At 45.9% G+C, this 288358-nt stretch overlaps 1 protein-coding gene and 2 pseudogenes across 1 annotated transcript; 1 reads left to right on the plus strand and 2 right to left on the minus strand.

Moving 5' to 3' along the window:
- Window positions 1-39515: 39515 nt before the first annotated feature.
- On the minus strand, window positions 39516-202248 carry Sorl1 (sortilin related receptor 1). Its single transcript, XM_051156240.1, has 48 exons — window positions 201880-202248; window positions 185193-185309; window positions 176655-176780; window positions 169707-169868; window positions 167252-167319; window positions 159277-159457; window positions 149983-150084; window positions 148875-149044; window positions 146038-146230; window positions 142611-142728; window positions 142325-142398; window positions 135281-135369; window positions 120969-121147; window positions 118518-118704; window positions 115024-115152; window positions 114439-114524; window positions 109866-110038; window positions 108273-108404; window positions 107018-107109; window positions 104849-105095; window positions 104051-104189; window positions 98102-98275; window positions 96103-96216; window positions 92009-92131; window positions 88487-88606; window positions 82443-82568; window positions 80156-80263; window positions 78460-78591; window positions 77035-77166; window positions 75969-76103; window positions 74694-74849; window positions 70372-70521; window positions 63245-63376; window positions 62550-62676; window positions 62219-62388; window positions 59026-59138; window positions 58373-58477; window positions 57485-57557; window positions 55381-55463; window positions 54211-54307; window positions 52702-52886; window positions 51356-51475; window positions 50108-50272; window positions 48111-48285; window positions 46966-47072; window positions 44697-44889; window positions 41853-42065; window positions 39516-40740 (listed from the first exon to the last, which is right to left on the minus strand). Exons 1-48 carry the CDS (start codon window positions 202162-202164, stop codon window positions 40673-40675), a joined length of 6645 nt encoding a protein of 2214 aa, XP_051012197.1. The 5' UTR covers window positions 202165-202248; the 3' UTR covers window positions 39516-40672.
- Window positions 202249-228826: 26578 nt separating this feature from the next.
- Window positions 228827-229271, plus strand: LOC127198032 (40S ribosomal protein S13-like; annotated as a pseudogene).
- Window positions 229272-270149: 40878 nt separating this feature from the next.
- On the minus strand, window positions 270150-270266 carry LOC127198822 (uncharacterized; annotated as a pseudogene).
- Window positions 270267-288358: the final 18092 nt, after the last annotated feature.

Consider the following 288358-nt stretch of genomic DNA (forward strand, 5'->3'; position numbering starts at 1 on the left):
GCACAGCACTCAACGGGTGCTGACAGGCTGTGAGAAGGTGCTGTTGCTATTGTTTTAACACGTTTAATTCTTTATAACTCACCTGAGTCTACAAACTCAGGAGGTTACTCTAATTCAGAAATTTCCCAGCTCATAATCCTTTAAGAATCCCACACACACAAAGAACCAGGCAGTGGTGGCACACGCCTTTAACCCTACCACTCAGAAGGCAGAGGCAGATGGAGCACTAAGTTTGAGATCAATCTGGTCTACAAAGCTAAACCCAGGGCAGCCAGAGCTACACAGAGAAATTCTGTCTGGAAGGAAAAATTTCCCTACAAACAAGTAGACTCAGATGCAAAGGTATTGACAGTCCAGCATGATGTGTTGGTATCTGCCTTTTCATCCCTCCTGTTCATCTTCTCTTGTCATGAAGATACCATTTAGGGATACAGCTCAGTGGTATAGCACTTGTCAAAAATGGTCAAGGCCTTGGCTTCGGTTACTCATCTCTACTTAGCTCTATTGACGGTGTTCTTCACACCCTTGCAACATCTTTCCCCATCCATATATCCAACTTATCCCAACCTGCCAAGCCCCACTTTTCCTTTGAGGACTCTGTAAATTACAGCATGCAAATGGGGACATGCTCTGCTCTGCCTTTCTGCAGGTCTGACTCAGACATATGCACTACCTGACATCGTTTCATTTCACATACAATGCACCAGGTAACTACTATATATTAACATTGTCACCCGATAGCTATGCCTTCTCTGCTGAGTCATACTGTAAACTCTTCAGAAGAGAAAACCAGGATTTTGAACGTATCCAAATGGCCCGTACATATGGCCCGTGCATGGCAAATGGCTGATCGAAGAGACTGCGGTCTGTGTCACACTTCTGTGCTGTTGTATACAGTATTCTATTTGCCCAGAACATCCTCTCCAGCTCTCGTTGCTTCTATCTGCCAGGCAAAAGCAGTTTGGTCTGTCTTCCCTTAGCAACTTCTCTATACTCAGCTCCCTGTGTGTGTGTCCAGCTCTTAATCTCATGCATTATTCTTACATGTATGCTTTGCTGAAGAACTCATCCCTAAGCATACTCTATAGTACATTTAAATAGTTTGTGTTCTGTGCTAGGAGAGCATTGCGTAGCTCTACAAGGGTTCTATAGTCATTGCTACACCAGATGTAACCCTGAGCATTCAGTGGACATTTTCATCACGAATACCTTAGGCATCTATCATGTGCTTTCTTCTTTTCTACATTCATGTCATCCATGTGAGGTTGCTATGGAACGTCCCCGCATTGAGGATGAAAATATAGGCTGTTTCGCTCTCACCTTGCTGTAGCCCTATGGTATTTCATCCCCATCGACCATGCTTTGAGTACTTCAACTGATACTTAGGAATTTTTTTCTAAAAGAGAGCTGAGATGTTTAGTTATAATACAAATTGGGGAAAGATATAGTGGCTGAGGAAGGAAAGGTGGTGGGGAGCCCAATGCTTAAACTGAAATTTTCTAATCAAATTGACTCGATTCAATTTTCAGCTCCTTATCTTTCTGGCTGAGTGGCCTCGGGCACATTATTTTCTATGCATAGTTGTTATTTTCTGCACCTGCCACGTGATAATAGGGAGCCCTAAGTCATAGCATCATAAAGGCTCAAAAAAAGATGATTCATAAAATAATCGTCATGCTGCAGAGTATTAGTGTGTGCTGGAGACCAAGTCAGTAACTGTCGTTAGTAAGTGCTGCATTAAAATGCCAGAAAGAGACCAATGTGTTCAGATGGTTTGTGTTTTTAAATCAAATTCAACATTATCTTTGCAGAGGCAGAATCCTGAAGAATGCCCCTAAATGGCTGACTCATGAAAGACAGAAAACAGCACATTGCTTCATCTAGCATGGCTTCACTATCTGCAAGTCAGAGACACCAATCTTGTTTCTTGTTTGGAAAGGATTATTAGACAGACAGGTTTATGTATTAAGGTCACATATGCTGAGGTCACACATCTTCAATTTTTATTAGATTTTTTTTTCTTTTACTCTTGGTGATTCCTCTATAAAAATAGGAACAAAGTAAGAATTTCGCATGTTAAAGTTGGTAAGTAATATATATAATATATATACTTATATCTTTTATTATATACATGTAGATATTTGTGTGTATATGTGTGTGTGTGTGTATAATTGTCTTATCATGGAACACCATGAAACCAGGTTTGCGTTCCTATAATAAATAACTACTGTCAAAAAGCTAGACAAAGGAAATAAAAATATTGCCACCAGTAGAGAACAAACAGGGCTGAGCTGTGTTGCCAGAGGAACATGAGATGGGTCCTGCATCAAGCTTCGGGTTCTGCCTGGAAGCCCAGAGAGAAGAGGCTCAAGGACAGCACTGTGGTCCTGATGCACTGGAGGCAGAGATCAGTGTGAGCAGGTGCAGGCAGCAGGAGTGTAGAATGGATCAAGAACTTAAACTCTTTCCACCTTCCACCTGGTTTTGCCTAATACATTTTCATACAACCTAGAATATATCATGTTACATATTATATCTATTATTAAATGGGTATACAGATCAAATATTTACTGGTAACAAATCATAAAGAAATGTTTTTCAAAAAATTCTGTGACATACATATAATTTTACTTATTAAATATGAAGGTAAATTTGCATACTAATGAAATGATTGTGCTGTTTATTTTCACATGTAGAATTAAATCTTGATGGTGTATTTGATGATGCTGGATGGAGCATCTTTGGTGTTTTTCAGAGTTGACGAATATTTTTATTTTATTCTTAAATTGTCATTGTTAAGGATGTCGAACCACAGAAATACCTAACACGAAATGGTCAAAGTTTTGGGCTACTTTCAAAACTTGCTGGGAATTCTGAGTTTTGTCAAAGCTTTATGGAAGAAACAATACCATTGTTACAAAACACTTTTAAAGAAAAGTGAGCATATATCACTACATTTTCTAGGATAACAATGCTATGCTACCAAAACCAAATGACAAAACTTCACATCAATGCCCTCTATAAATATGGATATATGCCAGGTATAATGGTGCAAACCTGTAATCTCACTACTCAGGGAGGCAGAGGCAGGTGGATGACTGTGAGTTCTAAGGCCAGCCTGGTCTACAAAATGAGTCCAAGACAGCCAAGGCTACACAAAGAAACCCTGTCTCAAAAAACCATAAACAAACTAACAAACAAATATGTTAAATGCATATTAGCAAATTAAGTTCAGCAATGTACAAAAAGGTAACAGATCACGACAAAACAAGAATGCAATGATTAGTTCGATATTGAAAGATCAGCTATTGGCACTTAACCAAAACCACAAAACACAGCAGAAAATCATGACTGCCTTAATGTACCTAAGAGAAATGAATGTGGCTTAGCACAGCATGCTAGGTCGATGTGCACATACAGAACCAACGAAAATGGAAGAACATTAAAAACAACATGATTGCAATAGCATCTAAATCATCAAGTAATTGGTAATTGGGGATAAGTATGGACATATTTGTGAGAACTGTGCACTAACAACTACAGTACAAAAGTATTGTAGAAAGGAATTAGAGAAGACCCAATTGCCAGCAGGTGCCATGTTCATGCATTAGAAAACTGAATGTTAAAATATAAAGTCTCTCTCAAACTAATATTACTATCAATAAGGATCAGTTCATTATCAATAGAGATAATTTTAAAATATTAATGATTGATGGGCTTGATATACTAACTAAATTTTTAATGTTTATTTTATGTGTGAGTAGTTGCATGTATGTACATGCACCGCCTGCTTGCATGACACGAGGAGGCCAGAAGAAGGTGTCAGATCACCTGGAGCTGGAATTACAGATGTTTGTAAGCTGCCCGGTGTTGGTGTTAGAAACTGAACCTAAGGTCTCTGCAAAAACAGCAAGTGATCTTAAGTGCTCATACATCTCTCCAGCCCCTTGACAATCAAACTGAACTCTTCACATGGAAATACAAAGGGCTGGTAATATAATGACGTCACTGCGGATAGGGAACAGAGTCGGAGGTGTATGCTGTCTGATGGTATGGTTACTAGAACTCTGACTAAACATCAGGGCACAGTGTTGGTGTGCAGACAGTGATCCAAATTGGGTTGAGGGGGGTGCAAGGATTTAGGACCCATCCACATGTATCAGTTGAGTTTTCAGCGTTTTAGAAAGCTGACAAACAGTTGAACTGCCAAGGATTAAAGGGGAGAAAAATCATCTCAAACAATGATGCTAAAAACCACTAGTCCCTAGTAGAGAGAACTGTAAATCTCAGCCGTCCCTCCACAGCATATGTAGAAGGCAACTAAAGATGAGTCATTATTTTCAAGCCAAAGTTTACAGCTATAAAACCCCTGAAAGGAAATGGAAGAAGAAAACTTATCCAAAGGATAGAAATTCCATCTAAATGAAAATCGTCTGTTCTGCTCCTTGAAAGATACTGTTAAGAAAGAAAATAAAACATAAAAAAGGAAACCTCTAAGAGAGACAAAGTGTCTCTCTCTTTTTCTTAAGATTTATATCCAAAGTAAAAAAAAAAAAAAAAAAAAAAAAAAAAACCTCTTTATATCTTAGAGATGAGGGAGAATAGGGGAAGGGAGAAGAGGAGAGAAACAGTAGCAGCCAACAGGAACAAGGCATGTGTGTGGTCAGTGTGCACAGGAGAAGATCACCTCATCAGCCAACATGGAAATAAAAGTTAGTTGCACAATGAGTTACCACTACATACATACTTGTGGCAAGTGTGTAGAACCACAGGCGTGCTTATTCATTCTTGTAGGAGGATAAAAGTAGGACCGTAGGAAAGGGTGTGATGGGTTCTAAAGAAGTTAGGGACACACTCACTTACACTGAAGCCTTACAGTGCCACACTTCTAGCTTTACTCCAGCGTGAGATGTGTATCTACCCAGAGTCTCATACAGAAGTGTTTGATATTCACTTAACAACCCCAAAGTGGAGCTAAACCAAACGGCTCTCCATAGGTGGATGACTGCACATGGCAGGCCATCTGCACAAATGAGTACTTCCCAACGCTAAAAAGGACAGTTCCAGTATTTACCTTGGAAGTGAACCTCAAAATCTTTATGCCAAGTAGAGATATTCCCTCCAAACAAACGGCACTAACTGGATGATTCCATTTATGGGAAATTTCCATAGCAGCCAGCACTGTAGTAACGGCTGTACTCGTAGAGTGACAGAAGACAAGCCGAGGAGTGCTGGTGGCTTGGAAAGGGTCACAGTGGGTGATCGGAACTGTCATGTCCTTAGTTTGGTAATTCTTGCAAGAGAACAAACATCTATCAAAGTTCATCAAAATCTACAGCTAAGTGAGTTCTTTGTGTGTGCACATGTGTGTGTGTGTGTGTGAGTGTGCATGTATGTGTATATATGTACATGTGGAAGTCACAGATCAAATTTCCATGACTTCTTCAAGAATTCTGCCTTTTGGATGGTGGTGTTGTTGTTGTTGTTGTTTCTCTAGAAAGGCCTGGAACTCACTACATAGACCAGGCTGGCCTCGAACTCACAGAGATCTGCCTGCCTCTGCCTCCTGAGGGCTGGGATTAAAAACATGCAACACCACACCCAGCTCCTACCTTATTTTCTTGAGATGAGGTCTCTCCCCTGAACTCATTCAACTAGACTGAATGACCAGCAAACTCCCAGATTCTCCTGTCTCCTCCCACTCACCCTAAGAGCTATGGTTTCAGGCATGTGCCACTGTCCCCAGCTCTTGTGCATGTTAGTTTTGGGGACTCACACTCAGCACTTCATGCTTAGGTAGGTAGCAAGTGCTCTACCAAATGAGCCTGCTTCCCAGACTTAAGTGAACTCATTTGATGTGTATCACATATATTTCAATCATGCCTCAGTAATACTGACTTTAAATAATCAAAGGGGATGGTGCAAATGGGACTTAAACACCAACTTTGCCTTATTGCACATTTTAATGTAGTAATAAGTCTTGCTCATCAAAACATTTGGTGGCACATGGTTGGAGGACATTCTGGTTTTGACAAATGTTTCAGTTTCTACTACATGCGAGGCATTTGTGGCCATAATGACAAAGGAAGCACTGGGTCTCATTCTCACGGCAGTGCAAGGCTTTAAGGGAGACAGTGTTACTGAGCAGTAAAATGTGCACTCTTATGGGAATGACTCTGAGCCACCCTGAGTTCTTCTGAAAAGGAAGTCTGGCTGAATCCAAATGAGGAAGGAGGTAACTCTGGGGTGTGGTACCCAGTGGAGTGATCTGTATCGAATTACAAAGCCACTGTGGAAGAGGGAAGCATTTTTTAAGGAACTGAAGGAAATTTAGTGTGCTAGAGCCCTAAGAAAAATGGATTGAGACGACGACGACATATGGAAGGCAGGAAGCCAGGTCCAAGCCACAGAGGGGGCCCTAAGCAGGAGCTGCAGGGACTGATCTGAGGCTGCCTATGGGACCTGGCATCTTGTCCTAGGCTGTCGGCCCTGGGGAGAAGAGAGAGGGACCATCTGAAACATAAGCAGCGAAACCTAACAGTGAGAGTTCTTCTTGGATGATTGGGGGTGGGGGTAGGGCAGCCGCCATGTGTCCGTCATGGCAGTCAAACTTGTGGCCTGGACAAGTCTGATGAGAAAAGCATTCTTTATTGGGATAATAATGCAGGCAAGAAAGATGGAGAAGATGATGGACCTATTGATGAGGGGCCAACTTACAGGAGCTGTACAGAACAGCCATCAGAACAGAGGGGGGGGGGGGTACCAAAGCCTTTGGGAGGATGAGATGACGGAGACAGGAGGAGAAAACAAGGCCCAGAACAGAGCCCAGGGGAAAACCAATCTTTTAAAAAAAAAACTCAGTGTCTGTCTGTCTGTCTCTGTCTCTCTGTCTGTCTCTGTCTCTGTGTGTGTGTGTGTGTGTGTGTGTGTGTGTGTGTGTCTGTCTGTCTGTCTGTCTGTCTCTGTCTGACTTTGTATGATGTGTACATAATGTCACTACGGTATGTGTGTTCCTATGCTAGAGTTCAGGCACACATATGGAGTTGGAGGACAACCTTGGATGTTAGTTTGGGCCTTCTACCTTGTTTGGGACAGGGTCTTTTGCTTGATTCTCTGAGTGACAGGCTAGCCGGCCCGAGAGCTTCCCCGGGGATTTTTCTATCTATCTCTGCCTCTCATCTTGAAGTAGGAACACTGGGATTAGACACATACCCACTGAGCCATCTCCCCAGCTCAGAAAACCACCTCTTAAAAAGCCTAACCAGAAGAAACATGTCCCAGGAAGGTTAATAAGGATGAAGAAATGGCCAGAGACAGGAAAGTCAAGGAAGAAATTATACTACAGAAACCAGGAGGGGCTGCAAGCCTTTCAAGGAGGAAGGAGGTGGGGATACCAGCCCTAACAAAGGGTTCCTGATCAGCACCAAGGAGGATTGTCATACTAACACTGACATAATGGAATACTGTGGAAGCCATACCCACCTACCTACATCACCTCCTGCTGTCACCAAACAGTGACATGCATAGGAGACAGGATCTCACTGCTCTAAGACCTCCCTGCCCAAGGTAGAGGCAGTATAAAAACCAAGTCCTTCTTCGGTGCACTTTTTGCCTGGTGACTTTTGCACTGAACTGCATGACCACCTGTTTCTCCCAAACAGCCTTTGGAGATACATGAATACATCATGCAAATTCTCTACACTGTGGGATGAGATGCTTGAGATGTTGGTGTCCAAGTCTCTTTCTTGGACTATGGGGAAGCAGGCTGAGTCTCTGGTAGGTAGGAAGGAGGCATGCATTGCCTAGAGCCCCTCAGCCCACTCTCTGTTATTCCTACCACACCGACAGTGGCAGAACTTGAGAGAGATTATCACTGCGACCTGTGTGTGGTGTGGTGAAGGGCGCACACTTCTACCTCCTTCCCAAGAGCAGGCACCCCTACACTCACTCCCACCTCCACCTAGTCCCCTGGCTGGCATGGGTCTCTTTCCTATCCAGGATTTATACATTTACTCTCGCTTTCCCAAGCACCCAGGCAGACACCAACTACCCTGCTGCCAAGGCAATGGCTGAGGAGACCAGCAAACCCTACCTAGACGCCAGGCACCCAGTGGATCTATTTTCTGCTCCTTCGCCAAACAGCCCGCCCCCCCGCCCCCCCTCCCGCACCGCGGCCGCCCCACCTTAGCCGGCTCTGGGCGGGAGTGGGGGGATGTGGGGGGCTTGCCAGATCTTGCCATCCATAGGGTCTCCAGCCTGCAGGGGGCAGCTATATGGCACTGCGCACTGGGGCTTAGCTGGCTGCGCCCCAACACATGCACGCGGGCAGGTGTCCCTCCCCTCCCCCTCGGTGTCTGCGCAGGGCTGCGGTCCTTTGTGTCTGAGTTTCCTCGCGCGCGGCGTCTGCTCTAGACTGGGTGGGGTGGGGTAAGCCGGAAACGGAGTCTGAAAAATGCCTAGAAGGGTGGACGTTTCCATTCACAACCCCGACCCACTCCGGGGCCTCCATTCCCCGCCCCCACCATACCCAGCCCCCTGCGGGCCCACTGGCCATCAGCTCACCTCGCTTTCTCAGTTTCCTCTCCCACCCACCCCCAACCCCCGTCCAGGTCATCTGGATGTCATTGTCCCAGTGGTTCCCCAGCTGCGAGTTTGCAGTGGCTGCCCCACACGCGCAAGGACCTACACGTGCTAAAGCACTCCCACCCTGTGGCCCTGTACCCCATACAACTCCACTTCCAGGGTAGACTCCCCAGGTACCTCATTCCCTGGCTCCACGGTACCCATAAAGAATGGGCTCTTTATCCCAAAAGAGTAACGAAAGGGGCCTCGGGATATTTAACTAGAGCAGGGGGGAACCGCCAGAAAGGGGACTGCATTTTGTTGTTGTTGTTGTTGTTGCATTTTTGTGTTGAAGAGTGGGTGGGCCGCTTGTGAGGTTTGGGGCAATTTAGTCCTTTCCTAAAGAATATAGTAAAGCAGTCTGCTTCTCTGCTCCTCTAAACGGCAGCCTTTGCAGGGAGGGCTATGCAACGAACTCCATTAAAATGTTTTCCTTTTATTTTACTTAAAAAGCTGTTGCTGCGTTTAGTGACTGCTTAATATCTATATGTTAGCCAGTGTGCCCCTCCCAAAAAAAAAAAAAAAAAAAGATCAGCAAAAACCTAGGACATTGTTGCTTTAAGAATCTAGACGAAAACACCTTAAGTGAACTCTGCAGCAGACAGATGAAGGAGAGGGGAGAAAAAAAAAAGCCCTTCTCTGGCCCTTGCTGCTTTTTGCCATTATTCATGATGTAATTTTTCAGGTGTTAGTTTGGCAGAGAAAGATTGGAACTAGGCTTGTTGCTAGGACATGAATGAAGAAGAGGAATTTTACTGGTTCCCTGGTACTTGGCAGGAGCCAATGAGAATGAAGGGGATGGAGTTGGGAGGGAGGCAAAAAAAAAAAAAAAAAAAAAAAAAGGCTCAGGCCAGACTATTAATGCTTTGCTATGTTAAAATGAAATGGAAGAAGTGGAGCTTCTTGGAGCTAAGGTGGAGTCTTTTAGCGTATTTTAGGGTGTAGAAGGGCAGTGGTGCCGATGGGTCAGAGCTGAAGAAAAAACAATTAAGAGGCAGTTTTGTGCAGACTACCCTGGGTTTCTCTAATAATTCACTGTTATTGCCAGTCTGGACAAGCAAGGTCTCCTACATCTAACACCCTTAACCTGCTGCCACACACAGTTTGGGGACTGCAATTATGCTAAAGCTGGGGGGGGGGGGGGGGGGGCGCGGGCAGGGATGCTGGGGGAGAGGCGCTGGGATTCTTCCTCCAGTCTTGACTGGGGACTAAAGTAACCCCAAAGAACCTTCTGCCATGAAAGTGAACCGGATCTCTGTGTGAACTGGGACTCAACATGTTCCCTGCCCAAGGCATTGAAGCAGGATCCTATCACACCTTGTCACGGGCGGCTCAGTGGGTAACAAGATCTGGCCCAGCCAAAACCTCCAGTGCCTTCCCACATGGCCAAAGACTGCAGCAAAGAATGTCACTGGGCTTCCAGACCAGCCTTATAAAATGGTCACCCGCTTAAACTTTTTGAGGCCCAGCTCCCAGCTAGCCTAGTAAGCAGCTCTGGGTGCCATTTATACCTAGTCGCTTGATTATGAGCAAATCTTTGCAACTAGAGGCGGTAAGAGATGTACCAAGCCTGCAGCGCCCCTTTTTTGCTCCATGAATTCTGAGGAGCTTTACAAATATTGCAGTTTGCTGTCATCTATTGTCTGAGCTCCGACTGTAGCCCACACCTTTTCTTTAATAACTGGGCCGGACTTTGAGCTGAGTGATTTGAAACACACACAATAAATTGACTTCTATTGGGTTATAGACCAGCCTGGTTTATTTACACCCTGGAGGAGGCTCAACCTCTGCCAGATTCCTGACTTCAGAGATTTTTGTGGCTGGCGTCCAGCAACATAAAAGGATTTTTCCTTGTAACCGGAGTACTTCCTAAAACCACAGGCAGTTTCAATCAATTACCATCTCTGGATGCAATACAAAAATTTTAGGGGACTCAAAATGACCAGGACTGTTTTCGACCACAAGTCTTTCTGGATCCATGGCAGGAATTGATCAGATTATTGATTTTTTTTTTTTTTTTTCTTGTCAGTTGCTGGGTCCTCCCAAGTTGCTGCAGATTTGGGAGGGTAAGAGGGTGGTCACTAGCAGAAAATAGGAAGAGGTGAAACAAAACAGATTTCTAAATAGACCTTCTTTTTCTCTCAACCAAACTAAGGAAAGGCTCTGTTCAAGTCCACCCCACAGCATTGACAGAAAACACAGCTCCTTGTGTGGACCATAATTGCACCCTTCAGGTGACAGGTACAATGTGAGCCTCAGTTCAAAGCCAAAGTCAGGGTTGAATAAATCTGATTTCAGACAGTCGGCATTTCAAAATAAAAGTATTCAGCTTGAGCCTCAAGTGGAAGACTCTCTGCAGTCTCCTGGAATCTGCCGCGGTACACCCAGGCAGGCCACACACTGCACACTTCTCTGTGTTCTCATAAAACTTGACTTTGTGGCAAAGTTAGCCATCCTACCCCAACTAAGCAGAACCCCCAGCGCCAGGGCCAAGAGTGTAACATGCACAGGAAAGATGTTATAATCTGCACTGGAAAGTTGAGAGCCACCACACAGCTGCCAAGGAGATGAGGTGGTCCCCTAAAGGAAGAGAGATAGCATGGTATCCCTCTCTTTATAGCTCAGTGTGTTGATGAATTGGGTATATTATTTTACACTTACTGGAAGAAACAGCTGAAAAGCATGAGATCTGAACTCTCTTTAGTAGTTTAAAAAAAATAAAGGGTCTGGGACTGTAGTGTGGTAGAGTGCTTGCCTAGCAGGGACAGAGCCTGGGTTCTATCTCAAGCACCTCACAAACTGGGTGTGGTGCATAAGCCTGCAAATTTAGCAATGGGGAAGTCGAAGCAGGAGACTCGGCTATTCCAGGCCACCATCCTCAGCTCCCCAGCAAGTTCCAGGTCAGACTGAACTATGTGAGACAGCCTCAAAAGAATCACTAACTGAACAGAAGGGCCATGAAGCCAGTTGAAGAAGCAGCAGTGGAACTCCGACAGTTAAGCCATATAGGTATAGGTACACTCCAAGCCAGACTCTAAGAGCAAGTCTCCAAGCATGCAATGTGTGTGTTATCTACACCGTGTAGATGCATTGTCCTTCCAGAGTCCCACAAATTAAAAGCTCTGCTTACAGATTCCCAGTGAGCCTGGGTCAAGACCAAACAAGGACTGTGTGTTCAAGCAAGGAAGGGGAGCCTCCACTAACAGACTTCAGAAATGAACACATTTTCATTGCTACTGCATGAGCTACAAGCTAATTATGCTTTGTTGTAAGGGAAGCAAATTATACTGATTGTACAATAAATGCTATTGTCAGGCCCAGTATAGCCATCATAACTTTGAAAAATGCAAAAAAAAAATTGACTGACTTTAAATAGCATTTCACTTTTCTCTCTAGACAGCAAATTTCAAGGCATGGAATGACCAGAGATGGTTCTGTTAACTAGTCATAAGGAAAATGTGACAAAAGAAGCAAGAGTTATGAGCAGGACAGACATGAGCTGTGCCTGAAAAAATACTTCGAGGAAAAGGCTGTACACTGCAAGACCTCAAGCAAGAATATATATGTGTGTGTGTGTTAAAATTCCCAACAGTATCTACAGCAACAAGAATATAATGAAGCCCACTGACATCTCTCAAAAGAAGGTGATTAATTAAAGTAATTAAGCTCCACTGAATTATTAAAATATGAAGTCTTCTTCAGGATGACCAAAAAAAAAAAAAAAAAAAAAAAAAAAAAAAAAAGAAAGAAAGAAAGAAATTTTTGCTGTTCAAAATTTAAACCGTATCCTGGTTCATTAGCTGAGAAGGGAACTCACACGTTTTAGCCTACAATCTTATTCACAGATGCGTAAGTGTCTAATATTTCACACCTTTGCAATGGCTCTTGTAAAAAAGAAAAGCGGGGTGGGGAGAGGGAAAGAAACAACAACCTGACTTCAATTATTTCATCGCTCACAGAAAAGAGGAGATCGTTTAAAAGAAAGGCAAGTAGTCCCTGAGGTTTGCTTTGAAAATGTCCTCAGGCTTTGAAAGGACAGGTGTGTCTGGTCCAGGACTAGAGTCAGGCTGGAGACAGTGAAAGGACGAAGAGGCATTGCTCAAAACATCCCTCAGTATGTCTTTTTGTCCATGTTTATCTTGACTGCTGAACAAAAGTGAACTGATGCCCGACTTAGAACCCTAGCCACATTGTGTGGCCCCGTCTCTTCCCTCTCTCCCCTCTCTCTGAAACCTATGCCTTTCAGACACGTCAATCTATCTGCTTCCAAGCCTGGTTCTCACTTGGCTTAGGCTTGCCTGGAGCACACTTCATGACTTAATGGGCCGTAGCCTCTGCTTCTGCTGCACAGAGAACCCAGTTCCAGCTCCTCGCTTCACTCTCCCAGGCGTTCACATTTGGGCCAGCACCAACTATGGCTCTCTTGCCAGGAAACCTTCATCTTGCCCTCTGCCTTTAGAGCAAATGGTATCCATGGCCTTCTGGAATCTATCCTCACCTAACCCTCCAATGAGTGTTTTATGTACTCACTGGAGAAAACAGCAATTCTGTCACACATTATCATGGCCTTGGGTTACTCAACTTATTCTAGAATCAGTTTGGACAAAAGAGACTATTGATATAATTAAATCGACTAGTACCCATGAAGACCACCTGGGCCTGGCATTTGCTTGCTCCTCCACCAGACATCACTACCTTAGAACTATTTGGGGTGTTGCTTGTTTTGCCTTGTTCTTATCATATGCTCTGACCCTAAAGCAAACTTCTTACTGTTTTGTTGATTCCTCTCCACCAACATGTAATTGTTCAACAGCCTATCAAAATCCTCCAGGCGTCAATGAAATACCATGGTCTACAAAGTCCTTTCCCAGACTCTGCCCTGCTGACTTACCCAGCCCCTCTTCAGCATTTTGTCTCCATCTTCCTGATGATTCCTAGCACCCTGTGTTTTGCACTGGGGCTTTGAACCAATGGAGATAGAGGCCACATCTGCTTTTGCATGCACCTCACAGTTGCAGTGGAAACTGCTAGTGTTCTATAGCATCCAACTTCTGCTGCATGGCCTTGGAGTCATGTGACTAGGTTGGACGGACGAACTGTGAGCCGTGGTGACAGCTTGAGAGTCAGTGTTTCTTGTCCAGTCTTCTCTTCTTTTCCATGGGAACCATGGAACCCACGCTGGAATGTTCAGATCTAAAATGGCAAGCTTTTCTTAGTATGGATTCCAAGTGACACGTGGAACAGAGGAGGCTCAACAGGCCTTGCTGCGTGTGTTCCCTGAGCAAGCAACAAGCATTTCTTTGTGCTAATGCTTTAAGTGTAGTTTTGTCACTCTGGCATAATCTTGTCTACACTGACATAATAGCCAAATTTATAATAAGGGAAACCAATATTCAAATGCTAAATAGGTGATGTGCAAAACCTCTGTTATTATTCCCCAGGAGATGTACACTTTCTTTTTTTGAAAGAGTCTCTCTGGTCTCTTCAAATACGTTAGGCTGGCTAGCTGGAAAACCCTATAGATCTACCCACCTTTTCCTCTCAATAACTGACTCTCTTACTAACATGCATGATTATTTATGTTGCCCAATCTAATTTAAAGCATTTGATTTTGATTGTTTATAGTGTAAATCCTTCCTGAACTTTCTTAGTTGCTCAAGGAGCTATATCCAGCAGCCGTGAGCATGTACTTAGTCACACCAGTTAATGAAAAGTCATCTTTGGCTCCCCAGTTTACCCCAGCCTATGCCACCTCATACTGGGGTCCCCTGAAGCTACCCCTGACTCTGTCAATCATCAGGATGTAGTCTGTAAATATATATATACATATATATACATATATATATACACACACACATATATATATTTCAAGAGGCATTCCATTAGTTAAGTTTTGTATCGAAGCTTTTGCTGTCTGTATGTCTCTTATAAAAAAGAAAGTATAATGAACATATTGCTCAACTTTAATTTGAATGTTTCCCTCCTTTGCTGACTCTAAAGATCCCAATATGCACCAGATTAGTAGTGATGGAGTTAAAGGCCTGTTCTCAGAACAGTTGTCTGCCATCTACATCCCAGATGGATGAGCCAGGTGATGCATGCTAAGCCTTCTACCCTCAGAGAAACTCTTAGCGTAGTCAGAAGTTGAAAACCCAAGTTCAAGTGGAGATCTTCTCAGGGAGGAGCTAGACCTTTCTGTGTTTTACCATCTGCAAAGAGATGGGGAGCTGTTTCTCTCTCCTTCCTTCCCTCACAGTCTGTTGCGGTAAACACTTATTATGATACAATGAAAAAACACTTTGAAACAAAGTTCACAAACATTACTCTTCTGGTCTTTTAATTAGAGCCCTTCCCTAGAATAATTATACAAATCTGCCTTTCGGGCTCTCACAAGCACCGAGGATATGTTGCTCCAACCGCCATGGTCAGGGAAGCTGACACAGAGGGAAAGACCAGCACACCCACAGGGTAAAAGCAATTCAAGGCAGAAGGGCTAGGCTGAACGTGGGAATGTTCTCTACAGATTGGGGCTTAAGAAGGAGCCAAAGAGGGATAAAAGGAGGCAGGTTGTGTGAATGTAGCTGAAGACACTCTCCACCTGTGGTCTATGCTCTGACCTAGGATACTAATCACAGGACCCTATCCTCATAAAAGGGAAAATAGCTAAACATTTATAGGAAGAGGATACTGCAAACTTACACCTCATCTGGAGTTAAGGAAAACTGATTAAACTGGGTTCTTTCCCAAGAGTCTAGACCCTGAAACAGAGCATGGGAGTCAGACAATTACCATCACTGCCACTTGGACAGGCTATCTACCAACAGTGATTGTGCCATAGGTCCAGGCACCTCTCAACTGCCCTCTTAATTGGTTTTCTCTGTGCCAGCTACTGTCATGGGCTCTAAATGCCAATTTGCCCTATGGGGCACTGCTTCTGAGAAGCAGAATCAGCTCAGAGCTGCCAGGGCCACCAGGATGCCAGGCTGCTCAGAAGCATTAAATGGGGAAAGTCAGGATATCCAAGGGGGAAAGGGCTGGCTGGAGTTGACCGAAGGCAATCAGAGCCCAGAAGACCTCGGCTTTGTCAGGTCACTGTTTAAAATGCAGAAAGAAGCAGCGCTGCTCTCTGGAGCCAGGTGGGAGCCAAGGCCAGTAATTAAGAGGTAAGCAACACTGTAGCCAGTGGGCTGGGAATTCACTAAGCAGATGGCGGTGTTGGAAGTGTAGTTTTTCCCCAGCCAAGTGCCCTTGTGCACAGATGTCACTGTTGGGTGTGTGTCCTACCAAGGACTCCAGATCTTTGACGCAGCAGAGAGACTAGCCTCTTCCCTGTCCTACCCTTTATCTGAAAGTTACCAGAGACAGTGCTAATCTCAGCCACGGAAGTCTCAGGTTTAGGGATAATGTAATTCTCCTGCTCAGTCTTTGAGTCGTTTCCCCTGACCCCCACGCCCATATCCTTCCACTTAGAATGAGTATCATTCATCGTACCCACGACTGTGCAGTCTGGAAATTGTAAGACTACTAAGACGTGATTCCTACAACCCAGTTCAGTTTGGCCCATGAAACACTGAACCAGTGCACTGAAGTGATACAGTTCCTAGGACTAAAACTTCACGTAGCTGACGACTGCTTTCTTCTTACCATGGTCAACTCTCCATCTGAAGTTACCATGCTGGTCAGCCACTGGCTTTAAGCACCAAAATAGACAGCAAATTTCCAGATTTTACATCCCCAGCCTACTTCTTTCCTTAGCTCTAATTCACTCACCACCTACTCCCTGAAATCTTTGTCTGGGAGACATCCCAAGCTTACTTAGCATCTGCCTTTCTGACTCTTCTCTCCTTCTTGTCTTCTGTCCCCTCATCACCAAGCTACAACTCTCCCACTACAGGGCAGAACATCCACCCAATGGTTCATGTAGTAAAATCCAAGTATTACCCGTAAGTCTACCCTCACTCTCATAGCCCTCATCTAACCAAACAACATGTCTGAAGGAAATTCAGTATCTCCTGCTTCTTACCACTTTTTTTTTTCTAGTTTGAATTGTCTCGGTGATTGTGGCTCTTATTTTGCATGTAACAGATTCCATACAAATTCAGAGGTTTCAGAGAGTCAACCATTGGGGGAGGGGCATGTCAATAGAGTCTCGATTAACAACCCAGGTCATTGGCTGCTATAAATGAGTGTTTATATCTGTTTAATAGTTTTAGATGTTAAGCTACTTAGGGACAGGGCTCCTCCGTGTAATTATCTCTGTAGGGCACCTGGCACGGTGCCTCATATAGTTAATCCCTTAATTAAGTCTTTTTGAATATCATATGGAGAAGAAAATGAACCATTCATCCAATAAATATTTATTGAACACATACCATGTGCAGTATCCTGTGCTGGTTTTCATAGGAAATACAAAGACTTGGATAGAACAGAAAGGGAAAGTCAAAACAATCACAGAGTGGCAGGGATAGGGTAGGATGCTGGAGTTCTAGCTCCAGAGTCCAGCAAGGATGGAGCGATAGACGAGGTAAAGATGAGTTTGTTGAAACGTAAAGGCTCTTTGAGAGGTCATAGAGAGGCTTAGTGGTACCATGGTCAATAGTAGTAGAATTACCATTCAAGCCATACCTGAGCTCAGATGCTGGCCGGGAGAATAATTCAACACCATCCAGTATCCATGAACCATTGAAAGGTTCTAGGAATTCTCTTTTACTGCTACTTTCATGTTGCAAGTGGGAAATGGATCATATCAAGCCCTCTTGCAGGCGCTGGGACATCAGGATGCTAACAGAGATTGCAGGGGCATCCAGGTACTTAGTCATGCTCTGTGTGTGTACAGGTGTTTCCCAGGCATCTGTCATCCCTCCTAACATGTTCAAATCCCTTTGAGAGTGACTCATAACAATGGCTATTATTATACCAGTACAACTTTTTTGCAGGACCAGGCATTGAACCCAGGGCATACTTGCTTATTCTCAGGAGTCTGCCACGGACTGGACCATACTCCTCTGTCTGCAAGAAAGTACTTTATCATGAATAATTATACTGGCTTCTCTAAATTTCCCCCAGTGAAACGGGGAGCAGAGATGGTGAAGGCCAAGACAGTTTTCAGCACAAATCATTTTTGTCATGGCTCATAGGACATAGAAAAGAGCCCCCACTAAAGACTCTACTCAACAAAGAATCACTGAATTTTACAAGTTGACCTGAACCAAAATGGCTGTGTGTGTAGTTCTTCAAAGAGGGTGTGCTGCGTGAGTTCCTGGTCCCAGGTTGGTCACTTGTAGGGAGAGGACCTTGGAACTTCGGGTTTGAGGATCTAGGATAAAGAGATTATTAGCCCTCTCTCACATTGGATAAAGTCCCTATACTTGGTCAGCCTAACAGATGCCCATCCTTGGGCAGTAGGTACCAGTCACCAACCCCTTCACGTTACCCAGACTGGGATTTAAACTATGACTTGAGTCTGTCTGGAACTTTTAATTTTCACAAGCATCATACAGACCATGGCTAGTTTGACACGTTAAAGCAGCCACAGACATGTCTTATTCCTCTTATAAGGGGATCAGGGACAGAGAAAGTATTTGAATCAGTAGTCAAGAAAGCAGTGCCAGGACAAAACACACAGCCAACCCAATTATACAGCGTCTGTTGTATGGGTGAAAGGTGGTTATTTAGTGATCAGAATAGACCCCGTGGTTCCTGGCTTGGAATCTAAAAAAAAAAAAAAAAAAAAAAAATGCATTTTCTCTTCAGATCAGACAGGAATGGGAACTCCAAAAATCTTTTGATTTAACTTAATGAATGTTTGTTGCATATTTGGGGAGATCTTCTAGTTAAAGGGGCCTTATTTAGGGTGACTATTGCCATGATGCAACACCATGACTGAAAGCAACTTGGGGAAGAAAGGAAGGGCTTACTCCAGTTACATAAAACTAGCCATCCCTGCTGACGCTTTGCAAACTTGACATTAAAAAAAAAAAAAAATCACATTTTAATGATCACTGTTTCTGCCTTATTTGTCCCGAAGATGACACATTAATATTAATATCACAGTATAAAACATAAATAGCTTTAAAAAGCCCTATAGTCTTTACAAATTCAAACACATTTTGAAGACAAGTGCAGTCTCTCCTGGTGGCGTATATGCCTTTAATCCCAGGACTTGGGAGACAGAGGCAGATGGACTGCTGTGTCTTTGAGGTCAGCCTGGTCTACAAAGCAAGTCCAAGACAGCCAAGGCTACACAGAGAAACTCTGCCTCAAAGAAACAAATACAAAACAAAACAAAACAAAACAAACAAAAATATCCAGTCTCTTTAAAAATCCAAAATCTCTTTTAAAAGTTCAAAGTCTCTCAACTGCGGGTTCATGTAAAAATAAAAATTAAGTTAAATATTTTGTTGCATCAAGAGGGAAGAGCCAGGGCACAGTCACAATCTGTACAAAGCAAACCCAAACTCTAACAGTATAAATAACTCAATGTCCAATATCTGGGATTCATTCATAACCTCTTGAGCTCCTCCAAGGGGTTTGGGTCTCTACTCTGGCTCTGCCCTCAGTGGTACACACGGAGTGTCTTCCAGGCTCTGGCAGGCTCCACTCCACTACTGCTGCTCTTCTTGGTGGTCACCCCATAGTAGCGAATTTTCCAAAATGCAGGGATCTTCTGCTGTAACGGGGCTGCACTTTTACCAATAGCCTCTCCTGGGCTCTCTTTGTGGTACTAAGCCTCAGCTTTTCTCCATGATCACTGGGGAGTGGATCCTGGGGATTCCACTACCACTGAGGCTGCACCTTCACCCGTGGCCTCTCCCACCTGGGTGGCTCTTACACATTACCAAGTTCCGCTGCCAAAGCAAAGTACAACCTTGGCCGCCTCTGGAACACAGCTTCTCTGTGCTGACTCTGAGGAAACACGTCTCTGAAGATTTCACCTCAGTGATGCTGGTCTTTTCTTAATCACCACTAATTTCTCGCTCCAGCTGATCAGCATCAATTGTCCCAATAAAGTAAAGTTTACTTCAGCGCTTCTGGTCTCTCGTTAATCACAGCTGATTCTTCAGGCCCAGAGAACCAGAATAGCAAACGGTCCTAGGAGAACTGGTAAAGTGACTCTCAACCAACTCCCTGGAAGAAGGCCTCCATCATCTGCACTGCTCACATCATTCTTACCTCCTAAGCTCCCAGAGAAAAGCTCACCAAGCTTTGAAAACTTAATTAATTTTCTAATCCTAAACTCCAAAGTCCTTTCACAATCCTCCCCCCAAAACCACATAGTCAGGTCTGTCATGGCAATACCCAGCAATTCTGGTACCAATTGGTCTTAGTTAGGGTCACTATTGATATGATGAAACACCATGACCAAAGCAATTTGGGGAAGGGGTTATTTCACTCACAGTTTCATGTAACAGTTCATCATCAAAAGTAGTGAGGACAGGAACCCAAGCAGGACAGGAACCTTAAGGCAGAGGCTGATGCGGAGGTCATAGAGAGTGCTGCTTACAAGCTTGCTTTCCAATGCTTGCTTAGCCTGCTTTCTTATAGAACCCAGGACTACCAATCCAGACATGGCCCCGCCCTCAATGGGCTGGGCCCTCTGACGTCAATTACTAAGGAAGAAAACACCCTACAGGCTTGCCTGCAGCCCAGACTTATGGAGGCATTATTTTCAACTGAGGCTCCCTCCTCTCTCATGACTCTAGCTTGTGTCGCATTGATACGAAACCAAGCAACACAATGTGAAAAGCATTGTTATCATGGGTTATTGCTCTTTCCAGCTCTGCATTGATACATTTCAAAAGCTCACTGCAGCTTCAAAGGCAGTGTTGATCGCTTTCACGTTGCTTCTAATTTTCTAAGAAGAATCATCAGAGCCTCTCATGGTTTTAGAGAGCCATACTTAAAACACTCACACAAACAACTGAAACAGGGCTGTGGAGAGAATTTAGTCTGTAAACGTCTCACTGTGCACAAAAGAATACTTAAGGCCAGGCATGGTGGCGCACACCTTTAAACCCAGCATTTGGGGTATGGGGGCAGAGGCAGGCAGATCTCTGATCTCTGTGAATTCAAGGCCAGCCCGGTCTTCATAGCAAGTTCCAGGCCAACCCAGGCTTCAAGATGAGACTTTGTCTCAAAAAAAAAAAAAAAAAAAAAAAAAAAAAAAAAAAAAAAAAAAGAAGGAAGAGAAGAGCCTAAATTTAAATTTTAGTACCCACTGTACACCTATAATCCCATTACAGGGATGGTAGACTCAAGAGGATCCCTGGGCCAGCCAGTCTGGTCAAATCAGAGCGTCCAGGTTCAGTGAGAGATCCTGTATTAACCAACCAAGCAGTCAATAAACAAAATAAGGTGGAGAGTGATTGAGGAAGATAGCCAGTGTCAACCTCTGGCTTCTGAACGGATGTGCATGCAGTTGCACCTGCATGCTTATATGAACATATACACGGAGAAGAAGAATGCAGAGATGGAGCCTCAGAAACAGAAACTCTGTGATCCACTGACAGCTGCTGCTTTTTGCCCAAATAGTGAATTTTCATCTATGCTCTCGGGTAGGGAACTAGTAGTGCAGATGCTTATATAGATATCAGCTCCTCCTTCAGTCTCTTCGTTGGTCCACTCGTTCTTTCTATAAGCATTTACTAACCACACTGAGGACCAGGTGGGGTGCCGTCTCCTGGCAATTTAGAGCTGACAAAGGCATGGGGGCTTTTCCCTGCAGTGACCTAGTCAAGTAGACAAAATGGACAAGACAGCAGTCCTGACAGAAGATGCTAAGCGATACAGCAAAAATATGGGTACAAAGTTCTCGAGGGAAACAGAGGGAAACTCTAGTTCTACACTAGCAAAGCCCAACTAAGAGACATTTAACTGATTTGAGTTCCCAGTGTAGACTGAGCAAAAAGCCAGGGCTCTTGCCTGTAGCTCTGGAGCCAGGAGGAGTTGTCGAGGGGGCAGGGCGCGGTGGTAAAAAAAAGTGAAAAGGATAAGAAGAAGGAATGTGTTGGTTGATTCTAAGGACAACGCTCAGAGCCAGCTGTTGTGACCAGACCCGTGTATGCTGAGTGTGACATCAGCAGCAAATGTGGATGAGCTCAGGTACAGAAACAGCAAAGACTCAGTTGAATAGTCCTACTCGAATGTGCTCAGGGAAGCTCTGGACAGGAGTCACGTGTGCTGGTTCTGAAGCCTGGGCAGGAGTTTCTGTGAAGGAAAATTCCACGGAACTGTGTTGACCATTCTATGTGCCTCTTCACAATACCGTTTGTGTGGCATTCAAGCCTACCTGTCCCCACACACCAACCAAAGTTTACATGCCAGCACAATTCTCTACCACAATTATGTGGGTGATCATCGTTCAACCGGTAGTCTCTAATTCTTTAACTTTTTTTTTCCTTTTATTGTCCCCTTGCTCCAAAATCTCTTACCTTCTTCTGATTAAAACTATGCAAATAAATAAATAAATAAATAAATAAATAAATAAATAAATAAATCTCCAGCCCAAATACTAGCCCATCTTGGAAGCCTTTCTTTCACATCACCAATGCCCTAGGAAAAAGGAACCATTCCCTAAGATTTCTTCAAGGTCCCCATTGGCCATGATTCTCTTCTGCTCTGGATTAAACATAGCACCTCCAATACTTGATAAGTAAAGCATACGCTAAGCTGTTTGTGGACAGGGTCATGTTGTTTGCCTTTTTACACGTCTTTTGTTGTCTGCAGAAGAGTCAGTGACGACCTGATGAACCTTGGATACACACATCCTTGAGTCACCAGTTGCTAACATCCTAGTACATTTACTAGATTTGTTTTGGTTTGGCTGGTTGGTTTGTTTTCTGAATCATTTGAAGCTAAGTTGAAAGCAAGCATCCTGACACTCAGTCCCACACATACACTCAGAATGCCTCTCCTAGCCATATGAACTTCTTCCTATAAAACCACAGTGATCTTTTTCAAATATAATTATCACAAATCCCACAGTTATGTCAGAGACATCTATTGGAACCTTCCCCCTTTTGGCTGAAGGTCTGGTCACACTCATATGGCGTGTTGTTCGGTCAGTCCATTTTTGTCTTCAGGAAGACATTCTGATGGTCAAATAAGTCCTCAACCTTTGGGTGTCAAGATCTTAAAGACCTCTAGCAAAACCTATTACCAGAAAACAGGGATGAGCCCAGCAATGTTTCCTGGGCCAGGAAGCAAGAGTTATTTCTGAAAATGCTGGCTGCCTGCCATGGAGAAAGATCGTCACAGCCACCACCTAGAAGAGGCTCAAGGGAAGGTGGTAAGAATAAGGGCAAGGGTCTCACCAACCTAGGAGACGGCGTGCCTCCCACCACCACGGCCAAGCTAGGAGACGGCGTGCCTCCCACCACCACGGCCAAGCTAGGAGACGGCGTGCCTCCCACCACCACGGCCAAGCTAGGAGACGGCGTGCCTCCCACCACCACGGCCAAGCTAGGAGACGGCGTGCCTCCCACCACCATGGCCAATCTAGGAGACGGCGTGCCTCCCACCACCACGGCCAAGCTAGGAGACGGCGTGCCTCCCACCACCACGGCCAAGCTAGGAGACGGCGTGCCTCCCACCACCACGGCCAAGCTAGGAGACGGCGTGCCTCCCACCACCATGGCCAAGCTAGGAGACGGCGTGCCTCCCACCACCATGGCCAAGCTAGGAGACGGAGTGCCTCCCACCACCATGGCCAAGCTAGGAGACGGCGTGCCTCCCACCACCATGGCCAAGCTAGGAGACGGCGTGCCTCCCACCACCATGGCCAAGCTAGGAGGTGGCGTGCCTCCCACCACCATGGCCAAGCTAGGAGACAGCATGCCTCCCACCACTGCCTACGTTGCCCTACACTGGACCTTTATAGGGATCCGTTCCAGCCTTACCCATAAAAACAGATCACTGCATGGCACTTACCACCATGATGGTCATGTGTGGGCACTGAAGCCTCTTTGAAACCATAAGTTAGAGAAATCAGGGTACAGGGTAACTCTCATCAAATTGTCTGAACATAGGCATTTGATTAAAGCAGAAAAACGGAACGTCCCTCAAGAATTGCAGAGCGGTTTTTTTGTTTGTTTGTTTTTGTTTTTGTTTTTTTCCTAATTTCTCACAGACAATAGTAGCATAGGTTAGGCAGCTTTTGAAGGGCTTTGTTAAACAGAGTGCAGAAGAGGCTGGCTCCTCGAAGGAAAAGCTTTAGTCAATTCTGAAGAGCCAGAGACTTAAGGCAGGGATTCCAGGCCTCGACTTGCACTTTCAGGACCCTTAGCTAAGCTGGTTAACTTTTAGGAACTTTGTAAAGTGAAGGAAGTTGGGTTAGAATTAAATTGTAGTTCTTGAATAAAAATAATGTCTGCCTGTATATTACAACCACCGTGGGGGGGGCACTGCAACTCTGGATTTTTAACCCATTCCCTTTCCGATGGGATGGAAGTAGCTTTGAACCCATCCCCCATCCCAACACACAAACACACCATAGGGTCACTCAGGAGCCCAGCCAAGATGACCTCGAATTTGTTATGTAGCTGAGGATGCCTTTGAACTTCTGATCCTCAGGAATTTGGGGATTACTGGTTCAGACTGATCTTAAGCAGGCAGGACTGAGAACGACTGCACGGTAAGGTGCTCATAAGCTGATTCTCAGCGGAGAATCAAGCCAGTGAGAACACTAGAATCCTCCCACCATCCCAAGGAGCAGCACTACTGTCAGTATGTTCCAGTGGCTCCAACGGAGTCCTCCTCTCCTCACCCTAGACTGAGCACCATTCAGTATTCACACACAGCAACTGCAGAGAGACAGCATATGGTTGTGAGACAAGGAAGATGCAAGAAGCCAAAAATCTCAAAATATTCTGGAGGTGTTCACCCATCACCGTCTCCCCCCCCCCCCCCCCCCCCGCCAACCCCCGACTCCCCCCCCCACCACTATCACCATGCTTGATTCACAGAGCTGGCCAACCACTGAGCAGAGACAAGGAAAAATAAGATGGCTGCTCAGCTCAGCCTGCCTGGCAGACTCCAGTCCCCAAAAGCCACCACCAGCTCGCCACAAGCAGGACTTGAAGCCTCTGCCAGATGGGTGTTGGCTTCTGATCAACACCATGTCGAGAGCCAGAGACCTGCAGGGAAGCCAGTAGGCTCTCTGAAATTGGCTAGCCAGAGTCTTCCTAGCTTCCTTGAGCAAGTTACTTAAAGAATTTGAGTACAGATTGGGAAAAGAAAAGGAAAAAAAAGTAAATGGGGCCTGCCTACGCAGGAAAGAGCAGACCTTCTTTTCCGAGGCCAAGTCATTTCCAGCTCAGCCAAGGGAGGCCAGGCACCCTTTCCCCTCTGGTGGGTGGAACTGTATTTCTTCTGGGCTGCATTTGCAGATTTAGCTAGTGCCCCCGGGCTCAGAGTCTTTTAATCTCTTAAGATAACACCTGTAAAACCAACACCTCTAGAGTAGGTCTCCAGTATCCCTGTGGGGTGTGTGACACTGCAGCAAGATCACTCCAGCGGGTCCACTCAGCAAGGTGTGCTGGAGGCTTTATACTTTGTAAGGTGTCCTCTGGGTCCTGGGCGGCTATCCTCAGGAAGCTCAGCTTGCATCCTTAAAGGAGATTCAGAAATCCCCCCGAACTGTCAGGACCTTGTGTCTGACCTTGTGTCTGAGCAGCCAGGCCAAGGGTTAAACAGAGGTCCAGTGTGTTCTGTGCCTGGCAATAGCAGTCTCTTGCCTTTCACAAATTCCGCTTATTTGCCCTACTTTCAAAGAACCCAGGGGTCCCTGTCCAAGTTCGACAAATAAATCCAATTCTACTCAAGCAGGCTTCGACAGAGTTCAACCGTTGACTCCCTCCCGACACCCTAGACCCTAGACCTGTTCAATGTCCCTTTCCTTTGGGGATAAATCAGCCTCCGTTAGCGTTTTTTGTTTTAATTCTTTCCAAGGATGAGGAATGTTGACACCCCTAAAACAAACCTCTGATGTCTGGTTAGACTTCAGACGGCTGTGTGTGAGCGTATGCTGACGCAATCGGGCCGATTGGGTTAAACCAAATATTACAATCGCAAGAACTCATCTGGAACTAATAATTTTGAGGCCGCCGAAAGTAAAAGGGCCCCGCTTTGGGTCTGGCCAGAGGTGGAGGCCAGCTTGGGCCAATGCTGCCACCTGCCGTGGGCGCGAGGAACAGGGCGCGCCGCCTCGGCCTTCCTGTTTTGTTCGTGACCCCTCTGCACCCACGCAAGACTGGTTCCTCCCCAGCCAGACCAGGGCTATTTTAAAAGGCTAGCGCCTGTCCCGACCTCTTAAGGAATAGACAGCCAATCTGGCTGCTGTCTTCTCTGAAAAAGGATCCAAACCTGGCTATCAGGGCACTCGCAGTCGTAGCTCCATTAAGCACACAATCCCTTGTACTATAAAGAGGTCCTGTGTCGCATGCTCACTTAAAGGAAAGCTCATTTAAGGAAGAATGTTTTATTTTGCGGGAAATGAAGGAAACGCACAACTCTGGGTTCTGTCGGCACATTGCTGAACTGCAAGTCACGTGCCAGGTCCAGAAATGATGAAAACATCTGTTTTTGCTTTAGCCCAGAGAGGCCCCGATGGTGGGGAGGGGCAGGGAAGGGACTGCGGTGGCTTTGCTCACGAGCGCCATCTGCTGAGCCTGCGGGAGAAACGCGTGCGTCCCTGGCACAATGCAGGTTGCGGCTCACCCCCGGGAAGGGTGTGATCGATCAACAGGTTGGGGTCTGTGCCCGGGAGACCACTCTCCTAGGAGGACATCCCTGGCTGTGCCCAGGAGACTTTGCTACTCTGAGTCGTCTCAGAATGTTCTCAACAAAGAGATCTTTCCCTTGGAGATTGCTCTAGGGCAGAGGAGGAGGCCGAGGGAGGCGGCGACTGAATTCTCAGGTTGGAAAGGAAGGCGGTAAGGGGGAGGGGAGGGGCTCTTGGTTTGCAGACAGTAAAATTTGCGGTTCCTGCCGGCAGAAATCTCCCAGAACAAAGAAACCACTTCCCAGCTCCCGCCCTGCACTTCCACCAACCAGCTCTCTTTCCTGCTATGGTGGTTTTGTGCAGTAGGTCCGAGAATGCTCTAGAATTCTGGTCAGGCAGAGCTTTTCCCTCCCATTTTGTGTTATTCATCCAACCTCAAGAAGCCAGTGCTGGATTCAGGGTCTGAACAGGAGCCACACTGACAAGCCATGCCATGCCACCTTCATCATTTTTTTTTTTCAGTGCTCGCACGTTATTCGTTCCTTGCCCAGCACTCACTCAGCATGACTGCACGAAGTGAAGTATATATGTGTATACAAATGTGTCACGGGAAAAGGTGTGCTCTGACCTCAGAGGCAGGGGGAGGATTACAGATGAGGAGTGTGGAATTCACCCCGTGGCTCATCACAGTGAGGAACTCCTTCCTCAGCCTTTTTCCACCCTAGTCTCCTGTCCCTTACAGATAAGCCCTCCTCGGTCTCAGTGGACCTAACAGTTGCATCCCACTACTCTATGCCAACATTGGTCTGGGACTCAGGTCTATTCCCAATCATCTTTCCCATGACAGATGCAGATTCTTCAGTGTTACTGTGTAGCTCTGTGTACAGTGCTTCCTACAGGTGGCCAGGGACCAAAAACATGTGGGCTTGCCAGGGGGGTCTCTTGAGACTGGGTTGCTGAGCTCCGGGTCTTTCTGAGCAGTCCGACTGTGTCCTCTAACCTATAAACTTGCAGGTTTAAACAGGAAACTGAGACTATCCATTGGGCCTCGTCCTTTGTTACCCCTTGCCCAAACATAGAAAAAGAGCCCTCCTTTGTACAAGTCAGGAACCTGTGTGCGATCTAAAGGATTTCAGAAAAAGACGCTGCATTTTTACAGCTGGACAATTTTTCTAAGAACCAAGCCGGTCCTCGGCAGGGCCTGCCAGTAGCTGCATTGCCACTGACCATATCTGTGTCCGTGGTTCTGAATTCTGGGGTTGCTAGACCCCAAATGAAGCTCCTGTCCCCAGCACTGCTTGGCCCTGGGGCTGTGGCATCTGATCAGTTTTTGGGGATCTCTTCCCATCAGTACAAGTCAAGTTCACCTCTTGTTCTAGGCCGTAAAATATTAGAACATAAAATTTCCTTCTAAAAATTTCCTTCTAACCCGGCTTAATGTTGGTGGAGAGTTTTGATGAATTTTCTTTGTGCTCTACAGAGGAAACCTAATGCTTACTGTCTCATATTTAATTTCTGATCTCCTCATCCCTCCCCCCCCCCTTTTTTTTATTTCTACCTGGTTCTGCAACAGGTCTGTGTTAGGAAGCATAGAGGACAGGATATGAGACATTTTATACTGTGTCATCATCTCAGAACTCAGACTTAGGGTTTTTTTTTTTTTTTTAATCAACATCAGAAAAACAAAAATCTCTAAAGTAGGCTGCAACAAGAAGAGAAAAAAATGAACAATGTGGGGCAAAAATAAACTGGGTGCTCCCTTCCATGTGAAGTGTCGTATCCCCGAAACATCCCCCCCCCCCCCCGCCAAGACTCTCTTTTCCTCGAATAGAATAAAAATAATTTATTGCCCAATTTTCTTCATCCATATTGGTATGATTCTCTCCAAGCAGAGAGAAGCAACCTTTGTTCAAAGCTCTGCTCTCCTCAGCTGGGCTGAGTTCTGCAAGCTCGCTCTTCAGACACAAGCTCAGCCCCTCCATTCCAGCTCCAAACAGACCATAATCCAAGATCCACTCTTCTAAATAGAGGCTTCTTTTATGCTTAAATTCCTAAAGAAAAAGAACGTCTACTGCTATTGCTAGTTTTTCTACTTCAATCGGATTTTCGCTGAAATGCAGCTTGCTCAGAAATCTGGGTGTGAGCTGCAGGCTGGGCTCCGGAACTGGAATTCTCCAGCTATCTAGAGGGCCCTCCAGTGGCCAAAATAATACCTGCCATAAACAAAGGGCAGCAAAGCCAGAACTGCAACAAAGACAGGGCGAAGGGCTGTTTCTAGCCTTCCTGGAAAATCCTGCAGAGTATGGTCTCCACACTTTGCTCCATGGAGGTGTGTCTCACTTAAAAGAAGCCAAGACAGACTCTCCACTCGAAGAATGATGACGTTATTTGCATGACAAAAGGACCCTTCATTAGATAAAAGAGGGGCAGGCTTGAACTCCTTTAAATGGTAACTCCCTCTATTTTTTTTTTTTTAATAGATTCTATTGAATTGGGGAGAGGGTAGTCTGACATGCAAATTTCTAGAATGCATCTGTGGCTCTAACAGGGTGTACTTGAGGTTGCTCTACTTGACCCACCACTGACATTTCTTTCTACCTGTGAAAATCTCCCGAGTACTGTGACCTTGAGACACAGAAGTAAGTGGAGGTCAGGGCCCTTGGAGGTGAGATAAGAAGAGAGGAGGCAAAGTCAAGATCTTCTGAGCCCAGCTGCCTTTCTAGAGAACTGTGGAAAAGCAGATGGTGCCCCTTGACCTGACAGACTTCTAGTTTTCCAGAAAGGGTTCTAGACGTATTACAAATGAGCACATCATGTCACCCAGGCACGCCTCTGTTTCTTCTGGTGTAACAAAGGGCAGACAACACAAACGCAGAATTCTAGAGACTGCAGATCCCAAATCACTGCACCAACCTTTGTTACTTGGAAGCCTAATGGAAAGAGAGGGGAGAGAGAATCCGTCTCACAAAGTCCCTTTAGTCCTGACTCAACCTGAATGCCTCACCTTTCCTCGCTCACATGTGTGACTAGCAGTCAGTAATACCCAACCTCCACACTTGCTCACAACACGTGCATGTGCATACACACACAAACACACACACATACACACACACACATACACACACACACACACACACACACACACACACACACACACACACACACTGGCCTGCTGCATGCTGGGAGAAGCAGAGGTGAGGCAGGGATGGAAAGAATGTAGTTTATCTTTCTGATTCTTTGCTCCATTAGAGTGAAATCTCCTTTGAGCCATGATGGTCTGTGTTCGAGACCACCAGATGTCTGTGTTCCTCTCAAATGTACAGACTGAGACCATGCTCCCACAAAGTGATAGTATTAGGAGGTGGGGCCTTTGGGTGCCGAGATTGGAGCCTCCTGAATAGGATTAGTTCCCTCACTTAAAAAAAAAATACCAGGGAGCTGCCTTTCTCTTTCTCCATCCAAGAAGAAAGCAAGAAGTCTACCAAGAAGGAAACAAAGGTCTTTGCCAGACACAATCTCTAGAGCCTGGATCATTCAAGTCTGTTAGAAACAGTGTGGTTTATACACCATCTACTTTACAGCACTATGTTACAACCACCCCAATAGACTGCCCCAGCTGGATTTTGTTTATTTGTTCTATAGTCTCAGCTCAAAGGAAGGGGCCAGTGTCTGTTGGGAAGCTGGGCAAGAGCTGGTCCAAGTCCTTCAAGCTCCGGAAAAAGGACATAAGTGAAGATGAAGTGCTCTGTGGCAGATGAGTGTGCGACAGCAGGTGGCAAAGAACCAGAGACCAGGCAGCAAGGCCAACAACCTGCTCTCTCTAAAGCCACCACTCCATTGTCCACTGCCACCAAGCACACTCCAGGTTTCCGAGACTAGCATAGCCTTCTTTTAGTCTGTTTTGGACACACTGTCTGATTTCTCTGTCTTTCAAACATTTGTGTGTTGGGGCTGGTGGGGGTGGGCAGGGCTGAAGTCACTTTTCCTTTCCCATTTTCTGGTCATCCTGTATCAATCTAGTCTCCATACATATTGTATCCTGAAAAATCAAGAACACCTCTAACTGCCTCATCTGTAAATAGAGCATGCCTCACACAGGGCTACAGGGGCCTGAAGGAAGGCACTGGTGGCTGACACCCATAGTTCTAGCTTATAAGACACATTGTCTAGTGCGTTTCTTGATCTGCTAGCATCCTTAACAATAGCCAGTGAGTTAGATGCTAAACCATCTATTGACAGGGAGGAAACAATAGTGGGCCAGATGTTAAGATGCATTACATGGTTCCTGAGCCAGGAGTCTGCCCCAGACCCCAAACCACACATGATTCCACAAGGTGACTACAGGCTTACAACTGAGCTCAGAGCTTTCATTCTGGAACTCCCTCTGGTAGCTAACCAATCAAGAGCCTCCTTTCTCTGTGTCCCTGGCACCTGAATGCTCCTGATTCCCACTTGGAGAGGTCCTGATTCTGACCTCTCCAGCGCAGCTGGTGCTAAGACCTTGTAACTTCAAAAGAGTCTCCAAACACGCTTTACTCTGAGATCTCTATTATTCTGAAATCTCTCTCCAGAGGTAATGGCTGGTTCTTCCAATGACTCTGGACAGAAGTTTCCAGTACACATCTCCAAGCCATGTCAAGGCGCCAGTGCCTTAGGACCAGTTTATAAAAACCGGGCTAACCCATCCTTTCATCACTCAACAACCCCAAGCTCTATGGAATATGAACAGATTCTACATTGTCTCCGTATTCACTCGGGAGCCAGAGATGATAAATGACAGGTTTGTTTTTTTTGTTTTGTTTTTGAGGCAAGGAGGAAAAAAAAACCACTCCACTATGGTGTTCAGAGCAAGAAGAAAATAGCAGTTTGTTCATTTACGTTTTAGAGCTTATGTTGCATGGCACTGTAGACTTCCAGGTGTGAAGACTAAGGGAGACACACCGTAGATCCTTAGAAAGAGCCAGAGGTCAGAGGGTATCATCCAGAAGTAGAGTGCTTTCTTAACATGCCCAAGACCTTAGGTTCAACCCCTAGGACTCTGCACATTTTATAAACCGAGGAGAATGTCTAGCTTTGTACATTTTGCTGAAGTTGCTTTCAATTCCTGAGTACAACATAGAATAGTACTAGGCTATAGGATTGTACTGGGGTGCTGGAGTTCTTTTTATTTAATCCCCTTCTTGTTGGGAAAAACTCCATACAATAAAATGAGTTGTGTTAAAAGGTATTGAGATCTGCATAAGCAGCCAGCAGCACACTCTTTTACCCCAAGGTAGAGTTCAGGACAGCATCAGACTGGAGCCAATGGCCTGACTCCACAGAATCAGGACCTACACACATAGTCTTAGCTGCAGGGCTTTAGGATTCAGGAGAGTAATTCTCTGAGTAGCTGATCTCTTAGGCTAGGCACTTAACATCTTCAATGTCCCATTTCCCCTTTTGTACAAAACCACATGGAATCCACCATGGCCTCTTAGGACTGAAGGTTTATTTTAAGTTGTCGCAAGGGAGCAGGAATCATGTCCATCTTGTTCCCATTCTATTCCTAGTGGCAGACAGGGTACTGGATAGAGAAGAGCACTCATAAGCTCTTGAAGGAATGTTGCCATGGCATCCATGACCAGGAACGCCACCATCCAAGGAGTTTAATGTCTTGCCTACAATCCTTGGATTGTCTCTCCCCTTTAATATCTATCTTAGAAGCTGGAGACCTCTATGAGATTCTGACAGGGATTCAGTATCTACACAAGTGGATTCCACACCCTATTCCCTCCATCTCTGGCAGAAGCTCTTCACCACACTGAGACATCCAGGAAAACCATTTGATGTGCTTCCTGCTCAGTCTCAATGGAGAGCATATTTACCACCCAGCACTAAGTACCCACTGAGCGCCGGCCCCCCCCCCCCCGTACTCACTCCCTCTCATCCCATCACAAAGACCCATGGAAAAGGGGGCCCCACCTATCTCCTAGTAACTTTTAGGTGGTTCCTTTCTTTTCTCATACAACCATGGCTGGCAAGCCAGGTCCCCTTTCTACTAAATAGTGAATGTGACCACCATGCTTGAAAGTGGTCCTACACTTGTGCCCACCTTGTCCCTACTCTTGCATGTCTGCCAATGTTCTCTTTTCCCTTTGATGAGAGGTATTCCTAGCTGAGCCTCCTATCTTCTGGGGGACAAAATGCGAGGTTGTAGAGCAAGAAAGAAAGGGACACAAAAGGTTCCTCCTGTGAGCTCCTCTGTGTGGCTGATGACTCTAAAGGCCTTGACTATGTTGACACAAGAAAGGTATTGTGACCAGTGGCTGCCTGTCTGACAACTGGCAATCCCCCTGGTTCCTCTTGTCGTCAAAGTAAGTCTGTATCAACACTGCTTGGGGGCACTAAGGGGGAGAAGCCATGGCCCTGCTTCGGACGTCTGAACTCAGACTTGTCTTTTAGTTGAGCCAAAACCAAGAGGAGTAGCTGAGATTTGGTCCTCTGCCCCATGTGGACTCAGTCACAACAGAACTGTAAGTGCATGCAGCTGCTGCTCCCGAACCAAGTGATAAAAGAAACAGACCAGACGCTCCCAGTAGTCATCTCTAGGATTACTGGGAAATCTCACTTTCTTCTTGGTCCTTTAATTTCCTCCAAATTTCTATAATGGATACAAAGTCCTTGCCTCATCCCCTTCTCACAGAGGAGCATTATTCAAAAGGGTAATCCAGCTAGTTAAATAATTTCTGGATGTGTACACTCAACTTTGCTACGGAAGGAGGCCCATGTAGAAGGGATGGCATGGAATCTGAACCCGGGCTCCCTGGCCTCCTACCTTAGCTCGGCTTTTCGTCAGCTGATGTGAGCATAGACAATGTCTTGACCTTCCCTTTCTTTAGATTCCTTCTCCGTAAGAGCATCAGTGCCCTCCTTAGAAGGGTGTTCAGATAAGATGATTTTCAGTGAGCGACCCTCTGAAGAGCAATTACATATTTAATGCTCCTGCTCACTGGGGCAGCTTTGCCATTGATCTCAAGACTTCCAGCTCATGTTGGGGTATTCTTTTCAGTCTTAAACATATTCCTTGTAACTATCCATGAAAAGAGTTTTCTCTGCTGTGCTAGTTCTTGGGCGCGGTCAAGCAATTTAAGGCCTTTGGTGTACTTCGGAAGCTAAAAGTGTTTATTTACTTGTTATGAAAAACATACATGTTCACACACATCCAGACAGCTCAGCTGCACCCAGGACCAACCCATCCCTGGGTAACTAATTGGTTTTGCTTCTACTAGAAAGAGATTGAAACATAAGTCTTAATTACAAATCCTCTTCCTTTGATCAGCCCTGAAGGCTTTAACCAACTAAGTACAACCAAAGGGCCCATTTCAGAAAAGTCTGATTTACATTTAAATCTGTTTCCCCCTCTCCTCAAAGTTTGTTGCTGCCAAGTTTTAAATATGAAACATCATTGTTTTCATACAGATATTACCAAGCGTTACCAGTTGTCATTTTGGCACTCAATAGGGCTATGATATTACAATGACAATATTAGCATTTTCAAAAGCCTGTTACCATTGTTCTTTCTGTAAATTGTTGCAGGCTCATATTACCCTACACATAATCTTTTAAAAAAATTAATGGGGTGCTGGTATCAAAGCCAGTGGGCTGAATAAGGAGAAGGGGAGTCACCTCCTTTGTCTGGAATGCTAATGGTCTCATGCTAGCACTGTCACCACCTGGGAGACATGGCAGCCCTGGGCATCACTGTCCCCACACTAGTGAATGAAATAGACACTGAAAACCTCCCACAATGCAAAAAGTTTGGGCAAAAATTCACTGAGTCACTGCAAAGCAAAAGAATCTTCTATTTTTCTAATCATGAAAACTACCTTTTTTTTTTTTTTTTTTTTTTTTTTGTAGGTTTCATTATACTGCCATCAATAAGGAAGATGTATGCTACATAAAGAGCTTGTAAAGGAGCCTGGGAGTATTTCTTTGTCCTTTTGAATTTAAATTTTTTCTAGTTGGAATGTTTTTAGTAATGCATGACTTGTGGTCGTAAGAGTACCCAAATAGACAGCATTAGCCTTATGGATGGGGCAAAATATCACGGCCGTTACCAGCACAGCTTATGAGCGAAGTTCAGCTAGCTCATCCCGACTCTCATAATACTGCATGTGACAGCTTGGGGAAGCTCAGAGTGTCTTCTTTAAAGCAAAGATGTATTCCCAAATCAAAGGATCATTCTCAGGATTAAAAGCCTTTTCACCATGTTTGATATAGTGACTAACAAATATAGATTCAAAAGAAGAGAAGCAGGTTGGAGAGATGGCTCAGCTGCTGCAGCACCGGCTGCTCTTCCAGAGGACCGGGCTCAATCCCTAGCACCTGCATGGCGCCTTACAACCATCTGTAACTCCAGTTCCAAAGGATCCGATTTGATCTTCTTGGTTTCCTTGGGCATGCATGTGGCTCACAGGCATACATGCAGGCAAAACACCCAGCTCATAAAGTTACATCTTAACTAAAACTATAATTATTCTGTAAGTAGATGGGCTACTTACTGTATGAGACTGTCATCCAATGCTAATTGGCTCCAATAAGTTGAAATTCCATTCTAAGAAAGTACCGTAATTCTAAGGCTCTTGGCCCTTCTATTATTGTCAGGGTTCTCGCCTTCAGCACTTCTTCCTGGTTTCAATTTGCTGTAGGCTCAGTGGGGATGGAGGCTGGCATCACATGACCATGGCTGACAGATGAAGCCAGAATGGAGTAGGATCAGAGTGGGTAAAGATGTGTCCCTAAGAATCAGAGAGTAGCTCCTCAGAGTTAAATTTTGAAATCAGTGTATAGCAGGCGTGAAATGACTCTCAAGCCAGAAGTTTTTATTCTAACACAATGTGGATGTATTAATACCACCTACAGTATTATATGGGAAGGAGGAACTGGCTAAGAACAAAGCAGATGAGTCAAAGTGGCAGCCATTGAGTTTCCCAGTCCTGTCACTCAGGGACTTGGAGCTTTAGACCCCACCGGCAAGACCTTCCCAGTAGAAATGGCTACAAGAAGCTACAACCTTATGGGTCCAAATGGAGAAAGGTGATTCCTGGCATAGTGTCAACAGTTTGTTCACTATTTATTGGGCAGGTCCTTCCTACATCCTTTGTACTTCACTCCTGCCCAGTAAGTCATCACTTTGCTATGGCTGGCTCCTTGAGCAGCTTCCCACAGTGGGAAGATAACACTGACCTCATGACTTTCTATGATGAGAGTTTTCTATGGTCAACCATTAGCTAGACGGTGTGATGTTGCATGGCAGACACATGAGGTTGCCTAGGATGTGTTTGGCCATGAGAGAAGAATACACAAGTATGTTATGCAGGCTTGAAAACCCAAGTTTATGCCATGACCAGGTAAACTCACCCAGTTAGCAGGATACCCCCTTGGGATTTCTCAGTACAATGTGTTGAAACATTGAACTCCCTGTCACTGAATGGCAGCTGGATGACTGTTGGCATGGAGTTACAGAATAAGACCTAAGGTCAGAAGCACCTAGTATTAAAGTTGGCTTTGCTTCACTCTCGGCTTTCCTGCAGACCAGTGAGTGGTTTTCAACCTTTCTAATGCTACAACTTTTTAATAGTTCCTTATGTTGTGGTGACCCCCAATCATATAATTATTTTCTTTACTACTTCATAACTGTAATTTTGCTACTGTTATGAATTTTAATGTAAATATTTGATGTGTAGATGGTATTAGGCAACCCCTGAGAAAGGATTGTCCAACCCCAACCGCTACAAGCAACATTGTTCCCTGTGCCTCTTTTTTCTCATCCATGAAACTGAAATGACTTCAGATTTTTGCTTTGGGTCAATATCCAAACAAAAGCAACATATTAGAATTGCTAAAAACTTAGGAAACAACCTTGTCCTGACTATATCCTGATCTAGATTCATCAGAAGCCTGCCAGTCATTGGTCCTTATAAGATAAATGAGGCATTTCCCACTGTGGCTCACTGTATAAGACATGGTCTTAGGCATCCAGCTCATCTGCACTACTGTAAATTCTTCTCTGGATTAAAAAAAAAAAATTACCTTCCCAACACATTGTCTCATACATAGTTACGTTTCTCAGGGAGGCACTTGAGCCAATGCCCCTATTGGAATAATTCTATGTACTTCAAAATAGACACCACCACCACTCCCCCACGCCCCCGACTCATCAGCCAACACACAGACATTGTGTTCTTCAGGGATCCACCATCTGACACTAGCTCCTTAATAACAAAATTATCCCAGGTCTTAATGTTCTCTCCTCTATGACATAAATACCCCTTTCAAAGACACAAATCAGCTGGTGTTTGGAGACGATGTTAGCCATCTTTATTGCACTCAAAAGAACAACTTAAGACACACACACACAGTAGATATTTAAATAGGTGATGGCAGCGTCCTTATTTTATTATTTTATTTTTTTAAACCCAGTTAAATTTATTCAGTGAAAAAAGTTGACACCAAGACAAGAAAATTATCTTAAAATTGTGCAACAATGTAGTAAAATCTTCAGCAGAAATCAGTGACTTGGAAACCTAGCAAGGCGACTGAAGTTATAAATACCTAATTTTACTTTGGAGAGAAACAAGTACACAGTGTTTCACTTTAAATAAGAGCAGAACAGGCCTTTATTTTGCTGCAGATACTTCTGACTTTGCCTAAAGTGTTTAATAAGTCTTAACAAGAGTCTTTAAACGAGGAGTAATATGGAATATCTGAGGGCAATGTTCCACTTTGGCATTCATGCTCAGCCCATTGCAGTTACTACACATGAAACCAATACCATTCTTGGGTTATCGCTCGGCTCTGGTGATTAAATTTATAACATGGCTGCTCAAAATGAGTGGGCAGAGACACATGCAACCGATCCTCCCTCAGCCACAATCAGCGGTGGGATTCCATCTGAGAATGCACTGCTCGTCTACGTGGCCGACGTTGCACATCTCTTGCTATCTATTGCACATCTCAGGCTTGCATAGAAAGTAGTCTATAGAAACATAATGCTCTGGCTTTTATTACACAAAAGTTGTACCTGAAGGGCAGCACACACTCCAACTAAGAAAAACATCGTAGGAATGTCGAGATGCAATCCCAACACGAGGAAGCTTCTGCAGAGCTTACAGTTGATTCTTACAACTGCACTGGGGTGGTGGTGTTCAATTTAGTTATGTGTCTGAATCTCTCCTGAGGGGGACCCCTCACCTCTCTGCTGAAGGAAGAGGGGTCTCAGGATCTCACCGTGGCTCTCTTCATGGCACAGAGAACTAACCTATGAGATGGGGTTTGGAACCAGGACAATAGAGTTTTACAGAGCTCCTCAGGGGAGCACCTGATGGCAAGGTGCATCCAAGAGACATGGGTGATTATATGTAAGGGGCTCAATCAACACACCACTGGCCTTCCTGGCTCCCTTTTATATACCTCGTGCCTTTTGAGGGGCCTGTTCTACACATTGGAGTGTATAATTTAGTCTAGCAGGCCACCTGGGCAGGAGAGAACACGCAAGTGAATGTCTCCTGCGAGCTTGCAATCAGACCTAGTGATGCAATCAAAGATGGAGCCTCAAGAGCTACTCACTCCTCCCAAAGTCAGAGTGCCAGCCAGTTGCCCAGCAGCAAGCTGAGCTCCCCAGCTTGCCAGGCAGCACAAAGTGATGGAGAGTCTTACTTGCCTGCTCAGATGGGCCCCCTCTGCCCAGTCCCTGGAGGAACTCTCCTGTCACTCCATGCACACAGACCCATGTCCCACAAAGCTCAAAGGGGATTTGACATAGGAAGGAGAAAAATCTGCTTCTATACAGTCCACAGGAACCCAAGTAACCAGTGTTCCAGCATATTCCATCGCCTGTGAGCTGGGAACTTTGCAAGACCTCACATAGCTTAGTTTTCCTTTCCTACTGCCACTCCAACCTCTGGACTCTTGCAGGTGACACAGATACATCAAAACCTCCACAAAGCTAAGCAGAGGGAAATAGGGAGTGCGTGCTTGAAAATTTCACACACACACACACACACATAAAATATACAATTTACACATAGCTGCATCTATCTGGCTTGGTCTTCAGGACCTCAGCTCTTCTATTTATATAAAATACTCTAGCCTTGAATGGCTATATGTTGTCAAACAGCACAGTGCATCTTCCGGGGAGAGGGGTGGTGGTGGGTCTGTACAGTACTACGGTTCAGCATCGGGAAGCCCTGGAGACTGGTCTTGATACTTAGCAACAACCCACGTTGCCTGCCAGAGACATATGCTGTGTGAAAAGGCTTGCCTGAGGAATAATAGAAAATAATGCCTCAATGCCTTTTTACACCAGCTTCTACAAATGCCACCAAAAACTTGGCAGGAAAAGAAAAGGAGAAAATAGACTTTCCTAGTGGTTCAATTCAATGGCTTGCCTCCCACCAGACTGTTAATCTTTCAGATCCTTAAAGACTTTATTTAAGTGCAGGTGGTAAGACTGGAGGAACACTGAGCAAAACTTCAAAGCAAGACAAGATAAAGCTGAAGAAATGGCGGGTCGGGGGGTTGGGGGAAGGGGAATAGTGAAAAAGAGGTGAGAGGAAAGAGGGAAAAAAATAAGTTGTAAGGAGACTCCTTATTCCTAGCATTTGATACCAGGACTACAGCCACACAGCACACTATGTACCTACAGGTCAAAATGCTCAATTAACATATGTATATAGCCTTTAAAAAATTTGGCTCTTATTTTCCAGACAATCCTCAGGTAACCTGAGACTCTATTACCAGCCAAGAATGATCCTTTAAGTTAAAAGAAACCAAGCACTTGTGAGGAGGGACATACTGCCTGGAAGAGAGGCAGGTTCATACAGCTTGCATATAGAAAACATGTGTTCAGAGGCATAACTTTGGGTTATTCACAGAGCTTGTTGCTTTTTCCGCTGGGAAGAAATCCTCAGTGAGGTTGCACATGCAACACAAGTCGCGACACACTGGACATTGGTGCCTACACGCCGGGCTGAAGGATAAGCTGAGGCCACAGAGGAGTCCGCAGAACTTTTCAAGTGGCCATGGCATGAAACAAGAGGGGGCCGGGGGCTGTGTTTAGACATACACGGTGTTTCACAGAAAAAGCAAATGAGCACATCTACTGACAGAGACGTCAAAGGTTTCGATCACTGCATCCTTGACAATGCCTACAGCACTCTCTATGGATAGGTGGGTGGGGGCACAGGCTAGGGAGGTGGAAAGAAAGGGGAGGGATCCAGAGAAGGCACTGACCAAATTCAAAATGACTGCATATATCAGTATGGACTTTTGAAGACAATCCAGTGGTTCAAACCCAATATAAAAATTTTACATTTGAGAGTCTTTGGTGGTGAGTAAAAACAAAAGGAAAACTCAAATTTAAAATGGAGGCATGGCATTCTATATTTGCAATGCATATCTACCATGGCACAGATCTAGAACTTTCTCCCACAACTACAGTAATTTTTTTTCAAGTGACAATGATCCCAGTGTATAAGAAAGGAGTGTTATCACTTGGCAGCTTCCAGAGGTACACTTTGTACAGAGACATGCACAGTAAAGGCCCATGGTTTCCTACAAAACAGGGGGCTGCATGCAGGCCTTCCCAGGCTGCAGTGCAGTTGAAGTGGACTCTAGCACTGACTCAGAATTCTCTTCTGCCAAAGATCTGTCCCTGAAACATGAGCAAATAAGAACAGATTGCTCCTGCTCCCCACTCTGGCCCTCCCTGATGGGCAAGGGGCCCTTAACACACGGAGTTTCAGACAGCCATTAAAATATGGCCTTATACAAAGTCCCAATAAATTAACAAAAGCAATAGAACAAGACCTTCCCCACAAGATACCCACACGCTTATGTAAACTAAATCCAAGCAAGATGTAAAATCTGAGCAGTTTTCAAGGAGAATGTAGTCCACCCACCACTCTCTCTTGAGTTTTTATTAAATACATTTCTGTGTCTTAGAAAAATAAAAAGAATGGTCAACTGAATGAACCAACATGATCTCACAGACTTAAAAGCATGCCCAGCAAGCACAGCCCTGTAAGACGACATCACTGTCAAATCAAAGCAATGTGGTCACTAAAATCAACCTGGTTTCAAGTTCACAGTTGATACTACAAAGTTTATTCATTCCTTTCTTTCCTTTTTTTTTTTTTTTTTTTTTTTTTTTTTTTGTTGTTGTTGTTGTGGTTTTTGGCCCATATAAAAATAACATATTGCAACTCAAAGTGCATCTTTTAAAATAAACCATCAACTATCTTTATCAAATAAAATATTTACACCATTTGGTTTCTAATGAGAAAAGCTCCTTCATGCTATCACCATGGGGACATCGTCTGAGAATCCAGTTATCATAGGAGCGTCTTCATCGTCTTCTCCTGGAGATAAAAAGTCAGGCCTTGGTGAGTTCCTGCAGAGTGGTAAATGGCCCCCCATACCACCACTCGGCCATGGGCTTACAACAATCCCAGGCAAACCAACACTACTAACTAGTCCTGAACCCTCCCCTCCTTGGCTTTCCTCCATCATGCTCTTGTCACCGCCCCCCCCCCCCCCCACCCCTAAGTGACCACACATATTTTAGTAGTCATTTGAAGTAAACTCTGTGGGAAGGCGACTGACTCTCTTCTCCTATAGCTAAATGGGTGGGTCGGCTTCTCCCACTTGAGTAACCTCCATCCTCCCCTTTTAAATCTGAGCTGCTCTGAGGAAACAAGAGATGGGGAATAAGGGCTTAAGAATTTTGCGGGCAGCCCCCCAGTTTTCATGGCTGTCCCTTTGAGACTCCCGGTGATTAGCATTTAGTAGCCCGATAGGCCAACAGAAAAGAGCCCCCCTTAGTCATTCAAGGTGCTTGCTGAGTAGCAAGAAGGCCCGGGAGTTCAGGGGATCTCAGGGGATCACTGGAGCGGAAAACACTACCTGACAGACAGAAGAGCAGGAACAACTAGCCAGTCTACAGGAGAAGTGAACCCACAAACTCATGCCTGGGGCCTTGACGTTCACACCCACTTTATTACATCACCTGGCTCCTAGCTCTCTCAGCTTAGGGCTCGTATCCTGCAAAGACTTCTCACGGGGACTCCAAGGACTTCCCTTCCCCATCTTGTGCGTCACCCCACAGAGCGAGCAGCCGGCAGAGGCTGGCTCAAGAGCTTCATGCAGAAGAGGACCGGAGATGAGCTACTTTTTTCTTGAAGCTCTCCAGAGGGAAGGTTAGAGCAAGGTCCGATGGTCACACTTGAGGCTTTTGTCTTTAAATTGAGGATATCTACCCAAGGGCCTAGGACTCCCTGTTTAAAGGGTACCTTTCCACTTCTTCCCAGAACTGCACAACCAAAGGGAATTCGGTTTTCTGATTAAGCAAAGACCCCAGACAGTGGGAGTACTGGAGTGACACGTGTCCTGAAAGGGTGAGCTAAAAGTCTTCCTCGATCACGTCCCTCACTTCCATGGTGTTTGTTTGCCCCTGGTACCCCTGGCTACTTACCCAGGTCATCCCCAGAGGAGAAGATGGCGGAGCCCAGCCTGGAGCTGTAGTGGCTGTTGGCGAAAGCAGTGAAGCTGCTCTGTAGGCGGCGGTGCTTTGTGTAGAGGACAGCAAAGCCAACACCCAGGCTCAGCAGGATCAGGAACAAGATAGGAACCACCACAGCCGCAACATCAGTCGACCTGGCAGCCTGGACCGCTGCTGTATCTCCACCTGAGGAGGCAGCATTCCCAGCCAGTGAGCCAGCCACCTACCTGAGCGCCTGCAACTTCTCCATGCCCCGCCCACCCGCCGGAATAGAAAGAAAGGCAAAGCCCAGAATTTGCAAGGGTTCCGACAGACAACCAGCTTGCTTTTCTTGTGTGGCATGTTCCAGCACATGCATGAAACCTGATGTTTCCCAAGTCCTTGTGGGTCCGTAGACCGTGGGCCTTGCACATGCAAATACAGTAATTACATTAGATTCCTAATCACTGCCTTGTTGGTTCTTTAGATAATCTCTTGGAAGGGAGACCTTTGTTGGGGCATCAATACTGATTTCATTAGCATTATTACTTAAGGCCGCTTGCTCGCCTTGCATAAGAGGATGTGAAATCAGACCACTAATTAACGAGATTGCAATTATTTCCCCCTACTTGGCACCAAAGTCACTCTGCACTGCAATTACCTGAAGCTCCGTTAAGTGATGGAAATGAGACTCCTTTACTGCAACACGCCCTCTCCCCCCCCCCACCCCCACCCCCCATCCCCGACTCAACAGCTCACAGAGTTTTATGGGTTTTTTTTCCCTCCCTCTTTCACTTCAAAAAAGGGAACCAATGTTTCCATATGCAGTTGGCATTTTAAAAAATTTGCTCCTAAGCCACTTAGCTGTCTATAACCCGATAAGGAGGCTGCTTTTCCCAAGGTCTTAAAACAACTGTGGGCGTCAGATGGCTACTGATAGATCAGTACCCCTGGGGCTCTTCAGAGGGGCCACGACGGCCATTCCCCATTCTTAAACGCCATATCCGATAGAGTATGAACCATGGTCATGTGAGCAAGTAGACTTTTCACATTACAAATCTTGGGGCTAGTCTGAACTTGGGGCAGGAAAAGGGAGCTTTGGAATCAGTTTTAGCAAAGGAGGCAGGGTGGTCTTTTCCTTGGACATAGTCTCTATAGATCTTGGGGTTGCTCCCTGGTATGGGGGGAAAATGATACAAGCCATCTCCCCTTTCACGCAGAAAGCAGGGATTCAGCCAGACAGAGTGCCCATCAAAATGGAACAGAAAAGAGACATATCTTGTCAGCCCAATCTAGCAATTCACTATCTCTACTTAAATTTCTTTCATTTTCTGGCCAAGAAGTTAATATTGTCCACCCTATCTCACTGGTGAGGTGGTAAATTAAAGGAATACTCCCTGGGTGGAGCTCGGAGGAAGGGTTGGACCTCTGCAATCCCAAGCAGCTTGACTCCCTAAAAGCAGCTGTCAGGGGCCCTCACGACAGTTTTTCCCAATGTGTATTTCACAGACTAATAACTGGTTTTGCCTAAAACCAGGACTTATTAAGGAAAAAGTTTATTATCAGGAGTTTTGCTGTTTCTTTTCTGTAGAACCTTACCAGAGCCTTGACTATGTCATGACTCTCCAAAGAGAGGTAGAAGAAGGAGAAGAAGAAGAAGAAGAAGAAGAAGAAGAAGAAGAAGAAGAAGAAGAAGAAGAAGAAGAAGAAGACGACCATCCTCTAAGAGAATGTTTATCCTGAAGAAGTCCCATCCCTGCCCCAGCCCAGGAAGCTTAGCGAGCAAACACTTAACAGCAACCCTGCCTCATTCTTGGCTAGAAATAAAGGCAACCGTAAAGTCTAGCAGTAAGACAGTGAAGCCCTGGCCAAGCAACCACAACGGAAGCAGACTTGCCTTGTAAAGCCGTAATATGGCCTGATGCTGCTATCTGTGTGTCCCAAAGCTAGAGATGCCAGGTCCTGATAGAAAGTGCTAGCACTATGTATTGGGATGGGCTAATGGCATGGAGAATTAGGGCTCTGTCAGCATATCAAAGGCTCCAGTGAGAAAGTACCAACATCTAGTGCTATGGTTCATTTTCCACTGTCAGCTTGACTGGATTCCTCAACCATGTAAAAGGTAGAGAGACATTTCCGGGTGTTTCTGTGAGGCTCCTTCATGGGAGTAAGTGACGGGGTATACCCACCTTTGCTGTAGGTGGCACCTTCCTTGTCTCTGTGGACTTGGGGCTTGTATGTAATGAAGGAAGAAAAGCAGGGAGCTAAGCACTCACCTTTCTTCTACTGAGTCCTAGTTGCTGGTTGCTAAGCAGCTGCCTCAGACCCCTGCTGCCATGTCTTCTCCATGGTGGACATACCTCTTGAAACCACCAGCCAAAGCCTTCTACTCTCAACTGGCTTCTCAACAAAGTAACCAATATACCAACTCCCAGTACTTTCTGTACCAGTACTATGGCCTGACAAGAAGTATTTATTAAGTACATCCGTACCCAACTAAATTGGCACCTACATGACTTCCTTCCTTTTTTTCTTTGTTCCTTCCTTTCTTTTTTTTTTTTTTGTTTGTTTTTCGAGATAAGGTTTCTCTATATAGCCTTGGCTGTCCTGGACTCACTCTGTAGACCAGGCTGGCCTCTAACCTACATAGATCTACCTGCCTCTGCCTCCCCGAGTGCTGGGATTACAGGCGTGCACCACCGTGCCAGGCCCTAAATGAACTTCTTTGACACACAGGCAGCATTTGAAATGTGTTTGAGAAGGATCATCAGAAAACCCGTCGCACCCCTCTCCTTCCTCAGAACAGGACACAGACAGGGCGGCCACACAGCAGCTCACCGGAGCTCAGTTCGTCGAACAGCAGCACGGCAGGCTCCCCACAGATCTGGCTGCCAAACAGACATCGAGCTTGGACCGTGAAAGTGTAATTATGACCCATCTTCAGGTTGGACACTTTAAAGAAATTGTCAGTAGTATTCCCAAGGTAAGCGGTGAGATTCATAGCACTGTCAAACATGTGTATCTCGTAGCCCTGTAAGCAAGCACACATTAGACCATTCAGAGGTTTGGCTAAGGGATCTGTAAGGGTTTCTATAACTAGCTCCAGCTATAGGTAAGTCCTTACTGCAGGCTTTTATGGATACTAACATACTTTACACTTCTTTCTAGTTATTTTGATGAATGTGGTTGCCATAGTAAACTGAGAACGCAGGACTTTGCCTACTTTGGAGGAAGTGCAACGTATGGCTGCAGAAGAACCATTTCAACCATCATACACAAGATGCAGGCGCAGCTGCTTGTGTCCAGCAAAACCAATGCCTTGGTAACACTTTGAAGTAAGGGGTTTGACTAGTCACACTTTCTGGTGGCTTTGGGTACAGGCAAGACTAGGGAACATGCAATCAGAAAAGGAAGGCTGTGCCTCCCTACAATAGACTGTTGGAAGACCACCACCATTCACTTCCTGTCCCCTTGCTTTTTAGCTCTTTCTAGGCTGATTCCAGACCCAGGCAGCCTGATGGTGACACTGCAGTACTTAAGCAGATTGAGGCCTCTATTCACAGGAGGATGGTGTGAAACAATCTCTTCCCTAGGTGCCCCTGAAGTCCCTGACTGTTGTGCTAGGAAAGTGATAGGTAAGGCCCACACTGCCAGCTGGGATCAGAACGGTGGCCAGTGTCTCTGCTGCCCTCCAGACTTCCAGTGTCAAACTCTGTCTGCACCACAAAACCACCACAAAATCAGTCTCTTGGTTCACTACTCCACTGATCTGTCTCTAATGCTGAGTGTGTGTGTGTGTTTGCATGCACACACATGTGGCACTACACTTGTGCCAGCATCCCTTACTACAAATGGAACACTGACCTGTACTCTCAACCTAAAGCTGGATTTCTGCTGCCCAGATAGGCTCCCTTAATAGCAATTGGCCCCCAATCTGGGCTTCCCAACACCAGCCTGGCATCTCACGCCCACCCCCCTTCTCACAAGCAGGTGTAAACCCAGTGTAGAATATTTGTAAACTACGTAACAATGCAACAATGCACACAGGCATCGGCCACCTATACTTGCCTTTTCTCTTTCTATCACGATGTAGAGTACATAACATTTAGACCAAGGAATGTGAACATTTCGATTTGTTTTGATGAGTATTATCAAAGAGCCTTCCAGAACTTTGAACCAATTTACAGTCTCAGAATGCCACTCCCCAGCTGTTTCCCAGGCTGCCACTATTCCCCCAGAGTTCTTTGCGGGCTTGATGTCTTTGTCGTTCCCTGGCTAGGGGCCTGTCTTCTCCTGCTCACACTGCTGGAATGCATTCCTGCTCAGTACCTGTTTCAAACCCGGACTATTGCTGGGTGCACCTGATGTACTTAAGGACCTTTACCATGTAGCTACCACAGCTATGGGAGCTGGGAGGAGTCTCACAGGCGGTGAGGACTGTCAAGGTGTACCTGAGCCTGGCTCTCACATGACACTGTGTTAGGCCCCTGGCCTCTTTGCCTACACCGTTCCTCCAGGTGACCACAGCTGGATCATTGCAGCCCTACTGTGCTCATACTTTACATCCAAGGGGACCAAGCCAGCTAGCTCTATTCAATAATGAGTCCCTTCCTTCCCATGGTGGACAGAGTACTGGCCCGCCAATAGCAACACAAAGGCATTTTTTCTCAAGCCAAAAAGTACCTTCTTGCTCCTTCTAATTATTCTGAGGAGACAATGACCAGGTCTCAGCTGAGAGTGTGGCTCAGCTTCCTGGTGCGGGAATGACAGCCTAGCTGTCAAAGGGCAGGGGAAGGGTGGTGTTCCTGGCTCTAGCGCTGAGCACAGTCAGCTTATGGAAGCGACATGAGATCCCCACCCATTTCTTTCTTCCAAGGTCAAGCCTGTGGCTGGAGAGTGCTGAGCACAGTGGACCTTGTGCTTAGTGGGCAGCACAAGCATTTCACTAATCTGCAAACGTCTTTCATTTCATTCTCAGAGTCACGCTTGCCTGATGCTTACACCTTCCTTCTTCACCCTGTCTGCCAGCCTGTTGTTGAGGAACTTATCTCTAAAATGCTGTGGCAACTAGTGGTCCAAAGCCATTGGGGATGCTCGAGGGACTTACCCTGCTTTCATTGAACTGTTTTTCCTTCAGAGCTAGGCTCTTCCAGAAGAGAAGAACATGGTCATTTTCTGTTATGATTTTTAAGGCATCGGGTGCTGATAATGAAACTGAAAATGAAAAATTAAGCAACTTGAAATTAGTAGACACGTATCAGAACATTTGTTTTCTCATCTAGAAAAAGAGGTTGGAAAATGCTCCCATGAGATCCGGATGATATCTAAAATTATAGGCCCTAGGGACTCAAGGGCAGACAAAAGCAGATAGCAAGCAGAGGCAGCAAGGAACAAGGAGGGAGAACAAGTTACATCTGAACACAGGGCCATGAGGAGGACACGGAGAATGGGCCAGCTGGACCTAGTCTTACATGACTGCAGCCACTGATACTATTTGCTGCTGTTTAGGCAGCTGAGTTCATGGCTCACTCACCAGACAGGAATCTAACCAACCCTCTGGCTCACAACCTCCCTACTGGTCTCCCTCCATTCTACCTGCCTAATCAATAAAAGGGCCACTGTGACACAGCCCAGGTCCTCAGCTGCAATGTTTGGCCCCATTGGGAAATACTGTCTGCTCTCACTCTCTCTCTCTCTCTCTCTCTCTCTCTCATTTTTCTTTTTTTTTTTTTCTTTCGTTTTTCAAGACAAGGTTTCTCCATGTTGACCAGAATGGCCTCAAACTCACAGAGTGCTGGGATTACAGTCATGCACCACAGCACCTGGCACTGTCGAGTTTCTTATAAGATACACTAAGGGAGGTTAGGTAGTGTGAAAAAGATTCAGAGAGACTGGATGTTGCTCAGTGATCAAGTGCTTGCCTGGCATTCAAGATACTCTGAGTTCAAGTCCTCGAATTGCATGTATGTGTGTGTGTGTGTGTGTGTGTGTGTGTGTGTGTATACACACACATATATATATGTTAAATATATACATATATTTATAAAAGACTTTGAGACTACAGAAAATAAGAGTCTTTCTTAGCCCACTGAACCATGGCCCCCTCACCAAAGCCCAGGAAAACCTGTATCCCTGCCTGGGTCTTCTGTAGCGTGGACAGAGAAGGCCAGTGTTTGCATGTCCTAAGATGCTATGGCTGTCTTCTGTGCTGAGGCTGTGGTGATGAGGTTGCCTACTTGCAGCAAGGCTTACCTGTGGTGAGTTTTATGCTGGAATCCTTGCTCATGTTCCCCAGCTGGACAAGGATATGGTATTTGCCTCCAGGTTCCAGCTTGTTAAGGCTGTATTCCACAGTACTATTGCGGGACCTGACTTTGTAGCTCCTGTCCGTCTTTCTTATCAGATCTTTCACTGCAATTGCGTAGAACTAAGGCAGACAGAGGGAGGGTCTGAGTAGCAGTCAGAAGCAAGGTGTTTTACTTTAAATCAGCTGCTGATTATTAAGAATACCCTGCATAATGTAAATGCCATTGCTTTAGTCACAGTTCTGTCACTGTGAAGAGACACACCATGGTCTCTTTATTCTAATAAAAGAAAGCATTTAATGGGACGCTTGCTTACAGTTTGGGAGGTTAGTCCACTGTCACCATGGTGGATGCATGGCTTTGCATATGGTTCTGGAGCACTAGCTAAGAGTTTAACTTCCGGATCCACAGGGAGAGGGGGGGAGGGGGAGGGGGAGAGGGAGGGGGAGAGGGGAAGCACGCTTGTCCCTGGTGTGGGCTATAGTGACACAGTTCCTCCAACAAGGCCACACCTCCTAATCCTTCTAATCCTTTCAAATAGTTCCACACCCCGGTGACTGGGTACTCAAATATATGAGCCTACAGGGGTGAGGGGAGCATTCTCATTCAACCTGCCACAGCCATGTAGCAGTTAACATTATCGCCTTGTTTGGGGAACAGTAACAGGAAACAACGTCTATGTGTACTCTATAGACACAGTCTTTTTTCAGATACTTCCAATGTGCAGTTGGTTGAATAAAGAGAACCCAGGCATGGGGTTGACTATTCTGAGCCTCAGAGTTTGACTTAATGTACTTTGGGAAGTCTTTGGAGTAGCCAGAGTCCATCTTATAGCAAGTATGCACTTCCAGGACTACATGTATCAGCTAGGTACAGAGTGGGAAGGGAAAGGGAAGAAAAAAGGGGCAGGAAGAAAAAAGGAGAGAGGAAAATAAGAAAAAGGGAGAAAAGGAATGCAGGAATGTCGAAAAGGAGGAAGAGTTAATGAAAAAATGGGCGAGGAAACCAAAATACCAGCCCAAATGTGCACATAAAACCCATTTATTGTGCCATTAGCAGGGAAAGCCATGTTTATTACGATATTAGCAGAGGAAGCCATGTTTATCGTGACATTAGCAGAGGAAGCCATATTTATGGTGGCATTAGCAGGGAAAAGCCACGTTTATGGTTGCATTAGCAGCTAGGCTTCTGTCTCTTCACCATGACAACAGTTCCTGAATACTGTCAGGAGGAAGTCCATGGGTGAAGATGCTCAATCTCAGCTCTAAAGTGCTCTGCTCAGGCTGCTTCTTATATAAGGAGTGTAGAGGGAAGGGCACACGTAGCACCCACAGGAAACTCGGTACTAAGAAGAATATGAGAATCAACATTGAGAGGGAATCACACTGCTGTGCTGTAGGGTGAGGGACAGAAGTCATGGCAGTCCAGAGTAAGTTAGAGTGGGTATGTTTCTAGGATCAGTGTCCTGTCCTGTCCTTTATTTTTGTAAGGGATAGCAAACTTTCTGAGGAAGTCGAGCCGGTAGGTATTTTAGGCTTTGTGGGTCTTAGGATCTCACCCACAAGTAATTCTATTGCTAGTGGCACAAAAACAGGTCATATGTAAGCAGGTGGGTGTGGCCTGGTTACAATTAAACATTAGTTTATAAAAAATAATTCATAGGCTGGATTTGGCCTACAGGCCTTCTTATATTGAGCTCTGGTTAATAAACGGGATGTGGATAGCTGAGAAAAGACAAAGAAATATGGTGGAAAGGAATAACAGAGGTGAGCCAAACAGAAAGGGTCCCTGTAAAGATCTGCCTTTGTTCATACAGAAATGGGGACAACACCTGCTGAGCTCAGCTACTATGCCATGTTACCTGCCATATTACCAGACCCCTTGACCCCACTCCACACACCCAAAACATGTTAAGAATAAGCACGGAGGCCTGTACCGACTCACCAAATCCTGGTCAGGAGAGTCATAGGGCGATTCCCACTTGATGACTGCTGAGGTTTTGCCTATCTGGACTGCATGCAGGTGACGAGGTGGGAGCCTGCTGTCTGGGATCATCTTCACTACAACGTAGTCAGAAGACGGCCCTTGGTAAGGGATCAACACCCGGACCTAGGGCCCAATCACACACAGGAAAAACAATACCACACGGGCTCACACAACCTCTGTTAAAGTGCTTTTCCACAAGCTGACAACACATAATCGTGATTAAAATTCAATTAGCATGAAATAATATAGCATAGTTCTTTGCCCAGAAATACCCTAGACATATGTAAGCATAGGCATTACACACACACACACACACACACACACACACACACACACACACACACACACGGGCATGTGCGTCTGATATTTTAAAAATCTTTTTTACACAACTATGCTTTCCCTCCTAAAAATGAATGAAATGGATTTGGATTTTTTTTCCATATAGGTATATTCAGCGCCACCTTCTTTTGGACAGGTGTTATATATTCTACTGCATGGATTAGCCATAATTTATTTCACCAATCTTTCTTTGAAAGATTTAGGTTGTATCAAATCTTTTGTTCTCACAAGTAACACTGACCAATGTGTTAGCCACATTTTTGTTGTTGTTGTTGTTGTTGTTGTTAACTTTACACAAGCTGGAGTCATCTGGAAAGAGGGACCCTCAGTTGAAAAACTGCATCCTCCATCATTTAGCCCATGGGAAAGGCTATGGGACATTTTCTCAACTGATAATTGGTATGGTAAGGTCTGCAGGTGGTGAGTTATATAAGAACACAGCCTAAGCAAGCCTCAAGAGGCAAGCCAGTGCAGCAGGACTTCTCCATGGCCTCTGCACCAGCTCCTGCCTCTGGTTCCTGCCCTGACTTCCCTCAACAATGGACTCTAACTTGTAGGATGAATTTAACTTTTTCTTATGCAAGTTGCTGCTGGTCATAGTAATCATCTCAGCGGTAGAAAGCAAAGCAGGACAGCCCTTTCCCTTGGCACATCTTGGCATACGTACGTGTAACACTACAGATGCTGGCTTGCTAGGAGCGGACTCTAGCAAAGGCATTGTGACTCATTTGCCAAGTGACCACTACTCCACCACTACACTGCACTTAGGAAACTGGCTGTGGGAACTTACAAAGAAGATGAATCTAGGTACCCTCACTCTAGGGTTGAGCTCAGAAACCCCATGTTTCTCTGGTGTAGGAAACTTACCAGAAACAAATACTGCTCATCCTTGCTGACAATGACTGTCTTGTTGTGGAGCGAAGTGGTTAGACTCCTAGGGTTTTGGTAGAGGTCAAGGAAGGATGTGGCGTAGAAAATGCCATAAACCTAGTAAAGGCAGAGACAGGAAAAGGCCATCAGCCAATGGGTCTGTGCCTTTATCCTTTGAAATTGCTAACTTAAGACCTTGGAAGCGCTTTTAAAGCACCCAGAGAAATCTTCCTTTAACCTTCATCATGTTGACCATGCTTAGGAATGGGCATGCTGTGTGTGCACCTGCAAAAGTGAGCACGAAGCAGCCCCAGTTTACACAGAACTGCTTCTTGGGGAGGGATGGGCAGGGAAGGAAAAGGAGACCGAGTCAGCCACAAGCGCAAATGAGAAGGGCTGGATGCCATTCCAAGGACCGTATGAGGTGTCAGAGTGAAGAGGGGATTACTAAGGAGGGGTGACAGTGTATAATCGAACAGCAGTGACAGGGGAGCTGAGTGCCTACACTGAGGGGTGGGAAGCTGTGGGACTTGACAAGGGCATGTGGGATTCTCAGCAGCATATGGACTCGACAGAGGAGGACAGATGAAGCCAACTCCCTCAACACTCCCCATTTCCCTTTAGTAGAAGCCTGGTGGGAAGAAGTCTGCTTTCCCTCCACCCTGGAAGCTGGAAGAGCCAGCAGAACAAGGTGTCAGCCAATGAGATGTAAGCAGAAGTGCCCTATAGGCTCTTCTATTGACAAGGCAGCCCATCTTCCAAACCTCCTGCTGCATGGCGTACAGACAATGACTGTTGCCTCCAGCAGGCTGTCTGCCCATGAGGACCTTGAAGATGCACACCATTTATTGGCTGGATATTGCAAGGCCTGTGTCCTCGCCAGGGTGAAAATGTATTCCTTCAATAGAGGCCCCGAACTTCACTTGACCAAGGGAATGCTTAAAGAACATTCCATGGGTCTACGTAGGAAGCTTAGGGAATTTCAGATTGAGGAAGTGGGAACTGGGTTAAGCGTACAGCAAGGAATGAGAGCTGAATGAGTTTACATGGGAAGGAACAAGCTGAGAGATAAGGTAGGATCAGAATATTTCCTCCTGAGTGTATGCACAGGAGGCTGGGTGCCTGAAGAGCATACATGATGTGTGAGCATATGCACGTGTCTGAAGGTGCCCTAGGCACAGAGCAGGGACGGACAGAGTATGTCTGACCCAGACAACAGTGCCACTTCCTGTAACTCCTGGCAGGTGGCTTGAGTTTAGGTGAAGAACCCTGCATGGGTGTCTGGGGACTTGGCCTTGGGGAGGGTTCAGACTACCTGGGGATGGTCATTCTTGTCCGCTTACCACATTCTTGGGGCCAGTCCAGATGCACTCCACGGCAGTCTGATTGATGGCCTTGGCTTTGAGACTTGGAGCAGGTGGTCTGACGCCTCTGGTCAAGATGTGCTCAAAGGCCAGAGGACTATCCCCCAAGTCTGTCTTGGCCCAGGCAGAAATCTCATAGGACGTGTGAGCTGTCAGGTTGCTCACTGTGAAAAGAAGGATGAGGAACGCCACGGATGTACGCACATGGGGTGACAGCCAAGAATTTGTTTGGGTTTACACACCCTATTTTTCAATAGTTTCCAAATTCATTTAATATTTACTAGTATTCAGCACATGTAATTCTTAGAGACTGGATAATTTCTAAAGCTGGCTGTGAGGTCATGCATTTGGCATAACATTTCCTGCAGTTGTGTGGCCTTGTGTGACAGGGGGCCCGAGACTCACAGCCATCAATCCCACTATTCCAGGAAATCAGAGTGGGTCTGTGAACAGGACGTCCATTTCTGTGTCTGGTGCTGTAAACACCAACTGGCTGGGGAATGTGGAGTCATTTTCCTCAGTCTTGTAGCCACTGGTAAGTTGCCCTTGCCCACGGAAATGATCAGCCACTCACGCTCATGAAAGCAATCCCAGTTAAGCTCATAGTTATAATCCAAGCACTCAGCTGGTGGGAGAACTCCCAGTATGAGGGGAGCCTGAGCTACAAAGGGAATATCTGGCCAACCTGAGCGTTATGGGATATAAAAACCCAAGGACTATCAGCCTAGCATACACAAGGCCCTCGGCTTAATCCCCAGCACAGAAAAAATGGAATGACAACAAATAAATAATGATGATGACAGCACACCTGTGATTTCTGTTTCATAAGACTAACAAGGAGGAAACAGAACTACCATCATCAGTCCTTCTCAAACAGTCTGGAAGAAGAGGAAAGGAGAAAGCTCCCAAGCCATTCACAGCACCCACAAGCAGCTTTTGGTATGGAAGAGTTTCTCTTAGAAATACATTGAAATCATCCTGTGAGGCTATCTTCAGATAAAATCATTTCAATAGAGCTCTCACTTTGCACAGACCTAAGTGAGGACTGGAACACCTCCTCCTTTCATTTGGCTGTTCTTCCACAGAGTTGACAAATCTTTGCTGAATGCCAATCGCACACCAGGCCATATGCGACCTCTTACTAGCTGAGAGGGAGTAACCCTTGAAGCAGGTAATGGAATCTGGCTGGGTTCTTAGTACAAAACCACCCAGAGGAGTGAACCTGGCTTCTTATAGGGTCCTCCTCCTCTGATCCAGCTTCCTTTAAGGACCAGCAGGTTTAGAAGAAGCCTTAAGAAGCCAGCAACTAAAGACCCTCCGCCTGAGTCAGGAGGATGCAGACAGCATCCTCAGTGGGCAAGAACTGTCTATGCAGAACCATCTCCAGCAAGTCCCACTTCAGTCTCCCCACACAAGCTCTGCTCCCAGAAAAGCACCATCTGGCTTACTCCTTCCTACTTACATAGCAATGTAGCTCTGGGGAGTTACCTTTGTATGACAGAGAACTTCCTCGGAAGTTCAAGGTTTTCTTTTCTTGCTTGTGGGCATCAAATGACCAGAAAAGGTTCACCACATAGCCATTGACCTGCCAAGAACCAGAAAGCATGTGACAGGATCAGCTGACAAAGTCAGGGGACACACTGAATGCACCAGGCAGGGTTGGCCTCTTCAGCTGCCTGGTCTCTTTCTGTGGACAGGTGTTTGATCTGAGTTTTAATCAGCTTCTATTTATCCTACCATTAAATAAATTCAGTTATTTATAGTAAGTGGAAGTTAAAGGGAGACCTCAACTCAGGTTGTCCTCTTAGTCAAGGCTAAGAGGTCAATACAAAGGCTGGTTTATAAGACACACAAAATCAGGGAAGACCACCTTCTCCAAATTCTCCATTAGAGAAGGTTCTAAACTAAAAATCATTACATCTGTGAAAACGTGGGGGAAAAAAATGTCTTCACGACCAAATACTAACAACAAAGGCCCACTCTAAGCCATCTGTTCTAGTAGTGCTCTTTGAAAACTAAGAACAGAATATTAAACATTCTTAAGCGGATGGCAGAAGGACTCTGAAGACCACCCTGCCCCAACATCACGGGTGGAGAGGCACAGAAAGAGAAACCAGCAGATGGAAAATGATACTGTAGAAGTGGATTTCAATTTGCAAGACCACAGGGACAGATACGCGTGGTGGAGCGTGGTGCGCAAATGGATGCTCCAAGGGACCAGTGGTAGCTGAGGAGGAGAGACAGGGTGGTGGCTATGAGAGACACAGGGCAGACGGGTTTCCAAGGCATTCGATAGTCCCAAGAAGGTTGCTCTACCACAATGGAAACTTCTCCATGAGCACCGAGTACCAGGAAATCCAATAAAGATGAAAATTACAGGGCGCACATATTCTCTTAACACCACCGTCTTTCTGTGCACTGGAGCTGTGAACCATTTAATTATATGGTTAAAGAAGAAAGGCACCAGGCTGGGGGCAGAGAAATTACATGCGGAGACTCCAGTTGCTCTTCGTGGGGGAAAGGGAACAACCTAGGTCTGATATTTCAGGGCCACCGGATCAGCCCCTTCATCTTCCCTAATCTCCCTGCCCTGAGTCATGTGAGTTCCCACACAAAGGAAAGCCCCACCCAGCTGCCAGCCCGAGAACACCCAATTACCTTGATACCACCGTCCATGGTCAGGGTAAAGCTCAAAGAACTTTCATCATAGCTGTCGATGTGGATACTCGGTGCTTGGATCGCTGAAAAGAGAAAAGAATCAAAGAGAAACCACAGTGTGAAAAGCGAGGAAAGTGGAACGTCACTGCGTTCATCTCAACAGACAAAGTGGCCTTTCAGCAGAGGAATTCAAGGGCACTCCAGCTGGCTTTATCCATCCACCTCTTCCACCACCATTTCCCTGGTGGAGACTGGACCTGCAGTTGCTTGGTAAACACACAGCACACTTGCCTCAGTCAGCTGGCCTGGCCATTTAGGCTGAACCTATTAAGCTTCCCTGTATCAATGTCCCTACACGGGCCAGCTTTGGCCTGGCTCTTCAAGAGCCAGGATCTGGGTGAGTGATGTCTTTATGAGGGACAACAGAGTTCCAGGCCCCCTCATGTCCTTTGTGAAGGGCAACACTTGGTGCTATGGAAAAGTCAGCCTGGACTATAATCACGGCGACTATGGGCAGGTCACGACTCTCCAAAGCCGGATTCCCTCGGTCACACAATGAGGATGACAATATTTCACTCACAGCATTTGCATACAACAAAAAGCACAGTTTGCGGAATGCAAGAAGCACTCCGCATACGGTGGCCTTCGCATCGGGGCCGGTATTGACGTGCTGCATCTGTCATGAGTGGACCTGGCTGAAGTCACTGCTGTCTTTGTCCTTCATCTTTCTTCCAAAGTCACTAAGACCCTAGGCCACAGCTATTTCACGGCAATACTCTGCTGCAGCCCAGCCTGAGCAAAACACGCGTGAGGAGCTGAGATTTGGCAAAATCACAGGGAAGAGAGTGAAGGGAACTACGACCTGCGGTAATTTTCAAATGCAGATTTGTGCTTACTGAATTCAGGAACAAGGTGGCCTTCCAAACTCACTTCTTTTGCACTTGGATGGTCTGTGGACTTTGCCCAGAGTTTTGTAGAGAGAAATGATAAGAGAGAAGGAGCTCAAGGAGAGTGAATCCAGGCAGCACAGCCTTTTTATCACCTGCCAACATTCTGCCTACTGATTGGCTGGCAGCATTAACTCCGGCTACCTCCTTACCTAATTGCCACAGCCTCACATAGTTTAGAGCAGCAAGTCTTTATCATTCAGAGATTCTCACAGGCTCAGATGAAAGCACAATCACCCAACCGTATCCCACGCCACAGAGATCAGTTGCTTTTAATATCTGCAAGGCCATGAGGCGAAAGTCCCCAGGCCAGAGCAGCGGAGCTGAGGACACCACCAGGAGGACAGGCTTTTGGTCCACTGTTCAATGGGTTCCAGGACCGTTCATCTAGATGGGTCAATCCACTCACCCTCTAATGGAGCTTTACTAGATACCAAATATGGAGTGAGGCAAACGTCAAAGATCTCAGGCCCACATGCAGGATGGGGAGCAGCCTGTCGGCAAGCAGAGCAGCCCAGCAGGCACAGGGATCTCTAGGGGGGAGGTTACACGGGGTGGGAGGGGAAGGTGTGCAGCAGGAAGGTTAAGAGCGCAGGCTTTGGATAAGGCATGTGCACTTCTCGTCCAGACTTTGTCACTTATGTGTGTCCTAGGGCAAGTAACACACCACATCCTGTTCCCCTGTCCTGCAGCTGTTCTGAGGGACCAATTGGATAAACTCATGTGTGCAGACCATTGAGTTTACAGAGCACCGAGAAGTCAGATCTGGTGCTGTGTGCCATCCCTAACCCTGCCACAGCTTGTCAATGTAACCAAAGAAGGGGGCACAAACATTAGTGAGGTGCCTTAACAGCATCACAGGAGTGTGCAAACTATGTCCGGCTCTAGTGAAAAGGGACTCCTATGTTAGAAGTTGCACAAACTCACAAAGGGACCTGCCATAGTGACCTTTGGAAATCGATGCTGGGAGGAAGAACACGCTCGAAGGCTGCCCCAAAAGACTCCTCATCTTTGTAAACCTGAAGGGTGCCTGTGCTGGGGAAGAGGCGCTCCGTGGAGCTGTCTAAGCTAGGCCTCTCCTTTCCAGCTCAGTGAAGGACATTTCCAAAGGCCTTCCTCCTGTCTTATCTAAGTCTGCGAGCGCTCGACTCATTTACCTTTTCCTTTTATGGTGGTGATGGATTTAGAATCGCTCCAGTTTCCTATTCCGCGACTAGTCACCGCAGCCACCTTTTCAAATCAGAGTGTGAGTTAATAGGGGAAAGAAAGTAACACACCATATAGTAAGAACTCTGCATAAGCTAAATGGTTAAGACTTCAGCAGTGAGGGCAGAATAAATAAATAAATAAATAAATAAATAAATAAATAAATAAATAAAATACAGGCAGAGACCCAGAATATTAGGCCCCAGCAAATGAAATAAGAGGGTCAAGAGGCAAAAAGAATTATAATAGTCCTAAGAATGTAAAATTCTTATTTTATATTTAATATATCCTATTGAAATCCAGATTCTTTTAACGGTCAGGTGTGTGAGTGTGTGTGTGTGTGTGTGTGTGTGTGTGTGTGTGTGTGTGTGTGAATCTTTAAGCTTTATATTCATAGACACATTTTCACACACATAAAAGGAGTCTTAGAGGAATTATCAATGCAACTGAGTCTCCAGGAGGTGTGTCTTAATGGCTTTAGTAAACACCATTTGCATAAAAATCTTTCCTCTCTGCTAAATATGTTAATCCTGAGTTTCATAAGAATCTCACAAAACTGGTTTATTAATACCACTTAGCACTGTAGCACTCTGTATCTAGTGATAAGCCGAAAAGAGGTGAGCACAAAAGTACAGACCCAACAGAGCATCTGGTTGGCAGCAGGGAGAGCTAGTTGCTTTACCACAGGCTCCTGGCTATCTGAGGGGAAAGTTGGACTTCCCTCTTCAAGACAAGGAACTAGGTGCTTGTCTCTTAAACATAGGCATAGAACTGACAAAGGGAGCCATCTCCCTGGGTTCTAGGACTGGCCAGTGGCAGGAGAGGAGGCAGCCACTCACTCTGATGGTGTAGAGGGTGCTGAGAAGCAAGTTCTTTATCTCTGTGACGTTGCTAGCAGCTCTCTGGGAGGCCCACATCTTGGATCCACTCCTGCTGTACTCCACCTGAGGGGAGAAGTACCAGCAGGAAAAAGGTCATCAGAGGCCGCCGGCCCATCTAATACCTGGTGAAGATGCACGTGGGGAAAGGGAACGGAGGGGGTGCTCTGATGGCTACTTGAGAGAATCTGGACTCTCCCGGGAGATGAGGCTGTGGGCAGCCCTGCAGGTGATTATCTCGGTTAGGTTAACTGAGGTGTAGGTGGTACACCATTTCCTTGGGCTGGTTGCTGGACTGTATGAAAGGAGAAAGTGAGCTGAGCACAGACACCCATGGCTGCTTCCTAACTGTGGATGCAATGGGACCAGCTGCTGCAGCTCTTGTGGCCTTGAATTTCCTGCCATTGAGGGTGGTACCCTTGAACTGTGAGTCAACTTTGACCTTTAAGTTACTTTTGTCAGGATATTTTTGTCACAGCAAGAGGAAAAGAAAGTAAGACAGGCATGCTAAGTAATACACCGTCCCAATGGATGGGTCATCGTCCACAGGACCTAATCACCTCCTGGTGACATAAAGCTCTCTGATAGGCACCCCGATTGTGGACAGTACTTACAATGTACTCACGGATGAGGCCATGGGTGTGGATGGGAGGAGCCCAGTGCCCAATGATCACACCTTCCTCTTCACTGTTCAGTGAGAGCTGCAGGCTCCGAGGGGGATCTGGCACTAAAAAACAGTGAAGCCAAAAGCCAAGTTCCCCTTGCATTCAAATTACTTGATCATATGCATAGAAAACCAATAAGAAGTTGAGATGGATACATGAATTTATAAAATACAATGGCATAAAAACCAATACATAAATAAAACAAATGTATTTCTCAGTAACTAAGTAATTTAAAAGAAATTTTGCTTAAAAAAATTTTTCAAATGTCCTCGGAATAATTTAACCAAGAAGGTAAATGATTTCTACAATGAAAAATTTAAAGCCCAGATAAGAGAGGCGGAAGAGAACAACAGCCCTGGCACTCAAAAAAATCAACGAGAACTCGTGTTATTAAAATATTCCTGTTACCCAAAGCAATCCACATACTTATCGTGATCCCTATCTGCATAGCAATAACATCCTCCAAGAACTAGAAGAAAGTGGAGGTGGGGAAGAGGAATCAGAAAGATTATAAGAACCAGAGGAGATGGAGGACATCAAGGACACAAGGCCTTCTAGACACAGCAGGGCTGACACACACGAGTTAACTCACAGACTGTGGCAGCACGCACAGAGTCTACTGCATGGGTCTGCACCAGATGGGGTCTCAGCACTGAGAGAAGTAGACAGAAGCCCCTATCTGTAACCCAGAAGCCATCTCTAACTGAACGTCTCCTGCAAATGAAAAATTAGTCTTCTCTAACAGAGAAGTATGCAAACCACACTTAAGGCCAGGCCCCGGGCCCAGCAGTAGATGAACTCAATGCCATTTGTGGCGGTTCTTTGTCTCATAGCGCGTTACTAGGGTTGTGTTGTCTTAACCTACCTTACAGGCACATCGGCAGACAAAGCATAAGAGAAAATGTGGTACATATATACTTTGTAGTATCACCCAGACACAAAGAAGGATACCTTGCCATTCGTGGCAGTGTGGATGAGCCTGGAGGGCAATCTACTAAGCGAGATAAGCCACGTACCAAAAGATGAAGACTGACTGTTGTCATTTATAGGCAAAACCAGCAGGATGACCTCACAGAAGTGCAGGGGCTAGTGATCCCCAAGCCTGCAAGACTGGAGTGGTAGGAGAGGGCTAGAGAGAAAATGGGTGTAGGCGGATGCATGGAAGAAGGCCTGATGTGAAACAGCACAGCAGGACAACTGTGATGGACAAAAAAACCAATTGAATATCTTAAAAGAGATAGCAGAGAGGGGTTTGCACATTGCTTATACAAAGAAAAACAAAAACAAAAAACAAGTGGAGTTATCAGATAGCCTAATGGCTGTGATCTAGTCGTTATACATTGTATATGTGTGTCAAAATGTCAGACTGTTTCCTGCAAATGTGTACAATTTTTATGTTAGGCAAGATTTTAAAGTACATTTAAAAAATTTAAAGGAATCAACCAGAGGTTAAAAATCCATCTGCACAGTAGACAACTAGAGGAAATTTGCTGGGCTTAAATCAAGGTCAAAAAAGGATGCTGGAGAGCACTGGCCTCAGCCTGTCTGTTAAAAATGCTGACAGCTTGGCCTTCATGTTGACAAGACCCTCTCCTCTTCTTCCAGAATGTCTCAGTAGACTGTGACGTAAATTTGTGGCTCTCCCAGGCTGCAAGTTAGAGTTAGGCAGGCTGAGTCATCCTCGTGTGTGTGTGTGTGTGTGTGTGTGTATATGTGTGTATGTGTGTATGTGTGTATGTGTGTGTGTGTGTGTCTGCCAGCCTGCCTGCCTGCCCCGTCCTCTCTCGTGAGTTGTGTGTGTGTGTGTGTGTGTGTGTGTGTGTGTGTTTGCTTGGCTGTGTCTGTTTGTCCATCTCTCTGGTAAGTAAGTCATCCTGTGTGTGCCTGTGTGTGTGTGTGTGTGTGTGTGTGTGTGCCTGTATGTCCTTGGAACTTCACTCTGAGCTTTTAATTGTCCATGAGAGCCCTCAGACACCTCAAACTCTCCAACCACAAAGCAGAGGACTAAGGCTGTGACTCCTGAGCGAGGAGACTAATTTCCAAACATCACAGAAATCTTACATTCAAGGCCGACTCCTCAGTGAGTTTGGCATATTCAAAACACTTCAGGCAGTGGGGACAATGACTAGAACAAACAGACCTGCAGGACAGACATCGGCTGCTCTGAAGGGAGAACCGTGGGAAAACCCTCTTAGAATCTGTTAAGTTTGCAAAACCTTAGCCACAAAACACTCACAAGCCTCACATTTAAGTGATAAGGACATCTGTGATAAGTGATTATCACATTAAGTGATACATTAAGTGATAAGGTATCAAGTACTGGGAAGTACCCAGAAAAGGAAAACAGAAGCAGAAGCTAAACAAGAAATGCCAAGGGGGGCAGGGGTGGCAGTGGTAAAAAGTATTTGAAATTAACTTCTAAAGGGGTATGAGCATTCTGGGCCATGGTAAGGGACACCAGCCTGGAAAGCTTTAGCCACAGCACTTCCACCCACGTAAGGAATGGGCATGCGTCCTCAGATGGAAAGTGCGGATAAGCACATCCTCACTCAATAGCTATGACCTGGGGGCTGGGCAAACAGTTCAGCGGGTAAAGTGCTTCCCACACAAGCATCAGGACCTGAGTTCAGATCCCCACACCCACGTTAAGGTTGGACACAGTGGCGAGTGCCCGTAGCCAGTCAGCCCAGCCCAAACAGCGAGCTGCACATTCACTGAGAGACCCTACCTCAAAAATAAGATGGAGAGAGCATGACGGAGACGCCCAGAGTTGGCCTCCAGTCAGCACACAAGCATATAAGGTATGTACACATGGGGGCATGCACACCTACACCTCCCCCTGCCCCATACCCCAAGTACCACAGACTTTAAAAACGCATTAGAAACTGGTGTGACAGTGCACACCTGCCATCCTAGCTACCTGGGAAGGAAAGGCAGGAAGACTGCAAACTTCAGGCCTGTCTGGGCTGCAGAGCGAGTTTGAGCGCCAGATGCAAAATAGTGAGACTCAAAATCAAATTAATAAAAGGACTCAGGACATAGCTCAGTGGTAGAGCGGCTTCAGGAATAATTCCGCAGGGCCCTCGGCTCAACCTCCAGGATCACACGTTCTCGCGCATAAGGACGAGTCAACTGTACTTACACCCCTCTGGAGTCCGCAGGGTCACGAAGTCATTGGTGTTGTGCACCTTGCTGAGACAGTGAACCTGGACCTTAACCTGGTATGTGGTATCTGGCTTCAGGACTTTTAGCACAGTGCTTGTCTTATTGCTGTGGGTTTCCAGGGTCTTCCATATGCTCTCTCCAACCACCCTGAGCAAAATGAGAAAGACACTGTCACAGGGAGGCAGAGTGGGGTGATGGAGATACATGACTCTGCTAAAAAAAAAAAAAAAAAAAAAAAAAAAGAGTCCTCCATGCCCATCCTAGGAGAACTCACAGGGCAGCCCATGGCTGCAGCAAAAGGGACCCACCTGTAGTAGACATTGTATACACAAGAAGAGGAGGGCATTTTTTTAGGTCTCATCCAGGTCAAGGTCACATCCCCAGAGAAATCAGCTGTCCACTGAAGATTCTGGACTTTGTATACTGTTAACTCATCTACATAGATGCAGAGAAAGAGAGAGAGAGGTCCAAGAAAGTTCTATCTTAGAAATCCTTGAGTTTCAAAGAACTCCTCTCGAGGTAGAACCAGTATAGTCTAAACTGTTATGCTGACACAATCATAATCTGAAAGATATCCCAGAAAATGTGATGGCCACCCCTGCTTAGTACCTTTCCTAGGCTCTCCTAACATTTCCCACCATATTTTCTTTTGCACTTTACCTCCCCACCCCCAGGGCCTGATCAGTTTAAGCTTCACTCTCAATAGAAGAGGTGCAAGGTGAAGGATGGCACACACTCTAGACAACAGGATTGAGTTAACCCCACCTGCAGCACAAGGCTCTACGGGGGCAATGGTGCTTGCCTCAGCAGGGGTAGAGATTGTGGGGTGCACACACCCAGACTTCCCTGTCGGGGAAGAGCTGGCCACATGGTCCATCAGCATCAGACCACACTTCCGCTCAGTTGGCACTCCCAGATGGAGCACATTTTCAACTGGAGACAGAGCTCCAAAGGTCGTAGCTAAAGCCCCCACAAGGAAGTGTGGAGTGGGGCCGTCACTCACCACTGCAGGCCTTCTCATCACTCTCATCTGAGCAGTCCAGGAAGCCATCGCAGCGCTCTGAGAGCACAATGCAGGCCTCGCCGTCCTCGCACTTGAACTCTCTGCTCATACACGTCAAGGTGCTGTGGGTGGCTGAAATACAGAGAACCTTCTTAAACCCAGAGGGAAAGGGTATGTTGTACGCTGTGGCTCGGCCCAGGTTCATCATATTTAAATAAAGTAGGCTGGCTTCTTTGTACTATTGATTTCTATTCCAGAGTTGCCTGGAAGGGGAAGCAAAACGGTGCTGGCCACATGGTAGCATTGTATTAGCATCGACTATAATCTCCTTTCAGGAAGATTGGGAGCTTTGGAGTCAAACAGACCAGATGAGGGTTTTGCTTATGCTTGTGTTTGAGACAGAATCTCAAGTGTCTCAGCCTTGCCTCCAGTTGGGTTTATCCCTAGGGATGACTTTGAACTTCTGTTCCTCCTGTCTCCATCTCCTGGGTGCTAGGATTACAGACATGTACAATTATGCCCCCGTTTATGCAATGCTGGAGGATCGAACCCAGGGCTTTGTGCATGCCAGGCATGCTGGCTAGTTCTATGTCAACTCTACAGAAGCTTCTGTCATTTTGAAGGAAGGAACGTCAACTGAGATCTGTCATCGGATCGGTCTGTGGGAAAGCTTGGGATGCATACTCCTGGTTGATGACTCATGTGGGAGGGCTCAGCTCACCATGGGCAGTGCCACCGCTGGGCTGATGATCCTGGGCACTATAGGAGGGCAGGCTGAACAAGTAGGCAGCACTCCTCCATGGCCTCTGCTCCTGTCCTCACTACCAGGCTCCTCCCTGCTACCTGAGTCCCTGGTCCTTTGGTGATAGCCTGTGATATGGAACTGTAAGCTGAGATAAATCCTTCCCTGCCTGAGTTGCTTTGCTCCTGTGTTTATCACAGTGGGAGAAACCATAACAAAGACACCAGGCAAGTAGGCGGTTCTGTATAACTGAGCTCCATGCCCAGCCCAGACAAGGGCTGAAATGCTTATTCGGTGTGATTTTGAGCACCTCCCAAAGCTCGGCATCCCTCTGGAAAGCTGGGTAGCACCCCACTGCTACCTGGGTGCAAGGATCTAATAAGCTCAAACACCTGCAAAGAGGCCTGGTCTTGGCCAGCTGACAGAGCACAGCAATGCCCTGTAGTGATGATTACTCTGTTCTTTAGCGTTGGCTTGCAATCTTGGAAGAAGCTATGCCTTCTGAGTTGGGTAATAAAAATAACTGGGAGAATGGCAGTAATGTGAAGAGGCATGCGAGCGCATGTGGCGCTTCCAACTGCACGAGTCTGAAGCATTTTGACAAGAGAAGGAAGAGGTAAGCTAAGAGTTAAGTGACTCAGTTCAAAGGAGGTTATTAGCGAAGGGTACATGACCTCCATTGTAGAGAAGGGAGTGCTGACAATATCACTGAAAATGATCCTAAAGAGAGAATAGAATGGCTATAGAAACCAAATCTGCTCTCTCAGGCTGGTCTGGGGTTGGGTCTCCATTGTTCAAACCCATGCTCACCTGTCCCGTCCTGAATAAGAAAGGGTGGTATCAGAGACATCATGCCCCCCAGATCCTAGAGCAGCTATGAGTCTCCAAGCCAAAGACTTTCACATCCTAACCCAGGGAAGTTGTTGCTATGCTACCTTGCATAGCAAAAGGAAGCCTAGAGAATGGACAATGACGGAGAAAGCTCAACCTATATTACTCATGTAGCTCCCAGCTAACTCCATAGGTCCTTCAAAGCAGAGACCTTTCCTGTTGCTCTCAGAAAGATATAGTGAAAGGCAGAAGGGCAGACAGATGCAAAGTTGCTGGCTTTTAAGGTGGGGAGGAGCCATAACCTTCTGGAGTGCTGACTCCTAGATGCTGGAAAAAGTAAAGGGTCAGCTATCCCAGGAGTCTTCAGAGGAGCCAGCCCTATCCACATGCAGCTTTTCACCTAGTGATGTCCAGGCCATGTCTGACTCAGAATATGTATTGTTTAAGATGTTACATGCGGGGCCACATATCAGCCCAGAAGACTGGAGTGCGCTCTAACCTTGGTGTCTGCTTAGCTCTTATGTTGGAGGTTTTATCTTGCTTTTGTGAGCTCAGACTGTAAATTCTCCCATGGGGCTCAATAGCAAAGCCCCATCCAGCCCTTGAGCCTCTCCCTTGTGCACAAAAAACAGTATTTTCCACACAGTAACTACATGGAATCATTTGGTGTCAGGCATACAGAACTCAGGCTTAAAAAGCAATCCAACCTTTATCTAAAGTGCTTTCAACAAACTGTTTAATTTAATTCATCCTTGGATCTCAACACACACACACACACACACACACACACACACACACACACACCACCACCACCACCACCACCAAAGAGATTAGCTAGTAGAACAATCTAAAAATAGAACATTTATACCTTTGTTTCCTCACAGTTATCTGATGGCATTCTTATTAGATTCCTAGGACTTGCTCCAAACATACTGCAATGGGCTGTACACCATTTTCAGTCTCCACATGACAGCCAGGATAGAGGAGTGTGTTGCCTTAGAAGAAGCGCTGCCATCCTGTTTTCCATCGAGAGCAGTGGTCCTCAGCCTTCCTAATGCTCCAACTCTTTAATACAGTTCCTCATGTTGTGGTGACCCACCCCCAACCGCAAAAGTATTTTGTTGCTATTTCATAACTGTAATTTTGCTACTATTATTGACCATAGTGTAAATATCTGATATACACAGGATATCTAATATGTAATCCCAAGGGGGCCTCGACCCACGGGTTGAGAACCACTGACTTACAGCATCATTTGGACTGACAACGAGTGGTGAGACCCAGGAAGAAAATGGGTGGTGTTCTCATGAGCAGTCAAGGTGCTCAAAGGAAAAGCATAAAGAATCCCAGGAGATGTTTCCGGGTTGGAAGACAGGATTGGCCAGAGAAGGAGGAGGTAGCAGAGGCGGTTGAGGAGTTTTACAACTGTGGGCAACCACAGGCTTTTTATGGGGAAGATTCGAGGCCTCTTTATAAGACTGTCTAGGATAGAGGAGCAAATTTTTGGGGTACTTGGGAAAACATGAACTGATCTGGAATAGGGGCCAGCTGCTTCCAGCATCCCTGTGAAGGATTCCAGTTTCCCTGTGGGTACAAAGCTCTCTCACACAAAGCAGTGAACTAAAACAGTGAAGGCAAATAAACATAACCTCTGCACCTCTTTCCCCATACTTTAAGTTATTTCTAGATGGCTTATAGCCCCTGGCAGAGCATAATCTATGTAAACAGGTGTGACACTGTTTTGTTTAGGGGATAATACAAGCAAAGAGTCTCTACAAGTTCAGTTCCAAGTGCAGTTTTGAAAGCTTCCAGCCTACTGATAATAGAATCCTTGGGCACCAAGGAAGAGGAACTGGCCAAAATCCTTTGCGAAGAAGCTATGTGTTTGTTTGCGTGTGTGTGTGTGTGTGTGTGCGTGTGCGTGCGTGCGCGCGCGCGCGCGCATGTGCATCTGGGTGGGCATGTGTGTGGCGGCCCTACGTTGGTCTTGGGTGTCTTCCTTGATCATTTTCCACTTTACTCATTAAGGTGAGCTCTCTCAGCTGGACCCCACGTTCACTGATCAGTCTAGTTAGCCAGCTCGTTTCCAGATCTCCGTCTCTACCTTCTAAATGCTGCAGTCATAGATGAGGCTTCCACGCCTGCTCAGGTTTTATGTGGGTGCAGGGGATCCAGATTATGGTCCTCACACTTGCATGGTAAGTGTTTTATCCATGAAGTCATCTCTCTTGCAACCCTTATGAAGATTTTTACCACTCAAATTTCCCACTACAGGAGGACCATGCTATTATAGGTATCTATCATATTCTGAGCAGAAATGGGCTTGTCTTGGGAAGTACAAGGGCCAGGACTATGTGTCACATGAAGATGTGTTAAAAAGAGAATCACTGCTGCCATGACATCACAAGCCCAAGCTGGGCTCCACGCGTCCATGCAGGGAGCAGCGCATGACACAGAGTATCGTGCATGACAGAGACATGCAACAGGGCTGCAGAGGATCCGCCCACACAGCGAATCCTCCACTGAGAGGAACTGCAAACACAAACATCACTCTGGGGAGTGTAGGAGACAGCAAGGACAACCCAAGAGTTATGCTGAGGGGTGGGGTGGGGTGCTGAATGGCAGGGTGGGTGACACAGGAAGGTGCCAAACTGTCCTGAAGTTGATTGCCTTGAAAAACCACAAGATGGCCGCCACAGAAATCTCCCAGCTGATAATAACTCAGAGTCAACAACAGAAGCAACAGTAAGTAAGGCAACTGGGGATCTGAGGCTGCTTTGTGAAATGTGTCTTAAAACCTTAGGAACAAGAAAGCATAGTTTTAAAGCCTGGAAGTGAGACTGTCACTAAGACTTAAACTGATTAACAAGCATGTGACTGACAGGCACCGAGCACAGAATGTGGGTTGCTGGAAACACATCTTCTCTTTGATAAGATGACCACAATAATGGAACAAAGAGAATTATGGGCAATAGCACATCCTGACTTTAAGACCCTTAACTAAGTAACACCCCTGTGAGTGAGATAGATTTGGAATGGGTTGAAAACAGTGATTTAAAAGATGCCAATTAGCAAGTTCCGATCACCCAGGAGGGAGGCCCTGTTGCTTTTCTTTCCTGTTAATTATTTTTAACATTCACCTGATGCCATGGCTCGCTCTTGGCCAAGTTGTTCCCACTGTGGTTTGGGGGAGTGTAAGTATGAGGCCAACCTGCCCTGCTATCAGAAGGCCCCAGGGGTCCACTCTTTTCATTCTTTCAAGGCGAATGTAGGGCTTTACACTAACCTGTATTTAATTTCTCTGTGTTGGGCTCCTGTGCAGTCTCCCTTGATAAGAACATTCAGTTTGGAATGATAGCAAGGCCACAGCTTTCTACTTGAGTAACTGTCCTAGAGCTACTGACCAGGGGTGGGGCGAGGGGTGAAGGGTGGAGTGACCTCCCTGAAGCTTAATCTTCCTTTTAATAAAAGGTAAACAACACCAAAGTTACAAGGAGATTTGGAGAATGAAGGAACACAAGCTTAGGAAATGAGAGTAGTGAGCAACATATTAAAACTCACCATGAGATGCTAATTTACCTTCCTTTTATGTGTGTGTAGAAGCCCACGTGTGCACATATAGGGGTGTGATTACCAAGGTCACTGAAATATCATCTTCATGAATGTCATTTACTTCCTTTGAGAGTGGGGGCTTTCATAGACCCCAACTGGGCTAAGCTGGCTGGCCTCTGGCTCCCTGATGCCAGGAGTAGAAGCACAGGTCCCTTACCTTTCAGTTCTCATGGGTTCTGGAAACTGGCATTGGGTTATCATGTCTGTGTGCAAGCAGGTTTCTAACTGAGCCAAATCTCAGTGCTTTTCCCCTTAAGCCTTGATTTCATCAGAGACTCACTCAGCTACCTTGTTAGCTTTCTGTCACCTGCAGGTGTGATGTGCACACCTTCAGGGTTTTGGCCAAGGTGCTGAGAACATTTTAAAAGGACACAGGACATATTTAAAACAAACCTCACAAAGGCAAAGTACAAGTAACTTGATCCTTCTGAGTCACATCTATTTCCTCAGGGCTGAGTCCTAGGAATTAGCTGATAACTAGACATGATGGCTGTGTTCTGAACTGGCAGTTGTCCCATCCCACTGCCTACTCTCTTAATGTACCCAGGGAAGCTCCTTGGAGTAGGTGATGGAGGGACGAACACACTGGCTGTCCTGCTGGGACTGGTGCTGGGGGCTAGGACCCAATCCCATCAGGAAATGGCAACGCTTGGTATAGTTCCCTTTGGGGCTAAGTCTTCTTTAACCTTTCTTTCTTTTCTTAAGAATTTTTAAGAGACAAAAGTTGAGACCAGAATAGTGATGGGTGAGGAGGAGTGGAGGTTCCTGCTAGTCTTCCGAGCAGGCGGCTTGCTAGAGACGAGAAAGAGACACTTTGCTATGTGTTCACCAAGCAAAATGAGATGTGCTCTGAGTTCTTCTTGGGGCTGGAGAGACGGCTCAGAGATTAAGAGCACTGATTGCTCTCCCAAAGGTCATGAGCTCAATTCCCAGCAACCACATAGTGGCTCACAACCATCTATAATGAGATCTGGTGCCCTCTTCTGGTGTGCAAGCAGAACGCTGCATACATAATAAATAAATAAATCTTTTTAAAAAGAAATAGAAAGAAAGAAAAAAGTTCTTCCTGGTACTACGGGGCATGTGGCAGGCTAGGACATCTGTGTCTGCAGCGAGCAGGTGACTGATAGAGCCCTGTAAGTCAACCCCCAAAGCAGCAGGAGGGTGCCCCATCAGAAGTACAGGTTGGTGGCAGGTAGAGTGGCATCATTCTAGCCTCTCCCTCCCCTTTCTCAGGCCAGACGCAGTTTCTGTGGGCAGCCAGAAACTAACATGCTGACTGGGTACCAAGGATTAAATGTAGGATCTCTGTCCTCTCACATCCAGGCTGCCTGCTTTCTCTCCTGGTCCCCAAGCATCAGTTAGCAGGACAGCCAGTGTGTCCATGCATCCTTCACCTATTCCAAGGAGCTTCTCTGGGTACACTAGGCAGTGGGACAACTGCCAGTTCACAACACAGCCATCATGCAGGTGTCCCATGGAGCTCAGGTTCCTTGTGTGGCTTCTTGTTTCTTCCTGAGTATAATTCCTCCAGGGATGACGCCCAAGGTTCACTAACACAGTGCTGCAGGTGATCCGTCCAATAGGATATTCTAAATGCCTCAGAGATGCTCACCAAACACTTCCAAAGGGCCATAGCTTTACTAATAGGCACTTTTAGGAACTACATATGTTTAGGAAAAGAAACTCATTTAAGATGTTTTTTTTTTCTTCCATTCAGAATCTTTCTGCTGGGAATGCATGCCTATGGCATTCAAAATGTAGCCAGCTTACTAAAACCAGTATCACTATCATATATTATCACATTTGTCCACTCAGCAAGGCCCTCATAGAGAATACAGTAACCACAGTTACACCGAGGCAGACGGGAGCCAGCTGCCCACAGGTGAAGCAGAAGAATGGGGCTCAGTGCTCTGGAAAGTGGCCCTGAGAGGATACTCACGGCAGTTGGCTTCATCCTGGCCATCCTGGCAATCTTGGTGGCCATCACAGCGCTTCCAGTTGGGGATACATTTCTTTGGTTGGTGGCACTCGAACTCAAACCGGTCACACCGCCCAAGCTGGGTGGGAGTGGAGGCAGCAGTGGTGTTTGCTAGAAAAACGGTTTTGAAAATTACTTTTGAGTATGGAGGGAGCTTGCCTGTAAGAGCAACCATTCAAGTATTCGATGTGCTAGGGGGAGTGTGGGCCCGCATGAACTGCATGGTGGGGAGGGTTCAGGTACCTGCCAGCTATGGACAGAGAAAGCAAATGGGACGCTGAGGCTTTCTGTTGCTCCTCCCAGGGCCCCACAACAGAATCACTGGAGAGATTCCCTTTAAAGACATGGGCAGAGATAAGAAGAAAAGAAAGCAGGCAGACAAGGCAAGTGTATCGGGGAGCCAGAGGAGGCTGCACCTTACCCTAAGCTATTGGGAGAGAAAGCTGTGAGCCACCCAGGTCAGTATCACAGGGTTCCCCCCAAAGGCTCAGACATTGTCTCTCTCACCTGAGAGAGAAGGCTGAGAAAGGGTCACCACTTTGAAAAGCAGCCTCATTGCTGCCATGCCCATCCACCCACAGCCCCAGGAGACGACTGCCCCAAATCTGAGCAGAATGGAAGAAGCCTGGCTGACTGTGGTTTGGAAAGAATCAGAACCAAAGGGCCGTCTAAGCAGCCACAACTGAGCAAGAAGATACTACAGATAACAGAGGTACTGAACTGCTAGCCAGCCAACAAGAAGCTAGGAAACTTCCGGAGAGCCCTGACAGTTTAAGCAGGATGCCTAGAATCATCTCTAAGTATACCGGCCAGCGTCAGGGATAAACAAGGAAATTACCAAGTCCTGGAGTTTCCTAGTAAAAAAGCCAGCCACAAAGCACGAAAGTGGCCCACCCACCCGTGTGCTCAGGGTCACTTAGCAGCACTTTAAGTCTCATCCAGGAAAACATATACAATAAAGAATTATCTAAGAAAGCCCTTTAGCCTCAAAAACAGAAACAAAATAAAATGCAACATGCATGCATGTGTGCATGTGCTCTCTCTCTCTCTCTCTCTCTCTCTCTTACACACACACACACACACACACACACACACACACACACACATCCACATGCTCCAAGAAAGGTCTTTTGGAGGAAATACAGACTTTATAAAAAGCATATATCAGGAAGCTGAGGAGACGGTTCAGTGGCAAGGACCCCTGCTCTGCAAACATGAGGACTTAAGTTCAAACACACAGCACCCATGTAAAACAGCTGGGCAGATACAGCGAGGGGCTGTTTTAAAGCATTAGGTTGAAAAGCGATAGAAGAAGACACCCAATGACAGCGTCCTGCCGTGGCTTCTGTGCGTGCACGCCCAGGCACAGAACTTGTACGCACACATCCTGCACAAGGGCACCCCACCCCCAAACACATAAAAAAGCAAAGTCAACTGTCCTCAGCATCCTCATGGACAGTACACATAGTCTCCATGCATAAACGAGAATAGGTATAGTATAAAAAGGAACAATAACAAAACGCGGAAAACAACTGAATCTAGCCTAACAGAAAAGAAGGCGCTCAAAGGAAGAGTTGGCAAAGTAAAGCAAATATTACAAAAAGTGGGACAAAAAAGACAAATCTTTAAATCTAAAAATGATAATTAAAAAAAAAAAAGCAAGAATACTGGGTCTAGATGTGATGACTCATTCCTGAAATCCCAGCAACTCGGGAGACAGTGGCAGGAAGATTACCACAAGTGGGAGGCCACTATGGTCTACACAGCTAATTTCAGTGCTCTATAGCTAGATTTTGTTTGAAAAAACAAACAAACAAAAAGAACATGAGGAGATCCAATGACAGAAAGAAGACATAAGTATGTGTCATTAGCTAAACAGTTCAAGAAAACTCCCTCTGACTAAAACACATGGATCTCCATTAGATGGAAAAGAATGTACATCAAAGCCCTTCATAGTGAAAAGTCAAAACACTGGGGCCAAGGGGAGGATCTGATAAGCACGCAGAAAATTTAAGATGAAGTGCAACCACTCACAGACTATCGGCTCAAGCTCGTCATGGCTTTCCTAAAAGCTACTCAAAGGACGGCAACAGATGCCTTATGATTCTAACAAAAAGTTATTGGCAAGTCAAGTGCTCTAAATCCAGCCCAGATGTCAGTCAGATCTGAAGGAAGGACAAAATCAGTTTCAAACCAGTCAGTCCCCAGATACATTTCCTACGTACTCTCTTCCAGGAACCTTCTATATTAACCGTGAGAGCTAAGAAGAGAAAGGAGAGGAAATAGGACACATAACTGTGGACTGTGGATAACTTCACAAAGTTAACTGCATAGGAGCATCAAGGGCAGCTGGTAAGATCACGATGACAGCAGGAAACAAAAAGGGTGAGATGCTCCCACTTAGCCACAGCAGCAGCACTGACCTGCCCAATGGAGTCTCTGCACCATGTGCTACAACAAGCTCCGAGGCTAGCCTGGAGATAGACTGAGAACTTCTCTCCAAAAATAGCTAAGAAGGAAAGGGAAGAGAAACAGAGAGAGTGGGGAGGGGAAAGAGGAAAGGGAGGGGGAGAGGAAAGAGGGAAAAGACAAAAGTAAGGGAGAGGGGGAATGGGGAAAAGAAAAGAGAAAAGGGATAGGGAGAGGTAAGGGGGGGGAAAAGGATCAGGAGAGGGAAAGCGGAAGGAAGGGGTGTTGAGAACTGCTCTCCTGGGCTGGGAAGATGCTCAGTGGGTAAAGCGCTTGCCTCACAGGCTTGAAGGCCTGCACTCCCAGTGTTCCCAGGCTGAGATGAAGATGGAGACTTCCCAGAAGTTCAAGGGCCAGCTAGATTGGCTTATGCAGCAATACCCAGCAAGAGACCTTGTTGGGTGTCTCCACCAAGGTGGAACGCAAGGACCAATGCTGTGGTTGTCCCCTGACCTCCACATCCCCACATGTGAACATGCATGAGCTCACATGTGCAGACATAACTCACACACACACACATAGTCATACACACTGACAGATACACACATTCACATACACAACACAAACATTCACACTGACAGACACACAGGTACACTCACACATATACACTGACACACACAGGTATACTCACACACACAGGTACACTAACACACATACACACACAAATAATCACACTGACGAACATATACATAAGTACATACACACACACACACACACACACACACACACACACAGAGGAAGGGGATTTTTAAAAATTAATCTTCTATAAGAGCACTGGGAGAGGGGAAGGTGACAAGTTGGGAGAACATGTGGGTGGCTGTGACCAAAGCACATGGTACACATGTATGAAAATGTCATAATAAAATCCATTATCTGTACAATGAATATACACTAACAGTTTTTAAAAATCAAAGTTTAAAACAAAAACAAATGTACAACCCCTCAGTTAAAGTGAGTGCCCTAATTGTTAGGCTGTTTGTTCAATAATCACAGATTCCTCCATGACTGCACCCTACAGCCCTCTCTGACTTTCCAAGCCACTGGTGACTTTTTTTTTTGTTTTGTTTTAAATTTTATTTTATTAATTCATTCATATTACATCTCAATGGTTATCCATCCCTTGTATCCTCCCATTCCTCCATCCCTCCCATTTTCCCCTTACTCCCCTCCCCATGACTGTGACTGAGGGGGACCTCCTCCCCCTGTATATGCTCATAGGGTATCAAGTCTCTTCTGGGTAGCCGCCACTGGTGACTTTTAAACAGGGAAGCAGTGGGATGCAGACAGATGACAAGAATCTCACTGCAGACCTAAGAGTGGACTCTGGAAGGGACTGTACGGAGCAAGCCCAGTGTCAATTATCCTCTCAAAAGCAAGCTTGGGAACTGCTTCCAATTCAGGGAAGGACACAGTCCCCTCACCCCTGTCCTGACTACAGGACTACAGAAGTCTCAAGGTGTACCCTGCCCTCCAGCCTCACAGCGGCTGCACAGACCTTCAGCTGTTTCTGTGTTCAGCCACTAGATGGCAGTGGTCATCCTTCTTTTAAAAGGAATGCCTGCCAGCCTGCAAGCAGAAAAATTGGGTCCTCTCCCCTAAGTCTGTAAACACACAAAACACCTTATTCTCTTTGCTGTAATTCCACGCTGTGAGGGAAGCAGAGGTGGAAGACACAGTAGCTGGACTTTTCTGGCAGAGCAGTTTAAAAGCTGGGGTGCTTCCCTCGAGCTACCACACGATCTTGGGGTGCAGCGCGCCCAGAGTCCCCTCCACAACAGGAAATGCCAACTGAGCAAACCAGGGCCAGGACTCACCTAGAGAGGGGCAAGCTTCCTCATCTGAGCCATCAGCACAGTCCCTGTAGCCGTCACACACCCAGGTGTCCATCACACAGGCCCCACTGCTGCAGCGGAAGTAATTGGGCAGACACGTGGAGGGCCCAGGGGTGGGAGAGGGAAGAACACGTGAATCTGAAGAACAAGCGAGCAGATCCTGGGTGTTAGAAGTGGCTGATCTCCAATGAAAAGGTGTCCTGAACTTGTGCTGATGTCACTGTTGCAGCAGCCAAAGGAGACGGGTGGCTGGCGCTGTCCTGAATATCAGCCCACTTAAATAGCATTTGTAAGGGGTACGGAAGGGGTGTGTGAAAAGATGGCACTCTTTCCCTCCCACGTATCAGATTTAATACACTACAATGCTTGCAATGGTGTAGTGGCCGCATGCGTTTGCTCCAGCAGCACCTCCTGACTCAGTCGTCTAAGAAGGCTCAGGAGGCTGGAGAATTCGCACCGAAACCTAGCATGACTTTAGTTAAAGCATCGTGATGGCCCAAGATGAGAAGGCAAAAGGCAACAGAAAGTGTATGTTCTAACTCAGGGCCCCTAAATGTACCAAGACACACAGGACCTGCAAACTTACTAAAGTGCACATGGTCTGCGGTCCCCTGGCATTTCTAAGATAGCCCAGAGAAATGTGGCGGCGGGGGGGGGGGGGCAGGGGGAAGAGTGGGGAGCGTCCTGCAGACCAAATGCTGAGAAGGAAGGCTCTGGGCTCCGTACCCTCACTAAAGCCCTTCAGAACTAGGGATGGGCAGCCTTGGAGAGAGTGGAAATGTATCTCACAGATCGTAAGACAGAAAGTGGGAATCCTGAGGCTGAGGACATGAGTTCAATCTCCGGAGCCTACACAAAAAGCTGAGGACAGTGGCTCATGCTTTCGTAATCGCAGTGCCCAGGAGAAGACAGGGGGGTCTCTGGAGTTTGCAGGGCAGCCAGCTTAGCCTAGTTGGCTAGCCCCATGCCCCCCAGTAAGAGACTCTGTCTCAAAAACCAAGATAAAAAGAGCCTGAGAAGTGACGTCAGAGGCTGACCTCTGACCTCCCTAAGCACCTGCACAAACATACAAAAATGAACAAAGAAATAAAGGAGATGATGTCACAAGAGAACTTGGCATCCTTCCTTTCTCCAAAGCCAGAAGAGCGGGGAGTGCGCCAGCACTCTAGGGACAGTGAGCATCTGCAGGCATGCGGGGCTGTCCTGCTATCCAGGCGGGGTGGGCTGCGGGGCTGGCCAAGTCCCCAGAGCTCTCACCTCCACAATCCTTTTCATCAGACCAGTCGCCACAGTCGTTCTCTCTGTCACATTTCCACCGGTTAGGGATGCAGTGGCCGTTCTCACAGTGGAACTGAAAGTAACGGGAGCAGTTCGGGGCTTCCGTGGGGTTTTCTACAGAGACCAAACACATCATCAGTCACTTCCCCTGCACCTGCGTGAATGCAAGACCTCGCCCACTCATCTCCCCAAGGGCCATGTCCAAGGTCACCTGCACTACTCTCCAGGAGAACAATATAAGGCATCTCTGCATGGACCCAAGGAGGGACAAATACCATCTGTAAACTCAACAGCATCCCATCTTCTTAGGCCTGAACTCCTATTTCTCTCACCTACTCTGGTACCCTGAGAATGGCCACACTGAGTTTTAATCATGACACTTTACCAAAGGAGTAACTTTGGTTTGGTTATTTGGTATGGTTATACCAGGGATGATGTTACGGTCTGCAACTTTCAGAGGGAGGCACACTCCACAGCATTTGCTATCACGGTAAGTTAATCTTCGTTGCTGACACACAGTGGAACTTAAGAGTCGTCATGGAAACAGACCTCTGGGTGTGCTTATCAGAGTTCTTCCAAAAATGTTTCCTAGAGCAGGAAAGACCCACCCTGAGTCTGAGTCGCACATCCCAAGGGCTGCAGCCATGGGCTGAATATTGGGAGAAGTGAACCGAGTGTCCGTGTTTGTTTCTCTCAGCTTCCTGACTGTGTGGCTGTCTCAGGTTGTGGCTGCCACGGTTCCCTTGCTGTGGTAGCCTGCACCCTCACACTCTGTACCAAAATAAACTTTCCTTCCCGAAGGTGCTGTTCTTGTGCATTCTGCCACAAGAAAAGTAGCTAAGACACCGTTATCCTTACGTGCTATCTTCCTCACAGGTGAGGTGGCCCTCCCAGACACCAGTAGGTGCTGGGCGATGCTCACCCCACATGCCTTCCTTTCCCCAGTTGGGAGGGCCACCTCACTTGTGAGGAAGATAGTGTAAGGATAACATGAGAAAGGAGTGTGTGTGTGTGTGGGGGGGGGGGGTGTCCTGGCTTCTCTTACCACAGTTGGCCTCATCAGAGTAATCGCCACAATCATCCATCCCGTCGCATTTCCAAATTAAGCTGATGCACACTCCGTTCTGACACTGGAAGCCAAACTCGTCACACTCCTTGTGGAACTCGGGGTCTTGAGCTAGAGGGTGATAAACATCGGTCACATCCAGGTCGCGGCACGCTGGAGAGTTCAGAGCCGCAGCGCTGCTTGGAAGCAAAGGTCCTCTGCTGGGCAAGCTAAGGGAGTTCTGGGAAGCCAAGGCGGGGACCCAGTCTCAGCAGGGCACACTCTGTGCTAGCTAACCCATTCTGCACACACGCTCACACGGAACGCAAACAGAGCTGAACCCCTAAGCTCCAATACTGCACCTGCTATGGAGAGAACACTTTTAATGAGGAAATTTACATTAAAACAGGGTCATCAGGTGGGGCCCTAATCTAGTATGGCTAGGGTCCATAGGAAAAGATTGTCACTTAAGGTCAGGTTTCTGAGGCCAACTGAGGCAACGTGGCATGACCCTGCTCCATGAAATAAATAAATACAACAACAGTGGAAGTTTAGACACAGAAAAGTAGAGGAGAAAGATCATGTGAAGACATAGGTAAAGGCAGCATCTGCCAGGAGGAGAGGGGGTGCCCCCCCAAGACAGTGCTCATGACACACAGTTTCTGTGGGTTGAGTCACCTAGTAGGTCTACAGCATTTTGTTATAATAGCTCAAGACACGCACAGACTTAGTGCTATGCTTAGAAAACAAAACGTCCCCAACAGGCTTATGTTTGAACACTTGGTCCCTACTCGGTGCCACTATTTTGGGAAGCTACAGAAAGTCTGGGAAGTGTAACTTAACTTAGGAAAGTAGGGTGTCTGGGGCTGGGCCTTTGAAGGTTGTACTGGCTCAGCAGCATCCTTTTTCACTGCTTCCTGTGTGCCATGGGGCAAAATGCTCTCCCCTACTGCACTCCTGCCACCACAATATTCTGCCCAAGTATATGAAGCCAAGCAACCACGGACCAAACCCTAGGAAACCACAAGCGAAAGTAAACCCTTCCTCTTTTAAGGCTGTTTCTGCCAGCTATTCGGTCACGGTGACACAAAAGGGATGGCTAGGGACATTTTGCAACAGGAGGGGTTGGCTGTAAAATGAAGGGTACAAAGTGGGGTTCCGTGCCATAAAGACCCTGGAGCAAAGCTGTGCTGCAGAGAGATTAGCTCGTCCTAGGGGATGGCCGGCCAGTCCCCTCCCCACTCAGCAGCCCCGTCACATTCATGTATTAATAATTGATACGAAGAAGCATCAGTGCCTACGTGAAAATGGGACAACAACACAAAGCAGGCTCAGGCACTCAGACATGACCTGCATCCGAGTCTTAGGTGCCCCACAGAGAGGCCAGCTCCCGTGAGCATGTGACCTCCCCGCCCGTTCACTCACAGCATCCAGCGAAGGCCGCATCCTCGTCAGAGCCGTCTCGGCACTGGACAATCCCGTCGCACACCATGGAGTGGAACAGGCACTGCTGGCGGTTCTTACACACAAAGTCCATGAAGCGCGTGCAGAAGGGCTCTGAGAGAGAGTGGAGGGGAAGGCTGGCAGGGATGCTCCATGTTGTCTCTGAGCAAACGCACGTGGACAGACATACCACTCGTAGTGACGTGATGGTCACTGTGGATGGACTACCTGTTTACCTGAGCTAAAGTGCCTGTCATAGAGTACGCTGCTCAACCTCCGAGACAACGCTATAGGAAATTTTATTGTCTCTGCATACAGAATAGGAACATAAGGGTAGCAACATGGAGTTGATTAGTCTTTCTGCTGAGGGCACATAGCTAATGAGATAGAAGCCTAAACTGTACCCCCAGAGCTGCCTGGCACAAAGCCCACACCTTCTCCATGACTAAGATGACGCTGGCACTCTGATATGGAGGTTGGCAATCATTTTCTACAAGATGCCAGCGCTGCAGGCTGAGCGTCGCCCCTACCTCCAGCTCATCTGTGGAAGCCCTAAGAACGATGTAAGTAACTCTTTCTGAAGACAGGTCCTTTAGAAAAGCTACTGAGTTGTAAAAGGTCACAAGGATAAAAGAAGTCACAATAGGACAGGAGTCCCTGCAAGAACAGACAGCAGGGTCCATACAGAGAAGAGATCTTGTGAACCCATAGCAAGAAGGAATCTGGATCTGAATAACAGCTGCCTTTTTATAGCCTTCATCATCTTGGGGGCCAATTCCTTGGAATACGCCCTCTCTACAAGTGTGTGTGTGTGTGTGTGTGTGTGTGTGTGTGTGTGTGTGTGAGTGTGTGTGAAACTAACTTAAGATGCTGTTCCTATGAGAACCCCATGCTATTAGAGGAAGAAGAACTGAGCTTTGTGACAGAGAAGAAGCCTAAAATACAGCTTGTTCCGCCTACTTGGTTTCATGCCATGTGCAACACATAAAACATGATGCCGAATGTGTCAATGTAATTTCATTTAGAAGAACTGGTTATAGGATGACTCTGGCCACAGGCCAGTCAGCCATGCCTATACAAACACATTTGCTTTTGAGCGATGGGCTGGATCCTGCCTAGAGGCTGGATCTAGCACCTGCATTAAGACATTTGCTCTCAACCTAGACTGCACATTATAATCACATGGAGCACTGAGAAAAGGAAGGAAGGAGGGAAGGAAGGAAGGAAAAGAAAAAATCTGGGAAGATCTCAACACCCAATCCACACTCTAACTAACTCAGAATATCTGTGGGAGCTCCCAGATGCTGTGGCTTTTACAAGTCCCCGACTATTTCCAGCATTTTCCACAGATGTGAACCACAGCCAATCTTTTTAGGAATGAAAATGGGGTATAAAAGGGTCGTCTAGCCTAAAACATTTCTCAAGTGATACTCAGTAATAAACATTAATGAAACCAGTCAAGTGGAAGAGGAAAGTACCCAGGTGGAAACAATCAGAAAGCTGAACGTATACCTGACCACCAAACAGCAATGGTCCAACGCCACAATTGTCATCTTAAGGCATCCTTCTCCCCGGGACTTGTCTCCCTGCCTAACTCACCCTCTAGGTCAAGAACTCTGGGGCCAGGACTAAAGAAATGACCAGATTGGTCCAGCCACCAGGCAAGGAATGGACTCACCACAGTGCTGCTCGTCAGAGCCATCGGGGCAATCGCGCAGACCGTCACAGTGCTTGCTGGATGGGATGCAAGTGCCGTTCGGGCAATGGAACCCGTTGCACTTCTTCTCTGAAATGTAAGTCAATCACAGAAGAATGACAGTGAAGCAACAGGCGGGCACTCACACTTGTTGGCAGGAAGCAAGGCCACGCCACCTCCAGGGTGGCTTGTTACTGGCTAGCAAAGTTACAAACTGACATAGACATTTTTGATCCCGCAATTCCAAAAAGCAGAAATGCATTATATTTACACACATGTGTTCTCAGAGATAATATATGAAGAAACTGCAGCCGGAACTTAGTGTAAGTACAAATGTTCCCATGCAACACTGGGTAGCAGAAGCAAGCCGCCTGTATGGAGAGACTGCTCAATAATTGGATACATGAGTCAGAGGAAGACTACTACTTAAAGAAAAAAACCATCCAGGATAAACAATTATGTAAAAACAAGTATAACGAGGTACAAAATAACATTCGTGGCATATTGTGTGTATATGAAAAAATATGAAGAACACACGGTGCCTTTGAATTTATACTTCATATAACAACAAGGCGTGTGCTGAGAAGTGTGTCGGTAGCCAGTTTTGCTGCTGCGTGAACATTTTAAGAGCACAGTTAGGCGGCCATTCGTTTCACGTGTCCTCAAGAGACGAGGTAAACAGCAGAGGTGTGACACGGCCACCAGGTAGAGTGGCAGGCCCTGCTGGCTGACTTTCCCATGAGGAGAAGGGAGCCATAGTAATAGTAAAGCGGCTAGTGATCACACAGCGACGCACGAACGGCAGCGCAATAACAAGCCGCACATAACATCTAGTTGTGTGTCCCACGCACGTATATGGCTGGCAGCACTATAGGTGTATTTGCCCCAACTCCAACACAAACCCACGAGTGGCACATCCCACCATGCTGTTAGGAGGCCCAGGGTCAGTACCTGACAGGATGTTCTATGTCCCCTGTCATCATATAGGGACCATTGTGAACGCTGCCCATCACTGACTGAAACATCCTTATACAGCACAAAAATAGTCTTAAACAGTTAAAAGCATTAGCCGATATGTAAAACCATTAAATTATGGTTTCCTCCAGGAATAAGGCAGAAAGTATGCAGACAGATGGGAAGGTAACTTTAACTCTAGACTCCTTTATGCTCTTTCTATTGTCAACTCCCTGACTGTCCTATTAAAAATTCATTGTATTTTTATAAGAAAATGTAAAGCTTTGGTGAATGGGGGGAAAAAGACACAAAATCCTAGTTATTAAATCTGGATTTTTTTAATGCTCTACAAAATACTTAGTACCTTAATTCTTATTCCTAAGGCACAAACCTTTTGGAGTATGTTTGCTTAGAGACAATGAGAGCCAGAGGTTTCACAGTCACTTCCAGTGGAAAGGAAACCAGAACTAAAGGGTCCCGATACCTACACCCAGCCCTTTACCCTAAGTCTCTCTCTCCTGAGCACTGCAAAAAGAGAAGGCAGTTACCGGGGTGTGAGCAGCCTTTGAGAGCCCAGTGCCTTGTGGGTTACTCTGCAAAGACTAGTTCTAAGGCAAGGAAATATGTTGCAGTGGGTAAAAAGTCACCATTCTTAGAAAATTAGTCACACACACACACACAAAAAAAAAAAGTTCAGAGAAAGAGTCCATGAGTCTCATGCCTTAGGAAAATGTTCAATGCTGCTAAATAAAAATAGTTTTGGAGAGAGGTAAAATACCATAGAGAGGCACAGTCATAAAGCCCTGAAAACGAGTAGGAGGATGAAGGCTAATATCAAGGGAGATGATGGGGAATGTGCAGATGGGCAGAGAGCACTTAGGATAATCTAGCAGCGAAGGGAACTATGGGAAGGCGCAGGAACTTCTGGCACCTTGAGCCCATGCTGTGCAAAGTATCCGCCCCCCTGCCCCGCCCCGAAAATACATCAAAGGCAAAACAAGCCTTCTAAGGGCATGGAGCGTTCTTCTGGTTTAACAATGAGAATTGAAAGCTCTCAGATGCCCAGCAGAGATCAACTAATAAGCCAGATAATCCTAATTAATATAAAATAAATACACATCCTTCATAAAAGTGCACAGCACAGAAAAGGCAGGTACACGGACATACCTGAGAGTGCGCATGCACACATGCCTGCTAATGCGGGACAACAGAGTTTCACTTCCTGGATCTTTGGCTGCCCCTCCCCCTGAATGACAGACCCAGGGGAAGGCTGGAAAGACTGGGAGGAGGGGGAGGCCAGGGAATCTGCATTTACCACAGCTGACGGGATCTTCATCAGAACCGTCCTGGCAATCTGCGTCACCGTCACACGCCCATCGCTGGGGGATGCAGTGGCCGTTATGGCACTGGAAATTAGAGGCCTCACAGGTGTGGTAGATGGCTGCCAACAGAGAAGAGGACAAAGTCATTCTCCCTTTTCCTCCTCCCCCATCAACTACCCGGAGAAAGTCCTATGCTGGATACCAAGGTGGGGACTTTGGGAGCAGCTGAGGTACACGTAGTTTTCCCTTAGTAATGTCTGTGCTGCAGGTGAGGTCAGAAGACCCGTGACCAGGGAGCCACTATGAGGAGGGAGCACTCAGAGGATGGAGAGCACTCACTCCCCCCATCCACATCTACAAGCCAGTGATAGAGCATTGTGTCCCCTACAATCACTTGGAAAAAGAAAAGAAAAGGCAGTGCTAGAGAAACAGTCACCACTGTGCAAATGGCCCCTTTCTTTGCACAAGGACCAAGGTCACCAGGCATTAATTCAGGAGTGTCTCAGCAGTCATAGGCAAGTTACATGGGGACAGGCCTAGGCACCTAGGGAAAAGACTCCTCACAGCAGCCAATGGGGCATTTTCCAAAGGAGGAGCAGGCTTGGCGAGATTAGGAGACAGAGACCGGTGTAACAGTAGCAGACTGTGTGAGTCTACAGTGGGCACTTCCTCTTCTGTGTGCTGTTAGTGCATGCTCTCACATAAGGCCACTTTCTTCAGATGCCATGAGATAAGAGGTGTTGTGTGTTCTGGAGGGAAGGTTCTAGACCGTCCTCAGCAACTGTCTGGGGGCCTCAATTTTGCCTCATCATCCAGGCATCTTGAGAGTTCTTCTAAGTTATGAAGTGTGTAACTGTACATAATTCTAAGTAACACTACCCGGTTTGGAATGCAGAAACCTCCAGGGCCACAGAAAACAATGGATTCATCTCGAATCTCAAAAAAAGCAAGCCTGAATCCTGGAATGACCTAAATCTTCTAGAAAGGCAAGAGCAAAACCTGCCACACTCAGTATCCAGTATAATCACCTGAAAGGTGGTTCTCACCCTTCCTAACGCTGTGACCCTTTGATACAGTCCATGTTGTGGTGACCCCAACCATAAAATTATTTTTGTTGCTACTTCATAACTTTGTTACTGTTATGAATCATAATATAAAATATCTATCGGATATGCAGGATATATGGTATGGGGCCCCTGTGAAAGGGGGCATTCGACGCCCCCCCCCCCGAAGGGGTCACGACCTGCAGGTTAGGGCTGCTGACCTAAAAAGAAGCCAATGAGACAAAAAGATGTAGTTTTTTTTTTATTTGTTTTTGGTTTACCAATGTATTTATTTATTTGTTTGTTAAATTTGAGTCAGTCTCTCTATGTAGCCCTGGCTGCCATGAAACTCACTATACAGACCAGGCTGGCTTTGAACTTGCAGAGATCAACTTGTCTCTGCCTCTCAAATGCTGGAATAAAGGCTGTGCCACCACACCGGGCCCTAGAGGTACTGTTATGAACTAACAGTTTCATTTGCACATAGGAAGTCATGAAACACAGCTCCGAATCTCCAAAGATTAGCTCAAGTACATAATACCTGCACCAACCCAAAGCAACAGTTCAAGGGTCTTTTCCATCCTCCCAGGAAGAAATAGGAAGCTGCTTTAATCTGTTCACTGATGAAGGAAAGCCAGAACTTGAGTTGTTTGTAATGGACATAGAGAAATACACAGTGCCCTTCTGCCCCCTGATTTGCAGGGGACACACTTTAAGACATTGCATGGATATACAGACCTTCAGGTAGTGCTGAAGACCACATACATATATACTGCTGTATATAAACCTATGATGTTTTAATCACAGAAATAGTAGCCATAAACAATGAATAATAATCAGATAGAATAAGTAAAATAACATGCCATAATGAAACGCATTTGCAATTTAAAGATTGTGTATTTCTGGAATTTTCTATTTAATATTTTTTTTGGATGTGGGTAGATCATTGGTAAGTCAAACAGCAAGAGAAAAACATGGGCAAGAAAATATTGTAACCTAAAGAAGCTCCTTGTTGGTCCTGCTGTGTGAATCTTCCAACAGAAGGAAACAAACAAGACCGGGTGGGGCACACTATTAAAAGGTTGGAAGAACTGGCTCATGATGTCTGCCAGAATTTCTACTAAATTGAAGGCTATTCTTTTGCAATGTTCAGAAATACCCAGAACCTAGTTCTTCAAACAAGTACTATCCATTTATCTGTCTTTTTATTTCTTTAAAGACCAAAGAAGCAGGGGACATAAGTGTACGGAGATTTTCTGATGTTTGCAAGCCTGGGCACTTAGAATCCATTAAACATCTTTTATAACATACTCGTGCTGAGAAGAGGACTGGATGAATGGTAGCTCATGAATTTCTGCCCAGCAACAGCCATGCCCTACACTCTTTTTGATTTATCGATGTTGAGAGTCCAACGTCCTCTAACAAACTTCTGTCTGGCTTGTTTTCACAGAGCATAAAGTCCTCTAAAGCCATTGCCATGAGAACCTACTTGTTATTCAGCCTGTGCACTTTGTTTTTTAATTGAAAACAATTTCAAAGCGCTGGTGGGCTTCCCAAATGACAATCTGGGAGGCCTGCCTGGGATCTCCAGATGTTAGCCCAGAGGCCGAGATTAGAAAAGTTCATCTGCTTGTATAATTTTACTCAGGTGGCATGGCATGCCTAGAACCTTTCCCTTTTCTGGATTAAAAACTAAAATCTTCTGAGTAACTGACTAGTCCTGTGGTTTAAACAATATATGATCATATATATGTAACTGTGGGGTAAGTATCAGTTTAGCAGAGACATTACCACTAGCCCTCTGACTTTGATACTTCCCAGAGTATCAACACCAGTTGGGACATCTGATTAAAGCCATTAGCACACGAGTGGACCTAAACAGATGAATACAAAAATCTAAGGAGGAAGACGGCTGTCTCACTTCGTAGAAAGTACTGGGCTACTGGGGAGTGCACGAGGGGAAAGACATGTGACAAGAACTAAATTTGAATAATTAATGATATAAAGTTTATAATATATAATATAAAATTTATAATAAATATATGAATGATATGATGTTATAAAGAAAAAAGCATACAGAGAGGTAGAAAGAAATAAGGTTTTCTCTAAAACAAACAAACAAAAAAATCATCTATAGGCATGGAAATAAGAATTAGATTTGGCTGGAAAGAGAACCGATGCATTGGAAAGTAGATCTAAAGAAGTAACTCAGATCTCAGTTAAGAGTCCAAATGAGTAAACATAATAACTGGACGAGGGAGCAACAGGATGGTGTTGCCAACAAAGGGCCGAGGGTAAGTGCTGGACATCAGGGACCTTGATGAATGAACTACATGGCTGGAACACCCATCTGTTGATGAAAAGCACACATTCTCTTAAAAACAAAACAGGTCTCCAAGTAAAGCAGGTGAAATTTCATAACAATGAAAACTAGAGAAACACGTGTGCTAAGAAAAGAATTAGAACAAGAGTCAGCACAAGAGTCTATACAAACTGGAATAATTCCACTGATAATATTACAGAAAAATACTATAAACGAAGAGATCCAGACTCATCTGAATCACAGACTAAGGGTTAGCAAAGCCCTGAGACAGTTTAGCACTCTCAGTCTTCCGTTGTAAGAACCCCTGAAGGCCATGGAAGGAGACACAATGGGTACAAGACAATACGGACATGCTGACAAATAAGGCAAGAGGGCTCAGCTGATGAAGGTACTCGCTGCCAATCCTGATGACCTGAGTTCAGTCCCTGGGATCTACAATGACAGAAGGCAAGCACTGGCTCCTGAAAGTTATCCCGTGACCTTCACACATGTCTTCACAGGTGTGTGCACTCATGCTGCACACATGGCAGATAGATAGATGATAGACAGATAGACAGACAGAGAGATGATAGATAGACGATAGATGATTAATAGATAGATAGATAGATAGATAGATAGATGACAGACAGAGAGATAGATAGATGATTGATAGATAGAGAATAGATAGATAGATGACAGATAAATAGATAGGTGATAGATAGATAGAAAGATGATAGATGAGAAATAGATAATCAATAGACATAGAGGATAGATGAAAATAAATAGAAATAGATGATAAATAGATAGACAATAGATGTAGATAGATATATAAGCAATAACTGACTAATTTCAGGCTTTACTTATTTATTTATGATGGTAATCAAACCCAGGTTCTCAATCATGCTGGGCAAATGCTCTATCACTGACCTACACTCCCAACCCTGATGCTCATATTTTTAAGAGATAAAATTAAAATATTAACTAGCCAGTGCTTTTAATTCTCAATAGTTTACTAAGACTTTAATTTTGGAATTTTGGGCAAGGGTGTAAAAGTGTTTATACACCTATGAGAGAGGAAAGATGTTAAGAGTACACAAGAAATTATGTCTAAAGTGAATATCAAAACAATTAGGGTCTGTTAGAAAGCATAAAGACCTCAAACCACTCTGGGTGGTGGCAGGGTGGGATAGAACGAAGAACTCTTTGTCTTAACTCAATAGATCAGGAAAAGAAGTGTCATGCCTATGGCAGAATGAGCTCAGAGCCACCCTCCAACTGTTCTGAGATGACAAAAAGAAAAATCAACCTTAAAAGGGTTTGAAGGCCCATTGGCACAGGGGTACAGTTAAATGGCAAAACTGGAGCTCCATCCCTGACTACAGAAAACCACAGAAAAATCTGGAGTCTATGACACACCCACCCATAGCACTGAAGTGGAAATTCATTCTGGAAGTCTGGCACAAGCGAGGGGGAAGCTGGGTTGACCTAACTAAGGAGATGTTCAGTCACACTGCAATTTACGTACTGACTGCCCAAGCACACCTTTCTAACACATCAACTAGTTATCTATGCAAACTCAAGCCTGAAGACAGCATCTGCATGCTTCTGGGCTTGTGGCAGCTCCCTGGACAGCCTGCATGTTCTTCCTCAATAGGCCACATATATGTACCGAAGTATTGTCCTGCACCCTTCTCAGGGCAGAGGCATAGACATGTAGACCACACCCAAAAAACACGTGGCCTTCTCTTCTCAGGGCTGAGATTGGGGGACATTACATAGCATCCTAATGATACAAAGAGCCATTGTTTTTGGAGTGCTTAGACTGAATAGAATTCTAGCCTCTAGAGGAATCCAGGAATTCAGAAAATTTTTCTATTCTAATTTTAGTTTTTGAAAAATTATAGTCATATAAAAGCATAGGGTCAACATGAAGGATATTAGAAAGCACCTTGTGCTTATTTCTTACAACCTTCCCAACTCCTTGAACTAGCCCAGTGTGCACCACTCCAAATCCTCCATAACACACACTATAATATAAACACTACCATGGATTCATTCACGAAAATAATGTAGGCATGGGTGAAACCAAGAGAGCACTTAGAACACAGCTCCTACCTTATGCCACCTGGCCTTCCTTTCCTATCCATGGTGTTGCCAGTTTTATTTTTGATCAAATACTGTGTCAAAGAAATGCAAGCCCAGTTTGCATTTTAACTGTTTTTTTGTGAACCCTTAATTGTTCAATGCTACTCAAACCATGGATTTGCTGGCTCACATCCATCTGTAAGTCCAGTTCTAGTGTATCTGATGCCCTGCTCTGACCTCCTCTGAGGGCACTGCATGCACATAGCACAAATGCAAATATGCAGGCAAAACACCAATACACATAAAGTAAGAATAAATCTTAAAAAAAAAAAAAAAAGCTCCGAGGCCAACTGTCAGTCTGTGTGAATGGTTTATTACTTAATGGTCCCAAAGATGTAAGAAGATGGATCCAGAACATTAATTCCCCAAAGCACTATGGACTTCTGCTCATAGCTCCTACCTTGTCACTCACAGGCTCCAAGGAGAGCTGACCTAGCTGTCTCCAGTACTAATTCTCAGCATCTAATTTCTATGTTTATTTAAGGCCTAAATGCTAACCGGTATGCAAATAGATGAGCACTATTGGCTAGGTCTAGACAGTACTGACCAGTGCAGTTGGCTTCATCAGACCAGTCCCTGCAGTCGTTGTCTCCGTCGCACACCCAGGAGGACCGGATGCACATCCCAGAGCTGCAGTTGAACTCATCACTGCGACACTGATGCATCTCTGTAGGGGAGAAAGCACAGCAGGGATGTGGGAGGGGATGCTCAGAGTCCTGCCTCTGGGGTTAGACATCTAAGAAGTCAGAAATGGACGTTTGCCACTGATCATTCAGTGTGGACACAGACTCCTTCACCAGGAGCCACCCATCACAGAACATCCACAGACACTGTGGATGGAAAGGCCTCAAACCAAGGACATAAGGTCACCTAGAACTGTTCCTACCATGCGTGCTGCAAATGGGCTCTAGTTGTGCTCAGATACTGACACTCTGGGACTCTGAGGAAAAAAAAAAAAAAAAAAAACCAACCTCACCCATTTATGATGACATTCACTTATCCTACTTCACAAACAGTTCTGCACCTGCTAAGGCAATGAGCAGAAGTTGGGATGCAGTGGTGAGGGGGGCCAGAAAGTAGAAGTTTCAAGAACTGGAGATCCACTGCTGAGGAAGAGCTGTGGGCTGGTCACTGGAAGATGCTCACCTGGAGGGAAGTGGTTCTAGTGTTGACAGTTCTGAGGGAGGAGACAAAGCTCAGAACCTTCCTCTGGGATGCCCATGGCTTCCCTCTCCAGAAGGAAAGGTTCCTGGGGCCAAGGATGCAGTGCAGCTTATCCAAAAGAACCAAGGATTGCCTAGAATATCGTTTGTAGGCCCCAGGGAATCACAAAATCCCATTGAGGCTCTTACATGCACACATTCCCAAATCCCTACATGGGACTCATCACCGATGCAACAGAACAAGAGATGGGACCTTTAGGAGGTGACTAAGAGCAGGATCCATGACCTCATTGGGGGACAAGGTACTCTTTACCACTCCTGCCACCCACCTGGGGACACAGAGAGGCCAGGCCCTCATGAGATATCAAAGCTGCTGGTACCTTGATCTGAGAATTCCCAGACTCAAGAGAAGGAGAAGTCAGACTCTACTGTTTATAAGTCATATGATCTAATTTTTATTTATTTTTATTTTTTTACAGAAGCCCAAATGGACTGAGACACAGAACTTCCAAGTGGAATAGTCATAAGCCTCAAAAACAAAAACAAAACAAAACAAACTAAAAACTAGGACCAGTGGAGCAGGTCACTGGCTCCATGTAGCAGATGAAGGTATTTGCCATGTGAGCCTGACACTCTTGTCTCCATCCTCAGAACCCACGTAAAACTGGAAGGAAAGAGCTCCATGATGTTGTCCTCTGACCTCCACATATGTGCCATGGTACACACACACACACACACACACACACACACACACACACACACACACACACACACACACACTAAAGATGGAAGCAAACAAGAACAGCCAAGCATGGGACCCAGGGCAGCTGTCCAAGTTGCTTTCCTCAAAGACGGGTTGGTAGGAAAGGTGGTGAATAAGGCATTCATGTAGAAAGAGCCAGAGACTCATAATCCTGTGACGGTCTCAGGAACAATGACCATGAATGAGCCACGAACCGTGAATGGGGCTGGAGCACAGGGGGTGCTGAAGTAACTGAGTGTTCAACTATTTGCCCAGGCACAGAACTAGACAACAACAGACACACGGAACCATGTGGGGTTACATTTCCTCTAGAGGAAGGTACATTTCTACCTCATGCACACAAGTCAGCCTTCTGAGTTCTGGGACAGAAATGAATGAAGGAAAAAGTTGTAGACACCAAGGCTACTTTTAGTGATATTTGGTGAAAGAATATTATGAGGGAAAAAAAAACCCAAAATCTCCATTCCTCCTCTAGCCAGGCCAGGGTCCACTCTATGCAAAAGTGGCCCTGAGTGTGACCAATAATTTGTTTGTGTTAAGACGATTTGTGAACACGCCCTGCTCCATGAGATCTGGTCCTCTGGTCCTCGTAAGCCAAACCGCCTGCTCATAGCCAACAAAGCAGGCCCTGTCCACACACACAGGCTTGACCTGGTGGACAGAGGGGAGGGCCAGCAGGGCCTCAGCGACTCGTTGCCACGTCTGAATCACTTCCCTTCCTGACTGACAGCTCCTGCAGGCTCATGCACTACGCACACTGTATAAAACCTCCTTCTACAGTGGTAACAGCTCAGGCCCAGTGCCTGCTAAGACAGGGCTCACAGGATTGGCAAGCCAGTGCCATGCAACAGAAAGGCGTTACAAAGGAGGGGTGAGGCCCAGCTCCCCATTCTGACATGACGTGATCCTGTCATCTTGAATAGTCCCACTGAGGAGAGCATTAAGAACCACTCCGGGCACAGAGTAGATGAGAGGCCCCACTAGTCCCTGTGATGGCAACACATTAGTCTTCCAAATGTAAAACCCTCCATGAAGAAAGCCGATGCTGCCAGCCAGTTCCTAAAAGAGGTGATGACATTAGATTGGTTTAAAACAAGAACAACCGTAAGTCTGTGTGGCTGCACAGAGGCATCTATCTGCACTCCCAGCACTCAGAATCTGAGGCAGGAAGATCCGGGATTCCAAGCCACCCTAGGCTATATCCCTTGTCTCAAAAAACAAAGCAAAGCAAACAAACAAACAAAAAACCAAACCAAAACAATAGCAAAAAAAGACATTAAAAGTCACAAAGGTCAGATCCTAGGGCCGATATTCCATTTGCCCAGAGGTGGGGGGTGGCAGCGTCTCTCTATAGTTATTAAGAACCAACAGGTTGGGGACAGAAAGATGGCTCAGTGGGTACAGTGCTTACCATGCAAGCCTGATGCCCAGAGTTTGAGCTCCACAACCCATGTAAAGACGGGAAGGTGAGAACTGATTACAGAGCTGTTACCCCTACACACACACACACACACACACACACACACACACACACACACACACACACACAAAACAGTCCCTCTCCACTCATACAAACCATGGCACATGTACTCATGTATATATATGTACATATGTACATATATGTACATATGTACATATATATACATACACACATACATACATACACACACACATACACACATCACAGCCACACACAGTAACAATAAATAAAAAAAATTTTTTTAAAAAGAACCCATTGAATTCACTCAGAAAACATACACCCTTGCTTTCACATCTCCCTTACAGATTGTCTGAAAGAGAAAACAGGATCCATTTTTCAGATTGGAAAACAAAGGCTAATCAAGAGTAAGTATTGCAGGCAGGGTCTAGATGCCAACACCTGACCAGGAATCCAACCTGCTACTAGCCAGAGACTGAGTGTTTGCAGAATAACTGACTGCCCCTGGAAGACAGTAAAGTGGCTCTAGAAAAACTGAGCAGAGGAAAGGAGTGACTGGCCCCTGTGACGAGGGTAGAGCTGGCCATGCAGCTGGAAGACACTAAATGCCGAACTGTCCATCAGAAACTTTCTACTCCAATCCACCCTGTCCACCAGCACAGCCCCATGGGCAGCATGAGGGCCCTCCCCCAAACACCCCCTTACCACAGTGACTCTCATCACTGTTGTCCCCACAGTCATCTTCAAGGTCACACTTATAGGAGAGCGGAATGCATGTCCCCGACTCCTGGCACCGGAACTGAGTGTCTGCATCACAGACCGTGGTGGCTACAGTGGGAAAGAAAGGACACATTTGTCACGTCCAGTTCATCCCCTGGCCCGCTACAAACCTCCCACCGGAATAGCAGTTGAAACTAGAGAGAGGAAGATTTTAATTACAACAACAAGAACTAAATCCCAACCTCATGGCAGAAACAAATCACACAGGAGCCTGAAACCTCCATCCAAGCTGGGTAAAGACATGTGTCTCCAGGACCGGTTATAGATACAAACAGGGCCTAGAGAGTGAGACACTGCTGTCTGGCAGGGAGTGGGAATGAGGGGCTGAAGTAGACCCTAAAGTCCTTCCAGAGTGTCAAGCACTCTTCCCAAGTAAGTGACATGAGCACTGTTGTCTACAAAAGTATAGCAAAGGAAGTCCCATCCTGTACCAGCAGTGGCCCCACATCACAGAGGTGAAAGGAACGCACACCTACAACCCTGTAGCAGAAACGAGTAAGGGCTGGGGTCCAATCCTAGCTCTAACTCTTCCTGGGGCAAGTGATCTTAGTCTCCCTAAGCTGCCATTCCCTCTGTAGTAGAGTGAAGGTAAGGCAACTGTGGCGCCATCAGTCAGAAAGACTCTCTCCACTTGGATTCTCCCACCCACCACTTACGGATCCCGCCTCACCTAACACCGGTGAAGATGACTGCTACCTGGTGCATTATTATGGACACAGAAGAGTACAGGGTTAGGGCTATCACACCCTATCAAGCAGACTGTAGAGCTAATAGACTCTTACGAGGGTCTCTTTTCTCTCTCATTATGCCTCAGCATCATAGGGGTGCTTATGGAAATTGACCAACTCACTCTCCTAAACAGAAATGTCCTGGCTGATCCAGGAACCCCACCCCCCGGGGCCCAGGGAAAGGCCCTCAGGAGATGAGAGAAGGAAGGCTGCTCTCCCAAGCTGCTGAGGAGTTGACACAAAGAGCAGGACAGAAGAATCCTGGAACAGAGAGGGTGGAGGCACGCAGTGAAACGAAATGCCAAAAGGCTGCACGGCTGTTAGGCGTCCCAGCAGCTCTTATGTGAGGTTCCATTTCATCTCTGTAATTGAGCTCATGGTAGGAGGCAGGGGATGAATACAAAAACGACAAGACTGCAGGGGATTCACGTCAAAACCTGAGTATCTGACATCCACCCAGCTGGAGGAGTCTCTTTAACAGGGAGGAACATAATTGACAGCATCCCTCCCAAGTCGCCTGCGACCCTCATCTTCTCTTCCCCTGCAGATGACAGGGGGCCTCAGTAGTCAACCCATGCCACCATGGCACCCTGCCACACCTGCCCTGTTCTGCAACCTGGCCTGCGGACAGGGCTTTGCTCACCATCTGGATAGGCACGTCACTCTTTGATAAGGAGAGGTTGTGAGAAAGAGATCTGGTCCCTTTGGCTCCCAGGGGGAGGGGTTTCAAGCCTCCCACATGCTTTAAAACTTCACCCCTGTCACATCTGACACATGGCGACCTAAGCCAAGTAGGTTCACACATGTGAGGGAGAGGGGAGGAAAGTTGGTCTAAGGCGAGATGGGAGGGCTGTCAGCCTCAGCTGACAGACACCAAACCAGGAAGGCAAGAACCAGAGCTATATTTCACCCACTGCAGGGGTTCAAACTGTGCAGAAAACTGTGAGACCAGTCACAGGGCTAAAGCTGTGGGAGGACAGTGCTGCGGCGAGCAGCCACCTGTACAAACACAGAAGTCATGGGTTCTGTCCACATATGGAGCTGTTAGGAGACCCTGAGCCCAGGGCACAGCAAAGCTGCCTTGGATCTCTTTACTTCTCCTATGCCTAAAGTCTGAATGACTTCCCACAGCCCCATATGTAATAATTTCCTATCATCGTCTCCTTTATGTACTTAATAATATGTATGAACGTTTTAAAAAGAGCTTTGCCTATCCCCTCACAAACATCACATCCTCTTGCAACAACATGGATAAATGAAAATGGAAAAAAAAAAAAAAAAAAGACAACCAGAAACACAAGCCTTTTCCAACCTACCATTCAAGATACTCCTTTGTACTAAAAGAATACAGCCCACAAAATCAATTAACCAGGCCTCATAGGGGCTCAGAGAGACTGACGTGACAATCACACAGCATAGGGCTGTGCTAAGTCCTCCACCTCTATGCTATGTTTGCGTAGCTGTGTGTTTTTGTGGGACTCCTAACAGTGGGAACGGGTGATGTCTCTGACTCTTTTGTCTGCTTTTGGGACCCTTTTCCTCCCACTGGGTTGCCTCATCCAGTCTTGACATAAGGGTTTGTGCCTAGTCTTGTAACTTGTTATACCATGTTCCCGTGATAACCCTAGGAGGCCTACAGTTTTCTGAGGGGAAATAGAGGATGGATCTGGGGGAGGGGTACATGGGAGGGGCTGGGAAGAGAGAAGGGAGGGGACGTAATATATGAGAGAAGAGTAAATAAGCTGGAAGGGCACTCCTTTCCCACCTAGGGAAAGGCATACACAGGGGTCAAGGAGAAATGAGAGTATATAACGGTTCACTCAAACTTCCAATGAGCCAAGGGGACTGGAAAGGACATCGCAAGGCCCAGGTGAATGAGGTAGGCAAGATGCAAACTAGATAACCTGGTTCCAAAGTTGCTACCTATGTGAAGGCACGCGGGGCCCCAGCATGTGCTCCACGGATGGCCTGAATACATCTGCCAGGGCTTACAGGCTTCCCTCATTAACCTGTTCTTACAGTTCAAATGGTGAGAGAACCTCTGGGTAGCCATGGGGTAATAGATCTGAAAGACAGCCCTGACTATGGTCTCTGGCTTCCTTGCTTGCAGTCAGTTTCTTTCTCATCCAGTTCATTCTGGTCACTGCTTATCCTTCCGAAGGCATCGGTGTCTCCCATCTGCTAGTCCAATAACACACACAATACTGCTGATCTGGGTTATATCCCACATCCCACCTTCCATATCATAGGTAGCAGTGGGAACATGAGGCTCCCTCATCCATCACTTCTTCTCTCCTCTCTGCTCGGGGCTCCCCATGCTCCTCTCTCATCCATCACTTCTTCCCTCCCCTCTGCTCAGCGCTCCCCATGTTCCTCCCTCATCCATCACTTCTTCCCTCCCCTCTGCTCGGTGCTCCCCATGCTCCTCCCTCATCCATCACTACTTCCCTCCCCCTCTGCCTGATGCTCCGCATGCTCCTCAGAAGCCATCATTCATGCCTACTGGAGCTGACTGGGGCGCCCTTCCTGGGTGAAACAGTCTTATTCATCACAGCACCCATCACTCTACTATACTGTCCATTGGTTTCTCAGACACAAAATTCCCCACCTACACCTGGCTTAGCAAAAAGCCTGAGGCAGAGGTGTTAAATAAATATCGGTGAGCATATGTCTTTATAGAGAGACATCAAATCCTGGAAAGGAGAGCTAAGGCTGAGGAGACGTCTGTCTCTGGGCCCTGTGAAATAGAGGTGGACCTTAGAAGCCATTTACTACAAAGGCCACGTTTACATGGCGTACCTAATTCCAGGCCTGTCTAGCCCCACTACTGGTCAGTTAGAACACCCTCTCTTCAGTCAGGCATGCAGCTGCATCAGCTAACGGAAGCAGCATAGAAGGTGACACCTGTTGCCTGGCTCGGAAACGCCCAAGTGTTGAATTTACAAATCAAATAATGTCAACTGTCATCTACTCCTGAGCTGCCAGCCGTACCACAGTACAGATACCAAGATTTATGGCCCACACTGTCAAGTGAGTCAGTTTCAGCCTAAGATACTTAAATATAAGCATCCATGTGACTCAAATTGACACATGTAATATAAAATAATACCATATATCTAACATACACATCTGGGGGTTTTGCCAAAATCCTATCCATTTAGATAAATACCATGATAGCGACCAGCCAGAATCCTAAAGTACAGGCCACGACCCAGAAGGAGCAGCCAGTCTCCTGAGCAATGGTGCATGACTAATATCCCAGAAGTCCCCCACGCGTGGCAGCAGACTCACGGCAGTTTCTCTCGTCACTCATGTCTCCACAGTCATTGTCGAAATCACACCACCAAATGCTGTTGATACAGTTGCCGTTGCTGCAGCGATACTGGTTTCGAAGACAGGTGTTCTCTAAAACAGGGGGAGGGGAGGGAGGGCCAGCGTTAGTCTTACCACTGGACCACCACATTTCCCCTTCTCAGTTTCCATTTCTTCCCCCACCAACACCACTCTGCTGTAGATAGCATAGGGTGGGGAGGGAGGGCAGAGGGAGCACACGAGCCTAGGAGGCAGGAAGCACCATCGCCCCCACGAAGGTGAGGCAGGCCGCAACTGTTCAGAGGTGATTACTATGAGGAAAAGGAAGATCTGAGACAAATCGGGTCTACTGGGAAACAAATCTCACCGTCAGCAAAAAAATAAAACATATATTACACGAACAAGCCTTCAAGAGGCTGTGTCTATGGAACATCGGAGACATACTCAGGCAATAAATACATCTGCGCCTCCAATACACACCTAGTTGGCACTGTGTACTCATGGCCTCCAGAGGCAAAATTCAACTAACCAAACACCAGACATGTTTGGGTGAAATTCCATCTGTACTGTGTCCAACTTTGTCCTCCTTGGTATCATTCCCTGAACCGTACAGTGTATCCACTGTCTGCACAGTATTTACACTGCAGTAGGAATTGTCAGAACTCTAGTGATGGCTAAATGTATACAGCAGGTCGGGTATAGTTTACATGCAAATCCCACGCTCTTTTATACAGAGGACTCGCAGATCCGTGGAAGTCGCTATCCACAGAAGTCGTGAATCCTGGGTTAGGAAGGGATGATTTTGCGTAGTTGGACATGGTTATATGTCTATGTATAGAGTAATTTAACAACCAAGCAGCTAAGATTTTAGTAATAGGATCTCTCTCTCTCTCTCTCTCCCCCCCTCCCCCCCTCCCCCCCCCCCTTTCTCTCTCTCTCTCTCTCTGTCCCAAAGCTTCTTCAAAGCAAGGACTTGCATATAGGACATAAAAGCATTGCTCAGCACTCAGGGTCCAGGACACCGGTAGCCTGTGTGGACAACCAATAGCATCCAGTGGTGACTGGAGAAGCCTTTTTGCCCTCGTCTTATAATTTACTGTTGACTTTCTTCTCAAATAGCTTTAAGGCGCCATTCAGAGAGCATGACCGGAAGCCTCCTCTTTCTGAGGAAAGGCCATCTTTTTTTCTTGTTTGTATTTCTTAAGGAAGCTGGACAGTACGGCTTCCCTTGTACGCTTGCCTGCGCTGGTCTCAGAGAAGTGTGGCTGGAATGACAAAGCAAATAGGACGGAGAGAATAAGGCAGCACAGGAGTTCAGCCATCAATCCACGTACTTCATGCAGGATCACCTTTCCTGGGCTCTCTCTGATAGGAATCTGAGGCTAGGAACCAACACAGTGGCAGAGGGCAAGGAGAGGAGGGCGGGCAGGGCGGTGCTGTCAGATTCTCATAGAAAAGGATTTTTTAAATCATTTATTCAAATTCAAACTGACTAAAGATGAGGCTTGTACTATCATTTACTTGCTCGCAGCTTGGAAGTCAAGACTTTTGGACCTCTGCCAGCATTGATCGGAAAGTCTGGGCCATTCCAAGCTCTGTGAACGCGAACAGAGAGCAGTCTGCTCCCACAGAGTTTGGCCAGTTGGTCCAGCGTCTTAAAGGCACGTGTCAGAGAACCGGCATGTGAGGGGTGGTGGCATAGAGAAATACAAGGAACCGAAGATTGTTGGTCACCAAGTAAAGCTTGTGTCATTTGCCATCAAACCAAGGGCCATAGCTATGACCTTCAGATAAACAGCCCAGGATTGTTGGGAATGAAGACCCAGAGGCCTTACAACCCCAGACCGGAACACCTCTCAGTATCTACCTGGTGTCCTTTCCTCCTGGGACATTTTCTACTAGCCAAAGCCTAGGAGGCACTGAAACCAGAAGGGAAGAGGACGAAGAGGACAGAGAGCAGGAAAAACCAAGGACGCACCTTCTTTGATGCATGTGTTGTTCTTTCTCTGATAGCCCTGCGGGCAGTCACACATCAAGTCCCCAGAGGGGAGGACACTACTGGTCACACCTTCCGGACACCTGCAGCTTCTGCTGTTGTTGGCCTTAGGGAGGCATAGCAGGCTGCAGGGCTGAGGGACACAGGCATTGCTTCCTGGAGAGAAAACACAGAAGCCACAGTGAGGGTAAGATGTGCCTCAGGGGGAGCCAGAGAACGTGACCACTGAAGGTCACTTTATGGAAGAGGCGGTGGGGAGCTTAGAAAAACTCTGAAGCACCAACCACATTGAAAAACCTCTGTTCAGAGGCCTAACTAGGGGCCTGCTCCTCTCAGTGAGGGCTTCTCAATGACCGTCTCCTCAGACTGCTTGGCCTTGGAGGAACACAGAAGCCTCACACCTAGGAGCACTCACGCCCTTTCCTGTCCTTTCATTTTTTTTTCATTCACTTACTGCCTCCCTTGTCTCCCAATGACTTTTTTTTTAAACCCAATCCATCTTGAACCTGCTGCAGCTTCTGCTGTTCAGAACCCAAATGGTCTTTATTAAAAATAGATACCTAGTTCATGGCCTCCCTTCTCAAGTCCTTTGAGCCACAGCCGCTGACTGGCCAAATGAGAAGCCACACATAAATAAAACTGACTAGCCGATACCATGCAGTACATGTGCAGAAGGGCCGGCCAGGCACTACACTGATCTAACTACTGTGCTGACCTTTCCCTTGGGTCAGCTTAGCAAAAGGAATGCCAGAGAAGGTGTCTGAAAGTCTACGCCACATTCGTGGCCTCTCACAGACAGACAAGCAACCCTGACCCCAACCCTGTTCCCAGTAGAAGGGAGAATGCTACATCTATTTTGTAACAACTAGAAGCATGACACAGCCATGCAAAGGCATAAGGTACTGAAACTGTAAAGTTTGTGCTTTTTTTTTTTTTTTTTTTTTTTTCCTTTCTGGTGGCTTTTAATTATGAAACTGGGGGGGATTAAGTATTAAAAACTTATATAACCCAACTTCTAGTTCTTTGGCTGGATGATTTCATACACACATCTCCTCCCACACCTTCCAGAAAGCATGTGATCTATTTCCATGCACCCAAGACTTAAGCTGGGCTGGGAAACAAGATTCGTAGATATTTTAGTTTCTTTCCCATATTTTAGTTGGTCCCTTTGTGTTGACGGTCAAAGAGCAGAGAATGATGGGTGTGGCGCGATATAAATGCTAACTCCCTTTGTTTACATATACAGTCCAGGATCCCGGCCAGGGTACATTGACGCCCATTGTGTGCAGATCTTCCCATCTCAACTAACGTGATCAAGATCATTTCCAGCAGACATGCCTAGAGGCCCATCTCGAATGTGGTTCTGGATTCTGTCAGGTTACAGCCATCGCAGTTGATGGCCATTAGTCTAGACAAGGGCTCTGGGAATGTTGTTTTAAGTGTCATTAAGAATGAAAGGTAAATTAGGATAGATGTGAGGACATCTAGGTAAGAGAAATATAGGAGATGGGGAAACAGAAGGACCCAGAGGGTCCTAGAAACTCACAAGAAGAACATTGTGATGGGTGGATCGGGGCCCGGGGGGGGGGGGGGTCTGCTCAAACTATGCACTAACCAAGGACAATACAATATTAAACATCGAACCCCTACTCTGATCTACCCAATGGATAGGACATCTTCCACAGTTATGTGGAGAGCAGGGACTGACTCTGACATGAACTCTGACGCCCCATATTTCACCACCTCCTCTTGGTGGGGAGGCCTGATGGCACTTAAAGAAAGAATAGGCAGGCTACGAAGATGAGACTTGATAGCCTATGACCATATAGTGGGGGAGGAGGTCCCCCTCCATCATAGACCTAGGAGGGGAGGGAAATAGGGTGAAGCAGGAGGGAGCTAGGAATGGCAAGATACAAGTGATGGGATAACAATTGAGTTGTAATCTGAATAAATTAAGAAAATTAAATTTAAATTTAAAAAAATAAATGAAAGGTAAAATGATTTAGCAAGGACGTCATTTTGTTGCTAGGAAAAAGATAATAAGAAGCACTGAAAATATACACAAATATGCCTGCATTTTTAAGCATACACACGTACATGTGGACTCACACAGAGAGAAAAATCCATGTGATAAAACATTTAAAGGACTCAGCAAATGACTAGGTCCATCATAATAGCCTCATTGCCAGGACAGAGTGCTTGCCAAAGAAGAAGCCTTAGATCTCATCTTACCTGACACCTGCATCAGGTGGTGTTTTGTTTTGTTTTGTTTTGTTTTGTTTTTAACCTCAAATACCCACATTGCTCACCACAGGAGCACTCAAGGCCACTCTTAATGACAGACACCTTAAAATGGGTATGGGATGTGTTACTGTTTGTGTTCATACCACTGAGCATTCCAAGAAAAGAAGGCCTGCTAGAATAAGTCCCTTAAACCTGCTCAATTATAGGATGATTTGCACATGAACTATGTCCATAAAATGACATGACTGGCATTTTCACAAGCAGAATGAATGCCCCCAGGCAAACAAGCAAAAGTCTGAGTCCTAGACTTAAAGAGGCTGATGCAGGCAAAGCTAGATGGCGCTGCAATTGTAAGAAGTCATTTGGGGTAAGATCAGGCAAGCCACCAGGTCTGAGGACAAGAACTGGGCAGAGGATCCCACCTGCCACAAAGACACAGAACAGAACATAGAAATATGGAGATGGAGGAAGAACCCATCACAGACCCTGTGCCCAGGGTGCCAACTGTGCACACTACGATGACCATCTTCCCATAAAGAATAAACAAATGCCCGCTTAGAAGACCTAGCATGGCATGTCCTCACAAGGCATACTCAGGACATTTTCAGAATTTCTCTTCAGAAAATTCTACCAAGATCAGTTTAGGAACCTAAAACTGCTACCACCTCACTTAATGATCTAAGTATTTGGCAATTACCAAATTGACGTTGCCTCAAGTAACAGACAGCCACTCTCCCATGCCAGGTGTTTGGAAACCTGCATTTACGGTAGACGCTGAAGAAGAATTAGGAGAACTCCAAACTGCTTCAAGCCATGGCTGCATCAACCAAAGAGACCCATCATCTTGCCAAACCGGGCAGCTAGGAAGACCAGAAATGCCTTCGCCAACAACCAAGCGTCTCAACGCCATGGACGTCCCGTGCAAATTGAATTTTTATTACAGATCAGCATCCACCAAATTGCAGGATTCTAACTTGTTGTCACACTACCAAAGCGCTGCTGTAATCCCAGGCGCGGCCCACAGAGGAGGTAGAGTCTGATGATGTCATTGAAGTTGATGTTTCAAAGGCAACCTGGCTCCAATTCTTGGGAGCAAATGCATCACCAGAGGAGCTATTGAACCTGGCTTCCATGTAGGCAGTGGAAGACAATGAAGACAATGGAAGTATGTGAAGGCATGCAGATTTGGGGAAAACTAACGATGTTTCAGAAGCCTGTGAAATGCATCCTCTAATAAATGCACCTACCATTATTTTATGCTTGGCTAATAGAAAGTTCTATGTGTGTTAGGAGTGAATAACAAAATTAACAAAGGTGGATGGCGTGGCACTCAGGGCTGCCTGTATGCATCCTGCGCTGGTGATACCCTCTCAGGGTGCTACAGAGCCAGGGAGGTTAGAGTGAACACGCTGCTGGCTAGGGGGCCTGCACAGCACTGGTAGACTCATCACTGAGGAGCTAACTCAAACTGACCTGTCTGAGAGACTGGAAGCTTGCTCCCCCCATGCTCCTGAAAAGTCCTATTCAGTGTTAAAGAAGGATGCTCCCAAATGGGGAGCAAAGAGACACATTATGTACCCCCAGGCCAGAGTGATAGTCACAGCAGATCTTGCAGCCCTGTCTGTGTTCTTTCCACCAGGACTTCCGCCCTCAAACCAGCCCTTCCTCAGGTCCGGACAAGCCAACACAACCCCCTGGCTACTTTAAGAGCAGGCCAGTTACTCTTTAGGACAGGAAGGTGAAAAGACAACTATGCTGTGAATCTGCCCAGCATACAGAGTATAAGGGTTTAGGCACAAACCCCCTCCCACTGCTCCCCAGGAACTGGATGGGACGGCCCCTCAGCTGTGCTTGAGTTGCTGGGCTAAGAAGCAGCGAAGATGGGAAGTGGAAAAGCCTGAGGTGAGCAGACTCACTGGAACAGGGTTATAGAAACTGCTGGGCACACATCCAGCAGGCTCTGAGCACCCATAAAAAATGGAGCATGCTCTTCTGGCTTAGGTGGCATCTTAGAGGACATTCTGCAGCTAGCAACATGGAGCACCAGGAGTGGTGTCCATCATCACAGGCCCAAAGAGGATGGTGCTGAAGCTGAGAAGCAGCACCCCATCATCCTGTCCTACTTTAAATAAGGCGTCTCTTGGGGTTAGCTGGAGTTATGTAATATCCTGCCTCAAAAAAAAAAAAAAAAAAAAAAAAAAAAAAAAAGACACCTAAAACCACAAAGCCATCAAAACAGGTGCCTCCTCTTAAAAAAAAAAAAAGCAAGTGGCTTCTCCATTTAGTGGCAGCTCTCACACTGGTGAGAACCTTTGGGAAAGCTAATTAATATCTATGATTTCATTCTTTGATCTGCAAACCATGGATCATAATTCCAACGCTGCACCAGGTGTGAAGTCATACAAACAATACTGACTTATATTTGTATAACGCTTGGGAATCTCTGAAGGGAGTTCTCACGCTAGCTTCCTTAGTTCCAAAGGGATAACAGTTGTTATCTATAACTGTATTACTTTCCTTGGCAATTTTCTCTTCATGTGGTGAGCCAAGAAGCATAAAACAGTATCTATAAACCCTGTAGTTCAAAACAGGAAAGCCTGCGGTGTGCCAATAGAGGCAAGTCAGCAGACCCAGGAAGCTGTTTAATCCCGTAGAGATAAAGAAGACATGCTTGAAGGGACTATTCTTTCTGGAAAAAGCCTCATCTTTCTCCCAGAAAATCAGGGGTCTCCTTCAAGATAAGCAAACAGGCAGCGAAGGAAGAAAGGAAGCCCCCATAATAGAAATGCCAGCCTGCAGGACCAGCTAGCAAAGCTTAGCGGTGGGTTCTGGGATCCAGAGGCATAGCCAGGAGCAGTGGTGCACACCTGTAAAACTAGTGCCCCGTGAGCTGAGGCAGGAGGATTGAGAGTTCCAGGACTACCTAGGTGACATAATGAGACTCTGTCTCAAAAAGAAAACAACAGAAGCAATCAAACATGATGACTCGCACCTGTAACTCCAGTGCTTGGAAGGCTGAGGCAGGGGGATTCCCAGCCTGGGCTCCACAGTGAGTTTCAGGCTAGCCTGAGCTTCAATGTGAGGATTTGTTTCTAAATAAAAATAAATAAACTCAGCCCATCCCCTCCCTTCAATAAATAAGAAGTAAGCACCTATTAAGTGCTAGGCACTGGTAAAACATCGAGGAGAGAAAATGAGACTTATTCATTCCCGGAGGTTAGACATTCAAGGTGGAATTATGAACGAAAACAACACAACTGCACAAAGCATGGCCACAGAGGTAGGTACGTTCAATGAGCACTCAAGCATCTGGGCACGCAAGCATCTGAGAACGCAACATGCACCACTCCCTGTGAATGTGCCAAAGAGGGATTAGGCTCATGCTGGGCCTCTCACAGCTGCACCCAGAAGCCCATACCACCCATCCCTGTGGAGCCAAGGGCAGGAAGAGGGCCTAATCACCCACTGGGCGCCAGCACTCCAGGCAGGCAGAACATGCTGTCTTCCAGCTGTTTGTGTATCATTAGAAAAGGAATTAAGATGCCATTAGGAAGAAATTAAATAATGTGCATGTTGTCGTGACAACAGAGAGGCAAACTGCCAGATCTGGCTCTAAGGCGAGATTGCCCACACGCAGCCCCTTTCTGGAGACCAAGTCTAGGGAGATGAAAGAAGACACTGTCTTACCAGCGTTCTTTCCTTTGTAGAAAATCTTCATGTCCATCAGGCCTGTGAGCTGGCTTGCTAGAATCTCCGTCGGCGATCTGCTGTATTTCGAGGCTCTGAAGATGCTAAGCTGTGACCAGTCGTCCCAGTAGATTTCATTCTAAAGAGAAAACCTTTGCCTGTTAATCCAGTCCAGCAGCCCCTCTTTCAGGATACTTCACAAGGACAGGGGCCACTCCACATACCACCACTATTCAGGGATAACAGATAATTACTGAGTAACAGGCCTGGTCAAAATTTCACTTAAGTACAACTGTCAGTGGCTTTATGGAAACCCCACCAACAGCCCACAGGAAGAAATGGCCTAGCAGAGACTGTCTAGTACACAGTTAGCTGGACCACAGTGGGGTGCCTTGGTTTTGAAGCACCACGTTTCCTCTCTCTAAGCAGAAGCATTTGTTCCCCAGAGTGAGAGCAGCCGGAAGGTGGCGTAGGTGGTACACAGCAGTCAGTTAGCAGGGAGCAAAGCAAGAGGTGAAACTATGGAACTGAAACAAGGCCACTGGCATTGAAAAGCAAAGCGAGCTGTTCGTAGGAAGGAACCTCAACTCTCAGCCTTTTGGGAGGTGAGCTGTGGTAGAAGCCTAGCATCCCTCCATGAAGGCCAGAGGCACGGTAGTGCCAATTTGTTAGAGTCCGTTTTCAAGACATTAGACAGACTTCTGCAAAAGAAAGGCCTCAGCTGCCCAGCTCACCGTGTTCTTCCCTGTTCCGGCACACTGCACACGAGCACATGACAGGGGGGCAAGGAGGACTCACCTTAAAGACAGCAATGGCATAAGGGTGTGGGAGGTTGTCCAGGATGACTGAACGCTGCTGGCCGCTGAAAGTGATGCGTTCGATGCAGTCTAGGTACGCATCCGTCCAGTAGATCCACTGGCTGTCCACGGAGATGCCGTTGGGCCACTTCACATCCTCTGACACAAGACGGGAGGCAGCAGAGCCATCCATATTGCTCCGGTAAATCCCAGGCTTCAGGTCTCCCCAGTCAGTCCAGAACATCACCCTGGTCAATAAAGAGGCCACACAATCTCACCAGTAGGAGGGATGGGGAGGGGCTTGATTCTACTTCCTAGAGACAAGTAACCCCATAACAATCACTATTACTATTATCTGTTATTACAATATTTCAAATTCATTTAGAAATTTAAAATAGTGGAACTTGACTCAAAAATTCACCTACTGAAGTCCACCTATAACCCCACTATTCCAGTACTATACAAAGAAATATATATATATATATATGTTTATTAATTTAAATGCTAATTGGTATAGGAGGTGATATATAGTAATACGCAACAGAATATACCTATTGCAATGTCCCTGAAATATTGTATACAAAATATTTTGAAACCTATACATCATATGTGTTAGTTAGTTTTTGTCAATGACACAAACTAGAGTCACCTCAGAAGAAGCAATTGCCTTCATCAGACTGGCCTTTGATTAATGACTGATGCAGAAGGTTCCAGACCTCTGTGGGCAGAGACAGCCCTGGGCAGGTGGTCCTGGGTTATATAAGAAACCAGACAGAGGGCTGGAAAGATGGGTCAGTGGTCAAGAGCACTGCCTGCTCTTCCAGAGGACCTGAGTTCAATCCCCAGCAACCACATGATGGGTCACAGCCATCTATAATGTGATCTAATGCCCTCTTCTGGCCTGCAGGCCTAATGCAGGCAGAGCGTTGTCTATACATAATGAATAAAGAAATCTTAGAAAAGAAAGCAATCTAAGCATGCCACCAGGAGCAAACTAGTCAGTGTGGTATCTGATGCAGTTCCTGCCTAGGATTCCCTCAGTGATGGACCACAGCTTGTACACAAAATAAACTCCTTCCTCCCACTAAATTGGTTTTGATCCATATTTTTACCCCGGAAACAGAAAGTAAACAAACACTCTATATATGTGCTCTGATAAACTGTTGTCATTCGATGTCCTTTGACAGGCAAGAAATCAGAAATACACTGATGGTGCCATGTGTGCCACTAAGGGGCACTGTATCTGAAGATCATGACTGAACACCAGTGAAAACTACTCTGAATAATGCAAGCAAAAAACTCACAGTGGCCAATATGTATGACTCATGGGTGACTACTGCATTACAGGATGTGATTGCCCCCCTAGGATGTGGGAGGATGAAGGGTGAAGAATGAGAACAGGGTAGACTCAAGTACCCTGCCAAGGTCCTCTGTTCTCTTTTAATATCTATAAGCAAAGCCGGGCCTGGTGGCACACGCCTTTAATCCCAGCACTCGAGAGGGAGAGACAGGCGGATCACTGTGAGTTCAAGGCCAGCCTGGTCTACAAAGTGAGTCTAGGATAGCCAAGGCTACACAGAGAAATCCTGTCATGAAAAACCGGAAAAAAAAAAAAAAATCTTCAAGCAAGCCCATAGATTTCTTTTAGATTTTTCTTTTAGAAACAGTGTTCTTCTCAATAATAAACACACTGAAAGGGAAAAGGTAAGCCACTGTCTCCTTCTTAGATAATACAAAATTAATAAAAAGCAGCCACGTATACTTTAATTTTATATGAGAAAACCTGTGCATGCTGGGAGTTCTCTGTGTGAGAAAGACTGATTGAATTAAATGTTTGTGAGATTCACAAAACTCAAGATAAAAATCCTCACAATTTATCGGTGGCCTGCCTAGTTTTTACAAAGACTCTCTTTAATTTGACCTTTTCTATCGGAACACCCCCACAGATGTGAGACATCTGGAGGCCTTAAGTGCGTTAGATGCTTACTACTCAGATACATGAGGAGTTACCAGACCAGGATGACCAAGCTACACTTTCAGAAGTCTCAGTCGACAGGTTACTTCCCCCCATGATTACCAGAAGCAGAAACTCTGCCCCAAGTTTGCACTTTGCTGAGCATCTGTTATAGCAATAGGCTCAACACTGACTTCCCATAGGGAATACACTTACCCATCTTGGGGTACAAGGACTAGAGCCCTGGGCCGATCAAGCACAGAGGAATTGACAATTGTCAGCCGGAAGTCACCATCTGGATTAGCTACCTGACAAAACCAAAGGTGTGGGAGAGATGGAGATCAAAATTCCTTACAAAGCCCATACATCCAAAGCCCTCCAGGCCCTGCCTACAGATACACCTAAAGTCCTCCATGGCCCCGCCTACAGACACATACAGCCTTCCATGGCCCCGCCCACAGACATGCCCAAAGACCCAATGGCCCCGCCTACAGACACACCCAAAGCCTCCCATGGGCCCGCCCACAGACATGCCCTGAACAACTGCCTCTCTGCCTGAGTCTCATTCTAGAACTACTGGGAAGCCTGCCTTGAACAGCAGTCAGAAGACACTAAACATGTCCCTGGCTAAGATAAGGGAAGGTAGAACTGTATGCTCCCTGTCCCCAACCCCAGGGCACTACAACCTACACAAAGGTAAGTTATGTGGTCCCTCAATGTCCGGGAAGCCCCATATTTATCATTCTTCATTACTTGCACACAACCCACACTCCCCTCCTGCATACTTTAAACCATCCCTAGACCACTTAAAATTCCTATGACAGTGCTGGTGCTAAGTAAACAGATGTTACGGAATCATTCAGGGATGGATGACAAGGAAAGCAGTCTGTATACCCAGTACCATCTTGGTTTTGCGTGTGTGTGTGTGTGTGTGTGTGTGTGTGTGTGTGTGTGTGTGTGTACATCTATATATGTGTGTGTATATAGGAGTCTTCAACACAGTTCTCAGGGCAGTTTATAGGCCTTTCCTCACCCTCATGCACCCATGGCTGTATAAGGTGGAACAGGTTTCTGGACAGCTAAATAGTAGATAAGTAGAGATCAGCAAAGATAATGACAGAGTCACTGTTGCTTTAGATAATAATGGACGACTACTGTTATGATGATTATGACATTATGAAATCATCATCATTACTGTTATTATAGGACACTTCTGCTAGCCAAAGTACAAACTCATGTATCTTAAATAGCACCTCCAGCCTTGTGTCCCCACATGGCTTCCTCAAGGCTGTAAACATCCTGAGACTGACCCCTTTCGTCCCTTCAGAGGTTCGGCCAGCTTAGGCTCTAGAAATCCTGGGGAATTTTCCAGAATTCCATGACACACTGCTTCCTAGCTTTGTGTCAAATCTGGCTCCGGGCCCAGCCGTTCCACCTGCTTGCTGAATGAGGAACATAGGATTACTCATACCTCGATCTTCTTAAAGCCGGCATCCACCCAGTAAAGTAACTGGCTGAGGGGTTCAAAGGCCAAAGCCTCCACGGTCTCCAGGCCGGAGTTGATGATCACCTCTTGCCCCGTGCTCCCATTCAAGCAGAGACGCTAACGAGAGAAAACAGCAATCAACCCCGTGAACCGTGCGCCTGACTCAAGGATGGTCAGTCCCTGGGACTGTAACCCTGCCTTCTGCTGGCTGCTCTGCTGAGGACACGAGGCTTTGTAGAAAAGTAAACTTGCAGATATAAGAAGCTGTGTTAAACAAGAAAATCTTCAAGACGGTTTTAAACAGAACAACACCGAATCTGTATGATATTACTGTAAGCACAGATTAACTAAACTATGGCCTGTCTCAGAATAATGATCTTTTTACTGAGACATAGGAGGAGTCGGCTGTTTTTAATATACATGAAAAACAGACTGCTGGTACTTTTAAAAAAATTCTTCTGTCTCCTTTTACAGTCTCTTATTCTTTGCATGGCTCTTGGCTATCAGGTGTCATTGTTGGGACAGTCACTCTCAGTGGTCTCCCCTAACCCCAGCACTCATAATGTAAATGTATCAGGTATGGGGTTTGGAGCTAAATAATGAGTAAATGTGCTATAGGTCTCTTTTTGCTTTTTTTGAACCTAGGGCCTCCTGTTTGCTAGCTAAATGATCTACCACTGCACTACATTTCCAGGCTTATTTGGGGATGGAGAGTTTAAAGTGCTTCCTGCTCTTGCAGGAGAAAGTTCAGTTCTCAGTACCACATGGCAGCTAATCAAGTGTCTGTCACCTCAGACCCAGAAGATACTTCTCCTGGCCTTCCATGGCATCATGTATACACATAACACACAGACATACATGCAGACAAAATGCCATCATACACAAAGTAAAATTTAAAAAATCAAAATATACATATTTCAGCATGAATATATGACCAAGTATCTGGCCTATCCAGGGATCTTAAACACCTATATCCTGGTGTGAATTTGTGTGTGTGTGTGTGTGTGTGTGTGTGTGTGTGTGTGTGTTTTATTTTATTTTCTGGTGCTGAAAATTGAACCAGGGGCCTTATGTACACAGGCAAACACGGATCCATCCAGCTATATCTCTCTTGAGTATCTGGGCTGAAGTAGTCCCCCACCCTGGCCTCCCATCATGCCCAGCTACTTCCTGGTTTTTGTCTGAGTTCAGGAGAGCTGGAATAGGTAGTTATGTGAGCTGAAGATAACTGAAATGTCACCACACTCTGACATGGAGGGGAAAATGCTAACGATGAAGATGGCAACCTACAATCCCACAAATACTGGCCTCAGAATCTTCCTAGCAGGAAAGATGAACACGCAGATTCAGTCAAAGATGCAGATTTAGGGCATCCCTTATCCTTCTCAAAAGGGCAGAAGTCGTCAGGGAAAGAAAACTACAACAGAAAACGGCAGGTTCATGTAGCAACCCAGGAATGGGTTGCCACATGCAAATTCCTGGCTGCTCACCTACAGAAGCCTCATTGGGCAGAGACCACCAGACCTGGGCAATCAGGAGCCGCATCCTCAAGGCTTAACCAAGGGCTGACAGACTCACCTGAATAGTGTCCAGTGCCAGGTCAGACCAATAGAGGCAGTTGCGTTCATAGTCAAAGTCCAGGGCCACAGCCGCCCGCAACCCCGAGAGAGGCAGCTGCTCCGTGGCTCCCGAGGCCAAATCATAGCGGTAGATGGACTTCCGCACAGCGTATAGGATGAACTCGTTCTCTTCTGTGGACACAAAACAACCAGCATAGCCAGGGATGCTGGAGATTACTTAGCAGGCCTGGCCTGCTTCCTTCTCACACACAGACCGCAGCCCATTGCCACAAGGGTAGATCAAGTGACAGAGCTTAGGAACCTAGACTTGGGGTACAGTAAAAAAAAAAAAATCACACTTCTAACGCAGTAAGTCTGTTTCTTTGTTTTGTTACACTGCAAAAACAACAAGAAGAATATTTCAACATCCGTATTTCTGAGCTCTGCCTACAGTCAATGTAAGTGACAGCCCATTCCCTATGGTACCATCTAACTGCCCCATAGCACTATTATCTAGGCGGCTGCATGGTAACTACTAGCACCGTCTAATCAAGTTCCCTGCCCAGTTTGCCCACTCCTATGTACTACTCACAATGGCCTGATAGGCTTTAGGTCGACCTGTTAGGATTTCAAAGCAACACTACATTTATTTCTTCTTCTGGAGCGGTTACAAAACGTACTGCAGAGTAATTACTGTTCTGCTGCCACCCAACAGACATTTACACAATGTACTTACTATGCACCAGGCATTGTTTAATCCTCAAAACACCCCTGAGACCAAAGAACAAGCACTCATTCGTCCAGGGACATACAGCTAGGAAGCGAGCAATCTGGATCCAGAGTCTGTGTTTTAGCCTTAATCCCATGCTGACTTTATACACATTCACGGTGCCGTTTTTTGAGGCACGTAAGTAGAGGGTCAACGCGCTTCAGAGTTTTGCCTGTCAGACAACCAGCAATTTAAGGCCTAATTATCTCTCTCTCTCTCTGCTTAGAAAATAGCCCAGAAGTTGCCAAGACACAGAAGTGCAGAAGAGCAGTGAGCATCTTTAGCTATAACACCCATGGAACCCCTGGGTAGCTGAACACATCGAGGTACCTGAGAGTGGCGAAATTAGGAAGGATGAGTGAGCTCATCACCCTTCAGCATCTCTTATACATCACTGTTACCTGGCTGGTCAACTGTATCACTTGCAATACCTTGTGCACCAAGTAGATTTCAAAAGCACCCAATCTAGAGATACTGGAGCGAATGAAACACATGGGTAAAGCCCAGGGGAACTGCCAGGATACCACTCAGAGGAAGGGATGAGAAGAAGCCTGGCCCATGTACGTCCTAGGGCAAAACTGAGGACAGTGTTCAGATGCTGCTTCTTGAGTCTAGGCCTGTCCAAATATTTATTACTTCTGTCATCTCTCCAAACAGACTAACAATAAAAGAAATTTCTTTAAAAACAAAATGTAAAGCATCCACTGATGCTATGATACATGTGGGCTCAAGATGCACACACAAATCCTTCGCTTCATGCTTGAATTGGTTGCTGCATCCCCCGCCCCATGTCTTTCTCTCATCCTGTTAATTCACTGAAGTCACATACCCACGTAACGACCCGCATTATAAAAGCCTCAGCACTGGGCTGGCAGGATGGGGCAGCAGGTAAAGGTCCTGGATGCCCAACCTGATGAACTGTGTACAATCCCCAGGAATCTACACAGTGGAAGAAAAGAATCAATTTCTAGAAGTTGTCCTCTGACCTCTACATATATACTCTGGTACATAAATGCAAGCACCTACGAACACATGTTAAGCACAAATAAATGTGATTAAAAAAAAAACTTCAATACTGATAACACATTGAAAACAAAATCCACTAAGGAGATTAGACAAAGTATTTGTTTAATATGTGGGAAGTTCTGGGTCTGATCCCTAGCATTGGCCCTCAAAAGTTTTAAAGAGTACATAAATCTATATAAATCTTGAATAAGTGAGTGTTTCTCTCTCTCTCTCTCTCTCTTCTCGCCTCCTCATCCTCTCTCACTCCTCTCTCTCGCATCGCTCTCTCTCCTCTCCTCTCTCTCGCCTCTCTCTCGTACTCTCGTGTGTGTGTGTGTGTGTGTGTGTGTGTGTGTGTGTGTGTGTGTGTGTGTGTGTTTTCCACTTTGCTTCAAAAATATCCAAGGAACACCACATGGTAACTAAATGTCTCCTTTTGGCTGTCACTAATTCCAAGGCAGTGGACAGGAAGATGTAGGTCACAAGATGAAAGCCATATGCCTGGCTGTGAGATTTCTGACCCACATCCTTTGGCAGCACCCAGAATCCTCACTATGCCTTTGTTTTTTCTAAGAGCTAGTGCTCTCGGAGCAATGCAAGACCCGAAAGGCTTGCAGAGTGGGCAGGCATGGATTAGCATGCAGTGCTTCCTGCGGGGAGTCCTGACCTAGAGAAGAGTCAGAGGACTTGGCTGGCGCAACCATGCCAAAGCACAGCCTGGAAAGATACGCCGTTACAGTAACCATTAAGAAGAAGAATCGCTGCATTTTAAAAATCCTTCCAGATGCCCACATCCCCTTGTCTTTGCAAAGACGCTATGGTTCCCATTAGGCCTAGAAAACATCTTTTTCTCTGAGTATTTTTCCCTGCTTGTATTTGGGAGATGACCTATCCTAAAATGAGACTTTTCTATTTCAGTCCCTGCTCCCTCCCAGTCTATCAGAAGAGAAAACAGCTTTCTTGCTAGTTCTGATGGCTTTAAACAAATAATTGTGTTGCTTGCTGAATCATCCCTGTAAGTATTTATGACAAAAGTATGTGCTCCAGGCCCTTAAGAGCGATCCCTCAAACGCTCCTCACCCAAGCCCTCATCACAGCGGCTCTCCTGAAGGGAACCCTGCAATGTCATCTGCTCATTTGTAGGAATCTGCTGAATGAGTGGTTCTTTTTACGTCTCCACAGTGAGGTATGTTAATTACTCTGGTAATGATGGAAGATTAAATTAAGGGGCTAATGAGCTTAGCATGAAAACCAGCAGGGCAATCTGATGAGCAGTAAGGGGTGGGAGGCTGCCCTACTCTGCCTGCCTATGGAAGGTGGAAGATGGCGGGCCTGTGTGGTGACTCACTGGTGCTCATGGCGCTTCCATTACCACAGCACTGCTGATGGACGCCAGCGCCATCCACCTGCCCTGAGGAGTAGGAGCATGATGGAGCCTCAGAGGGAGGAAGGACGCCCTGAGTGAAGAAGGCCTGGAAACAGCAAAAGAAGAAAAGAGGCCAAGCAACCACCTTTTTGTCTCTTAGTGTGTGTGTGTGTGTGTGTGTGTGTGTGTGTGTGTGTGTGTGTGTGAGAGAGAGAGAGAGAGAGAGAGAGAGAGAGAGAGACAGAGACAGAGACAGAGACAGAGAGGGAGAGAGGGAGAGGGAGAGAGAGAGTATGTGGGTGCATGGGCATGTATACGTGTGAGTGTGGTATGTGTGTGTAAATGCATATACGTGGTGTGTATGTATGTATATGTGTGTGGTGTGTGTGTGTGAGAGAGTATGTGTGGTGTGTGTATGTGTGTGTGTGTAGTACATGTACATGTGTATGTGTACCCAGCCGAACATCACATGACCTGCTCTACCACTCTCAGCCTTACTACCTTAAGACAGAGTCTCTCACTCAACCAGCACACTCCAGCACACCTCCTGTTTCTACCTGTCCACAGCACTGAGCTTACAAGCACACACCTGATCATGCCTGGCTTTAATGTAGGAAACTTGAACTTGGGCCCTCATGCTTACATAGACAGTGCTCTTGTCCACTAAGCCATGTCCCCATCCCAAGCATGTTCTTAAGGTATCATTATAATAATTTTGTGTCTATATTACAAATAAGTCATTACATCCCCACTAAACAACGTGTTTGAAATACATTCATATCTTCATGATTGCTCCAAAGAAGGTTTGCTCCATCAGCAGGCTCAGTGACCATGGGAAATAGGCCTGACACTTAGGTGCCATTTGGATACTAGACCTTCAGGTCTGATTTTTACCCCTGTCAATTACTAGGTAACTGACCTTAGGTGACCTTAGGACCATCTTTTCCTCTGACGTTGCTTGCTCCCTCATATAGATACACACACAATATTTTTTTAATGAGGCCAATGGTCTCTGCACCACTGGGCTGTTGAGAGGATTAAATTGCCAACACATGGGCAACTGAACTGGAATCTATAAAGTTCTAATAAAACTAACACTTATTATAAAACCACTTAGTTTAGAAGCAGTGTATCTATTCAACTTTGACAAACAGAGAGATGCATCAGGCCTGCGACCACTCCTCAAGCCCCTGTGCTCAGCATCAATAGACACAAAATAGAGCACCCTCCAAAACCTGGCCTACCACCAAATGTTTCCCATTCTTTCAGGATGTGAAACTACACAAGCACTTCATGGGCCTGTTAAGCTGAGGGAAGGCGGAGCCTCCGTGACATTTAACCTCTCCTGGCCTTTCCCCAACTAACGGAAAAGAGCTACATGCCTGGCTGGGTGAGACCAGAATGACCCAACCAGGACTCAAGAAGACAAAAGGAAGAGACCACCTGTCTTACCTGCCAGAGGACAGGGGACCAGCTCCCCTTCCAGCCGTGCTTCAACGTCTCCGCCACTGCAAGTGTCCCCAGAAATCTTCCGATAGCTGTTGACCCCCACCCCCAAAGAAGAAAGATGTCAGAACATGGAGGGTACATGGGTTCGTGGAGGAGCCCCACATGAGCACAGAGTCCTGGCCACAGACGGCAGAGTTGAGAGGATGGTGTCTAGTTGCTCTGCCTCAGCTTTGCTTGCAGTTATTTGGCGCAGGCAGGCCCAGATGGCTTAATGCACTGCTCGGGGGAAGCACTTAAAACTGTCACTCTCCCAGAAACTCCTCGGAAGATGCTCCCTGGCCGAGGTTCCTTTAGAGGGTCTCAGCCTTGCAGAGAAGCTTGCAGACTGTGATCTGCCTCACGGGAATCTCACTGAAGACTCTGAGGATGCCATTAATTTAAACAGTTGCCTGGCCGCCTGCATTCTGTCACTTGGGATTTGAGAATTAAGGTGTGGGCAGAGTCCAGTGACCCTCCAAGCTCCCTCCTTCTTCCCCACGCAAGCCCCTGTGAGCCTGACTCAGCCAGCTGTGTGATACAGATACATACCCCCTCGTTCTCCTGTATGTAGAACCCACAGGACAAGGCACAGGAGGGCTGTAGGGCTTCCCAGAAAACTCAGGGTCTGGAACACAAACCTCTAAGGAGAGATCTTCGCTCATCTTGAAGCCAAAGTCACTGAAAAAAAGCAATTAGAGTTCATTTAGAGCATGGGTATGTAGGCTCCATGCACTCCAAAACCAACCCTGCAACCTCTACACACTACCTAGTATTTACATGCTATGGGCTACTCCATGGGCCCCGTAAAGAACAACCACCTTGCTACACCAAACTACAATTGCAAAAGAAGCTGTGTATCAGAACCACTTCTGGAAAGACTTCTGACCTCCCACACATGTGCCATCACACAGGTGCACATGCCGGACACACATATATACACACACACATACATAGATACATATACATACATGCATGCATGCATACACACACACACATATATAACATATACATACAGACATAGACACATACATACAATTAGACAATATTTAACATCTATGATACTCTCTTCTTGACTCATCCAGAGAATTAGAAGAGGAATTTAAAGAAGAAAAACCTTTAAAAAACAAAAACAAAAACTTTTTTTTTTTGAAGTGCTGAGGATCAAACACAAGACCTTGTCCATGCCAGGTGAGTGATCTACCACTTCCTAACCTTAAAAATCATCGTGAATTCAGTGTCAATGAGACCCTGTCCCCATCTATCTAAATCATCTGGATGTCTCCTCCTCGGGAGACAACAGTTCACTCATCAGACCCTCCATAATCCGGAGACCGCATCAGCCAAGCTCCCAGCTTGGTGGCTGGAGCAGGCGAATGCTGGTTGAATTCTATGTCTTCCTCCAAACCCACTGCTTCCCCAATCTCCACTTCCCCACACAGGAAGTGATGCGGCTGTACTGTGTTTTCCGAGACTTGACTCAGGCTACCAGTTCTTTAAGCCATAGGAATTTTCGTGTTCATGAGCTTGACCCCAAAAAGCTTTGCTTCCTGGCATTGAATTCAACATTCACTTCCTAGATTCCCCAAGATGAAAAGTACAACCAAACCCCAAGACAAAGTAGTCTGCACCGTGTAATCCTCAGTGGTCTGTAGAGAACCGCCCAAGGGCAGGGATTTTATTACTCCTGATCATTCATTCATTCACTCCATCCTTCTGTGTCTGACCCGTGTGAGCTGCCGAGGACCTGGGCTGGGGTGTTAGTACACTGCTTACTCCCCCATAGCAAGGCATCCAGTTGTGAAGTAGCTTCCTCAGTCTATGGCCCCCCAACAGCTTCACATTCTCCCACAAACTATGAAAGACTACAAAAGCCGCCCCATGTTTAAAAGCAACTGTCCCTTTAAAAACTTGGTCTTAATTACATGTGCACACATGTGGATCAGCGCGCACATGCATATGTGTAGACAGTGGGTCACAGTGTGGACTATATGGCCTATTAAGGGCTGCACTTAAAAATGTGAAAGCTGCGTGTCTTGGCACTCTTGAGGAATAAAAAGATGCTGAAGAGACTACTATTGAGAGCAGAGGACATGACCACCAGTAGTTTGGCGTCCCTGCCGTGGTCCGAAAGGCCCATCAGAATTCACCTAGCTTGCAGACACAATGGCCTATCAGTGGCTCAACCTACGGGCAGGCATCACCACAGCTGGCGTGTCCTCATCTCATCTCTCCCGGTGTCTTGGTACCATTTCCTTTCTCAAGGCCATAGTCCAACCCATAGAATATTCACCAGAGTCATGTGATCAGAATGGCCCCTTTCTGGGAGCCACGGGGAAACAGAGGGCAGCCTGACATAAAGGGGACCCTCACCATTTCTGCAGCGCCACAAAGGGCAGAGCGGTGGCTTTCCTGGTCTGTAATAAAAAAGACTCAGCATCTAGCAGAAATAAGTACCATGCAAGCTCTAAGAAACCAGTAAGCGCCCAGCCAGTTTGCCTGGAAAACAGAGCTTTTCCTTGTTTGGGGATGGTGGTGGTGGGGCGGGGACTTTTATATTTTTTTTTTTTTTAAGGCAAAACAGCAACTGGGGGGGGGGGAGTAAAAGCTTTGTTTGATGTCCTCACATAACTTTTCACTTAACCTTAATTTTATTTCTTGGTATAGACACCTTTTGCATCTGGAAGAGACTAGCTCCAAGACACCCTGCAGATTCCAGATGCAGGTGGCACCCCTGTTGGAACCTGCAATCGGAACAAATGCCACGGGGCAGGACCTAGCACCTGGAGCCTGGTAGAATGCCTGAGGCAGCGTTTGTATTTTAACAAGACCCAGGCATGTTTGGCCAAATCTAGGTGGCTGGTTTTCTAAAAGCCAGGTTCCTGGACCACAAACGGATGCCTTATGCAGGATGGCTTTCCTTCCTTCACCTGTGGGCTCTACCACAGGCACAGTTGAGTCACACCACCAGAACTAGGTGGCTTACAAAGCCTGACACATTTACCACAGGGCCTTCTTCGAACCTCTGGCCTAGCACGTTATCAGGGGCTCTGGCTTTACCTGGCCAAAAGCAATGGTGCCCAAAGTTAAATAGTAGCTGGTGCCTCAACAACCACTGAAATACATGCTCTGTGTAGGCTGCAGGCCCATACTCTAGCCGTACCTGACAGCAGGGACTGCAGAAGGCCTAGTAATACTGTATGCTCCACAGAAGGAATGATTCACAGCTAAGCTATCTGCTCAGCTCAACTCCCAAAGGCCTGTGAGGCTCCTCCCGCCTTCAGACTGAGGTGCTTCGCTTGCAGTACCTCTCCTTCCTCCCTTTTCCTGCCCTTTTTTCCACCTCCCCTCCCCTCACTGGCTCTGCTCCACATCCCCAACCCAGTCACCATAAACAAACTGACGGTCACTTTCCCACCACACATGGCCACACTGTTGCTGCGTGGCCTCGTACTGCCCTGTCCCTAAGGCCCAGCTCAAACACCTCCAGAAATCCCGATTTTCCTACTGCAAACCACAGCCTTCCTCCTTTCTTTCAACAGTCACACTGCAGGCAGCTATTCTTCCTCGAAGATGGCTTCTCATCTCCTGTCAGTGACTTGTGCGGAAGTCACTTCCACTTAACAACTCCCAAACAGACGTGCCTCAGATAGTTTCCTCGAGGAATAATAAATGATGCAAAAATTAAACACTGGAGCATCAGCCCATTTCAGATCATACAAAAAGTCCTCCCTAGTGAAGGAGAGCTCTGGAAAACACTCAGCTCCTCCAAGTGGAGCTTTCAGTGTGTTCCCTTTAAGGGTCCTCCTAGAAATAAACTGTGAGCTACGAGTTCCTACGGAAATGTCCATCCGCCTCGCTACTGAGCTGCACGGCTGTAGAGTTAAGAACACAGCATAAGCGAAAAGTGTTCCTGGCTCAGAAAGCATGCTCAGTGAATGCGTATTCCCTTCCTTGGAGAAAGAGCATGCTTTCCATCTCTTAGCCTCACACTGCAGAGCAGATATGGCACAACCCGAGGTCCTGGCCATGGAGGAAGAACCAACCATTCATAGTCCTCCCGGGTGCAGGAGCAGTTGGACACGACCACCGGCCGGTCGAAGTCTTCCCCATTAAAACACGTGGCGTGAGGGGTCCTCCTTTTGAAAACTGTCTTGTGTCCCAGCAAACACTCGTTTCCCCGCTCATCAGATGGGGACCACAGCTTGTAGTCGTTTTCTGTGCAGGGAACCCCTGAGAACAGAAAAGGGCAGAACAACGCATCAGATCCAAGCCCTTGCAGGGTTTCCTGTCTACCTACCCTCAATGCAGCCCTCCACTTCCGGTGCCTCTGTGGACATCCTGCAAATACAGAACTCATAGCTTCCTATCTCTCGTTGCCTGAGGGTGGGTGGCTGTCACAAGAACGAAGGCAACACCACTATCACACAGCTCCTCTGAAGATGTGACATGTGAAGGTGTGAGTCACACTTGACACCATCCAAACTTCTGAGTCATAAAATTTGAGACAGTTGGGGAGGTAGTGTGTGTGTGATTGCTGCTGTTTATTTTTGTTGAGTTGTGCACCGTGTGTGTGTGTGTGTGTGTGTGTGTGTGTGTGTGTGTGTGTGTGCACCACCAGCCCACATCCATTTAAAATGTCAGTAGTGTGCCTATGGAGATTCTATGCTTACGTCTAATTGGCCGACGCTTTTTGTCATTTCTTTGGTTTGGGCTGTTTATTTTAAACTTATTTATTATGTATGCCCTGGTGCACATGTGGACGTCAAAGGACAACTCTGTGGGGTCAGATCTGTCCTCCCACCATTATATGGGTTCCTAGGCTTGAACTAGGGTCTTCAGGCTTGCACATCAAGTACATTTACCTGCTGAGCCATCTCACTGACCCAAAGTTTTAGGTGGCCTGCTGGCTTCCATGTTTTATAAGAGAAGGGGTCTATCTAGAAAGTTCAGGTGAACCCCAAACTTTTGATCCCCCTGCCTTAACAACCCCAGTACTGGCCTTCTGCCATCTACCATACTGCTCAGCCAAGTCTCTAACTTATTAGGAGAATCAGCAGCTCCTTTTACAAATAGGTGCCAGGGTGGGGTTGGGGCTGGCCTCTCTCCTAGGATACTTTGGTAGGTGGTGTGGGGTGCTGTTGACCCATCCTGCTTCCTTAGGAAGGCAAGCATATGTGGTAGTATGGGCCGAGAGCACTGAAAAATGTGTTCGCCCTGTTTGACGGTACAGGATCTTTATGTAGAGAGACTGGGAAGTGACAAGCTAACTTCACACTTGTGCCTCCAGCCCACATCCGTTTAAAGATGTCAGCAGCGTGCCTCTGGGGATTCCGTGCTTATGTCTAACTGGCGTCTTGTATATGTGTGTCAGATTAAATACTACCCGAAGCTGATGCACACCTGTCGACACAATGCCACTCAAATTAGCCAAAAATTATTTAAAAACCCCTACCACCTGTGAGGCAATAAAGATACTCAGTAGGTGGAATAAAAATATGCACAGGAAGAGTCCTTGTTTTGTGGAGCCGTATAATTAGGTGGTGGGACATGATACGGAATTGCAGACCCAGAAATGTAACTCAAGATGCGATGGACAGAGGAGAGACATCTTCTGACTGAGATGCCAGCAGCACATGCGCTAAGACCTGAGGCTAAGGTTGAATGGGTGGATAGCTAGAGTAATATCAGCTAAGGAGAAGTGAGAAAGGGCAGAGGATGATGAGAAACGTGAAAGAGCACTCATGAGGCTGTCAGACTCCCCTGCGCAAGGGTCTCATGTGCGCCCACAGATTGTAACTAGATTCCAGATGGCCTCCAAAGGACCTGCATCAAAGCAGTGCTGTTCTTTGAATCATGAATGTTCCCAAAGTCCCAGGTGTTCATCCCTGGCCCATGGCACTATGGGTAAGTGGTGAGGCTTTCAGGAAGTGAGTTCTAGAGGACAGAAGTAAGGTCATCAGGATTGTGACCTTAAGGAATGTATTAGGGTCCCAGCCCCTTCCTCTTCCTCCTCTTCTCTCTGATTCCTAAACACTTGGACATAGCAGGCTTCTCTCATCACAGCTCCTAGCACAGCCTAAAGTGAGAATGTCAAGCAGCTATGGACCCAAACCAGGAGCCAAAATAGTCTCCCTCCTCTTCCTGATGGGGAGCTCATACAGACATACCCACTGAATACATCCTCCAGGAACCTCTAATTTGGAAAAGTCATTTTCATTCATCTGTTCATCCCTCCATTCAAACTTTTAACAGACACATATTTGGACTTACTATATGCCAGGTTCTGCACAATGAAACTAATACACAAAGAATCATGACCCGTCCCCCTCAGAAGAATTGAGGAAATGAATTCCCCAAGCACCCATGCCCTGTGCCCTTCACACATCACCCCTAGGGAACCACAAACGGGGAACACTGTGTCCCGGCTGCCATCCTTACACGCCTGACAGTCAACTGGCATGTGCCAGTGGCCAGCCCAGGAGGCAACGGCTTACCCAAGGCATCTGTGGCATTGACCTGCAGGATGAGCCAGCTGTGGACGTTCTCCTTATTAGAGCCGAAGATGGTAAAGACGGTGCTCTTCTCGCCAGGCTCTGTGAGGAGCCCATACACAAACACAGGCTTCTCAGAGAAGACAAACGTCTTCCAGGTCTCCCCTTCATTGGTGCTGTACCTGGCGGAGGCAATCAAAAGAAGCGTAGAGGTTAGAGTCCTAGAAGGCTGGCCTCAGTTTCCACACACAGCACTAGTGACTAGAACCAGTGCTCCTTGGGAGGAAATGGCGACCTGACAGCAGGGTAAGTTTTACGGTTGTGTCAGAAAAGCAAGGAAGAGTCAGGACACATCCTGTCACCTGAAAAGAATACAGTGCTAGGTTCAGTCTCCAACCTTCCCGCCTGAAAAATAAGATACAAGAATTGGCTGACAGGAATCTGAATGGCCAAATTTAGGGAAAATTTTAAAACAGAAGAGAAAGATGATGGTAACATAACATAGCAAGGAAAAGTAGGGCATGGATCTCTACTAATGATGAGAGGAAGGGAGGGAGGGAGGGAGGGAGGGAGGGAGGGAGGGAGGGAGAGAGGGAGGGAGGGAAGTTATCTTTCCTTATATTGGTACATCACCAAATAACATGAAAAAGTATTAACAGAATGTGAAGTGTTACCCTTCTGTGATCCCCACTGCAATAATCAAATCAGACAAGGATCATCACTGAATGCTAAATTCACCATGGTTAGTTTTAGAGGATGAGGATACCAGGTCACAAACCAACTGTTCACTGCTGGGGGAAATGAAATGTCAGGGAGGACAATGAGCCACACCCTTACCCACGCTCAGCACCACCAATCAGACACCACGTGCGTCCGGATTCAGCAAAGCAACTGAACAAAACTAGAATATTGGACCAGTGTATATTACAACTGCACACACACACACACACACACACACACACACACACCACAGATTAAATTTTTAAAAAAATTTTCAATGTTACCAAAGCCAAGCCAATAAGATCTCAGAGAGGGTTTGTCACAGATTAGGATTCTGAAGACAAACAGTAACCTAATGCAGTGTGTAAATCCAACCTAGGGTATAGCTCTAGGGTGATGGAACCCTGAAGGCAGCAGCAGCAGCAGCAGCAGAAGCAGCAGCAGCAGAAGCAGCAGCAGCAGCAGCACTCAGCAAAGAGCCACTCAGAAATGTTTAGTACATCTTAGTTTTCTTAAATGTCAAATAGGAGACTGTCAATAGTTATTAAAAATACGTGTTTATATACACAGTAACCCATGAAAGGATGACAGTCTACAATTGTTCTTTGAGTTCAAAGATGAATAGAGGAGACATAAATATACAGATAAAGGCAGCTAAGCAAGCCAGCATGGTATTAACAACGGATGACTTTTAGTAAAGGCCACCACAGTGCTCTTTACACCGTTCCCAGCTTTCCTGTGCTCCTAAAAATTTAAAAGACAGTGGGAAAACAAGTGTAGAAAAAGCCTGTGCCAAGACTTTGGACTAAAAAGGAACACACAAGCAATTATACTAATTTTAAGTTGTCTCACAGAGGACAGGGTAACATTCAGGGGCCTAGAACCCTTGCCCCAAACTTTAAATATATTTTGTTAGTCGGTGAGCTGAGATAATCACTGAATGCAAGCATTCTTTAGAAACCAGGGGCTACCTGGCTTCTCCAACATTCTAATTACATACAAACCTTTCTCTTTCACTTTTCCTATAAGTTGAGGTTTTTGTTTTAGTTTTACTCTCAAAAACTAGACACAAATCTTTTGACCACCTCACTCAATCCCAACACTCCCTCTCATACTGACATTTGTGAATTGATCTCTCTACACTTCCAGGCTAAACCAAGCGATGGGTTCTGCAGCCACACAGGTCACTGGAAGACTAAGTGTCCCCCTACCCAGCACAGGTCCTATGTGAGGGCAAATTCTCATCCAGCTGTTATGCTTGGAGTTTAAGTGAAGCTTAAAACAAATATGGTTAACCCCTCAATCCCTTGCTTTTTACCCACATTAAGAAGCTGAAGGCTCAGTACCACTCCTAAAGCTACCTTCAGAGTTGGTCCATTAATCAGACAAGCTTGGAATGGTCCACCTGTTCAGTGGTGATACAGGAAGTCCATCTACTTTTGCATGGTCAAGTTAATTCCATTTAAGAGCTCCGCCAACCGAAGATAACCCCAGGAAACAAATCATTTCTTTATAGATTCCCAGCAACTGCAGACAGTAAGTCATTAATAAGACAAACCAGCAGGTGTGTAGCCAACCACAGCCTTGTACCTGAGAACACACTGATCATTTGAGCATGGCATTTCAGGAATATTGAAGAAAGGCTGGTCAACAGCCTGGTTATGCTGTACGTTATGGCTAATATCATACCATGTGTGTCTTTCAGGGTCTGGGTTACCTCACTCAAGCCAATCACTCAGGGTGATATTTTCTAGTTGCAGCCATTTGCCTGCAAATTACATGTCTTTGCTTTTAATAGCTGAGTAGTATGCTGCTCTATTAGCACATTTACTTTATCTATTCTTTGGTTAAGGGATATCTAGGTTGTTTCTGGCTATTATGAATAAAGCTGCTATGAACATAGTTGAGCAAGTATCCTTGTGGTACGGTGGAGCACCTTTTGGGTATATGCCCAGGAATGGTATAAATGCGTCTTGAGGTAGAATTATTCCCAATTTTCTGAGAAACCATGAGATTGATTTCCACAGTGGCTGTATAGGGCAGCAATGGAGGAATGCTCCCCTTTCTCCACATCCTCCCCAGCATGTGCTGTTTCTTGAGTTTTTCATCTTAGTCATTCTGACAGGTGTAAGATGGAATCTCAGAGTCGTTTTGATTTGCATTTCCCTGATGACTAAGGACATTGAGCATTTCTTTAAGTGCTTCTTGGCCATTAGAAAATCCTTTGCTGGGAATTCGCTGTATAGCTCTGTACTCCATTTTTTAGTTTGGTTATTTGGTTTGTTGGTGTTTAATTTCTTGAGTTCTTTATATATTTTGGATATTAGCCCTCAGTCGGACGCAGGCTTGGTGAAGACGTTTTCCCATTCCGTAGGCTGCCGTTTTGTTCTATTGACAATATCCTTTGCCTTACAGAAGCTTTTCAGTTTTAGGAGGTCCCATTTATTCATTGTTGATCTTAGAGCCTGAGTTGTTGGTGTTTTGTTCAGGAAGTTGTCTCCTATATCAATGTGCTCAAGGTTTTCCCCTACTTTCTTTTCTGTTAGATTTAGTGTATCTGGTTTTAGTTGAAGTCTTTGATCCTCTTGGACTTGAGTTTTTCACAGGGTGACAGATTAGCCATGAAAGTACAGGAAAACCAGCCTACAACCCACAGACCCAAAGATGCCAAGTAACAAGAAAAGCACAAGGGAGGATGCATGAGTCTCACTGAGAAGGGAAATAAAATAGACATCTGAGGTAAATGGAGGGAGGAGAAAGGAGGTGGGGATCAGGAATGGGGATGAGGAAGGGTGGGAAAGAGAAGAGAAATCAGTGAGGGGGAGCACCTCTGGGATTGGGAGTTTATGGGGCAACCTTAGTGGAGACTTCTACCAGCAGGGTATATGGAGCCTGAAGAAGCCACATCCTGTAACCAAGTGGGACTTCCAGGGGAGGGAAGGGGACACCAACCCACCCACAAAGCCTTTGAACTAAAATTTGTCATGCCTACAAGAGGATGGAGCAGGCATTGAGGGAATGGCCAACCAATGGCTGGTCCAACTTGAGACCCACCCCATGGGAGAGCACCAACCCCTGACACTATAATGATACTCTGCTATGCTTGCAGACAGGAACCTAGCATAACTGTCTTCTGAGAGGTTTCATCCAGCAATGGATGTTAACAGATCCAGAGACCCACAACCAAACAACAGGCAAGAGCTCAGAGAGTCTTCTGAAAGAGTAGGGGGATGGATTGAAGGAGCCAGAAGGATCAAGGCCATCATAAGAAGACTTACAGAGTAACTTAGGCCCATGGAGGCTCACAGGGACTGAACCACTAGCCAAAGAGCAGGCATGGGCTGGACCTAGGCCCCTTACAGCTATGTAGCAGATGTGCAGGGTGTTCTTCATGTGGGTCCCCTATCAATTAGAGCTGGGCTGTCTCTGACTCTGTTCTTACCTTTGGATCCCTTTCACATAGCTGGGCTGCCTTGTCTGGCCTCAGTGGAAAAGGATACACCTAGTCCTCCTGTGACACACCAGGATGGGTTGGAACCCATGGGGGGCCTCCCCTTCTCTGAGGATAAACAAATGGGGGAATGGGGGAGGGGTATGAAGATGGGACTTGGAGGAGAGGAGGGAGGTGGGCTGTGATCAGGCTATTAAAGTGAATAATAATAATAATAATAATAATAATAATAATAATAATAATAATAATAAAACCAGCAACAGCAAAGGAGATATCTATATATTGGACTAATATTAAAATTCTGATACTGAAGAGGGGACTAACTAGTGAAATTAAAATGACAATAGATAAAACTATGAATCTCTTTTCTTCCCCTGTCCCCTGTGTCTGTCTCTGTCTCTGTTTCTGTCTGTCTGTCTGTCTGTCTGTCTGTCTCTCTCTCTCTCTCTCTCTCTCTCTCTCTCTCTCTCTCTCTCTCTCGTCTGTGTGTGTGTGTGTGTGTGTGTGTGTGTGTGTGTGTGTGTGTGTGTACCTACTAGGGGAAAAGATGAAGATAAAATGGTTGGAGTCCTTTTTGGTAATTCTGCAAGAGTTAGGCAGAACAGAAGAACGGATCCTAAAGACAGAAGAGAGACAGTCGCTGCTTTGTTTACCTACAGGAGAAAAGGTACTTCCGAGAATGGATAACAGAAGCACTCAGGCAAACGGAAGCCGGAGCTGAGAATCCAAATAGTTTCTTGTCACAACATGCTAACCCATTTCCTTTCCTCCTGATTGCTCTGATTTGAACAGATTTGTATTAGCTACTTATCTTGTTGCTATGGCAAAACACCCACAGAAGCAGCTTAAGGGTGGGTTCTCTGGGCTTCCATTTCAAAGTAGTCCACCATGGCTGGGGAGTCACAGTGGCAGAACTGTGGGGCATCCAGGCACACTGCATCCATGGGGAGGAACAGCTGCTTAGGTCAGATCACTTTCTCTTTCTTATTGAGACTCCGCCCATGAGCTGGTGCTACCCACATTAGTTAACCTAACTGAGCTAATCCCTCTTACATGCTCAGAGATTTGTTTCCATGGTGACTCCAAATCCCATCACATTGATGATCAAAACCAACCATTACAAGGTAATGATGTGAGAGAAATTTTTTTTAAAAGGAGATATCTGTGGACTACACAGATAACATTCATTCACTGCTGGTAAAATAATGCAAAGTAAGCTGATATATATTTGATCACAAACAAAATAAGACTTCGGTGTTTCACAGAGCTCTACACTCCAGTCAGCAATTTAGACAACGAAGTTAAATGTGACACTATCCCATTTGCAAAGGGTATAAAGCTAATTGTACATACATACATACATACATACATACATACATACATACATACATACGTGTGTGTATCAAGTACTAAAATTAAATTCAAATGTTTTCATGCATCCAAAGAATAAGAAAAACATGAGAAAATAATATTCCATGTGACAGTCTCAAGACTTATCTGCTGAAACTTAGGATAGGAGACACCTGAACATCAATCATCTTTTAATAAGATCTATCAGATAGTGGGCTTCTGAGGGTTCAGCTGAACTGAACTAAGCTACTGATATGGTGAATAAACCTAAAAGTACAATGCTGGACTGGGAGATGAGTCAGCAGTTAGCAAGAGGACCAGAGTCTGCATCCCAGAATCCATGGAGAGGCCATGCTGGGATGGTGTCCTTTCTGTAATCCCAACATCAGAAGGCAGGGAAACGGGATTCCTGGAGCAAACTGGCTAAGGAATGGGCTGTATTGCCAAGCTCTGGGTAGGACTGAGAGACATTGCCTCCAAGAACTAGATAGAAGCACAGGCCAGGAAAAGTCCTACTACTGACCTTGAGCCTCCACACGCACAGGCAGGCATGCAGGCTCATACATATCTGCACACAAACACACTCCACACATGTTAACACAAATACACATGCTACAAAAAAAAAGAAAAGAAAAGAAAAAGAAAATGGAAAATTCTATAGGAGTAAAGGAAACCATATATATATATATATGTATATATATATATACACATATATATATATATGCATGAATATATAAAAATATAACAGATATACAAATATAGCAACTCTGGAATAGAAAAAAACTAGCCTTAGGGTAATAACAGTAAAATCAAACCAGTAGTTACATGTAATGGGCAGGAGAATGGGGTGCAACACTGAAAGGAAGGTGCCCACAGGGGCACCTTTGGGGTGGAAGAAAAACATCTTGATAGGACTCCCTAAAAACCAATTAAGAGCTAAAAATCCTGAGGTGTGTAAATGGTTTCTCAATAAATACCAAGATCAATGTGAAAGTGCCAGAGATGGTGGCACACACCTGTCATCTCAGCAATGGAGAGGCTGAGGCAGGAGGATCTTAAGTTGGAAGACAGCCTGGGTTATACATTAAGAAACTGTATCCAGAAAAGAAAAAAGGAGAGAGGCGGGGGATTGGTCTTAATGTTTTTATTTGTAAAAATAGTGTCCAGAATCGGTCAGTATTAATCCTTCTGCAAGTTTCACACTACGGAGGTCAGATATGAGACCCACATCTTAATGCAATGATAGCATATGGTAGATCTTGAGAAAAGTCTATGAAGATTCAGGGTCCTATAGCAGACAAGGAAAGGAAATTGGAGTATTTCCCACAGAATGACAGATGCTCAGGATTACAAGGGTGGGATGCTCAAATGTCTGAATGGCTTTCAGATGAAAGGAAGCATGTTCTGTACGAGTCCAGGAAGCGTAGCTCAACCCCCTGGGATGGAACCTGGCGTGCCCAGAGAGCCCCCTGGGATGGAACCTGGTGTGCCCAGAGCCCAGACCGTCCCTTACCAGAGAACTGTGCTCACACACGAACAAAGGGGTGAGTGAATAACCGAAGGAGAAAATCAAGCTGCCCAGAAGGAAATGGCAAGTTCCCCATTGCCACAGTCTTTGAAAGACTGGAAGATTCTCCATCACAAGTGGCAGAAGGGAGAAGCACATGAGGCAACCGCATCACAGTCATATCACTGCCAAACTCCATCAACCTTGGAACTCAAAACTGCCACCTAGTTTCACCTTAACCAAATCTGGCTTCACGGCACGACCCGGCCCCACTCCTCTTATTCCAACTGCTTTCTCTGAGTTGTAGAACCATCTTCTACTTCACCAGAAAGCATGACCTTTTCCATACAAGATGTGTGTCCTTGAACTCATGAGCTTTCGTTTCCGATCTTCTCCTCGTTGTTCCAAAGGAAGACATGCCACTCCTCCATTTAAAGTCCTCAAAAGCAAAGTTTCAGCCTTACCCAACTGTGAACCCTTCAAGTTACACTCCCAACCTGCAGGGAAAGAAGTGCTCACTGTGCACTGATGTCATGACTATTATCAAAGAAACCAATTACTTTCTGATTCGATTTGAGGCCCCCTCCACAGGAGGTGGTTCCTGTCTGATACTGCAAACCTGGTCAAATACCTAAGGTTAGGAAGTCAAAGGCCCTAGGGGAAGCCTACCATTGCCTTGCTAAATGCACATGATGTCGATTTGCTTTATAAATATTGATGTTTATATCCACAGGTTAGTGCTTCTCTCAGCCTTGGGCAGAGAAGCTTCTCTTTGTGGGCAACAATCAATACAGTGACTGATAAGTAATCAAAGTGCTCAGAGAGTGCCCAGCTCCTACAGAACATCTATAACACCCCTCTAAGGGCCCTCTAAGACCAAGGGCACAGCAGCAAAAAAGGGAGTCAAAGAACGTGGTGGCTAGAGATGGTGAAGACTACTGTGAAATGCTACCTTATGGACATACACGGTCATCTCACCCATGAACTCCCAGCTGCTGTGGTTACCTTCACAAGATTGTGCCTTTCAACATCGTGTCACAAGTGAGGGAGGGACTAGTAAGGCCCCACCTCTCCTGAAAGAGCTTTTGACAGCTAAGGACAGCTTGAAGAAGTTGGGGGGGGGGGGCTTTTTGTCTTCAGTGGTATCACTGCTAGCAAGTTGCCCATGCTCCAGGAAATAACCCTACACCTGTATTCATGCCATCAACTTTAATTGAGCTCTGGTGGCGCATGCCTTTAATCCCAGCATTCAGGAGGCAGAAGCAGGCAGATTTCTGTGTTCAAGGCCAGCCTAGTCTACAAAGTAAGTCCAGGACAGGTAAAGCTACACAGAGAAACCCTGTCTCAAAAAACCCTAAAAAACAAACAAACAAACAAAAGAAACAAAAACAAAACAACAACAACAAAAAACAAAGAAACAAAAAGACATAAATAGGAGCTTTATCTGTTGCAAAGAATAGTTTAGTGTGAATGGGAGGGAGTGAGAGTGTAATGGGGATAAAATTAGCCAAACTTCATTATACACGTATATAAAGTTATCAAAGAATAACAACCCCAATAATAAAAACTATTTAAAAACAAACAAACAAAATCTCTCCAGTAAGAGTCAGGAAAGGGCCCAAGGGACTGACACTTGTCAAATGCCCACTTCAAGCCTCATTTTTCATCACCACATATGCCAACACACATTCTGCTCAGACCCACAGGAACCACAGACTCACGCTGCCCCCTCTGCTCAAGTTGTGTCTCTTTTTTATGTGTACGTGTGAGTGAATGTCAAGTATGCGAGGATTCCACTTTGCCTGACCCACCAACCTACCCTGCATCTCCTGCCAAAGCCAGATGAAGACTCCTGAGCTGGAGCTGGAATTACGGGCAGTTGTGAGCTGCCTGATATCAATGCTGGGAACTGGACTCAGGTCTTCTGGAAGTACAGCAAGCGCTCTTAAGTGCTGAGCCATCTCTCCAGCCCCACAAGCTCTTTCTAACACTATATACCAACCTCACTTTTTAGTTTCATCTCCTTTGAGAAGCCTCTCCAAACTTCCAAGGTGGTTTTGCCTTACTCCATCTCAGAGTAGGCCCTGCACTAGACCTCACATGTTGCCCTACTGTGTTTACATGACCAGATCTGTGCATGTCTTCTTCTGTACTGCGGTTCATCAGGAATAAAACCTCTACCCACGTCCCTGTCCCTGCACCTCACACCTCTTCTACCACTGGAAAGAATAACAGTCAACATTTGCTGCAGGAAATTGAACAACTTCTGCTGATTTTTTTTTAAAGCCCTGCTCCAGCTTTGCAACTGTTAAAAGGGAATAAGGCCAGCTGTTGCATCTGCCTCGAGGAGCAGAGGAAACCACTGAGGCGCAACTGAGGTGGGGACGGTTCTCCACAGCTGTGTCACAGTGGTACTGCTTGTGGGGATGGATGATCCTCTGCAGCTGCGTCACAGTGGTACTGCTTAGCCATAGGCTTAGAAGCTGTGGAAGAAGCCACCGAAGCTTCCTACACTCTGAAATCTGCCTCCAGAATGCAGGTCCAGAAAAGACAGCTACAGCTACGCTGCTGCATGTATCCTCTGCAGGAGTTTGGGGGGGTGGGGGTGGGGGATTCCCAGAGGAAGGCCTGATGAAACTGGAGATCTCCTCACAGAAAAGATGCCTTGGGGCCAGTCCAAAATATCAATAACTATCAACGTCTCATCACACTGACAGGCAAACTGCCAAGAGGAAACGGAAATTGATCTCGGCCCTCAGGACCCAGCTCACAAACTGGTGCTTGGATGCTTCTGGTCAGGATACAAAATGCAAGAGCCCCTTCTCTGCAGGACGCTATGCTACGCATAGTAAGAACGGGAAACCACCCTCCGAGTGCTCCAGGCAGGTTCCTGGTGAAGCATCAGCAATGGAAGCATAAATAAATGCCCAGCCCCTGGGCTCTCATTTGCTCACCTCAGACAAGCGGACACAAAAGCAAACCAGAGCATTACACCTCTTGCTCTCCTTTTCAGTTAACACCAACAGCAACAGTCTCAATGGGGAAGCAAGGCAGAAGGCAAAGAGAGAGAGATCTTAGTAACTGTGCTCGTCAGAGAAAGAATGCATAAAATAGTAAATGAACCTCCAAGGAGCGGGGCAACAAATATGTCAAATCTGTCTTTCTGTCTTTGACCAACGTTCCTGTCTCTATTACCTCTGTCTTCTGCTTAGAACACAAGACTCTATTTGGTCCTCTTCGCTTACCTTACAACTACTAAAGGGTAAAATGCTTAAAGGTGAGGGACCACATTCTATTCATCTTTAGATACACAATACCTCATGTCCTCCCTTCAAAACAAGCCCCTTCTTTCTCCCAGGCTCTCTCTCCAACAGGCTCAGACATCCTAGCCCTCCCACGGGCACTGGCAGATCCTGAACCAGGCCCCCCCCCACCCCCCCATCATTGGTGTCTAGCACAACATCTGGTTCACTGTAGTTGTTCAACAAATGTTTGTATAATTGACCTGAAACGATTCCTAGCAGAAATCTGTTCATGTTCCAGTGTGGGCGCTAACTCCCACAAATCACACCACGTCCTCATGTGGATGATAAGGAGGGTGGATTGTATCTGCTCTCTGTGTGCCAGGCTGCACACATTCAGGAAGCCCCCACCGCTCAGGGGCTACCATTTACATAGAACACAGCAGTAGCGGTCTCCCTTGGAGCTGTGCAAATAGCATCCTACCCAGACTCCTTGCCGCTTTATAAATCAGTGTTTAAAGAAAAGAAAAAGGCAATCTCAGATGCCCGGATATGCATGACCTATTTATTGATCGATCAAATGTTTGCTAAGTGCCTGCTAACTTGTATAGAGTAGGCACACAGGCCTACAAAAGCCTTGCTAATGAGCTGAAGAATCCAGGCATATAATGAAAAGAAACTAAAACACGAAGTCTGAACACAATCAATTTAAATTAATAGGACAGCCAAGAAATACTGACTCTCAAAGCCCAAAGAGGTTGCTATGGTTACAGAGGCCAGACTGAGTAGACACTTGGTACCCTGATGATAGAGAACTGATGATGGTGCCCTGATGATGGCATCCTGATGATAGAGCCCTGATGGTGGAGCCCTGATGATAGAGCCTTGATGATGGAGCCCTGATGATGGTGCCCTGATGATAGAGCCCTGGTGATGGCACCCTGATGATAGAGCCCTGATGGTGGAGCCCATCTCTGAAAGGTGACCACATAAGGAAGGCTCTGGCTTTAATTCGTTGACAAGCTCATATCAGGGTGACATTGTCAGGAGGTCATAGAAAGTAGGGGATGGAGCTTAGTTAGAGGAAGGAGGTCACACAGAGGCTTCCAAGGGCACGCCCTGGTAGCTATACCTCATCAGCATGCCCTTCCTGCTACGTAGCTCTGTGCACCCATGTGTTCAGCCATGCGCTCCCTGACACGCTGGTTCTGCTTTGCCTCCCAAAGGCAATGGAGCAGCCAGGTGGGCCTGAAACCTGTGACACTGTGAACTCAAAATGAACTTCCCTCCCTTGCCTTGTTCCCTCGGTGTATTTTTCACAACAACCAAAAGCCTAGCACGCGGCCTTGCTCCCGTCCACGCAGCACGGGGAATCACTGCTGTCTCTGGGGACTGCAGACTTCATTGGCATCCTCTGCTTTTCAGACCAGCAGAAGGAGGAGCCAACACCCCTGAGAATAACAGTAAACGCCAGGTGGCTACAAAGACCCGAGCCAAGCTCAAGTTGGTTCTTAGGGCACATGTACCTGTCAGAAGGAGACCAGTCCATAGTTTCCTATTTGCAAATGCTTTCTTTGAACCATGCATTGCGGACACTACCAAATGACCTGTGCGAACAGAAGAACACAACTGTGCCCACGACGTCCACCATCTACAACCAGAGCCATTAGGAAAAGCCTCGGGAGGGCATTACGGTTTTCTGTCAGCAGGTTTATTTCCTGGCCATGTTTTGCTGCAGAATGACGCTGAGCTCCCTGGGCACATATGCACCAACAGATGGTGTAAGAGGGCTGAAATCACACTAGCTCCTTCAGAGGAGCCAGCTTGGAATGCTAATGTAATCTGTGGAGAAGTTAAACAAGGAAAATTGAGAACTGACTCCAAAATCTGAAAACTAAAACTATACAAAGAATGAAATCTATGCCCAGGAAACGAAGGCCCAGCCCCTGTATGCCTTCCTCACATAGCAGTTTACTAACCACTGCAATTACTTCCTCGCTTACCTTACAGCCAGAGGGTGAGATGCTTGTGGGGGTGGAGGGGACCACAACATCCTGTTCATCTTTACATGCACAGTACCTGGCATAAGTACCACTTGCTCAGTGTGTGAGGTGTGAGTTAAATAACTAGACACACAGACTCCAGCAGATATGTGGGAAGCGTGCTCTGTGGATGTCATCCCCTACACAAAGCTAATCTGAACTTATATCCAGGGTGCCATGCACAAACAAAACCTCCCCTGCCTCTCGGCTCTAGAGAAGCAGGCTGCCCAGTGTCACGAAGGCCAAGAGCAGCCAAGTGGAAAGCCAAGACCACAGCTTTGCCTCTCTGTCTGTCTCTCTGTCTCTGTCTCCCTCTATCTCCTGTCTCTGTCTCTGTCTCTGACTGTCTGTCTATCTGTCTCTGTCTCTGTCTCTGTCTCTGTCTCTGTCTCTGTCTCTCTCTCTCTCTCTCTCTCTCTCTCTCTCTCTCTCTCTCTGTCTCTCTGTCTCTCAGTACAGGGGAAAATCAGCTGTTAAAATCTCCCTTTCAAAGCACACCCTTCTGGCCACTAGTCTGTTCTAAAAGGAGCCAAGGCAAGGGAAGCCTGCTCTGTCCACTGCACAGTGTGACTACAGAAGCCCTCTCTGCCTCTGGCAATCACCTAGCTAAAGGGTTCGGGTCCAAAACAAGCAGAAATGATGGCCAGCCTGTCTTTTCCAATGTTAACTCTGGTTCAATAGCTTCCTGAAAGCAAGGAAAGAAAGGATCCTGGGTAATATCAAGCATGAAGGGAGGGAGAGAAGTCACAAACTCCCAACACTCTGCTTTTCTTAGACAAAATCCAACATTAACAATAATGCCGGGCGTGGTGGCGCACGCCTTTAATCCTAGCACTCAGGAGGCAGAGGCAGGCGGATTGCTGTGAGTTCGAGGCCAGCCTGGTCTACAAAGTGAGTCCAGGACAGCCAAGGCTACACAGAGAAACCCTGTCTCGAAAAACAAAATAAAAATAAAAACAAAAATAAAAAAAAAACCCAATAATGGTTATTTCCATTAGCTGAGCCTTAGTTTCCCCATCTGTAAATGAAGCAGCTAACCCCAACATCCCTTCCAGCTCCATCTATGACAACCCCCAAGACTAAAAGCAGCGCAGGAGAAGTCACCTGGTTACCAGGTGATAGCCATTCTGTAATCACTACTCGCCTGTTGTTCTTTCTTATCCTTTAGCTGTTAGTCATTCTATGAATAAACGTTTGTAAACACCACTCTAAAAGCAAAGACATGTTCAAAACTCTCTAGGTACCTGTGATAAGGAAACAGAAGGGGGAACTATCAGGGGAAGGAAGAGAAGCAGCCAGGGTGGGGAAGGGGACAGCAGAAAGGCAGTAGGAAGGGAACAGCGGAAAGCAAAAGGAATGATGTCACATATGACAAAAGGAAATACATAAAGGTACCACAATGAGATCCTTTACTTTGTATGTTAGCCTGAAACAATTAACGAGAAGAGAGAATATAGATAGTTTTAAATTGTTACTCAAAGGAATAAATATCACTTCACTTGCTTTTCATAGCCTGCTCCCACCCAAGGCAGAAGGGACTAGTTATTTCATAGACATGAAAAGTTTGCATGATTTCCAGACGTCTCAAGTTCTCTGTACAGAACCCAGTGCTGTGAGAGAATCCAATGGTCATCCCGGGACATGAGTTTGAGAGAACAGTCTGATGTCCAAAAAGGGGGAAGGGGTGTGGGGACTAAGCAGAGCATAATAAATAACTGACACCTAAAATTCCAGCACTTGGGAGACTGGGGGATGGCAGCTTCTACACCCTTTGGAGCTACATAGAAAGTTTCAACTTTCAACTTTCAACTACAGAGTAAGATTCAAGCACACCAAGTTTTCAAGACAATTACACATTGAGACCATGTCAAAAAAAACCAAACAACAACAACAACAACAACAAAAGGATGGAGGGAAGGAAGAAGTAGAGAGAAGGGTAGAAAATATTTTTAAGAAGAAAAGGAGAAAGAGGAAAGAGAGGAGAAATATCCAGAAGCACTTACTTCAGTTCGTTGGTCTCCATGCCTTGGGCAATAGCCATGATGATGCCTCCATGGTCCCCCCAAGTGTAGTAGTGAGGTCCAGGAAGGGCCTGAATAGGAAAGAAAACACACAAACACACACATGCAGAGGTGATGCACTGCTGTAGAGGTGAGTGTGAAAACCATGCACATGCATGAATGCACCCTTTCCCACCCCCACCCCCCCCCCCAGCCCCAGCCCCAGCCCCAGCCCTAGGACACACACCACAGCCATGCAACCACAGGAATGCAGTTCCCGGTTTTCAGAACAGGCTCTTATCCAGCCTCGCATTCACACATCACAATCCTGGAATCAGAGAAAGCCATCTTCTCATACTCCAGAGTTCAGATTACCAGAGAGACAGAGGTGGGGGAAGGAGAAAGGGAGGGAGAGAGGGAGGAAGGGAGGGTGGAAGGGAGGGAATGAGGGAGGGAGGGAGAGAGGGAGGGAGGGAGAGAGGGAGGGAGGGAGGGAGAGAGGGAGGGAGGGAGGGAAGGAATGAGGGAGGGAGGGAGAGAGGCAGGCAGGCAGAGGAGGAGGGGGAGGGACAGGGACAGGAAGAGGAAGTGAGTTGCTTAACCTGCCTGAAGCCTTGCGCTTCATCCTCACACTGTTAAATAAGTAAATGACCAGCCAACCAGCGTTCCTGCTCTACGTTAGTTCCCTGGAGTTGCAGTTTCCTCATACAGCTTTGCCCCAAGGGAAAGGCTCCGAGTCATGGACACCTCAGTTCCAGGCAGGGTTCTCAGACTTCCATAGAAGCTGTTTCTACAAAAGGAACTGGTAAATGCCCCACTTGCAGGCTGGGGAAAGTGTGGGAGGAACCCAAGAGGTAAATGCCTCAACTGGAATGTGCCTCTCTACCTAACCCCCAAACTATATTCAAATGACAGGGTCTTAAAAGCATCTACAGAAAATGATGTTATATACACATTGAAAAAATGTGCTCGTATGGCAAAGGGCTACTCCATGTGCAAATGATATAACTGAAATGACCACAGGTTGTTCAGCAGAACCTGGAGAATCAGAGGCCAACAAAATATATTCAAGGTCTGATCAAGCCAGACAACCGCGAGCCCAGAGGTCAGCAACAGAGCAAACATGACACCTGGGAATAAAGGTGAGATGAGGGATTCTCAAATGAAGGAAAGGCCAGAGCCCAGGGCCCGCTCACAGTGTGGGCTCTATGGGAAATGCTCAAGGTGTCTCTTTGAGCTGACAGGTATGTACCCAAGGATAAACTGGGATCTTCAGGAACGACAGACAGCCAAGAGAAATTACAAATACCTGGGGGAAAATTCAAAACTGCTTGTTTGCTTTATTTAAAATCAGTATTAGAAACAAAAACAAAAACACTTAAAGCCGGGCGGTGGTGGTGGTGCAGGCCTTTAATCCAAGCACTAGGGAGGCAGAGGCAGGTGGATCGCTGTGAGTTCGAGGCCAGCCTGGTCTACAAAGTGAGTCCAGGACAGCCAAGGCTACACAGAGAAACACTGTCTTGAAAAAGCAGAAAAAAAAAACAAAAATAAAATAAAATCAGGATTAGGTGCTGGAAAGATGGCTCAGCAGTTAAGAACACTGGTTGTTCTTCCAAAGGACCTGACTTCAGTTCCCAGCACCCACATGGCAGCTCACAATTGTCTATAACTCCAATTCCAGGGGATCTAAAGCCTCGCACAGATACACATGAAGGCAGAACACCAATGTACGTAAAATAGATAAATTATTAAGAAAACTAAAATAAAATCAGTATTAGCCCGGGGTGCAGTGGCACATGCCTGTAATCCCAGCACTTGGGGAGGCAGAGTCAGGCAGATCTCTGTGAGTTTGAGGGCAGCCTCGTCTACAAAGCAAGTCCACGACAGACAAGGCTACACAGAGAAACCATGTCTCGGAAAAAAAAAAAAATCAGCGTTAGAATTTAAGCAAAAATAAATCAATATTTTCAAAGACTGTAGCCATGACACATACTACAAAGGAAAACAGGAGAGAGGAGGGGACGCAGACGTACATGGTGAAAAGCTTCTACATTTTATATAAGTTCAGTATGAACTCAGTGAAGACTAGATGTATATGTCCTAATCGTCTACTAAACCACTAAAAGAAAAGAAAAGAAGAAAAATACAAAAAGACAGTCTAAACTATCTGGCGGCTAGGGCCAGAGCTTAAGGGAAGGGCACGTAATGAGTGCTCAAGACTCTGGGCTCAGTGCTCAGCACTGAAAACCTAAATCTAAATCGAAACAATGCAAAAAGAGATGCATGAGGAGAAATCACAAAATGAATACAAAGGAAATAAATAACAAAAATACTGCATTAAAGCCTTAATTCCATAAAGTAAGTAAATAGATAAAAAATAAATAGCCAAGCAAACAAGCAAAACCTGGGGTGAGGGGGATAGCTCAGTGGTAGGAGTGCCTGCCTCCAACCTGAGTTTGCATCCCAGGACCACATGGAGAACCAACTCTCACAAGGCATACTCTGACCTCCACATGCACCTACACAGCTCACCCAAAAATCTAAAAAAATAATAAAATTAAATAATAATAATAATAATTTACAAAAGAGCAAGAATCTACATGTTGCCTACATAAAATTTTTTAAATACAAAGACACAGATAAATAGTAGGTAAATGAACAGAAATAGGTGTAGTCAAGGAAAACTTAAAGCCTTATATGTCTATATCTTTAAAATGTCTAAAATAAGTAGCTCATCAGAACACAGAAAGAGGAAATAAAGAAGGGAATTTTTAATACTATAGTAAAGAGAGCACACAAATCATTCCTATCAGGAATGAAATTATCACCAAGACTTGACAGATATAAAGAGGGTTAACAAGAAAAGTTCACTAACTTTGAAAATCTAAATACTCATTCACCAACTAGACAAATTGAATTTCTTGCCAAAAATCTTCTAAGAAGAAAATTCCAGCCCAGTGGTGGATTGTGCAAGACATAACACTAACATAGGCAGCCAGAAACAAAGGTCAGCAAATTAGCTTATTTAATGAGACCAGCCAGACCCCAATACTTAAACTTGCCAAAGACACTACAAGTAGAATACTACACACTAGTATTTCTCAGAAAAAGAACCTTATAGTTTCTAGCATATCAAACCTAGCTATATTTAAATAGAATAATATATCATGACCAAGAGGATTTATTCTGTGACTGAAAGGTAGCTTAATATTCAGAACCAATTAATATAATCCATCATAGTAACAGAACAAAGAAAATCTACATCACTACATTGACATAAAAATGACATTTGAGAAAACTCAATACCTGGCTGTGTTTTTATTATTATTATTTTTTAGAGTCATCAATAAACTAAAACTAACAGGGAATTTTCTCCATGTTGATATATATATATATTATACACACATACATTATATACAACTAAGAGCATATTGTTTGAACAGGTGCACACCTGTAATCCCACTATTCATGAGGCTGAGACAGAGACCAGACAGAGTAGCCTGCCTGGATTACAAAAAGAGACTCTGCCTTTAAAAATGAAACAAAACAGAAAGTAGACTAAAATGTTTATCCTTGAGACAGAGAACAAACTGAATACTCACTCCTCCTACTTCTATTCCACAGTGTTTGAAGGTCATAGCCAACATCATAATAAGAGGAAAAAGAGAAAAAGGAGAGAAACAGAGGGGAGGAAAAAGAAAAAGGAGAAGTTTAATACAAGATCAGAAGGGAAGAAATGACTGGCTTCCTTTGCATCTTGCACAATGATTTATAATAGATCCACAGATAAGGCAACTGAAATAAACTCATGCCTTTGGCAAAGTCACAGAATGTGGGAAGCACTGTTATATATTACTATACAAATCTAGGAATGAAGCCAGACATGGGGGTGTCTTTAATCCCAGCACTCAGGAGTCGGAGGCAGGTGGATCTCTGTGTTCAAAGCCAGTCTGTTCTATACTGCAAGTTCCAGGTCAGCCAGGGCCACTTATTCAGACTCTATCTCAGAAAACAAAACATTATCAACAACAAAATTCTAGGTGCAAACTTAGAAGAAAATTTCATTTACAGTAATACCAAGTTTAAATATCTAAGAATAACATATATATATATATATATATATACACACACACTGCTGGTGTGTAGCTCTGTGGACTACTTGCTAAGTGTGTGTAAAAACCTGGATTCAATCCCCAGTGCTAAAGGGAAGAAAAAGAAAACAAGTCAGGCATGGTGGCATGTGCTTGGAATCCCAGCACTCAGGAGGCAGAGACAGTAAGACTGAGTTCCAGAGTGAGCAACTGGATGAAATGACAGGTAAGACTTCTACACTGGAAATTTAAAATATCAAGAGAAATCAGAGAAGACATGGAGAAATAGGCTACAATTGTGGATCAAAAGACTCGATGTTATTAAGATGTCAATTTACCCTGAAATTAGTCTACAAATGTAATGCTCTCCCAGAGAAAGTCCTGGCACAACTGGTAGGGTAGGCAAAAGCACAAAAGGGCTTTGAATAATGAGAGCAATTTTGAAAATAAGCAAAGGACTTACCCTAATTGACTGCAACACTTGCTATAAGGTTTCGGTAATCAAGACAATATGGTAGTGGTGAAAAGACAGACACGTAGCTCAATGGAACAAAACAGAAAGCCCCAAAATATACCCACATGTACATGACAAATTGATTTCCAAAGAGGTGCCAGCGAAACACAACAGGGGAAAGAGAAGGCTTCTCAACAAATGGATAAAATGGATAGAACAGGAGATGTCAAAAAAGGGTTCAATCAGATGACAATATTAAAATAATGTGGTGGCAACCATTCTATTATGACACATTTAGGAATTAAATGAATTGCATGTGTAAACACAGCTTAAAACTATAGAACACACACACATACACACACACAGGAAAATAAAGTATCAGAAACTAAAACAGCTTGACCATTCCAAGGATTGACAAGTAAGAAAAAAAAAATTAAGGTTTGATTGGATATATAAACATTGTTATCCCTATGATGGGGACAAAACTCAGCAGTAAGACATTTAAAAGGCCACAGGCAATGAAGCCTCTAGGATGAGTTTCAAATTCTCATGAGTGACAGATTCCAGGAAAGTAGAATAATCATTTCATCACTACAGAACGGTCCTTATACAGAATTCTAGACATGCTAACAATCTGTAGAGCTGGACGCAGACAGAGACAAGGGTGGAGAGAGGGATGCATGTTACAAGGGAATACAAAGACACTTAGGGAGAGGTTTGATACTTGAATTTGTGGAGATGAGAGATGGTTCTTATCAAACTGAACACTTTAACACAGATTTGCTATAGTTCACAGCTCTCAATAAAGTTGTTATCGAATAAAGTGTAAGAAGGAATTGTGGGGAATCAGAGAATTTACATAACTAGCTAGCTGGAGGACAACCAGAATCATAGTCACTAGTGCTCCCCTCAGCAATCTGTCACCTGTATCCTTCATTCCCCTCTTAGCTGATGGCTGATGGATGCACTTCCCACACAGGGTCTCTGTGGTGAAGGCCACCTTCAGGGACTCTGATGCTCCCTCACAGGTCAGCTCTACCTTTCATTCACAGTTAGTTCCCAAAACAAGGTCCCTTGGGTGCTGACTACTTCCTGGCAGGTATTACGTATGCCTGGAGAGAGTCGCTGACAGCTGCCCTGGCAAGAGCCAGGCAACGCTGCTCCACCGGGGGAAGAAGGGGGGGCCGGGGGACATGTTCTGCCCAAAGGAAATCACTTGCAGATGTTCCAGCCCCTGTTGTCACCAGCAGCAGAAGGTACCAAAAGCCCACAGGCCTCTCTGCTGGCGAGAGGATATCGTACACCAAAGGAAGCAACAGCCCTAAGGACGGGGGAGCAGCTGCTCCATCCTTCCCACGGGACAGGACAAGGACGACCTGCAAAATCCAAACCTTCAACCCTTGTTTGGCAATTGTTTCCTGATCACTCCCTTTATAGGAATGTAGACTTGTAATTTCTACCATTCTGGAGAGAACCCTTAACTTGTGCACATGTATCCATACATACATACATGTGTATATGCGTGTGCACACACACACACACACACACACACACACACACACACACACAGTGTCTGTATCCTCTATCTCACTTATAAGGATGATCACCCTGGGCCACATATAAGATAAAATACAAGGCTAATGTTTACAAATTACTCAGAGCCAAACTGTAGCAGGATTGCTGTGCATACTGCAGATTACATTTGGAAGCATGCATACTGCATTCTCTATAAGAGCACTGTGTGACGGGTGCTCTGGCTGCTGACTGGCATGTCAAGAACCATCCTCAGCATCATCACAGACCCCAGGCCCTACCGAATAATCACACACACTTCCTTTGGCTATCTAAGTTACAGGAGGTCCAAGGACTTGTTTTTCCACAAGTTTGGGAACGCTCAACATCTGTGGCCACAGCTGGAGTAGTGACTTAGGTTCCAGAACTAGCTGACCCTTGAGAATGGGTCAGTGTTCAAGATTCAGATGAGCTATACAGGGTTAAAAAACAATCCCTTCCCATAGATGGAGAAGATGAAAGGACCAGCCAGCATGGCTCAGAAACATAGGGGAAATGAGTAGTGTCAGACCCACCACAACTGCATTGTAATTCGCTGACACATTCACCAAATATTATTGGGCATTTTCTCTATGCCAGACAATGTTACAGCCCAGGGCTGAAGAAGTAAGCAAAACAGATACTGTGTTTTCCCTTCATGGAATGCATAATCCTGGAAAACGTGGTCAAATCCACAGTTGCTTCTAATAAAAACTGAAAAAGACTTTTTTTTAATTTAAAGTGATATTTTGGCAAAAAACATGAGTACATTAACAGGGTGTGAATACACAGGAGTGAGGCTAGCTCTTCTGTGGGGCCCTGGGTTTCTGTATAAACACGTGGACCATATGGAGCATCACAGGCCTCCACCAGGGTCCACTGTGTCCCTGATATGTTGGTGCACACTTCACATGCTCGCACACAGAAGAAGCCCCAGGACCGGGAACTGACCTCTCTCCACCTGGCTCCAGCACTGCTTGAGATGTACACGTTGGTTTTGCTGGCCAAATTCTTTCCCACTGAGCCTGAATCACAAAAGGAAGAATGACTGCTCATTCAACAATATTCTAGAAATACTTCTGGCCCAACCAAACATCCTGAGTAGTAGCTAGTCACTAGGATAATGTCCTAAAACCATGAGGAGCAGCCACTGCTAGAGGTGTAGGTAATCACTGGGTATCTGGCTGCACATAATCAACCCACCGGAGCCTCTGGGACAGAAGGCAAGCACACTTACCAGTGGCAATGATGAGACCAGGGGCTGACTCCTTGGATAGGATAGGCATCCTCCGAAGTTGAAGGTTGAGGAGTTGACTGAGGCGCTGGGCCAAGTGGAGGGAACAGCCCCGGGAAAGCTTCAGGAGGAAATTTCCAGAAGGGGTCAGCACGCAACACATGCCTAGTACTCCCCCAAACCCAAGTGTCTATCTGACAACCCCACTGCAAGACCCAGAAGAAAGCAGACTTGCAACCCAGTGGTCCACAGATCTCCCTGGACAGAGCATATCTTCTGAACCAACATCTATCACCAAAGAAAAGGGTAAAATAACAAAAAGTGTACAGTCCCAAGACTCCCAGAAATAACAATTACAAACCAGCATCAACTCGAGTAAAGAAAGGCACTCCACGGCTGGTGTCACCCAGGGAAATACAGAGGAGTGAAATTATGCGTTGACTTTCTGAGTCAGTGCTGATGTGTCTGAAATGTGATTCTAGAAGTTTTGTCAGAAGAAAAAGAATCAGAAGTCCCGAAGAAGTCTCATTGGTAATAGCCAGCCATGTAATACATGCACAATGAATGCTGTGGGGGTCATGTGAGAACTTTAAAGGCTTGTCCCACGTGTGGACAAAGCTGCAGGCTTTAGTGGTGTCAAAGATGGCTTCCTCACTGTGTGCAGATGCCAAGAGTTCTGTAGACCACCATAAAGGCTTCTGCCTCATTCTCCTGGCCAGAAAAAAAAATAAAATAAAATAAAAAAAAGGATGGCCAAAATATTTCAGACATATCAGTGATCAAAACAGGTGAACTCTGTGTTCATGGAACAGGTAAAAATGATTACAAGGTGTGTCCAATCTACTTCGTATTATCACAAAGAAGATCCATCTAGCAAACCAATCTGGTTAGTCTCCTTGTTTGTTCAATTAAAAACAGGAGGAAAAAGGTTGGCTCAAAGAAATTTTCCTTGTCTACTTCCTCTTTCACACCTGTTACTTCGTCTACAAGGAAACTGATCCTTAGAAATGCCTCTGGACGGTTGGACCACCATGTTTTCATCATATACATTGCGATATATTCTTTTTTTCCACCTCTTACGGATTGAACTGAAATATTTCCCAAGGGTCTGTTTCTCAAGATTTGCTCACAAGATTGTGGTACTTCTGGAAAGTGGCAGAATCTTTAGGAGGTGGGCCTAGTATCATTTGGGGTGCCTTTGAAGGGGACATGAAGACCTTGGCCCCTTCCTCTCTGGGCTTCTTTTCTCCATTTCTTGTTTGCCGTGGTCAAGCAAGCTTATTCTACCAAGATGTTCTGCCTTGTCAGTGGCCCAAAGAAATACAGCCAAGCAAGCTCAGACAAAATTACTGATACCTCGGAAACCATGGGCCCAAAGCAGTCTCTCATAATGGCGACAGAAAGCCAACATATCACTTATGTTGGTTAATGCTTATGGTGAGTTTGGTTGGTTCCAGAGTCACCTAGAAGACAGGCCTCTGCGAGTGCCTGTGAGGGAACCTTCCAGAGAGGCTAAAGTGAGGAGGAAAGAGCCACCATGACTGAACTAGCACCACCCTGTGGACTGGGGTCCCTGCCAGAATGAAAAGGGAAAAAAGGAGAAAGCAAAGCTAGCCCCAGCACTGAGCCTTGCTTACCATGATGGATTGTGCCCTCAAGCTCTTGAGACAATTAATAAAGCCTTTCTTCCTAAAGATGTTTCTTATTAGCTGGTTGGTCACAGCAAAAGGGAGAGGGACCCGACCACCACCTAAACTAAGAATTAGAAACTAAAAGATGATAGACAGTCCTACAGTTGCAAGCGGACCCATCTGAGAAATAATAATGCCACTGAGTCTGTTCAACCAAGAACCCCGCCCCCCACGGCATGTTTAAAACTGCCTAGACGTATCCATATCAAGATGGGCCAAGCTTCTGAGGTCCTAAATACTGTCTAGGTCTTTACTCATGGCTAGTTTAGCCCCCCTCCTCCCAAAGTTAGATTTCATATGGTAAATCAAGACTTGTGGCCAAAAGGGAAGCCATATGGGGAAGTATATTCTAGGGCAAGACTCTGCAAAAGAATTTGACCAAGGGAAGAAATACAGATAAGAAACACGGGGTGGGGGGGGGGGAATAGCTTACCATAAGCAAACAATTCAAAGATCCAAAAGATTAGGTAACTGACTAAATATGATTGCACCAAAAATTAACACCAATTTCTTTTTCTGTTTTCTTTCTGCCTGCTGACTCTCTTAGGTGAAACGGAAATAAGTCTGGGTGTCACAAGAGACCAGGAGGTCCCGTGTAGTATTAACAGCATGCTCTACCAGGAGGACCACAATCAAATCACAACACTTGATGGGACCAAGAAATACAGTTTAAAATGCTTAGCTTTTCAGTTAGGCACATGAACAGGGAACATTCTACTCATTCTTAGACACTGTAAGTTTGAAATAAAATTGACTAAAATTTATAGTCATTCCAGACCAGGAGAAATAAAATGCCATCATGAGTCTTATAGAGTTAAGTCTAAACAATGTGTGTGTGTTGTGTGTGTGTGTGTGTGTGTGTGTGTGTGTGTGTGTGTGTGTGTGTGTGCGCGCGTGTGTGTCCTAATAAAAGAGCATCAGTTTGAAACAGGTATATATATGAAACTAAGAGAGGAGGGCACATCCACTTCCTGTTTAAATAATCCCAAACCCTGATAATGGAATGCATGCACCTGCTGGGCACACTTCCCAAATTCTGGAATCCTACTCGATACTACCACTCTCATTTTCTGTCCCACCCTGATTTTCCCACTGCGTTTTTCATCAAATTGGCTCACGAAACTCCAGCTTCCCAAAGATGCGATGTCCTCAAAAGAAATATGTTATGCCCTCATGTCAAAGCTGTGAACTAACTCAAGATCACTAATACAATGTCTTAACGGGCATATGTATCATGGTTCTTCCTTCAAAACTTTTAAATTAAGCTAGGTGTGGAAGCAGAGGGCATAATCCTGGCACTCTGAGTTCTTAGGAGACTAATATAGAAAGACTGCAAGTTCAAGACCAACTAGGGCCACATAACAAATTCTAGGCCGGCCTGGGCTACATAGCAAGGGTGCATCTCATAACAAAACCAAACTTGAGATATTGGACTGAATGTGTAGCTCAGTAGTCAAACACTTGTTAAGGCTGTGTGCAACCCTGGGTTCAATCCCGATGGTGTCCCCATCATGTCTTGGTGTGGAGCTGGGGACCTCAAAGGGCAGATGTGCATATGAAAGTTTGTCCCATGTGGTATTAACAGTGTGCTCTATTATCTTGCATTCTTCCTGTAAATATTGAATATGGAAAATTGCAGACCACAGCTCTCTGCTTTGTATAAAAAACAAAAAAGCAAAAAACAAAGAAACAACAACAACAAAAAAAAAACCAGCCAAACCAGATTAAGGCAGCTCTACCTCACAATCGATTTTCTCTCCGTATCCTGTGAAGGCCGGGGCCTGAAGAAATTCCCAGGTTCCCCCTTTGTCAAAGGTGATGACCGACCTCATGTTCTCTTCATTCATAGAACCATTAATCAGGGTGGCGATGTAGACTCCCTGCAAGCCCTCCACGCGGTGAAAGTCAGCAAACGGCTCATTTGCAAAATACCTGCAGGCAAGAGGAAAGGAAGCAGCCACAGCCCAGGGTTGGTATTTGCTTGGCATTTCACATTGTGTGCCACAAAATATTGAACCATCTTAAGGCACACGTTACCACAGCATTAAGTACATCCACAGTTTTCATCATTGGCAGGCACTGTCTGCTTTTGCTCTGGTTCCCAGGCCTTGGTAACCACAAATTGTTTTCTGTCTCTACGGATCAGTGTCTCTATCTGGTCTGGCTCCTCCACATACACTGAACTGTGCAGGACCCTTTTATATCTTGTTACTTTCACTTACATGTTTACAAGGCTCACTCATGTAACATGTCCCTCATGTCTTTACAGTGAAATAGGCTGCTCTTAAAAAAAAATAAATAGCGTTTTTAATGCCCAGGGTACTTAGCCAATGATCAACCCCTCAAAGGACACTTAGAAGATGTCATGAAGAAGTTGACAGCCATGCGTGATGGTGCACGCTTTTAATCCCAGCACTCGGGAGGCAGAGGCAGGGGGATTGATGTGAGCTCTAGGCCAACCTGGTCTACAAAGCGAGTCCAGGACAGCCAAGGCTACACAGAGAAACCCCAACTAAAAAAAAAAAAAAAAGAAGAAGAAGAAGAAGAAGAAGAAAAAAAAGTTGACAGAGCCACAGCCATTTCTTCACTATAAACATTGATCCAAATCCTTTAAGAGGCCTGGACAATGGGAAACGTTGAGGCAAACATGTGAGAAACTCATAAAAGTGCTGAGGCTCACCGTCTAAGCTACGCTAACAGCCCACTCGAAGGGAGTTTTTCCACTAACATGGCACACTCATTACAAAGGTAACATTTTTAAAAAATAACTTATTTATTTAAATTTTATGTCCATTGGTGTTCTGAGTACATGGAAGTCTGTGTGAGTGGGTCAGATCCCCTGAAACAGGAGTTCCAGGCAGTTGTGAGCTGCCATGTGGGTGCTGAGAAGTGAACCAAGGTCTTCTGGAAGAGTAGTCAGTGCTCTTAACCGCTGAGCCACCTCTCCAGCCCCCAAAGATAACAATTATGAGGAACGGTCACTGTGGCTCACATGTGGCTTTTGAAACTGGAAATGTGTCCTTTATTTCAGGGGTTCTGGGCCAGAGGCTGCACAACAAAGCAGAAAATTTCCTCACTCTCCATCATATGTCATAGGAATGGGCTAACAGGCTCTGGCCTTCTGCATTGCTCACCTCAGATCTCTTTCCTCTGAAACCTACCATCCTGAGGCTCGCTGCTTGTTACACCCATGTGGGGGCCTAGGTTTCACTCAGACAAACCCTGATTCTTTTCCCTACTCATCTTTAGGTAGTTTTAGCATTTACTTCCTGTCAGCTTTTACCTCACAGTCCTCTGCTCTAATGTCAGTCTAGGCCTTCATTTCCCTCTTTGGCTTGCACTAGAACAACAGATTTCATGTCACCATTCTCTTCTGAAAGACCATTTTCTCCCATCATCTCCCCACTAGCCCGCTCCAAAGTACTTCTCCCTTTCTTCCTGGGTGCCTTGCGCTGAAACTTGCCAGAAGTGCCCCCTTCAGCCATGCTCCATGAAAACAGTCTACACACTGGCAGCCGTCCCTACTGACTAAGCCAAGTGTTCCTTCTTAAGTTGCCCTGACAGGTACGCTACATGGTTAGCTGATTAGTTCCTACAACTGGCTATGGCTTTCCATGAGATTCCACCAAGTGCAACCCACAAATGCCAGAGTGATTCCCTTTTAAGAATCCTCACTCCTCTAAGGAAATGAGAGCCAGCTCCTCAGCTTCACACAGCCCCACTCAGTTCAGAGAGGCTTATGCTAAACCAGCCTGCCCACTTGTCTGATAACTCACCCTTACCCCATTTCATCTGGCTGAGACTGAGCCACAAATGACATCAGGTCATTCAATTGAATAACCTGAGGGGACAAAGGTTCATACTTTAAATTATTGAAATAAGTAAATGCTATTTTTCACCCATAAAAAGAAATGAGGTGCTAACACACAGCCCATGGGGAAGAACTTGAACATATGCTAGAGGTCAGATACAGAAGCCACAGACCATTGTATGATTCCATGTATGTCAGATGTCCTGTGAAATCAGAGTCGCAACTGCTCCCAAGCACCTCAATAAAGGTAGTATTCAAAAAGCACCCAGTACTAGGGGGTACCAACAGCCCTACACTTGTGATTGCCAGTTAAAGGGGCAATGACACTGGGGCCTTTGCTATCACACACCACCTTATAATTACCTCTAAAAAGAGGATGTCAATCAGTCACTTGGAAGCAGGGTCCCTGTGTTCCCTGAAGTGATGTTATCTTCCAACTGCTCTTTTCCACTGGATCAGATACCACAAAACCCATGGGAATGGTTACCCGAGGTCCTAAATGTCACCTAGAACGGCAGTGCCCAGCCTCCACAGCACACAGGGCGGTTTTGTGTGCTGCCAAACCATACCCCAGACCAGTTCAAGTGCAATCTGAGGACACTTGAGGACGACACTGAGGACACAGGAAGGGTGGAGGGGACACTTGGAAAGCACCTCAGGCGAGGCCATGTGTACAAGTAACATTGCAAACCACTGAGGTAAGAAGATGCTATGGCCGTGCTGGCCCAGGAAGACAGGAAGAGGGGTGGTGCATGGTCTCCTTACCTCACCAGGGTGTCACTGCCAGCCCCTCCTGGGCTATAGTACAGCACATTCTCCAAGGACAGGGAGAATCTCAGCCCCTCCGCCTCCGAGATGTACAGGTTGGTACTGTTGTTGCTGTGGCTCACACATACGAACACCTGGTCCTCAGAGGCATCAGCGATGTAATATTCCTTTGGAACCCAAAGTCAGGAAGCAAATAGTCAAAACCACAATTACTCCTGTGGGCTTGTTAATACACACTTGAAAGCAACGGCTTCAAGTGTCCCAGTGATGAAAGTAGGGCATAAAGGCAGCAGCCAGGGCCCACAAAGAAACTTAAAGGATTTTCCCTTCCAAATATCCATGACTGCTCCACATGTGCAGCTTGCTCGTAAAGTACAAGAATGGGCCTCTGACCTCCACAGATGACCTAGAAACCTCTTTTCGGTAATGATGTTTCCTCATTTTCCCCAGCAGACCTTTTATTAGCACAAGGCACAAAATAGACAAGCACGCATTTCACTGCCTCTTCTTCTCCCTAAGGGGACTCAGAGAACCCATAGAAACTAGACTGAACTGATAATCACTCCCATTACATACTCCACTGAGCTACCAACCAAGCGCGGATGTCAATGCCTTCCAAGGCAACCTCCCCGCTGCAGACACTTACTTCCCTAGTGGTCTGTGTGTGCTACTGTTGAATCCATATGCTTTCTCCACTCTGCTCTTGGTCTTTCTAACCTGTCTGTTTCTACAAGGTAGAACCCCAATGCATCCCCTTTTGGAGCCTTAGCCATCTGCAAGGAATACAGCACGTGGTTAATACGTACGTGCCATGCACAAGTTTCCCATTGCTTGAGGACTGGCATATGAGGCCACTGACTGGCACCAATCCCTCTGCCAATCCCACTTCACTTAAAACAGGGGAAAGCCCTCCCATTCAGCACCACTTCAAATAGTGAAGTGCCCAACAGCAGACCAACAGGCCCAGAGTATAACAGGTCTCTTCAGAGGCCTCTCTAGAGGGTACCCACAGGGAGAATGTAAAGTACTCAAGCCAGCAGGACATTCCCATGATGCCTGGAGACGAGCATCCTCCCCCAGCCCCCATGCAGCAGACCTCACTCACATTAATAGGATGCTTTGTGACAAACTGGGCTGCTCTCATAGGCTTCCGGCCAAAGGAGACCCAGAGCTGGACAGATGACTGCTGCTGGCTGCCCGGAAGATGCTGCCAAGGAAGAGGAGAGGAAAATTAACTGTGCCAGATGACAGTCCTTCAAAACACAGGGAAAAGAAAACAAGCCCCCTCTGATTCCACTGAAAACACAAAGCAGTCTGCAACTCCTCAGTTCCTCATCTTACAATGTCAGCCCTGAGCTGAGCCACTCACACTGTGACTCCTACAGATTCTCTGTGAATATCAGATGAGGAGGGACAGTGGTGTGACAGGGGAACTTGGACAAGGGGAGGGCGGTGGAGGCCACCAATGCATGAGGAAGAGGGGAAAGGGGAGAAAGCTGTGGGATACCAGAGCAGAGGCTGCAGCTTTAAGCCTGCACAGGTTGGATCAGACACATACTATACAAAAAGATCACAAAATTGGCCCATCATAAGGCTTCAATTTGCAAGACTTTGCAGCATCCTTGGTAAATCCCATGATTTACTCTCTGAACATAAGACCGATGGAAAAAGGGGGGAAAAGATTTAACAGTATATATCAGTCTAAGATAAAATAGATTTATCTGCCCCCGCTGCCCTTCCCTCTTCTCATCCCACTGGCCAGGGTGTCCAGTGACAGACAGACAGCTCTACGCACCTGCACCGTCACACACAGACATCCTGACACTCACAGACAGCATCCTTGGTAATTCCATTTTTTAATCTCTGGACATTTCCCATCAAGCAGGATCTTGTGATAGAATATATCCTGTCTGACAGACTAGAACATGATGCACCGTGCTGATTATCCCATGGTGCACTGTAGAGATTTTAAGCCATGTCTGGGGTCATAAGAATGTCAAGGTAGCCTACAAAGAGCTTCATGCCAATGAATACTGCATACCCAGGACATACATACATCGCATGGTATATCTTTTCACTACCTTAAACTCTGTTCCCTAAAACAAGAGAATTCCCAGCAATACCAAAGGTCCAACATTGGCTGAAAATTTCAGCAGATTTCAGATAAATACATTAGAAAGTGTCCCATGCCCTTAGCCATCAGGGAAATGAAAATTAAATCTACTTTGAGATTCTGTTTCACACTCATCAAAATGTCTACCACCAAGAAGGCGAACGACAAATGCTGGCAAGTATATGGAGGAGGGGGGCACACTGATGGTAGAAATGTAAAGTAGGGAAGCCCACTACAGATGTCAGTGTGTGGTTCCCCAAAACTAAACATCACACCTGCTGTGGCTAAACCACTTCTGGGTACATAGTCAATGAACAAGCCCAGAGATGCGGACATGTGCAGGCTTATATCACAGTGGCTAGGAAATGGGGACTAGAGTAACTGTCCATCAGCAAAGGAATTGAGGAAAATGGGCTACATCGCAAAATAAACTTTATTCAGCTCTACAGAACAATTAAATCATGACATTTTCAGGAGAATATATACAACTGGAGATAAGACTGACTCAGTAAAACTCTAGCTTTACTGCCATGTGTTTCTCTCATATGTGCAGTCTGGAGAAAAGTGTTTGTGTGTGTGCGTGTGTGTACTCACACCTGTGGGTAGTCATTGGGGTAAAAAAAAAAAAAAAAAGACCTAGAGAGCTTAAGAAGTAGGGAGAGGAGAGAAGATACTTTAAGTTTAAAAATAAGGAAAAAATGGAAAAACACTTTCAATAATTATTTGCAAGGTGGCTTAAGGAATTTGGAGGAATATATACATACATACAAATATTATACATACATGCCGCTCTTATCCCATAAATACGAAATCACAGACCACAGAGTCTCAAAAGGCACCTTTCCCTGATTCTGAGAGAATTATTCCTAAACTGAGATCATTCAGGTTCACCCTGAGGAATTGTGACAGTGTTATTGTATTGTCTTATGGCCATCGAGAAAAATATTAGCAATTAAATCATGACACACTACTGACTGTGCAGGGCATTGCCAGGCTCTGGTGCTTTTCCTAATAAACCATGGGATTTTGTTAGTTGGCTTGTGTGTGTGTGTGTGTGTGTGACTCTTATTAGTAAGCCCCATGGAAAAAGATTTAATAGTATACATCAGTCTAAGATAAAATGGATTTATCTGTCCCCACTGCCCTTCCCTCTTCTCATCCCACTGGCCAGGGTGTCCAGTGACAGACAGACAGCTCTATGCACGTGCACCGTCACACACAGACACCCTGACACACCATAGACAGCACTGTTCCTTCTCCCAGCACCGAGCCTCCCTTCCCTTCTGAACAACAGGGCCCTGAGTACCATGCAGAGTAAAGAACTCCATTCTCAGTGTTCTCCTCATCACGTATAGTTACATAGTCAAGCGCTGGCTAATGAGATGCCAAGAGAGGTACCATGTTTGAGGAAGCTTCTTGAACACACCAAACCAGCTGGTGGAGGTATCATTTGGGGCATTCTGGCTTTCCTTAGTTTTCTTAACAGGGTTAAGGTTCAACGGCCAATGAGGGCCATAGGAATAACTCCATAGGATGCTGGAATGCAAAGACACAGTTGTAACTCTAGCTTTACTTCCTTGTCTACCCATGGTAGCATGGGAAAGAGACAAAATGTCCATTTGAGCTGTATTTTCATTTCTAATGTGTTATCAGTGGCCTAACACAATTTCAAACTGATGTGTGCAATCCAATCTTTTTCACACAAACTGGGTCACAACAGAGAAACTACGGAGCAACTTCTCCATAAATACTGTATGCTTGGGAACTGTATAAAGGTTTGGCAAAACTCTAAGCGGCATTTACTAAAGAACAATGGCTGGATCGTGGCAGCCTGGTGACCTTTGCTGCATTTTCACTCATCCTACTCCCACCCCTCTCTCTCAAACTCTGAGGTAGCCTTGCAAACACACAATCACATAGCCATAATAGCTGAGGAGCCACTGGGCAGAACATGCCCCTCCTCCCCAAAATCTAGTCAGAAAATTGCCAGCATGTCACCTACCTGCTGGCTTATAGGAAAGCTCCAGGCTCCAGGCTAATCTTCATAACACCTAACCCTGCATGTGTGTGCACAGGCATGTCCAGTCAGGTATGCCCGGGGAAAGTAACTGACAATTGGTAGTTTAACATTGAGATTGCCAGAGGCAGCATCCACAGGTCCACAGACGGGCTAACCAAAGACTAACAAGAAAAATCCAGAAAGAAGATTGCCCTAAGAGGCCATAATTGAAAAACCCTGAAAGATCTGTAGGAATCTTTAAGGCCAGGCACATAAGAGCTATGGGTATGCTCATGGAAGGACGAAACAGCGTCGGGCGCACCTCCAGCAAGCCTGGAGGGCTCTGCAAAAGACAGAAGTGGAGGGTGAGGGAGACTGTAACCTGCCAGGCAGGGAACAGGAGGTTTCATTCCAACACACCAGTGTCCATTAGGAAAGGCACAGACTCGCTACTTCAAAGCACCTAAGGAAATTCTAACAATCACTGGCTGTCTGCTAAACTAAACCACAGACAATCCAGCCTTTGTGCAAAAAAGGACACAGTCTTTATAGAACCAGCACATGAAACTCACTGGGACAAACAGCAACAATAAAAACATCAACAAAGACCCAGGGGGTAGGTGCCAAGAGCCACTGTAGCATAGTAACTGTGTAATTCTCAAAAACAAAATGTCCTGGTGAGCTCTAGCTGTCAACTTGGCATAGCCTAGAGTCACCTGAAAGCCTTGGCTGAGGGGTTAAGGAACTGCCTCAATCACACTAGCCTATGGAGAATTGTCTTGATTGCTAACTGACATAGGAAGGGCCAGGCCACTGTGGGCAGCATCATTCCCTAGGCTGTATAAGAAAGCTAACTAAGAATGAGCCTGTGAGAAGGAAGCTGGCAAGTGGTGTTCCTCACTTCAAGTTCCAGCCCTGACTTCCCTCAATGATGGACTGTATTTTGGAAGAGTAAGCCAGATAAACCCTTTTGTCTCCTAAGCTTGGTTTTGGTCTGGGCGTTTTATCACGGTAACAGATATCAATCTAGAACACAAGATGTGTGTGTGGCACACACCTGTAATCCACCACTAGACAGGCCAAGGCAGGAGAATTAGACCTAGACTGTGCTACATAGTGAGACTCTGTCTCAAAAACAGAAATGTGATGTGGCTTAGTGGTATAGCGAGCCTAGCATACATGAAGTGAAGCCTTGGCTTCAATCTTTTTCTCCTCCACCCCCTAACACACAAAGAAAATCAAAAGACAAGGTACAAGAGGTATCAATGCAAATTATCTATGGGAGAGAACAGGTATTAGAATCAGTAAAGCCAAAACCAGCTACCATAAATATAAAGAACCAAAGAACACTACACGGAAGTAACTAAAGGAATGTTGAAGGAGAGATAAACCTGTTTTTTAGGATCCCAAGTGCAGGATTGGAACCGTCTCGTGAGAGAACAGGTGAGGTTAATCCACTAGAAGAGCAACCACCTCATGCAGGAGCTTAATTGTTGCCAGCTGAAAAGATCCTGTGAACAGACTCTGGGAGGAGATATATAAATGAGCCCAGAACTGGAGGTGGGGCCTGTTTTGGAGACTTGGGATAGTTTTGGCTGTTCATCGCTGCACTTCGACGCTCCTAGAGAGAACTGCTCAAGGGAAGGCTTCGAGGCTCCAATTCCTGATGAGGTTCTGGGCCCAGCAGAAGAAATCCTGCAGATTGCACCAGGAGAATTGTTCCTCGGAACTGATATCCTTATGGTTTTGTTATTGTGTCCATTAATCCTCATTTCCTATTGTTTTGGTTAGTCGGGTTATAACTGACATATGCTCGGTCACTAAGTTGTTAATAAAATATATTGGTTAAGAAAATTGAGCCTACAGAATGTCTAAAAATAACGACTCAGCCAAACATGGTAACACACACCTATCATTTCACTCAGCAACAGGGAAACTGAGGCAGGCGGATTACAAGTTCATAGTGAGGCTGGGCTACATATAGAAACCCTGTCTCAGAAAAAGATTGCTTCAAAGGCAGGCCATAACTCAGGAGGATGACTTGCCTGGCTTGTAGGAAGCTCTGGGCTCCATCCTTAGCAGATGGGCCTTCATTCACGTACCCCATGCGAGTTACTTTTGTGTGGCTGTGATAAAATACCATGGCCAAGGCAGGGGAAAGTTTATATGAGTGTGCGGTTCCAGAGGATAAGAGCCCACCATGGCATGGGAGAATGGCAGCAAGAAGCAAGAGCGGGAGGCTGAGGGTGCACATCCTCAAGTGCAAGCATGAAGCAGAGCGAGCAAACAGGGAGTGGCACGAGGCTTTTAATCTCAAAGCCTGCACCCCAGTGACATACTTCCTCCTGCAGGCTGCACCACCTAAATAATGCGGCCAGCTGAGATCAAGTGTCCAGATGCCCGAGACTATGGGAGCAATTCTCATTCAAACCACCACACTCTTCCACAAAAGTATACCGGCTCAGAGGAACACTGCATGTCAGGGGATAACAGCAGATCTTAACCGTCAGAAGAGAGGGAGTAGCAAGATGGCTCAGTGGATAAGAGTACAGTCTGCTCTTCCAGAGGTCCTGAGTTCAATTCCCAGCAACTACATGGTGGCTCACAACCATCTATACTGGAATCTGATGCTCTCTTCTGGCATGTAGGTGCACATGCAGACAGAGCAACTCATACATGAAACAAACAAACAAACTTTTAAAAAGATTACTGAATCAATTGCAGAAGCGAAGGATGCAGCTTAATAGTGAGGTGTACTGCCTGGCATGCCCAAGACCCTGGGTTCAATCCCCAGTAGCACAAAAACAGGACAGAGTGAGAAAAGGAAACAGCAGCAGCAAAAAATAACAGGGGAATGGTTGATATAATAGATTCCATCAACATGAAATACCTTATTGCTAAAAAGGGCATCAATAAGGAGGCGGAATGGCAGAGAGTGCCAGCAAATCATATATCATACATAAAGACTCTACTTGGAACAAATGAATTCAAGAACAAAAATATAAGTTGGTTTTAAAATGCTTAGCACATGCATGCAGGTGCCACACCTCAGAGGCCAGAAGAAAGTATGACCTAAATATACAAAGATGCCCTAGAGCTGGGCTTACAGGTGGTTATGAGCCATCTCTTATGGTTGCTGGGAACTGATACTCCAGGCCTATAGAAGAGCAGCAAACACTGCTGAGCCATCTCTCCAGCCCCTTTCTTAAAGCACTGGTGATTCTCTGGGGTGCCCAAGAGGAGAGTGCTTTTGGGCCCTGCAATATATACTTGTAACAGCTGCTTCTGAGAAAGGCTACAGCAGATGTCCTTAAGAGCAGAGTGTGGGCCTGGCACAGCTTACTAGAACTACAGACTCAAGCCACACCCACTGACCTTGGAACCCTGAGACCGGTCCACATGCAGCAAGGAAATCGTGAGTACCATTCTCCTAGGAGGGACCCTCTCACGAGGACCCTAGGGTTAGAGAGTTGCTCATTACAGCAATACTAGCTGTATTAGTTAGACTATCTCACTGTAACAAACACCTGAGATAAACCACTTAAAGGAAGCAACGAACTAATTTTGGCTCACAGTTTTAGAAGTCCAGGTGCAGTGGTGGGGAGAACATGAAGAGAAGAGCCACATACTTCCTGAATCACACCACTGAGGGACAGAAAAGAGAAAGGGGATGCCAAACCTCACGTCCCGGTCCCCAGCCTATGGGTAGGATGGTGGCCCCTATTTTCAGGGGACCCCCTCCCCCAGCTAACCCTCTGTGGATATGTGCTTATAGACACACCCAGAAGTGTGCTTCACTATCTCCTGTACATGTGATCAACATGCCTAGTTTTTTGTTCGTTTGTTTGTTTGCCTTTTTCCTTCTTTCAGTTGTGGGTCCAAGGCAGCTTATGTTCAACTCTACTTCATACCGGCCACTCAGTGTAACATCAGTGACTTTCAAAATAGACATGATCCCAGGAGTCATAGAAATTGCACAGGTTCTCCACTGTACCTCTGGTGGAATAGACAGCTCCCACTATTGTGCCTTAAACTCTCCAGCATGAGCTCTAGGATTTCCAGGCTGAGAGAAGGAACAGCAGCCATCCACCACAGGCCCCACTCAGGCAAAAATCAAGGACAAGCCAGGGGGGGAATCAGTGTGTGAGAGAACTGAAAAATTAAAGGCCCACATTAATTCCAAGCCAAAGACTTCAAAACAGAAAAGGACCATAGCCACTGGGGAGCCAGAGATAAGATTGCAGGCTGCAGAAGAACTCAGAGTTATTCAATTTGGGTCAAGAAGCATCAGCGCTGGGGCCTGGTTCCCACTTGTGCCTGTTTTCTATTACAGTACTCATACCCAACGCAACTGGAGCAGGGCATGTTCTTGAGCTACTCTGAAAGCACGTGTGTGCATGTGTGTACACGTGTGTGCATGTGTGCACATGTGAGTATAAGAGAAAGTCAGGCAAAGCAAGAAAGGGATGGTCTAGGAGTCAATACAAGCAGAAAGAAAAAAAAAGGCCACAATTCAGCGGTTTTAAAAAGCATCTGCGTGGGTTGGAAAGATGGTTCCTGGGGTTAAGAGTATGAATGGCTCTTACAGAAAATAGAGGTTCAATTCCCAGCACCCCCACATCAGGGGGCAGTTCATCAGTACCCTAAACTCCAGCTCCAGGGGATCTAACAGCACTGGCCCCCACAGATGCCTTCACTCACATGCACATTTTCACACACAGACACACACATAAATAAAAAATGTAAGACAACGTTTAGAGATAAAACCTTTTGTGAGCCAGTGAGGAGACTGGGAGTGAATGTGTTTTTAGCCAAGCCTGATGACTGGAGTTCAATTCCCAGGATGCAAATGGTGGGAAGAGAGAACTGATTCAGACAAGTTGCCCTCTGACCTCCACACACATGCCCCCATACAAACACATATGCACACATACCCACACACAGACACACATACTAAATAAGCAAATGCATGCAATACAATTTTTAATAAAACAAAAAAACACATTTTTGCAAGGTACACACAATGGGGAATGTCTCCAGCTTTTAGTCACCTGTATCCTTCCTCCTGCCCTCCTCCCTGCTTCCCTTGCTTGTGAGGACCCCAGGATTCTCTCAAGGAGGCTGGCTTCCTTCTGCCCTGCCTGCTAACATCTGCAGAAACCATTGAGAACCTGGATATAAACACGCTCCCTGGCTTCAGTCCCTTAGTTAGCAGTGACAGAAAGCATTGATAACCCCCCGGGGACCAGAGGCATTCCACAGTCAGTGGGCAAAGCTTGCAGCTCCCAGGAACAAGGACCCAAAATGCTCTTGCCAGAGCCCCCTCCGTCCCTTTGAACAGGGTCACAGAGTTCTGCTAAGTAATCCCACTCTGGTTTGAAGCCTCCATTTCAGCTTCTGGCTCTCGCACATCAAACCAAGGGGAAGGACCTCCTCAGGACTGAGCATTAAGTGGCTTACTGGCAGCTGGAAGGGTAATAACTGCTTGTCTTTGAGTATGAACTGCCACTAGCCAATGACACATGCTATTAGCCATGTAAATGAAAGTGTTCAAAAATCTCAGCGATGAGCCTAAATTGAAAGGAAGAAAGAAGCCAGACAGTGGGATTCAAAGAAAAACAACTCCCAAGCACGACGGTCCCTGTCTGTATTCTTTTTACTGAGATTACAACGAAATTTGCTTTTAGGAGCTGGGGAGATGGCTCAGTTGGTAAGAGATTCGCTGAACAAGCATGAGGTCCTAGTTCAATCCCCAGTATCCATTGTGGGCTGAGGAGCCAAACACAGCAGCAATAGGAAAGCTGACATGAAAGGGTCCTTCCTTGGAGCTCACTGGCCAGCAAGCCTAGCTGAACCGGTAAGCTTGGCCAGTATCAAAATATAAGGCAGAAAGAGAGAAAAAACACCTGAGGTCAACCTTTGCCCCCACCAAACACACACACACACACACACACACACACACACACACACACACACACACACACACCTGTACACATCCACACTAACACATACATACAACTACATACACCAAAATGAAATCTGTCATTGTCTGGGATGCTTGCCTACAGGGAGACAAGCAGATTCCTAGATCTTCTGATACTTTGATTGCCTGCTCCAAACTCCTTCACTCTGATCTTGCACCTCCTGTGCCCGTCCCGCATGTTCACTTAACTCACAGCCAGGATCCTTCAGCCAAGCTACCCCAGGTCTATCACCCAGCGGATGTCATGTAGGCTCACCCAGGCGGATGGCAGACCCAGCAAAGGGAGGGAGCATCTTCAACTTACCACCACCTTCGTTGCGAACATGTACTTGTCACGAAGCTGAAAGTCCCTCACTTCCTCCAGAACCACTTCCTGGTTTTCCCGGGACTGGAAGAAGTCTGTACTGCGGAACACCGTGGAGAACCCAAAGGGTTCGTGCCGCTCAATGTAGATAGTGTTTGGCTGGTCATAGGGGTCGATTCCCCTGGAAGGAAGAAGCAACCATTACCATTTCCTATTCGGTCACCTAATGCACAGACATTTCACTGTGTGTGGACAACTGGCCAGGATCTAAGGCCGCACGATTCCAATTACACTCTGCCTCAAGCATATGCCTTTGGCTGTACCTTAGCTAGGGCTAGAGATTGGGGAATTGCCGTTTGTGAAGTGTTTTACTCTGCTATGGCTGGTTCCAAAGCATCATGGGATTAGCTCAAGGCGATCTCTGGCCCTGCTTTCAAAGAGCAGAAAAAGCAAAAGATGGGACGTGTCTGAATAAATAAGCAATGGGCTGCAGGAGGCACGAGGCAAGCTCCTGGTGCCAAACTCAGAACCTCAGGGATGAGAGGCATTTTCCCCAGGTGCCACAGACTCAAAAGTGCAGCAGCAGACAGGGCACACATTAGGACCCTCTGAGCCAAATGGGCTGATCCTCAGACCTTTGCCTTCCTGTCGACGACGACAGACATCCTAACCCATGCCATCTGGAGTCATCCTACCAGTACACTTCATCTCCCATGAGGCTTTGCCAGCATGGGTGGCATCCTTCAGAGAGGGGATGCACACTTGTCCCTCTATGCTTCTGTGAACACCTCTGTGTAGAGGTGCCCTCTGTACAAGCTCCAGTCCTCCGACTAAACCCTACTTTCCTCTGAGATCAGGTTCAAATCACTATCCTCCAAGAAGCCTTCCCAGTGCTCCTCTTTCTCCTCCCAACGTAAGCCATACGTCTCTGCAACACTCATTATCAAGCCCTTTATAGGAGTTTTAACTCAACTTAAGGTATGAAGGTACTGAGGCTGGGTGAATTCTGGAGTCAGTCTCATTACACTGTAGTGGAGCCTCTTATCACTGAATCACATGTTTTTGTGCAAGCTTCTTGGGCATGTCACTCTTGCCTGGGGAGGCTGGGATACTAGGACCGGTGGCTGAAGAGATGCTCACTGTATTGGGTGCATGGACCACCAAGATAGATACTAGCCCCAACTGCAACGTTAGGTAAAAAGTACACTGGAGAAGGTCTGAGCTAGCGCCCTCAAAAAAAGCACCACCCAGAAGCTGCCTAAACCACTGATGCACCCAGGCTTCCTGACACACAAAACACGCCATGGCTGGTGAACCAGCCAATGGAAAATTCACTGGAAAGTCAAGAGAAGAACTCCACAGTAGCCGTGCAGCGATGACTCGGGCATTGTGCTGAGGGCCTCATTTCTGCAGCCGCCTGTACACAGTTCCACATGCCACAGGGCCGTGGCACTCAGTATAATGGAGGTGAGGATCAATTCCAATTCCTCCCGAGATGGACTGTCAGGGCCATGCTCATCAAAGAAAACAGATTCTTTTAAAAGGAAGAAACAAACCCGGGGAGACAGTGCAGTCATTAAGGTAGGGCTGATGCACGAGCAAGAGAGCCAGAAGCCACAGTCACATAGGGTGTGGGATTTCATGACGCCGGCACTGGGAAGGTGCAGGGCTCTAGCCAGCAGGCTCCAAGTTCAATGAAAGACTCTATCTCAAAAACATGGGGCTGGAGAGATGGCTCGGTGGTAAGAGCACTGACCGCTCTTCCAAAGGACCCAGGTTCAATTCCCAGCACCCACATGGCAGCTCACAACTGTCTGTAACTCCAAGATCTGACACTCATACTAAGGTACATAAAAATTAAATTTAAATAAATTATTTTTTTTAATTTAAGACAGAAACTTAGAAGGATACCCAATATCAACCCCTCTGGCCTACACACACATACACACACACACACACACACACACACACACACACACACACACGAAGAAGAAGAAGAAGACAAGAAATACAAGGGGCGAGTCTCATTTCACACTAGGGAAGACTTGACGTTGGCCCTGCAATCTGGACTCTGAGGAGAGTGGTGGAGAAGCCAGAAGCCTGGGCCGGGCGTGGGAGAAATCCATTCCTCCCGATCAGATGCTCGTGTGGGGGCGGCTGGTGACATGTTCTCTTCTCCACAATTAGAAGTACTGATTAAAGTACTTCCTCTAGCCTAGAGGATATGCAAATGAAAAGGAGGCTGCTGGGTATTTTTAAAAGGCAGAGAGGAAGAAACCCTTCTTGACATATTTTGAGATGAGTTCACTTCTATTATCCCTGTCTCCAGCCAAAAGAGGAAGCCAAGGTCTAGAGGCAAAACACTTCCTCCCTCCCATTCTAGCCCTCTCCCCTCATCTGTATTTGGACCTCCTAATTCTGGGATTGGCTCCACCTACAACCTCTGATACTCTGGCATCTCCTCACCTTCTAGCTCCTCTCCAGATCTTAGATAATTCTTGTTCTCTCTTCCTAGGGGGATGGGGGTTATTTGGATCCACTGTCTATTTCTAAGCATGGTCGCCCAGTGGGATCCATCTGCCCTCGCCCACTGCCCCACAGGGAAGCTGCTGGGCCACCCATGAATGGACTCCCCTGCTACAGGTCTTTCCCTGGCCTGTCTTGCCAGTCTCCAGCACTGGACATGTATTTACCAGCCTTCTCTGCCCTGGCCCCTGCCTGATGCTCCCAGTTGGACAAGCATGGTGGATCAAACCTGTGTCATCCCCTGAAAGATCAGCTTGCACTCTTACTTACGTTGGGGGAAATTTAGGAAGAAATCCCCCCAAGCCACCTGAAATCCCAACACTAGACGTCCAAGGATCTGAAATAAAGTGGGCCAATCTCTCAACACGCCTGGGTGCCTGCAGAAGTTACAGAACAAAGTCCTAAGCTAACTGCTCCTGCGTTTAGTAGTCATGCTTGGCTTGCCCTCTCAATACGCTGTTCACTAAAGTGATAAAAGATCATTTGGAGACTGGAGAGATGGCTCAGTGGTTAAGCATACTCCCAGCAAGCACCAGGTGGCTCACAACCACCTGTAACTGCAGTGATCCAGTGCCCTCTTCTGACTCTGTATGGGCCAGGCATAAATGTACAAGCAGGTAAAACATTCATGCATACTTTTTTGGGGGGCGGGGGGTTTCGAGACAGGTTTTCTCTGTGTAGCCTTTGCTGTCCTGGACTCACTTTGTAGACCAGGCTGGCCTCCAACTCACAGCGATCCGCCTGCCTCCGCCTCTCAGAGTGCTGGGATTAAAGGCGGGAGCCACCAAGCCTGGCTAAATCTAATTTTCTTTAAATCAATTCATCCTCATAAAGCAAAGGAAAGGTATGATCTCTCTGAATGGAGGCTGTCCTTACATGACAGTACAGTTATAATTTTCCTAAAACACCCACAGCCTCTGCCCAAGGAAAATAACCAAAGACTCAGAAAAGCTGCCTGCTAGGAAAAGGAAGGCCATGTGACTTAAAAGATGTTTCACTGTAGGGGCCCTGCCCCTCCCCCAACCCCTCCTTCTTCAGCATTCTTAGTTACTAAGGAAGGAATATCAACTTGAAAACATTCAGTTCAAACAAAGATACACAAGCAATATACAGAGGCAGTATCTACATCCTATTGGCCCACTACATTTAATATAGACTAAAACTGAGCGTAAACCTCCGAAGATAAGTAATAACTGACAAACAGAAGCATGCATACAACCTGTCTCATATCACACCTAAGGGGCCTAATCTCAACTATATAAAGAGTCCCCAAAAACCAACAAGAAGACTACCAATCAAAAAAAGGGCCAAGGGGCATTAGCAGACATGCCTCAAAAGAAGAGCATTTTACTTTGTTTTGTTTCTTTTTATTTATTTATTTATGTATTCATTGAGACAGGGTTTCTCTGTGTATCCATAGCTGCCCTGAAACTTGTTAAGAAGAGTATGTTTTTAAAAATAATGCTTGATTACAAGTTCAAGGTCATTGCCAAATACACAGAGTGGAAGGCTAACCAGCACTACATTAGGCCTGTCTTTAGTGGGGGGGTGGGGGGCGCAGTACTTAAGCAGAGGAAAGACAGCCAAACTCATTCATAATGAGAAAATGCAAATCAGAGCTGAATGAGACACTGTGCCCTTAGCTGTAGAGAGAGACGCTATTCTATTCTGCTGAGATGAAAGTAAATTTGACAATGGCCATGGAAAATTTGGCAATGTCTACCCATGTTACAATTCCCCTGGGGACTCAGCAGTGCGCAAAACTATCAAAACCTCTTCCCTGCGACGCTTTCATCCTATTGAAGGCGAACAGTTAATACGCCAAACAACTGTAGGCTAGAGGTAATAAAGGATTACACACAAAAAGAATAGCATATAGCTGAACTAACAGAGTAATGCTTGTAATTCTAAGTAGACCCTTTAGAAAGCTCCCCACAGAAAAATAGCTATTACTTAAAAGACAACAGACAGGGGTGCTGGGAAAATGTGGAGAAAGGGGAATCTGCGTGTGGCACACTGTGTGAACCGAGGCTGGAGAGGATTCTGAAGAAATTAAAAATAGAGCTACCATATGACTGGGCAGCCTCTTTTCGGAGATGAAATCACTGCCTCTGAGATCTGCGCTCCCATGTTTACTGCGGCACAATTCGAGTTGAGACACCTAAGCATTCATTGACAGAAAAACGCATAAAGAGACTGTGGCATATAGATACAATGGAATATTAGTCAGCCTTCAAGATGAAACTATCATGTGACAACATGGAAAGACTAGAAGATATTATGTTAAGTCAAACAGGCCAGACACACAAAAAAGCATATGTTCTCACTTCTATCTAAAATTTTAAAAACTCCAGTGGGGCTGGGGAGAGGAGAGGAAAGTTCAAGAAAATCAAAGTAGAAGGCATGGAGGATAAAGACGCCTAAAGAGCTAATACACAGGATTAGACGTCATAATTGTAGCTTATGTCTGGAACTTTTGCTAAATGACTAGATTGCAGCTGCTCTTGTCACACACACAAGGGTAACCGCATGTGGCGACACATATAATTTGCCTCACTGTGGGCACCACTTTACCAACTGTATCTCTCCCCGAACAACGTACTCTAATAAAACGTAGGTAAATAAGTTAGATCTGATGGGTGAGTCTCAAGGACTGACAAACTAAGAGGGAAGGAAGTAAGAACAAGCTAGGAAAGAACATTCCAGGCAGAGAAAAGAACAAATACAAAGAAAAAGTGTCCTGTGCCCCGTGGTCTGTGCACAATTCATCTGAAGTAAATGACGCTGAGTGTAAAGGTGCAAAGGGGGGCTGGGGAGACTGCAGGGGGTAAGGTCCTCGCTATGCGAGACCGAGGACCCAAGTAGAGCACCCACGTAAAACATGTTCCTGCCTAGAACACTAGTGCTAGGGGCATGGGGAGACTGGTAGATCCCACTGACTCACTGGCCAGTCTAGTCAAACTACTGATATCTGGGTTTATTGAGAGACACCCCACACCCACCCCGTGTCTCAGAAGACAGGGCAGAATGCAGAAGACAGCCAGCATCAACCTCACATGTACACACACGCACACACAGACATGTGAGCATACACACGCCGAATATGCACAAAGGTTCAAAAGAGAACAGATACGATCTAACATGGTTCAAAATGATTGCTTTGTCTGTGTTGTGAGGACAAGAGTGACCTGCTAAAGGACAAGAGTGATCCCAGACAGACAGGTGAGACTCACAAGCAACAGCAGCGGCTTCAGGGAAAGCTGTGGCTGAGCAGGGTATGCAGAGAAGGTTGGTTAGGGGCAAGGGAGGTGGGTCAGTGGGTAGAGCACTTGCCGTGCAAGCAAAAGGACAGGAGCTCAGACCCTCAGCATCCAAGTTTAACAAAACATAACAAAACACAACAAAAATGAGCATGTGTGGAGGCCCACCTGTAATCCTAGCACTTGGGAGGCAGAGGCGGTTCCCTGGGACAAGATGGCTGACTAGACAAGCCAGAACTGGTGAGCTCTGGCTTCACAGGGAGACCCTCTCTCAATAAATAGGATGGAGAATAAAGGAGGAAGACATGGATGACAACTTCAAGCCTTTTACATGTACACACACTAGGCAAACATGTACCCACACATAACACGAACAACATGAAAACACAGGTCATTGAATCCATGAGATATCCAGCTGGACAAAGTGTGGAGCATAAAACAAACATGGAAGCAATAGCCTTCCCTCCTTTTTAGTTCTCTTTTCTATTGAGATAAGGTCTGACTATATCACCCTGTCTGTCCTGTAACTGGCTATGTAGACCAGACAGGGTGGCCTCAAAACACACAGAGAGGTCTGCCTTCCTCTCCCTCCCGAGTGCAGGGATCAAACTGCAATGTCTTTAAACTGATCCTAGACACTGGGTGAGGAAGTGACAGGGACCCCTGCAAACAGAACAATCAAGAGTCAGTTCAGGAGACAGAAGTCTGTGGTATCTCTCAGTTACTCATGGGAACAGAATGACCAAAGAATAAGACAAATCCACTCACCCTACCACCCAGTCCCAAGAATCCGTCCCACTCACTGCACACATGCAAACACCTGTGCTCAAGATCTTATGTTCTGCTGAGGTCACAGTACAAGGTAACAAGCAGCAATACTTAGCTAGACACAGGTGTACTTGTTGGACAGTCTGCGTCACTCTCCTCAAAACCTGAAGTGGCTCCCCAATGTTCTCAGAATTCACTCTAAATTCCTTCCTCTAACACTGTCAAACACTGCAGATCCTTTCTTTAATTTTGACCCCCCCCCCCCCGTGTGTGTGTGTGTGTGTGTGTGTGTGTGTGTGTGTGTCTGTATGGTGCTCAGAGGACAACATATGGGAGTTGGTTTTCTTCTTCCACCTGCGGCTTCTGGGAATCGAACTCAGGACAACAGGCTTGGTGGCAAGCACCTTTGCCACCTGAGTCATATTGCTGGCCCTCAATATGGCAGACTCTTATACAGTTTCTCTTCACAAACTTCAAACAATACACTGTCCAGGCAGGAAATTCAGTATTCCCCCATCCGAGTACCACAGTAATACAGAGCTGCGGCTATGAAGTCCTGTCTACAACTATCTACAGCGTGAGATTCCCTGCCTCCGGCCTGCCATACGCAGACTGGATGGAGAGCAAACAGATGCTTGTTGCTTTTTTCTCGATAGAGGGCAAACAGAGATGCTTTTCCCGCCTCCTCCAAAATGCGTGGCATGCACACAAAATGTCTTTTCTGACTTCCTAAACTATATTCTCCTCCATAACCGTATCCATAGATTTTTGTTTAGCCAGCATTGCAAAAGAACATGTAATGGATATATCAAAGTCTGGGTTTTTATACCAGGAAAATGCAACTCATGAAATAATTCCCTGAATGTGGGAGTGTTTAGGAGCTCTAGGACATGCAAGTGCCTCAGGGTTCCCCCAGATCCTCTAACCAACTGAAAACACCCCCCATTTCTCACCCCCAACTGGTGAGTTTGTTCGATGTGCAATTCTACTTCTCAGGCCAGAGCAGCATATTTCTTGAGCCAAGTGCCTCACATTTCCTGAGAGCAACATATGCCCTGTTATAGTTTAAGCCTGTATATTTTGAATACTGGCTCCTAGACAGAAGCTGCGGGGCCTACAGGAGGTAGGGCCTGGCTGGCAGAAGAAGGTGAATAGGGTCAGTCCTTCGAAAATCATATCCTGCTCCTAGTTCCTTCCTCATTCTGTCTTCTGGTCTGCTGTGATGTGAACTGCCTCTCCCACTGCCACGAGCTGGCTGGCATGATAAACTCTTACTGTCTGACACTGGGAACTAAAATAATCCCCTTGTTCCTGTCAGGTATTTTGGTCCCAGTCATGGTAATTAGCTAATCCAAGCTCCAGGGGGTAGGAGACAGGAGGCTTTCTTTGTATGCCGGGATTTGCCACGCAGCACAACTTACCAAGAGAAGGACTTCACGTGTTCCTGAATCATGATCCAGGTCTGGCCAAAGTCATCTGACTTCCATAGCTGCAGAGACCAAAACGACAAAAAACAGTCATGACATAAGAGACACATGTGCCACTGCATGACATCATCAATCTCCAGCACCAACTGAAACCCCGCCCTCCATGGGGCACCGTGAGGACAGGCACTGAGGCACAGCACAGCAAACAGGAAGAGAAGAAGGTCAGATCTGTTCTCTAGAGCAGCTGGAAGGAGAACTGAGTGAGACTTGCCTTCCGTGTATGGGTTGTCTCACTGCTCGAGTGAGGAGGTGTCAGGACAGGAATTTTGCCTAGCATGTGCAAGGCCCAGGGTTCCTTCCCCAGTACTGCAAAAACCAAAGCAAACATGGGGAAACAATGCAATTGTCCACTGAGGGATGAAGTGATATGCAGGACATCCACACAAGAGTATATGATCCTCTTGGCAAAAGAAAGGCGATCCTGCCAGGCAGTGGTGGCGCACGCCTTTAATCCAAGCACTTGGGAGGCAGAGACAGGCAGATCTTTGTGAGTTCGAGGCCAGCATGGTCTACAAAGTGAGTCCAGGAAAGAAGAAGAAGAAGAAGAAGAAGAAGAAGAAGAAGAAGAAGAAGAAGAAGAGAAGAAGAAGAAGAAGAAGAAGAAGAAGAAGAAGAAGAAGAAGAAGAAGAAGAAGAAGAAGAAGAAGAAGAAGAAGAAGAAGAAGAAGAAGAAGAAGAAGAAGGCCATCTTGGCATATGACTTGGAAAACACTGTTCTTAGTGAAATACGCCAGACAGAAAAAGGTAAATCATGTAATTCTACTTACATGAGGGACCCAGAGCAGCCAAGACCAGAGGCTGAAAGTACAAATGGTGGGGCAGGGAGACACAAGGAGTCTGGGTTTAACATAGACAGGATTTCAGCTGATACAAAATGGAGAGAGAGTTCTGGAGCGGGGTGGTGGTGATACGGCACAACAGAAATATAACTGCTATCCATCAACTGATCACAGAAAAACCTTAAAATGTTAAGGTTCTAAAAAATAAAAATACACTAAAAAGAGAATCAAAATATAATCTGTAGGGCCATGGGAACAGCATGGTGGTGGCAGAATATTCATCTGTCATAATAAAAAGCCCTGGGTCCGATACCCAGCCTCAAATAAGTGGATATGCTTTGGTCACTTCAATTGACTGCAGAGGGCACTGGCCAAGCCCAGAGCACAAAGATCAGCCAAAAGCATGAATGTGGCCAGTGAGTAATGAACTAGCTCATCTTTACCCAGTCCCTGCAACCTGGAGATACCAGAGGCTTCCACGGGCCCCAGCAAAGAAGCTTGAGAAGTCTGAGACCAAAACTAACAAGAGTCCACCCCCACTGGTAAGTTGACCCTCCCCTAAGCTTAGGTTACTCTCTAAGGCTTGCAACAGTAAACAGATCTGTGTTTTGGTTCAACAACCACAGAGCCAAAAAAATTGTTCCAAGGCTCTTTTGAGCAAAAGCGCTAAGTCTCCCCAGCCAGAACGCATCCAGGACTTGCAGAGGTCAAAGGTTTACGCCCTACTAGTATTCACAGCTTGACACATTTGAGCCTTGAGAGGGAAATTCTACACAGGCTCTCCCCCACCTGTTAGTTTCCTTCAAACTTGGTTCAAAATGGGAGACGCACAGCGTTCACTTTTTAACACACGGCCATGCACAAACACAAAGGAAGACTATTAAAGTTTACAACTTCAAACAAATGCTAGTGCAGTATGCTTAAGGTGAGGGCCAAGATAAAGATGAGTGGCAGCACACTTGCTTGGCAGACTTCGTGGGCTGGGTTCAATCCCAGTTTGTCAAAAGCCAAAGAAAATAAATTTGGCACAGAGTAGAGAAGTGGAACAGAAATATGTCAGGAGGCCTCAGAAGAGGTCAGGCTCCAGAGGTCTCACATGAGTCTCTCTAATCAAATCTCAGGGCCTCAACTTACCCCACAGGCTCACAAAGATGCCTATACACCAAGAAAAGCCTAGTGTTGAAGTCACAGGACCTGCCAAGTGTTGGGTGCTGACTGCTGCCAGGGACAGAGAGAGAGGGGGCCAAGAGGAGTATACTTTTCCTTAGCTGTGGTAAGTGAAATAGTAGCTACAAAGACTAACCCTGAGGGACAAGGAGGAAGAGGGAGGAGGTGAGGTCATGAGAAGGACACAAAATCCACCCAAACAGAGCAGAAAATTCCAAAAGAAACTCTCTCTCTCTCTGTCTCTCTCTCTCTCTCTCTCTCTCTCTCTCTCTCTCTCTCTCTCTCTCTCTCTCTCTCTCTCTGTCTCTCTCTCTCATGCATACATGGACACATACACACTCTACTACACGTAGAAACACACACATGAACACATGCACACATGCTCATATGCACACACACATAAACACGCACGCGCTTACGTCTGTGCTCCAGAAAGGTCTTACCTGCTTGTTGGGGTGAGACCTGTCAAAGCCCAAGAGGAGGTTAGAGGCCTTGCTATGGAGGAGGAGGTCAGCTGCCCGGAATGGGATGGAGAAGCCATGGATAGTGCTGCAGAAGTCAAACGTGATCCAGAGGTATTGTGCATAAGCATCTACAAAGATGTACTGCAAGAGAGAACAGGCAGTCTCAGAGCAGCGTCTGGCCAGAGCCACCTGACAGGTCTCTAAAGCATGGGCAAGCACCTCTGTGTCAGAGGGCATGGCACTAACAGGGTTTCCTCTTCTTTCACTACATCACCTGGCAACCAAAAGATGCTGAATGCATCAAACCAGGCTCAGTTAGGATAGGGGGGTGCAAGGAGGAGAGATGATAGCTCAGTTGGAAGGTTCGGGCTTTGCACACACTAGGATCTATCCTTTTAAAAAAAAATGTGGAGTATACCTGAGGAGCAATACCAGAGATTGTCCTCTGACCCTCGTGTGACACACCCAAGTAAAGGCATGCAGAGACGGGCCAGGTAAGACTACAAAGGGAGCTTGTTTAACCAGGTCATGAGGCTGGCAAACCTTCCTGGTGTTTTTTATGTCTTCCAATTGACTTGGCCATTCTTGCTCATTGGCTGGCCGCTTAGTCACTGTGCTGCTGTGGTAAAACATCAACCGAATGACTTATTTGGCTTACAGGCCCCAATCATAGTTCATGACTGAGGAAAAGTCAGGAACTCAAGTGGGCGCAGAGGAACCATGGAAGACAGTAGCTATCTGCCTTGCTCCCCGTGGCTTGTTCAATTTGTTTTCTTTGTTGTTTTGTTTTTTGGGTTTTCAAGACAGGGTTTCTCTGTGTGGCCTTGGCTGTCCTGGACTCACTTGTAGACCAGGCTGGCCTCAAACTCACAGAGATCTACCTGCCTCTGCCTTCCCTGAGTGCTGGGATTACATGAGTGTGCCACTGCGCCCTGTTCAATTTGCTTTCTTATACAGCCCTGGACCACCTACCTAGATGTGACACCACTCATAGTAGACTAGGCCCTCCTATATGTACTTATTAATCAAGAAAATGCCCCACAGACTTGACTACAGGCCAGTTGGATGGAGGCAATTTGTCCATTGACGTTCCCTCTTCCCAGACAACTCTAGTTGTGTCGACTTGATTAAAAAAAAAAAAACCTCACTAGCATTGAAGGCATAATGTCTACAAGAACATTCCGTGTCTTGAGGAATGTGACTTTGGGCACAAGGAGGAAGTTAGGGGCTGTTAGACAGGTTTGATGACAGGCTCAGAGGCCTAAGAAAAAAATCAGGGAACAAGCCTGAGAAGCTCAGATGAGACAAGAGCCTAGGGGGAGGCAGTGGTAGCCAGGTTCCCTGAAGAACAGGGGTGACCCAGAGGACCAGATAATGAATCAGAGCTAGGACTATGGGGACCCAGCACCACCCACAACCAATTCTTCACATGATAGAAGGCAGCCAATTCAAGGGAATCAGTCCAAGGACATTTTCCTCCATAGCAGATGAGCTTCCAGTTTCGAAGCCCCCCCCCCATCAGCCTGCGTGCGAGAAGCTGGCCTGCACAGATTCCCACCTACTGGCTGTTGTCCCTCCTTCATGCTCCTTTGCGTGTGTCCTCCTCCCTCCCACCTTCCTACCCCCTACCCCTCACCCCTACCTCCCCTCATCCCCCGCCCCTCACCTCCCTCACCCCCCACCTCCCCTCATCCCTCACCCCTCACCCCCCACCTCCCCTCATCCCCCACCCCTCACCCCCCACCTCCCCTCATCCCCCACCCCTCACCCCCCACCCCCATGCTCTTTCTCTTGTACTTCCTCTCAAGGATCTAGTGTAAATCTCACCCTGTGCAGAAGCCTAATTAAATCTAAGGAAAAGGTAGTAAATGTTTTGAAAGCAAGAACTGCTCTAAGCAAACTCAGTGCAATAAAAACAATTACGACCCTAGCAAGAACATCATAATTTTTGCCACGGATGCCTTCCCTAGAAATAGCTTGCCTTCCTGCTCTCAAGCCACATTGGCTCCTTGGGAAGGCAGTGCTTCAATTAGAAGGGATTGCTACGGAAATCTGTGTCAGGCCTTCCTACAACATCACATGCGCGAATCTAAAATAGCATACAGCTAGCCACTGATTATGATAAGCTAACGTTTTTTCTGGTTTGTTTAGTTGGTTGGACACTGAAGCTCACGGCAGCTAAATGCCCAAGATGACGCAGGAGCAGAGTCACATCCAGCTTGTGCACTGCCCAATTTTTAACAGTCCATCAGTCCTTAGTGCTGTCTGAACCAGAGGCAGCACTGCCTGATCTCAGAGCTTTTCACCGTGCGATTTAACTCACGGATGTGCCTCCTCTCCTCAGATGTTCCTCAGTGTCTGCCTGGAAACGCAGCTCCCTTCACCTTCTACAACACCCCGCTGAAGGTCCCATGCTCCTCAGATGACAATTCTGGACTTTCTCTCCACCTCTCCCGTTGGACGCTTAGAGTCTTAATGTCCTTTACTGATGCAGCCTCAACCCCTGCCTTTAAGAATGAATACCGAATACTGGCTATAGTTTGGATGGGGCTTGTCCCATTCAAGTTGACGAATTAGAAACTTGGCCCCCGGTGAGGCGACGTAAAGTGATGAGACCCTAAAGGTGCAGCATCTCAGCACTGGGGAGATAGCTCAGTCCACAAAATACTGTTTGTGCAAACACGAGGACCTGAGTTCAGATCCTCAGCTGCCAGACAAAAAGCCAGGTGTCGGGGTTCCTCCCTCCAATCCCATCACTAGGGACTAACAATGCCTCATTTGGGGACCTTTCTCTGTCCCTTCCCCTCTAATACGTTCCCTAAAATGCTCCTGACCACCACTCCCTGACTCAGAGGTATTCTCAGGGCTCCCCACAGCCCTCAAGGGGGGGGCTATACCCCCAAATAGCAGACAGGGTGGCAATGCAGAGCATCCACCCTGCACAGATGCCATAAGCCAGCTCCCTGGAGTCTCTCCACCCATGCCGTCCCCCTCAGTATAGGCTCCTACCAAGCCTGCTCCCATTACTAACATCAAATCTACACCCCAAGCCCCATTCCTAATCCTCAGCACCCCAGAAAGGCCTCACCACCTCGAGTAATCCCCTTCCCACTTAGGAACAGGCTTCACTCATCACCCACAGCATCTTTTTTTTTTTTAATATTTTATTAATTTATTCATATTACATCTCAATTGTTATCCCATCCCTTGTATCCTCCCATTCCTCCCTCCCTCCCATTTTCCCCTTACTCCGCTCCCCTATGACTGTGACTGAGGGGGACCTCCTCCCCCTGTATATGCTCATAGGGTATCAAGTCTCTTCTTGGTAGGCTGTTATCCTTCCTCTGTGTGCCATCAGGCCTCCCCATCAAGGGGACGACCCACAGCATCTCTTACACCTTGATGTTGCGTCATATGTCACACGCACGATAGAGAAGAACAGAATGTACTACCATGCTCTTAAGTTTCTAAAATCCTTGCTGTTGAGGTCCGTGGTGGCCAACCACACGGATTGGCCAACAGACCTGACCTACTCACTGCTTCCTAAATTGAGCTCTCAGGAGCATCTCTGCCTACTCTTAAGTTCAGCAGCCTGTTTGTAATCACTTAATATCCTAGAGGTACTTCTGGGAAGATAAATAAGTAGTTTTATGTCAACTTGTCACAAGCTACAGTCATCAGAGACGAGGGAGTCTCAACTGAGAAACAGCCTCCATAAGATGAGGCTGTAGGCAAGCCTCTAGGGCATTTTCTTAAAGAGTGATTGATGGGGCAGGGCCCAGCCTATTGTAGGTGGTTTCATGCCTGGGCTGGTGGTCCTGGGTTCTATAAGAAAGCAGGCTGAGCAAGCCACTAAGAGCAAGGCAGTAAGGAGCACCCCTCCATGGCCTCTGCATTACAACATTTGATAATGAACTATTGTATGGAACTGTGAGAGGGAAAAAAAAAAACCTTTCCTCCCTAAGCTGATTTGGTCATGGCATTTCATCACAGCCATAGAAACCCTAACTGGGACAGTAAGCTTCAGAATTTAATCCACACAATGACCTTTGTCCAGCTTTAGTGCAGGTGTGGTGATGAGTCAGAAGCACAGAGAAAGCAAGCAGGGAAGGAAGAAAAACAAACCGTTTACTGTTTCCCCACATCCACCCCCAGCCTGGAAGAAGACAGGATTCATTTGCACTTCTGCTAAGGTTAGACTGCAAAGCCTAACTGTGCTTTGGTGGCCCTTGACAAAGAGCCCAGACACAGAAAGCCACAGCCTGCCTGACTGTGCGTGCCTTCAAGGCGAACAGGGCTTCCGCACACCAGCTCAGGGCGCAGCGTGTGAGACCAAGAAGCAGCAGTGGAATATAAGCGTGTCTCCATCACAAGGCAAAGCCACAGGCTAAAGGGGAGTGCCCCTTCACATCCTCCCTCCAGGTCCCTGGCTGCCCCTCCTTAAGGTCCAGACTGTCCAGAGCTATTGTCGGCATCAACTTGAGAGACTGACAGCCCCGCTGGGCATCTTTACACAGGTGACAGGACTGCGCCTGGCACTCTTGACAGTGAGGTACCCAGCCTTGTGTGGCTTTTCTCAAGAAGTGGTAAGCCTGGTGAGGCAATATTTGCCTTCCAGGGGACAAAGGTAAAAGTAACAAACACCACCAGCATAGTCAGTGTCATCACTTCCTTCCGGAGATATCTGGGGAGGGTGACAGCTTTGTCTGGGGAAGTAGACGTGCTACAGAAAAGGCCCCCTCCCTCCTTTCCTCCCACCCTCCCTCCCTCCCTCCCTCTATCTTCATGGTTGTAGGCTTCACCTCCAACTGTCATTATGTTCTCCAGAAAGGCAGCTGCTTTGCTTCCTGAGTCCACATCCCTGCCAAGTCCAGAGCACGCATGGCCAGCTCACCATGAGAACCCTAAGATGCACACCGCGCCCCTGAGCTATAAACACACTGCGCTCACCTCTCCATACAACGCCGAGGTCTCTGCAGTGTGATCACTCAGTATCCCCTACTTCCTTCTTGCCCCAACATAGCAGGTGCTCTATACCTCCTGCAGACCAAAAGCTCCAAAAGCTCGGATCTTCTGCCTGTTCTAAACATGGTCACAGAAGCTCGAAGCATCCTTCCTGTCTTCAGGCCTGTGGTCTCCGCCACTGTTTGTAATCAGAAACAGGTAGGAAGGCACAACTTGCCTACATCTGGGCCCTAAGCTAGAAGGGCATGCTGACACTAGAAAGGGGCATGCCCAGGGCAGGGAAGGAGGCTTCAAGTCCAAGACTTCAGCCAGAGTCAGCTCTGAGATGGGGTGGAAACCTGCTGGTGATAATAATAATGGGGGAAGCACACCGTGGTAACACAGTCTCAGTTCATTTGTTTCTTGAGGAGTAAGTGTACAGAGAACTATCCAGAAGCAGCCAGCCCTTAGCAAGCCCAATCCCTGATGGAGAGTCTCACCTCTTACAATCCCATAAGGTGACCACTCCCCACCTCTAGGAGCCCTCAAGACCAGCCTGACTCAGGAGGAAGGGCAGTAGGGGTGTGGTTAAGGCCAGTGGTGAAGTGTAAACCAGGGCCAGCTTCTCTCGTTTCTTCTTGCTTTCCCCTTGGGATGCACACAGCTAACTACTAGCTGCCCATTTACCCTGAGGTCATCAGGTGGAGATGATTATTTACCTAGCACGCACCAGCAATGACTATGCCAGTCTTTGGGTTGGTTTTTGGTTGGTTTGTTTGTTTTTTCTTGGTCTGTATCAGCTGGTAAACACCCACTGCCTGGAACCATCCCCAGTGCTTCCTCTTAAAGCACTAGCGGCCAGGCCCCCATGGAGGAAGGAGAGGGAAGTGGGGGCAGGGGGGTCGGAGGAGAGTAGCAAATGGATAGAACACCTTCTCCACAAAGACAACAACTAAAAGAGCCCTCCCAGACCCAGATAGATCCCTCTAGAAAAGGTCTGTTCTGATGGGTCAGGGAAACCACATGAATTGCTAAACCTTTTTAATGCAGCTTCCCCGCTAGGAGACCCCCAAAGCAACCTGAGAAACCAACACCAGGGCCATCGAAGAAGGACCCTGTGGCCTTGGCCCAGCAGGTCCTTTCTGGAAAAGTAGACCGACAGCAGCTCGCCTCACCTGAGGAGGCTTTTAGTGCTGGGGGATTCTCAGCCTAGGGACATTTCCTAGAAGAAGCCATGGCGTCCCACGCCTGGAAACACAGGATCCAATATAACTCCCAGGGAAAAGCGCTACCAAATGGCAGAAAGCCTAGTGGGCTGTCAGGTTCCAGGCATGTTCTGCCAGCTCTATTTGCCTGTGGCCCAGGGGAAAGGTCAATGCTTTCTCCAGATGCAACTGCCTGGGGGTACTGATCAAAGAAGCAAGGAGGCTAAACATGCCAAGTGGGGTTAGCATGGGCATAAGGCTCAGGCACAGCCACAGCCACACCTGCTTCTTGGGGTTTCTTCTCTATACCCATATAGGTTCTAAGAAGAGAGAAAGAAAAAATTTGTGCGCGCGCGAGCACACACACACACACACACACACACACACACACACACGCACGCACGCACGCACGCACGCACGCACGCACGCGCGCGCGCACATACACACATACTCTTGGAGGCCCATGATTAGCACTGTGTACCTAGGAAACGCTCCAGCCACCAGTGAGTCAGGCACTTTATTGGTTGGCAGATTTTCTGCGGTTGAACCTGCCCTTCCTTGTTTGTCCAGAAATCCTGCCTGACCAAGTACTCGCTCTGACTATGCAAAGATCCACCTTGAGAACTTCATTCTGTCACCAACTCCCACATTAGATGGGGAAAAAAAGTAGCTGGTGACCCACATGCACTGCAAAGATGGCAAAAGGCTCCGCGGCCCAGGCCCCTTCGGTACAGCCATCTTCCCAGAATGCACTGCACTGAAGCCAGAGCCTCCTTACCCTCTTGTTGTCTGCCGGGCTATGATAGAACTGGGAGATCACGGCCTCGCTGCTGTTTCCCACGCCAAAGTTCAGCTTCTCCGAAATCTTATTGAATGATTTTCCATAGTCATAAGACACATAAACCTGGAACACACAGAAGGGCGGGGGAGGGGAGAAGAAAAGAGTCAGTGAGATGCCAAACAGAGCAGCCTTTAACTGCACCTCCAAATCATAGCTCCTCACTCTGGATCCTCAAAGAGCGGGGTCCCCCAGGGGGAGTCCCTGATGCTAACCATGAACTTCTGATTAGCATTAATTACATGACCCACAAAGGGGAAGCAGAAGACTTCCGGCCCCAAAGTTAGAGCACACCGTCCTGAGGCACCAGGAGCACCTGGCAAACACTGTCAGTCGAACACCCTCCTCCTGCTGGGTGAAGTGCTCCAGGCCCGATGCAGACAGAGTGCCCTCCGAGAGGAAAGGGGGCTGAAAGTGTTTTTGCATCTGTTGAAATGTCCCCCAAAAGGTAATCAGGAGAACTGAATTCCTCGTCACTCGGCCGGGAAGCTTGCATTCCATACCTGAAGAGAGAAACCCATCAAAGGCCTCCAGTGAGATGGCGAGGCAGAGGTGCTGCCAGCAGACTGGGCGGGGGCAGCTCGGTGGTACAGCGTTCATCTAGTACACACAAGGCCCTACACCTAACACAGGCATGCATGCATATGCACAATCAGTATCAGAATCCACTCCTGCACTACTGTTTTGTGACCACAGCACGGGAGACGGGAGCAGCAGCAGCAGCAGCAGCAAGGTCCTGGACCCTACCTACCAATAGACCTCCTGGCTTCTAGCCGTACAGTAACCACAAAGGCACAACATAAGAATGGCAGTCATCTACGCACTGTGCACAGACAACGCTGATCAGACAACGCTGATCCGATCAGGAATGAGCTCAGGTTACATGCACAGCCACCCTACCCGGAGAGTACAATTGCAAAGTCATTTCATAGAGAAGACCATGGGCCTTTTGAGATTAGGGACTTGCCTAGGTAACAACATAGGAAGTCAACCTGGCAGGGGGCAGAAGAGATGGTGCAGTGGTCAAGAGGGCTTGCTGCTCTTCCAAAGGAATGGAGTTCAGTTGCCAGCACCCACATCACATCAGGGAGCTCTCAACCAATCACTTGTAACTTCAGCTGCAGGGATCTGATGCCCCCTTCTGGCCTCCACAAGTACCCACACATGCATATGCATACACATAAATAAATAACAAAATAAATCTAAAAGAAAAATTTAAAAAAGGAGCCAAGGGAGATAGATCCTGACCCAGAATGCCTCCCTTCAAGCTAGTGACCTCTGAAGCCACTTGAAGAATAAAATGTTAGTTGTTGGGTTATTTTTAACCTAGACTTTACTGTCTGTGAGATATGAAATATTAATATAATCAAGGGATAAAAAACAAATCTGATAGATGAATATCACACTGTTATTTTTCAATTACTTTGGGGAACAAAAATAATTGAGGAAAGCATGGAAGAAAAACAGCAGGCAATTTCCAAGGAGAGACTGGCTGGACTCAACCCAGAAACTATATTGTCATCCCTGCCCATCTAATTCAACTACAAATAAGCCTTGAGGTTTTAACAGGAGCCAAGTCCAGCACTGGGCACCAGACACACACAGACATAAAAGACATGGTCCTCAGACAAGGATGGGCCCTATGGACATGTGAGTGCTTGCTTGTTAATGAGGCCATGAAAAAGCTGTAAAGGACAGGAGGCTGCACTCGGAGCACTGAGACAAGGGGCTCATTACCATTTAATTTGTGTCAAGGTGAAAGGAGTCAGGGTGTGTCTGCCTCTAACTGGGTCACCTCAGAAGGAACCATTCACAGTACAGAGCTGCCACAGAGGCAGCTGCAGCCGGCTGCCAGGGTGATAGTTCACAAATAACCCAAGTTATCTACAAAAGACCAAGTGGAACTTTCTTGCATTCTGCGTGCCGAGAATGGGCATGGGCATCCCAGAAAGGTTCAAAAGTTGTATAGGCCAAACAAATGGCTTCTTAAATAGGGAACTAAGCAAGGCCCCTATCAACTCCAACATCCTGTGGCATGATAATCCACTGTGAGAGGCGCAAATGGGATCCTGTGTTTACACCAAAGCAGGATTGTCCAGTATGCACTATTCCCTCCCACACATTTGCCCTCTTCTCTGTGGCTTCGGGGTACCTAGTGTGTGCCCATTAGTCAACAAGACTTATGTAATGAACAAATACGGCTATAAACCAAAGAATGAGTAAATGAATGTGCCTAACCAGTGAACAAAGAGAGAGAAAGAGAGAACTGAATTACCTGGTGAGACATGGGGAAGACAGTTCTCAGTATCCTCGGTAGACAGGTCCCAGAGTCCCCATGGATACTAAAATCCAGTGTCACTCGAGTCTCTGAGATAAAATACCATAGAACCTACATGGATTCTCCCATATACTTTAAACCATCTCTAAGCTGCTTATAACTAAGACAGCACACGTCTTATGGTATGTGGATGAATACTTATTTGTACGGCATTGTTTTAACAATGATAAGGCGGGGGGGGGGGGGCGGGGGGGGATGGCTGCTCATGGTCAGAGTGGGTACGACCTTCTGCCCTTACATTTTCGCTTCACCAGCCATATAATCATGGATGCAGAGCACACAGAGCCAGAGGATCTGTTGTAACAGTTCCCTGTTGAGATAGTAAAAGCAAAGCTTCACCGCAGCAAATGACTGGCCCAAGGTCACACCGGCTGTAAGCCTTGCCAGGCCCTGGAGATTCCAAGCCTCTTGTCTTTTCGCTCTGCACGTTTCTACCCTCGTGGAGATGGTCCCTTTCATCATGCATAATGTCAGGAGGTCTAGCCAGAAGGGAGAAAAGACCTAGGTAGGCAGATTACAAAGACTTCCTGAGATTCTCAACCACACGGCTGACAGGGTGTATGTGGTGGTAAAATGGCTTCCTCGTGACACCTGCGGAACGAGCTGGGCGTCTCTTGAGCCTTACACTTAATAGAGGTTAAGAGGAAGTTGATGAGGACCTGCCCTACGCCCGAAGCTTATCACCGCCGCTCATCAACCTGCCTTGCCTTGTCGGCGTTGAACAATCCCTTCAAGCTATTTTTATCCCGTCCTTGTAACTTCTTACCTTCTCTTTGGCAGACATAGACCATGCTCAGGCCCCTGGGCACAGTTATCCCTCCACACTGACAGCACAAAAGGCCTCTGAGGGTAGTGGTAAGTGGAATGGTGGCTTTGCAGTCACTGTCCTGCACCCTGAGTACACATTCTATTTGGGGCTGTCTGTTGCTCACGGCAGCAATGATGCTGCTGACTCACTGCCCACTGCCATTGCCAGGTGAGCCTGAGCAGACACCGCGTGCTTGCTGTCTGCTGCCCGTACAGTCTGTTTTCTTCCAGGTATAGGCTTCTTCACTAACGAGGCCTCTCTGACCTCAATATGACACTGTTCTTTAAAGAAAAGAAAAAAAAAATCCATTGTGGGAGGGTTACTAAACTACCCCAAGGTCCCAATTAAATCATTTCCTCACTCACAAAGATAGTCCTTTGAAGTTCCATGTAGTTCAAAATTATATAATAATAATAATAATAATAATAATAATAATAATAATAATAATAATAATAATGATGATGGAGGGGAGGAGAAGGAGCGACTGAAATGTCAGAAGGCATCTCCTCCCCTGGCACTGCCCCCCAAGCCTTTTATAGCTCTGCTATGATCTTAATGGGACTAACAAACACCCGGGCAAGACACTGGCCAAATGCAGACTCTGAGTGGCGTCTGCCTGGCATGGAAGCTCACACCTTCAATTTCAGGACCAGAGGGGCTAAGGCAAGGAAAAGGAAGGCGTTCAATGCTAACCTGGGCTACATAGTCAGTCTCAGGCCAGCCAGGAACCACAATGTGAGAACATGTCCCAAAGAAAATGGAAAAAGAAATGGGGAAAAAAAGAAAATCTGGGGTGTTTCCTTATACTCTGCATTTCTAAGCAGCTCCCCGAAAACACTCATGTGGCTGGCCTACATGCCATACTTTGTGTACCATTCTAGTTTGCCTTCTTTTGCTGTGATAAAAGCACAGACCAACAGCATCTTAGGGAAGAATGGGTCTGTTTGGCTTACAGGTTACAGCTCACCATCCTCAGAAGCCAAAGCAGGAACTCAAAGCAAGAACCTGGAGGCAGGAACTGAAGCAGAGGTCATAGAGGAACGCCAGTTACTGGCTTGCTCCCCATGCCTCCCTCAGCCCGCCTTTCATACAACCTAGGACCCCTAGCCCCATGGTGGCACCACTCACAGTGTTCTGGGCCATCCCACATCAATTGTTAATAAAAAAACAAACAAACAAACAAACAAACAAACAAACAAAAAACCACCCCCATACACTAACTAGCCTACAGGCCAATCTGATGGGAGGCTTTTCTCAAATGACTGTAGCTTGTGTCAAGTTCACAAAAATTAACCAGCACAGCTACCAAAGTTTGGGTCGTTTGTTTTTGCAGTAATGAGAGTCAAACCCAGAAGCTTGTATATCCAGGCAATTGTTTTGCTAACCACTGTGCTATACAACTGGGCTGTACACACAGCACCCCAGCCACGGAGATAAACACAGTGGGGCCAACAATAGGGAACCAGAACCTCTAAAGCTGTGAGTCAAAATAAACTTTTCTCTTTATAAGCTGATTTGTCTCAAGTATTTTGTTATAGTAATCAAAAAAAAAAAAAAGGCTAAGATAATGTAAATTACTTGGCTCAAAGTCCGTTTATTTATAAATGGCAGAGACAGGATTCTAGCCCAAGCATGGGAGTTTTGCCACCTAGTTGATCCAGGGAGGAACTAATCATAAAATCACACTGGTCTACGGACAAGAATGAGTCTTATTATTCATGGCATTTTGGTTGATTCTGATCCTTTGGTATATATTGTCCTTAGGTAGCATTTTTTGTCATTTATATTGCACCTGTGTACTTCCCTGTGCCTCCTCGTTGTTAGTTGATTGATTGTTTGTTTGCTTTGTTTTGGAGGGTAGATGGGGTATCTAATTTGTTGTTTGAGACAAAAGCTTACTCTGTAGCCCAGGGTAGGCTAGAACTCACAATCCCCCTGCCTCGGTCTCTTGAGCGTTAGTATCACACACTTGTGTGCTTTCCAAAATGCATAATCAGAAAGCAAAACTAAGAAACTAGGAAGAGCGGTGACAAGCCATAGCCTATGATGCAGTTCATCAACTCATTACGGGAACAGGTCACCTTCACGGGAGACAACCCTTAGCTGAGGACCACTGATGCGGACGGTTTGGTTTGCTTTTTGCTTAAGAACACGCCATGTGGGAGCCCAGTGTGCAGGCCCACCCTTGTTTACGTTCAGAATACTCATGACCTCAGCCACTCTCCGCCCTTCACACAGGTCCTTACTTGCATGCAAGCTCTTTCCCTTCAGATGGGGCCTTTCTGAACCATGCTTCCAGTTCCCTTTAAGGAACGTCTGGATTGTTCCCTCGCCAGTGCCACCGACTCTGCCTCTGAGTCACAGTTTATTTTTGCACTAACTTTTCACATCTGAGCATCTCAGTTTCGGCTGCCAATTCTTTAATGCGGTTTGCGCACGGACAGAGGAAAAATTCTGCCATTTCTATTTATTAACTCCGGACGTTAAGTTCCCTTTCCATTTAATCTTCTCTCATAAGCCATCCCATAGTAATGACTTCAAATGGCCAATAAGCTCTTCAAAACACACAAACACTCGCACAGAGTGAGGGCTGAGTTGGATAGGCTGGTAATACTTGGGTGACCAACACTCCTGACTCAACCAAGAATGAGAGGGTCTGACGTGTGAGGTTTCAGTGCTTGGCACAGAAAAATGGTCCATCATTTCATTATGCTCCTCCCCCATCTCCCACTGACATGCTAAGTGACCAACTGTGAATTCACTTGTGCCCTAAGCCCCTTTTCATGTCCAACAAAAATATTAAACAATGCTTAAATACATTTACCTATTTTGCAAAATCAAATATTTTCTGAAAAACAAAGGGGATTATTTTTCAGGCATAAATACTCTGAAGATAGCTCAACATAGAATAGCATAGAGCTAGCTTCTATGCCTAAAGAGACTGCTATTACCAGGCAGTAGACTAAACAGGCACACAGGTAGGTAACCACTGAGCATTATAAGGCCAGCGGGCATTCACACACAGCCACCCATATATGGCCACAGCTACTGCTTGCAAACCTTGAACATATTTATTTATAAATTGGCCTAAGTTGTTGCCCCAAACAAGTCTGGCCTTGCTCAAAATCAAAACACCCAGACTAGCCATTATCTGCATTATCCCACGCTCCATGGCTCAGAATGCTCCCTAGGCAGAGCTCTGCTGCTGATAGCCAGCACTTCTGCAAGCCTCGCTGACTGTGGCTGCCATAAACAACTTCTCTAGAAAACATCCCTAGGCTCCCCTTGAATAGATCCAACTGGGACAGGGGGTTCTCAGACACCAAACGTACATGCAGAAGTGTACCTTTAAAGCAAGAGTATAGGGAAAGGGGGCCTCTGCCCAAAATCCAGGGTGAGGAAAGGTCTAGCTACAAGGCTCACCCTTGTGAAGAAGGCAGATACCAACGGGAAGGCAGGGACTGTGTCTTTGCCCACAAGGAGTCTGGACTGCAGACTTGGGAGGCACGGACCAACTCTGACCCTAGATTTTCACTTGGCCTACATGGTACTAGCAAGAACTATACTTTAGCTGCCAACTAGTAAGGCTTAGCACCTTTACACAGAAAGACCTCTGGGCTGGGGGGTAAGAGAGGTTGCCTAGCAAGTGCCAGACCCTGGGTTCCACCCCGAGCACCACAGAATTAAACAAAAGACCTATGACCTCCAGCTGAACAGTTGGAAGATCTGTACTGAACGAGTCCCCTGCGTGGCCTCCAGGACCTGAGACCTGTTCACCGCAGCTCTGAAAAGTATTTCTGCTGCTTCCTAGTGCCTCTCTACCACTCACCATGCAACCGTCACCACACTGACATGAAGAAACTGAAGATGTTTCTTGAGCCTCTGTCTCTTTTGAAGGTGCAGAAATACCTTGCTGTCCAAGGCCACAGACAAGACAGTCTTTTGGGCTATAAAGACCATGGAAGTGCCAGGCATGATGGTGTACGCCTTTAAAGCCAACACTGGGGGAAGCAGGGATTGGATCAAGGCCAGCCTAATCTACATGAGAGGCTCCAGACTAATCTAGGCTAAATAGCGAGACCCTGCCTCAAAATAAAAAAACAAACAAACAAACAAACCAAAACAAAACCTTGGAGGCAGCTTCCCTCTAATTTCGGATCTGAAGGTCTTGCACAGGCTTGTAACAAGTTTGTAACCTTCGTTTTCATTTCTTCAAAGTATCTAACAACAACATCCACAGAAACAGTGGGAATTAAGAGTTAAGAGAATTTTGTGTCAACTGGACAGACAGCTCATGCTCAAAACCCCAGCACTAGAGAGACAGAGAGAGAACTGCTGTGCGTTTAAGGCCAAAAGACAGCAATGGTAGCTATGGAGTGTGCTGGAGAATGAGGCCCTGTAACAAAAAACATATAAATGGCAGGTGATAGTTATCAATAGAGAGGCTGTAAGATATGTAGACTGACAGATGCCAGATAGATAGATAGATGATAGATAGATGCATACATACATACATACATACATACATACATACATACACACATAGGTGGTAGATGATTAACTGAAAGATAGATAGATAGATAGATAGATAGATAGATAGATAGATAGATGATAGATATGGATAGATGCATACATACATACATACACAGATAGATACATACGTACATGCATACATATATACATAGCTATTGATAGAGATATTGTTAGACATATAGACAGACAGATGGTTGATACATACATACACACACAGATAGATACATAGATAGATGGATGGATATGATAGATGAGAAATAGAAGATGAATAGATATATGATAAAGGACAGATGATAGATAGACAGACAGACAGACAGACAGACAGACAGACAGAAAGGCAATATAGAGTATAGGTATACATACAGATAAAGGGATAATATATGATAAGTCAATAAGTAATATATGATGAGTAAAGAAGAAAGAATGAATCTGTCAACAGCTCATCAACCTTGTTGGCATATAGGAAAAATAAAACAGAACAAAGCAAAAAGCAGCTTGACTCAATCTGGACCAGCTCCAAGTTACTCTGCCCTGGAGTGCTCTTTGTGGGGCTACCAAGGCATACCACCTGTGACTTCACAAAAGCCATCCCACACTGCACACGCCGACTTGGAAGGCTCTGCCCTGTGTCCAGTACACAAGGGGCACATGCATTACTTTCCGTATCTCTTCACTGTCAAACAGCTCATGCCATCCATTCCCTAATTACTCACTATTTTTTTCTGACATGACAACCTGAAGGATCAGAAGGTGCAAGTCAGTGCCACCCAGGAGGGCCCAGAGCCACAGAGATACTTACATCACTGCTCTTGGGCCTTGCCAACGCCAGGCTGTCTCTGGCTAATGCCACAATCACGTTGCTTTTCTCTCCAGCCCAGTGCACCACCATCTGATTGTGGGAGTCATTCAGACTGACCTGAAAGAGACCAAAAGGAAATCAAGACCCTTGGTGAGTGACAGCCTCACACACTCCAAATTGCGACTCCTGATCCTCCTCACTCACTCAGACCCTGAGGTATGAAGCATGGGGTCAGGGCAGCCCTTCTCACTGCTCTGCAAACTCTCCCCTTAGCACCTTCCCCAAGAAGAAACACAGGCCCCTGCAACAGTCAGTGACACTGTGGATGTAGCCAGACTACAGAAAATCTTCCTGGGATATCACTGCCCAAGCTTTCTTTCATCCTTGATGACATCAGTTCCCAGCTACTCTGACCTTTACCCTATATGTGTGATGTGCACTTGTAAAACTGTAAGCTGAACACTGAAACTTCCTGTTCATTAAAAAAAAAAAAAAACTTCACCATAGGTTGGGAATAGTGTGATGGAGGTGGGCTAGCCAACTGGGGATGGGCAATGGACGCAAAGAATAAATGGGTTTTACATTGTGTGTGTGTGTGTGTGTGTGTGTGTGATGCAGAGCACGTGTGGAAGTCAGGGAACAGGAAAACTTCCTGGAATCAGCCTCTCCCTTCACAGTGTAGGTTCCAGGAATTGAATTTTGGTTGTCTCTCTTGGCCGCAAGCAGTCTTACCCACTGAGCCCTCTCACCATCAGAAGGCATAATGAATGTTCTATAGCACAGTAGGATAATTACGATTGACAACAACAGTTCACTGAATTCGAAATGGAGATGCCAGAAGAGGGCACCAGTCCACATTATATAGATGGTTGTGAGCCACCATGTGGTTGCTGGGAATTGAACTCAGGACCTTTGGAAGAACAGCCAGTGCTGTTAACCTGTGAGCCATCTCTCCAGCCCAGGCCACAAGCTTTTTGAACTTCATTCTAAGCCAGTGTTTGGGGGAAGGGGACACCATTATTCAACTTTAGCTAAGGAGACAAAAGCAAAGCTTCCTTATGCAGCTCCTCTACCTTTTGTTGCTGCTGTTTGGTTGTTTGAGACAGGGTCTCATTAAGTAGCCTTAGTGACCACGATCCTCCTGCCTCAGCCTCAGTGCTGGGATAGGTAACAAGGTGTCGCCTAAACTTGACACTTTTTTTTTTTTTTTTTTTTGAGTGTCTCAACTAAGGAAATGTTTCTCAGATCTAAACAGAAGCAGCCTTTAGATTATTGCTAACAGAAGTTGCCAGACGTTCAATTTTGTAAACCAGCAAAATAAAAACAGAACAAATAAGCCAACCAGTGGCTGGGTAAGCCATTTCGATTTTGCCTGGTGAGGATATCGACAACCTACCCTGTCGCAGCTTGACCAGCTACTCTCTCAGTCTACTTCCTGGAGATGCCACAGACCCTTGCCCAGACTGAGAAAGCAAGGTGCATCCCTGAGACTGAGTTCCAAAAAGGATTTGAGAGATGACCGTTGGACCGCTGTACCCTGGACCACACACAGCCTGTTTTCATTCCCCATCCACAGGTGCCAACTCAGGATCCCAATGTCTCAGAAGCAGGCAGAGGAAGAGGATAGAAAGAGCCCGGGTTGCTGATGGCTAGGCCTGCCACTGATCAGGAATACTCACTTTGAACTGATCAGAACTCAGAGATATGTTGGCACTACTAAGCTTTCAGGGTTTCTTTGTTAAAATTGAGGAAGAACATAAACTCGGAGCAAAGAGCCATTCTTTGAGGTCACTTCTGCCTCATTGAAAACCAACTGTGTGGCTTTTCCCCTTTTCGCTATGCTGACTCTGGCCGAACCACTCCGAATGCATGCGTTCACCATACACTGGCAGACATCAGTTCCAAACTGACTTTTCAGCACACTTGGGAGCTATACAATGCTCAACCAACAAGCTCCAGGTGCATCACTGAGAAGCAGCACAAAGCCTCCCCAAACCCAGAGCTTGTCCCATGGCTCCTGCTGAGCAGTGTCTGAAATAAGCCTAGTTGGCCAGCCTCCTGAGTCATCTCAAACCCACAGGCTAGGAGGGCGATTTGCCTGGAGAGCTCATGCACGCATGACCTGCACCAGCACCAACTCTTAGACTAATGAAAAGTTCAAGTTGAGTGAGTCTACACTTCTCAGTGCAGATCTCTAGCAGGAAACCCTCCCCTCGCCACAGCTCCTCCTACTTCCGGTCCCTTCTTCCACCCTGACGCTCCCCACCTACTCCTTGGGGGTGCTCTCAGATGTCACAAGGGAGAAGAAAAACACCTGGGCCACAAACTTGGCAGCCAGCTCCACCGAGGAGCTAATCTGTAACAGCCCTGCTTTGGATTTTAAACACCTGCGTCTAATTTGATCCAAGAACCAAACGTTTAAAACCTATCTGGAGTGAGACCACGTCAAATAAAAGGACCCTTGATAATTTTTAGAAAACGATGTCAATCCAAAACTCCCCTTCTCGCTCCCAGTAGATCAGCCCAGGCAAGCACCAACAGAAATGTGCAAATCAAAAACTAGAAATTAATTATTTAACTCAAGAAGCAGTTAAGCGACTCCCCCCTCCGCCCCCCATGGCAGCTCAAACTGTCCTGTGCCCTTTGCTTCCCTTCTCTTCCCTTCCAACGTAGGCTTCCAGGAAGAAACTGGCAATACTGACGGATCAGAAGCCCACCAGCACCGACACCTCGGGTACTCTGGCTAAAACCCTGTCCCCTACAAAGCCATCTGCACCCTAGGAACCAGAAGGGAACAAACAGAGAACTGTGTGAACGGCACTGGGAAAAAGGGTTAGGAGCCTAGGAGAGTCACCTGAAGTTCACATGGGGTCTGAGATGAAAAGGCCCTCCCATATACAACCTGGCCACGCTCAAAGCCACGGGCAAAGCCCTCCCTCTGTCAGGTTAACAATCAGAGGACACTTTGAACAGGCGACAAAAGTGTTGCAGGATCAGAGTGCAGAAGAGCTCTGGCAACACTTGCTGAGGTCTTTGTCGAAACAGATCCGAAGGGATGAGGGATGAAACCGGCACAAAGAGAGGCATCAAAATATCCCAGGGTGTTCTTATAAAGAAAGCTTCTGCGGGGCAAGCTTGGGGGAACACCTTTCTTTCTTTCTTTTTTTCTTTTCTTTTCTTTTTCTTTTAAGCCTTTTCTATCTGATGTCTCCTTTATTCCTAAGAGCAGACTGGAAAAGGACAGCCCCAGCGGAGGGACGGCCAAAGCTCCCTGGCAAGCAATGGCTTGTCTAAGGGTCACCAGGCACTCACACACACAAACAGTTCCGCTCCTTGCCTTGGCAGGGACCTCAAGCATATCCAGTCATGAGAATAACTCCCTGGTGAGTCACCACTAACCTTCAAGGCAGCCAGGTGCCCATCCCCCCACCCCACCCCCAAAGCACAGGACCCAAATCAGCAGCAGGAATCAATGCACCACAAGGACAGACAAGGGAGCCAGGAGAGGGAGGTCAGCAAGCCATAAATTTTATTAAGGTTAAGATATATACAGTCTATTTTCCTCTTCTCTGTGGCCATACTACAGGGAAAGGTACAAAGCAATCCCCACAGGACTGGCTCGCCACCCTCCATGGACGGTGACCAAGAAGCCAACAGCCCCCAGGTCAGGCCCCAAGATCAAGAACCCGCAGATTTCAGTGACTGGATCCCCTTCGTGGTGGTGTGTGTCTAGTTTGTTTCTCTCCTCCAAAGCCAGCCCTCCCTATCAGCAGCCCTCTGTAGCAGCTGCAGATTGGTTCTACCAGCCTCTCCCACTGAGTTCCACACACTAATCTAAGGGACACTGGCCTGCCAGGGAGTGGGAGAAGGTAAGAGTGTGACTTTTCCCTGGAATACAACCTTGATGAGTAGTCAGTCATAACCACAACCCCGGGGTGTAAACAACCTTCCTTCTCTTCTTTTCTGGCTCACAGGGCATAGCTGGAGCCTGATAAATGAGACACAATTAATTGGGGCTGTAAAGGCAGCAGGGAGAGGCTGAGTGTCTCTGCTCAGAAGGGGGAGGGGGGCATGATTCCATGCCACAAGGATCTCTGAATCCAACTGCATCCTAGATGACAAACTAAATCCAGCAGGCCTGTCAGACCACTGCTAGGCTCATAGGCAAGGTGTGACAACAGAACCCAAAGAGGCCACCTGGCCCAGGATCAGTACCCCAGAATTTACCTGGTTGAAAAATAGAGACCCAGAAGTCCACTGCCAAAGTGAGAAGACCTGTCAGGTCCTGCCCCACAAACGCTTACTCAGAAGCTCGCAGAAGGAGAGCCATGAATGAGCATTTGAAAAACCCCTTCAAAGTCTACAGTTCATTTGGGAGATGATGAGCCTGGCTGATTCTCTTGCTTCCAGGTAGTGAGAGGCTGAGAAAACATTGTGTTAGTGGACTGAAGAGAAATCAGCACAGTCTTTGATGAGGAGACCGGGGAGAGAGCTGTCTTTTGGGATTTGCAGAGGTTGTTAATGAAGACTCTGTGTAATGCTAACCCATTGCTTCAATGCAGATAAGCATTAAAAGCAAAGTCCCAGACACACAAGGTCACACACTGCATGACTCAATTTATATGTAATATCCTGGGCAGGTAAATCCACAGGGACAGAAAGCAGATGGGGGCTGCCAGGAGGCTGAGGGAGAGGAGAGGAGTTTCTTTGAGACTAATGAGGATGTTACAGACCTGGACAGAGAGAGCGGCTACACAACACATGGATATACCAAATGCCACCGCATTTTCGATGGCTGTTATGTAAATTCCACCGGATTCTTAAAGCCTTTCTATGACCTACGTAGAACACTACACTTCTCAAGTGCAGATCCAAATACCTAGGAGCTCCTACTTGTAAGAAGTATTTACTTCCTTTCAGCTCACTGTGAGCCCTCATGCTACCAAAATATGCAGCTAGGATGAGTCATAAAGGAGGCAGGGACTGGGTCTCTGGCCAAAGCAATACTTCAAAGCACAGTGAGCAGCATCTGCAGAGTCACAGCCCCACATAAACCTAGCTGCCCCCAGCTGGAGGGACTCTAAGTCACAGGTGCCATGCAGGACTATTAGCTACTGCAAGCTCCTGGCAATGGTCACCACCCACACCTTGGCGTAGCTCAAAGTCTTTCCCAAGATCACCATCTCTCAGTGTTTGGGCATCTCTTGTTCCTCCAGCATACCCTAAGCATCCACAGAGGTACAACGATTTGCTTATTTTTATTGGGGCAGGGGGAAATCTGCTGCTGTCCATTCCTCAGGCTCTGAGTTGTTATAAATAGAAGGGAGGAAATAAATTGCTAGTCATACAAGGGGAGTGATGCACATCCCCATGAAGTGAGCACTGAGTTCTGCGAGATGCCAGACACCCTGTAGGCTCTTTAGTCATGTCTTACCTCTGAGAGCATAGCAAGGGCTTCTGGGAGAAATTAGGGTGGTGAGGAATTCCCAAGAAGGCCACCGAACTCTGTATGGCCTTTGATGTTTACCAAGGAAGATGGTGGCCCCTTCAAGGAATTGGGCCACACCCCTCTCCATACATTTTTTTCTGCCACTACCTCCTTCACACTAGCCAAACACAAAGCACAAGACACCCTGACACACTCAGCGTCGTACCATCATGCCTCTTACATGCTACCTTCTAGAACACACAACAAGGTGTTATGAACCAGGTAACCTGGTTTGGTTCTCTGCCTCACTGGCCTTGAAATGTTGTTGTTGGTGGTGGTGGTGGTGGTTTTAATTCAACAGTTGCATATAAAGCCAACACTGTTATCCTACAACAGTGAGGAAAGAGTCAGCAGTCAAAAGTTCCCCCAAAGTACCTGACACCAAGGGGTCCTGAGAAACCAAAGATGGACTGCCCATGTCTAACATCAAGGTTTTTTTTCCAACCAGGCAACCTAAATGTGAGATATGCAAATGGGCTCCCAGTGTCCCCTTTCCAGACCAAGTTTCCACTATATTTAGAAAGCTCATTACCCTCCCTGGACTCCCTACCTCAGGAGAACTGAAATCCAGTTTCTGAGTGCTCCCTGAAGATAATAGCCCTGTTCCATGGGTTCAGCATACTCACTTGACCTTGGAGTTGGCTCCCGGAACTCACTAGCCACTTAGCTGACAAAGCCATGCTAGCATCCCATTTTATAGATGAGGAAGGAAAAGAATGACCTTGAACTCAAAGCTGGCATTTCACGACCATCCTCCCTAGAGCTGTGAGCTTGCCACAGATAGATGGGACAGAGGGATCCATGGAGGGAGGGAGAGAAGAGGGAGGAAGGGAAGGATAGTTTTTCTTCCTACCAAACCAGGACAATAAGCACATTCTCACTGGCTTGCCCTACCAGTATTAGCCCTACCAGTCATTCACTGCCACACCCTCAGGGAAACATTGTCACCTGACTATGGCATATCTTGTTCCAGGAGGGCTCCATAGTAAAAGGAGCCTGGGGGCAGGGGGAATATATCCCTTCCTTTACTAGTGGGGAAGAAGAAGCTGAGAAGGAAGTGGAGGAGGAGAAGGGGAAGAGGAGGAGAAGGGGAAGAGGAAGAGGAGGGGAAGAGGAAGAGGAGGGGAAGAAGAGGAGGAGGGGAAGAGGAGGAGGAGGGGAAAAGGAGGAGGAAGAGGAGGAGGAGAAGAAATAATAATAATAATAATAATAATAATAATAATAATAATAATAATAATAATAATAATAATAATAATATCATCAAGGCCAGAGGAAGCTCAGAGAACATCAAACAACTGCTAACTGGAGAGGCTCTGCTGAGAGATTTACAGAGAACATTCTGTGCTGCCTTTAGACAAAACACAAAATCTTCAGCGCCAGGCATACAAACACAGTAAGCATCCCCAAAGCATACACCAGAAGCCGTGGTTCACCTGCCTTCTATGAGGATTTCCCTATAAAACCCAAAGCCATTCACTCACTCCTTTAGAGACAAGAGTCTAGCTGTGCAACCCAGGCTGCCCGGGGAACTTACCATGAAGTTCGGGCTGACCTTGAACTCTCAAACCTCCTGCTTCCACTTCCCCCAAAGGCACTTCTACTGCTCTCAGTGAGGTTCCAGACCACCCACTTTCCCCAGCTCTCCAGTTTGGCTCTGAAGCTTTGTTATAAATAGCTGCTTACTTTGTTCATTCAATAAATGTTTATTGAGCATTTACTGTAATCCAGATGCTACACTAGGTGTTCGGGAGGCACCAGACTTCTCCGTTTTGCCTCGCTTCTCTTAAATTAGTAGAGGAAAAAAAAAAAAAAAAAAAAGCACCAAGTAACAAATTTAATGAGTGCTTAAACTCCAATTGTCAAACACAGGCCCTGACTTCATGTGGAGAGGAGAGCAGCATTTCCTGGAGGAGCTAATAAAAACAAAGCGAGGGAGCGAGCAGTGAGGGATGGAAGGCTGGGTCAGGAGAGAGACACACAGAGCTAGGGAAGAAGAAGAAGTGGAAGAAGAAGAAGGAGAAGAAGAAGAAGAAAAAGAAGAAGGAGGAGGAGGAGGAGGAAGAGGAGGAGGAAGAGGAGGAGGAGGAGGAGGAGGAGCCCCAAAGGCTACCATATTTGAAAAAGTTAAAACAGCAGTGTGGCCAAGAGAGCCCAGGAGAGGTGGGATTATATGAGAACTATGGGTTTTAGGGGAAGGAAACTGAAGGATCTCACCAATGAAGGTAAGGATGAAAGAAAGATTATGAGAGAGGGAGGGAGGGAGGGAGGGAAGGAAGGAGGGATGGAAAGGGGGGAGGAAAAGGAAAGAGGAAGCAAGCTGTGGATCCCTACCCAAGAGGACCCCTTGGTACGAGAGACAGTGGTGTCATATACATTAGAAACAAGTCCGAGGCTCAGTCTGGGCTTTCGCCTCCACAATCCACTAGCTGTGTAACCTGGGGAAAGCCGGCTCTCTTTCCGAGCTACAGCATGTCCATCTGGGGATGGAGAGGAACAGTAACTGTTCAAAGTTCACAGGACTGTTGCAAGAAACCAACCAGAGATAAACCATGAACGTGTTTCATAAACCTCACCATGCATAGACATCATTTCTTTTCAGGTCCAAATGGCTTTCTGCCCAAATCAGCCACAACGGCCACATAGAAACTTACCATTGCCTGGAACAGAGAGCTAAGAGCAAGGCAAGCCATAGGGCCAATAGTAAGACACCACACACTTCACTGACTCTTGATCTAGTGGCTCGTGACCATTTTAGGAAGCCTCCCCCCTACTTTGACAGCAGAGCTCAGGAAGCTGGGGTAGCCCAAAGTCCATATCCCAAGATAACACCACTGAGGTGACACTACTCCCCAGAGGCACAGCAATTAACCCTGAGCCCTCATTGGCAGCTGCTTTTCCATACTGGAGGGGGGGAAAAAACCCACAAGCAAGATGACTAATCCAGAAGATGGCATCTCGGCCCCAAAAGCTAAGGAAGACCAACTGTTATCTTAGCAACAGGAGATGGCCTGGGCTCAGCCTGGTGACAGGGGCTGGCCAAACCTCTCTTCTGCTTGCCTGATTCTCTAACTCTGTTTCAACAGCCTGTTCACCTCTCCTCAACCGTGGCCCAGCCACACCTAGTGCTTCTCCTCCTGCTTGGTCTCCGTAGTAACCCTGTCATCTCCACCCCAGCACACCTCGCCAACTTCAGCAAATTCCATGCACAGTTAACTGCAAGATATATATTTTAGAAGGACTCAGCAAGAGGCTTCCCGGGAACTAAACATACGCAGATGAGGTAAATCTTAGGTATGGTGTCATGTTACTCAATTAATTGGACACAGATTTCAAATACTCAAATTCCTTCAAGCAGCCTCAGCCTCCAGATAGCTCACCCAGCTTCACTCCATCCCCACCACCTAGAATCAAGGTTCCTTTCTTCTGAGATCCTTGGACCTGGCCCCTGCAGGTCAGCTTTGACCTTCCCAGGAGGCAGGAGTGCCCAAGCTGGAGCTGCCACGAACAGCTCACTTAACAGACAAACAAGCTTCTATGGGGTCCAGGCCCAACCAGCATCCAGGGTGACAGACTCTGAGCCAAGTTCTTTCCCAAGTGGTTCCTGGGGCATGTGTGTGTGTGTGTGTGTGTGTGTGTGTGTGTGTGTGTGTGTGTGTACACCAGGACACTATCCCTCCTCTTACAAAGGATGGTGAAAGATGAAGTACTCTTAGTGTCCTATAACCCTCATTGGCATTTACCTACATAAAAATTATTCCAGTGGCCTTCCCCAGGCCTCTCTTTAGTCAGCAGTTTGAGAAAAAAGCTCTCCACACCACAGGTAGGTCTTCTTTCAAAATAAATAAAGCCCTAGCAGGTATCTTTGGGTGTTTTGTTTTGTTATGGGTTTTTTTTTTTTTTCTTTTCAAGGGAGGGGTACCACAGTACATTGGTCTCTACATGGCACAAAATGCATTTGATATCCTACATCTTTTTATTGCCCTTGTCTGCCACTCAGATTTGGGATATAATCACATCAGCCTGCCTTTCTGAGAATTCGTAGCTGCATTTTTAATCTAATTCAGGGGCCTGGAGATAAATCATCCTGAAGGGTCCTGATTTTCCAAGCCAAGAGCCTGCAGCAGCAGCAGCAGCAGCAGCAGCAATAACAACAACAACAGCAATGGCACACTAAGTTAAAGGGCCGGAGAGGAAGTAGGAGGGATGCAGTGATGAAGACCACACGCCTCCATCGTTTGTCTTTGTGCCAGCTTGAAGGGTCAAAGGAATGAAAGACAGGCCCAGATCCAGTGAGGGAAGTCAATAAGAGTATAGGAAGCAGAGGACAGGGGTGAAGAGGTGGCCTCACTGTTAAGGCACTGTTCATAACTCACTGCTACAGAGAACCGACCGGATCTGCACACCTCGGCTCAGCCGGAGTAGCCCAGGGCTGTTTGCACGAGCACAGCACAAGAGAAGGTGCACAGGTCTGATGAGTCTGTCGAAAGGGTCAGCCTTCCAACAGCCTGACGGAAGGAGGCAACCATGCAGAGGCAAACCCCCAAAATGAATACAGTGTCCACCTGTCCTCCCCAGGGGCCCCTGCAGCCCTCCCTAGCCACTGCAACTTGGCAGCCAGCAGCCTCCAAGACTTAGGGTTTGCTCAAAGCCCTCAATTCTTGTTTTTGTTTCCCTGTTTATGATAAGTCTCTCTCTTGGGTGCCTCCAGCTCAGATGGATGCCTCAGTCTCTCCTTCTACTCAAACAGAGGTGTGCTAGCAGGCGGGACAGCAACAGCCAGGGCCCATGTGTGGCTATTAAGCTTTATGTTCGTTAAAACCATGTGAAGAAGGATTTCAGGTCTTCAGTCACCAGGGATGGGGCTTGGAGTCACCACTATGCTTAGCAATTGCTCAAGGGCTGAGGGTATAGCTCACAGAGAAGCATGTGTTGAGCATGTGCAAGGCACTGGGTTCAAGCCTCAGAACCATCCCCATACACACACACACACACACACACACACACACACACACACACACACACACACACACACAAATTACCCAGTGGATACCTGAACTTTGTAATTACTCTTAATTCACAATTATAGCTATGACTGTTATTGAGCTCCACTCTCATGAAGCCTGCTCTCCAGCGTCTCAAGGTAACATAGGATACACCCCTCACCTTGACCCTGACCAGCAGCCCACTCTGCTTTCCCTGCTTTTTGGCATCATCAGCTGCTTTGGTTCTAAAAGGCCACCCAGGCCACTTCTTCGAAGGCCTAAGGTTGGCAAGTCGATAAACCAATAAATTAGGTCGAAATTAACTGTGACTCATTTTAAACTGAGGGAAATTGATTTTTGCATGTACGTGGCTGGACTGAATATGCCATCTGCCAGCAGATCCTGGCCTACCTGGAGAATGCACAGGAAGGCCGTGTTCTCATTAACAAAGAAAACAATGGAACCCCAGACAATTTCCAGAGAAATACCAATCCCCAAATGTTCAAACCAAGAGAAAGTGAACTCTCCTTTCCGTCACATTAATTTAAACCTGAAAACATGAAGGAAGGGTTCATGTAACACTCCAGATTTAATATAGTTCTGTGTAGTCAACCATCAATTATCCATAATTGTCAAATATTCTAAACTCCACACTGGCTTTCCCTGAATACATCTGCAAGACCATCTCCCCTATCAGCAACTCAGTGAATGCAAACTCATTTAATATTCACCTGAGCAAAATTTAATTAAGAAGGTAAACTGATGCTTTAAAAGAGAGGCTAAATAAATATATACAAAAGATAATAAATTAGTTTGGATATTTCATGCTTTTCAGAAATACTAGACTGCCCCTGAAGGTGTCTACAACGGCCTGGGCAGGACAAGCTTGACCTCTGGTTGCCCTGGGATTAAAACAATGATGCCACAAAGGTGCCAGCAATCTCTAAAGAAGAGACTCCAGGTGAGAATGCAATGGTCCCACAGCATCTGCTGTTGGCCTTGAGCTATGCAATGCTGCTAGGATCTGCCTCATGGATCCAGGTCTCAAAGCAATTTATTAAGCTCATCACTAACTTCATCCTACAGAAAATGATGGAAAGATTGTCAAAAGGAACACAAGGCTAAGATCTGTAATGTGGTCCCTATATTCTTATGCCCTCACAAAGTGGGGTTCCACTTCTTCAGGGGCAGCTGATCCTCTGCAAGCTCTGAGGGGGCTGTGCTGTACTGTCCCCCTTGGCCCAGCGGAGGAAGGCGGGAAAGAGCACCATTCCATCTGGCCTAGAAAAGGAGTAATCATCTATTTTGTATGTGACACTTCAGGGGACATCCTGACTGTCCACGGTCACCACCCCCAAAAATATATTTAGAGTTTAAATTAATCTCATTTTCCCATTAAATTAACCTCATTAATGTCATTATTCACGACACCGAGGGCTACGAGTAACAAAAGACTGCTGACAACTTGATTTCGTATGCACTCATGTTGTATAGACTTGGACTACTTCTGTAAGGAAACAATAACAGAAACCTGGCGACAATAGTTGCCAACTGAGGAGGGCCTCCTGAATCACGAGAACTCGAAAGGATTCACCTGTTACCACACATTCCTTCATATGAACGGCTCTGTTAGCACTGGTGACTTCCTGAAGGCTAAGGAAACACAGTATGAGAGTTTTCGCCCCATCACTTCACTTCTCAGTGTCTCTTTTTTCCATCCCTTCTACCTCAAAGCCTCTACTGTTCCAGGCTACCAATGAACCAAACAGTGCCAGACACCGCCCAGAACTCAATAGAAGGGACCCAGGCACAACCACAGGAGGTGTCCCCCCCCAAGGTCACATCCCTCAGCAACCCAAAACGCCAGCCAGGTCTTTACCTACGCAGAACTCGGCTTGGAACAGGCAACATGCTGCCTTCTCGTCTTCATCTGGAAGCACGCAGGTCAAACATCCTAACAGGCCAATTCTTTCCCAAGTAAGCATATCGTGTAAGAATCAACACCAGAGCGACGGAGAGCCAAATAGTCTTCTCTCCCCAAAGGAGGCCTTTTGTCCAAGGCCCTTATGCTGTAACGGACACTTTGTTTTTAGTCTCAAATCAGGACACTGTATCCTCTCTGTCCTCTAAAATGCAGGAATTATGAACAGAGAGCTTGTTGCAAGCAAAATAAACCTGTAAATCGTGTCCGGCTTTGTGCGTCACTCCAAAGGATCCCCTCCCTGCTCCCCCCCCCCACCAAATAAAAATTCCATTAGCAAAAACTAATATGAAAATCCTAAAAGGGAGGATGCTATAAAAAATAGAATCATAGGTCTTTATTTGAATTAACTCCCAGGTAGCACAGGGCTACCCTCCCGAGGGCCTACCCCATTGGCTTCAGCACCATGGAGTGAGCCAAAGCATTTTGTCAGTGTGTGGGCTCCGCATGGTCCTGCTAATAAATAACTGTATATATACTTTCTACGCCTCTTCCTCCAGGTACAAAACTGGTCCACAGATAGTTATCAAGGGTCCCCCATACAGTGAGACCCAGAGAAGGACCAAATCCTGGCCCTGAAGGAGCACACAGGGAGACAAGGCATTAATTATAACCCAGGACAGTGAGGGATGAATGCAGGCTTAAGAGTGTTCTCACAGGGTCGGGAACAGAAGGGTCCTGGAGTACTGAAGACCAGAACAAGGGTTCTTTAAGCAAAGAGAAGAGTTGAGGAAAACCTTTGGGTAACAGGGCAAAGCAAGAGTGATGGCAAAGAGCAGACAAGAAGTGAGTGTGGCAGGAACTAGGGGCTAAGCTGGGCTTGGCAACACACTCCTACTGTAATGCCAGCATTCTGGAGGCAGAGGCCTCAGGATCACCAGTTAGAGGCCAGCTTGAGCTTCATGGTAAATCTCAAGCCAGCTTGGGCTAAATGGCCAGACTCTGTTTAAAAAAACAAAACAAAACAATTTTTACTATATATGTTAATTAAATATATTTGTATATATTTTAAAATCATATATATGTATATATTAAAAACTATGGCTTCCTCCTTCTTGGTGGTGGTGGTTGTCGTTGTTGTTGTTGTTTTTGAGATAGAGTTTCTCTATGTAGCCTTGCCTGTCCTGGACTCACTTTGTAGACCAGGCTGGCCTTGAACTCACAGAGATCCGCCTGCCTCTGTCTCCCAGAGTGCTGGGATTACAGGTGTGCACCACCATGCGCAGCTGTCTTCCCCCTTTAATTTGACCTGTTTAAGACTAGGCTTTGCTTGTAAAATTTGAACTTGTGTAGAAAAGCCCTAATATCCATCCAGTCTGTTGGTCTCCATTCTTACAAATATGTTTCTGGGTGATCATGTTAGACTCAGTCTCCTCATATTAGAGAACCTTCCTAAAAAGAAAATCCTAAGAAGGAATATGGTCAAAATAATAAAATCTTCACTCCAAAAGTTAGGAAGGTAAAAGAAGAGATGCCCCAATGTGACATGCCAACACAGGCTCTTTTCTCAGCCAAATTTTCCCTGGGAAACCATCCTTCTCTCCATCCTGAAGCTCGGGGCCTTCTCATCTCCTCCCTGGATTCTGCTTCCAGCCCTGACAAGCGTTCCCTGGACCTCCTTACCTTCACCAAGGCCCAAGGACAAGAAGCTGCAGAGGACCTAATTCTCCCTGCCCCCAACTATCACTCCATGTCCAAAGCCTCACACAGCCAGGGGAGCATGCCGCTTTACGTTCAGGGCTGGTTGAGGGGGCACAGGTGTACTGATCCCCACCTGTTCATTGACAATGATCTCTCAAGCCTCTTTTTTGAGAAACACACTCCCTTCGGACAACTGCTCAGTCTAATTGTTTGAGTTTAAAAATCAAAGGGAACTTATATAACTTAGCGCATGGCAAGAGTTAAAATGAGCATATAGTTAATAACACAGTTGCATCCGGATGCATTGCGGGGGGAGCATTATTCATATCTGGGTCTGACTCAGGAAAAACAGAGGCACATAGCCACCTTCGCTACAAAGGTGATTCCAAATAGACGTGGGTTCCTCCAGAGACCCAGAGAAGAGGCTCAGGCCACTGAACCATTGCTTACTGTGCTAGCAGTCTAAAGGGTCTGCACCACCCCAGAATTTGTGGTAGAAATCTCATACCTCGAAGTTCTTCCTTATATCTGACTCCACTCCTCCTCAACAACTAAGGTTAATGCTGTTTTTTCATTAACCTGGGGAGACTGGGAACAAGGGCATAGGAAGGCAGCCTCAGTGAGGGATCCTCACTGCTCTGTGGGAATTCCTCCTTCCCAGAGTTCAACTGCTGGCTGGCTCTGCATCCTTCAGTGGAACCAGTCTGCCTGGCCTAGAGACATGAAAGCAAAGGGAGGGTTTTGGAGTCGCTCCCAACAAGAACAGAGTTCATCACTAGCTTGCTCCAAATCCCTGGGAGATTTTCACACACCAAACCCAAAGAAGGCGGAAGGAAACGGCACCTGCCTGAATGTTGCAAAGACTGAAACATGCCTCTTTCAACCAAAATTAGTCTGCAGGGGACCTGAGCTCCCAGAGGGACTGTCCCCTCACTCCTCCCTACCCCAACAAAGCAGAGCTAGGCAGGCTGGGGAGACCCAAACCCATCACTTCCTAGCTGGCATGCCTGCTAAGAACAATTTTGCCAACTTCCAGGGTACAAAAAAGGAAGTTTCAGATGGGGATTAAGAGGGGGAAGAAGGACCTGGGCCCCAAGAGGAACAGGGGAGGTGGGCTTCAGTAGTGTGAGCCCTGTGCGTGCACGCACACTCGCGCACACGCACATGCCCCAAGCAGTTACAGGTCATCTGGTATACATTCCTACCCTGAGCTCTCCTACCCACACACCACCACCCCTCTACCTTCATAGCCAACAGATTATTTTATTTTGGAACAAGGGTGTTAAGGAAGCCCTGAATGGAGACAAGGTGACTCCCTGGCACCCAAAGGTCAGTAAGACCATGTAGGGGAAAACGGAAGCACTCGCAGCCCTTCCATGTGTGACCTTGGGCTAGTCATAGCACCTCTCACAGCTTGGATCTCTTCCCTCCCAGCCCCCTACCAAACATGACACTATAGGGTGGCATGTTTTATGAGATGCTTTCTGGCTGCAGGAGTTGATCATTAAACTCTCTGCATGGCCTGAAGGAAGACTTTGCTATAGCCAAAACCAGCGAGGAAAGGCAGAATCCAGGCGCATCATGTAATTTGTCTTTCAGAAAGAAACGAGCACTCTGGGAAGCGGTTGTGTTTCTCACCTCCACTGGGCCCACCTTTTCTCTCCCACCGACTTTCTAGTTTTGCTGACGTCAATCTTAAACCAAAGGACCGGGAGTTTCTGAGGAGACCATTACACTGGCAAAATTAATTCTGCCAATGCCTATACTAAGTGACAAACTTGGCTTGCATCCCTCACAGTCAGTGGGGCCATGAGTAAAATGTGTATTACTTATAACCCAACAAACCCATTGCCTGGATAGAAATAAATCCTTTAACGAATAATAAGCCCACCAAATTTCTTGCAGTCCTCTCAAATCCTGGAGTGTCATAAGAGATAGTTTCTATCTAAAATAAAGCCATTACCTTGAAGGTGTGGGAAGGAAAGGGGTTCGGGTGGTACTCCATACCCCTACGAAAATAATAATCCAACCTTACACACATTCATGCACAAACTCACACGCACACATCTAATAGCTACACAAGGGACAATCGTGGATCTTTGAGAGTTGCCCACCTTTACTGGGGTTCATGAGGGTAACCGTGGAAAGCCCTCTCTGCAATTCTGTTTAAGTGCTTTACAACTGCAGGGTTCTCACCCGTGCTGCCATAGGATGCGAGGGGGGAGCGGGATGAATAGGAAAATGCCCGTTTTTATCCAAATGTAAATATGATGCCGTACCCCTGCCAGAAACTACACTAGTCTGCATACAGGCTGAGGAAGACAAGCGCTGCACCCTTCGACTTACCTAGAATACATTTGCTAAAATCGACAGGAAGAAGGAAAAGATCTATGCAATCCTAGTGCTGACGGCCGTACTCGTGTGATGTAAGAGGGAGAAGAGAAGAAAAAGAAAAAGAGAGGAAACAAACATGCCAGCCGGGAAGTCCCCAAGCGGTGCCTGCACCTGGGAAGCGACTGCAAAGGATGGGTGCGGGGGTGAGGAGGTGCTGGGAGAGAAAGGGGCTGAAAGGAGGCGGTTTGCAGAAGTGCTCACCTGTCCATACACCTGGATAGGCTGGGGCTGCAGAGCAGCGCTCCGCCGCGTCCTGAGTAGCTTCCTGACCGCCGGGCTCGCCCCCCGGGCATCCCCGTGCGCCCCCAGGCTCAGGTCGTGCGGGTCGCCTTGCACCACGAAGAAGCCCTGGTCCTGGGGTAAGAGTGCGAAGCTACCGTGCAATCTCTGATTCCAGCCCCCGCCGAGAGCCCCGGGGGGCAGCAGCGCGACCAAGGCGAATAGGAAAGGGAGTCGCGACTCCCTCCTGCTGCTCCGTGTCGCCATGTTCGGGCTAACGCTCCCGCAGGTGGCGCCGCCGCCAGGAGAGAATGTGCAGCGCGCGCCGGCACAGCGCGGGGCCAGGGCCGGGGCCGCGCGCGCCGCTCCCGGGGTTCCAAGCCGCCCGGGCCGTTCTGCTGCGCCCGCCACTGCTGCCACGGCCGCAGCAGCCACCAGGTCCCGCTTGCTCGGCGCCGTGCCGTCACGTGTGCGCTCGCAGCGCGTCCCCTTCGCGCACTTTCTCCGCTCGCCGCGACTGCAGCCCCGCCCCCTGGGATGGGGAAGTCAAGGCAAGGAGCTCCCGCCTGCGGGCACCGTGGTCCCCCGCGCGGACACCTCGCCCTCCCTGCCGCAGTGAAGAGTTGCGTGGGCGCCGTGCTCGGTTTCCCCTTGGTGAGTTAGCTACTCTGCAGGTTCCTGGGAGTACCCTGGTCGCAAAAACCGCCGCCAATCTCCGCCCCCTGTGCAGCCACTCGACCACCTTCCTGGGCCTTGGCCTCATGCCCACTTCCAGTGAAGGGCTGCAAACCACAGAATTAGCCGCGAGCACACCACCGACAAAAGTTGAGATGAACCTGCGGGTTTGTGAAACTTACATGGTTTCAACTACGGCACAGAAATGTATTTGAAGTGGCCACAGCTCAAACTACCCTTGATGAAGCTAAACTGCCCTGTGGGTCCAGCAGAGCACAGTAAAACCTAGGCTACGCTTCCCCCACCTGGACTATTCCGCGCCTAGGCAACATGGCCCTCCACACATGGATACCAAGGCATGACTTGTCACTCAAGTTCCTTCCAGTTAGCTTAATCTAGTGCCTTCCTCCAACCAACACCGCCATTGCAACCCGCCAGAACCTGTGGTGCTATGAAGTGGGGTTGTCCCCTTGTCTGAAGTGTATTGTCATTTGTGCTGGTGCAAAGAGGTGGGTGCAATATGAATCCACTGAGAGGGACTCCTGCCTTTCTCAGCGGAGTCTGTTTGTTCTCCCAAGAGCAGTTGGTAGAGTGGCTACGCTGACACACCCGGAAACAGTCCTCACACAGCAAGGATACTCTCTCATTGTAACCCTTTCACCAGCACCAGCTGGTCTTCTGCTTCCCATGTGAGGTGAAACACCAAAAGGCTCTCACCAGAAGCATGTCCCGGGGCCTTCCCTCTCAGTCTCCATAACCCTGAACCCCAAAATATGACTGTTTATGTCACCTGAGAAAGAAAGCCAAAGTCTCTGCACCTCCCTAATCCAGGATTCTACTGCCCTACTCCAGCACATAGGAGACTTTCTGCAGTCTCCCTACCTCCCACACCCCTCCCAGCCAGATGTTGCCATTTATTTATTTATTTATTTATTTATTTATTTATTTATTTGAGACAGGGTTCTCTGTGTAGCCCTGGCTGTCCTGGACTCACTTTGTAGACCAGGCTGGCCTCGAACTCACAGTGATCCACCTGCCTCTGCCTCCCTAAGTGCTACCACACCCGTCTTCTTATTATCCTACTCTTAACAACATCCCCGAGCCACCTAGCTGACCCCACAAAGCCACTAAACGAACCACTGCCATCCCCTACGACCCTTCAAACCAGCCCTACCTACTTACTGGATGTGAACTCACTCAGAGGTCCTCAGCATTTCTGCCCCCTTTGACTCCCAGTAGAAAACCAAAGCAACAGCCTACAGTCAGAACACCCTGTTGTGATTTAATTATTGATTGGTCTTCAAGCTATATTTAATAAGAACTGCCTTCTATGAGTTAGAGTCTTGGCAGAAAACAAAACCAACCACGTGTCTTCTAAGTGTTGGGTGGAAGGAGGAGAAGTAGTCTGGCCCTGAGAACTGCTGGCTTAAGCTTCGGGTGGTGATTTGCATGGAAGGATTAGTAGGGCAGGACCGGCTACTTGCTCATTTTGATTTGGATTTGTAATTTCAATGCTATAAAACTGGCAAGAATGCTCGAACACGGTTAATTTACTCCTCGAATGCCCTCCTCTCTAATCGTTATCTACATTCCAAGCCATTCTCAGGTGAGTAATCAGCACTCCGGGAGACTGTGGGCTGCATAGCCACAGGGCACTGTAGAAAGAAAGCACACTGCATTTTGAGTCAAAGGTCCAACTTTCTAGCTATGGGAACTGGGCTAAATGCCCTCCCTGGAGCTTTGATTTTTCTCACCTATAAAATAAAGATCTTAGGTCTTGCCCCACGTCTCTAAATAGTTACAGTACCAGATGAGACCATGTATGTAAAAAAGCTGTGAAGATCCCCACAGAAATGGCTTGTGTGCAGGTGGCATTAGAGGCCTGCAGCGAGTTTCTACATGGTTTTTGATGGTTTTCTTTTTTCTTTCTTTCTTTCTTGGTCCTGGTCAATGAGACCTTTGGGGCCCCTACAAGAGTGTGTAACTGGAACAGCCATGGGGCAAGTACACCCAAAACAGGAGTCAGAGCTAAATTGTGCAATATAAGTGGGGTATTTCTCGTAACTTCAAAACCAGATCTGGGTTGTAAACAAGCTCGCACTTCCTCCATCCCTCCAGAGGTATAGATAAAGGGGAGGCAGTAGTCTAGACCTCTCGGCCCTAACCATGGCCTTGCTCTGATGCTGGACAACATAACTACAAAAAATAGATATGCATGGAGCCATCAATCTGGTTCAGCAGGTGAAGGTGCTTGTTGCCAAGCCCAGTGACCTGAGTTCAAGTCCCAGGACCCATGTAGTAGAAGGAATAACTAATTCAGCAAATTGTCCTCTGATCTTCACATGTGCATGTATGCATTCACACAGGACACCTTAAACCTATCAGCATTTTTCGAATATTTATGCCTCTTAGCTTATCAACCACAGGCTCTTGTATGTCAAATGCCAGAACATCCTTTTGTCCAGCCTAAAGCAATCCAAGCTAGAGCTCAGGATGTAACTTGGGAAAAAAATCAAAGAGCTCACCGGTGGTACAGTTTCATCCAGACAGAGTAGGAAATGGCTCAGTGTAAGAGTCCTTACTCTTACTACACAAGGGTGAGAACAGGAGGTCAGATCCCCAGCACCCACATAGAGGCCAAGCAGTCAGGGCAACTTGTCTGCAAACCCAGCACGCAGGTGGCAAACAGGAAACTCCCAGAGAAAGCTGGATAGCTTGACATGCCAGATTGGCAATCGAAGGTGAAGACCCATCCAAGTAGATAACCTATGTCGTCCTCTGGCACTTAAATAAACATGCAAACACACACATATATGTGAGAATACATACTACATGTATATTACATGAAAAAAAAATGAATGAAATAGCTAGCAAGAGTTGAATGTGATGGGACACAGCCATGATCTAGCACAGGGGAGACTCATGTCTATAATTCTGTTGCAGTAAGATACCAAGTCAAAGGACTCACAGGCTGGCTCAGCCAGAAAAGGCAATTACTGCCAAGCCTAATGACCAGAGTTTGATCTCTAGGACCCAGGTGGTAGAGGCAAACAACCAAACTACAAAGTGTCCTCTGACATCCACATGGGTGGAGCTCATGGGTGGAGCATTTACCTAAAATGCATAAGACCCAGTCTTAGGTCCCCAGTGTGAGAGAAAGAGGGGAAGGAAGACTGGAAAGGAGGAATTTTTAAACAGTTGTAATGACTGCTGTAAGCACAAAGGTCGGGGAGGGCAGAGAGAGAGAGAGAGAGCCAGGAAACATATTTTGGTTCCTTTCTTACCTACTGGCTTTTGTGAATACCCTCTCTCCTTCCTGGACCCCGGCTAGCCAATTTTATCCACCCTTTACTCTCCAGAGAAACCTCCTTCTGCACCTAAGGGATGTCTCTAACTCTAGGTCCAGTCTCCTGTCCTATATGTAGATTTTGGCATTTTCTCTCTGGTCATGTTGCTGAAGTGTGAAGTCAGCCAGTGTTAACCACATCTATACTCTGTGTCCAGCAAACTCTTGACACAAGGTAGGAAGTACATGCTCAGTGACATAGGATGTAAAGGTGAGAGGACACTGTCCTTCTACCCTGCCAAGGTTCAGTATTGAAGGTCTAGGAAATAAGCTAACGATGGCCAAATTAGCAAAAGAGGTAATAGAGACAATGATTTGCGTTCTCATTGAGTAACTTCCCTTGTTCAGATAACGGAACTTCACTGAGAGCTCCTCTCAGGCAGTGGGGGTGGGGGACAGAAGTCAGCCAGACCTTGGTTCTCAGGCCTTATGAGGTTCTGCTTCTGAGGCCTTTTCGACCTTGCTAGTCCAAAGCGCTCAGCCTGCCAGGTTGCCATATTGAAGATTTCCTTTTTTGGTCTCCAGCAGACCCATGCACATGAATGGAGAGCAGAAGTGACAAGATGCTGGTGGGTTCTGAGACCAGTGTAGCTGAGCTTGATGACACATGCTCATTACAGAACCCCAGCACTGTTGCTTTCAGAGGCAAGCCTGAGCTACATAGAAAGACCCCCCCCCCCGTCTCAAAACAAGCAAGCAAAATTAAATAAACAAGCAAACATATGAAAAAGCCAAAGCCCAGGATAGTAGACAAAGTTTAGGATGCAGAGGCATTTGGAACACAATCAGCAGCTTAATTCTCACCTTTGAATATACTAAGTTGGTAAAGATGCTTCTGGAAATAGCTGTAACTTCCCTTTGCATAGCAGTGGTTCCATTTGCATAACATTACAAAGGTGTGGTCCATGGTGCAACACCGGAACTCTTTGAGCCAAGCCAAAGCCAGCCTTGTAGTCCTTCCCATTTAGAAACTAAGACCGATGGAGGGAAGAGCACGTGATTCGCAATTACATGGGGCTATTAACGCACCTGTACTAGGGAATAGATTCAAGCCCAGGTTCTCTGAGGTTTACAGCCAAGGCTGACAGCCCTTTACAAAGGGAAGATTTGGCGTTTCAAGCCTGGAAAAGGGGACACAGGAAAACAGGAGGGAGAGGCGCACTTCATGGGCCCAGAGAAAAATTCAGGCTAAGAGCGTAGGGGCTAAGGGGCTTAGACCACCACAGGGCTGTACTGCAGCAAGGTATCACGTGACTGTTCAACAGTGAAGACAGGAGAGTAGGTCAAACCAGCTAACTGTCCTCGGCTTCATTATAATAACATTTCCATGCCATTAGCCTTGCAAAATTGCCTGTGGGTATTATGGATAGGACACTGTGCCGCCTCCAGAAAAGCCCCATATAAAAGCCAGAAAATAGAAGTAAACACTATTCCAGGAAAATTCCGAGCGTTCATAGGATTTCCTGCCTTTCCACACCTTAGTGAATAAGCCTTCCCTGACGTAAGATGCCAGACTGAATCCTGGTGTTCTGAATGAGAGACACAAGGTACTGAAAACCTTGAGCCTGTCTGCTCTACAGCCTCCCTTGCTTTCCCCTGCAGTAAGGCAGGAGGAAGAGCCAGTGAGCAGATGAGCTCTTCTCAGCCTCAGTCCTGCCTCCATCCTCTGTAGGTCACCTCTATCTCCCTCCCCAGGCCCCTCAAGGGTGATGCTGAGTGCTGAGTCACTCGGTCCCGTGTCCAGTCCTGAGAGGTCCATCTGTCCAATCCTGTTTTCTATAATTTTCCAGAAGACATATATTAAGAAGGAACTTGTTTTCCAGTACTCAAGGAAGGCCTGTGGTGGGCATGGGTTTCTAAAGCTGCCATGGGGTTCGGGTTCCACTGTACACCCTTTTCTGCAGAGATGGCTCAGTTAGAAAATCAACATTTTTCCTTTTTTTTCCCCCCTTGACTTTTTCAATTAATTGACAGGTTTTTGTCCTGATGTTTTCATAAACATACGACATTATGCTTTATTCTTATTTATCCAAAAACTAGATTTTTGAAATTTTCTTTTTCTTGAGGTAAGGACTTGCAGTGTGTCTTTGAACGTAGATCCATCTCAGGCATGTATCACAAGCATGTTTGTTTGTGCCACCATGCAACCTTTTGACCTCCTCTTCACTCTTTCCTGAGTCAGGTTGAGTCAGCCTGGTGAAGATTTTGCTGTCTACGCAGTGTCTGCCACTTGATGGTAGGGAACAAATGTCCACAGATACACAGCTGCTACCTGCAAGGGATTTAAACAAAGAAAGAGAAACGCAAGACTAACAGAAATATGTGAAACCAGCCAGGAAGATCTCTACTATGAGTCTTGAGGTGCTGAGTATTAAATCTAGAGCCTGGTGCATGCTGGGTAAGTGATGTCAGATAACTGGGCTACATCCCTAGGCTCTAGAACTCTAAGATCTTAGATTGCAAGTTCAAGGTCAGCCTGGGCAACCTAGTGAAGCATCATCTCAGACTAAAAGATATACAGAGGGTTGGGGCCATATCTCACCAACAATGGTGACTGTCAAGGTTGCACGAAGCTCAGAGTTCAGTCTCTATCACTGATGCAACAGACTTTGGAGTGGGGATTTCAGGTACACACATCACAGGAGGGACACAGGTGCAGGACACTCCGATACTCTGAGAGAAAGCAGGAAGTTATTTTGGTTGTCTGAAAAGAGCAGGGGAAGTATTTCAGATGTGAAGAAAGGTATGAGAGCAATTAGCTAGGGTCGCACCTGCTGCAAGAGGCACCAACATACCCCCCCCCCCCACTCTGCCGTGTTACTCCATCCCCAGCCACAGCACAGGGTGTCACCTGTTTGTCATGCATATAATCGTGTGCAGGGCACTGCAGACTGATCAGGCATCTGCCATCTCTGAGTCCATCACCCTGGCAATTTTACACAGTGTCATCAGCTGCATTAACACCTGGTAAAACCCATCATTCCCACTAGACTGGAAGCTGCAAGCGCCTTTAATGAGGACCTGAAGAAAAGAATACATTTCCTCAGAGCCCTTAAATAAATGACATTAAGTCCTCCGTGCCAAATAAATTATTGAAACAGCGATTAGGGTTTGGATTATACCAACAGACCTGCTCAGACGCATATATAATCTCATTTGAGATTTGACTGCCACACCCAGACTAGGAAAGGGCCCAGCCTCCTCCGTTGATGGGTAAGTGAAAAATGCGTTCTTTTTCAGCATGTATTTAAACAAGAACTTCGGTGCTAAATTAGCAGTGGGTTTTGTGTATGAATTTTCTTTGCATTCGAACATTATGTAAATGAAAAACCCAACGAAGTGCAAATTAGGACTGTTCTTAATTCTAAAAGGCTGCTATTCTGTGACAATGACGCCATGCAACACTTCACAGTCTGCCAAGCACGGTGTGGGGTTCCTGCTCCCCGTCTGCCTTGTGAGACTCCAGCAGGGGGACACCCACTGTGTCCTCATTTTTTTCTCTAGCCCACTAACGTCAATCAGACCTAATCCATATGCCCTGCCCTCTTCCTCCTTATAATTTCATCTCCCAAGGATCATTTCCTCACTAAAAACAGAACTAGAGGCCATTGAGAGGAATGCAATCTGTGTGGGCAACAGTATTACAGGATATTAGAGGCCTGACGTCAGGAGCAGCTCACCTGGATTTTATCCCAATCCCTTCTGGACCAGCTGCCTCATTCCAGGACCCTAATTTTCTTCATCTGGAAGACGAAATACCTACCTCTGCAGGGTTAAAAGATTGCATGAGATTAGACACCTTAAGGTTTAAATCCAAGCCTGGCATAGGAGACTTGGTCATCAAATGATACCTATTGTTGTTTGTAAAGTTCAGCTTAGATTTAGTTATATCAGTTTGGCTATTCAGCAGTTGGCAGGCTTTTATTCAAGTTTGTGTTTCCTTCAACCTCTATACCAGGCAATAGGTTACTGTAAAAAAAAAAAAAAAAATCTAATGGAGGTGCAGAGAAGAATTTAATGGAAGAAGATATGCCTACCTTTCGTAGGGCCCTGAGTTTCATCTCTAGCACTTTCTTTAATAACCACTCACACTCTCCCCCCAAAAAAGAGAAAAAAAGGATGGATGAAGGAAAGAAGAAAGAAAGAAAAGAGAAAGCTAGTTTTAGGCACATACGCACCCACCCACACACACACATACATGCGCATGTACGCACGCATGCACACATCTCATGTACATACCCACAAACAGACACAGGGTCATCCATCACACAGCCTGTGGAGGGACAGACCCAACTCTCCAGTCTTGCTCTCCCTCTTCATGTCTCTGCCTGGGTTGCAGGCAGGTGCCACAGTGCTCCAAGGCAGGATTCCTGGAACTCTAGACAAAGCAGCTTCAGTTTCCTATTAAGCATGGGGGACAAAAACCAGAAGAACACTACCCCTGTATGCTTTGGAGAACTTATCCTGCCAGGCCTGCTGAGTAATTTTGGTTTATTTTTATTTTTATTTTCTTCACATGTACGGGCATCTTTGTATATATGTGTGCTGCATCTGTTTCTGGTATCTTTGGAAGCCAGAAGAGGGCTTTAGATCTCCTAGAACTAGAGTTACAGATGTTTGTGAGTTGCACTGTGGTTGCTGAAAAAATCAAATCTAGGTCCTCTAGAAAAGTAGCCAGTGCTGTTGACCGCTGAGCCATCCCTCCTATCCCCCTGCTTGGATTCCTGTGCTTCATGCACGCAAGCCCACTTAACAGCATCAATCTCACCAATGAAATAAAAAATGTTTCTAGTATCCTTTTATACTAATATATCCCTCTTCAGGTTGAGTTTGTGATAACCGATGTTCTTCTCTTGTCTAGCAAGGATTCCACTCCAAGGTGTTTCACATGCTAATCACAGCAAAAACAAACAAACAATAACAACAACAAAAACCCCATGCGTTCCTACGGAGGGCCTTTACACATTGTCTGCCCACCTCATGGGTTATCGAGGATTTGTACTCCTGTTCACAGTGTTGTTTATAATAAAGCGTTTAAAGCCAATCACAGAGACTAGAGCAACTAACAAGGAAGAGCTTCCAGCATCACTACGGCTGCAATAGAAGCGTAAAAGTGTGAATTCCTGAGATGCCCAGAATCTACGCAGCACGCACAGCCAGCCAGATAACATTGTGTTCATTTAGACACCATCCTAAAGGAGCCATTTACCCAAATAAGGAATTCATGCCTCCACTGTGGTCAGCTGGATAAGACAGGCCACACTCCTGAGTAGCTATTACAAGTGCTTTGTGTATCCTAATCCCAATCAATGCAAGTGATTTTTTTTTTTTACAATTGGCATAACAATATGGAGAACGCTCTTCATTAGTGACTAGCTAATTGGCTGGGTGCGCATTAGAAACCTGCTCTCAGTAAATTCAGAAGTATCCGAGAGGCATTGTGCCTGACAAAATAGTAGTGAAGACACATTGCTCCATCACACAGACACATGCAAAAAAAAAAAAAAAAAAAAAAAAAAAAAATAGCCCAAGCCCTCCAGCCTCAGAGATAGAAACTGAACTGGAAATGCTGGCTCCTGCCTATAGTCCCCGGCACTTGGGACACCGAGGCAGGAAGATTATGAGTTTGAGACCAACCTCGATTACTTAGTGAGCTCTTAGCCAGCCTAAGCAACAGAATAAGACCTTGTCACAATAAAAGAAAAATCAGGCTAGAAAAACAGCTCAGTAGATACGGCGCTTGCCTCACAAACATAAGGATCTCCGTTTGAGCCCCAGAACCCATATGCAAAATGCAGGCATGGTAGCATATCCTGGTAGTCCTGGTGCTGGGGAGGCAGAGACAGGCAGGTCCCTGGGGATCCCTGGCCATCCAGCCTAGTCTACTTGGCAAGGAATTATACCTGATGTCACCCTCCACTGTGCTACCTTCCACATACAAATGCACTCATACTCACATACAAACATTCGTATGCATATTGACACATAAGCACAAAAGACAAGGGGTTGGAAGGACAGACAGAGCAAGGGAGAAAAACGGGGTGAGCTGGCTAAATCCTATTCTCTACCCAGTTCTGCTTCCTTGGGTCTAAGGATTCTGGCAGCCTGCTACAAGCTGTAATTATAACTGCATGCCAGTTCTAGAATGTTCTTTCTGCATCAGATAAAAACACATTCAACTGAGGTGTGATGAAAATATCTAAGGCAGAGCTGGAGCTTCATATGCCCTGTTGCTAATAACTGTTTAATTAACATCCGCATGCGTAGTGGAGTCCGACGTGAGGCTGTTACGGGGTTAAAATGTATCAGTGAGGGTCTGAGACAGCAATTAACCCTGGCGATTCTAACCCAGCTGCTTACTTTATCTGTCAAAAACAGGCATGACAAACCTAATCTGGGTCAGTTTCAATATTATGTTATAGGATGGTCTTGTTGGAAAACTAGGGAAGAGTTAGAGCATCAGGGAAAGGGCTTTCAGGATCAACATATAAGCTGGGAGAAAGCTTCGGCCACATGTCACAGAGACCCAGGACACTGAAGCTTCTGCAAGATGTATGTTTATCTCCTTCCCACATCAGTCTCTCTGCTGGTTCCACAGCTGCCAGCAATTCAGTTTCCTTCTACTTGATTACTCGGCTGCTCCAGGTTCTCTGTGTGTCTGGTGGTCCACAGAGGCTCACCGGCTCTTCGCAAAAGCCAGGGGGAAGGAGAACTCAGCACAAATCAATATGTGCACATCACTTCCTCTTGAATCCTGATGGTCAGAATTTAGTACTCCGGCCTCTACCTGCAAGGGATGTTGGGAGACAGAGGCTCCCTCTGAGTGGTCATGTGCTCACCTAACGAGTGGGAGATTCTCATCCTGTTAGAAGTGGGAAACAACAGTGAGAGGCAGCTACTGATTGATTGCTTCCAAAATCATCAGGAAGTAAGAGTGAACAGGGCTGATAGCTAGGAGGCACATCCCAATAATGGCTGTTATTTAAAAACACTGAAGTGTTTGTGTACTCAGTGGTGAAGGTCCTTGAAACCCTGAGCAATACCAGGCCACTATTTAGGTCCCAGCTACCCCACCCTCTATTTGAGGATGCTTTAGACTTTTAATGCCTGGTTCACCAAGGGTCTCTTTCACTCTGACCCAGCCCCTCGCTTGGACCTCTTGTACTGATTTGTCAGTGCCCTTGGCTTACCCAATTTTTAAATGTTTTATATGTAAGATGGCAACCATGTCTAGAAATAAGAATGTATGACACTCTTGAAGAACTAGAGACATTTAACCTAGAGTAGAGGAGGTAGAGGCAACCGCACTGTATCACTTAAACATTTGTAACACCGTTACCTTTAAGCATGTACGATGTGTGGAGGCTTGAATTGGGCTCAGTCCTTCATATATGTTCTCTTATAGCAGTGATTCTCAACCTTCCTCATGCTGGGACCCATCACTACAGTTCTTCAGGTTGTGGTGACCCCTATAATCGTGAAATGATTTTCGTTGCTACTTCATAACTGTATTCTTGCTACTATTATGAGTCATAATGTAAATAGCTGATATGCAGGATGGGCCCAGGCAACCTGTGCAAAAGGGTCATTCAACAACACCCAAAGGGGTTGCAATCCACAGGTTGAGAACCGCCATCTTAGACTCTCAAAGCAAGCCTGTGCAGTGGGAATTGTTTTCATTGTACAAGCAAAGTTGCTGAAGACCAGAGACTTTGGGCTATTTGTAAAAGTCATACAGTTTGGTCTCAGAAGACTTCGGCTAGTGAAATGCTTGCCCATCAAGCCTGGGGATATGAATTTGAACACAAGCCCCACCATGAAGTTCAGGCGAGTGTGTTGGCACCCTAAAAGTGGAGAGGCAGACACACTCAGCAGCCAGGTAGTGTAGCCAAAATTCAGCTCCAGACTAAATGAAAAAATCCAGGCTCAAAAAATGAGATGCAGTGACTAAGGAAAAAATTCTACATTGACCTCTGGCCTGCATGGACGGACACACACACACACACACACACACACACACACACACACACACACACACACACACACGCACGCACGCACGTACTCACACCCCCCCATGCATTCAAATGAAGAAGACACACAGAGTTGATATGCAAGCCCCTCCATATCTGATTCTCCATGGTGCCAACACACAAACAAAATGTTTGAATTACCAACAAAGCATTAAAAAAAAAAATAGGCGAAAGAATCAAGTAAACACCTCACAAAAGAGAAGGCACATACAGCCAAACACTGCATGAAAATGATGCTAGGCACTGTTGGTTATCAGGGAAATGCAAATTAAAAGTGTAATGTCTGCTGCCACACACACACACAGAAAGAGAGAGAGAGAGAGAGAGAGAGAGAGAGAGAGAGGAGAGGAGAGAGGGGAGAGGAGAGGGAGGAGAGAGGAGGGAGAGGGAGGAGAGAGAGAGAGAGAGAGAGAGAGAGAGAGAGAGAGAGAGCACCACTACCATCAAAGCAAAAACAAAAACAAACAAAACAAAAAGGAGAGAAAAGAAGAAAATGCAAGCTTTCTAAATGGCTGGACAATTATGATGCATTTTTCACCGGCAGTGGATGAAGTTTCAGCTGCTTCACAGTTACTCCAACATTTGGCACCAAGGAGGTTTACGTTCTGTTGTGATCAGTCGTGTGTGTGTGTGTGTGTGTGTGTGTGTGTGTGTGTGTGTGTGTGTCTTTCTCTCTCTCTCTCTCTCTCTCTCTCTGTGTGTGTGTCCCCCTCTCTCTCCCTCTGTCTGTCTGTCTCTCTGTCTCTGTCTCTCTGTCTCTCTGTCTCTGTCTCTCTGTCTCTCTCTGTCTCTCTGTCTCTGTCTCTGTCTCTCTCTCTCTCTCTCTCTCTCTCTCTTTCTCTGTGTGTGTGTATATGTGTCTGTGTGTCTGTGTGTGTTGAGGCAGGGTCTCTTGTAGCCAAAGATGACCAGGCATGTACCACCATGCCTGATTTATGCAGTGCTGGGGATCAAACCCAGGGCCTTGTGCATGCACTAAGCAAGCCCTCCATCAAATTAGCTACATCTCCAGGCCCAAACTGACATTCTCATATAAATATTATTAGTCTGCTTCATATCCAGGATTTATAAGATAAATATGTTGACCAAAAAGTCTGTATGAAATTGTCCTCTTAACTTTCTTTTCCAATGTTCAACTTTGGAAACAAGACAAATGTCCATTCACAAGAAGAGACTGGAAAAACAAGCTGAGGTGTTTTCATACAAAGAGACATTGTCCAACCACAAAAGGAACAAATCATTTAAATATGTGACAGAGATGAATCTCAGAAACATGATGTTAAGTGGTTTTTGTTTTTTGTTTTTTTGTTTTTTGTGGGTTTTTTGTTTTGTTTTGTTGTTTGTTGTTTTGTTTTGTTTTTGCCAGACACACAGGAGAACACATACCAATTATTTCATTTATGTGAAATCTAACATGCAGTTCTCATCTATGGGAATGAAAATCAGAAGAGCAGGTGAGGGTGGGAGGGGGCCTGCTGACTAGAGTGCTATGGAAGAATTCTCCAGGGATGTATGTAGTTTTCACATTCCAAAAAAACCTCATTTATTTATTTGTTTATTTATTAATCTACTTATTTAGTGTGTCTATGGGGGCAGGGTGGTATGCATGAGAAGGCTCAAGACAGCTGGCAGGAGTTGGCTCTCTCCTTCAACCATATGTATGGGTCTCAGAGACTAAACTCAATTCTTCAGGCTTGATGGCAAGCATCTCTGCCCACTTGTCATTTCAGCAGCCCAGTGTTCTAACCTCTGATTGTGCCTGGATATGCAAGTATATCCATTTAAATCACTGGACTATATATCCCTGTGTGCAATTATATTTTGGCTAAAAATTAACTTAAGATAAATTACGGAATAAAAGAATGGCCTCCCATAACTATCCTGCTCCTGAGCATGTAAGTTTCTAGGCTAACTTAATGCTTGTAAGAGATACTGTTGAGGGGTTTAGATTGAAAGTTCAAATAAGTAACTAAAACACCTCGGACTTTTGAGATTTTAAATATGCAGGATCCTGAACTAACAAGGCAAAGCCACCTTCTCCAGCTTCTGAGAACTCAGCTCTCACAGTGGGAAATGCACCTTTACCAAAACCTTCAACCCGGGGCTGGGGACATGGCCCAGTTTGTTTCTCTATGGATAAGGCTTTTAATTTTTTGTTGTTGTTGTTATTTGCAATTATGTATGTCTGTTGTATGCGTATGTTCATGGAAGCAGAGGAATTGGAGCTACAGGTGGTTATGAGTCACCTGATGTGGGTGCGAGGAACCAAAATCTGGCCTCTGGAGGGGAAATGCATGCTCCTAATCACTGAGCCATCTCTCTGGCTCCATCTGAAACTTTATTTAAAATTATATTATTTCTTTTTTGAAAGCCAAGCCCTTAGCCCTTCTGTGTACCCATATCTTTAGAACAGGTAATATTTACATATTCCCTTTGTCAGCATCCTCCCACCCACCACTTCCCATCAATTCCCGTACCTCCCTGAAGGCTCTAAGCAGAGGTAAGCACCATAAGGTTCCCTATATACTATTCCTCTGGTTAAACTGGAGTTCTACCCCATGCTAGGTGTCTCAGTCAGGGGTCTATTGGTGCAATAAAACACCATAACTAAAAACCAAGTTGGGGAGGCATACTGTCAGCTGAGGTTCCTTCCTGTAAGATAACTCTAGTCTGTGTATCAAATTGGCATAAGCCTGGAATCACAGCTGACCCTTTGTCAACCTGACAAACACATCACTATTAAGCCACACCTTTCTTATTAGTCCCAAGATCCCACATTAAAACATATATATATATATAACTTTGAAAGTCCCACAATCTTTACAATTTATAACATATTAAAATTTCAGTCTCTTTAAAATATGAAAATTGCCGGGCAGTGGTGGTGCACGCCTTTAATCTCAGCACTAGGGAGGCAGAGGCAGGAGGATTGCTGTAAGTTCGAGGCCAGCCTGGTCTACAAAATGAGTCCAGGACAGCCAAGGTACACAGAGAAACCCTGTCTCGAAAAGCCAAAATAAATAAGTAAGTAAAATACGAAAATCGAAAATCTCTTTTAGAAGCTTAAAGTCTTTCAGCTGTGGGCTCCTGTAAAAAATCAAAATTAAATTAAATACCTACTTCAAAAAGGAAGAGCCAGGGCCCAGTCAATCCAAACCAAGCAAAACTGAACTCCAACAGTATAAACAACTCAATGTTCAATTCTCTGGGATCCACACACCATCTTCTGGGAGCTTGAATCACATATCTGTCTCCTCCCTTGTAGCACACACAGCTTGTCTTCTAGGCTCTGGCTGGCTCCTTCCCACTGATGCTCCTGTCCTTGGTGGTTATGCCTCGGTACTGGCATCTCCAAAACTGCTAGGGTCACTTGCTGCAACTTGACCTCATTTTCATGACTACCTTCTCAAAGGCCCCCTTCATGGTGCCAAACCTCAACTTCTCTGCATGACCCCTTTAATCCTGGGTCTTCATCTGCCTGAGGCTGCATCTTCACCAATGACCTCTCCTGACCTCTCCCAGTGCCAAGCCTCAGCTGCTCTCCATGACCACTTCATGCTTTCAAAACCAGTATCACCTGGGTGACTCTTACATCCCAAGTCTGGATGCCAACTTGAGGTACAACCTTGACCACTTTGGAACACAGCTTCTCTGTGCTCTCAGGAAGCACTTTGAGAAAATTCACCTCAGAGATACTGGTTTCTTCTTCTTCTTCTTCTTCTTCTTCTTCTTCTTCTTCTTCTTCTTCTTCTTCTTCTTCTTCTCCTCCTCCTCCTCCTCCTCCTACTCCTCCTCCTACTCCTCCACCTCCTCCTCCTTCTTCTTCCTCTTCTTCTTCCTCTCTTCTTCTGCCTCCTCGTCTTCTTTTTCTTTAAGATTTATTTATTATTTATACAGTATTCTGCTTGCATGTGCCTACACACCAGAAGAGAGCACCAGATCTCACTATAGATGGTTGTGAGCCACCATGTGGTTGCTGGGAATTGAACTCAGGACCTTTGGAAGAACAGCCAGTGCTCATAACCTCTGAGCCATCTCTCCAGCCATCACTGGTCTCTTCGTAATCAGCACTGATTTCTTGGCTCCAGCTGACCAACATCAATTGTCATAGCAATGCAAAGGTTTCTCTTCAGTGTTGCTGGTCACTTGTTAATCATGGCTTACTCCTCAGCCCCAGCTCACCAGAATGACAGAATCTCAATTCGAAATAGCAAATGACCCTGATAGCGTCTTTATGTTCCCCTCTGGAACTTCTCAAGCCGGCGTGCCATCTTCTGCACTGCTCTTAACATTCTTATCTTCCAAGCTCCTACAGAACACCCCACCAAGCCTTCAACACTCAGTGGCTTTTCCAGCACAAAGTTCCAAAGTCCTTCCACAATCCTCTCCCAAGCATGGTCAGGTCTGTCCCATTAATACCCCACTTCTAGAGTCAATTGTCTTAGTTAGGGTTTCTATTGCTGCTATGAAACATCATGACCAAAAGGCAAGTTGGGGAGAATAGGTTTTATCAGCTTAACACTTCCACATGGCTGCTCATCGCCAAAGGAAGTTAGGACAGGAATTCAAACATGGCATGAACTTGGAGGCAGGAGATGACACAGAGGCCATGGATGAGTGCTGCTTACTTGCTTGCTTCCCCTGGCTTGCTCAGCCTACTCTCTTATAGACCCTAAGACCACCAGGCCACATATGGCAGAGTGCTCAACATTTCCTAACTAGTGAATGATAGAATTGAGTCCCAACTTCCAAGTCTGTTTAACTCCAAACTACACAATATTAATACTAGGCTGTATTGTGTCTCAGAAAGGAATTAGCAAAGCCACTGTGCCTTACCTCTTGGTTCGAGGTTGGTCAAGGGGCCCAAGCCCAAATTCTCCTTTCTATAGCTTTGTAGTGACATTCCAGTGTCTCTGAAATTTCCAGCAAGGGCATTCCCCATGCTTAACGCAACAGCTCCTCACTCTCACACGATGAGCATCATAGATACCTAATAATTTCAGTGACAGAAGCAGGATGCGGAGTGGCTGTTTCCAAATTGGACACATTCCGATGCATCTCCTGCTCATCCAAGGTCAGTCAGGAGGTCTCTATAGCCTGTAGTGCAGAGGAATATTAATGAGGGATAGGATGGGCTAAGAAGCAATGGTTCATTAAAGCGATATATCGTCATTAAGGTGCCATTACAGCAGATCGAAGGGCTACAGTAACAAGAAGCTGTGATGTAGCCAAGGAAAGCTCGAGGGACAGATCAGAAAGATGTGGGAAGCAGGAGCCTGAGACATTAGCAATGTTGTGCTGAAATTTCAGAATAGTCTTCTACTTTTAGTCATTTTGGATGTTTTAAAAAAAATGTCTAAAACCACCATGCACTTGCTAGGAATTCATTTTTCCTTTCTCCTGGCTTCTGCTCTGAGGATGAGGGCCAGGCTCTGGTGCAAGAAGGGCCTGGGTTGTGGGTCTTCATGTTTCTGCTTTTGATTGTAGGGACTGTTCTGTAAGACAGTACAGAAGAAGAAACAGGGAGGGGTTTATTTTGTAGAGTCAAGAAGCGCTTCATGGGCTGTTTTCTGAACGGGATGAGCAGAGCATTGCAATGGCATGTTCTAGTCAAAGGTGAGCCACATGAGACTTCATGCTGGTGAAGGCATTGTGCCTAATTTGAGTGTCAAGGGCTTTAGGGAGAGTTAGAGAGAACTGTGAACTGGGCCACCATGCTGCCACTTCCTTCTCCTCAGCTGATGCTCTGATGCTCTGAATAAACACACAGGCTGGAGCATCCCTTCCTGCTTCTTACACAACAACCACCTGGGCTTGCAAAAGCCCAGAAACAGGAACCATGTCTGTCATCTGGTCATCGCCATTGCATACATCTGTAACTTTGGTGAGCCTACCTCAGAATGGAGTGTGTGTGTGTGTGTGTGTGTGTGTGTGTGTGTGTGTGTGACAGAGAGAGAGAGAGAGAGAGTGACAGAGAGACAGAGATACAGAGAGACAGAGAGACAGAGACAGAGACAAAGAGACAGACAGAAAGAGAGAGACAGAGACAAAGAGACAGAGAAAGACAGAGAGAGAGAGAGACAGAGAGACAGAGACAGAACACAGAGACACAGAAACAGAGACAGAGACAGACAAAGGAAAATGGGGCAAAAGTAAGCTGTCCATTGGCTTAAAGAGCAGGAAACTCATAGAAGTCATGGCCAGGCACAAATACTGAACTTGCATTGGAACTGCAAGAGGTGTTCAAAGCAAGAACATAGAGACCAAACATGTGGACTGGCTTATTTGCATGAGAGTCCTCTTCAAATATAAGGATAGAGAGAGAATGAAGGAGAATTACAAGATCCCCACTGATCAAATGCTTCAGTTGGTATTGGGCACTTGGGGAGAGGGGGCTTGCCAGAACCATGACTAGATTAAGAATCCACCTGATCTGAACCACCATCAGTTTTTATAGACATTGACCATTTACCTATAACATGGTCTTTATCCTTTTTCATCATTGTCTGTGTTTTAGGAGGCTGAAGGTATCGCTGTATCACTGGATTCCCAGGAGCTCTAGCTTCCAGTTGGCTGTGGTCAATTGGAGGCACTGGTAAGGGGTGGGGGGTGGGGGGGAGCTATCATGTGACAAGGAGAGCAGAGTTATTCTTTCCCTAGCTTCCTGTCATTTGGAGAGCCAGGGGTTAGCCTGGTCCTTCTTGGGTTGTGCTCCTACAGACAGATACCCGCTTTTGGCTCTAGTGACTGTTCCAGAACACTCCTCAGTCCTCATACACCTCCCACGTTCTTTTGAATGCAAAGTATCCTGCAACCCAAGCTGACCTGAAACTTCACACATAGCCAGAAACACGCATGAGGTAATGATCTTGCTGCTTCCACTTCCTCCGTGCTGAGATTTCAAGTGTGCGCTACCGTGCCCATCACACTCTTCCTAGAATATCTGATTGCATGTGCCATGGAGGAACACTTTCTTTTTGAGGTAGGATGTCATGTAGCAATGACTGGCCTCAAATTACCGTGTAACCAGTAATGATATGGAACTTCTGGTCCAATCTTCTTGCCTCTGCCTCCTTGCTGAGATTCCAGGAATGTGCCACTATACCTACCCGGTTTTATGTAGTCTCAGGGATCAAACATTGTAGGCAAGCACCCTACCAACTGAGCTGCATCACCGGATCTCAGAATAGCAATCATCTGTCAAACTGACAGCATTGAAATTAAAATCTGAATAACGTTCCCTAAAAACAAGTTTCTATCCTGACTGTGACCTTGGCCTGCAATTTCATCAGTGTGAATTGTTGCAAAGGGAACCCTCACGAGCTCTTCCGTTTTCCCTGTGGTTCTGTCTCGAGTGTGAATACGCTCCCTTAGATGGATGGTGGTACCTTGTTAAATATACATAGATATTAGATACACTTGCTTTTTTTCCTCAATTGTGTAAGAATGTAAAACTAAAGCTGTATTGAAATAGTGAATTATTGAAAGTAACTAAATATTAATAGATTAGAGTGCAGTAATTCAGAGCACGGGCTTTTAGCTCAGACACATGGAGACACAAATCTTTTAACTGTGCGCCCTGGGAAGTTACTTAATCTCTTCAAGTCTTGGTTTTTCTTTCCCATAAAATAGTCGTGTAACTGGGATCAACTGAACACTTTGTCCTTGCTATTGATTCTTCTGCCTTCTGTTCTTACAGATTTCAGAAGCCACAGGGAAGCGATGACTAGTGCCACCGTGATTTCAGTCCTGCTCTCACTGATATCTAGAATTTCTATCATACAGAGTACAAGCATTGATTGCTTTGAACAACATATCGAATGGCGGTCCAGGATGACTGACGTTCTTCTCCTAGGAGGGATGTATGCTCTTCTGGTGTTATGTATCCTAACCATCAAACAGCTATTGGTCACTTAGAAAGTGTGAGCATTGTATCTGCCCAAGCATTGACGACAACTTTGCAGTGAGCAGTTTGTCCTTCTGTCTAATGCAGTCCCCAGATAACACCCAGCCTCCTCTTAGTTTCCGACATGCTTGAGTTAACTGGGATACTCCTAGCTTGCGATTCATTTGCCTTGGGGCGTACATGCCCTAAGCACCAAGTCTTCTTGGAACAAAGGGAAAGCAAGCGGCAAGATAAGAACAGGAGGCCAGGAGATGTGCTGAGCTCACATTTGCCTGAGTTTCTTAGTGCAATTGCTTTTGAAATAAGGCTCTCACTTCCCTTCCCCATTATTTGTTTCTTGTCAGCTTCACACATGTATGATAACTAATAACGATGTCTTGACTTTGTGCTTTAGCATTAAATACCCAGGAACTAATTCTTTAGCTGAATACGCCTGAGACACAGCTTGTTCAGCTGAGAGAACATCAATAGTACCTATTTGTTGAGTATGGAGGGGAGGCTAAATGATATTCATACAGCGTGAATCCAGAAAGCACTTGAAAAACACTACCTGCCATTATTGCTGTTAGTTTTCATTTACAGCCTCCCTAGTAACACGGGCAGCTTTTCAAGCATATCTGCCATCTGCCTGTCAGTGTTGGTGAGGTGTCTGCTCAGATCCTTTGCCCATTTGTTAGTTGGGCTCTTGACGTCCTTATCACTGAGGCTGTGGATTCTTTGCAGTGTTTGGACTACTGAACTTTATCAGATATGTCATTTGCAAATAGCATGCCCCTACCTACCCTTTGGCTTAGCATTTCATGCTTTTGATGACACTGCTATTAGCAAAACACTGTTAAAATAATACTACACTCTGAGTTACCTCATAGATTTAGTGGGCTAATATTTTAGAGGATTTAGAACAGTTGCTGGCACATGTTTAAGAGCTGCATGGGTGTCAGTCAATACACAGTAATATTTAAGTATAAATACCCAGTTTAATCCCTTCCTACCTAATTAAAAAAATGATTCTTAGTCACTTCTCAAACTGCCTTCTGACCTCATCCTGAATGCTTTCTTTAGAAAACCTTCCAGAGTTCATGCCTGGTTTAGTTTCTGATTTTTAGCATCAGGTTAGCTTATGGGAAAAAGCTATCTTAAGAAATCTTTCCTAAATATTTTATTTCTCACACTCTCCACAAGAGCATCCCCTTTTGTTGAGTGCTGTGGACGAGCCGCTGAAGACATGCCTTCGAATCCAGCATCTTCCCTTGGCCCCACCTCAGTGACAGAAAACAGAAGTGAGCCTGGAGCCCTTGATTCTTTGTTAATTTAGAGATTTATGCCCGTTGGATTGGACGATAACTCAGGACAGTGAAGGCATAAATGTTTTCTTTTAAAAATGAGGCAGAATTACTGTTCTCTGGTGTCAGATTCACGATAATGGAGAATATGAATTTCTTATTTAGATCAGATAAATGCTTTCATGACTGAATTAATCTATGATTTTGAGGCCCGTAGCTGGTTACAGAACAGAACAGAAGGCATCTGTGGTACAGAGTGAAAGATTTCTCTCTTATCCATCGCTTCAGCATTCTTAGAAGAGATACTTAAAATGCCTCCTCTCCTGGGGAGTCAAGAGAGCATGCCTGACACTAGGGCCTTCCTGGAGCTGCAGAAAAGCATTCTGGGTGTGTGGACAATCCCTCTGATGTCGTGTGAAGCTGACCTAGAGATGCTTACTATTCGGGAGGAAAACATAGGACTGAAGTTGGATTATTTCTCATAGGGATGATGGATGGTGGATTCCAAGACACAGAAGGAGGCTGGGCATGGTGACGCACGCCTTTAATCCCAGCACTCAGGAGGCAGAGGCAGGCAGATCGCTGTGAGTTCGAGGCCAGCCTGGTCTACAAAGTGAGTCCAGGATGACCAACGGTACACAGAGAGACCCTGTCTCGAAACACCCCCCCCCCCCAAAAAAAAGACACAGAAGGATTGGATGGGGAAGCCGAAGAAGGCAAGGTTAAAGGAAGCTTAACAAGGATGAGACGTAAGTGAGGAGACTAAAGAAACAAAGGCGATGAGCAAAGCCCTCTAAACACCTTAGCGATCAAACCAACCCTCTTTACACGGTTCTCAGGAGCACATAACCTCAAATAGATACATGGTTGGACTTCTCCCACTCCCTCCCCTCTGTAGAAGTCCTCCAGAAACAAAAACTAGAACTAAGACTAGCTTCAGTGATAAAGAGAATTTATTGGCATAAATCATCAAGAAACCTAAGAAGTGAACTGACTTCAGGCTTGGCTAGATCCAGACGTTCAAGGCATAACACAAAACTGTCACCTCTTGCTTATATAAGCACCTAATTCTGCTTGTTCGGTAAAGGTGTTTTCCATCTGACATCGGATGATCACTGGTTCTCTCTGGCTTGTGGCACTCCTAGAGAAATAGACGGAGAACCTCCTTTTCCCCAGCCACTATGTTACTTCTCAGACCCTGAAGAAGACTCTGCTGGTGCCGCATGCCCACCTCTCTACTTCCAGGGAAATGACATGTTCTGTGGTCGACTGAAGACAGGTGCCCAGGCTACCACAGGGTGTAGCCAAAAGGCATTTTCCAACAGGAAGATTGACAAACAGCTCTGTCTGATTAGAACACTTTTCTAAACTCTTCAGTTCATCTATTTTCACACCTGCGGAGTCTGTTATGAGTTCTGTTTTGGAAAGGAGTTTGATGTCATCATGGGCATTATGGACAGGTTGGGGATCATCCTTTGAGAATTCTCTGCACTTGATGGTGGATGATGATGATCTGCCTACATGCTGCAACCTAGATTTAAATGTTTAAGGGTAGAATCTCAAAATGACAAGGAACTTCTCTCCCTGATGTCTAGCATTCATGGTGCTGGCAGGTGCTATGCAGGCAAGAGGAACATCAGTGATATTAACTGGCATTAGACTCTCCATGCTACAGTACCAACCTGCCAGGAAAGATGTGTCTACTGGTGCAGTAGTGGCATGGCTGCTAAGAGGGCAACCAAATGCTTTCTGATCGGATTTGAAGTCTGATGCATATGGAGGGATTTCATACCTGGCATTTGGAAGCCATGACAAAACCCCATGACTTGGGGGACTCACAGGTACCAGAGAGAAGATTCCTGGTGTTGTTTCACTAAATGGTCATGCTGACACACTACATTCTTTTTTTTTTTTTTAAGATGTATTTATTTATTATTATGTATACAGTCCTCTGGCTGCATATACACCTGTAGGCTGGAAGAGGGCATCATATCACATTACAGATGGTTGCTGGGAATTGAACTCAGGACCTTTGGAAGAGCAGGCTGTGCTCTTTACCACTGAGCCATCTCTCCAGCCCCAACAAACTACATTCTTAACATTTATGTTTATATTCAGAAAATTGTCTGCTTTCAGCCTTGGTCAGAGAAGCTTCTTTTTCAGTGGTTAATGCAGATAATCATATCTGGCGAAGATGCTAAGAATAGGTGACTATGAGTGTCAGCCCTAGATGAGTCATCTGTATCAATCTCTCTCACCCGAGGCTCAGGAAACATGGAGGGAAAGTGGGTAGAACGAATAGAAGGGATGGAGGATAGACAGGGAAGAGAGCTGTGAAGCACTGTCTTCTGGATGTGACATGGCTAGTGAACACGTAAACTCAAAGCGCCTATAGTTGCCTACACAAGATTTGCACAAGACCAAGCCAGCCAAAATCCCAGTATGGGTAGGGGAGGAGGTCCCAAGGCCTCACCCATATTGGAGAAGCTCTTGGTGTTTGATAGCTTCTGGGGAAGGAAAAGTCACTTATCCTTGGGAGTGGGGCTGCTGGCAAGTTCTACACCCATGCATGTGTGGTCAGAACTAACTGGATTCAGGGGTTAATAACAACAGCATTAATGATAGTCATAGAATCCTACGATAGTCATGAGGTCCTTGGGAGAGCTGGAGGGAGCTGTTGATGGGGGGGTAGATGAGATTAAAATATGATATAGATATATATATATACAAATTCCAAAGAATACATTAAAATTATATTTTTAAATGGGTAACCTATTGCATCTCACCTCACCAACTTGCCTTTCTGCCTCCTCAGCTAATGGCTAAAGACACACCTGAGAGGGACAGAGTGTTCTGCCACAAGTCACATCACGACGTTTGCCATGTGCTTTTGCTCATACTCTCAGTTCCCCAGTCTGTTCTAGGGTAAAATCACAAGGACAGAAATGAAAAGAAGCCTCACCGCAGTACTTAGAATTCCTCTGTGGTAATTTGATGACAACCCCTTATTTCCCAGCGAGGGGTTTGACAGCTTGATTTTTAAAAAAATTCATCTACAAGATAGCCTCAATTTAATGTCCAATTTCTCTTTAATAATCTTTGCAGGCCCCCTGGAGTTTTGGTCATTTAAACAGAACATAATAGAATTTTCTCAAGAAATAAAAAAAAAAGTGATTTCTTTATATGGCTTCTCTGGTTCAAAGACATTTACATATTCGGTTCATTGGAAAAGCTGGAACAGATGCACAAAGTGAGAATCTTGCTTTTCTGTTCTCAGAATCTTTCCCCGACTCCTCCTGGATCTTCCAGGAACCTAACCTATTATTATTCCTTTCAGGAGGTCTTTCTTGACCAATCATTCCTAGATCTTATTACGTAATTTTTTTCACCATATAAACAAGAGCTACGGATACAGTTTCAATCAGGTTCACAGATAGATCTGAAGTTTGTGAGTCTTAGGACATGGCTGTGTCCCTGAATCCTTGATTTTTGTGTCATGGTCCTTCTGTCTCAAAAGAAAAGACAAAAGATGGGCTGGGTTTGTTTCTCAGTGGTGAGCACTTGCCTGCCAGGTGTGCACTATACTGTGGGCTTGAACGTTAGCAACACAGATGAGAGAAAAGGGGTGGGATATTCCAGTCCTCAGAAGTGGAGGTGGGAGGGCCATAAACTCCAGGTCGTTTTAGGCTATATAGCAAAACTCTTTACATTGTTTGTTTGTTTGTTGCTTTGCTTTTTGAGGCAGGGCCTCTCTGTACAGCCCTGGCTTGTCCTGGATGTTGCTATCTAGACCTGGCTGGTCTTGATCTCAGAGATCCACCTGCCACTGTCTCCCAAGTGCTGGGATTAAGAGTGTAGGCCACCATGCCAGGCAAAACCCTGTTTTTAAAAAATACCGAGAGAACAAAACAAAAAGAAAATAAAAGAAGGAAGGAAAGATAGAAGGAAAAGAAATGTGTGCTCAGGCCTCTTACGGATGCTCGTTGAGTCAAAGGACATGATTATAGGAGCTCCTGAGTCCGTGGAGTATCTTCCTCATTTTGTTGACATCTGAAATTGTTTTCCAGAAGACAGGAACAAAACCAAAGCTACAGACGATGTTGAAGCAAGTACTGAGGAACTGAAATATATTCATTCTGCCTCGAATGATAGCTCTTTGGTGCAGCATTTTTGTCACGGCCCTTGCCATCACCTGTGACTGACAGTGCTAACTAGGCATCCTTTAGCCAAGACTGGCAGTGTTAATTGGCCATCCCCACTCAGCCTGTGGCGTGTCTCAGAACTGTCCACACAGGGCTCTAGACACACAATGAAAATTAACTGGGGTGTGAGAGGTGACAAAAAGTCCTTTTTGTTCTGTCTGTGCTAAGATATATGGGACAGATGTTTCCTTCCTTCCTTCCCTCATTCATTTTCATTATGTTTTGATTTGGTTTTGTTTTGGCTTTTTATGAGACGGGATCTTGATATCCAGCACTGAGTGGCCTTATGTAGTGCCATTATGTACCTCCTACATAATACCCTAAGATGGCCTTTAACTCACAATGATCCCCCTGCCTCAATCTCTTGAGGGTTGGGATTCTAGGCATTAAGCACCATGCCCAGAATAACATTGACTTTTTTGTCCCCCAAAGAACAAAGTTCGATTTAAAGGATAAGATTTAAGGATTAGTAGCCCTTAGAGGCCCCCTTCTCTCAGAAGGGGGGGGATGAAGGGAGGGGGCATGAGGGTGGAGACTGGGAGAAGAGGGTAGGAGGGGCTGGGATCAGGCTGTAAAATGATTAAGTTTTTTAAAAATTGAAGGATTAGAGGAAGAGAAGCAAGAAGCAATTATTCCCAGCTGTGGAGGAAAAGATATAAATTTCCTGGCCTCATATTTCCCTAAGATATTGCCATTACACACAGAGGCAGCCATCCTTCCAGTAGTCCCAAGTGAAACGGCTGCCCCACGGGTGTGCTTCTTTACCGGGTCAGGAATTTTATGTCTTCGTTTCTTGGTTTGTAGATCTCAGTCCATCTGTATCTCCTTGGCTTCATGCTCCTTCCACGCAGCCTCTCCTTCTGGACTGAGCACCCACAGGTGGGTTCCCCAGGGTGACCCAGTGGGAGTTCCCGGGAGCTTTCCTCCTGATGTACCTATCCAATAGCGCCCCCCCCCCTTCTTAAACTATGTGTCCTTGGACCCATATGAGGTCACATAACTAAGCTGAGGGGTGGGGGGGGGACCGTAAAAGTTTGGCAACTGTTAAAAAAAGTTTATGTATCCTCCGGCACAAAAATTTTAATTCACAATCAAATATATAATGCTCCAGATGTGACACTGGCTGAGTTACATCACTTGATGTCATTGTAGCCTTGGTTCCCACACAACCTATTCACTCTACACTGTGCTGACCCTCACATGGAATATACCAAAGAGCCATGCCTGGAACACCTAAGCTCAGATCCAAGATTATTTTCCGTTATGAATGGCAATCTTTTTACTGTACATACCAGGCTTTCTGTTGTCATGGAAACCTAATGGCTTAGCTACTGAAAACAAAGACTTTTAATATTCTCCTACCATCATTCCTAGGATACATCAAATTGGTACCTCTCTCTGGGGTATTTATTATTTATTTATTTATTTATTTAGATTGTTTGGTATTCAAACTTGGTGGTGCTCTTTGCTGCCAGACCTCCGCCATCATGGGTTGCAGGCACGCACCTGGGAAGGGCCTGTCCCAGTCAGCGCTGCCCTACTGCCGTAGTGTCCCCACATGGCTGAAGTTGATGTCCCATGGCGTGAAGGAGCAGATTTACAAACTAGCCAAGAAAGGCCTGGCCCCCTCCCAGACAGGTGTGACCCTGAGGGACTCACATGGTGTGGCACAGGTCTGTTTTGTGACTGGTAATAACATCCTGAGAATCCTTAAGTCCAAAGGCCTGGCCCCTGATCTCCCGGAGGATCTCTACCACTTGATTAAGAAAGCCTTTGCTGTCCGCAAGCACCTTGAGAGGAACAGAAAGGATAAGGATGCTAAATTCCGCCTGATTCTGATAGAGAGCAGAATACACCGGTTGGCTTGTCACTCTAAGACTAAGAAGTCTTTGGAAATACGAGTCATCCACAGCCTCTGCTCTAGCGGCATAAATTCTCTTGTGTGCACAACAATAAAATCACTTTGAATTTAAAAAAAAATTGGTGACATAAATTTATTAAGAAAAATTATTAAATGAATTTTGGCTAAAGACTAGGATAGAATTTCCAACAATTTCTGAAGTGGCCCGAAACGTATTTCTGCGGTTTTGTACTCTGTATTTTTCAAAGTGGTGTTCTCATCACTGAGGATAATTATATCATAATATTGATCAACTCTGACAAGTGGTGATGATGCCCTGCATCCTGCAGAATCAAATGTTCAGCCAAGATTTCATCTTTTTGTGTGTAAATAAATAAGCATATGTATTCATTATTATTTTTATTTCAATGATAAACTCATATAGTGAAGAACTATTTTAAAATACTCTTCACTATGATTTATTAACATTACTATCAGCAAATGTTTAATTTGCATACCTACCCTATACATAAGCATTTCTCAGGCACAGGGGACATGGAGTACATCCTGCTTTGTGTGGGGATGGCATGGATTAAAATTGAGGGCTTTGTTGTTTTGTTTCCATCTTCACCAGCCTGGAAAAGCCTGCTCAAGGAGTGAAAGCTAAACACACTATGTCATCTCAAACACTTTCCGGGGTGTTCTGGGGAGGGAAAATTCTTATAGTGCAGCTCTAACTTACCCATAAGTTGCCTGTGTCTGCCAGTGCTCGCCCCTCCTCTGATCTGACCTGACGTTCTATTCTGATCAAGGAGAGAAACTGGGCTACAGCAGACCAGCATTAGAGCCCCTGCTGACTAGATGCTTTTCTGGAAAGAATTGACAAGCTGCTGACCAATGGGCTCCATGTGGGGTGCTACAGGGCTTTAGATAGCTATAGTTTTACCCACCTTTTCCCCCCACCAAATTCTTATTAGGCTCAACTGCAGGTGGCGTAGGCTGAGTGGCCCTAATGCAAGAATCTACATGCTAAAATGCTCTAAAACCTGAGTCTTTGAAAGTGCCAAAATGACCGCATGTATGGAAAAATTACACATCACGAAAATTAGTCTCATATAAAAAATTACCATAAATATTATGTAAAATTCCCCCTGGCTATATGTAAAAGGTATATATGAATTTTCTGTTTATATTTGTATATGAAAAAGCCTAAAACATCAAATATAATGGTCCTAAGTATTTTGAACTGGAAGTATTCAACTGTACCAAGATGAAGCATAAAGTTGGCTGGATATACACAAATAACTCTACACTCAGTGACCCATCAAGCAGTCTGTTTATTCATGCTTATTGTCTATAAATAAATAAATATGAGTAATGTCTATGACACAGGCTACAATAACAAAAAAAATGTGATATAAGCACCTTTTTATGGGCCTACAGCCTAATTGTGGGAGCAGACCATAGGCAAGTAAGCAAGCTAACATGGTGATTACTCTTTGTTAAGTTTCTGGAGGAACACCAAGGTGGTAGGATAAAGAGCCCGGGGACAGACTATGAATGGTGGTATCTTGGTGGTGTCCTAGAGCACCCGGTATGGCACCTGCAGTGTGGAGTTGGGCTTTGGGCAGAAGGCTCTAGATTGGTGGCAGTTCCCAGTGAGGCAGTCAGGTAGCAAGCAAACATAGCTGGTGAAGGTGGACACAATACCTAGGGACGTGGTTTGTGAGGACCCAGAATGTGGGACTGGATAGCAGGCTGCTTCCCCTTGCATTTGAGAGCACAGCCAACCACGAGGCTGCACACGCACCTTGCCAAGGACCCCCTCTCGTCTCATTCTATTAGACAAAAGCAACTTCACCTCCCAGAAAAGAGATGCCACGTGTTCCCAGTTTAAGTCTGGCCTCCTGTATCTATGGTCTGAGGCTGTTAAAAGCTGGGACACCCCAAGGCGTCTTATCTAGTGAGATGCATCAGAGGCCAGCCGGGAGCTTGGAAGGAACACAGGCTGGCTTATGCACAGTCGGGTAATGCGGATCTTACCATTCTTTTCTCTAAAACCTGAAGCTGAAATAGAAATGGAAGGAGAGATTATACCTGAGGGGGAGGAGGAGGAGGAGGAGGAGGAGTCTGAGATTACATTAAGCAAGGACAGTTGAGGAGGATAAAACATGAACCTGGGGAAAATCCAATTTTCTAGAAGTTTAAAGATTAAATGGCCCTTGAACCAGAACAGACTCTCAGCTAACAGCCGAGGGACTGGGCCTGCCTGGATTCCTGGTGGAAATATCCATCAAGGGGTGGATGTTAGAGACTGTTCCTGGCTTGCCAAGAGAATATCTGAATTCTAGGTAGTACACGAGTGGCAGAAAACTCTAGCAGTCTGTGGGCGGGGTTCAATGGGGACCCCTGGCCTTTTCATCTGTGCTGAAAAATGCAAAAGCCCAGACACACAGTAGTGTGTATGGAAACAAGACAAAACAGATGCCACTTAAGGACAATGCCTTAAATCCATGAAAGTGTGCCATCTCTACTTGCAGTTCTCCCTCTAGGGCTAATGTAGGGAAATAATCTTACCAGAGTAAGGGGCACATAGTAGATGCTACCTGAGACATCATTTAAAATGGTCACATTAGTGAAAGAAAAATGCCCAATGACAGTAAATTTAATAAATTTTGATAAAGAATAAAAAAGAAGGAAAGAAAAAAAAAGACAGAAAGAAGGGAGGAAAAACAAAGGAAAAAGAAAAAGGAAGGACGGAAGGAAGGAAGGAAGGAAGGAAGGAAGGAAGGAAGGAAGGAAGAACAAGGCAAAGTAAAGCTATGCTACACTGGGGGACAACACAATGCTTCTCTTAGCTTTCATGTCACAATGACAAATACCCAACAGAAACAACTTAAAGTGGGGCAGGCCTCATTCATCTCATGGGTCTGGAGGAATCAGTCCACGCCAGGTTGGCCACACCCACTCATGCAGAAGATCATAGGAGCAAGGAGGTAGCACAGAAGAGCTTCTTCATTCCATGCAGATGGGAAGCAAAGGAGAAGACCTGTGGCCAGGGATAACCCTCAAAGGCAGGGATCCACTGCCCCCAGCAATTTCTAGATCTCTTTGAAGTAGTGTCACCAGCTGGGGCCCTGGGAGTCTGTAGGGAGCATTTCACATTTAAATTTTAACAGAGACATTGCATGTTCAGACCATAACCAATACTGTCTTATAGTTACTGTTCTACTGCTGTGAAGAGACACCGTGGCTGAGGCAACTCATAAAAGAGAGCATTTAATTTGGGACTTGTTTAAAGTTTCAGGGGGTTAGTCCGTAGCCATCATGGTGAGAAGCGTAACGGCAGGCTGGCAGGACACTGGAACAGTGGGAGGTGATTCTGGAAAGGTAGTGGGGACCACATCTCCTAGGGCTTTATAGTAGATAAGCAGATCTGACTGTAAGTTCTGGGAATGGCTGGTGTGTCTCTGTCTTTCTTGAGGATTCTCTGAAGAGTCCCATTTATACTCTCCATTCTTATTAAAGGAGGGGAGATTTTATTCCTTTCACGTCTACAGTGAAGCATAAATAGATCAGTACGTCACACCCATCAGGATGACTTTTATGGGGTTTAAAAAAACTTTTGTTTTAATTACAATATAATCTAGATGTATATTTCAGGATACATGCTCCTGTATCTGAAGGCAAGACCTTGGAGAAATATGTGTAAGCCAGTATCCCTATTAATATTACTCTTAGTAGCTAGAAGTGGAAACAGTATCAAATATCCATCAGTCTGTAATTAAATAAATACCTGTTGAGTATTATTTGACCTTTAAAAAATGAAGGAATTCAACCACAGGCTACAAACTGATAAACCTCGTAGCTTTTATGTTAAATGAAATAATCTAGTCACCCAAAACCTAAGTATTTTGTGAGCCCACGTATATATGAATACATAAAAGTTGCAAAGTTCCTGGAGGCAGACAGTAGAATGGTGGCTGCTTTGCTAGAGACTAGGGGAGAGAGGAGTAGGCAACTGTCAAACTAACAGAGTTTCTGTTTCCAAAGTTGGGAAAGTTCTGTAAACTGGTTGCACAGCAAGGGTAGATACATGAACTCTACATTGAGAATGACTTAAAGAGGCATTTTTGGTTGGGAATATTTTACCACAATAAAAAGCATTATTATTTGTAGCTGTCTTCCCTAAATTAAGAATCTCCCAATAAAGTGCAACACAGAGACTGTGTAACTGGGGGACAAGGGAGACAGCCCAAGGATAAAATGATAGCAGGGACGTGTGTGTCCTTATGAGTTTCAAAGCTGTCCACTCCCTCAGCCCCATCCCTACCCAAGTCAGGACATTGTTACCCAAAGCATTTCGTCACTAAGCAGCTTGGGATATGATAACTTAGTTGACAACTTCTGTTCTTGTGGGGGTGGGGAGGGTGCATAACTGAAGGAAAATGGGGAAAGGCTCATTTTTCTTTCAAAACACTTTAATCACCAAATATCTTGTTTCCACCTGTCATCAGCTTAAACTCTAGTTCTTTCTTGAAAGATTCATTTCATTTTAAGAATTATGTGTAAAAAATAAAAATAAAAACAAAAACAAAAAAGCTGGGCATGGTGGTGCATGTCTTTAGTCCCAGCACTCAGGAGGCAGAGGTAGGTAGATCTCTGTAAGTTTGAGACCAGCCTGGTCTACAGCATGAGTTTCAAGATGGAGAAACTTTGTCTCAGAAAGCTCTGTGTGTGTGTGTGTGTGTGTGTGTGTGTGTTATGTGCACAGAGGCCAGAAGCAGGCCAGATATCCTGGGGCTGCAGTTGACTGTGAGATGTCCACTCTAGATTCCAGGAAATGAGCTTGGGCCTCTGCAAGAACAGTATGAGATTTTAGCCGCTGAGCTATTTCTCTAGACCCCAAACTATAGTTTTTTGTTTTTTTTTTTTAAATTTTCTACAGCATGCAAGACAATCTCCTAGGTATCATGACTATATACAGATAGATAAGACACAGATTAAGAAGCTTTCTCATCCCTTCTCCCTCCTCTTGTCCATGACCTTTCTTTCCCTTGTGTCTGGAAGGGGTCCCTACGCTCAGTCACCATTGGTCTCTGTTTCTCTGGGTCTTTGGGACTTAGACAGTGGATATGGGCTTTGACTAAGGTTCTGTACCCTGTGACATCACCACCACCAAACAGAAGGTTTCTACCTTTGCTTTCAGCACTACTTCAATTCTCTTCACCCTTGATGATCCCATATGAAAACCTTGTACAGCTTAGGGCTGTGAGAGAGATCCAGGTCCATTCTAGTTTCATGGCTAATGTCTGAGATTTAATGTTCCCTCCTGAGCCATGCGTCATCCAGCTAAGCCAGGCTCCGGTGATAATTAGAAAAGAGGTGACCGACATGGGGATTTGATTGCCTGGATTACTTGTTATGAGACATATTTTTTTAAAAAAAAACTGCTAACTTATATGACAAGACTGGGAGGATCTGTTGTCTAGCATACTTTATTTTATTGAAGTAAGAGGTGGTGTTTTCCCTAACACTTTAGACAAGCTCACTGACCTGTATAAATCTGGGAAGCCCTTTAATATTGTTCAAGCGCCCTTACCACTAGGCCAACCACCAGCAATAGAGTTCAAGGTATCCTCTGAATATTTATATCCAGAAGTCAAAATAGCTGAAGAAAATCTGAATACAATACATGAAGTACACACACAATTGTAACTAATCCACAATTATTTCCTAGCTAAATGTTTACAAGCTGAGCATCTGTCTTCCTCTGAAACCGCCAGGCGCTTAGCCTCTGGTCCCCAGAACAAGACAATTGTGGCAACTTCTTCCTGTGTCTTACTTTTCCAATTGGTTTTACTCAGTGGTCCTCCCATAGGGGCTAGCAGGCCACGATAAGCTTTAACCTGGCTGTGCTGTATTCAGCGAGGCATCTTCCCACAACACAGCTCCACTGAGCCCACTCTTAGTCTTCAGACATCTTGTGGCACAGAGAGGCAATCTGGTTTTGCATCACGTACCTTCATGTGTCTCTCTGTCCATCCCTCAGAGCAGTACCCGCTGCGCAATCTCTCCCTCTTCCCATTCTGCCTATGGGAGTGGATCTTCTAACAACTCAGGCTTGTGTTTTCTAGGTCAACTAGCATTTGTCAGAATATTAACATAGACCCTGCTAGGTGGGAGCTTTTTGCCCGCTTGCTTTCTATCTTGCCAGTAAACTTATGTATCCTGTTTCTGAGACATCCCTTCCCCAGTATTAAAATTAACTTCTTTGGGATTCCAGCAGATTGCCTCATGGACCAAGCAACTGAGCAACTAACTGATTTTTCTCAGCCTTTTCATCTCCAGTTCAGTTTAGCTAAAGTGGTAGCAAATCCTGCTTTTACTTATGGAATAGAATGTTTTGTTTTGGGGTTTTTTGGGGGAGGGGGCAGGGGAGTGTTGTTGTTGTTTTAGTTGTATAAGTGTTCCCAAGGAAGGGTCAGATCTCCTGAAACTGGAGTTAACAGGGAGTTGTGAGCCACCTTTGGACGCTGGGAACTGAACTCAGGTCCTGTGGATGAACAGCTGGTGCTTTTAAGTCCCGAGCCATCTCTCCGGTCCCACTGGCATGAATGTTGGAGTTCAGTGTTGTAGGTCACACTGCATGTGTTTCCCTTTCAAGGTGCAAGGGGAGAGCGCTTCTCCATGTCAGAGATGACCTTGCAAGACCAGAAGAAGAGAGGAGTAAGGGAGTGTCGTTGGTACAGTGACTAAAAGAAAAACCATAGGCCCTCAGCATCAGCTGTAGAGGGAAATAGATACGGAAAGCAGAGAGCCGTCTTCCAACCCATACCAGCTGAATCTAAAGCTTGGGCATCCATTCGCACAAGTGTGGAAGTTAGCTGTGGAGCTGCAGCTTTGAAAACAAGGTGTCTGACTGTGCTATTTGTCCTGAACTTGAGATCTAAAGGGCTGCCCAAAAGGATATGAGGGGGAGAGGCAAAGAGAGACAGCAACAGGCTCCCACATGAAAGGCGCTCTCTCCATCTGCTAACTGCCTTCTTAAAAGCTGTGGGTTGTGGCTGTTGCTCATCAACACGGTGTTTGCTAGCCATGCGCAAGACCCATGCTGTGATGTGTATCACTACTAGAAACCAAAATAAAAACAAAAACTGTGTATATAAGGCTTTGTTTTTTTTTTTCTTTTAGTCTGTGATTATGTAATTACATCAGTTCCTCCTTCTAGCCTCTCCCTCTAAGCCCCTCCCTCCTATACCTCTCCTTGCTCTCCTTCAAATTCATGGGCAGCTTCTCATTGGTTGTTGTTGCACACACGTGCATAAGCATAAACACATTTCTAAGCACATAAGTACAATCTGCTCAGTCTACATAACGATACTTGCCTGTATGTTAGATGTTTACGTGTGTTCAGAGCTGATCATTTGGTATTGAATAACCAGTTGGTGTGCCCCTCCCTGGGGAAGACTGTCTTCCCCTTTCCCAGCATTCCTCAGCTGCCTGCAGCTCCCTATGCAGAGCTGAGACCCTGACCCCTTCCTCATCCACATTAGCATGACTATGGCTGCTGTCCTTGTTCAGCTCGTGCATAGGCAGTCATATTGGTGCGAGTTTATGGGTGTCGTCTCTTGACACTACTACAGCAAATTCTCCGATCCTCTGGCTCTTAGCATCTTTCCACGCCCTCGTCTGCAATGACCCGGAGCCTTACACACAGGAGTTACATACACTGTAGATTTTTTTTTTTCCCCAATCAGGGCTGGGATCTACCACTCTATGTTTTCTTGATTGGCTGTAGTTTTCTGTAATGGTCTCTGACTGTTGCAAAGAGAAGCGTCCTGATGAATGGTAGGACTACATTTATCTGTAGGGGGTTTTCAAGCCCCCTCTGAAGAAGAAACGAAACTCCATTTTTCTTTTCAATCAGCTTAAACTTTGAGGGAAGAAAATGAGCTTTACCTTGCTAGACCTTAGTTTATTTTATTATTGATAAAAATAAACACCTCTTTTTCCATTTTTTCTCCTCTGTAAGATATAATACGGGGAAAGGTGGTATACCACCTGTGATGGGGACAGCATGTTCCGGGCGGTGGGGGGGGGTGACCATCAGACTCTGTCACCACAGAGATTATATGCCCATTCCCAAGGTACTGCTACAGGAATTGTTTTAAAAATAATTTTCTCTGTTTACCACATTTACTTTACAACTGGTTCACAACTCACCCCAAGTTAAATTTAGATACCTATTAGCATACTTTCTTACCAATTTTTCATCTGTGTGTGAGTGCATTTATGCACATATGTATGTTAATGTGAGTATGCACATACAAGCTATATCACACATGGAGATGTCAGAGAACAGTGTAAAGTATAGGTCCTTGTCTTCTATCCTGGTTGAGATAGACCTGCAAGCCACCAGCGGCTCTCCTGTCTCTCCTTCCCAACTCTCAGCAGGAAAGCTGGGAGCACAGATGTGTATACTACTGGGTCTGGCTTCCCTTGGTTGTGGGTATTTGAATCCAGGTCTTCACAGTTGTTCAGAAAGCATTTTATCTACTGATCCAACTCCTCAGACTACTTTCTTTTTTAAAGCTTAACTGAAGTATAATTTACTTATAATAAAATTACCATTTTCAATATACAATTCAGTGATTCTGAATAAGGCGTAGAGTTCTGCACCATCCCAAGCTAATTTTAGAACATTTTCATTCCTTGGCCTCACCCTCAGTCCTGGAGATGCTGCAAATTCATTTTGTCCCTGCAATCTTAGAGATATCCCTTGTAAACAAAACCTTATGATAGATGATGTTTTGTCCGCAGTGTCTCTCACTCAGCACAGGATCTGAACATTCCCCATGTAAAAGTGATCATCGCTACTTCATTCTTTCATAGGGCCAGATAATATTCTACTAGGTTGATGCAGCACAGGCTGGTATCCATCCTCCAGCTGATGTGTTCTGGAGACATTCCAAGTTGAAGCTAGTATAGCTAAAACTGCTCCAGATGGTCACACATAACTTTTTGTGTGTGAATAGACTATTTTCATTTTAATCCCCTCCCTTCTCTCTTTCTCTGGACATGTGGGTATGTGCACATGAGTGACGTGCACATAGAGGCCAGAAGGTGGCATCAGATCCCTTGGAACTGAAATTGTAGGTGGTTCAGAGCCCCTAGATTTGGGTTCTGGAAACAGAACTCAGGTCCTTTGCAAAAGTGCAACGCACGTGTAACTCTTAAGTCATGCCCCTTATGTCCTCTAATGTCTTTTCTTAAACCAGAGAATACAATACTCAAGATTTTCTTACCTCTTTTCACTACATCTTTGTAATATCAAAAGAATGTTCCACAGAGGTGACGCTCAAAGAAACTACTTTATAAAGTGACACTCTCTACTCACATATCATTGGGCAAAGAGCATGACCTCCTGAAGCAATTGCTATGAGAAGCCGAAACTCACTGCAGGAGGACACTTGGCATCCTGGGTGTAAGATGGCTGGTAGCACCTGTACAGTTTAATGAACCTAGAACCTACAACAGTTTAGTATAACACCTTGCAGGCAGTTAGCTGCTTGATAAATATTTGCTGATTGACTCTTAAAATGACCACCAAGATTCATTTTGGGGAAGTAAAAATAGCAAAAGATTCAATGTTTAGCAGTAGCTCTCTGTTTTGTGTAAACAGCTAAGGCCCTCTGAGAAAACACAGCAAACTAGCCTAAGAGGGTCGCACGCTGCACTTTACCTGTTGGGCAGCCTTATTGATCTTGCTTGGTTCAGAAGGCCCCAGTGGAAGCAATTGCTTGAGGGCTTGGATTGGGGAGGATGTTTGTGCTGCGTCTCTGTGCTTGTTCAGTGGACTGAGATTAGACCATCCTGACACACAGGGAAGGCAAGTGTCTCTTAGCAAGCACTGGAGCCTTGCAGGAACATTTTCCTACAAGGTAGGTTGGCTTGCATCCAACATAGGCTAACTTCATCTCAGTTACTTCCTTGCATTCTATTCCAAGCCTGTGTGGTTAAATGTGGGCTGTTAACATCACAGAGTCCAACCACAAGGAAACCTAACTCTCCTGTGGCCTTTCTGTGGACATGTTAGCCACCATATTGGATCTGAGATGCAGATGCTGCTAATGCTTCTATGCCTGTGGTCTGTGGGCTCTGAGGTGGCTCGCAATGAAAGCCCATCTCTAGTTGGGGAAATGAATATCTTCCTCTGAGTGTTCCCAGGGCTCAAGAAGACAGTGGATTAGACAGGAATCCTATATCCCTGCCTGCAGTGCCTGCTCTGTGGTCTAGCTGCAAGGCTAGAGACACACAGGGCCTCCCAGTCAGGCTCAACAACTCAACAGCCTCAGCTAGCTCATTTCTACTGTCATATGATTGGTTGTCTTCGTTTCTTTTCCTGTTCTCATGATAAAACACTAGCAAAAGCAACATAAGGGAGAAAGGACTTATGCTGGTTCACAGTTCAAGGATACAGTGATGGCGGTGGGACAGTTGAGGCGCTAAAAGCTTGTTCCAGCGGATCATGTCACTAATCACACTCTCTGGTTAGAGAGTGATGTACACACAATACTGCTCAGGTCTCTTTCTCCATTTATACAGTCCGGGATCCCAGCCGTGGAACAATAGGCAGTGGGCCTTCCCACGCCAATTAACATATCACAATTATCCTCGCTCCCCCTCAGATGTGAACAGAGGCCTGTTTGCTCACAGGACTCTAAATTCTATCAAGTTGACAACGAACACAATCACAACGTCCACAAGTGCTTTTCGTTTTAATTTTCAAAACATATAATTCTCACGTGCATGTTCCTCTACCAGGAACGTGGTGGCACATGACTGAAATCCACGAACTCAGGAGGCTGAGGCAGCAGGAACACAGTGAGTTTGAGCTTGGTCCTCATGGTGACTCCTAGACCAGAAAAGGCTACCAAACAAGGCCCTCTCTATAAACAGACAAGCAACCTAACATATAATTGTTATTTTTTCCACAAAATATTAACTTTCTTAGTAAATACCAATTAAAAAAAAACATATTCAACATTTTAACATTTCCTCATTGCTCAATTATCTTCCTTTGAAAAACATGAGCTTTGTATGTGGCTCTGCACAAATGTGAGGGTCTGATCACAAGACCCATAGGCACACAGCAGCGCAGGCGTCTACTCACAATGCTGTGGGGGTTGGTGACAGAAAGATTGCTGGGGCTGGCTAGCTGCTCAAGATTCAGTGACAGACCCTGACTCCAAGGCATATAGGACAGGATGATGGAGTAAGACACCATACATCTTCTCTGGTCTCTGGGAACACATGTGCATGTGTTTGCATAGGCACAACCATAACAAAAATAATCCCAACAGTCTTGAGTGTCTGGCTCTACCCTCAGCACACAGGAAGCTGGGGCAGAGAAATTGGGAGTTTGAAGCCACTTTGTACTACAGAAAACAAGTAAAAAATAAACAAAAGCTTTTTTAGAATCCCAAACAACAACAACAAAACTCCCCTTATACTTAGTGCCACATTCATCTGCTTTGCTTTGTTGTTGTTGTTATCTGCTATAGTCTGGAATACTAAATAGAAAATTCCAGAAATAAAAATATTTAGAGGTTTTAAATTGCACACTGTTCTGTGTGGCACACAGACACCTTGTACTGTGCTGGTCTTCCCTCCTGGGGGCAGGGGAACATCATGTGTGTGTGTGTGTGTGTGTGTGTGTGTGTGTTTCCACATAACTTTCACCACGACATATTCTTAAAGTTATTGTATTACTTATTGCTGTTAATTGTGCTTAATTTGTGGATTAAACTTTACTATAGGCTTGTATATGAGGGACAATATGTGTAAAGTTGGGTAACAGCCACAGTGTCAGGTGTCTGTTGGGTCTAGGATAGTACCCCTTTAGATAAAGAGGGCCATGGGTCCATGTGATGTAGGCAATTACACTCCTTCTCCTGGGGTTACTGCTGTCCAATTAACTCTATTCTTAAGTAGTGACCTCTACTTTATTTCTCTTTCAACAACAATCCTCTCTACTTTTTCTCCAAAATTTGACTTGTCCATTCTGTAGAGCTTTGTTTGTTTGTTTGTTTGTTTGTTTGTGCAGTATTCTTTCCTTCTGGGATGTAAATGCTTTTCTCCTCCAGCCAGTACTCTAAGGGTACTTTCTTTTTCTTACCCAAGGACAAGCAATGATCCATTGGCCAATCAGAACCCTTTCCTGTGTTTTCCCAAAAGAGAGGGAATGGGATTCCTGGCTTTCTGATTAAAAAAAAAAAAAAAAACATTTCTTGCTTAAGTGAGTTCTAGACAACTTTTGTCAATTGCAGCCCAAAGCCTTGCTTCCTGTGCTTCTCCTGTGCGCTTGCCCTACTCCACCACTGTTTTGTCCAGGGCTTTCCTGATTTTGGAAATTTATTGCTGACTTTTTAATTAGCAGATTTTAAAAAGTAGTATGGGGCTAGAGAGATGCTTCAGTGGTGGAGAGCGCTTGCTACACCACCATGAGGACCCAAGTTTTGGATCCCAGCAACCACATAACAAGCCAGGCATCCATACAAACACCTGTAACCCCAGTTGCAAGTGAGGCAGAGTCAGAAGAATAGCAGCAGCTGGCTGGCTTCCCGCCTAGCTGAGAAAACCTAAGCCCAGGATTCAAAGAGACTGCCCTAAAGGAATAGGTGGACAGTGACAGGTGAGAACACAGGATACCTACTTATTACCTTGTGCATATGCAAACACACACACACACATGCATGCACATCTATGTGTACACTCATACACACACATTAACAAAGTAAATCTTCAAGTTCTCGTTTTTGAACTCTTTCCTTTTCAAAAACATCTTAGATGGACACACTTGGAAGGTTGAGGCAGGAGAACTAGGGTTTGGGGTCCTCCTTGGCTGTGTAGCTAACTTGAGACTAGCTTCATGAAATTTTGTCTCAAACCACAACAGCACAACAACAGCTAATAATAATGATAAAAATAATAGTAATAATTATAACAATAAACTGGTTTTTTGTTTTGTTTTGTTTCTTTTAGATCACGCCATATGAGACAGAGATGAACCTAGAACAGTGCTTAGAAAATGGAACGCTGGGATTTGCTCAACCAGTTTCATGGTTTTTCTCATTTGCCAATTTGATGGGATCTAACCTCAACTTCTGGCCAAGGCTGTGAGGGTTTATCTAGATTAGGTTAATGAGGTGGGAAGACCTGTGCTTTGTGGGTAGCACCATACCACACGCTGGAGTCCAGGGCTGAATAAAGAGGATGCCATGTGACCAGCTGCCTCAGTGAAGGTTCTCTCCTCCATCCCATGATGGGCCCAGGAACTGTGAGCCAAAAATAGCCTTCCTGCCTTGCTTCCTGTCTGATGCACCATCACAGCAGTGACGAAAACAATACAGCTAAGAACATATAAAACAAAAGCAAAATCCGACCCAGCCTGGGGTGAATGAAGGGTGGTGAGTGTGACGTTATCTGCAGTTGTCTGCAAAGCTAGGTGATGAAATGCTGCTCTAGCTGATCACTGGGAGGGGCGCTTGGTCCCTTGCTTCAAGTGTGCTGCTTCGAGGCAGAGTTTTATTCTCTATAAAGGGAAATATTTCCTGACTGCTGGGATGTACCAACAGCTGAAATAGCCCCGTTCAAGAAGAAAGACCGTGGAAAACCCACAGGTCATCTTTTTATTATAGCATACATTTGCTGTACAGAATAGCAGGGCTCACTACAACACTTTCATATCTATACGTAACTTCCTTGGATCGGATTTTTCTCCATTACCTTCTCTTGCTTCCCCAACGCCACTAGCTCCTTTTCCTTTCCCAAGTAGTCCTGCTTTTACTCTTATGTCACTTATCTATTTGTTTCTTTACTTATTTATTTAAATGGGAGTCTCCCTATACACCTCAGGCTAGCCTTGAGCTTGTAATCAAACTCTCCTTTCCCCCTTTATTCATTCCAGGACCCAAGCACAGGGCATGGTGATACCCACGGTGGGCACATCTTTCCACCTCATTAACATAATACAAACTATCCCTCACACTCATGTCTAGCCTCTTAAGTGTTAGTATTATAGGCATGCATTATTTGAAAAAAAAATCTAGATTCTTCACATAAAGAAACTACTTGATATTTGTCTTTATGAATCTGGCTCATTTTATTTAACACTTCACTTTTCTACAAAAGATGTGCTTTTAATCTCTGTGGCTGAATAAAACTCCATTGTATCTACAACACTATACATTTTTATCTGCTCATTTGTTTGGTAGGCACCCAAGCTGGCTCTGCAACTTGGCTGTTGTGAATAGAACTGCAGCAAATTTAGGTAGGCAGACTTCTTAATTGTTGGTTGCTATTGAATAGCCAGGACTGTTGCAACTAAATCACATCATAGTTCTATTTCCAGGGTTTTAAAAATATTTGTGTGTGTGTGTGTGTGTGTGTGTGTGTGTGTGTGTGTGTGTGTAAATATGTCATGTGAATGCAGATGCCTGAGGAGGCCAGAAGAGGACATTGGATTGTTGGAGCTACAGGTGGTTGTGGGCTTCCTGACATGTGTGCTGGGAACTAAAATCGGGTCCTTTGGAAGAACAACAAACTCTCTTACCTGCTGAGCCCTCTCTCCAGACTTATTTTTAGCTTTTTGAGAAACCTCCATTACTGACTTCCGTGTGGTTTGGCTAATTTGTGTTTCCAGCATTAGAGCCTAAGGATTTCCTCCTCCGTTCCCCTGTACCTCTCCATGTGTCTTTCTCATTTTCCTTATAGTAGATATTCTGCCCGAGCAAAGATGAAATCTCAGTGCAGTGTAAATTTACATTTCCCTGGTAGAGAAAGATGTTGAATTTTTTTTTCAGACATTTATTGGTCACTTGTATTTCGTTTTTTTAGGGACTGTCTTAGTTACTGTTCTATTACTGTGAAGAGATACTACGACCACTGCAACTCTTATAAAAGAAAGCATTTAAGTGAGGTCTTGCTTACAGTTTTAGGGGCTATGTTCACTGTCATCACAGTGGGAAGTGGACAGGCATGGTGCTGGAGCAATAGCTGAGAGCTTTACATCCTCATCTCCAGGCAGCCAGCAGAGATACAAAGGCCCTGTGGACCTAGCATGGGGTTTTGAAACCTCAAGACCACCCCCAGTGACACAACTTTTCCAACAAGGCCACACCCACTCTGAGAAGGCCAGGCCTCCTAATCCTTCTCAAACCATTCCACTAGCTGGGGACAAAGCATTTAAACATATGAGCCTACAAAGTTAATTCTTATTCAGACTACCACAGGAAACATCTGTTGGGGAAATTTCCCCATGTATTGGTTAGGTTATTTGTTCTTTTGTTGTCTGAGAGTTTTGTTTTGTTTTGTTTAAGCTCTGCATATGTTCTGAATAACGATGCCCTGTTCAGTGAGTAGCTGAAAAAGATTGTCTTACATTCTGCAGGCTGCCTCTTCACTCTGCTATTTCCTCTGTGGTGCAGAAGGTTTTAGTGTCACACAGTCCAATTCTTGATATTATCTCTTGAGCTGTTAGAGTCTTGCTCAGAAATTCCTTTCCTAGGCCTCTATTTTAAAATGAGGCAGAGGCAGGTGGATTGCTGTGGGTTCGAGGCCAGCCTGGACTACAAAGTGAGTCCAGGACAGTCAAGACTACACAGAGAGACTCTGTCTCGAAAAGCCAAAAAAAAAAAAATAATAATAATAAAATAAAATAAAATAAAATAAAATGCCCACCTCTCTCCTTTTTTTTCTAACAGTTTCAAGTCTTAACATTAATGCCTTTGGTCGATTTTAATTGATTTTTGTAAGGGGTGAGAGACAGGGATCTAGTTTCATTCTTCTACATGTGGACATCTTGATTTCCCCAGCATCATTTGTTGAAGAATATCTGGTTGTGAATATACATTTTTTTCCCCACTTTTGTCCAGCATCAAATGGCTCTAGAAGCCCAGGCTTACCTCTGGGTCCTGGGGCCTGTACTCTGTTGCACTGATCTATGCTTTGCACTCATGAAGTGCTGTTCTTCTTACTATGGCCTTGACGTATAATTTGAAATTAAGGAGACCTCCAGCATTACTCTCGTACTTGGGATCACTTTGTTTATTCACTGTCTTTTGTATCTCCATTGGAATTTTGATTTCCCCCCACCCCTCTAGATCTGTGAAGAAAATCATTAGAATTTTGATGAGAATGCCTTTGAAACTATACATTGTTTCCTCAGTTTGAAATTATTCCCAATTTTTATTCTCCCAATCCATGTCAAGAGAGGTCTATATAGTTTTCATCACAGATGCCTTCCATGCTCTTGCCTAGGTTTCCTCTAGGGGTTGTGGGTGGATGTGTCTTCCTGATATCTGTCCTGGCATTTTGTCAATGGTACGTGGAGAAACTAGCAATTTTTGTATGATGATTTTGTTACTTTGATGAAAGTGATTTTCAGACCTGAGTTTTCTGCTGGAGTCTTTAGGCTCATATCTGTATATGAGGGTGATTTGACTACCTGCTTTATTGTTTGTATACCCCTTATTTCATTCATCATATAGCTCTAGTTATTTAAATGAAATGCTTTCAATTTCCCTCCCTGTTGAAAACAGTGTTAGCTATATGTTTGTCATATAAGGTCTTAGTATATTGTGATGCAACCTATTCCTATTGCATCACCTTCTTAAATGAAAGCTGCTCAGGGGGCTGAGTAACCCCCAGCTTCTAGCTCAGAGCTCTCACACTCACAGATGTCCACATACCCAAAAGGGCTTGCTCTCTAGCGCAGAGGACACAGACATTACCTACCACGCCCTAAAGAACCATAAGTCGCTGTTGCTCAAACCTCTCAACAGTTTGCACCTGACCCTCCCCATGTCCATGACTGCCTTCCCTGTCTGTCTCCTACCCTGACACTGTGGCAGGGTGTCCTAAGCCTCTCTGATCTGTCACACACAGTAGGCACCCCGTAAGCATGGTGCCTGAGTACAGCACTCCAAGACATGGGGAAGCAATGCATTTCACCAGTGCTGGCCTGTCATCCTGGAAGGGTCACCAGTTCCTTAAACCCGTACACTTGACCTAAGGCTTTTGAAAAGTAGGGTTTCTCTAGTCTCTCTCTCTCTCTGTTCCTCTCTGCAGATCTCTCTGTCTTTCTCTCTTTCTGCCTTTTTCTACGGATTGAACCTGGGGCCTCCTCTATGCTAGGCAAGGAGAGTTCTACCAAGGAACTGTTCTAACCCCTCCCCCCAGGTTAGCTTTCTGAAGTACAGCTATGACCTCCAAGCCAACCACGGTGTTGAAATGGAGAGGAAGCTGGGAATATTGTAGTGAAAGAACGCAGCGACACAGTGCTCTGCCTGAGGCTGGGAGCCAGCACAAGACCCACATCCTACATGCTGCCTTGCAGGTCTGTACTTCCTAGGTGCTTTGCTTTTCACTGCCTCTCTACGTTAATTTCATTTGATGTGATAGAAGAAGGTGACAGGAAGAGATGCATAGGTCACTGGTGGAACAACTAGAGATGCGAGTCTTGCTGAATCATAGTTTTCTTCTATGACAAATCATTAAGGAACAGACTGTCTTAGAAACTTCCGGATTTTCCTAGGAGGGATCATAGTGAATCAGAGAAGAAATTTCTAAAGCTGAAAAGATGAGAAGCCACAAATCCCAGACTTCCAGAGGTCTTTCTAGCCTTTCCCAGCCAACAGAATCGATTTAGGGCAGGGAAGGTTCAAAGAAGGAGAGAGCCATGAATTTTGTAGGGATTTGGGTAAGAGTGTTTACGTATTGTGCGGCCTGGGACCAAATGAAAATGTGGAATCCCACATGCAAAATTATCAATAATTTCAACACATAAACACAATGGCATTAGACCAAGCTGGTCCTTCTTGTGCAGGGCTCTGAGCAACAGCACAGGTCAGACACTCAAAGAGCCAGCCTTGTGGAAGACCATAACACAGTGTCGTCCACTGGGCCTATTTAAAATGGCAGATTCAGTCTGAGAATGTAATTCAGTGGTAGAGTGCTTATTGTGCATGGGGCTCTGGACGTGATTCCTTGCAGCAAGAGGGAGAGGGAGGGGGGAGGGGGAAGAGGAGAGGAAAGGGGAGAGGGAGAAGAAGACGGAGAGGAAGGTGGAGGGGGAGAGTGAGGCAAGGGGAGGGTGAAGGGGAGGGAGAGAGCAAGGGGGAGGGGGAGAGGGAGGGGGAGAGGGATAGAACCACAGGTAGCCTTAAGGCAGAGCAAGGCTGAATGTCTGGGTCTCTTTTTAAAGCTTTTTTTGGAGTTTCCTCAGGACTCAGGGTAGAACTCAGTGCTCGAGTACCTATGGAGCCTGCAAGGTCCTAGCAAAACAGACATAATTAAGTAAAGAAACAATTTCAAAGCTTCACAGATCATCTACATTCTAAATGATTTATTATTGTGTAAGTAAATAACACAGGGAACAAATAAATGCCCAATCCCCCAAAATTGCAGGTTTGGGGCCTTAGTTCATCACAAGAGTCTGTTTATAAGAGGCCTGTCATCTGTGGGAGACATCTGCCTGTAGTTGTTAAATGTCCCCTCTATCCTCATCTGTCATCTCCGTCTACCTTCTCCCCTGGGATAGGTGTTAATGAAGTGCTCCTCCCCTCAGGTTTACCCAGCAACTACTTGGAACATACTTTAAGTCTGTTAAGTATACCACATGGGAAATTACTAGAAGACCCCGGAATCAGGGCCTCAGCTGAGGATGGTAGTGAGAGTGGGTGCAGAGTCACCAAAGGGAGGAACTGTCAAGATCTTTGGCTTAAAGGCAATATCTCAGGTTAAAATAAGGCAAGGAGTCAGGTATGTCTGGGACAAAAGATACCAGAGGCCAATAGGTATCAGAGCTGGGAACCAGTAAAGGGCTTGGTGAAGGCAAGAAGGCTCTGCCTTTGAGCCTGTGAACAAGAAGCCAGTTGGAACAGAGAAGAGCAAAGATCCAAGTTACCCTTGAAGAATCAAAGTCACGACACTAACAAGTGACAGCTCTTGCCACTCCACTGGCATATTATTATTATGGATTAATTTGCATATCAGTTCTTTATTTAGAAAAAGTAAACAGCAGCCACGTGTAGCAGTGCCCTGTCCTGGTAGCCTCTCCAGAACAGTCCCTTGCTGACTCTCATGGTACATCTCCAGTGTTTAGGCCTTCTGGAATTTCCAGGGGGGGGGGGGGGCTTTCCACACCAGTCACTAACTTCATTCTGGCGGAATTTTATTCACCCTTCCCTGGTTTACTTTCTGTTGCTGTGATAAGACAACATGACCAAAGGCAAATTGGGGAGGAAAATAAACCCTCACATGTCTTATATGTCTGTATTAGTCAGGGTTCTCTAGAGGTGCAGAACTGATAGGAGATATATACATACACACACACACACACACACACACACACACACACATATATATACATATATATACACATATATACATATATATAAATATATATATTCATATATAGAGAGAATTTATATATAATATGTATAGAATGAATACACACACACACACACACACACACACACACACACACACACACACACACACACGGAATTTATTGGAATGACTTAGCTTACAGGCTGTGGTCCAACAGTGGATACCTATCAATGAAAGGTCCGAGAGTCCAGTAGTTGTTAGTTCATGAGGCTGGCTGCCTCAGCTGGTCTTTAGTATACACCAAATCCTAAAGAAGTAGATTCAAATGCCAGTGAAGGAACAGACTTGCCAGTAAGAGTGAGAGCAAGCATGCAAAGAGCAGAGCTTCCTTTTTTCCTTGTCCTTCACAGGCTGCCAGCAGAAGGTGTGGCCCAGACTAACGGTGATCTTCCCACCTTGGAAGCTCCAGAGGAGAAGTGGACTTCCCCACTTCCAATGACTTAAGTAAAAGTCCCGCGTAGGTGTGCCCAGCTTCTTGGGTTTTAGTTCATTCGAGATATAAAGTTGGCAACCAAGCATAGCCACCACACGTGGCGCAGGCGCAGTCTATCATAAAAGGAAGTCCGGACAGGATAACAGGCAAGAGCTAAAGCAGAGGCCATGGAGGAACCCTGCTTACTGGTGTTCTTCACTTGGCTTGCACATCCTGCTTTCTTTTTTTTTTTTTTTTTTATTTTATTTTTTTTTATTTATTTATTCTTGTTACATCTCTATGTTTATCCCATCCCTTGTATCCTCCCATTCTTCCCCCCCCCCATTTTCCCATTATTCCACTACCCTATGACTGTTCCTGAGGGGGATTACGTCCCCCTATATATTCTCATAGGGTATCAAGTCTCTTCTTGGCTACTTGCTGTCCTTCCTCTGAGTGCCACCAGGTCTCCCCTCCAGGGGACATGGTCAAATGTGAGGCACCAGAGTATGTGAGAAAGTCGTATCACACTCTCCACTCAACTGTGGAGAATATTCTGACCATTGGCTAGATCTGGGAAGGGGTTTAAAGTTTTACCTCCTGTATTGTCCTTGGCTGGTGCCTTAGTTTGAGCGGGACCCCTGGGCCCAAATCTGCCTATCATATTGTTCTACTTGTAGATTTCTAGGACCCTCTGGATCCTTTTATTTTGCTGTTCTCCCATGCGTCTCTCATTTAGAGTCCCAATAGGATGCTTCCCCTCTGTCCCAGTTTCCTGGTAAGTGAAGGCTTTCGTGGGACATGCCCCTTGGGCTAGTATGCAGATATAAGTGAGATATACCATTTGATTCTTTCTGCTTCTGGGTTAACTCACTCATTATGATCATTTCTAGCTCAATCCATTTATCCACAAATTTCGGGAATTCCTTGTTTTTAATAGCTGAGTAGTATTCCATAGTGTATATGTACCACAGTTTTCTTTATCCACTCTTCTACTGAGGGACACTTAGGCTGTTTCCATGTTCTGGCTATTATGAATAAGGCTGCTATGAACATGGTTGAGCAAATTTCTTGTTGTGTGCTGGAGCATCTTCTGGGTATATTCCAAGGAGTGGAATAGCTGGGTCTTGAGGAAGCCCTATTCCCATTTTCTGAGATAGCACCAGATAGATTCCAAAGTGGCTGTACTAGTTTGCATTCCCACCAGCAATGAAGGAGTGTTCCTCTCTCCCCACATCCTCGCCAGCATGTGGTGTCGCTTGAATTTTTGATCTTAGCCATTCTGATGGGTGTAAGATGGAATCTCAGAGTTGTTTTGATTTGCATTTCCCTGATGACTAAGGAGGTTGAGCATTTCTTTAAGTGTTTCTCAGCCATTTGATACTCCTCTGTTGAGAATTCTCTGTTTAGTTCCAAGCCCCATTTCTCAATTGGGTTATTCGGTTTGGTGGTGTTTAATTTCTTGAGTTCTTTATATATTTTGGATATTAGACCTTTGTCAGATGTAGGTTGGTGAAGATTTTTTCCCAGTCTGTAGGCTGTCGCTTTGTTCTCTTGACAGTGTCTCCTGCCTTACAGAAGCTTCTCAGCCTCATGAGGTCCCATTTATTAATGGTTGACATTAAGGCCTGGGCCGTTGGTGTTCTGTTCAGGAAGTTGTCTCCTGTGCCAATATGTTCAGGCTCTTTCCCACTTTTTCTTCTAAGTGAGTTAGTGTCTCTGGTTTTATGTTGAGGTCTTTAATCCACTTGGATTTGAGTTTTGTGCAAGGTGACAAATATGGGTCCAGTTTCATTTTTTACACATAGACCTCCAGTTAGACCAGCACCATTTGTTGAAGATGCTATCCTTTTTCCATTGAATGGATTTGGCTTCTTTGTCAAAATCAAGTGACCATATGTGTGTGGATTCATATCTGGGTCTTCGATTCGATTCCACTGATCAACCAGCCTGTTGCTGTGCCAGTACCATGCTGTTTTAGTACTATTGCTTTATAGTACAGTTTGAGATCAGGTATGGAGATTCCTCCGGAGCATCTTTTATTGTACAAGATTGTTTTAGCTATTCTGGTTTTTTTGTTTTTCCATATGAAGTTCAGAATTGAACTTTCAATGTCTTTAAAAATTGTGTAGTTATTTTGATAGGGATTGCATTGAATCTGTAGATTGCTTTTGGTAGGATGGCCATTTTTACTATGTTAATTCTCCCGATCCATGAGCAAGGAAGATCACGCCATCTTCTCAGGTCATCTTCAATCTCTTTCTTCAGAGTTTTGAAATTTTTTCATACAAGTCCTTCACTTGCTTAGTTAGGGTAACTCCTAGATATTTTATATTGCTTGTGGCTAATGTGAAGGGTGTGGTTTTCCTAATTCTTCCTCTGTAGCTGTCATTTGTGTATAGGAAGGCTACAGACTTTTTGAGTTAATTTTGTATCCAGCAATTTGCTGAAGGTGTTTATCAGCTTAGGAGTTCTCTGGTGGAGTTTTGAGGGTCACTATGTACCTATCATATCATCTGCAAAGAGGATATTGCTATCCTCCTTTCCCATTTGGATACCCTTGATCTCCTTTGTTGTCTTATTGCTCTGGCTTAGAACTTCGAGTACTATATTGAAGAAGATATGGAGAGAGTGGGCAGCCTTGCCTTGTTCCCGATTTGAGAGGAATTGCCTTGAGTATCTCACCATTTACTTTGATTTTGGCTATTGCTTGCTGTATATAGCCTTTATTATGTTGAGGAAAGTGCCTTGTATCCCCGATCTCTCTAAAACTTTAAACATGAATGGGTTGAATTTTTATCAAATGCTTTCTCTGCATCCAAGGAGATGATCATGTGGTTTTTTATTTTCAGTTTGTTTATATGTGGATTACATTGATGGATTTCCGTATATTAAACCATCCCTGCATGCCTGGAATGAAGCCTACTTGGTCATGATGAATGATATCTTTGATGTGCTCCTGTATTCGTTTTGCAAGTATTTTATTTAGTATTTTTGCATCTATGTTCATAAGAGAAATTGGTCTGAAATTCTCTTTCTTTGTTGAGTCTTTGTGAGGTTTAGGTATCAATGAGACTATGGCCTCATAGAATGAAGTTGGTAATTTTCCATCCATTTCTATCTTTTGGAGTAGCTTAAGAGTATCGGTATTAGCTCGCCCTTAAAGGTCTGGTAGAATTCTGCACTGAAACCATCTGGCCCTGGGCTTTTTTTGGTTGGGAGACCATCGATGATTGCTTCTATTTTGTAGGGGAAATGGGACTATTTAACTTGTTTATCTGTTCTTCACTCAACTTTGGCAAGTGAACTTGATCAAGAAATCGTCCATTTCCCTTAGATTTTCAAATTTGTGGCGTATATGCCTCAAAGTAGATCTTATGATTCTTTGAATTTCTTCAGTGTCTGTTGTTATGTCTCCCTTTCATTTCTGATTTTGTTCATTTCAATACTGTCTCTCTCTTTTAGTTAGTTTGGCTAATGGCTGTCTATCTTGTTGATTTTTCTCAAAGAACCAGCTTTGGTTTTGTTGATTCTTTGGACTGTTTTCTTAGTTTCTAATTTGTTAATTTCAGCCCTGAGTTTGATAATTTCCAGGCGTCTACTCCTCTTGGGTGTTTCTGCTTCTTTTTTTTCTAGGGCTTCCAGTTGTGTTTGTTAAGATGCTTATGTGCGATGTTTCCAATTTCTTTTTAAAGGCACTTAGTGCTATGAATTTTCCTCTTAGCACTGCTTTCAATGTATCCCACAAATTTGGGTATGTTGTTTCATCATTTTCATTGAATTTCAGAAACTCCTTGATTTCTTCTTTATTTCTTCCCTGACCCAGGTGTCATTTAGCAGAGAGTTGTTTTAGTTTCCACAAACGTGTAGGCTTTTTGTTATTTCTGGTGTTGTTGAATTGCAGCCTAAGAGCATGGTGATCTGAAAGGATACAAGGTATTATTTCAATCCTCTTGTATCTGTTGAGGCTTGCTTTGTGACCTACGATGTGATCAATTTTGGAGAAGTTCCATGGGGTGCAGAGAAGAAGGTGTATTCTTTCTTTTTTGGGTGAAACGTTCTATAGATATCTGTTAGATCCATTTGATCCATGGCATTGGTTAATGATGTTATTTCTTGGCTTAGTTTCTGTTTCAATGACTTATCCTTCAGTGAGAGTGGGGTGTTGAAGTCTCCCACTATTATTGTGTGGGGATCGATGTGTGGTTTAAGCTTTTTTAGGAGATCTTTTACATATGTGGGTGCCCTTGTATTGGGAGCATAGATGTTCAGAATTGTGATGTCATCTTGGTTGACTTTACCTTTGATGAGTATGAAGTGTCCTTCCTCATCCCTTTTGATTAATTTTGGTTGAAAGTCTATTTTGTTCGATACTAAAATGGCTACACCTGCTTGCTTCTTGTGACCATTTGCTTGGAATATTTTTTTCCAACCTTTTACCCTGAGGTAATGCCTTTCATTATGGGTGAGATGTGTTTCTTGGATGCAGAAGAATGTTGGGTCTTGTTTATGTACCCATTCGGTTAGTCTGTGTCTTTTTATTGGAGAATTGAGGCCATTGATGTTGAGAGATATTAATGACCAGTGACTGTTAAGAGTCTTAATTTGATGTTGTTTCCAGTCGAGCGTTTGTGTAGTTGTGTTTTTGCCATGGGATAGTTATCTATTTCCTGGGTAGTTTTGGTTGTAGCTTGACCTTTGGGATGGAGTTTTCCTTCTAGTACCTTCTGTAAAGCTGGGTTTTGTGGATAGGTACTGTTTGAATTTGTTTTTGTCATGGAATATTTGTTTTCTCCATCAATGGTTATTGATAATTTTGCTGGGTAAAGTAGTCTGGCCTGGCATCTGTGTTCTCTTAGGGTTTGCAGGATCTCTGTCCAGGCCCTTCTGGCTTTTATGGTCTCTGCTGAGAAGTCAGGTGTAATTCTGATAGGTTTACCATTAAATGTTATTTGGCCCTTTTCCCTTGCAGCTTTTAATATTTTTTCTTTGTTCTGCATGTTTGTGTTTTGATTATGTGGCGGGCAGTTTTTCTTTTCTGGTCAATTCTATTTGGTGTTCTGTAGGCCTCTTGTATGTTTATAGCATCTCTTTCTTTAGATTGGGGAAATTTTCTTCTATGATTTTGTTGAGAATAGTTTCTGGGCCCTGGAGTCTGATGTCTTCTCTTTCTTCAATGCCTATTATCCGCAAATTTCTTCTTTTCATGGTGTCCTTAATTTCTGGATGTTTTGTGTCAGGAGTTTTCCAGATTTGGCATTTTCTTTAATGGTTGATTCAATATCTGTGATTGTATCTTCTAGCCCTGAGATTCGTTCTTCCATCTCTTGGATTCTGTTAGAAAAGCTCACCTCTGTGTTGCTTGCCTTCTTCTCTGAGGTCTCACGTTCTCGTTTTTCTTCTGTCTGTTGTTTATCATTGAATCCATTTCATTTTCAGATCTTGAACTGATTTTTTGATTTCTTTTCATCTGATTTTTTGTATATTCCTGAGTTTCTTCCATTGCCTCTTTATAGGTCTTCAGAGCTTGAACCGTTTTAGTTATCTCTTTCATCTGGTTGTTTGCATTTTCCTGCAATTTTTCCAGTTCCACTCTATGTGCTTCTTTTATGTCTCTCACCTGTTTGTCTGCGTCTTCCTGCATTTGATTACGAATTTTATTTGTTTCCTCCATTATCATCCTCATTACTAAGGATTTGAGGTCATTTTCCTTGTATTTCCGTTGTATTTGAGTTCTCTGGTGGTTTTCTTTGGGATAGCTGGAAACTGGAGACGCCATGTTGTTTTGGGGTTTTTTGCGTATGCTTTTTCGTTGTCCTTTAGACATCTTGCGCCGTCTTTGTTTTTGTTGGGTAGCTTCCAGAGTTGAATGGAGGGTGTCTGACGATAGATTCACTTGTTTTCTTACGATTTCCCTAGGCTGCGAGCTCAAAGCTTCACTGGTGTGGATGTTAGGAGGTTAGCCCTGTTGTTCTGGTCTCTCACAGCCAGTGATCCTCAGTCCCCCTCTGCTGTGGATCCTGCAATTGTTCTGGGTCTCTGAATGAGCGTTGGGTCAGGCCAAGGTATCCACAGCCTTCTGTGTTCCCTGCCAAGTCCAGCCAGGAGCACTGGGACCGAACCACGGGCAGAACTCAGCTAGATTCTCAGGGCCAGAACCGTCTGCCAAGCTCAGCTAGGGATTTTGGGCCCAAAATGCACACAGGGCCCAGCCAGAATTTTTGGGCTGGGACTACGCACCAAGCTCCACTAGGGCCTTTTGGCCCAAAGTGCGTGCTGTGGTCAGTTATTGACTCAGGGCCCGAACTGACCACCAATCTCAGCCAGGAATTCTGGATTCAAACTGTACACTGTGTCCAACCAGAGTCTTAGAGCTGGTGGAACCGAGAGCTCTGTCCAGCCTGTGCCACAGCAGGAACTGCGGCTGCTCTGAGTTAGCGCCAGTGGTGGAACAAGTGCTCCGCCCGACTGGGTGTCCCCGCAGGGAGCTGCCGCTGAGCTGAGGTGGTGCCTAGGATGGAAACCGAGCACGTCACCAAGCCTGCGCCACAGCAGGAGAACTGCGGCTGCTCTGAGTTAGCGCCAGTGGTGGGACAAGTGCTCCGCCCGGACTGTGTCCCCGCAGGGGAGCTGCCTGAGCTGAGGTGGTGCCTAGGATGGAACCGAGCACGTCACCACGCCTGCGCCACAGCAGGAGAACTGCGGCTGCTCTGAGTTAGCGCCAGTGGTGGAACAAGTGCTCCGCCCGGACTGTGTCCCTGCAGGGGAGCTGCCGCTGAGCTGAGGTGGTGCCTAGGATGGAACCGAGCACGTCACCAAGCCTGTGCCACAGCAGGACAACTGCGGCTGCTCTGAGTTAGCGCCTGTGGTGAAACCAAGTGCTCCGCCCAGACTGTGTCCCCGCAGGGGAGCTGCCGCGAGCTGAGTGGTGCCTAGGATGGAACCGAGCACGTCACCAAGCCTGCGCCACAGCAGGAGAACTGCGGCTGCTCTGAGTTAGCGCCTGTGGTGAAACCAAGTGCTCCGCCCAGACTGTGTCACCCAGGGGAGCTGCCGCTGAGCTGAGGTAGTGCCTAGCGTGGAGCAGCGAGCTCAACTAAGCCTACGCCACAGCAGGGAGCTGTGGCCGGAGCTGAGTTAGTTGCCTCAGGCAGAATTGCTTGCTGGGCCGGGCCAATACCCGGGACTCTGGGGCCGAACTGTCCGCCGAGTCCAGTCTGGGTCCAAAGGCTCCACGCGACCCAAATCCTGCCCCGAGTCCCCTCTCCCGCAGCAATTCCCACCAGCCACCACACCAATCGCCTCCACCGGAAGGCTATGAGCTGCAAACCTCAGCCGCCGCTGCTGGTGCCGCTGGTGCTGCCGCCTCTGCCGCTGCCGCTCCGATCAGAGAAAAACCACACTCCTCCCGTGTGCAGGGGCACGCAGGTCCTCCGCACCCTGGTCCCTCCGAACCGTGGAGCACTCCTGCTGCCGTGATGTTCGGACCTCGGTGTTCCTGGCTCAGAAATCTGTGCAATTCCCTGAATTGTTCACTGGAGCCTCCAAACGCGGTCCACACTGCTCGCCGCCATCTTGGATCCCCACATCCTGCTTTCTTAAACAACCCAGGACCACTGGCACACAGGTGGCACTGCTTGCCGTGGGCCGGGCCCTCCCACATCCACGATCAATCAAGACAATGCTCCACAGACTCGCTTTATAGGCCACTCTGAGGGTGGAGGTGGTTTCCCATTTGAAGTTGCCTCTTCCCAGATGCCAGTCAGCACCACACAGACATCGCCACTAAGTTCTGCTGCCGGCTCACCATGTAGCCTGCTACCAGACCCTGCCTAGGGGCAAGATGACAAAAGCCTAACTAGTGTGACCGTGTTGTAAATGGCTCCTTTAACAATTGCATCAGACTGTTTATTGGTATCATATAGAAATAGAATTGATTTTTGTGGGTGTTAACATTGTATCCTGCAATCTTGCTGAGCTAAATTCACTTACTTCCAGCAAGGTGAGCTTTGGGATTGATGTACAGAAACCATTCCCCAGATACATTACCTCGCTGACCTTGAATTATGGCGCTTTCGTACCTTTTCCCTCTGTAAGCCTTTTTTTTTTTTTTTCTGGCCTTATTCAGCTGCTTGGTGCTAAATGAAATGTAGTAGCAGCTTCTCTGTCTGTCTGCCTGCCTCTGCCTCTCTGTCTTTGTCTCTGTGTCTGTCTCTCTCTCCCTCTGTCTCTGTCTCTGTCTCTGTGTCTCGGTCTCTGTCTCTGTCTCTGTCTCTCTCTCTGTCTTTCTGTGTATGTGTGTGTGTGTGTGTGTGTGTGTGTGTGTCCAGGCTCGTGAAGAGCATCCCATCCCTTACAGTGAAACACAGCTTTATCTGTGCATATTGTAGGCGCCCCTGACCACGCTGTGCTCAACAGGCTTGGTTTGGCTTCTTAGCTGTGACAAATGCCTGAGAATCTTTTAAATTGTTTTTTAAGGGAAGAAAAAACTTTTTTCTTTTTCTTTTGATGAAGTCTAACAATTTGTTGCTTTCTTCTTTTGTGGCTTATGCATTTTTAAACTTTCACTGAGAATATTCACTGTACGTGGGACCGTGATTCATAAAGACATTCTCCTGCAAGTACACTGAGCATGTCTCCCCATCTCCTAGCTCTCTCTTCGCTCCTTGTCCCTCCCAGTTCCCCCTTTGCTTCCTCTAGACAGTTTTGGGTCTAGGGAAAGCTTTTTATTGACTCCTACTTTCATAGGACTCAGTCCATGGTCAGGTGAAGCCATTGTAGCAAAGCCTGTGGTTACACAGAATGCCATGGCAGCAACAATGTGTGGGACAGCGAAGCTTCTCACCTCCAAAAATTACCCACGGCCCCCGAATCAGCACCAACATCCGGATACCCTTGTCCGAATGCGCAAGCCTGTGGAACACATTTTACCTTCAAATCACATTTTTTTTTCCGAAGGAAGGGATTTCTGGGAATGGGTTTATGAGTTGGCCTGGGCCCCAGCTCCAGCTTTAAGTTCTGGGTAACTTGGTTTGCCATGATGCAAGCATGCAGCAGCTACATGCTCCCATCACCGTAAAGCCAACTACTGCCATGGCTTTCTATCACAATGGACTGTACCCCCTCAAACTAGGGGGCCAAATAAATCTCTCATCCTTACCACATGTTTTTACCACCATGGCGAGCACCCTCTGCCATCTCCCTCCTGCCATGATTCTCATGCCTGTGCCCCCTCAAACTGTGAGCCAAAGTGAACCCCTCTCCCCTCAAATTACTCTTTTCATGTATTTTATCAGAAAGGTAACAAATACAGAAAATCAGACCCAAAGTTGGCTCACTGCTGTGGCCCTGAGAAATTGAACCAGTTCATAAGCCTCTGGAACTGATTTGGAGGAAAGATGTCCAAGAGTTTGAAGCTAAGGGCTGAAATGTCTGTAGTGCTATAAAGCACAGTTGTGTGTGAGCTATTGCTGGAGTGAGGAAGGCCAGAGTGCAGACAGGAATACAGATGATGGCCAGGCTCATAATGTGTTAGAGGGCAACCGTGGACCAGAGGCCGTTCATGCAACCTTTTGCCAGAGCATCTAGCTACCATCTGCTTGGGTCCTGAAAAACCTGAGCGGGGCTGCATTCAGAAGAAATGGGATGACAGGTTCGGTGAAGGAAGTGTTTCAAGGCTGGGTAGTATTCAGACTGTGGCGTGGTTAAGGCTCAGCTCTTTGCCTGATTTATGATGTGCGTTTGCTCTACTACAGCAGAGCAGTAAGATGCTTTAAAAAATATGCAGGTCATCAAAGGGAGGAGCATGAGCAAACTAAAAGGCCTTGGACAGACAACACAGCAGTAATTATTGTTAAAAAAAATTAATATAATGAGAAGAAATGTCATACTCCACACTAAAACAATAAGAAAGTGCCTTTTAAGCAAACAGCCCCAGGTCAAAAGCACTATGGTATACAAATGCAGATTTATTTGGGAGGAGGGTTTTTGAACAGAGGGTGCCCCTGTAGAGGTTCCCAACTAGAACAAACAACCCCCTAAGGAAGTGTTTCCTAGGTTCAGTCACCAGATACAAAGAGGCCGCTGTAGCTGTGGTAAAAGGGGAGCAGATTACATGGAGAGCCAACAGCAGAACTTAGTGGTGTTTATTGTGCATGTATGTAAAACTGCAGAGGGACAGGTCCCAGGGGTTCTCACCAGCATGGCAGGAAGGTACAGAGAGGCCAGGCAATGTGCAGCAGGCTTAGAGTCTCTGCAAAGGTCCAGAGACCACTAAGTGATGCTGTAACGATGAAGCCTGGGTTGCTATGGAGACCCCAGAATGTTGTAGATGCTAGGGGTGTGTACTATGCGTTTAGGAAAGCCGTAGGCACGTAGTGGAGCAGTCTAAGATGGGGCTGCAAGTGCTGCGGGCAGCAGAGCTGGAGGGGTATGGCTATTCAAACCTATGGTAGACCAGATGGCGCAGCCACGGTCCCTGAATATTTGCCCTGCTAGATTTATGGATCGTGTTGGCTTTTTTATTTTATGGGGACTCATGTTAAGAGACTGCCTTCAGCCTCAGAAGAGACTTTCAACTTTGAATTTTTAAAGAGTTGGAACCGTAAGACTACAGGGACTTTTGACGTTGGACTAAACCCATTTGGCATGTGAGGTGACTGTGAGGCAAGGGGGGTCAGGGGTAGTAAGCCTTGGCTTGAATGTCACAGGCTCATGTATTTCAATAGTTGGTCTCTGAGTGGTGCTACTGTTTTGAAGAGGTTTTGAGACCTTTAGAAAGTGCATCTTTGCTGGAGATGGGAGGTTCCAACCTGAGTTTCCATGTGACTTTCCTGGCCTGCCAAAATATGAGCAAGACATTGCATTCTTGCAAGCACCGTGGAGTTCCCCTCCCCCACCTTGATTCCCTCCCACCCCAACACCTTATCCATCATGGTAGACTGCACACCTTCAAACCACCAGCCAGAACAAAGCCAGCCTCCTTTGTGGTAGTTTCTCACAGTGACGAGAAAGATAACTCATGCAGACCCATTTTGTAGTGGTGAGCGTTAGCTGGCAACTTGAGAGAACTAGCCTCCCTTGGGAAGGGCATCTCAGTGAGAGATTCTCTAGGTCAGATTACCCTGTGGGCATGTCCGGGTGGGAGAGGGGTTGTCTTGATTATTTTCATTGATTGGGATGAGTCAGCTTACATGTGCAGCATCAGTCTCTGGATTTGGGTCCTTGATTGCGTCACAGTAGAGAAGGGTAGACAAGCACCAAGCATGTTTTAAACTCCCGCCCTGACTCCCTCCTATGATGGACTGTAATCTGAGCAGAAACTAAAGGCTATCTAACTATTGCTTCACCATGTGGTGTTTGAGATCAGGAAGTATAGCTCTCTTTTGAGGTAGGCCTCCACTGAACAGCCATCCATTGATTTCATCCTGTTCATTCCCCTGGGATGTGTTTACCTTTATCCTTTTTATAACCTTATAACTTTCTGCGGTTGGTTCTAGGGTGACAACAGGCACCAGATAGATGTTAAAACAGCCAAATTAAAGTTCCAGACGTGGTGGCATACACCTGCAATCCCAGTACTCAAGAAACGTAAGGGAGGAGGATACAGCTCAACACCAGCCTGGGCTACATAATGACTTCTGGGACAGCTTAAGCCACGTGGTGAGATCCTGTGTCAAGGAAAAAAAGTAAACAAAAAATCAACTTTGGGAAACAAAGGACCTGTCCAACAAAGGAAACAGCAGTGCAGTCCTATTCTTAAGTTTCTTCAGACTACACTGTTCGGTGCTACCCTACTGACTCTAGGACTCAATACTGCTTAGTTGATCTCCTACTGCAGACATAACCCTTCACTCACTAGAGCTATACTACTCTATGAATGCCAATGAATGTTATTTATGAAAAGCATTAACTAGAAATGAAGAAAAATGGAGATTAACATTATTGAAAAGAAGGTAAAACATCACAAAATCCTCATTTTCAAAAATAGAACAATAAATAGGTATCTAAAACTGATGAGCCAATATATAATAATATAAGCAAATCATTTGTACATATAAAAGTTTGTGCGAGAAGAAAGAAAAACCAAAAGCAAATTTGTCTGGGATGGCCTTACAGACAGGAGTTAAAGACAGTTGTGAGACTGCCATGTGGGTGCTGGAAACCAAACCCAGATCCTCTGGAAGAGCAGCACGTGCTCTTAATTGTAGAAACATCTCTTCAGCCCCTGGGATTGGCCTTACAGACCAGAGTCAGAGGCAACAGCTGTTTTGTGTGGCTTTTCAATACCTTTAGATTTTTTTTTTTTAAAGGTAAGCACACTATTGCTTCATAGAAGTGAACATTAACTTTAAACACTCAGTTAACTGGCCTTCTCCATAAACCCCAGTTTCAGAATCTATTAATTACTTCTCTGATGTCATTGCCTAATATTTTAAAACAGGAAAGAGGAAGATAGCTTTTTCCCCTCACAGCATAATACTGCCTTTGGTATGTAGTTATCACTTGTGTCAGAAAGATAAATTTAATCACCCGCTGGCATCCTATTGTTATGAAATGACAGAGTTAATGCAATTTATTCAGTACCCTTGTTCCATCACTAATGTGTCACTCAGAAGCAGGCTCTAATTTTATAAAATGATTTAATTTTTGTTCTGGATTTAAAAAAATATAATCTTTGCCAATTCACTTTTTTTTTTTTTTTAACAGCCAAGGATTTCAGTGAGAAGTCAAAATCTAATTTCCTGAATTGTTCTAGTTTAGAGAAAAATTGACTTTTTTTTTTGCAATGAAAGGAATATATATGTATTTTTCCCAGACTACCTACTATCTATCTATCTATCTATCTATCTATCTATCTATCTATCTATCTATCTATCTAATTTAGGGTCACCCAATCAACCCTCTCTATTTGGCATCCAGGTAAACTGAGGTCATGAGAAAGGCTAGAATTACATCAGCACTCCCGAGACGCCATGACCTTACTCTTTTGAAGGTCGTCTTCACAAAGCTGGCATTCTGTCCTTTGTGTCACATGCTATAGTTGCCTAATTTGCATATTCCTTCAGTCAGCAAATGCTGCTTTGCCCCTGTTGTGTGGATGGCTTCTTATCTTAAGAAAGAGATTACAGAGGATCTATAGCATCTGGCCCTCTGCTCCTGTGCAGTGAGTCCAGACACTCTCTGTGTCCAGGAAAGACTGAGGGGTCCTGGCCATCATTGCATGCCCTCCAGCCCGGGAGGAGGGAGACAGCAGCTTTTTAGAATACTAAGCAATTGTCCTCAGAATACTCTCCTTTGTTCAAAGCAAAGCTTGTGTTTGTGTGGGAGAGGTTGGGCTTGGCACAGATTACTGGGTGCATGAATGCTAACATGCATCCTTGGAATCTTTTGGAGTCCCCTGAATAAGGGATAAGGACGGAAGCTGATTGAAAACCTCTCCCGGGTGTCAGCAAAGTGGCCGTGGCCAGGGTCAAGATGACTATATGGGCAATAATATATTGGCTGATGTAGAGAGTAAAGGAGGCTCCTTTTCAAGGGGCGTTCTTTCTGTTCTGTATTGTCATGATACTGAGGAAGCTTTGGAGGCGAGAGAGAGAAGATGGGCTTTGGAACCGGACTAGTTCAAACCCCTGATTCCTATTTAACCCACAGAGGTTGTGTTTGACTTACAGCAAGCATTCAAATATTAAGTTGATCAGAAGTTCCTAGAGAAAAGTCACACCTGGATTAAAGATTCTGCAAAGCTGATTGGTGGATGGATGGATGGATGGATGGATGGATGGATGGATGGATGGATTAGCTGACTGACAGACTATTAGAATTTTAGTGATTATTCAGAATTAGAATGCTGCAGGTCTGGAGCCAAATTAGCTCGGGCTAGCTTCAGGCTCCTTAACAGCTATTCATGGACAACTTTGTATTTGAACTAACATCCTTGTGACCATTAGGTAAATCCTTTTGTAAAGTGCTAACAGACCACAGGCTTCCACCAAAGCTGAGAATATCACCAGACAGGCAGCATCTGAGGCCTGCAGCTGAGACCTCCCCACTTTGTTATAATGGGTCTACTCGACAGTCCCACATTTGTATTTTAAAGTGCCTCGAATATTGTCTTTCCTTATTCTGTGACTATAAAAACTTCATATACCAGTTACCACATAGGTCATAGTGTTTGGTTAACTTCAATCTGTGTTCCTGGACCTTGGTGTTGGGAGCAGAGGACCATCAGGGACAGCTTATGCTTAGACAACATGACACTGATATGGGTGTCCAGTATGAGCTAGCATAAGCTGGTTGACACTGGGTGTCTTGGGACTGCCAAGGTAAACAGTGATGCAATCTGCTATATAATTAGTTCTTGTGTGAGTCTATATAAATATGGCTGTGAGGGCAGAGACAGGGCCTTCGCCTGAGCCTTAGTGAGAATCTGAGGTTTTTCCTCTGCCAGTGACCTGTGTGTGTTTACCTGTAGGCCTAAATGCCTACATCTGCATGGCCTGTGCCCTCCTTTGTTGTGGCCTGTGTGTGTCCATGTCTGCCTGGGCACCTGCTGGTAGCTGCCAGCCTAGTGGCTTTACCAAGAGTAAATAAATGGGTCTTCAATGTCTTCTTCAGTTTGCCATCCTCCCGCAATCCCCTCACTAATTTCCTGACACTGGGGCATGGACCTCATACCTGGTCACTCAGGATTGGCTCCGTAATATACCACCTCTTTTTCCCTGTGAGCTGAGAGCTGGATTTTCACTTCAACATGAACTACTGAAGTTGTGGTCATGAAACAGCTCTTGGCCGCGGTGCAAGATCTTTAGTCCTGGAAACCAGATCACTTGAGAGCTGGTTTTCCCAGAGAAGCTCCTGTCTCCTGAGGCTGCTAACATGACCCTGAGCAGCCTGTAGACCCAGTCCTGGTGTCTGGGGGGTCCCGGAACAGCCACTGACTGGAAGTCTCATTTTGCTGTCCCTCCCCAGAGTTCCATCAATACCAGCGAATGCCTCCCAGAGCTCAAGCCAAGAGGGGGCCATGTTCTTTCTGCCTGGGAAGGACTTTTATTGCCTTCAGTCAGTGTTTATCCTGCAACAAACTGCACTGCAGCACGAACACATCTTTCCTAGTCTTTCCTTCCTTCTTATTCTTCCTCCCTCCCTCCCTTTCTTCTGCTTTCCCCTCCCTCTCTCGCTTGCTCTGTTTTTTTTCCACTCTTCTCCTTCCTCACTCCTTTTTTCCCCTCTCTCTTTTCTTTGCTGCATTCCCCCTTCCTGCACCTCCCTTTTAAAAACAAAGTTTCACTATGAAGCTCAGGTTGGCCATGAATTCACAGCCCTCCTGCCCCAACCTCCCAAGTTCTGGGACTACAGGTGTGCACCACCACACCCAGGCAAGAACCCTTCTTTCAGACAGGCCACTCCTACCCATTGGTGCACTTCTCTGGAAGAGACCCCGTGGGCTCAGGCCCTTCCCTATGCGCATGCGCATCCCTCCTTCCTAGTTATGCTCTATTTGAACCTTCTAATCAATTTTGGAGGAAGGGGCCAGGAGAGTTTAGGCCTACAGGGATCTGATGCACCTTCTGATTTGATGTCAATGAGGTAGAAGTTAGGTGGTGGCCTGGGAAGTTTGAACAACCCTGAGTACCACCATCAAACTTGTTTGCCTTCATGTGAGGGCAGGTAGGATACAGCCCTAAAACACAAGCTGACTTTTTACCAGAGGCAAACAGTGTCTCCAGCCTTGTCTCAGGAGTTACCATATCCCAGACTGAGAGGTCCCCAAAGGCCATGGGAACATTCCATAGGGTGGCACTGTTAGAAGTATTGGAGACTGTAGGGGAATGTGGCCTAGCAGGAGGCATTTAGGGTCATTTGGAATACACCCTTGAAGGGAACAGTGTCTGCTCTCCTACCCTCTGGCTTCCGGGTTTTGCCATTGGCTCCCACCACTGTAGCCTGTGGACACTATAAGCTCAAAGCAGTGAGCCTAGTATACAGCGAGGACTGGAATTTCTGAGACCATAAGCTAAAGGAAACCTTTCAGCTTTGTGCATTGATTATATCAGAAATTATTTGTTATATTAATGGAAAGCTGACCACATGGTCAAAAGGATAAGAAAACATGAACAAAATAAAACAAAGCTAAGAAACCCACAAGCCGGGAATGGTGGTAACACATGTAAACCCAGAACTCAGAAGGGTGAATCAGAGGAAATGGAAGGTAGTTTGGGTCATATCATAAGAGCGCATCTCAAACCAAAACAAAACAAAACAAAGCAAAATAACCCTCAACAAGTAGACAGACAGATCTCTTCCCATCAAGTCAGTCTGTCCTCCCTCCTTCCCTGCTTCCCTCCATCCCTCCTCGTGTGTGTGTGTGTATGTGTGTGTGTGTATGTGTGTGTGTGTGTATGTGTGTGTGTGTGTGTGTGTGTATGTGTGTGTGTGTGTATGTGTGTGTGTATGTGTGTGTTGATGTATGTGTGTGTGTGTATGTGTGTGTGTGTGTATGTGTGTGTGTATATGTGTGTGTGTGTATGTGTGTGTGTATGTGTGTGTGTGTATGTGTGTGTGTGTATGTGTGTGTGTGTGTATGTGTGTGTGTGTGTGTGTGTGTATGTGTGTGTGTGTGTATGTGTGTGTGTGTGTGTGTGTGTGTGTGTGTGTGTGTGTGTGTGTGTGTGTATTGCATGCATATGAAGTGGCCAGAGGTTAACATTTAATGTCTTGCTCTATCATTCTCTGTTTTACCTTCCAAGACAAGGTCCTCTAATTCACCAATTTAGCTAGTCTGGCTTGGTAACTGACCGCCATGTCTGGCCCCAGAATTGGGGTTGCCTGTGCATTCTGCCATGCCTGGCTCTTTGTGTGGGTGCTGAGGAAAAGCTTGGCTCCTCAGGCTTGCACAGCAAGCCCTTTGCTTATTGAGCCATATCCCCAGCTCCTCACAAATGGATTCTTAATGAGCCAGTCTGCAAGCTAAGTCTTGGAGTTACCTTGTATACATTTACATAAATTAACGTAAATTTACATGCACATAAATGCTTCTTGCCTCTTATTTCCTTTGAGGGCAAGGACTTTCTCCTTTACATCTCAGCATCATAGCATCAGACTTTACATCTAGTGGGCTCTTCATAAATATCTGCAGGCCCTCTGATGTCATCTTCCATGCTTTTGCCATCCTTCCTCTGGTCTGATGTAGCTTTAAGTCCTTTCCTCATCCCACTGAGAGCCCTGACATATTTTCCCTTTTCAATTGTGATAGACCAGTCTAGACCCTGCACTATAACGTTAAAATTGTTCTATAAATATTAATGCCAACCCCATAGTCTGTACTCTACCGTCATTTAGCACTTACAAATCTACCCAGTTTTTCAGCGTTACCTCATATTTCTCTATTTTAAACACACATATATTTTGGTAAACACTTCTTGTCTGAGAGTTTCTGTTGGGGGCTGGAGTGATGGCTCAGTGGTTAAGAACACTGGCAGTTCTTCCAGAGGACCCAGGTGCAATTCTCAGCTCCCACATGGCAGCTCATAATTGTCTGTAATTCCAGTTCCAGGGGATATGGCACCTTCACACAGACCTACATGGAGGCAAAATACCAATGCACATTTAAAAAAAAAGTTCAGTCTGAGAATTTCTGTCGATTATATTTCCTGAACACTGAATGAGTTCTCTTCAGTGAGATACAATTCTGCCTACATAGCTTGAGCAAGGTAAGCAGAAGTTGGTTCTTTCATTGAACAGAATTCTAAGTAGCTGGCATTACCCCAAGGATTATAAAGGCATGCACCTCTGCTGTTGAACAGTACCTAGGCTTCATCTGCCAGGTTCAAAAGGATCACGGTTCCACTTCTCTGAAACAGCAAGCACTTCCTTTAAGAACAAGACTCAGAAGGAATGTACTTTTTGTTCTGTGAAGCTAAGTACCAATCACAGAGAGGCTCCAGGCCAGGGGTGTGCTTGGGAACAGCAGAAGAGTGAGAGTATACGTGGGAAAACCAGCTCTGTGCATGCTTGCAGAAGCAGAGAGCAAGTGTTCAAAGGCAAAGTGAGGAACATTACCTATGATGCTTTCAACAAACATGATGCTTGGTTCCACAGTGCAGTCAGCTGATGAGCAGATGTCCCTGCAGAGTGTGGGGGGTGGGGAAGCAAGTGTATAGTTCTGCCAAATTTTTATCAATATTTCTTATCAGGCATATTTGCATGAGACTTCCTTACCTGCCTTTTTTCCCTCCCTCCCTTCCTCCCTCCCTCCTTCTCTCCCTCCCTCCCTTCTTCCTTTCCGGATGGACACAGTGGTTTTGTTTTTATTATGACAGTTTTTAAAGCTCATATCCACTGTGAAAGCTGTTCACATACTTTAAGTCCAGCTGCAAGGGAGTCTGGAAAGTTCTGTTGTTATTCTGGAGAGTAGTCATAGTAGGACTCCCCAAAGACACCCAGTGTCTTGTCCCTGAAGGTCATGGCAAAGATACTTTCTAGATGGAGTTAAATTAGGTATTTTGAGAGAAAGGAATTGTCCTGCTTTATCTGGGTGGGTCAATGCAATTATGAGGGTCCTACAGAAAAGGTAAAGGACAATCAACCTGAGTGAAAGCAGACAAGAGGGAATGGCTGAAGATGTTCTGCGACTGCCTTTGAAGATGGAAGGAAAGGGCCAGTAGCCAAAGAGGAAGGTGGCCTCTAGACAAAGCAAGAACACAGATCTAACCTCCAAAAGAAACACAGCCCAGTTTACCCTTGTATAGTTCCATCTTCTAAAACTTTAATGCAGTAAATTGTGTTGGTTTAAGATACTTTGTGGTGACTTGTCACAGTAGAAGCAGGTAAGGAATCCATTTATTCTGATTTGGGTTGTGTTGTTGTTGTTGTTGTGATGTTAATTATTCTGCTACAATGAAAAATGAACACAATAAACATGAGAAGGTAATTAGCATTCTTTACACTTTAAAATAATCACACCACACACACACACACACACACACACACACACGTTTATTGTGAATGTGTGTCTGTGTACCATGCACATGCCTGGTGCCCACAGAGGCCAGAAGACAGTGTGAGATGATCCCCAAAAACTACAGATTGTTTTGGTCCACCATGTGATTGCTGAGAACTGGACCCAGATCCTTTTGAAAGTGCAGCCAGTGCTCATAACTCCTGGGACATTTCTCCAGGCCCCTGCCATGTTTTATTTATTTATCTAGATAATGGTTTTATAGATACTCCTAAAGATCACTTCCGCTTCTTCAAACTGCCCACAATCATTGAACTGAAAGCCTGTGGTCTATCTGGCTTGAGGTCACCACCCAACTCAGTGCCTGAGGTTATAAGCATCCCTTGGTTTCCTCTGTCTTCCAGGGCTTCTATTATTGCCCTTTATATATCAGATAACAAGAGAGGCATTATCCATCTGACCTGAGCATTATTTTTTTTAATATTTTTAAAAACCTTTTATTGGTTCTTTGTAAATTTCACATCACGCACCCCAACCCCATTCATCTCCCCCCTCCCTTCATACCTGCCCTTCAACCTTGCAACCTTTTCCAACATAGGAAAAAAAAATTTCATTGGGAAAGCTGTTGTGTGTCAAAATGTGTCCCACATTATACCCATTTGTCTATACTTATTTGCTTGCAAATGTTCACTGCAACAACTCGTTGGTCTGGTAGAAGGCCTCTAGATTCTGGTACCCTCTCAATACTGGAACGTCATGGAAACTCCTTTGGTTATCCTGCCGTTGCCCTGTGTCATGGAGACCCTGTAGTTTTGGATCTGTAGAACTGAACTCTTTATGCGCTCCAGCTCCAGAAGGGGTTGATGTTGGGGTAGGCCAATTCAAAGTCCTGGACCTGGGCCTGAGAGTTCTCTGAGCTCGTCAACCTGCCAGCTCTCCTGCTCTCATGCCCTTGGGGCCAGCTCACCAGCAACCGCTGCAACCAGGGCCAGCTCTGCTCTACCCTGATACCCATGTGAGGTGCAGGGCCTGCTCTCCTAAGTGCTGCAGGTGAGGGGCAGGGACAGCTCTCCTGCTCTCGTAACTCCCTCCTGTCAGGGCCAACTCTCCTGCCTGCCACTCATGGCATAAGGTAGGAGAGGGGCATCTCTCCCTCAGTGACACCACCTCAAGTAGACAAGAGGCAGGGCCAGATCTCCCACGCTCACACCATCTGGGCTGGCTTTTCTGTGCCTCCAACACCGGGGTCAGCTCTACTGTGCTGCCCAGGCAAGGAGGTACTGGGCCCATTGTCCTGAGTGCTGCAAGTGGTAAAGAGCAGGCATAGCTCTCATGACCCCAAGGGCCAGGTCTCCCACCTGTTGCAAAGAGGGAGAGGGGAGGAGAGTATCTCTTCTTCATCTTTGCCATCTCAGGGGAGACAAGACAAGTAGTGCTAGTTCTGCACAGTCCTCACACATCAACAGGTCCCTAGGCAGCAGCCCAGACCAGGGATGTCCCCCTGGCTTTTTGGTGGTAACAGTCCCCTGCTGCTACAGGGCCACAGACCCAGAAGTGGCCCCCAATGGCAGCACAGACCAGGATCACATCATGGTCCCAGGTAACATCACTGGCTACTCACTCACATCAGGCTGGTCCTCACTACCCTCAAGTCTCCAGTCCTGCCTCTCTTCATTGTGCACACATCCTTCTGTTTCTCTTTCTCTTCCGTTTCTTCACCACTTAGTTGCTCCTCTTAGTGGTACCCAGGGTCACTCACTGAGTGTCTGAAGTCATCTCAGGAGTGGTTTCAGGTGTCCTCTGCTCTCCTCTGCTCAGGCATGTGGCTATGACACACAGGACTGGTGGTCATCTCAGGCCAGTTCCTTGTCCACATCCCATGGCACCAGTTTGGTGGTCTACTCAGGCTCACTCCTTGTCCAGCATGCCAGAGTGACCCCTTGTAAGGATCATCTGTCTTGGGCTTACTCCTGCCAGGGGACTGAAGTCCTAGGCAGAGTTCTTCTAGTCTCCAGCTTGCTCCCTATCCTGGGAGCTCGTCCAGGTCTGCCTGGCAGTGGACTGGTAGTCACCTCAGGTTAGCTCTCTATCGGGGCCCCCTGGGGCTGGACTGGTGGTCTTCTTAGGCTCACTTTTTTCTCAGGGAATGTTGGGCTATTAATTATTCAGATACTCGTTAGTCAGAACATTGAAGGTCAGCCATGACTTTCTCCTCTCTGCCACCTATACAGCAGCCACACCTGCAATGCGTCTAGGGGCAGTGAGTGATCTGAGCATTCTTGTTGTGGTAATTTGAATAAGAATGACCCCATAGGCACATGTATTTGAATTCTTAGTCATCAGGGAATGGCATTGCTTGAGAAGGATTAGGAGGTGTGGTCTTGCTGAAGGAAGTGTGTCACTCGGGGGTGGGCATTGAGGTTTCAAAATCTTTAGCAAGACCCAATCCCCCCCCCCTTCCTGTGGATTTGGCTGTAGAACTTTCAGCTACTTCTTCAGCACCAAGTCTGCCTGCATGCCACCATGCTTCCCATCATGACAATAATGCACTAAACCTGTGAAACTGTAAGACAGCTCCAGTTAAATAGTTTCTTTCCCGTAAGAGTTGCCATGGTCATGGTGTCTCTTTACAGCAACAAAACACTGACTGAGACACTCATGGTCCCCACGATTCAGCACATCATAGCTCCTTTACCCATCCTGGATTTGCTATTCTCACCTACAAACGGATATTCACCTTGCTCAACGGGAAGTCCATTCTCTCTGAGCCAGTATTCTGAAATAACAGAAAGGCTTAGAAGTTCTGTTTTACTTAGGTCATCCCCCAAGCAGTAGTTTGTCAGTCAGCCTCCAGCAACAAAGCTCAAAGGCTCTGTCTTAAGCTAACCTCAGTGATAACAGATCACCCCCACCAGGGTTCGTGGCTTCAGAAACCGTAGCTATTCTTTTCATCCATCCAGAAAGCTTTAAGATTCCAGTCTCTCCACAGGCTTCATGGCAATGGCCTAATTGCCTTTCAGGGAGGATAAAATACCCACATTTCTGAGCCTCCACCCCCCACGCCCTTAGGCCTTTGCTTCTTACACCATCAGTGTTGGGATTGCTGGTACCAGATCTGTTATATCTTCTCCAAGCTGTTTGCTTCCAGAGAGACAGCCCAAGGGGCGACAGCCAGGGTAATGGGGGAAATGAAACAATCCTAAAGCTTTCAAGTTGTTTAAAGCTTTTCAAGTTGTTCCCCTCACCTGCTCCTTGTCCTCCCTGCCAACACTCCCTCTGCCCCAGATTCGTTGGCAGTCCAGGCAGGAGCCGACTGCCTACCAGGCATCCTCATTAAAATGCACTGTTCTTGCTAATTACGAGCCAAGATTCTCCTACGGTGGGGTGGGCCTGGTCTGGGCATTGCCATTATCTTCATAAATAGACTCTTTAATTTGCAAAGGGTGTTGTCATAGCCCGGGCATCCTCAACCTGGCAAAGGCTCTGTGCATTCTTGAGTGACGAAGGGAATGTGCCAGCAGGAGGAGGCAGGGGTGTTCATGCCAAAGCAGGGCTCTGTCCTGAATTCACCCCACTCAGTCTGGGCAGCAGGCAGCCAACACAATGGCTGGATGTGAGAGTACAACCGTGGTGCGCAGTAGCATATGGGCCAGATCTTCTGGGAGATTTTATTTCCTGTCATTTTAATCTTTACAGCAAAGGCAACCTAGTCAGTGTTAAAAAAAAGTTTTTTTGTAAATATGTTTAAGTGCTCTATTTTTCTTTCTTTTTAAGAGGATGTTCCAACTCCCGCCCCCAAAAAATCATAAATTGGATGGGGGTGTAGGTGTATGGGGTACAGATGAGTTCTTGGTCTCCAAAATATGCCATATGCAAGCTCATCTATGAGAATTTGTTTATATATTTAACTGTCTTCGCCTACAAAACTCTTTCTGTGTACAGTTTCTGTCTGTTTAATGCTCAGCTGCCTTTTCCAGTGCTAGCCTTGTCTGTACACCGTCTGTTCTGACTCCCTCACAAATGTCACCCCTTTTCTACAATGTCAGGGTGGTTCTATGTCATCTGTTAAGTGCCACTGAAGCGCTTACTGTGTAGTGCTGGCTTTGTCCCCATCTCACACCTGTCACACCTATGGTCTTGAATCCTTACAATGGACCTGCAGCACAAGTGTTCTCATTACACACACACACACACACACACACACACACACACACACACACACACACACTCACTCACACCTAACTCATCTTAGCCAAGAACAAAGTAAGGCTTGAAACCTTCTGTTGCAGTTCTTAGTGAACCTCCACCTTCTACTAGATTATAGACTCCTGAGGGAAAGATTCTGTTCCTAGGTGCTCAATAGAAGTGAGTCAGAGAAAGAAACAGCCCTGCACCATAGTCTAATTAGTTCCTTAAGACATGTTGTCAAGAAGAGCTGCCTGAAAAGGCAGCTCAAAGTGTCAGTGTGGAGCACATGCCTCTTTGCAAATTTACAGCTTGTGAGTTTACCATTAAAATGGCCACGGGACCTGGGAAGGTTATAAGTCAAGCCACTGGCCTCCCCATGAACATTAGTGCAATCAGGAAGCACTTCTCAAACTCTGAGGTGCAAAGGAATCATGGCAGGCTCCTGTTCAAAGGCAGGTGCAAGGCAGGCATGGGTGAGGGAGGCATAACTGGGGCCACTATTTGAGCAGACGGACAAGAAGAGACTGCTGATAAACCACCCATGAGCAAGTGGGGTACATAGAAGCAGAAGGGAGGCTGTGAGGGTTTGAAGGTAGGGAGGACCATGAACGAACAGCAAGTAGGGGAAGAGTTCACTGTGTGTCTCTCACATACAGATCTTGGTCTTACTGTATATTGCATCCTTTGCCTGGGAACCCCTTTACAAATAAACTTTCATTTGTCCTTGAAGACAACTCAGAGGTCATTTCCAGTAAGGTTTGCCACTCCTCTAGGCTCGGCTAAGTCTCCTGTCCCACCTCTGGATAATGGTTGGTTCATACCCTAGATTCTGTCTGCCTCCCGCTCCTGCCCACAAACTATGACTGTGCATTTCTTGAGGCAAGAGACTATGAATTAATGAAATGACACATGGTAGGTGTTCTTTAATAAGCTGAGATTACCAAAGAGCAGAGAGAGATCATGTAGAAGAAGCCAGCCTTTCCTCTACCCACTCCTAGGACTTCGAATTAGCTTGAATAAAATAGATGCACCGAAAAAAAACATACAAACTGTATTGTCACAAGTTGAAGATGGCATAGAGTCTTCATAAAGAAATAAAGACCCCAAACACCTGGAGTGGGAGACTTACAGCATGAATGGGACAAGGAGGACGAACGTGTAAACCCTGCAGTAGGCAGGAAGGGACATTAGTTACATAGGACTAGAGATGGGAAAGGAAGAGAGGGCAGTGAAGAGGTGCTGTGCTGATATCACAGACCACAAACATGCCATTTAACATACAGCCCTGAAAGATGGGAACTTAAAACAGCATACACTTGTTGAAGGCATGGGGCATGGACTAGGCAGACATTAGACTCTCTCATGCATCTGCGCTCATTTGACAAGTCAGCTACAGTGGCTTGGTTAAACATTTAAGGCATTAGGCAAGGTCCATATAGTCTTTCAGTTCAAATCTGAAGTAGGATTCCAACACACACACACACAGAGAGAGAGAGAGAGAGAGAGAGAGAGAGAGAGAGAGAGAGAGAGAGAGAGAGACAGACAGACAGACAGACAGACAGACAGACAGACAGCAGAGAGACAGAGAGAGACAGAGACAGAGAGACGGAGAAACACAGAGAGAGACAGAGACAGAACAGATTATATATATATATATATATATATACAGAGAGAGAGAGAGAGAGAGAGAGAGAGAGAGAGAGAGAGAGAGAGAGAGAAGCATTCAATGCCTTTTGATGCTATATTCACTAGATATGGTACACCATCACCATTTTTTCATCTGATTGGCCAGATCGAGTCTATAGTCCTGCCCAGAGGCAAGAGGTGGGGAAACAGATCTGTGACTTTAGTGAGAGAAGAAGTACAAATCAAATGAGGAGACAGCTACAAAGCAGGGCTATAAGGATCAGGGACTCTGAAGCCAATTGCATCAACCATTTGCAAGGGACTTCTCCTGCAGGTACCAGGCTCCCCTCTTGAGGGACCTGACATCAGGAGGCACCTGGCCTGCAAAACATGACCACTCCTCATCCTTGGCTCACCACTCACCTCAAGCAGATGTTGTCTCCACAGACAGCTTCTCAGTTGTTTGCTCCAGCTGTGCAACTGATGTGTGTCCATGTAATTAAGACTACACCTAAGAGTAGGGTGAGTGAGATACGATCAGAGAGAGAAAGCTGTTAATAAAAAATAACTAAGCAAGTAAAAATAAGTTTAAGTTTAGCTCCATTCAAGCTACCAAGTTTTCTATAATCTGTATAAACCTTTAAGTTGTCCACGAGTATGGTGTTTTCTTTTTTCTTCCTTCTTTTAATTTTCATTTCCTGAAATAGGATCTTGTGTGGCCCAGGATACATAAACTCCTGATCATCCAGCCTATTACAGAAGCCACTGAGCCCACTTTATATTTTCAATGTAATGATTTGAATAGGTGATATTTGTTGAATACAGATTAAAAGATTATTCAACAATCTTCTCTCAGTCCCAATGAGTCAGTCCTTCTCAGAGGCAAATGATGTGTTTTAAATCACTGCCATCCAAAAATGAAGATAAAATTTGATATAAACAAATACATACATATGCTTTGCCTTTGACAGTGTATTTTGATTTTATTTTTCCAATTAACATTCTTTCTTTTTCTTTCTTTCTTTCTTTCTTTTCTTTTTTTTTTTTTCTGAAACAGTGTTTTTCTGTGTAGCCTTGGCTGTCCTGGCCTCAGTCTGTAGACCAGGCTGGCCTCAAACTCACAGAGATCCACCTGCCTCTGTCTCCCAAAGCGCTGGGATTACAGGCGTGCGCCACTGCACTATGCTCAATTAACATTATTTCAATAAAAATGTTTTCCAAACTGAGGCATAAAAATATTCCCATTTTATTTTTTTAGAGCTTCATGATTTTCCATTGTGTGAATGCATGAAAGTGTCTTTAATCACTCCCTGCCGACAGCCATTCAGTGTGTGCCCATTCTCCTGGTGTTAGATAATTAAATTCAAGGAGATCTGCAAGAAGACATTGACAGAACCCAAGTGTGGGACTGATGAATGGGATGGGATTGATGACAGTGACTGTTCTATTGTCTTCTGATTGGAGTCTTTGTCTTAGTTGTAATCGTAAAACATGAGAGAGAGAGAGAGAGAGAGAGAGAGAGAGAGAGAGAGAGGGGAAGAAGACAGCTCAGCAGATAAAGGCTCTGGCATCCAAGAATGATGATCTGAGTTAAACTCCCAGGTCCCATATAGTGGAAGAAGAGAACGGGCTTCAGGGCATTGTCCCCTCACCTCCTCAAGGGCACTATGGCATGCCTGCACATAAACCTATACACACAGACACACACAGGCACACAGGACACACACACAGACACATACACAAACACACCGAAACACAGACACACAGACATGCCGACACACAGACACACAGACATGCCGACACACAGACACACACACCCAGTAAAAATGCAAACAAACAAACAACAAACAAAACAAAACAAAACAAAAAACTCACAGAAAACCTCATGTGTCTGGTGTTTGGGACTGTATGTTTTAACCTGTAGAGGAAACCATATGAGAGCAGGGTGCTGGGAGGAAACAAAGGGCTATGATTCAAAATATAAGCCAGTCTGGGAATGCAGCCCAGGGCTGGAGTGCATGCTTAGCATGCACAAGACCTGCATCTACCCCCCTCCCCCGGCCCCCGACACCCACCCTGAGTTTACATGGCTGGTGAGCACCATCAGGGACAAGCTAGCTCATTCAAGCATCTCCTCACACACAGTAGTGACTCCACACTAGGGCCTCTACTTTACTCTCTGTACTTTTTGGTTCCAGAGGCTGAATTTGAGGTGCCCAGAACAAGTCACTTGACAAAAGCCATGTCATGGCCATAGCCATTGGATTCACGAGGATCTTAGGTCAACTCAGAGTAGCCAAAATGACAGTCGCTGTTGAGAATTCAGGGAGGATGTTAACTTATCCACAGCCATAGCTACATACAAACACCAGGACACTAATTGTTCCTGCTGCCTCAGAACTACTGAGAAACAGGTTAGGCCTCACGTATCAGACCTATGGAACCAGTCTCTCTGGAGTCTGTAATAAGCTTCTGTCAGGCCCCGTCAAGTCTGGGAACTCTACCAAGACAACAGCGCAAGTAAACATGACTGTGTTCAGAAACTAGGGAGCTCAGCCCTTCTGGAGTCTGTATATGGGTAGGACACACTAAAATGTCCTGTGCTCAGGTGCCCTAGTGCTAACTTATAGGATGGCTGCGCCTTCTCTCTTGCTTCAAGGGGCTTGGCGGCTAACAAGGATCCCTGCATGGATGAGACTGAAATGGTAATATACAGAGAAAGCCATGGTCAGGGGGCCGGTCTAAATCTCCATCTGCCTTTGGCACAAAGTCCTCCCAGGTGTGCAGTGAGTGATGCCGGTGGGATGGTCGGTTGTGACATTAGGATTAGCTGAATTGGCAAGGAAGCTAGCCTGGCAGGGAGGGACACTAGGTCCAAGGCTGGCCACAGAGCCTGAGTACGCAAAGATGACTTCCAGGATGTGCCCTTGCAGTAACAGCAGCTGCTCTCTCTGGAAGGTGTATGGGTTTAGAGCAGTGGGTGTACAGAAAGGCGCTGTGGGTGTGGAGGGGGTTGTTGTCTGGATTTAAAGTTTGGAGTCAATGTGGGGAGCTCTGGTTTCTCATTGGGGGAATTAGATGTGCTCATCCAATGTCCTGGTGGGTGAGCTGGACCTGGGTCCTAACTGTAAATGGACGTGTTGGCCTTGGAGTTGGGCCATCAGGGACTGCCATCTTTAAGCTTCATCTGACCCTTGATACGGGTTCCATCTCCTCTGTAATTACACTGCAGATTCAATCTCTGAACTCCAACCAGGAATCCAGCACAGTGGGCTATGGCAGTTTGCTATTTCAGGGTATGATGAGCAAATCAACTCCCCTTCCAACAGCACAGGCAGCTTCTCAAGGGCCTAACCATACCCTGCACAGAGTTGCTGCTCAGTGAATGTGTGTAGAGTCCAGGACAGTAAGTCAGTAACCATCCCAAAAGGCAGTTGTGTCTAGAGGTAGCCTCTCCTACAGCATAGAGACTGATGGTCGTGTGTTTTCCAGAATCTATGTTAGTGTTCTGAGTCTGCACAAGAGTGTTTGTACAGAATGGCGTGCAAAATAACCCTCTGTGCTTTGAAAGTACACCAAGCTCATGAATAACAAAAATAAACAAATAAATTCACACAGAGAGGTAGAAGGTAGAAAATGTTTCCTCACTTGTCACCAGGCTTATAACTGACACTCCCATAACCAAAGATGCTTTAATGAGAAAGAATAGCATTTTAATCAATGTTTTATGTGACACAGGAGATTTCAAGATGAAGGCTCAGATTAGAGATGAAGCTCAGTTGATAGAGTGCCTGCCTAGTATATTAGCTTTGACTGTCAACAGCCTGCAGTCATCTGAGAGAGAAACTGCCTAAACCAGACAAACCTGTAGGCACGTCTATGGAGACTCCCTTGACTGTTAACAGCTATATGAGAGCCTGCCCACTGTGTGTAGAACTAGTCCCTGGTCATTTGGTCCTGAGCTGTGTAAGACAGCTAGCCAAGCAGTCAGCAAGCAGGATTTGTTCAGGGTTGCTGTTCTACTTCCTTTCAAAAGGATTCATCCCAGCTGGGCTTGTTCAAGGAGAGGTGGAGTAGGACAGGAGACCCTCCCCTGAGTATCCAGCTGCTCCTTACCACTTGCTAAACAACTCTGCCTTAACTGCAGGTGGCCTCAGGGAGGGACTAGAGTATTTACTCAGGAGAAAACTAGGGAGAGGATCCTCTAAGTGGCTAAGGGGAAGGCCTTCACCCTGCTGGGTCTAGGCTTTACAAGTATTGCCAATTGAGAGAGAGGTACACCCACACCCTTGTAAGAAACCGCTCACTGATGCTCCATAAGGAAGCTCAGTAAACCAACTCCTTGCTTCCTCTGAGTAAACTTAGGCTGAACTGTACCTGGGTTTGTAGTTGGGACTTTAGGAGAAGGGGTACACACTGCCTATGTCTTCTCATGGGAAGAAAGTTTAGCAACACATCTCTCATACACAGCGCAGACTTAACTGCAGGTTACAGAAAACCCCTAATGATCCCTCTGTCTTGAAATTTGTTGAACATACATAGTGAATTGCCAAGACTAGAGTGTTCTTCATCAAGGACTCTGGGTGAGATAACACTGAACTTGTTCTTCTGTCAGCCTTGTTATGCCAGTGAATTCCAGGGAGTGATGTATGTTTGGTTTTTTTTTTTTTTTTTTTTTTTTTTTTTTGTTTTCTTTTGTTTTGTTTTGGGAAAGTCAGCAAGCCATTGTTGAGCAGAATTTCTGCAGATATTGTCAGCGGGGACATAATCTGGGTCAATGAATCATAAATTCTATTTTGGTAGTTCGCCGAAGACAACATTGAGGACATAGCTGTCCCGATGGGGAAAACTGGAAAAAGACACTCTTAATGAGGCAGCAATACAGCAGGGCAGGAGAGAAGGGGAGAGGCACTCTGCCCAACAGATTGGAGGCTTCCCTTCAACTGTTTGTTTAGTCACCAAGCAGGTTGGGTCTTTCTCTTTCCCTCTGAGTCCTGAGAGTCACAGCACAGCAGTGAAGACAACAGATTGCACAATTACACACAAACAGGAACACGACACTAGCATAGGTTCCCTGGGGTCTTCAAATGACTGCCACTGCTCAGCTTATCAATCTGTGAAGAATCACTTTGTCCCTGACAACAAACCCACAGACATTAAACGGCAGCAGCTTGGTATGGTTCACATTGTCCCAGTTTGTATAGGTTACAGAAAACAGCCAGGTTGCTCGCTAACTTATCTCCTTTTGGTTCATTGAAGTCCGGGTGCTGCTATTGGTGGTGGAGGGTTGGGAGGAAAAGAAAGCGAGCATGTGTTCATCAGACATGGGCTTTCTTCCACACAGCTTTATCTGACTTTATATACATGAAAACACTGAAGATAAACAGCAGTATCAAGCCTATCACTGCTATTACTCACGCAGGAACGATGTCTAAGATCTTCAATCCAAACGACCTTCTGTGTAGCTTATCAAGATCACAAAGGAAGAGAAAGCACCTGGGGCGTCTACTTACAAGCAAGGTCCCGCAACTGTGCATTTACCTCCCCCCACTACAGTCTCCCCACTGGTCCTCAGGGCTTCTCATGAGTAAGAACAGCTGTCCTTTGTTTCCGATAAGGACAACAAGAAAAATGAAGCTTAGTTGCAGAAGGAGTGATTTGGAGGAAAAGTGGGAAAGTGTGAGACCAAGGGATGAGTTACAAGGGATGGTGGCAGAAAAGATAGGAGGATTAATCATGGAAACCAACGCTGAAGTGGACCACTTCTATACTCATCCTGCTGGCTAATCTGGGGTTCTGCTTGTCCCGTCTGAGGTCTGTCAGCCATGACTGCTGTGGCAGACGGTGTTTGCCTCCACTGAAGAGTGTCTGCTCCCATGAGACTCTAGTCCACGGGGACTCTCTGGTTCAAGTTGGGAAATGGAAGATAAATGACCCTCTTTCAAAATGAGCAATTATCATCCCTCATTGAGAGGAAAAAGGCTTCTTTGTCTTCCTCATGGAGGACAAAAAATTACCTCGTAAAACATTAGGAGGCATTCTTCACACCAGATCCGTGGGGGTGCGTGAAGGCTGGATCCTTGGACCTGATTGCTCACTACACTTGCCAGGGATATTGGCCCCCATAGTCCAATTAATCAGTTTGAATGGTGCCGGGAATTTTAAAACATATTCCTAAGTGATTTATATGAAGCAAGTGTATGGGACATACTGCAGAATAGGTCACAAGTGTCACTAGAAACTAAAGGCTTGGTCCCCCAATTGAGAGACAGTGGGACCTTTAGGGACTATGACCTAGGGAAAAGTCCTTAGGTTACTGTGAGACCAGGGCCCCTCACTCCTTTGCTCCCTGACTCATGATGAGGTAAGCCATTTTGTCTGTCTCCAGATTCTCCCTCCTCCATCAGGTGCTCCCTTTCTCAGGGGCCCAGAAGTGAGGAAGCTACCCCAGCTTCCCCAGCCTAGAAACTCCAAAGCCATGAGCCAAAACAAACCTTTTCTCTTCATAAGCTGATTGTCTCAGATACTTGCTACAGTAATACCAGGCTGGCTGTCTTCGTCCATGCTCTATTGTTGTGAAGAGACACCATGTCCACAGCAACTCTTATAAAGGGTGTGCCTTACAGTTCAGAGGCTTAGTCCATTGTCATCATGGAGAGAAGCATGGCATCGTGCAGGAGGACATGGTGCTGGAGAAGGAGCTGAGAGTTCTATACCTGGATAGGCAGACAACAGGAAGTGAACCAGCTTGAGCTTCTGAGACCTCAAAGGCCACCACTCTCTAGTGACCTCCTCCAACAAGGCCACACCTCCTAATAGTGCCACTCCCTTTGGACCACGAGAGCCATTTTTATTCAAAGCATCACACTGACTCACATGGGGATACACTGGTTGGACTGAGCTCCTATACTAGGCCCAATAGACTGAATCCAACTGGAGCTGCATGAAGCTGTAATTCCATGCCACTGGGATGAAACCAACTCGTCCACCTGACCCTCTGATTAATCAAGAGGGAGTGGGGTGATATCCAAATACCCAGATAAGCACGTGCAGGGCTAATTAGCAGGTCTCTGCTCTGTCTTTACAAAGAAGTAGCCTCTTGGTAGCCAGGCAGCTTTTCCATATGGCTTTATTGCCCTGTCGGCCAATGGGAGCACACAGTCAGCTTTGCAGTGCAGAGGACTCCCTAAGTCACAAATCATATATAAAAGGCAATTAGATCTATAACTAAGTTTGTTCTCATTTCATCTCTTGACATTCAAAAGGGCGCTGAGGAACTGGAAGCAGGAACCATGGAGGAAGGCGGCTTGCCGGGCTCTCTCACAGAATCATGTTTTGTTAGCTTTCTTATACAGCCCAGTAGCTAATGCTCAGGAAACAAACCTTCCCCCCAGTGAGCTGGGCCCTCCTAAATCACTAAAGAAAATCAGGACAATCTCTCACATAGATCAACTTGATAAAGGAGTTAGTCAGTTGAAACTTTTCCAGGTGGTTCTGGGAGGTGTGGAGTTGATGGTCAGGGCTAACTAGGACAGATGGAGGGGTGAGTCTGAGCGGACACGCATGCACAGGGGCTCACTCTCTCTTTATAAGAGTGTTGGCATTGGTTATCAAGGAAGTGTGGTGGGGGGCACCTGGTACTCCACAGGCATCTTTCAGAGACACAAGGGGCCTATTGCCTGATCTCTCCAGCCCCGGCTCATGGAAGCGAAAGAGGGCTTCCCAGATCTGCTTAACCTTGACCTGGAGGAAAGCTGTCTCTGGATACCAATCCTCCTCATCACCCTTGGCAGGGTGCCAAGGACTTAACATCCACCCCCAGCCCCCCCACCCCCACCCCCACCCCAAGAGCTCTCCAGATGATTTTAGCTGCCAAACAGGTTTGGGAACAATGGCAGAATCTGGCCAAGATAATTAAAGGGGGTCAGGAAAAGGGCTCTGCCTGAGCCTGCTCGCTCACTCCGTGCTCCACTGCCAGGTGTCATCAATCCCGTGAGCCACGAGCATGCTTTCTGTCTGGCTTCCCCAGAGTCCTCACTTCAAATGTATCTCGATGCGAAGTCACGGAGCCTTGACACTTAAAGTTAAGTTCAACATGTATACAGGATTTTATAAGAGGAGGGCAAGGGGTGACTTGGGGACGAGGATTGGTGTGGGAAAAGTGAAAGGGGTGGCATCCAAGAAGAGGAAGCTTTTAGCAGTGTGACAGGCAAAGGAGTCGGCCAGGTGGTAGGAGAAAGGCCTAGAATGAAAGAAGTCAAAATGCCAAGGTCAAAATACCACTCTAGTGTGGTACTGCCTTTAAACTTCTGTCCACAGATTCCTGGATGACAGGCACTTTGCCAAATACTTCACCACCAATTTGGTTTTCCCAGCAGAATAGAACAATAGCCCTTCACTCCTGCCCTATGGAGGGAGAAACTCTATTACCCTTTTCAATGAGGCAGACAGGTGGCACTGTGTCCCTGAGTCTTACAGAGTGGGGCAGGGGGGGGGGGGTGAGCAGGGCATGAGGTTATGAATATGGTTCAGTGCTTAAAGTGCTTAACACACAAGAGTAAGGATAAGGGTCTGCATCCCCAGATAAATCCCACACAAAGCCCCTGGGTCTGTTGGCCCATTTGGGTCCATGTCGCAAAGGTTGGAGACAGGATTTCCACAGCAAGCTAGGTGGCTAGACTAGTCTGGGGTCACTTGGGTGATTCTGTTTTAATGAATAAGGTGGAGAATGATCAAGAAAGAGCCCCAGTGCCATCCTTGGGCCTCCACATGCACACTTATATGCCCCCCACAAACATGTGAACACAGGTAAAATGCACACACACACACACACACACACACACACAGAGAGAGAGAGAGAGAGAGAGAGAGAGAGAGAGAGAGAGAGAGAGAGAGAGAGAGAGAGAGAGAGAGAGAGATTCACACACACACCATACACACATGCAAATGCAAAAGAGATGGGGAGAGAAATGAAAAAGAATAATCATCTTTGGAGAGAAGCTCTGGCTGGTGATAGATTTTCCTGTCATCTTTCGAACCTTATTCTCCCAGATTCCTCCAACAGCTGGCAGGTTCAGCCCTCCTGTATGTAGGACTAAGGTGTGGGCGGGAATTAGCCCCAGATGAGTTGCTTCCTCTTGAGTCTGGCAGCTAACTACCTCCTGCAATCCTAGCTCCCAGGATGCAGACAGCACAGGCATGCAGAGGGCACATAAAGCATACTCAATGGATGCTTCCTGCACTGAACTGAGAAACTGGTAGCCCAGCCTGGGCCATTTGCTGACAGTTTCCCAGCATTCCTGTCTTTAGCTTGGGTGCCTGAACTGGCTAGTGCCACAGCAGTTCCCCTGAAGCCTGTAAAAACATCAATATCCAAGACTTGTGATCTCTCACCCAGAAAAGAGTACCTTCGAGTATTTTTATGTTTGTTACTCAAAGGCTTCTTGGGGTAAAATACTTTGGACATGGACATGCCTTATTTCGTGCCTCATCAGAAAGAACTTTGTAGACCATTGGTTTCCATGGTTCTATTTTACAGAAATGTGAGTTACAGCCAACTTTTTTTTTTCCTCCAAGAAAGGCCTGGGGTTTTCAGAGATGCCATTAAGTTAAGGAAATCATGTGTTTAATACCTAACTTAAGTAATCTGTTTCCTGTGAGATTCTTGGATCTAGCTTATATCTAAGAAGCTCTGGACAAAGCTGTGTTGCGTCCCTTAGTCGGCCGGTCAGTGAAGAGACGGAGAGAATCCCAGCTGCGTCGGCTTCTGTAGCCATCAGGGCACTCTCAGCACTCCACTCGGCTTCCACAGCCATCATCCTGTCAGAAGAGATGGAGCTCAGCAGTAAAAGCATCACAGCTTCTCAGCCTGGCTCCATCACAGCCTTCCTCTCTGCGATTCTCCAGCCAGGCCTCCCACGCTCCAGGCACCTTCTACACTCCCGTCCAACAGCTGGTGGGATGAAATCCATACACCCCTTAACCTCCATCTTCCGGGTTCAACTTCCACAGACACGCAGAAGAAAACTCATTCTAATACTGTCAGCACTTAGAAATTTTCTGAAGACGGCGTGTTATCCTTACTTTGAAAACAGACGAGTGAAGACACTCCTTCAAGCTTCCCAGGTGTTCTTTTTATTTTATCTGTGTGAGTGTTTTTGTAGTCGCGTATGTATGTGTACTATATGTATGCTTGGTGTCCATGGCAGCCAGAAGGGGACTGGCTCCCCTGGGACTGGAGTTAAGGGTGGTTGTGAGTGGCCATGTGTATGCTGGGAACTAGACTCAGGCCCTCCACAAGAATAGAAAGTGGTCGTAACCATGAGCCATCTTCCCAGCCCCAAAGTTCCTGTTATTGACAATTGTGTTATTCTGTTTTTCTTACGGACAACCATTGTGGCATGGCGGGAAAAAGGATTTGAAACTAGAAATACCCTGCCTTGACCTATGTGACATACGTGAACTTGAGCAGGTTATCCTAATCCTCTGAGCATTAGTTCCACTATCTCCAAGAAGGATTCTTCCTACCACATCGGAATGAGTAAGGAATGGACAAAGACTTCCTTCTCCGTGAATCTCAAGTCACAGATGTTTGGCCCTAAGTGTCTAGTCTCTGCCTTTTTCTCCTGCACCTTCCCTGTGCCTCCTTCCCTTGAAGGTCAGTCCTCAAAAGTCACAGGTCTTCCAGCTTCCAGGAAGAAGGGCCAAGATGTGTCTGGACTTCACAAAGGAAAATGGAGGAGGAGGAGGAGGAGGAGGCAGGAAGGACTGCATGACAATCTGATTGTGACATGAGTCTGACCAGAGGAAGGAAGTTGGGAAGCGTGGCAGAGACTCATGAAGGCTGCAGGAGGCTTGCAAAGGCCATCAGGGGGCCATTTGAACTAATGTTTCCGGAGGACCACCTGTATCTCCCAGGAGAAGCACTCTCTTATTATCCACGCTCTGCTTAGTGTTAGCTGGAATCAGCTCATGGGAGACACTGATGGGTTTTAAAAAAGAGTAGTCATGACATGCTCAACCATGCCTACTTTTTCTGCAAAGAGGTGATATAAGGAATGAAAAAAAAAAAAAAAAAAAAAGATCTACTAATTCCACCACTTACAGCTAGTAAAACTTCTTAATACAAAAGACTGTGAGTTCTTTAGTCTTATGTTCTAGCCATATAACACAGCAAACTCATGGTCCCTTTGAATTCTAGAATCTTAGATATTCAAATTTCCTTTATAAAATCTTAGTAAAGGTAATTCTATGGTAGGATTAAGGATCGGTTGGCTTCACTCGGTTGGCTTCACTCTTTCTGGGAATGAAAAAATGGGGATTTGGTTTCATCCGGTCTAGTCCAATCTGGTTTGGTCTGATCTATTCTGATCTGACCTTAAGTTCTGACCAAGCGGCTTTGAATCTCCTCTCACCTGAGACAGCTGTATCCTCCCCTTAGGGGTCTGGAGAAGCGGCTTTGGTTCTGGTCTCACTTGGGGGTTTGTGCCCTCCTCTCTAAGGGCCTGGTTACTACCACCCTTTCTGTTGTCTGTATGATTGTCTGCCAGCCCTACCTAGTCAAGCCATACCACAGAGTCATCAAGGAGAGCTTTCATAGCCCAGCCCCTCAGACCTGGCGAATCAGCATCCATGGAGGTAAGACCCACTCTGCACTTTCAGAAATATCTTCAGATGATTGTTATGATCAACCAAGCATGGAAGCCAACTTCTGCTAAGAAACTACACAGCTGAGAGAAAGGGACTTACCAGCTGTCCATACCTACCCTGTGAACTATCCTATATTTTGGTAACTATTCCTTCTGTACCTCTTCCCCTGTCCCATATGTCTTTCTCAGCTTAGACTTATTTGTATGTAGTATTTCCCAGGACATAGTTAAGGGGCTGCATGGTTCTTCTGCACAGGCCTTGGCATCCTTAGAAAGATCTAATCTGTATATCTCTCGTTTGCTTCTGGAGAATTTCACTGAAGATCTGTGGGCCCTGAAAGCTTCTTAGCCCACCTTTGTAGATGAGCAACAGCTTGGTCCTTATGTCAGTAGAATGTAAAACCCAAACCCAGGAGCACAGTAGAATCACACACATGCATGCCCATGCATATACGTGTGTATGCACATCAAAGAAGCACAGCAATCTCTGCAACATGCCATGCTGTGACCGGTATATGTAGAAACTGAATTCCACCTTTTGGGAGTTGTTCTTTGTGTCAGATACCTAAATGTGTCTACTGAAAGTGATTCCCATGGGAGGGTGTGGCCAACTCTCCAAGTTCCTGGCAATGGCATCTGGAAAATCTTCATCAAAGATCATGGAACAAAGAAGAGGGGCTCCTTATTCTTGGCTATGACCCCTGCTAATGTACTGCGTCTGCTCGATGCCAATACTAATTTACTCTTGCAAATAAAGGAAATAGTGATATTAAAAATTTACTGCCAGGCACAGTACAAAGTGCATTTCATGAATCATCTAACGTAATCCTCCCAATAGCTCTAGAAGGTAGACATTTAATGGACAATGAAGCCCAAGGTTAGAGAGATGATGGCCTTGCTCAACATGAAAGCTCGTGAGTGGAAGAGTTCACACTCAAGCGTCAAGACCAGACAGCTTCAGACTTTTCCTAGTCTCCCTCCTTCCTTCTCAGATGCTGGTTTAATCTGTATAACCCTACTCATTGTGAAGTTCTCCAGGGATGTCTCCTTGCCTCAACTATTTCATTTACCAGCTCTTTCCCCCCAGTCTCTCCTAACTTTGTACAAAGTCCTTCAAGACCACCAGAGGCATCAAATAATACAGAATTACTGTTCATACTAAGACTGGCCCTCCTCACTGATGTCCTCGGAGTCCTCCCCTGACTTGGTACTCTGACATTCTCATCTTCTAATTAAGTCTAGAGAGGCTCTCCCATCCCTTGGGAATGTCAGATGGGTCTGAGCACAAGCTTCTTTCTTATTTCAGTCCTTAGGTGTTGTCAATCATGAAGATTGAGCACCAATGCTTGTGGAGAGCCTGGAGCACAAGATTATGGCTAATAAAGCAGAAGTGAGGACCAGGTCATGAACTCAACTGTGCTTGGAAAAGGTAAATGCTGTGCCAAGAGGAATCAATAGCTGTCCACGGAGTTTTAGAGAACAACACTATGTGCCTGGACAGGTGTGGATGGCCTGTTAGTGTGATATTTTGCCTTGTTGCTCTGCCTTTGACATGTGACAAGTCAGGCATCTGGATGGGTTGCAGTGTTTAGTGGGTGCCTTCTGCCTGCCCAGGGACAGCACCATGGGGGGGAGATACACAGGGTCCTGGCCCTCATGGAGCCCGAGCATCAGTAGCTACAGACAGTTTCTGTCACTTCATTGGTTATATCTGCCTGGTGCTCTCCAGTTTGGATCAGCACAGTAACAAGATGGCGAGAGGAGTGGAGAAAGAGAAGGATGAGTGGGTGGACAACGGGGCCTCCTCATCCTAGATGGGCTTTAAAGTGATTGCGGATACAGGCCCCTTATACTACACTCATCAACTTGCTTTTATTCATCCATGCATTCAATTACCCATTTATTTAACATTCCTCCTATGTTTAGTATCTGGCCAGCACTGTGCTAAGTGCTATAAGGCCCACGTCAACTAAGACATGCTTCTAAATGCCCTGTCATGTAAGTAAGCAATTGCAGAGGCTAAATTACAGGGTAGGGTATAGTGTGAGTCAAAACAGGGATTGGCTGGCCTAGCCTGAAGATGTTACGTGTCTTGACTGTTATGAAGGATAGGAATGGGATTCCTCGGCAGATAAGAAGCAGTGACTGGGAAGAGTAGAGACAAAGGTCAAGGCAAAATGAGTGTTGTTCTGAAGCTGGGGCATGTGTGGCACATGAGTGGTGACGCTGTGCTGCAGCCAATAAAAGTAATGATAGGGAAACAGAGATCGGACCACATGAGGGCTGGGCAGCCCTGTGCCAATCGACTGACTCGCTGGCGGTCCTTAGACAAGGAAATACAACCATCGTTGGCATTGTGTAAGCTGTGACGCAGTCTCTGGAGTTCACTCTGTTAGTGTCAAGGAAATCTGACTCAAGAAAGTAAGAGCAAGACTAGAAACAAGGGAGCTATATTTCACAAAACACGAGAGGGAAAGCCCAGTGCGGTGCACAGGTCTTTTAATCACAGCACTCTGGAGGATCTCTGTGAGTTCCATGCCAGCCTGGGCTACATAGTCCGACCTTGTCTCAAAAACTGAGTAAGTGAAAGGAAGATGGAGAAGAGGGGAAGGTAAGGGGTGAGGAGAGAAGGGGAGCAGGACAGGAAGAAGGGGAAACTTGAAACATAACCAGCTCTTCATGAAAAATATTTCCCTGAATCCTGGGGTGACGGGCACCATGGTTGTGTTTCTACCTTCGATGTGGGGCAGAATATGAACTCTGGACAGTCATTTCCATAGGCTCTCATGGAGTGGAGAAGGCACACTCCCCTAAAACATATGTTGATAAACTATCAAAACAAGGAGCAAAGTACGAATGACAGACGAAGCCACACCTGCTGTGGTCACCTTC

Source organism: Acomys russatus, chromosome 14 (assembly GCF_903995435.1).
Source record: "Acomys russatus chromosome 14, mAcoRus1.1, whole genome shotgun sequence".
Lineage (NCBI taxonomy): Eukaryota > Metazoa > Chordata > Mammalia > Rodentia > Muridae > Acomys > Acomys russatus.

Coding starts and splice junctions, on each gene's coding strand:
- Sorl1 (XM_051156240.1), bottom strand. CDS start 202,164: ATGGCGACACGGAGCAGCAGGAGGGAGTCGCGACTCCCTTTCCTATTC. Junction 44,890..46,965: donor AACAGTTCAATGAAAGCAGG/GTAAGTCCCTCG, acceptor GCTTGCTTACAG/GGCTACGAGATACACATGTT. Junction 40,741..41,852: donor CTCCTCTGGGGATGACCTGG/GTAAGTAGCCAG, acceptor TTTTATCTCCAG/GAGAAGACGATGAAGACGCT.